The sequence below is a fragment of the Trachurus trachurus genome (genome assembly GCF_905171665.1).
Source record: "Trachurus trachurus genome assembly, chromosome: 20".
In the NCBI taxonomy this organism is placed as follows: Eukaryota; Metazoa; Chordata; class Actinopteri; order Carangiformes; family Carangidae; genus Trachurus; species Trachurus trachurus.
In genome coordinates, this window is record NC_139911.1 from 14,459,878 (window position 1) to 14,703,670 (window position 243,793).

The 243,793-nt window shown below is 41.0% G+C and overlaps 10 protein-coding genes across 14 annotated transcripts; 6 read left to right on the forward strand and 4 right to left on the reverse strand.

Annotated features, from left to right (window-relative positions):
* The first annotated feature begins 16,870 nt into the window (after positions 1 to 16,870).
* On the forward strand, positions 16,871 to 46,215 carry rbm33a (RNA binding motif protein 33a). Of its 3 annotated transcripts, none has more exons than XM_083995657.1 (19): positions 16,871 to 17,042; positions 22,084 to 22,162; positions 23,880 to 23,907; positions 24,313 to 24,386; positions 24,545 to 24,860; positions 26,740 to 26,898; positions 27,268 to 27,436; positions 27,643 to 27,884; positions 29,249 to 29,573; positions 30,804 to 30,865; positions 33,358 to 33,487; positions 33,936 to 34,303; positions 34,989 to 35,252; positions 35,545 to 35,841; positions 36,284 to 37,123; positions 38,849 to 39,025; positions 39,873 to 40,058; positions 40,459 to 40,547; positions 40,748 to 46,215. In XM_083995657.1, exons 1-19 carry the CDS (start codon positions 17,024 to 17,026, stop codon positions 40,794 to 40,796), a joined length of 3,873 nt encoding a protein of 1,290 aa, XP_083851783.1. In that variant the 5' UTR covers positions 16,871 to 17,023; the 3' UTR covers positions 40,797 to 46,215. The 3 variants fall into 3 exon arrangements, with proteins under 3 accessions (XP_083851783.1, XP_083851785.1, XP_083851784.1); XM_083995659.1 differs by having other exon boundaries at positions 33,936 to 34,291; XM_083995658.1 differs by having other exon boundaries at positions 29,252 to 29,573.
* Positions 46,216 to 49,917: 3,702 nt separating this feature from the next.
* shha (sonic hedgehog signaling molecule a) lies at positions 49,918 to 57,349 on the reverse strand (the record flags this gene model as incomplete). Its single annotated transcript, XM_083995132.1, has 3 exons — positions 49,918 to 50,612; positions 52,708 to 52,969; positions 57,050 to 57,349. The coding sequence occupies 3 exons, from the start codon at positions 57,347 to 57,349 to the stop codon at positions 49,918 to 49,920; spliced, it is 1,257 nt and encodes a 418-aa protein (XP_083851258.1).
* Positions 57,350 to 106,644: 49,295 nt separating this feature from the next.
* Positions 106,645 to 114,634, forward strand: rnf32 (ring finger protein 32; the record flags this gene model as incomplete). Its single annotated transcript, XM_083995280.1, has 7 exons — positions 106,645 to 106,659; positions 107,221 to 107,461; positions 107,544 to 107,686; positions 109,060 to 109,217; positions 109,431 to 109,539; positions 113,362 to 113,529; positions 114,404 to 114,634. The coding sequence occupies 7 exons, from the start codon at positions 106,645 to 106,647 to the stop codon at positions 114,632 to 114,634; spliced, it is 1,065 nt and encodes a 354-aa protein (XP_083851406.1).
* A 1,753-nt stretch (positions 114,635 to 116,387) lies between these two features.
* Positions 116,388 to 149,042, reverse strand: lmbr1 (limb development membrane protein 1). 2 transcript variants are annotated; one of them, XM_083995376.1, is made up of 17 exons: positions 148,818 to 149,042; positions 145,547 to 145,619; positions 144,519 to 144,558; positions 143,163 to 143,302; positions 141,438 to 141,541; positions 134,457 to 134,583; positions 134,048 to 134,116; positions 133,862 to 133,926; positions 133,445 to 133,517; positions 128,931 to 129,020; positions 127,816 to 127,892; positions 127,258 to 127,335; positions 123,155 to 123,228; positions 122,792 to 122,882; positions 122,052 to 122,118; positions 118,721 to 118,882; positions 116,388 to 118,187 (listed from the first exon to the last, which is right to left on the reverse strand). In XM_083995376.1, exons 1-17 carry the CDS (start codon positions 148,878 to 148,880, stop codon positions 118,102 to 118,104), a joined length of 1,479 nt encoding a protein of 492 aa, XP_083851502.1. In that variant the 5' UTR covers positions 148,881 to 149,042; the 3' UTR covers positions 116,388 to 118,101. The 2 variants fall into 2 exon arrangements, with proteins under 2 accessions (XP_083851502.1, XP_083851503.1); XM_083995377.1 differs by lacking the exons at positions 143,163 to 143,302; positions 145,547 to 145,619; positions 148,818 to 149,042 and having other exon boundaries at positions 144,519 to 144,547.
* A 93-nt stretch (positions 149,043 to 149,135) lies between these two features.
* Positions 149,136 to 156,500, forward strand: nom1 (nucleolar protein with MIF4G domain 1). The gene is made up of 11 exons (XM_083995406.1): positions 149,136 to 150,314; positions 150,409 to 150,521; positions 151,460 to 151,655; positions 152,273 to 152,596; positions 152,703 to 152,813; positions 153,101 to 153,271; positions 153,810 to 153,931; positions 154,088 to 154,220; positions 155,154 to 155,285; positions 155,392 to 155,501; positions 155,917 to 156,500. Exons 1-11 carry the CDS (start codon positions 149,367 to 149,369, stop codon positions 156,092 to 156,094), a joined length of 2,538 nt encoding a protein of 845 aa, XP_083851532.1. The 5' UTR covers positions 149,136 to 149,366; the 3' UTR covers positions 156,095 to 156,500.
* Positions 156,501 to 158,956: 2,456 nt separating this feature from the next.
* mnx1 (motor neuron and pancreas homeobox 1) lies at positions 158,957 to 161,326 on the reverse strand (the record flags this gene model as incomplete). Its single annotated transcript, XM_083995472.1, has 3 exons — positions 158,957 to 159,244; positions 159,890 to 160,050; positions 160,825 to 161,326. 3 exons carry the CDS (start codon positions 161,324 to 161,326, stop codon positions 158,957 to 158,959), a joined length of 951 nt encoding a protein of 316 aa, XP_083851598.1.
* Positions 161,327 to 167,635: 6,309 nt separating this feature from the next.
* LOC311003316 (perforin-1-like) lies at positions 167,636 to 168,405 on the reverse strand. The gene is made up of 2 exons (XM_083995040.1): positions 168,186 to 168,405; positions 167,636 to 168,053 (listed from the first exon to the last, which is right to left on the reverse strand). Exons 1-2 carry the CDS (start codon positions 168,333 to 168,335, stop codon positions 167,772 to 167,774), a joined length of 432 nt encoding a protein of 143 aa, XP_083851166.1. The 5' UTR covers positions 168,336 to 168,405; the 3' UTR covers positions 167,636 to 167,771.
* Positions 168,406 to 174,432: 6,027 nt separating this feature from the next.
* Positions 174,433 to 202,029, forward strand: ube3c (ubiquitin protein ligase E3C). Its single transcript, XM_083995685.1, has 24 exons — positions 174,433 to 174,553; positions 175,258 to 175,368; positions 175,512 to 175,565; positions 175,652 to 175,726; positions 176,764 to 176,910; positions 177,015 to 177,130; positions 177,253 to 177,410; positions 178,195 to 178,348; positions 180,322 to 180,542; positions 180,706 to 180,857; positions 182,083 to 182,270; positions 185,250 to 185,336; positions 185,483 to 185,640; positions 185,961 to 186,187; positions 189,327 to 189,431; positions 189,872 to 189,959; positions 191,767 to 191,864; positions 192,138 to 192,270; positions 193,578 to 193,825; positions 196,619 to 196,831; positions 198,525 to 198,713; positions 198,815 to 198,881; positions 198,982 to 199,112; positions 200,812 to 202,029. Exons 2-24 carry the CDS (start codon positions 175,303 to 175,305, stop codon positions 200,980 to 200,982), a joined length of 3,246 nt encoding a protein of 1,081 aa, XP_083851811.1. The 5' UTR covers positions 174,433 to 174,553; positions 175,258 to 175,302; the 3' UTR covers positions 200,983 to 202,029.
* Positions 202,030 to 204,275: 2,246 nt separating this feature from the next.
* LOC311003992 (perforin-1-like) lies at positions 204,276 to 205,164 on the forward strand. Its single transcript, XM_083995922.1, has 2 exons — positions 204,276 to 204,479; positions 204,612 to 205,164. The coding sequence occupies exons 1-2, from the start codon at positions 204,330 to 204,332 to the stop codon at positions 204,891 to 204,893; spliced, it is 432 nt and encodes a 143-aa protein (XP_083852048.1). The 5' UTR covers positions 204,276 to 204,329; the 3' UTR covers positions 204,894 to 205,164.
* A 1,546-nt stretch (positions 205,165 to 206,710) lies between these two features.
* Positions 206,711 to 231,944, forward strand: dnajb6b (DnaJ heat shock protein family (Hsp40) member B6b). Of its 2 annotated transcripts, none has more exons than XM_083995053.1 (10): positions 206,711 to 206,879; positions 214,330 to 214,455; positions 217,337 to 217,446; positions 218,677 to 218,754; positions 219,049 to 219,153; positions 222,522 to 222,659; positions 222,753 to 222,900; positions 222,993 to 223,063; positions 229,192 to 229,350; positions 231,266 to 231,944. In XM_083995053.1, the coding sequence occupies exons 2-10, from the start codon at positions 214,391 to 214,393 to the stop codon at positions 231,373 to 231,375; spliced, it is 984 nt and encodes a 327-aa protein (XP_083851179.1). In that variant the 5' UTR covers positions 206,711 to 206,879; positions 214,330 to 214,390; the 3' UTR covers positions 231,376 to 231,944. The 2 variants fall into 2 exon arrangements, with proteins under 2 accessions (XP_083851179.1, XP_083851180.1); XM_083995054.1 differs by having other exon boundaries at positions 219,052 to 219,153.
* Positions 231,945 to 243,793: the final 11,849 nt, after the last annotated feature.

Genomic DNA, 243,793 nt, shown 5'->3' on the forward strand with positions numbered 1-243,793 from the left:
TGTGCTTTGCTATGCATGGCCTGTTTTTCTCTCACAGTTCAAGTCCACAAGGAAATTTGGTAAATAAACAACCTCATTAGTGGCAAAGGTGATGCTGCCCTTGATCTTGAATGGTTTTGTCAGGAGAAAGGTGAGTGTGCAGCACTGAGAAGTAAAGTTAGATTGAGTAGGCTGCCCATGTGGGACCGCCCGCTTTGTTATGAAAACTGATTTCTTAACAAAAGGTACGAATCTAAATTCAACTCTTGACTGACACCAGACAGGCAAACAACCATGACATGGAAACAAGTAAGCGCAAAGCTACTTCCAAAACATATACTTTTGCATACATGGTTTTATGGTTTTTTAACAGCTATAAATCACAGGGATTATGAGTCTCATGCCTGAATCTGATACTGACCAATCAGAAACCTTGACGTTTGTGTAATACACCTGTCCAACTGTCCACCAGTCATAGGACCATGAGCCAATTCACTGTCACCTCTGCCTGTCTACACCTGTACTCAAGATATGACTGTATACAACCAGCTACAGCAAAGAATACAGTTTCTAATCAATGTATGCATTCAAGGTTTCACAGATACGTCAGCCTAACTTTGAATGCAGATATGGGGGTTTATGAAATCCAAATTAAAGGTGCTGCCAGAACAAACTGATGTGTTAATGAATCATGAGGTTTATTGCTAGAATTAGGACATACAGGATATCCAAGGTAAAACTGATGCACCTACACACGATTTTCTGATAACAGTTTTCTTGTTAGCTTTGAACTTCAGAGAAATTATGCAAAGCTGATGTTAAGTACTGAAATTGAATGTAATTTTAATATCTTAAATTTCATTTTAGTGTTAAAGATACAGTATTATCTCTGGCGTAGCACAAGGTTTTTGGAAGATAGACAGCATTTCTGTGAATCATTCACCTTCTAACTTTTCACTTGCTATAATTCTCTCACTTTACTCGCCTTCATTTTCCCTCTTGTACAGAAACTCTACATAAATCAAACCCAGGCCAAGCACTTTCTTCTTTTCATAAATAGGCAAAAATAAAAAGGCGAAATATATCAACAACAGCAAATAAGGTACAAAAAAAACAACCGTTAAGTAAACTACTTTACAAAGAAAGGACCCCAAAAATGGTCAGAGGGCACAGGTAAATAAGCCAATTCATAAAAATGAACTGTGAGTGAATGACAGTCTGGTGTGATGTTGACAGCTATATCCTGAGAAGACTGGAAATTACCGTAGTCTTCAATGTCTTAAAAGACTTCACACATGACAACAAGCTCCTCTCATCCCTGCTGTGATGCAGCTACATCCTGGAAATACTTTACATCAGGGTTTTTCTTCTGTGTTATTTCTAGGAGAAGCAGTTTATATTAAAACAATATAGAGAGAATACACAGAGAGGCTGGTGAGATGTGAGATCTCTCTGCTATTCTCGTGATTTCAAGGTTTTTTTTTTTTTTTTGCTCTTAATGAAAGAACACATTCCAAGGGTGTGGATGGATGGTGTAACTGCTCTATAACGCTGAAGACTTAATGCACCGACTTGGAGTCAAACCAGGACATAACATGCATAAACATGGCTGGAGCAGTCAGTTGTCAACTACATTGGTTGTCCTTTGCAATGATGCTGCACACTTGCACCTGTTTTGGTGCCTTCAGACTGGCAGTCAAACTTCTCTCTCTCACACACACACACACGTGCACACTCAATCTCATGTGACTGATGTTGTTTTTCTTTGTACTTTTTGGCCTTGCAATTATTGATAAAAAACAGTCAGGAATAAAGGCCTGTGTACCAGAGGAGAATACAAACTACCAGCACAGCTAAAGCTAGAAAGGTTACGGAGCTTTGTTGAGGTTAGCATGCCACTGATAATCATGCATTAGTGAACGATATACTGATGAATCGTGTAAACGCGAAAAATTACTTTAAATAGCTGGAGGTCAGATGCATACTGTGGGTGTTGGCCACAGCTCCACTTATGGCAATTTTAGAATATCATTGAACGTGCTGTCCAGGTGGAACTTGTTAAAACTTGCTCTGAGTTCAGACGATCTTACACACAAGTCTTACAAACATAAAAAACAGTTTTATATTAAGAAACTACTTTGCCTTGGTAGCGTGGACGAAAAGAAGGACAGAGTTTCACAACCAAAGCCAAAGGAGAAGCAAACTCCTCATACAGTAAGCCTCCTCCCTATCCTGCTACATGACTACTCTCAGCTCCAGCAGGTCGAGCTAAGGAATCTAACAAAGACTGTCCCTAAGAAACACATGTGCCACCATTTGCCTCAACACAAATTTGTAAAAAAAAAAAAAAAAAAAAAAAAAAAAAAAAGTCTCCAGTGCTCAACTTTCCTACTAAGTGAAGACAGGAACGCTAAGTAGAGTTCCCTTACTTTTCCCGTCACAAATTCCTTCTTCCAAACTCTCAATCCTGCACTCCAAATTATTTTTTATGTGAAAAGCAAATCTAAATAACAACAGCATTATAAGCCTTATGAAGCCCAATCCACAACTGGTTCATTGTGTGTGTGTGTCTGCTGGGGGTTGCGCATAACTGGCAGACACCAGCTCGGTTTCGCAACTGTGGGATAAGTGAAGTGACTGTGACATATAGAGGGCAGGTGGTGCCAGTCAAGTGAAATACACAAGTGTAGTCCCAATCTGTAGTGTCTTAGCTCTATAATTACTTATTTTTCCATAGCAATCTCCAAATTATGTCATCAGGCCTTACAGAGTACTCATTATTCACTGCAGCAAACAAGCTGGAAATAACACTCAATCCTATGGAGACCTGAGAACTGCGTTCCAGGGAGGGACTTGAGTCGCTGTGTGAAACCAACAAGAACCAACACGACACCTGGCATTTTCCAGCTAAAGTGGGCTGTTGCACACTACTGAGCACAATAGCAAGACATGCTTCTTAATTGTGCAGGTTTGAGTGTACTAAGGGAAATAAAGACACACACATATGGTTGTGCATAAAATGCTTTTCTGTATATGTGTTTTTTTTTTAAATGGTTAGACAAGTTTTAACAAAGGCATCTAATCTTGTTCACAAAAGGCCCAATAGTATAAAGTCATAAAAAAAGAAACTATCTTAAAGGAAGAAATGAAATCGTCTTGAAAACACAATTTTTTTTAGAATCAAATTTGTACACAGAATAAATACATTAATATAAATATATTAATACAATTTAGCAAATCAGTTCACATCTTGGCCAGCTGCATTGGTGGAGGCGAGGTGAAGTGGAAAGCCGTTCACTGTGATGTGTCACTCTCAATGTAGTCATCTTTTTAAGACTAAACATGGCAAAGTCGAACATGACTAACTTACTCTTTAGTTGAATGATCTCATGTTCAATCATTTCAAATATGTTTAAATAAAAAGGATTTTTCTCCACCATGTACTTGCTCATGTAAAAACTTTGAGACAAAACAAACTGATCATAGGATCGAGCTGAAATATGACCAATAAACTGATTGTCTTCAGGAGGTTGAAGAGAACACCTGACATAACACAGAAATCATACAGTTTGTGAGAAAATGGAGTTTGAAGTATTGAATAAAAAAGTATCATACATAAAATGAGAATAAAAGGACAATTTCGGTTTGAGATGTTGCATCATCAAAGTGTTGTTCATTTTAGTAAAGTAGACTGCCACTTAATTGCTTTAAAAAAAAAAAAAAAAAAGCTAATCAGTGACAAACTCAGAAGCAATTAAGGTGGTTTCTTCAGTATTCAGACAATCATTTACCATGAATACATATTCAGAATGAACATTAAGAGTTAAAACAACTTTAATGGTTTGAACTAAGGCAATTTAAAATATATTTTGTGACGCAGACCAGAAGTCACTAAAATGAAGCCCCTGGGAGCTGGTACAACACCTGCACTTCAGAAATCATACAATGTCTCTTGACTTTCATGAAAGTGACATGCAAACATTTTAAAGAGGGTAATTAGTCAACAGTTTAAGGCTTTAATCACCTAGTGACGAAGATGAAAGGGCTCAAAGGAAAAACTGGAAATGGGCTGGTACCATTCACATCACAGTCGGATTCTAGAGGTCATGTGCTAAGTCTTGTTAAGAGCCTCAAAGGGCAAATGCTGAACACTGAGCACTTTTGTGTGAGTGTTTAGAAACACAGCCAGACTTTAAGCACACAAACACCAAAAATATCAATTTCACATTTGGTTTAACGCTTTCACACTTTGTGTCACTGACACCCAGAGAGACGGGCTGTGGAAGACAAAACACAGCTCCTGGATAAGGATCATGTTAATGCCTATCAATTAGGATCAAAAAGGGATTAACCGGCATGGTTGCAGCGGTGGGATGGGGGCCCATGCAAAGTCACTGAATACTAGGGGTCACACACCCGACTTCATTAGGCCTGACCTTTCCACGCTATTGTGTGACAGGAGAGACCCTGCAGTCTGTTTCCCCTATGCCCATCTTAGATGGCTTATGGAGAGTCAAATATGAGACATGCAAAAAAGCTGTTAGAGATCAGTGAAATATGAAATATTCAGTTTCAGAGTCCAGGGAGACTTATTGGGTTTCTGCAACTTGGTGCAGGTGGGTATTTACTCATCAACACCCACCCTCCTTGCAAAGGAAATCATTTTTTCTTCCACCTTAGAGAGAAGTGAGATTTACTAATTAGTCATGGTGCAGCCTCCCTTCACTATGATGTACCGCAGGGTTGACGAGCTCTAACTCTGCTTGCCGTCTTAATTCACAAAAGGTCAAATGGCAAAGAGAAAGCAGGTATTCCAGGTGTGTTATAATAAGCCCCAATTAGGGAAAAATGCAAGCACACCCTCAAGTCTCACATATCTGACTTTGAAGGAAAGCCTCCGAATTAGGGAAATTTTTAAAGCTGTAGCACATTAGAGTTCTCTTTTGTTACATATTCATTAGATACAGGGCGAAATGAGAGCGATAGAAATTATTTTCACACAACACAAACCCCCCCTTGCACGGATATTTACGCCAAATTATTGGTCACATAATTAATGGATTGTCTGTGTGTACACAAGAACCAGTCCATAACTTGTGTTAAACAGGGCACTTAAAGTAAATTGATGTAGCATTTCATTTTCCATACTTGACATTCAACTGGGCGAGAGCTTGGACAAAACATGTGTAGCTAGAAATTACTTGCAACTCAATTCATAAAGTTAATTAATGCAACAAGTTACTTTCATTTAAGCGTGTGTGGGGTTGAAAAGATTTGTAACTATGTGGACAAGAAATGAACACTTAATTGGTTAACTGGGTCACATTTGGCTTGGTTCTCGTAGTACACAATAGTACAGTCTGACCAGATGTTAGTACACACTATGGTAAGAACAATTACCATATTGTTCAATCCTATTGTACCTTAGGTTTTTGCGAGATCCTCGATTAAAATGTGTTCAAGGAAACAAACATCTGCTGATTTATCATTACGGGTGTGTTTGAGACTCCTAAATATAACTATCTCCGATTAAAATGCAATAGTCATAAAGCTCTATATGATAAAAACTACAGTTCAGAGTTACAGGAACAGAATGTACTTTACGTTCAGCCTCTCATACCAAAGCTGCACAGTATCTGGCTCATGTAAAACTCTGGCTGAGCAAGATGGAGCAGGGTCAGATAACTGATGTTGACTTGTTTTTACCAACAGCAGCCACAGGACTGGGTACAAGGGTTAAAAAAAAAAAAAAAAAGTAATCTTGTAGTTGACAATTTAGCTCAAGTAAACATGTATAGATGAGTTGATGTTGCCATTTTAATGAACAATAATTCCTTCAGTAGGCAGTGTAACACATCAAATTAAGTAGTCACGGTTTTGGCTTCTTTTTTTTTTTCCTGGAAACTTGGAGAACTGCTCTTCTCCATTTCACTCACTTCCATCCAGTGGTATGTTTTCACTTCCCTTGTACTCAGAACTCAGTGAAAGTTAAGACTTAAGTAAAAAAAAAGTTCATCTCAGGCCAAAAGTTTCTCCCTAGTAGCTTAGTACTTGTTCAGGCTGCTGTTCAGTTTAAGCAGGCATGCAGCCTTGCACTGCAGTCAAACAGTGGTCACCCAGGCCTACAGCCTTCTTTGTAGCGTTCATGAGGGTGTTATAGATGAGCACACCCCATTTAAAAGTCAGTGGTGGATTGGCAGTCAAATGAAAACAGGAAGTATTGCTGAAGCTGTCAGGGCTACGCATGTGAGTATACACGGACATGCTGCATGTGCACATCTTAGGAATGACTGGATCACAACAGTGGAAACAAATGCAGGCAACACAACATTCACAATACAGACAACGGAAGCCAGTCATTTATTTACCTCTAACAAAGCTCAAAAATAACAGTGTTTAAACAATTAACAATTGCAATATCCGCTCTGTGCAATTTCAGGTAGGCAGCCTTTTTCTAATGGGGATCTAATATTTATGAGATGTTGATACTGATGTTGTGGCTGCAGCTTAAATTCAAAATCTGTGTTCACTCAGTGAGTGCTGTGTCGACTGTGTTTGTTTGAATGATAAACAACGGCCTGTTATGTCAGGGCAAAGATCTCGCTGTTGAACCAAGATCAATTTCATACTTAAGAAACTGTGAGCAGGAGACAAGATAGTTTGCAAGTTCCACCCGATAAACAAATCACTCGTGTTGTTATTCTATTATCAGGGCATCTTGAACACATTATAAAAGAAAACATTCCCCCGATCGACAGGAATATCAGATATAAAACAACAAAAACAATAAAGCACACTATCAAAAGTGTTTGTGGTCAGCGGGGGTTTCAATATGAACAGCAATACTAAAAATGTAATACAGTCACGATTTCTGTTGCCAAGTCTGACAACAGCTGAAACTCTTATTTGAATACGACAACTGGAAAACGTCCATACTGCCTGCTTGCATGAGGGGGATTTGCAATATGCTGGAGAAGTAAACTTCTCTTGTTTTGTCCCATCTACAAAAAGGTCAACAGGTTTGAGTGTGGAGAAAAAAAATCAAAACCCTCAGTCTGACATTAAGCTATAGGTTTAGTAATTTCCGACCTGCCTAGTTTGCTCTTGACACCACAACACATGCATAAACCCAAAGTGCCTTTTCTTCCTCTATTTTGTGGCAGCAGAAAAGAGACCCAGCTTAATATGTTACTGACAGCCACTGTTGTGTTAGGTGGCATCAGAACACAGTCTGGCTTTCACACAAGGTCTTAACAGTGGACGAAAACAAGTACTCAGGGGGGTAAAGGTTACCTAAACCTTTTAGCAGTCCTACGTCACAATATAAAATACATTCAAATAAACGCTGCGAAGGGTGGACTTTCATTTCAAGTAGTGCATTCATATTATAAAGGATTTCATTTCGCTTTCAATAAAAGCAATAACAAACTAATAATACATTATCGCTATCGCAGATTTTCACAAAGTATAAAATACATATAGATATTTCATTAATGATATTTAAAAAATTTGCATGTATGTATATTGTTGTATTCAAAACTATTAAAGCGGTATCGAGCATAATTTAAGAAATATTTGCAAAATAAATAAATTTAAAATATATGCATTACACGATCATACAAATCAGAAACAAAATAAAGAACTACCATACATTTTAATGTCATTGATCACTGCGAATAAAAAATATATTTTTTAATTCTGTAACAAATTATGTTTATGATCAACGATTACCTACAAAAAAACAGCGCTGAGTGCATCTTTCCTTTTGATATTATTTGATGTCATCACAATTAGTTTAAAACACAACCTATTTACATTGAGAACAAATGAGAAATATTTACGGAGAGAAAACTTTAAATTTCACAGCATCAAACCTCCAAACACGAGACAAACCATTCACCTTAAAAAAATTGTTTATTGCTTTTTGAATGTTTTTTTTACCCAAACACACTGCATGATTTACTCATCACCTTATATTTTGATGAAGTTGTAGCTCATTTGTGCAACAAAAATAATAATAACAACGTGCTTCGGACACAAGATTAAATAGTAAATCATTTAATTTTATACTGTTAATATTATATTACGTTTTAATACATTTGGTATCTCACTCTTCGTCGACATATAATTGCAGTAAATCATATTAAATATTCAACCAAACGCATTTGCTAGATAGTTTCAAACGTATGACAAAAAATAAGAACAATGATAAAATCAAAATACTCATGCAAAATAAAAATATTTTACTGCGATGAACAACTCGCAAAACAAATAAATCATGAACCACAGTTCAGCAGAAATATTTTTCACGGGTACCCGTTTGTTTAGTATTAATTTCAGATCTGTTCCAAAGAAAAGTTTGTTGTCTTCACTAAAAACAACAGAATTTACGCTTGGATCTGAATCCTGTCTCTAAAAGCTACATTACAGTTCATCTCTTTCGCCGCTGCCTAAAACCTAAGATGGACGCTGCTGGCTTTGAGTTATCAGTGGCTAGGACCAGCTAAGGGTTACAGCTGTGCAGTTGTGCTCTTAGAGGAGAACAGGCAAATGGATCCATGTTTTGGCAGACTGCCAGGAGACTCCTTAAAATACAGGGAAGGCCTTGATTTAAAATATGCCACACCAATGTCAAAGGAAACGACGTCATTACGCAGCAGAGGCTGGTGAGGTAAACAACCCACCGCTTACAACAGACAATGGCAGGTGCTGCTGTTGTACACAGCAATGCTTTGAAATATGCTCAAATTTTGCTCTGTATGTACACAGAAATAACCCAAGAAATCTTTTCACCACAGCTCAGGAAGCATTAGAGCCTAGATGAAAGCCTGTTTTCTCCAGACATCATCATGATGTTAGACCTCGTGACTGTACTGTGGGTGGAGACAATGAGCCAATAGAAAAATGGGATGAAGATTCAGAGCCCTTCTTGCATCAGCATTTTCCGGCTAAGCCTCAAGTGAAAGTTACAAGATCCATATCCATGATTATCTTATGAAGAGATCAAAAATCAGTGTTAATAAAAAATGATTGCTGCTGACGAGTGAATGACAGCAATGAATTTGATTAGCCACTTCTCAGCATCATATCATGCAGAGTTGGCATTGCGAGCAAGAGCTCAACATCTGTAAATACTGGTGTGCAGCGGACTGATATTTCCCTCAGGCAATCACATTCACTCACTGCAGCACCTTGAAGCATTTCTAGAATCGCTTCTCTCAACTTTAAACGTGTCCAAATGTCCTTTAATGAACAGGTCAACACAGATCTTACCCTTTGAGCAGACACACTCCAGCGTCGAAACAGGAGGGCATGACAGGTGGCAAGAAACCATGGATCTCCTGTGAAAACAAACAGGGCAAAACATTAACAAACTACTATGTGGCTTGGAAATAGTCAAAATACACTATGTTGACGTAGACGAAAAAATCTAAAATAAGAATAAACTGTAAGCATTAAATTAAAAGCCCTTTTCATTCTGGTTTGTTTATAACAGTCACGATTTGGCCAATAAAATATTCCAAATTTGTAAATCAAAAAAGTTACAATATATCAATAGATATTACATTGCATGCATTTCAAATATCACTGAAATTATTTTTTGTTTCTAAAAAATGAATGAGCCGTAGATTGCAAAAATGTACTTTTAAATAGCTGCCATCTAATACAAGACACAAAAATTGAGACTGACTTTGTTTTGAGGCAGTGTTGTGTAATGCATCTCCTTCATTTCTATTGTGTATACAAGCAGCAGTTATCAGAGTGATGTAACCGTTTCATATGACGACGAGGGATCATTTTACTAAAATAAAATGACATACTGTACACATAACCAAAAGATTATTATGTGATCCGTGTTTTATGCTTTGTGTAACAGATACAAAAAACAGTAATAAAAAATTTGATTCTAATCAACATTAGCCAAATTATGACTATAAATGTAAACTACAATAAGTTACAGCAAGAAAAATGTATGACCCTACAACTCTTCCTCTCCAAGTCGTTCTTACCTTTCTAATTGTAATTCCAATCATTTTTGTCAGACACTGGATCAGGTTTGGGACAGGCCTGCAAAGATACTACATGTTTAAAGTGTGGCTGTACGCTCCAGTGAAAACATAATCAACAAGTACTCAAAAGCCATTAAGGAATCTGACAAGACGAGACTAAAGGAGCTGTCTGACAGCAGTAGTATGTACTAAGTAGGTGAAAATGAAGAGATCTGTCCAGGCTGGTCACTGATATGGCAAACAGATAAACATCACAGACTCACTCAGTGAAAGTAACTTGTAATGTCAGAGAGAAGCTTGGAGCACTTTTGAAATCCAAAGTTAATATTGCCTGGACCCTCCCTCACTGACAGAGACAGCACTGTGGAAAGCACACTGCAGCTACTCTGACTTTAAAAACACTGCAAAATATGACTTTTTAAAAGCGTTGAAAATATATAAATATCGTTCGGTAACTTTGAGTGAATTAGCACTTTACCAAATTTGCTGACTGGTAGTTTTCTGTTGCACATTAGCCCTGCTGTGAAATAAGATCTTATCTTCAATCATCTTGCATAACACCTCACTATAGACATAGACATGATGGTACAGTATAACCGCAGGTTTTATTGGCCGTTATTACAGCACTGAACCGAGTCATCAGCGAAATAAATAAAAATGAAATAAAAACGGTTAGTGACACTAGAAAAGGTGACCTGTTGCAGATTGCCTTTATGAACCATGCAATGTACCAGACTTCTATCATTTAGAGAGCGATTAGGTCATTTTTTACCGACTTTCAATCGTCCGTTAAAAATCCAGATAGCCACTGATTTAAAAATATTAACTCAATGTTATACAGTTGCTTCATTATTTCATACTGCAAAAAAAAAGATTTGTGTTCACAATGTTACCTTTATAATGTGCTTCCTTCTTACAGGAAATATTTGCTTTTCTTTCAGACCACCTCTAAGATGTTACGATTATCTGAGACAGCTTTTATCAGTGTGTGTGGTGATACTGTAAATACATTCAGTCTTCACATGAATATGGCTTTCAAAACAATACTTTGTGAAAAAGAAAAAGAAAAAAGAAAGAAAGAAAGAAAAAAGAATAATATTTTTATCGTCTACACACCGATTGTAGCAAAACAAATCTTTCAAAATCAGAAGCCACCACTGACGTTGCTCTAACATGCAGAGCGACTATGGTTGTTCACAACAAATTCTGGGATACCCTGCAAGCATTTGGCAGTGATGAATCAGACAAAATGGCTACCAAGCGCCCCATTAACAGACAGAAAGAGAGAGGGAGACAGCGTAAGAGGAACCAGCGAGGACACAACTTCCCTCAAGTTAAGAATTACATGAAAATAATGGAACTGCCTTTTTGCTGGCAGAAAACGTTAATCCCAAGGATGGCGACTGGTGACTAAATGATCACCCACACGATTAAAAACACCACATTTGGGTTAGGGAAGCCCGTGACAGAGTTAACATCCACTATCCCTCCTGTGTGCACTCACTATATATAGACGGGAAGTGATGTCTGTTTTCTTTCAGTCCAGTGTTAACATTACCCTCCCCATGTCTTTTTTCCACCTCACATTAATTCATATACGTCATGAGGAACAACAATGCTATAGCAGCCATCTTGCCCCCAAAAGAGCAGACACTGGGAGGGGGAACAAGGCTCCCAAAGTCATATGACTGCACTGTCTGCAGACAACTGCAGTGACAGAGCAAAAGCGTCTAGACAGGTCTGAGGCAGCAGCAGATCAGGTATACATTCACTGTCACGCGCAACGTGCTTAGACCTCCACAACATCATTAGTTCACCGTTTGAGACTTCTTTCTTTCGTTTCTGCACGATCAGATGAAAAAGCTCATTATTTTAGGCAGGAAATTATGTGATAATTAACCTCATTAAACATATGCAGAAGCATTGTTTGAACAAAATTCTTGTGAGGCTTGAAGCATCTCCAAATATACTAAGTTAAAAACCACCAATTGAAAAAGTGATGACACAGCCGGAAGATTGCATTTAAATATTTTTGTTATGGCTATAGATTAAATATAGATGAAAGAATGGAGACACGTATACTTTATGCGATGCTGACAAACAGTGTAAAAATGTTTTGATTTACTTTCAAGATACTTTAAAGAACTAGTTTAGGGTAATTCCTGAGAAAAAATAAATTGTGATGTGTGACTTTTTGGTGGGAGACGTAAACATGGTAAACGAGTAAATGCAAATGGTGTGAGGAAGCCTATTAAATCTTTACAGCACCACACACAAACATCTATCTCCCCATCCCTGTATCAACCTAAACTGTGTAGCTACAGCAACCAACCTTTTTTTTTGTGTGTGTGCTGGTGCATGCTGCCTTCAGGATGGTGCACTCCTCTTGAACTCCAGAGCTGAGGGCTGATCCCCTGCAGAGCATAAACAAGGACAGGAAAAAGACAAAGAATATCACATAGGATTCATATTAGACCACCTCGCCCACTCAGGACCACACGGTTCAGTTGAGATGAGTTGGCTGCACGTGTGCATGAAAAACAACAATGTTCAGCGCTTTGTAATCAGAAATTATTCAGGTAAAAGGGTTAAAAGACGAGTGCACACACACACACACACGGTGGAGATAGAGACACACACACACACGGCTGTTTTTCCCTCAGGTGTCTGCTGAGTAACAGGTAGCTTAAGCGCGCGTGGGGTTAATCAACAACCACGTCAGCAAAGGTGCGTCACCTGCGCATCCTCCTGAACTAGTGTGAATGAGGTCAAGTACTGAAACCAAAACAGCTCCTGTGTGGAATTCACAAGTAATTAAAAAATATACATGCGTGTGTGTGTACGAGTCACACGTGTTATTTTTGACGACTACAATTTACCAGGCTACTCACAGTTTGTTACGGTGCAACGGGGCTAATTCAAAAAAATAAGCTAGGAAACCGTCTCAGACCAAAAAAAAAAAAAAAAAAAAACCCCGCACACTCACAAATAAACATCTTCCCGGCAGTATTGTGACGCTGCGGTATCCACTGTGTCTGTGTGTCAGGCAACTTGCACTCCGGCGCCTGTCTCACCTACCTGTGCATAAAGAAATGTCTCCTGATAGACTGCAGAAGAGAAAAAAAACTTTCACAGCATTTATCTGAAAAATATTGATAGCTGAGCGTGGCGACTCCTGGGCGAAGGCGTCTTGAGAAGGAGAGTCAAAAAAAAAAAAAAAAATCCCCCCATTTCCAACGGGCAGCTTTCTTGCAAATGAGCAATAGAGGTGTAAAAACTCCATCTCCAATTTTATCAATTTCAGACAGACTCCAGACAGTCTCCAAGCGGTTACGTGCCTGCTTGCCTTGCGCGTGCACGCTGAATGGCGCGGGAAGCTGCGATAACAGATCCAGAGTGACACCGCGAGGAGCCAATGGCGAAGAGGAGCCGAGCGTGGCGTCCAATCACGGCGGCCGAGGAGTACAAACGCCCGCCCCTCCTCTTCCTCACCCGTCTGTTGACAGTGCACTGAATAAAACAACAGTCTGAGTTAAGCAGTTCATTGCACTGAGATGTGGGTCACTGACTGCAGCCATTCACTCCGGTAAAATGGCAGAAATGCATGGTCCTATGCGTTACAGAGAAATCATATCATATTTAATTACTTCAGACAGGTGCATAAATTATAAGGTTAGCTGTGCATTACATTGGCCTGGATGCAATTAACTGCTGTGTTCACAACCAACCTCTGTGAGAGGTTTTGCATTATATAGCCTACCATATAAAAGCCATATAAAGATGACCTCGGGTTGTAAAATAATCAGACATATTTTTCTATGGCAGCTGGTGTTTGTTTTAAATCAGAGAGCACCACTAATTATTTCTCATGATACTGATACTGTATACATACTGCAGCCCATTGTGCCAGCACATGCAATAGCCTACTTTGTTATCGCCTACATACAGTCGACTGCCATCCCTAATGGTCCTATGAATATTTGCAATGTCTGCTCCCAAGGCTTTCGTACATTTATATGTGTGAATAGTAAAAATCCATAGAGATAAAACAGAAATAATATTTATTTTAGAGGAATATTTCAGTTTATCGGACGTAGTTTAACCACATTGCAAGGAAAGATAATATTACATTAATGCCCCAGTCTTCCTCGTGGGATTAAACCAGACACCTACACATCTGCCAAAAACAAATCCTTCTGTTGGAGTATATTAGGCTAGTAGGCCTTGGGTAGACAGCCACATGGTACATTCCTTTGACCTGCAGTCATCAGAATAAGAATTTATCTACAAAAATCAGTCTCAAAAGGTCTAGAGTTAGTCTGCAGCTAAACACACATAATGATTTAAAAAAAAAAAAAAAAAAAAAAAAAAAACTTTTCTTTTTTGATTTACACAATAAACTGTTGCAGGCCATAGTCCTACTGCACAGCACCAGCATCCCTTTCTCAAGACAGTTGCTGAGGCTTATGAATTGACAGCAAAACTGTATTGTCTCACACAAAACAACTTCCAAGTTGGCATTTAAATTCTGTCAAAGTCTACACAAGGCGTACAGACAAGTTTGTTGTAAAGAACCTCTGTCCTTTGGATGGAAAATAACAAGTCTTGTCTCCTTCGGCTTTGCACCCTTTAATTTGCATTGTTATGGAAAACCGCTGGATTTGGGTAGGGCACAGAATCATTGAGGTCACCATAATAGAGTGTGACAGCTCCCCTTTTCACATCTATTTGGAAGTAAAATCAAAATTCCTGGGAAAGTGAATCCAGGGAGCACTGAAATATCTCATACAACTTTGGAAACAGCTGTTTTGGAATATTTAGTAAGATATGGAATACATAATGAGATGAACTGCATTTAGAGCAGAAAAAATGAATTTATGAGCTTGAGCATATACACGCAACATGGAAAATGTGTGTTTGGGAGAGGCTGAAACACACAAGTTCAGAAAACAAAGCGTCAACTGATACCTGCCATTTTTTTTGTTTTGTTTTAACTTGTATACTATTATAAACCAGCAGCAACAAAGAGTGTCTGGGTCTGGGAGCTTACATTACTGTGGGGAAATTACATTTATATACCCCTAAAAGAAAAGAAAAATATTTGCCAACTCGACATCTTGCCTGTACAACCCACACAATCCATTATAATTCACAGACTGTCTTCCACTAGGAAAGTCCCTTTACGCTTTCTCAAATTAAAAATCTCACGGCTGATCCCCTCCATCGCCCTGGCTTTCAGATATTGACCTTGTGGTGCTACAAAATAGCTTCTTCCTCACTGCGGGACACCATAATGAGCCAATACAATGAGGCTTCAGTTCACTGCTCACCTCTCTTTGGTGTCTCTCGGGGTCTTTGTTGACGTTTGTCAGCCCAGGAGGAATTTGGGGGGTTAGAATACTGCTGTAGTCGAGCTGTAGAGTCAGACAACAACTTTGACTCCAAGACCTGAGCATGAAAGAGGAAAAATTTGGTCAGAGATAAAAAAGGCTTTGACCTTACAGGCAAGAAAAATCAAAGGAGTGACTTGAATAAAGATTAATCAGCATTTTGAGTTTCAGCCAAAGTGACCAAGATCCAAAAAGGGCAAGCATTCCAACATGTGGTGTCTTGTTGTAGCACTAAAAATAGAAACCTAGAATGTAGGTTGCAGTGATCTCTTGAGCTATTAAACCTGTGTAGCCTACTGAACCTGCAGTCCCAGGTAAAGAAAACTGGGCCCGTTCAGTTCTGTCCACAGATGTGCCATGTTGCTAAACTATGCAACACAAGAAAAATAGTGAAGCAAACTAGAGACCTCAGTCTATGTCTTATCAATGAGTCCAGGATCACATAATAATGATCACAAGTCAATATCGCACACAGCTGAAAAAAGAAGCAGAACAGCTACATTATGCCCATGTGAGATGAGAATGCAATCGTTAACATGAAGTAAGCTAGGTTTAAACATTAGCAGAATGCATGTGAGAAACCAATGTTTGGATTTTTTTTTCTTTCATAGATGCACACATGCATAAAATAACCTGAAGACAAATATAAGTGCAATAAGTACAAATACAGTTCAAAATAATAAATATCATGTTTGAAAGTCAAATTTTAAATCTCACAGAAGCTCTCTTTGTTCTCATCGTTTTGGAGGGAAAGCCTTCAAAAACCAGAAGGGTGGGGTTATGTAACTTCCTGGGTGTGGTTAACAGGATGACAGGTGATTTCAGAAAAGGCAGGCAATTAAACTTGCAGCTATTTCCAAACGAAAAAAAGATGCAAACCTATTGTAAGTTGTGATTAAACACTCCATTTGAATCTACTATTATTTTACAATGTCCTTCTACTGTGTATGTATGTAACCATAATTTATATCTCCTTAGAATAAACAGTAATAAAGATACATTTTCATGGTCTTCACCAGGAGGCCAGGATAATGTTGCAATGTGGAATTATTACTTGTGAATCATTAGTGTAGAGAACAAAGATAAATAGTAGTGTAGGCTACAGTTGTTTTAAAGATCTATAATTGTATTAGTGAACCACTAACAATTATTACAACAAAGACCATGCCAATCTTGCATGCATTTTTTTTTTATCATAATAGGCCTACATATAGAATTTACACAGGAAATACCTTAGTATGTTGATGCATATTTCTAAATCGTGCGGCGTAGCTAATATATCCAACTGTACAGCAGACACACAAGCAGTACACACAACAAACAGTTATGAACTACATGCAGTTGTGGAGGGAAGACACTTGCCAGATAAATCAGCCTTCTTCTCTAACCTGTCAGGCAGCTTTGTGATTATGCAGCAGAAAAAAAAAAAAACCGACCGGGGCAGTTGGTGTTTCCCACCCACAATGCATCATCGCTGTAACCACAGCGCTGCCATGTTTGTACTCCGGTCGTGGATGGAAATCATTGTCGCCTAGAAGCCGTTTGCTAATTTCACGTTTTGTACAGTGCTACAGGTGAAATATTGAAGATTAAATGCAACCCCCACCTTTGTAGTCCGACCTACAGCGGGACGCGCAGTGCACCATGTCAGCAAACGCTCAGGGTGAGTCAATGCTTTTGTCGAAAATGCTAAAGTTAGCTACGTAGCAAGCTAAGTGAGCTAACATAGCTAGCTACAAAAACAGTAGACTGAGAGAGGACTGCAGTGACCGTAGGCCTCAGAAGCTCAGCAATGGTTAGCTAATTAGCTTTACCATGAACACACCTCAGTAACCATAAGTGGTTGACGTTTTTTGGCTGATTTACAGATATAAATTTGAGCAAGCGGCAGTGTTAGCTTGGCGGCTAAGTCACGTAACAGTTACAACTTGACATAATTAACGTTAGCGACCCTTTTTCTTTTTCAGGTGTTAAATTCTCTAATGCTCGTTATGTCCACACGCGAATGAATACGGAGCTCTACATTAATGTTAGCTGTTAACATTTCAGCCCAAATTTCCAGCTTGTGGTTGTTAACAGCTGCGTTTGCAAATATCATTAGCAAGTATGCTAGCTAGTCAGCAATGTGGGGGAAATGCGCCTCGTGTGATTAATGTTGAGTATTTGTAGCGGCATGTGTGTCAGATTAATGTTTACCTTAAACAATTAAACTTCTATCACATTTTATGTCGACTATGTTTACATGTTTCATATGTCTGTGCAGTGTGCACTACCGTGAACGTTAGCCACAACATTGCTAATAGAGGCTAGCTGGCCAACCTTGATCCGCCGCAGGGGAGTGTTCAGAAAACACCGTTGTTTGATTAATAGTGGTGCAGTGGTAACTGCCTTTAGTTGTGTAGTCTTGTGTTTGATTTTATCTCTTGGCCTTGTCGCCAGGGTTGGGACTGAACTGAAGACAGTGTATACACAGGGGGGCTAGTAGCCTATATGACGCAGCTTAGGTGCTGTTTTTTTTTATCAGGATTACTTTGTTGATATTTATCAGCATGTGGCCACAAATTAATCTCATTGTTTAAAGGCGAGTTGCCAAAAATGTATATAAATATGAAAACACTTGAACTGTATAAAATGCATTTTCACATTTCTCTTCAAACTGAACAAATTGTAATCAATTAGGTTGTAGTGTTATTTTATTTCACTAAAACTTAATTGTAGTGCCTCCTGAGTAAGAATATAATATTGAAAAGGAGGAAAGCCAGCACACTCAAAATCCCCTTGAAGAGTTGTATTACAAGATAGGTAGGGCACAGTGCACCTCCAAAAATGTTTTTCCCTTTTTGTGAGTGCTCTCTTCTCTCCTTTTTTTCACTGTAAGAATATAATATTACCTAGCTTCCAGTACTAATGTCCAAAATTGCATCATGCAGTCTTTTCTCTTGGTCAAGTTGAATAAAAAGCACTCTGCATTGTAACATAAAGTTAGGCAAATGTTTGAGTTTGTTAGAACTTCCACTTTCACAATGTGGGGCTGTCTTAGAAACAAATTATGTCAAAATGGATCTTGAGTAAGAGACTGTTATATTATGCTGCAGTTTAGGACTAAATCTTGGCCAGATCCTTCACCTTTACTTGAAGGCAGTCATATGTTTTAAGAGAATCTGTCATGTCTGAACACCATTTATCTGCTTGGGTTTCAGCATCCTGACATCCGATATGGTGTTTTGAGTTCATGCTCAGACCTCTGTGAGGAAAATTACCAATAGAGCCAATTGGTAGATTTTTGAAAAGAAAACATTTGGTAGGGAATCTTTATTGATCTATATGAGCTTAGGAAGTTGTGGCAGGGACATTTCTCCAACTGAATCATTGTGACCTGTACAGATGAGGACATCAATTTGCAGTGACCATCAGTTCTTGTGTGTAATATTTGGTGTTTTTACCCTTATATGTCGGAGAGTGGAATAGAGTGTCTATAAGAGAGATGGTTTCTATGTTAGAGCGGGGTGTCTCTTGCACATGTGCCCTTAGCTGTCAGTGTGCTCCCACTGGAAACCTGCCAGCCATCACCTTTGCAGATATGTCCATACTGTCCACAACAATAATTCTATACATATGGAGTTTTGTTGCTCTCTGACACCGTAGAAGACACTGTGGACAAGAATAGAGCATGCATATAGATGAACAGCTACTTGTGATTACTGTGGCTTTGTTTCACCATCATACACCATATCGGTTTGATTTCTTCTTGCTTCAGTGTTGTTCTCATCCCCATAAGTGGAGATGTGATGTGTGAATACTATAGACATGCTGTGTCTCCATTCTGACTGCAATAATGTAATTGTGCAGGTACATTTGTAGAGGTTGGCATGGAGAAGAATAGATTAATAGACTGGAATTCCCTTTTAGTTGTATTTTTTCCCAGTACACAAGTGAACATATCTGTGCAAATAAATAAGGCCAAAGAACTAAGTGGTCTCAGGGACTACAGTCAGTGCCTTGGTTGATGTGAAAGGAACAGCAGTACTATTGGATCCATCCTTAAAGGGATAGTTCACCCAAAATTCAAATTGCACTCATTATCTACTCGCCCTCATGTCGACTAAGGGCTGGGAGAAGTTTCAGAGTTATCCGTGGCTTCTCTGAGTTACAGCAGGTCTCGGCATAGCAGTGCATGTCCATATAACGGTTGCAAATGGATACCACTTTTCTTCGTAACAAAAAGACACACCAAAAAACATCCAAATACCTCCATGCTGCTCGTATGTTGGATGTACCAGGAAGAGGCAAATTGGACGAACAACAACAATCTTCCGCTACAAACAAGCTTGAAATATAGACTTTACATTTTTTTCGGAACAATTTCGCATTTCGGGGCTTCAATACAAGACGGACATTACATACGAGCAGCATGGAGGTATTTGGATGTTTTTTGGTGTGTCTTTTTGTTACGAAGAAAAGTGGTATCCATTTGCAACCGTTATATGGACATGCACTGCTACGCCGAGACCCACTGTAACTCAGAGAAGCCACGGATAACTCTGAAAATTCTCCCAGCCCTTAGTCGACATAAGGGGGAGTAGATAATGAGTGCAATTTGAAATATGGGTGAACTATCCCTTTAATTCAGTTTTTGTAACTTTGGGTGGTATTTTCATTTTTTTTCCCCTCGATATGTGACTTTGAGGGATTCAAGGGTTTCCCCTTTCTCCCTGGAGCTGTGTTCTCTTTCATAGAGCTAGTGTGCCAAATGTTATGTAATTGCAAGGTTGGGAAAACTGAGAGCATTCGTTACATGAGGCAGGGGGTTTGTTGTTGATCTGTATCTGTACAGGATTAAACAGCAGCAGCTTGTGTGGCAGATGCTATGATAACTGGTTCTTGTTGAGGATTAGGACTACATTAGAAACACTTCATCTTGTACAGTTAGACCTTTTAAACATTGGGCCATCAGGGTTTCCCCCAGAAAACTTGTTAAGCCCGGTGGTAGGGTGGCACCGGCGGCCCATCTGCGGCCCATCGCCGGGCCACTGGTGCCCAAGCATGTTTTTTTGTGACAGGGGCCTGACCCTGACCATTGACTGATGGCAGGGCCAGGTGTGATTGATCCATAAGGCCTTATGATCAATGTTAAAAGTTGACTGGAAATTTGAAAATATTATCATAAACATCTGTTATTATAAGACATTTATGTAACATATTAAACACCAGCTAGAGCAGAGTCTTACAGAAAGGCACTCTTGAAATGCTGTTCAATAACCACAAAAATAAATAATTATTATAATTATAAAATAATATTTAAATAAATACCATCAACTGTTTGCATTAAAAACTAAAAAGAACAACTGCCTGGTGTCTCCTTTAGCTTTATTTCTCAGATTTTATGTTTTTTATTCTCCGAGATTTTTTACATCTGGAGCATAGACTGTAAAAGATTTGGAGTCACGTAATGACGTACCACGCTCTTTTTCCAGTCAGTCGTCATGGAAACGTGACACTCGCGGATTTACTGTTTGGACCAGAGAAAACAAACGTGTGTGATCGCGAACTTTACGAGCTGAAAAATGAAACAATGGATCATTTTCACATCAGGTCAAAGCCCCGCGGCTCACAGGAGTCCGGAGCTCTGACGCTGCAGGGGATATCTATGGCAGGGGACGACGTGCTAACAGCTGACGGCTACCAGCTAACAGCTGCAGCAGCTGACTGCCTCTTGGAGCCGTGGCTCGGCTCACGTTAACGTGGACTCGGTGCGTTCCTCTCGGTCAGCTGGTGAAGCAGCGGGCTAATCATAGATGCGGTCTGAGGAGCATGATGTCCGTGACGTGTCCCGTTATGCGCGACGAAGTTGTGACGTTGTCAGGTGATGAAAAAGACACCTGATCACGTGTTTATGGAGTATAAAAACCATAGACTGTAAAAAGAATGGACGTAGCATCCGTGACGTCACCCATTGGTTTTGGGGAGTCGTTTTTGTGACTCAAATATGGCGGCCTGAACAGCGCCATGTTGGATTGGCCGGCCGAGAACCCGCCCACTGGCCTCGAAGCAGCCTGTCTCCGGACTGCTCCGGACCTGTCACTCAACGTTTCCGCGCCCTAATTGGCCAGAGTTTTAACCTAATAACAGTAAAACGGTAGAGTTAAAAAAAAAATTCACCCCCCTCAGAGTGTGTGCGGGGGTAGAAACTATCGATTGAGACCAAGAAACATTCTGACACCAGGCTTTGATCATGTTTATTGAGGATGTAATGTCGGCGATTTTAACATGGGGGTCTATGGAGAATACTCCCTTCTGACACCAGCCCCCAGAGGAAGCCGAGGGGATTGCAGTTTTTTGAACGCGGAAGTGAGCTTCACTTCTCAGACTGACAACTGCCCCCTTGATAAAAACTGATTAAAAAAATTAATAAACTGTGCTTAGCCTGGCGGGAGGGGCAAGGAAGGCCTGGCGGCCGCCAGGCTTATGATACACTGGGGGAAACCCTGGGCCATACAGTATCTTACATTTGGATTCTGCCATATGAGTATTTACTGGTTTGTATACCTGTCATTGTGTACTTCAGTGGTTCATTCAGGTTGGCAAAAGGGGAATATGCTTTTTATATTGTGCTGGTAGAATAAGACTCCTGCCAGCCAATGAGAGTGTTACATATTATTAGCATGGCCCATTGCTCTGGTGTGAATCTTTCCTTTCTGTTGCAGATTATGACTTTGATGAATATGACAAACCAGGTGCTGAGCGGTCACGCAGGAGGAGAGGAGAAGATGACGACCTGGAGAGGTAAATCATCTTGTCACGTTCTCATGTCTCCAACAAGGGTGCTGCACTGTGCATAACTCACAATCTTCATCAAAATCAAGACTACTTCAGTGAAGCATTAAATTTATTTTCATGAAATGTGACTGTTCGGTTAAAACTGTGTACCTCCAAAATGCTGACTTTTTATACAACAACAATTCCCTGCTTTGCGACAGTTAATTGTTCAGGTGATATATTGAACATACTCAGTTTATCACGGCTTATTCCTAGAAGGATGTAAGATATGGCAACATTGTAGACATCCCGTATTAGTGTCACACAATTGTTTTCAGAGCCAGCATGAAATTCTCTTTAGCATTGCGTTCCTCTTGCTCTCTCCCTCACTCACACACACTCCCCCACCCATCCACCAAACTCTCTGCATGTTTGACTTGAGGAGGTGAGGAGTTGTATGAGTTTGCATCTGGAGTGGAGGGAACTGAGAATGTAAAAAGTGAATTGCCAAAGTGAGTTTATGCTTGTTTAGAAACAGTAACTGAAGATGGACACAGATGAATTGCTTTAGAAAAGAAATGGCATCAGACCTACTGTCAGACCTACCGTCTGGTTTGCAGGTGCGCTGCTGCTGCTGCAGCTCTGTCTTTGTTTGCTTTGACTTTTTTTGCACTTTTATTCAGAGCAAGGAACATGTGGTCCTCTTTGTTTTCCATGCATTTACTAAAAAAGCTTTAAAATGTTTTATTGTTTTCATGCCTGTTTCACATTTGTATAAAGTTGAGACATTGTAACTATCCACCTTTTTCCGAACGTCAAAAACATAAGCCGGTTTTGCTCTTCCAGTGGAATTGTATGTTTACATTTCCATGGTTCCAGTAGTCGTGGTAAATGCATGGATTTTTTTTTTCATTGAAAATCTGTAAAATGCATGGATAATCACGCCAGCTTTTAATAATGGATATCACACAAATGGACATCCATGTTAAAAGCCAGCGTTAATAGATCCATGTGTTTCCCGCAACTATTGACAAGTACTGAAACCATGGAAACGTAAACATACAATTCCAGCGGAAGAGCAAAACCGGCTTCTGGTTTTGACGTTCAGAAACTTGTGGATAGGCCAGTGAAAATAATTATGATGCCTCTCTTCATGCTCTGTTCTGGCAATTTTTCTGTTGACCAAAAAAGTGCTCAAACTCTTGTCTTTTCTAAGTTTTATTCAAGGGGTTTGCAAACGGACCCACTGCACTCTCAGGCACGACATGCAAATGAGTACAGGGTGCAGGGGATGTCAGAGTAAATACAGTTCTGTGAGTCATACATTATCTAACATGGTTACACTGTGTCCTGCCTGTGTAGACAAAAACAGCGTCTTCAGGATCAACACACAGTAGTTTGGGCATCCTTATCAGGTGAAGGGACTCTGCAATCTGTACAACGCATGCAGATTGAGGCTCCTATATTGTGCTTGGTTGTCTATAGCACCACAATCTGCCAGTCTGCTGACATGTGGTGTCAGTACAATGTGATCTTAAAGAACAATGCTACTCATGACTGTGTGATCGGGATCATGTCAAGGAATCATGCTTAGTGAGAATTGACATGATCTTGGTGTGTTAGGATAAGTAAATAAATACAATACTATAAAGATCAAGATCCAGACAGTGCTGAAAACTGAAAAAATTAAGTGTTTTTCGGTGCTTGACTCTGCTAACCTGTTATCGTCTCTTTCCCTTTACAGTGATTTGGAAGAAGAATTGTTGGAGGAGGTAAGATTCAACAAAATTTCTTTGAATCCGACCTTTTTGTTTACTTTGCTTATCGGTGTGATTTATTTGCCCACAAGCGGGACACAAACAAAATACAGAACATTGGGTGTTGATAGAACATTTAAAAAATAGAAATGAACAGTGGACTTGGAGCAGGTGGCGCCTCCACGGGGGGAACTGTTGATGTGAACCAGGAGGAAGTACAGTGGACAAAAAAGAACTGTGTTGACCTGCCCAGATTGTCTTCACCACATGGGAATAGAGCATCCTTTGGGGTTGGAGGTGGTCCCCTGCCCCCACATTTTACACACACACAGACACACAGACACACACAGAGACAACACTAAGGGAAAGAAGAAGAGATTTATAAAAGAGCTTTAATATGATTTTTGATTTTTGTTTCAGAATCCCTCAGAAGTGTCAGATGGAGAGCTGAATGATGACCTTCTACAAAGTGATGATGAAGATGTTAATATAAGGTATTACTTATCAGTGTTATGTTGACTTTTATAATATTTTTAGTTGTAAAGCTGACAAAATTAACCTTGAGTGTCTTGCATATGTTTCCAGTATACTTAATTAATGCTTTTTCTGGAAAGTGTAATGTTTTGTTTTGTTTGTCTGTTTTTTTCTTCAGTGGTCAGGATATGACCCTCAATGCCTCATACAGCTTAGGCACATCCTATAACCAGCAGGCTAACTTGCAGGAAGCAGACTACACAGATGACATCGTGAACCTGGGTGCAGAAGGCTGTGAAGAAGGGGGTGTAGAGGAGGAGGGGTATCAGCAAGAGGAGGAAGAGCAGTACACGGAGGAATATGGCCAGGGCGACAACGCAGAGATGCCTGAAGACCAGATGGATTACACCGGAGAGGTAGCTGAGGGTGAAGATGGCTACCAGGATGAAGTGCTAGACATCCAAATCAATGAGCCCTTAGATGGCGAATTTCAAGTGAGTTCTCACATTTGCCTACTCACATATAAACGCCCCCAGATACACACACACAAACACACACACACACGTACGTCCTCCACCACCTCCCCTTTCTGTCTACGCTATTGTATCCAAGAGATAATGTCAGTTTTCTTGTCTCAGAAAGAGGACAGTCAGGACTGAATCTATTCAGTAGAAGGAGATGTAGGTTGGCGTTTTTGGGCAGGGGAGGATTAGATTCATTATCACTTCCTGCCAGTTAATTTCTCCATCTTGCTGACAAAGTTTGTGTTGACAGCTTGTTTGGTGTGAAGTAATGCTCTGCTGTCGCCTCCAAATCCCCATGCCATTGTGACCTTGGGCCCTGTATCTTTGGGGGAGTAAGAAGCTGCTTTGTGTTGAAGAGATGTGCTGCCAATCGACGGAGGTTAATGTGGGGGGCTTTTATCTAGGGCTTTGGACTGGATCTGATAAAGTCTCATGCAGGTGAAAAGATTATTGACCTTCCCGAGGACACCCCATACAGTTTTCTAATGATTGATGCGAGTTTCCTTTTCATTCGCTTCCCTTCCCTCTTAGCCCACACTTAGATAAGACCAGATCCATGTGCAAATGTCCGTTATGGTCCATTTACGAGGGTGTGATGGTGTTTGGCACCTGACAGAGATATATTAGCCTACCCCCTTTCTCCAAAGAAAGACAAGACGTTGACCTTCTTACTGAGGGTACACAGCTCAAGTGGATACCTACTTTAGATTTTGGAAATATCGGTATGTGTGGATGTGTAGTATTTGTTGTAATAACGGTTTACAAGGTCACTAAACTGCCGAGCCATGGCATTTTGCACGCTATGGTATTCAATAGGTAGTTACTATGTGGAACAGTTTAAAGGATTAAGCTGTTTAGTTCCCTTAGGGCGGCATGTCCATCCATCAGCTTTACACAGAGTGTTTTTTGTCTCTTTACTGCATTAATATGTGCTGCAGTTTTGCAGGTTAATGGAGCGCAGCACCAAACAGCATTGTGTGACCTACAGTCTGACCTTATTTAGCTATGAATTTTTTGTCAGAGGTTGTTGATGCAGACAGGATGTTTGAATAACCAGCAATGGCTATACCAGTTTGTGCAGCGAGTCTCTTTGCTTGTTGGTTTTCTGGAATGACTAAGATGTGTATTTGAGCTTACATGAAGTGATCGTATCACAACTTGAACTGAAATCTTGTTATGGTGGAGGGGGAAAAAATGATTTGTCATTTCCCAGAATGTTTGCATCTGTGCCATGTTTTGGCATGGAGTCATGAACTTACAGTGTGGCCAATAACGGTGTGATTTGCGAGGAGTCAGTCAATGATATTTTCACCATCATTGAAGCGGGGAGGAGTGTTTTTATCTGTGCCTGCATTTCTGTATATCATGTCAAACATTTACATCTCATTGAATTTCAAATGCTGTCAGGAATAGTAATGAAGCCTTGCTCCCACTGTTATGGTAATTTGTGGTAGAAAGGGAGGAGGGGGGTACATAGTGCCTCCCCAAAATCCTCTCCATAACATTTTAATGTTTGCCTTTATGCTCTGTATTATTTTTGTCTTTGTCTTTTAATATTTATGAAGAATTAGTAGAAATTTTAAGTATTTCATAATGTTGCCTTGTTTTATTTATTTTATCCATTAAAAAAAGGATGGTAGTTGAATTGGTAATGTGCTCTGTATGCTTGTGTATTTGCCCTACATCATATAAGCCTTACATGGTGGTAGTAGTAGGCAGATTCAGTGGGAGCACAGTAACAGCTGGGTTTCCCGCAACGGCTGAAATGCAGGGAGCCATTGCTGATCCTTATCAGAGTGTTGTTACCACTTAAACTAATCAATACATATTATCCATGTGATCTTTGAAGGATGATGATGAATTTCAAACCACCTATGATGAGCCCTTGGATGAACATGGAGTCCAACAGGAGGAGGCCCCCGAGGAGGACGAGGTGGGGGGAGAACAGCAGCAGGAAGAGGAGGAGGAAGACACTGCAGAGGACTCTCAGGTCTTTGACACTGATGAGGTTTGTTAAAAGCCTCCACTCAGCACCTTAGCTTTGTTATTATAGATTGGTTGCACTTTCTAGCACAGGGGATGCAGATAGCTAACCACTGCTTAACGTTTTTACCCTTCATGATAACTCAGTGTGTGAAGAATTGAGTCTGATGTTAAATAGTGCATTGAAATCTGTGTAGTTTCACGTTTAATTTATAATCTATAAACCCTGCTTAAAATGTTTTTTAGCTTTTTTAATTACAGAGAAGCTTTAGTAAAGTAACATTGATTGTGTAAATTGTTTAATTATTATTAATTAACCTTCTCCAATAAAAACAGGTCTGTGAAGGTGAAAGATGAGAGATAGACCTTTGTTTTAACGTGTAAATGTCTTAAGGTTGAAAATGAAGCCGTGCCTGAAGAAGAAACCAAGGAGGAATCGGACGAGGAAGATGAGGAAGATGAAGAGTCTGGTCGTATACGGTTCAAATCAGAGAGAAAGGATGGCGCTGTTGTGCGGCTGGCTGATGCAGGCAGTAAAAGGAGGAACATCCCTGAAACATTAGGTACAAGTGTTTCCTGCTAAACATAACTTGTCCTTGATTCATTGACAACCAGAGTGAATTTTCACATATTTTGTGATCTAGAATCTCTCCTAATCAGTTATAGTTATGTAGTTACACATTAATACGGACTTGAACTTTATCCTAAATTCAAGTTTTTCCAGAAAGTTAATATTCAAACGCTGTTTTTCCCTTGCAATTATCATCAGAACTGTCAGAGAAGGCCAAGCAGGATCTGAGGGATTTTGAAGAACAAGAAAGGCAAAAGAGACAAAACCGTTATGGTGGCCGAGGGAGAGGAGGAGGAGGAGGATTTGGAGGAGGAGGCGGCGGGCGAGGAGGCAGAGGAAGAGGAGGCTTCCCAGGCTTTGGAATGGTAGATTTCAGAGGAGTACACAGAGGAAGAATGAATGACCAGAGGCTACCCTTGATGGGAAACATGGGCATGCAGGTAAAGTACTGTACACCTCCATCTTCTGCCTGAACAACATAAAAGGGATAATCTATTTAGCTACACAGAGTAACACTTAACTTTGTGCTGAACCACTCCTCTTGACGAGCAGCTAAAGGGAGCATAAAGGCTTCACTGGATAAGATGATTTGAAATGGCTTGACTTTTTCTTGTACTTGTCACAGTTACAACAAGGCTGAATTTCTTTGTACTTAAAATGTGTTTTGTTCACTGCTGTTGTCTTTACTGTCTAAGACCTCCCAAAGCAGTGGTCGTTTACGCATGAAAAAAAGAGTCAACATTCTTCTCTGTATCATTGTTGATATATGGATTATAGCAAATCATTTGGCAGTAGTCCATTTAGACAGTATTATACAAAATTTAATTTGTTCTTTGCCCTGGATTTAGTTTCTTGTGAGCTTTAATTATTTGATATCAATTCATGCATTTAATCCTTTGATTTACATGGCTCAGCAGTTCATACAAGACCCTTAAAAGTGTAAGTCACTTTGAACATGTAACTTAGATAAAAAAGAGTCAGTGATGACAATCAACAGTAACACAGTGGAAGGTTAACAGATTTTAAAACTGGGCTAGGACTTTTCATATAGTACACAAAAACAAAAGCACAAATTGTCCATATACCTTTGTGTTAGTGATCCCTCTCAAACCGTCATGACACTTCTCTACTTCATTATTTTAGGTGCTATTAATTAATGATAATGGGCTGTAACATTCAAAACAAAATGGGAGCACTGCAACTGAAAACTTAAAGGCAGATGGACGACATGCCAAGACCACAAACAATGTGCTGACTGCTGTTAATGAGCTTGTGCTTTTTTACAACATAGAGTTGTAGCTAACTACTTGAAACTACTTGACTAAATTGGTCAATGGCATGTTTGTTTATTTGTTTGAATGTTTGGTAGTTTAAATAGATAGACTGGCCAATTATCAAGGGCCCATTTGAAACATCAAACTATATAATTATTTGTCCAACATTCGTCAGTTGGTGCGTCCATGGTTGATATATTCAAGTGCCAGCATGACTGTCGGCGTTGTTTCTTCCTCTTAATGACTGTAGCTCAGTTTATTATAAGTACGTATTGTGATCCCTCCAAGGTTGTTTCTAGTTATGTCACTTATTTTAATTTTGAAAGAAACACATGCTCTTCTAATCTTCATGGGAGACTTGCAATAAATTACTTGAGGATATCGTCTTCATTTTTGCTGGTGAATTGACTTGTTGGCGTGTCATCACATGGCTGCAAGCAATGATATCAGAATCTTCCCAGAAAGAAATGTGTTTTGACAGGTTGTTTTGGTTTTCCCTCCTCTCCGTTTCCCCATCTCTTTCCAATTAGCAGCCACCCTCCAGAATGCCTCCTCCTCATCAGCCTCATCAGCAGCAACTGCAGTCCCAGCAGCACCACCCTTCGCGTCCAAGAGGACCTCCTCCCTTCCAAGAGCACGGGCGCCCACTGGCCCAGCAGCCCCTGCAGCCCCTCATCCCCCCACACATGGCTCACCGCTCCCCGCCGTTGCGGCCCCAGATGGAGCCGCCACCACGAATGATGAGCTCCCCGCCACCCCACTTCCCCGAGCATCACCAGCAGCAACCGCATCCACAGCCCAAAAACATTCACATTAACCCCCATTTCAGAGGGCCTGGGTCATCCTCTGTACAAGGTAAATTAATCATCCATCAATCAAAGGCTTTTTCCATACATATGACGTCTAAGGCAATTTCTTTCCCCTAGATTCACCACAGCTCTGCCTATCATCAATAGCATTGATATTGATTTTTCAATCTAATCTAATGCTAACCCTTCAGCATTAAAGTCAAGCAGCTGGTTATGACGTGTCTGTTTAAACCCCAGGTTTTCCTTTTGTCTTGTGCAAAGTACTGGTCCCATACTTTTGTACATGAAGAAGAATAAAAAATTTATGGATTTTTTTAAAATAAAAAAATATTTCTGAAAGATTTATAGTCAAATCTGAGAATTGAATTGCCATTTTATCCAAAACTGTGCAACCCTAGTTTATCAGCAAAATCCTCAGCTGAGGTGCATGATGCCATTTTGGCTGGCAGTTATCCTTACACTGTCCTGAAAGGTGTCTGGATTAGAATGTCATTTTGTTGTTTGGTTGAGTGACAAGTGAATAGCTCTCTGAGCCAGTAATGGGTTTATCCTCTTTTTTTTTTTTTTTCTGGCGGCATCACCATTTCGTTCCCTGAGATGGGTTTATCTGGCCTGTCTGTCCAGGCCCAGATTGAAATTTTGTTAGCAAAGCGTGTGTGTGTATGTATGTGTGTGTGTGTTTTGTGTGTATCACTGCATGCATGTGGGGGTTTGAGTTTGCTCCTGAGAGAAAGACGTGTTCTGGAAGATCAGGGATTGCCTGTGGTTATGATTAAGTGTGTGTGTGTGTGGATGTGTTTGTATATATGTCTGTCTATTTATTTATATATTTATTTAAGCCATAGATTCCAGTTGAATGTTTTCCAGCTCTAAATGTTGACATACAATTACATTAATCGTTATTTTGAATCAGTATTCCTGCCAGCAGTATGCAACGTGAAAAAAAAGCACTTATTGAATTGTATTGTGCCAAATGTTGTCAAGCAGCAAACGTCTTATTCATTTCATTTGTTGAAATTGGAAAATGATTCACATGTATTTCACATTTCCTTGATCTCCCCGGTCTGTGCCCAGCTGTGAAAAGAAGTGAGGAGCTACTCTGAGACAAAATTTAAGATGTAGCTGTGTGTAACAGCCTTTAGCATGGAGATGTCTAATGGTCTCCTCCCTTTTTACTATCACCACCCTCTCTCTGCCTACTGCCCCTCATTTTCATTTCTCTCCCCTCCCCCCTCCACCCCTCTTTCTCTTGCTCTCTCCCTCTCTCTCATTGCAGTGCCCTTGATGCCTCCTGCTCAGAGCCAGCCCAGACCTGCTGTGGGTCCTCAGAGGTTCCCTGTGAGTAGCAGCTGCTCCTCTCTCTCCCTTTTGCCTCACTTTCTCTCCCCCTCCACACGGTCAGCGTCCCTTTTTGTGAGAGTAATATCATTACGGCAATTAGACTGTCCTGGCCCGGCCAAATACTGTTAAAGCAAATCTGTAAACACTGATACGAGTCTGGCTGCACAACTGGAAATGCGTGATAGGGGCTTTAGGCAGTAGACTTTTGGAGGTCGGGGCTGCAGTGGCGGGACTTAGTTAGAAACTCTTCATGGATGGGCTGGGGCTCAGACTAGCCAGCTTGGCACATAATGGAATTGTGAAACCAGGATATATTGCCAGTTAAAATTCACTTTCCACAAGTTTGTGTCCCAAGGCATGGAGACCTTTTTTGAACGGTATTTGAATTAATGAAACATGGTGGTGGTTTGATGGGGATGGGCTGTGAGCGCCTTGCTTTTTTTACACTATATATTAGGAGGGCTGAATTTCATGTCAGAGAAAAGGGATCTCAAATCTGTGATTTCATGTAAGAGGTAAAAGGTCCTTTATTTCACTCACAAAGAACCCATCCAAGAGATGACAGGAATGCCTATAAAGTAATTACGGTATTGAGGGAAATGGCTCACTAGCAACTCAGCCAAAGTGCCTTAAGTTACTCCGTCCTTCTAGTTAATGATGCCCAGGCATCAGGTGGCGCTGGTGCTGACTGACATCTTCCTGGAAAGTACATTTTATATGGATTTATGCAAATTAGCCATTGGAAAATAGCTGCATCCAATTGCATTCATGTGGATTTAAACCCCGCTGCCAAATGAGCCACGCTTTCAATCTTTGTCAAAAAATGGTACATTTATTTACCTCTTTTCCAACCTTCAGTGTCAGTTTCATGGAATTCCTGTTCCCTGAGGTTTCGTGATGGTGCTAGATATTGATAGCACGGTAGCAGGGAGCAGTTTTGGCTCTTATCAGACAGTAGACGGTGGGGTAGGACGGGTGTGGACTGATGAACAACATAGTGTTGGATTCCCCAGCTGTCAATTGCATTTAGGCTGCTGTTGCCAAGGACACAATTTGAAATGCAGGTGACATAGCAGCCGGCAACATTCCATTTACCAGTGGGCACCTGATTACTCATGATTATCATACATTATCATCCCATCAAATTTAATTGTTAAAAGACCAGACGAGTGGGGGGTCATAGCCTCTAGTATTACTGCATTAAATTTTTGCAGGTGGAGACTGGTATTGAAATATTAATCTCGGTGCCAATTAAAGTTATTAGAATATTTAATCCATTTAGATAATGACATTCGCTTTAACCATGAAACAGAGATGCCACCAACTACACTATTTGGAAATAATGTCAGTATGGGCTGTAATTTCTAGTAGATAATACCTCTTTCTTTTTTTTCTTTTTTTTTGTGTATTTATATAATTAAAATATTCCTTGATGGCAGTTAGAAGCAGTCACAGCTCCTTTACTTTATATATTATCATATCTGGAAAACAAAGAATATGCTTTAAGCTCAAATTTCCATTCTTTATTAAATACATGACATTTCACCCCTCTCTATTATAATTGTCATGGTTATCCCCTCACTGCTAAGAGCTATCCTAGCATCAGTAACATTGAGCAGCCTGCAGTCTTTTTTTATATTATTATCAAGGATTAGAATTGAGAGGATGAGCCGTGTTATGTTAGAGGTATTATATGGACACCAGAGTCCTCATTGTTGTAAACCTGCCTGTCTGACCGTTCAGAACAGTGTGATTGCATCCCCGTTGTGATCCCCTGTCTTTGTAAGCCCCTTTGATTAACTTTCTGTTAAGCAAGTTTTTGGGACTCTGGCCTTCTAGCTTTCTAACACCTCTCCTCTCTAAATACCGCCACACAGCAGTGGAATAAAGATGGATTAAGCCTTGATAGCATCTTAAGTAATTCACAATAAGCTTGGAGGAGGCAAGCAGCCCATTTGTGGAAGTGCCACGTGTTGAATAGCAGGTTAATTTTTCAACAGAGATGGATGTTTAAAAGAATAAAGGAGACAGTTTTGAGGGGGATTCCAATTCCAAGGAGGGATTAAAAGGTCGTTATCTACTTTTCCTTGGAAGATAGATGGGGAGTAGTGTGTGCAAGCAGTGGAAGCTGCCGAACATGCAAAGTGAAAGCAAAGTTAAAACAAAGAAAAGGGCCCTTATTCCCCCCTAAAATACCCCTTCCTTGTTAGAGACAGACTTCTAGAAGGTTTATCAACAAAGCCTCAAGTAGCATTAATGCAGGTTTACTCACAAATTCATGCTAAAGGGTTTCTTTAATATTGGCATGCATATTGATGTTTACAACTCAAGATTCAGTGTCTTTTTAATGACCCTAGCCCTTCAATTACAAGCACTCCCTGCCCGATGCAATACTCCACAGCAAATTCCCATTTTTCATTAGTTTAATTTGTTTGTGATTATTGAGTTCCCAGTATGGCCTATAATTCATGAGTTTTGTGTTTTCCCAGGGACCGGGAGACTTCCAGCAGCACATGCCTGGTAATTTCGGTCATCCCCAACGGCCTCCTCATCACATGGAGCCCTTTAGGAACCAGCCACCTCAAGGCCCCCAGGATAGAGAGCCTCTCTTTATGACAGGTGAGTCTCACACCCAGCCTTGACGAGGGTTACTAAACTCTCTTAGCATATTTAACCCTTTTCGACATCATCTCTGGCAATATACCTACAGGGTATGCTGCTAGCTCCCTGGTGCAGCTCTCTTAGCAGTGCTCATGTGAAATGCATGCGTGTGTACATATATGTATTTACATCTGAATGAGCCTTGGAAAGTTAGAACATGCATTAAACATATATTTCAGATTCTCTTTCACATTCAGATTTTCATTCACAATATTAATGTTGAATTAAATACAGCCCACGTGGTTGTTTACCATTTCACCTTGATAGAATTGTCTGTTTTCATTTCCCTTGCTGTATCACTATACATCTGGAGAGGGAGTTGCTGATGTATTGAAATTGGCTCAGAGTGCAAACAACTGACATCTCTCTTGTATTGTTGTTGTTTGGTCTTCTTGCCTGTGCACAGAGCGCACAGAGTCAACACGGTTTCCAGGGCAGCACATGTTTGATCATCAGGGCCCCAGCCCTCTCATGAACAGCAGCAACAACCTCCACCAGCAGCAGCAGCTGCCCGGTCAGGGCCACATGGGCTTTGGCCCACCAGGACCAGCCTTCAACCAGCCGGGTCAGGGCCCGCTAGGACTGTTTCCGAGAGAACCCCCAAGACCCAACCTCCCTCCCCACCAAGGTCACCAAGGAATGGTCGGCTTGAATCAACAAAGTGGCCCCCCTAACCAGCCCAGACCGTTCATGGGCCCTCGTCAGCCGTTTGGCCAACAGGGGAATCTCTTTCCTCCTCCACAAGTTCAGTTTGGGATGCAGGTACGATTAAGAGTAAGTGATTTTTCTAACTAATAGGTGTTGTGTGTAATTGTCTCTTTGTTATGCAACTTCTGCACATTGTTTATTGATTTGTTGCTTAATTTGTATGTAGTTTGATTCAGTAACATGTGTGTATTTTTTTTTTTTTGGGTATCTTCTCTTGCCTTTGACAATTCTAGTAAAGGAGCCTGGTATACAATTCACATGCTTTCTCTGTCATGAATGTATGAATTTTTGTTGGCTTTGCTCTAGATTATTAAAACAGTTGTGGCAAGGGCGATGACTAGATGACTAGAGTACTGTACACATGAATAAACTAGAGTGGTTATCATATTCACTGCCACTGAAGCGTTAAAGAAAAAGTCTGGTGCCTGTTTGGCATCTCAGCATTTTGTCGAGTCGTATACGTGAGCTCCCTCTAGTGACAGGATCACCATTGTAGTGCAACTATGTGGATACATGAAAACACCAATTGGAGGTTAATTACATGCAGAAATTGCCTGATCCCTTGTTGAAAATAGTGTTTATAACTAATACTATTGCTGTTGTTAAAAAATGGAGATAAAGACTGATTGCATCATAAATCTGATGAGGTGTGTGTGTGTGTGTGTTGTTTACTGAGAATGAAAAAAATGTATGTGAAAGGTCTCAGTCTGCCTTTTATTCACATTGTAGTATTCATTTTCTTTCATTTCAGGGCTTGATGCACGGCCCTCCTGTCTCCCAGCTTCCGCATCACGACCCACTGTCGTCCCATCAGCCCATGCACCACCACCAGCAACATCACAGGCAGGAGCTACCCCATCACCAGCAGCAACAGCTAAATCTCAGCGAGCCTCGCCCCATGATGCACCATGGCCAGAATCCCTTCCATCAACAGCAGCCACACGGTAGCCCCAGGCTGATGACTCCACGCCCTCCGAACCCCCAGCAGCGCAACATGTCCAACAGGCAGAGGATGGTGAGAGATTAACATATTATGTTATTAGCATTTTAGCTGTTTTCTGCTCAAATTGATGAGAAGCAGTTGGCTTGGGTCTGTATTTTTATCACTGTGTCTTTGTAATTGATTAATTATTCTGTGAGTGTCTGACCTGAGTAAACAGCATCTTGCATGGTAAAAGTCAATAGAGGTGAATTTCCCGTTGAGATTAAATTAAGTATATGTGTCTGTCTATCTAGATCTAAATGTGTATTAAGATCAGTTCAATCGTAACTCAGCATGAAATGTTTATATTTTGTCCTTTCTTCAGAACACACCTGTTTCCAAGCAAATACAGCAGCGAAACAGCAACCTACGGGAGCTCCCTGTAGCACCTGGCAACACAAACATGAACAGTGCCCGCCCTGCCGCCTCCCCTGCTGCCAACGTCAGGCCTGTTGCCAGGGCAACACAGGGGGTGCGTCCTGGGCAAAACACTCAGCCGGTGCTTGGCGGTGGCAGAGGAAGAGGCCAAGTTGCTGCCAAGACTGAATTGCAGCCTGGGGGAGCAGGCAGGACAGTGGTTCGCAAGGAAATCGCAAGCACGCCGTCCAGCACGGCACCACAGGTCAGCTTTTTTTGTACTCACGATAAAATAAACAAAGCGATAGAAATGTGAATATATTGAATTTGTTTGCACAATGCATAAATTATTTCACAGAACTGCTTCTTTTTTATTTTTCTCAGATATTTCTCTCAAATGGCACTGTTAAGTGTGCGATTGTGTCAGTATTTTTTCCCCCTGTAACATTCAGTGCAGCTGAGCTAATCAATGTGCTGAGGAGGACTCTCGCATTTATTAAAAGCCCAATCATAAAGTTGTTAATGACATGAGTCTCATTTCATTGGAAGGAACAGATCAATAGTATTGCATTTTTCTCTGGGGTTTTGACTTTGATTACATCTGAGTGTCAAGTAATATGGTATAAATAGGACACAGTGGCTCACAGCTCCCTATCATATAAGTGGAGACAGGCAGTCATATTGTCAACTTCTGGTTTGTGCCACAGGACCCTGATGAGGATGAGGAGACGCGGCAGTATCGTATGAAGATTGAAGAGCAGAAGCGTCTGAGAGAGGAGATCCTGAAGAGGAAGGAGATGCGACGACAGATGCAAGCCGGCGTCAGAAAGAAGGAGCTGATGGAAAGGCTTAATTCCCAGACAAACACTCCAAGCCAAGGCCCCGCTCCTGCTCCCGTTCAATCGGCACTACAAAATCAGCAAACACCCCCTGTACAAAAGCAACAACCCCCACCACCACCACCACCACAACTACCACAGCAGCAGCAGCAGCAGCTGCAGCAGCCAGAACAAAATCAGCAGCAACAGTTACAACCACAGCAGCAGCAGCAGCAGCAGAGACAGTTTCCTCAGAGAACACAACAACCATTAAATCAGTCATTAAAGAATCCAAATCAAGGAACCCCTATCCCCCCCAACGGCACCACTCAGACCCTCACACCACGTCCCAATGTGAAAACACGGCTGCAGATGGTAAAAGGCAACACCCCACAGCAACAGACTCCAGGGCCGATTCCAGACCAGCAATGGAAACCGCCCCAAGCCCCAGCCCAAAATCAGCAGCTGCTGCTGCAACAGCAACAACGCAGGAGCGGTGCTGTGCAGAACTTAAACAGACCTGGTACTCAGATCCAGCCCACTCAAAACAACATACCTGTAACTCCTTCACCGGGCCCTGGCCAGGCTCCGGGTCTGGCTCCGGCTCCGGCTCCGGCTCCAGGACCTAAACCTGGAGCTAAAAGAACTGTGATGCAGCGAGCCAAGAACGCGGGTGTCGAAGGTCAGCAGGTGCCACAGAAAGTCAGAGTCGTCAAACTATCAGGAGCGGTAAGCATATGATTTCATTTTTGTACAGCGCCACCTCTTGTATTTTGGTTCGACATTTATCTCATCCTATACAACTGATTTTTACTCACCAGGGAAACCACGTAGTTGTGAAATGAAATAGTTTTAAATGCCACTGAAAGCCCTCATGCTGTCTATTTTGTAATCTAAAAGATATCTAACCTATGGGACTGACAGGATGATGTCTGTGTCATTTTGACAAAATTGATCCGGTAAGAGTTTCCTCTCTAAAGCTTTGGGAACTGGTATTTAAGCCACAATGCCATACATACATTTTACCTTGAGAACACAGAAAGGCTGCAGGCATTAAAGAGAGCGGTATGACATTTATCTGTAGAGATGGGGACACCTCATCACTGCTCTTAAAGGTTGATATCCTCTTTTAAGGGCACAGGAGTATTCTTTTAAAAAGATAGAGGCCTTGGAGAGGGTAAAACAAGAATGACAGTAACACCAACAAAGTCCAGAATTACCACTGCCGGCTATTTTATACCCACTTGATAAGTTACTGCTGTGGCCTTAATTACGCATTAATCTTTATTGAAAAACCACAAAGGCATGCATGTTAAACATTCATACTTGTCACTGATGAGACATGTTGGTGGGATGTGATAGTATTTGAAATAAGCCGCTTTCCGACTCCATCCCAGAGGATCAAGCCGCAGAGCCAAAATCGCAGGCTGGCTGCAGATGAAGATAACTGGGTGTCAGTGCCTTAATGGAAACCTGCGCAGAGCTATCTGATGTACCGCATCTTGGAGAAAAAAGGAGAGTGGGATGTGAGGTGGTGAAAGAGAGATGGAAACAGAAAGACACAGCTAAGGCCTATAGCTGCGATGAAAAGAAGATTCTCTAGATGCTCCATCTTCCACATTGTTCTGCTGTCATCAACGGGAGCTTGACAATGTTATCTCCTCTCTTCCCTTTTTCTTGCTCTCTCTCTTCCTCTCTGTCATCCCTCACTTGCTTTTTTCCATCAGCCCATCTCTCAGGTGTGAGGCAACAAAAGAATGCCAATCCAAGAGCCTTGTAATTAATCTTTCTTGGTTGAAGGGGGGCAACATAATACCTGTGTAAGAAAGTTGCCACTTTTGAGGATTTGGATTTGTATGGCTTAGGCACACAGATAAGAGGCAAATTATATTTTCATCAGGGATAATACAAAGCAGCACAAGACACAAAAGCTGGGGAGAGGGGGGTGTGTGTAAGGGGGATGGGGTACACATCGAGCTGCTGTCGTTCCAGTGTAATGCAGCTTAGCATTTGATGGGTGCAATCAGGAGCTGTGATTTCTATAGGAGGGATTAATCCATTTACTCTCAACTGGGGACAGGTCAGAGATATCGCCTCTTTTCTTCCCCTGTATTGATCTGTCACATCTCTCCGCAGAGTCGGGGAAGAGACGACCTTCAATTCCTCCCCGCATGTCAACAGAGTTGAGCTGTGACTTTATTTGATAATGAGACCATCACCTTGTTGGGTTGATCTTTATTCCCCACAGCCCGTGCGATAGCATCCAGCTCCAGTGCCGGCACAATTTCCGTTTGCTTTGTAGAAATGGCCTTGCGCTTCTCCCTTTTTGTCCATAAATTTGACACTTTTACTAAATGCTTAATGTAAGCAAGAGTTTGTGAAGCCTTCAAACAAAGATAAAGGCTGGGATTTTTTTGAGTTGTTAAATTAGTTTTGTCCTCCATCATCATTCAGAGTGGAAAGGGGCCCGAGGCCACAGGCAGCCCAGTGCAGCAACAAGGCAACTGGTCGGCGCCTGCACTCAACCAGGGCGTCCAGAGGAAGGTTACCATGACAGGACAACAGCAACAGGGACCAGGCGCAACACCGCAGGCTGGCCGAGGGGGCATGGGCAACCCACAGCAAAACAGGGTATGTCACAAAGGAGCGCTCGGTGCCCTCTGTGTAGTGGGCACCAGCAACCGTCTCACCTCAACTATGTGTATATTAATGGTTCAGACAGTAAAGTAACGTCAGCTCTGATATGAAAGCAGCCAAAAATGTCTCCTGTAAAGTTGTCCTCTGCCGCTGGCGCTACCCTGGCATTCAGTAGACATACCAATCGAGCATAGTGGTAATAAGACAGGACAGTATGCCAGGTGCAGCAGTATTGACAAGCTGAAAGCAGTGTAACACAGGGGGCTACACAAGGTCCCCTGGCCTCTCTGCACGCCTGTCACCACCAGGCTGCTGTCACAGTTACCATACTCACTGATGCTGACAGGGTAAGGCAGCCACCATAACGCTTGCATGGCTCCTCTCCCTTAATGCTCCCCCGCCCCCAACACACACTCACTCACACACATATTCCCTCTACCTCCTCTTTTTTTGGGGGGTCTCTCCCTCCTCCTCTCTTTCCTCTGCAGCTGAAGAAACATACCTCTCACTCAGGAGCTCATATGAAGATATGCCATGCCACATGCATCTTGTTCTGATGTTGATGTTCAATGTAGAAATCTGATAAGTCAATCACATGAAAGCGTGGCGTGTCTGAGAGGTGCAAGACGAAAACACAGCACTTTAAAATTTTCCTTTGTGCCGAGAAAACAGTATAGCTCCTCTCCACACGGTTGAATGCAGGATTAAAACATCAACATGCCTGTTTGAGCAGGAAAAGGTTCAGTCGGTATTTTCGCCGTTTTTTCCTCCTTCCCCTTCCCCGTGTTTTCCTCTCATGTTGGCAATTTTTTTCTCACACCTGGTACTGGTTGCTTGGTAGGTTGTTGTGTCGGGCCGGGGCCGAGCTAGAGGGGGTGGTCAGATGGGTCGAGGTCGTCCGATGGCCACCAGACAAAGCCAAAGAACTACAGAGAGCGAACGCTGCACCGTGTCCATAGAGGGCCTCTCTTCATCCACAACTGACGCTCAGCTGCAGAATCTTCTCAGATCCATCGGCCCCATCGAGGTTTGTATCAGACGCTTTACAACTTCATACTTAAGCACTTAAATGTATTGTATTTCACTTCCTTTCTTCCTTAATATGTCCAGCTTGTATAAAGACTAACAGTATTCTTTACACTTGGGCAGAAGTTAAAACTGCAACTAATGCTACATGTACATGTGTTGTTTTTTTTATTTAAGCCATGTACCTTGTGAGGACAACTTAAAAAACGGATATTTATTTGCGTCCGACATAGGTTGTATTGAAATTCTCCTACTGTGATCCCATAGCGCCCTCTGTTGCAGTTATTTGGTAGATAGTGAAAGTGAATGAACTAATCAATTTCCCTTCACCACCCTCACTCCCTCTTGTGGATAAGAAGAGCATCTCGCATTAAATTTGTTCTTTTCTGTCTCTGTCGCAGATGTTCAAAATGATGCCACAGCAGAGGAAAGCAGTCGCCACATTTTCCACTCCCCAGCATGCAGCAAGTTTTCAAATGAGCTTCCATAGGTAATCAATACTCCCTCTTCTTTTCATTATCTTTATACACATACCAATTACATGATTACGCATTGTGATAGGTCTTATGATTATGCCGGTGTGGTCTTGAAATTCAGCTTGTACAGATAGTGAAAGTCACAACGTAAATGCTCAGTGGTATTTCAGCCCCTTTTGACACTGGTTCAAACGTTATCACAATTACCACACAGGCACATGATTGATTTGTCCCACATTGATGTGTCGCTGATTGATGGATGAAGAGCACAGTAGAGCCAGAGAGTCCCGTTAGAAGACGTCACTTTCTCCTGACGCCGGAGCTTCTCACGCACAGCTCCATCTCGGCATAGGAATATTTCTTCAGCCTCTTTGGGGTCACTCACAGTCAACATCGGCACGGAAGCATCGTTCGTCACTCATCTCCTCTCAAACTGGGACAGTGAACACAAAGACAGTAGCTGTGAGCACGCCTGTGTTTGACTTTGTCTACCAATTGTCCATTGTTGCAAAGTGGCACTGGAGAGACACTGGACAGTAAATCCTACTTCAATGTAGTTTGTGAAGAATGTTTTTGTGCATCTTACACAGACCCTAAGTAGAACATGTCATGAGATAATGGTTGCTCCACTCCTCAGTGAGATTCTTATAAACAAATACAAATGACATTTGAACGTTTTAATTCTGATGTGATCACTTCATAGTATTCTTTTTTTTCTTTCTTAGTCATTATTTGTGGCTCGGTGTTTGGTTTACACACAGGGAATGGTCGTGGCAGACTGTGGCCAGCCTATTCAAGTGGGCTCTACCTTAGCAGTGTTGGTCCCCCTCTGTAGATGGCAGTATTTCATTACTATTGGTGCTTCACGTTTTTTCAGTCTAAACCTGCTTTTAGGTTGAGAGAGGAGTCTCTGTGCCGTTTTTGGGTAAATGGCACTACCTAGTGGAGAACTAGCATACCGACACAGAGGTGGTGTGGGTGGACGATTTAACAGAGGAGACGTAGCAGTGACTAAAACCAAGTTAACACAGGCTGTAACATGAATGTGTTTTCTGAATTCCCTGTAATTTCGGGAATTGTGATTGTGTTGTGTAGATTATGTAGTGCTCTAAATTTCAGTGCTGCTTCTCGGTCAAATTGTCCAGCTTATATTGCTCATTAAAGTTAGTTAATTTGGTCATTCGACAGTGCTCCTTGTTGTAAATGTCAAAACGTCTTTTAACTGTTGCTTTTTAACACCTGCTATGTATTTTGGAAAAATACTTGTTTGCCTCTAGGTGTATGTTTTAGTTGTTTGTCTGAGATTATGGGGTTAGATTTAGATTTCTAATCTGTCCTCTGGGCTTTGACGGAGTGTGTTTTTAGGTTTTTTGAGATTTTTTTATGCGAACAACTTCAATTTCTACTGTTGGGAATTTAATATTTGTATTATTTTGTAGCCCTTGGAATTGTTTACAATTATTTTCGGGATACACGCACATTTCTGTAAATCATTTGGTCTAGGATATATGTTTGGCTTTCTCCTTTCAGAAATAACTGATCTTATGATTGATGATGATCATATGATTATCAGTTGATCATTTGATGCCTTATCAGTAACCTGGAATAGCACTTGGAACAGGCATTCACACTGAGCCAGTAATGTAGATATTTGGCAGAAAAGCTAAATAAATTTACTGAAAGAAATAGCTTTTAATGCTGAACTTCCATTATTATGATTCACACCTTCTCTGTAACTCCTGGGCTCTAAATCATAAGGATATCTAACTGTTGCTATAGGTCAAATTTCTTCAGAAATTCGCTTGTACAATCATCTAACGCAACATTTTTTGAGCATCCCTTGTTTGGGAAGTGCCACCACATCACTGAAAACTTTTAATTCTCCTAGTACTCAGCTTTCATGTCTGGCGTCATTAGTAAATTAAATATAGCAAGTTGGTCACATTAACTTTTCAGAAATTCCATGATCCTGTTTCTTCATCACACAACATTTTTGTCTATTCCAGGTTTCAGCTTTATAAACAGACACAGGTCTTCGAAATATTCAGACATTGTTTTGCGCACTAAATTAATAGGTATGTGATGCTGTAAGGTGAGGGGGCAACCATTATCTCTGTAGTGATCATGTACATAAGTAGACCAGAACTTCAGCTCAATATTTATCTTGTTAACATTTTTTGAGTTATTCTTTACTCATGTTGTATCAAGTTGAACAGTTTTATATGTAAGGATATGCTGATGTGTCCAGGCATAAATCATTTTACAAGTGTTTTGTTTCGAATTTAGAGCCAAAATGAAAAACTGACTGGACCATGTTTCTGTTTATAAGACATTTGACAAAAAGTTTAAGGGAAAACAAGAAAATAAAACATGGCCAAAATACCGTGAACATGCAGGTATGTAAAGCCGGTTAAACCTTAGCCCAAAGATGTGTGGTTGTGTGTGATGTCCATGTGTCCGGTGCACTGAAGTATCTTTCGTTATTTGTGCCACATTTTGGTCATTTTTACTAAACATTTCAAAGTTCCTGGGTATTTACTCTGCAACATATTATATTTAAAAACAATCAACCATATTGGAATTAATGCACAGCACTTTTGAGTATCTAGTATTATTTTTGTAAGTTTATAGACGGTAGCAATTACTCAACAAAAAAAATCTACCTCATAAAGATTAAGGGGAATGCCACTGAATTTTGGCATTGAAATTATTTGCTTTATATCCATAAACAAAGTTTTTTTTTACTGCAAAGTCAACCCTGATGTCATGCTAATGTGCAGCTCCATGCCATGAGTAAGATATAAGAATCGGTTCAGTAATTGTTATGTCTTACGTAACTTCAGTGGGAGATATATACTGGGTTATTGGGTTTAACACAGTCTATAACATAGGACACATCAGAGGGTAAACATGTTGGAGCCATAGCACCTTCACTTAACTGACAGAAATCCAACTCCTTGCTGAGCATCTGGATGACATCACAGATTCATTTTTTTTGTTTTGAGATTTTCAAAGTTGTGGTTCACAAGTACTTACAGTTGCTCTTTCTGCATGTGTGAATCAAATTCGTAAATTTAGTGGTATTTCCCTTAAATTAGCTGTTACTTGAAAAAAAAAAACAGTTTAAACTATTACTTTTTAAAATAAGCTATACTTAATGATTCTTACTAGTAAAGGTTACGAGATTCTCAATACCAAAGGTATCTGGGTGAATGGGGTGTCTAAAGATGTCTAAACCCCCAAAGTCCTCCTTCCTACTTGTGAAACTTGAGGTTGGGTGCTTTGCAGTCTTTTGTATGTTTTACAGTTTTTCTTAACTGGCTTCTTTTATGTTTTTAATCCGTTTGTTTTGAGTTGAAATGATGTGGAGGTTTTTGTTCTCTCACAATGTGTATTTACTGTCTTTCGTGTTGTGGTTTATGCATGATTTTTAGTCCTGTGGGAAATCCTGTGGATTTGAAAAAGTAATTGGCAATGCCAGTCTTATTGTTTTAAGACATCTAGTCTTATAATGCCAGAACAGATTCATATTGAATCTACTTGTACCTTAATTTTAAGAGTTTTGCACTTACATGTACCTTGAGTTTTGAGAGATTATGTTCTATATTTCTCAAAGGAAAGTGGTGCTGACTTAATACCTGATTTACTGTAAGCTATTTAACTAGCATGGTGATTTATGAATCACTTGACCTAATGGTCAAGAAAGGTTTTTAGATATTTAATTGAGACAGACTTGTCTGTCAGGTGTGTGGGGGGGCTTTCTTGTGCTTGCATAAGAAAACTTCGTTTTTTCTGCTGTTAGTATCAGAATGTGTCTACCATCCATTATGGGTGAAAAATGCCACACTAGCTGGGTCAAGGTCTGTATAACACTAACAACTTTTGTTCAACAGGTCCATTGGGTGAACCAGGCTGCCAGGACTTTGCAGACCGTGGTTAAAATAATCATTTCGTTCTTTCTCTTTCTTCAGGTCACACTCGCGTCAACAGAGTGGTGTCACAACCAATCATCAGTGTGTTGCTCTCCCCAAGCGCAAACTTAAGGGACCATACCAAGGGCTTAGCATGCTTTAGCGAATTAACAAAGTAGGTATACATACAGAGACTTGGAACCTGCTGAAGCTGGGCCTTATTTGTTGTTGGTTCATCATGATACTTTTCACTGTCATTTGTTCCTATTTGCTACTTATGCACAGCTTCAACACATGAAATTTGAGTTGGGCAGTTATTAGTTGATGGGCTAAAACTAGCCCCAGTTTATACCTCTGTTGTAATCATCTGTGACCAATTTTTTAAATAAAATCCAGCAGGTCATTTAATTCCACTTACTGCTGTTTTGAGGACTTGTCCAGATTACTTGATACTTTTCCATTGTGCTGGTATAAAAAGAAACATTTCTCTGCTGCATGTTTTATACAACACATATCCAAAACTTAGGTGACTTTAATCAGTCGTTTTCTTGAGCTGTACTACATAAGCTAGGAGATAAAATATGCAGTCACTAGTGTTTGTTTGGTTAGTTGCATCTTGTTTATGTTAACTTTACTATAAACCAGATGGAATGTATTTATACCAGCAAAATGTTGCATTAAGTGTCGTCAAATGACCTACAGTTTTTTTCCTCCAATTGACGGTGTGTGTATATATACATTTAGTAAATATGTGGCTTAATATGAGCATTAACGAAAAAGTAGTGATTACATGTGAAGTATAAATGGGTTAAGCAGAAGCATGCACAACCACTGGTATGGTCCTTCACTTGAGGTGCTGGTTTAATCACGGGCTGTTTGCACAGACGTTTGGTTTGGGATGGCACTAATTAGATTTGTTTGAGTTGTCACCACATCATCCAAACGATGGCCTCTCGGATTAACACATTCATTTCTCCACAGCGTACTGGTGGGGCGAGCCGTTTCCCAGCTTTATCCATGAAACTGCTTTGTCACTTTTCCTGCCTTAACTCACTCACTTCACGCCTCAGGTTTTTTTTTTCTTTTCTTTTTGACACCAGTGCAGCCTGCGACCACGGGATGAAGACTATTTACTTGAACTTACTTCCTTCACTAAATAAATGTTGCTACATTCACAGTACTGGGCCCGCCACATTACCTCCCATTACTGCTTTTTCTGTCATCGCTCTCTTTCCAACTTGCACATATTTTCACAGTTACTGATCTTTTCCCTGATGCTGCTGTTGTTGAATGAACTTCTGTACCAAGCAGGGTGGCCTACCTGGATTACCATTGTTTGTTAGGCCAGTGGCTGGAGGTTTCCATCTCTGTGACGACAGCCGGGTTCACATAGCAGACACGTAACTCTAAAGCCACTTGTATGGCTTTCACTGCACCAAAGGTCATCCAAGCTTCTTGGCATTCATTGTTTGATTGGATTTTAAAAAAGACACTACAGTTTCCTGGTTTCCTCACCTCAAAGAGTACGGTTCACCAAATAATGACTGAAATCCAACCTGTTGAGCTTTGAAACTGTTGTGTTATCACCGTCCACACTGATGTCATATGAAGCAATGATGTTGAAGTAATCATATGTTTGTTGGAATATTCTGAAATATCCCTGTTAAAGCAGCTCTGATACTGTGAACTGTGGTGTTTGAAATGAAGAAAAAGACAACGAGAGTAAATGTGTTAAATTTGGTACCAGACGCTGAGGAAAATAAACTTTTTGACTTGCACTGCAAAATGTTTTATGTTTTCATTGTGAACGTTTGGAGTGGCTGGTACTTTTTGTTCAAATCTCTTTCATTTCAGACTAAAACTAGCTAGGTGCTTTTGTGAGCAGTAAATGCTTAGGTGTCACCTGAAGCAGTTACTCCTTTTCTTTTTGGCTGGTTAACCCTCAAAGTGATGGAGTGTGTACCTGTGACCTCCAGTCAGTGGTTCAATGTTATTTTTCAGCTATGGGCCATTCAGTGACACTTCAAAAAGCGAAGAAGCCAACCTGCCCTGTATTTTACTAGGAAAAAGAAATAAAATCAATAATTACATAGAAATTGAGGGAGAAGAGATTGTTCTAAAGTAGCAAAACAATGTTTTCTTCTTTCTTATTACCTGGCAGCCCCTTTGGGGGTGTCCTGACCCCCTGTTTTGAAACCACTGATCTGAAAGAATGTCATCTAAAATCCAGAAAAGAACCTACAATATTCTATATTCTTCTGAGACATGATTTAGAGATGTAGTGAAAATGGGCCAAAATTTTGACTGTGTAGTGACGTTTTATGTAGATTAAAGCTGCGATGCAACTGGAGAGATCTGCACCGATCTTGACTCGAGCACTAACCATCTGTTTTCCTGGCCCAGACTCAACAGGAAAGATCTTAAGAAGTTAGTATAATCGAAATTGATTAAAATTGAAAGGTTACAATGGTCATGTACTGTGAATCCACTGGCACTCCTGATATTATCTATTTTATTTTGATGACAAATGTGTAATTATGTACACAGTCCATCTATCTCCTGTCTGCTGATTTCAATCTATCCATCTATTCCGAGTTTATCTGCAGTAACCACATGCACGTTAATAGTTTGTTTTAAGTAGCTGAGTCCTCTGTTTTAGTTAACTGGCAGCATAGAAGGTGTGATTGCTTGTTTTAGATCTGAACCTTATCAGTTTTCATGTCCTTCCACCTTTCCACTTGCTTCTTGAACACTGTTGGTTGCTGCTACAGAGGAGTAAACGTTGCCTGGACGGAGCAGAGTGCTGCCATTTGCAGAACTCTCTCTTAGAGACGGCGAGTTTTGTTTTGCAGAATGGCAGACCGTTCATGTTTGCAAATGTCAACATTTGTAAAAGCCGTTGTTGAGCTCCAGCAGACGGAGGGACCCTGAGGGATTAGAGGAGGCTCTGTTTACCTGCTCTGAGGAATGCTGCCCTGCGCCGACGCTTTTGTATCTGTCAGGGACCCAAGGTCACAGTCCCGGGAGAGATGGGCCGCTTTGTCCCCTCTCAAAGTTTCCACCTCACAATATCAACAACAAAACACAATGTGGGAGAAGGAAATGGAATTCCTGCTCATGTTGCAACAGTATTCAGACACTTTGGTTCAATGCCCCCCTCCTTTTTTTTTTTTTTTTTTTTTTAACCTTTGATAGGCCTGGGTGAAAGATGTTTTTTACAAATCATTTTTGTGACTTTAGAATTGAAAAAACTATAAAAGATTCATTTTATTTGTATTTCCATATATTTCATAACTCCATTTGAAGCTCTGCTTCTTTATAGACCTGTACAGTTATTTTGTTTGAAGCACCAAACGTAAACCCTTAAAAACAACCAAAGTGAGAGCCATTACAGATTGTTCTATAACCCCATCCATCTCCTAGTACATTCATTTATTTAGCAGTGGACTTAAATAACAGATTAAGCTCATGTCTTGCTGTATGTATAGGCAGTCTTCTTGTAAAACTATTTACAACTCCCAGCTCTAGAATGATATTTGAAACATTTCTAGGCAGCACTACCGCTCATTTACCACATGGTGTCGCACTTTCACAACTTAACAACAAGGCAGCAGCGGGGGGAGGGAGACTGATGCTGTAATCAATTTCAGAGAGATATGTAGCCTTACAATACCAAAGCACATCTCAAGAGGACAAACATACATCACCAAAATCTCACTATTAAGTGCTACATGCACACTCTAAGTCCCTATGAAAATAGTGGAGGATTATAGCGATTTGTTAAGACTAACAAATGTATTACTAAGCTGTGATTTAGACTACAATGACTGTTTCTCTTCTGATGGAGCAATCTGACCTCAACCAGCAGACACCGAGAAGCAGATTTAGGGCCAACAAACACACTTCTGTTTAATTTGTCTGCAAGTTAGAAGTTATTTGCGGAGGGCAAGCCTCGTTAAATTTGACATGGACTCTCAACATTTCGCAAGCATGCAAAAGGTAGTTCAAAGCGCAATATTTTCGCCATTTTATAAAAGCTAGAAAGAGGAGACGAAATTGTTTGCAAGCTTTCCCAGTAGGCTAAACTCACTGTCACCATGTAGACCCTGTCCCATAAGAGCCACAACCACCTACAGCTAATACTTTGTTCATTAGAAAAAGATCAATTGGACCAAGAAGGAAATCTCAACACAACCCAACAACTGATTTGTTTGTCAATGCAACTGTCCTGACAACTGATCTCAAACTATAATAACATGGCCATAAAATGTCTTATAATATTAGTCAAATGTCCCTCGTTGTGTTTCCTGTGAAGCCCATTCAGACAAAGACATGTAACAACTGCAAGTTTGAAGATTTTCTTTATCTCATTTTGTAATAAACATATAAATAATAAACTCTAGACATTTTTTGACACATCGCCCTGTTATGAAAGTTAACTGGTATGGTCTGGCTATATAGACTATCCAAACTGTGCATCTGCCGCAGGTCATTTCTATAAAACTATTTCCCTATTACAAAATATGAAAAGAAAAATACATTTTTAGTACATTTACAGGAGTTACTTATTAATTTATTTAACGAAACCGTTTCAGTACTACTTTAACTGTTACTGAATTGTCAGAATCTGCATTTCATATTTTTCTCAGAAGAAAACAGAAAAATATAAACACACAAAAAGAAAACAAAAAAAAGAAATGCAAGAGAATGCAGACATGAGGCAGAATATCTGTCCCTCTCCGACAACTTAAACGAACAGTTTCCAAAATAATAAAATTCTTAATAAACCAAGCAGTACAAGATTTTTTTCCAATACTTTCCCAACTACTGTATTTAAATTAAAATATATTCTCATATCTTACACTATTTCAAATAACGAAATGTGATTCGGTAGCGATCTGTCAAAATCTAATTTACAATTCTGTGTATAAAAATATAATTTATGGAACCCCGCGAAGTTTGTTCTCCCCAAAATATAACAGTCAGTTGCACATATATGCACATATGAACATTACAACCTGTCAAAGTTAGCTCCTCTCTACATGGTCTTCTTTCTCTTTGCGCTGTTTTTCTTTTTTTTCCTTTTTCACTTTTTTCATTTTTTTCTTCATTTTTTTTCTTTCTTTTTTCTTTTTTTGCATTTGAGATATACAAAAATAGATTATGCACAATTTGCCGCTCACACCCGTTTTCAGAATCCATTTGTGTGACAGCAGCGAGTTCACATGAGAATAAATTATTCAAAGAGAAACTTTTTAAGGCTCCATTCATTCTTTGAAGGGGGACACATCTTGGAAAAGTCACTGAAATAAATATCCCAACTCCGCTGGGGCCTTTTGTCTTGTTTGTTTGTTCGTTGTTGTTGTTTTTTTAATTATTATTATTATTTTGTTTTGTTTTGTTTTTTTTAAATCTACTGAATAGTTCGTGTGTCCTACATTTTAAGTCCCATTCTGCTCCTGTAGTAGAGGTTTCAACTCGGGGAGACTGACATCCCAAGTGGATGGATCGAGTGGCTGTCCAAGAGCCATGTTCCTAATTGATAAAGGATCTTGGAGTACCAGTGCACTCCGTCGCTCTGTGCACTGGCTTGAGGCTGGGAACTGAAAAGCAACGAGGACACCCAGTGGGCGAGCCTGACAGGTGCCAGGGCCCAGTGCGCCAGCTCGTGGTCTTCGATCACTGCGTAACAAGACGCGTAGACCTGGTCCACGACAACGGTCCCCTGCACGGTCACTGGAGCAAAGGAGCCCTCGTGCTCCTGCGTGTAAATCCGTTTTACGGTCACAGGTTGGAGTCGACTTCGCTCGGGGTCGAAGACGAACACTTTCTGTCCGGGCTGGACTTGGCTGGCGAAGATCGCCGACATGCGCCGCTCCGCCTCGTCCTCCGTGCAGTTGGCCGCGTGGCCGACGAAGAGGAGGTGCGCGGCGGTGAGGGAGATTTTCTGGCCCGAGTCGGTTTCGATCACGTAGAAGAGCCTCTTAGTCGCCGAGTCTTGATCTATGAACATGATGAAGTCGCTGTAAATCAGGTTTCCGTCCTCATCCGCTGCCAGCACCTTGTCGCCTGTCTGGAGGTCTTTGACCGCCTTCTCGGTGCCATCCTGAAGGATGACGCTGGAGGAGCCTGGGAAGCAGCCGCCGGACTTCGCTGCCACTGAGTTTTCTGTTAAAATAAAAGATTAAAGTGTGAAAAAAGTGAAATCTTACCATCATCAGAAAATTATTATTCATGACTGAAGCCACTGTGGTGCTGAAACATTATTATTTTTAAACATTCCAGTGTCCCAAAGCAGCGATATTTAAATCTTTTAAACACTTTTTATAGGTCTTAAAAGATAACAAACACGTGCTTTGACGCATTACAGTTAAGACCCACTGCCCCATTCAAAAGCCCATTCAACATCCCCTCTCTTTTCGCTCTTGTTTGTGTTTTCTCCTGCCTCCACACATCATGGTGGGCCATATGCATTTTGCATAATGATGCCTTGTCGGCTCCTCCAAGCCAAATGCGTATTGGCTTGGGTCACGTTGTCTGAGACGAGGAAAAACTCAAAGCCTTGGCTCATCTATTCTTAATTAAAAAACCCAATAAAGAGCGGGCATTGATATTCTAAATCAGCTTGTGGGTCGAGCTCCTCTCGGTAAAGAACACTTACGCCTTTCCCAGCTACTCTTCCCATATTTACTCAGGTGCAGAAACCTCTATGTGACAATTCACACAAATAGGCGACTCACAACTACTATTTACCCAGTGGAGCCACTTTTCCAAGCCTCTCGAGTTGTAGATTTGAATTTAAATGAGGGCCTGGACTCTTAAATGCTTTCTGTTGTGCAACATCAATGTCCCCTCTTTCTACCACCTCTCCCTGCTTTGTTGTCAGCCTTGATGACAATAATTTTGGCCTTGGTGGAGCTCTCCACATACCAGTCTCTAGGATCACACTGTCCTACACACAGAAAAGGCGGTTTCCTACTCAGAATTTGGGGCTTTTAATCTTCTTTTAAGATTCCCGAGCATGAAATAAGGTGACAACTGAAAACCAGATTTACCCCAACCAATTCAACATTGTTCAGCCAAATCCTTTTGGTAAAGTCGCATGACCCCTAATGACACGTCGGCCTGGCCCATACTGTGATCTCAAAACATGTGTGCTGAATGATAAATAAGGGATTTATCAATAAAGTCTGAGCTAAGAAAAAGTGCCATGGTTCATCAATCAGTGTAAAGAAATATGTTCTAAGCCCCCTAGGTGTCCCATTGCTTAGTGAAGGCCTATAAGAGGAAGATTATTTCAGCCAAAACTGAGCCACAATAAAGGTCTTAGAAATAAAAATTAAATGAGATCCGAAATAAAGAGGTTAACAGGCAAGGTTTACGTTTCTCCCGTATATGACCAAATCCCAAAAATAGAAAATAAAAAAATAAAATCCCTAAATAAAACCCCAAAACACAACTTTCAGCATTTTATTTTGTCTGCAGCTGCTGTGCAGGAACCCACAGAACAAAATGATTTGCCTTTTCTGGGTCACAGCGAGGAGCGTTGTTAGATTATGGCCGTGGTTCCCACCAGGAGACAGTGTGGGGCGATGTAAGATCAAGAAATACGCTGCATGGGAAATGCACATAACGCCACAGGCTGGCTTGTGCCCATACATCATTGATGGAAATATATGTTTACATTTTCCCTCTCCAAAAATCGACTTTAAACGAATCGTTAATCTCCAACATTTGGCTTCTGCACTGCAATTTTCTCATCAGATAAATATTGACATTTCAATTTTAGTTATTAATCATTTGTTGAGTGATCGTTTGGGCTTTATTGCTGATCATTACATGGGCAGAAATGTGTAGTCCTGCAGTAAAAGATTTTATTTCACCTCCTCGCTCACATTTAGTTTATTGGAGCTTGTAAATGTTGCAGCTGATTGGTCAATGAAAGTTTCTTTTTCTTTTTCTTTTTTTTTGACACTTGCTTAACTTCATTACATCTAATCTACTCTTTACTCACAAGCAGCTGATGGATGGGAGATTTTGCATGAATCTTTCCGAGGAGATAAAGCAATTTCCCTGAGCTGCACCTGCTCTTTTTTTTTCTTTTCTTTTTTTAAAGATGATTACAATCACACCTGACGGAAAAAAAATGAGCACTGGTGATAGACTTGGTCATTTTCTCCTCCAGCCAGCATCCTAGCGCGCATGAGAGATTTTCTAAAGGCACAACAAAGTGTCTTTTCCTCCCGCCTCCCGCAGTCATTACCTGCTTTCACAGAGCAGTGAATGTGGGCTTTGGATTCATAATAGACCCAGTCGAATCCGGCTTCCACCGCCAGCCTGGACAGAGTTCCGTATTTGCTCTTGTCTCTGTCTGAGGTGGTGATGTCCACAGCCCTGCCCTCGTAGTGAAGGGACTCCTCGAAGTGGTGCCCGTCCTCGTCCCAGCCCTCGGTGACCCGCAGCTTCACCCCGGGCCACTGGTTCATCACCGAGATGGCCAGCGAGTTCAGTTTGTCTTTACATCTCTGCGGGAAGGAGAAAAAAGAGAGAGGGGGGTGGGGGGATCAGCAAAGTCACCTGTTGGGTCACAAATTGGCTCATAGCTCGCAGGTATAGAAGCTGTCCTTAGCGCGTAAAGTGAAAGAAAGTCTGAGTTTAAAATAGCATCTGCCACCACAGCCTCTTTTATATTGACACATTTTTTGTTGCCAAGACTATCAGGTGGTCATCACTGTCTAAAAATACACAGAGAAATAAAACCATTACACCGCTAGCGCCACACTTATAAGTTCATCCTTAGAGGTGCTTTAGATGTTTTCTTGATCTCTACCTGTCTGTTATATAATAACATAGGAATCATTGAAATAAATAAATAAATAAAATCCCATTTGGACCCGCTGAGGCCTCGCCCACGCCTCTCCATCCATCCATCCATCCATCCATCCATCCCCACCTGACGCCCCTGATTCCTCCCACACTGCAGCTCTGATCCTGAATGTGAGCTTGCATTTCTCAGTGTGAGCAGCAGCGTCAGAGGGCACATCTCGGATAAGAAAGCTGCTGATGAAATATTGATAAGGCACCGCATTCGCTTCACTGGCCTATAACATATGGGTCTTTGGTCTTGGAAGAGGTGCGAGCAACGTCCCTTTCTATCAGGAAAAAAAAAAGTGTTGCATTGTGCACGACGTGTCTGTACATTATATATTTATGAGTTTGTATTAGCTCATGAAATCACCGACTTTTATTGTTGGTTGCAACTTGTCTGTTTTCTTTGAATAAATAATTGATATGCAGATGATATGAAGATGATCTTCAAGAGCAGCCGAAACCTTAAAATATCTGGAGTTCGTCCTATAAATAAATCGTCGCACCCCAACCTCTCTGCGCGCTCTCTCTCTCAATGAAGATGCTTGGCCTTCTCCAAGACAACTATTCTTAACACTCAACCAATATGTCAAATAAAACATCACAAAGAGTCTTTTCAGTCCAACCGCGGAGGGAAACTTTCATTATTCTTCTCCTGCAAAGTCTTGGGGAACGTGACATGCCTCCTTAAGTCGTGGTGTTTTGGCTGCTGACTGACAAGACTTGTGAAATATCCAGGGATGGTATATGGGCGCACAGAGAAGCGTCTATGTGTGACCCACTGTCCCCTTCCCTTATGGACAGGCTGTGTGTCCTAAAGCAAGAATGTTCACACAGACCCCCCCAAAAAAACTCGTATATAACAAAAAAAGAGAAAGAAAAAGAACTTCCTCATATATCAGTGGCTGTTTTATGAGGATATCACACTTGTAGAATGTGTTGAATAAAAAACAGCTCCCTAAAAAACCTCCTGCATTCTGAGTGCGTTTGTCGGAGTCAAGAGCCGTAAAGCTTAACCTATTTATTAATTCATTAGGTCGTGTGCCGCAAATCAAGCCAAATTCTGCTCAGCCACCGTGAAGCCCAGCAGGGTGCCCCGGACCGGCGCTTTGTGCTCGGGGTAAAGTTGTTCAACAGCCTCCCTCTTAATCTTTTCACAAATGATTTGGTTAGAGGAAACACTTATCAGCTACCTGTCAGTGCAAACAAGCCGCCAGCTCATCTCATTTCCGACTCGTTTGCACTGTGGGCAGGTACTGCAGGCTCCTGACGGTGCCGCTATCTATAGGAACATTTCCTAAACGTTAAAATAAACCTTTCCCTGTGAGGAAATCAAGCACTTTCTTGCATCCTGAGTCATCTCCTTTGCAAAATCTACTGAACACCTTATCCTGCTTTAGAAATCGTCCCCGGACAATTCTTGAAACAAGTGAAACTTCAGTGGAAATACAGTGGAGTACAGCCAGGAGATCGACCGATTTGGCTGCTCCACAAGAGAACATTTCCTCTTCTTTTGTGGCATATGATGCCACCATCGCTGGACGTGCGGCTGGCAATTGTGTATAAGATGGGCATTGTACAGCTCAGCCTCCAAACTGGTGGCTCTTCTCACTGCAGGCCCAGTGAGCAGTAAATGTGTAAAACACCTCTCCTGGCAACTTTCCTGGGAGTGAGCTGTGTCTTAATAGTATGAGTGAGTAGGTGCTTGTTCAAGCGCTCCTTTAACCATCAACTATTATAGTCATGATTAGACCTCAGCAAACTGATTGATTCATTCATTATTGCACACACCTAGGGGGGCTAGAGCAGGCACGTGCCTTGCTGCATGTATGAATACATCATCTTTTATCCAAGACGTTGGATAAAGTTGATTCTATTCGTGCGTAAAACTCCGTGCGTAAAAACCCACCAGATTCATGCGTAAAGCCGCGGGACAGCGCAAAGACTGTTGGCACAGCGTAAATCCCCATGTGATAACGCTTATGCCTTTGTCAGACTACTCTACAAAACAGCTACAGTCACTCTCCTTTCAATGTACGTGCTTCAATTTGATGGCTTTGCAATGGCCTGTACGATAAAGAAAATCTCACCTGTTTTAACTTACGATGGCCTCCCGCTGACCAAAGGTCATAAGTTCAAATTGCGTCTCAGGCACAGTGAGGGGTGCCTAAAAGCCCTTTCATGTACATTTCACACTTAGTGTCGGTTGTTGTGTTTTCTGTAAGCGCTCGGATGCTGAATAGGAAACGGATGATGATCCAGAAACCCACAACTTTTCTATTTTTTTCAATTTAATATAGATCTGTAAAACAAGAAACGTCCCCTAAGATGCTATTTAAAGGCTCCAAAACAGACAAAACCCTTTGTCAGAGGATTTGCAACCTCGTTTGTATGATTTGATACAGACCTGCAAACACAAGTGTTTATACAGCAGGTGGGGCATTTTACTCAGATTGAAATCCTTCATAAAGACACGTATCTCTACATCCTTAGAAATGAATGAAGTAAGAGGGAAACGAAGCTGTTCCTCTGTTTTCTGGACGCCCCGGCACCTCCACGAGGAACCTAACGAAGGGGGTCCCTGAACCCCACTTTGCGTATCACATCCCCCCACATACACAACACACACGCGCGCGCGCCTGTAATTTCAAGATCTGCGCGTATGAGAAGCTATAGGTTTGTGACAGAGGAAACGCGGGGAGGGCTGAGAGGGACGCCGAGACCGCACGCAGAGTGAATATTTCATCTGAGCTCGTGCTCATGCATGGTGCGAGGCACGGGTTCAGGGACTCCGGCGCGCGCCCGGCGTCATCACCACCATCACCACCACCAGCATTTTATTATTACTGAGCCAATATCACCCAAGCGCCTTTAATAATTCACCAGCATCTGAGTGCTAAAAGTCATGCTGAAGAGACGCGGCATCCTGCAGCCTACATTTCTCCCGATGTATTGTGAGCCTCATCTCATCTGGACTCAACTAACTGCCTGCATGAGGATGGAGTATTTAAAAAAGATGTCATCTCCCATGCAAGCGCATTTGTAAAAGGCACCATCACCCCTGCGCGCCTTGCGCCTTTAATTGACCGAGTCCCACCCATTTATGAAGTCCTGAACACTCTCAAAGAAATGTCACTGTTTTCATGCGCTGGTGCACAGCATGCGAAAAAGCTAAATTACAGCAGTCAGTGCGAGAAAATGTCTGAATGAGCCACGCCATGCCTGAATAAGCCCGACTGTTGGAAGCGGTGCGCATCCCCAGGGCTGGAATAAAGAAAAGGCGCTTTAAACAAGCTGTAATGTAAAGCTGAAATATGCAACAAACACTAGATGTCTTCATGAAATATAAGGTAATATGGATGTGCGCCCATAAAGCAACAAATACTGTTTCACAGAGATACAAATATAGATATGAGGAGAGGGGCACATTAATATTTTAAATACACTGTCACAATCATGAAGGCCGAGTGTCCTGACTGTCCGCCTGCACATTACTTCTCCAGCTGGATTTCTACATTCGCTTCAAGCCTGCAGCCTTTGAAAACTCCCATGCTGGTGCATAAAGAGCATCTGCTTTTACAGTGAAGTTAAACGGCTCAGTGTGAAGAGTTCAGCAGCGGGTAAAACAGACTTCACTTAAGGTGCGCAATCAGTCTGACAAGGAGGTTGTTGCAGTGCGCAGTGATGGTGCGTTAGGAGACGGGCAGTAGGGGAAAAAGGTTATTCTGTCTCCTTACCTGGGTCATTAGCCTGTCGGCGCCGGTGTTCTCCTCATCCTTGAATATGATGTCTGTGTTATAATTGGGAGTCAGTTCTTTAAATCGCTCGGAGTTTCTTGTGATCTTGCCTTCGTATCTGCCGCTTGCCCCGAGGGTCTTCTCCGCCACGTTGGGGATGAACTGCTTGTACGCAAGAGGTGTCAGCTTCTTCGGGTGTCTTCTCCTGCCGTAGCCCCTGCCCGGTCCGCATCCCATCCCAGAGGACACCAAGGACAAGCAGATGAGACCGACCAATACGATTCTGGTCCAGAGCAGCATTTTCGTCCTTTAAGATCTCAAACGAGTCGCCGCTGCTATCTCTACCGTCTGCCTCTCCCGGCTCTCGCAATGTCCTTGTCTCCTCCTCTACTTCGCCTTCGCCTGGTCTCTACCGTGGCAGGTGCGGAAATGAACGCCTCAGACAAATGGTAATAACGGGGCACATCGAAGGAGGGTTAAAAAAAAAAAGTAGTGAGGGAATTAAAAGCCACGGGATCTCTAGTCGAGCTGCAGCCGCTTGTGTGAGGCGACCGCTTTTACTGCTTTGTATTATAGCACCGATCTATAGCAGGGGAGGGACTTGATTGGCTCGCCTAGACAAACCCTCCTGATGTTATCCCACAAAAAAAAAATCTTAAAAGATTTCTTCCACCTGAGGGTTAGCCTGTGTTGCGGGGAGGAGGGGCAGTTCCATGGGAAAACATCAATTATATTCCGTTTTTTTTTCACCCTCCCATTTTCCAGATTTCACAGGGAGGGCAGGACAGACAGGAGCAGTTGCACAGTGCTGAGCTCAAATCTGAAGCAGTGTGGCTGAAGTGATTTCAGTGTGTGTGCGTGTGCGTGTGTGTGTGTGTGCGGTAATTGAAGTGCGTCTGGAAGAAGTTTCCGCACAGAATTCTCCCCCAGGAGAATAAAACTGCTCGTGGACGCGCACTGCGCACGACGCGCGCTGGATGAGTTTGCGGTGACCCCTTATCTACAAAATTAATAAATAGCCCTGAGGAGGAGCTTACTTATTATACTAATTATGAGATTGGTGGAGTTTCCAAGACGAATACGTGCATAAAAACCCATTGCACTTTGCTCAATCAAGGTCTAAAGAAGCTGAATAACATAACGGAGTCCAGCTCTTCATTCATAACAACTCAAACTATGACAAACTTAAGCAAACTTCAATAGAAACCTGCTCTCTCTCGGTGCAGTGCGCGCTCCGTGCGCCCTTATCGCACCCTCCATTTTTACGCATCAAAATAGGCATTTTACTCTTTTAATGATTCTTCCGCCCCATTCACTTTTCATCTATGTCTGTATTCGACTAATTATAGCACATTGTTACAACTCTGACTCACAACATGAAGTTAATTCCTTAAGAATGAGGGTGGGAACGGGACAGACATAGTAGACAATAGTAAATGAGGCTTTAGAAGGTGTATCCCACAACTGTCTGGGATACGACTCATCCGAGGCGGATTCTCATTGGAAGCAGCCTCCTTAACGCGTAAAGTCTCCTGTGTGCATCTGATATGAGCCAAGTATCAACCATTGGCTCATTCCCCCCTCTCCTCCTCCTTCCAAAGTCCACTTTATTGACAGCTTTCCTCAGAAAATGCTGTAATTTATTGTTCATGGCAGTAGCATTATATGTGCCCATGCATACCTCTGACTTTCTCTTTTACCCCCTCCTTTAAATGAGGAGGGCAAAGCACTTCACCCCACTCTCCACCTGTGTTATGATTTTTGCTTAGATGTTAAAATGTGCTTTATTTCTATCACCAACCTTCCTGTGCCACACATACGACTCTATCCACATTCAGGACGTAATAGTTCAGACAAAAGCAGATATCTAAATAGTTTCAGGAAGTATTTGTGGGATAACAAACAGTAATTACAGGACTGTTTTGGAGCAACTTTAGCTCTCATCGCTCTGACTGTGTGGCACAGGTGCTCTGGAGTGAGGACAGACCAGCCTTTGGTGTGGCTTCAGTCTCATTAAACCTCACTCTGGCTGACCTCCAGTCTGGTGTTGTGCAGTCTGTGCCAGGCTCGTGGCACCACGACCAGGGCAGGTGAGACTGCCTGCTGCTCCCTGAGACCATGAACATCAAGTCTTGGCCAAAGGATGGCTTGTGCACTTGGCACGCTGCTGTGTAACCCCGACCAAAATACTCGACTACCGTGGCTTTCAGCCTACGTATCACTGAGCCCCCTCTGTTTTTGCTAAACGTCATGGAGATTCTCAAGATGTCTTTGTTAGACCTCAGCAGCCGTCTCTGCAGACGTGCTTTTCAAACACAGAGCTGACAGCAGTTGTGATGCCCCGAGGGACACCGGGGGTGCTGTTTGGCCCCGGGTCAGAGTCTTGGTTAAGGTGTCACAGCTCTGAGACGAAACCTGGCATGCCGCATGAACGTCTCAAAACCACAGGGAGAGGAAGAGGAGACACTAACCGTCCTTAACAGTCTCAGTCATCACATCCCAAAAGTCTGAGGGTGTAATAATAATGATAACAGAGACTGTAAGGGTTCTTTGTAAATGAACCAAGTCACGAAATGTGATGCTAAGTGAAATGAATAATGCAGAGATTGCAATGAATAATGCAGCCTAAAGAGCAAGGTGTGCTGATGTGACAGACTAGATTTGAACTTGAGTTTCTCCCACAGAGGAAACCAAGCATCTATCAGCTAGACCTGGGGCAAATAGTATTTGCAAACATTACACTTCATTGTTTGGTTTTGGCCTCCTTCAGTGCCACATGGGTGGAGTTTGCAACTAAAGCCAATTGAAATCACTGCAGACAGTTTAGACGATTAATCAAAGTATCAAAGACCAATTTAGCTCCGATTGAGAACTTACTGATACTGAGAAAAACAAGCACCTTAAAACAAACATAAGAAATACATGTGATATTGCTACTGTGTGTGCGAGGTGAATAGGTGCTGTGATGTAAACAACATGTCACCATTCAGGGTTAACACGTGATCAGGAGTAATATATTCATTCACACATGTACGGGCAATTTAGAATTTCCCCTTCTGCTTCAGAAAAGCCGTTTTCAGTTTGCCAAATGGATTTTGAAAGGATTTTATAAACCCGGCACCTAAAACCACAAAGGAGCGCATAATCCTGTGATTTAAGTTATAACAAGCAAAGTGGAAATTTTCACCTGACAACAGCGTTATCCAAGTTTTTTGGAGGCCTGTGTTATAAAACCTATCTTAACATCACAATGAAAGAATTCTTTCAGGTCTTTAACAAAGTAAATAGCTTCCAAAAACCAAAACCAAAACCTGTGCCGCTGTGTGACGCTCTCTAACTCGTTTCTTTCCACTGACCTTACGAGGGTGACACAGCAAAACCCAGGCTGATTTTATGAAATAATTCTGGAGGGATTGAGGCCATTACACAATTCATATTAAGAAGCCGGTTGCATGTGATGGCTAATCCAATGTGAGGCGTGAAAACAGCCAATGAGTCATCAGTTTTTGGATTCCTCTGTGCCACACAGAGACCTGGATCCCCAAAACACAGACCTCACATCCTCTCTCTTCACCCTCTACCCACTCTGAAAGGCTGACATCTGCTCTGCCTTTCTTTAAAAGGCTCACTCCTCAGCCTGACATTTAAGGGAATTAAGTGATATGCTTCGAATCAGATTAAATCCACGCCCATGTTTGATTTCTTGTGCCACAGTCTCGATCAAGCACGAGCGAGATGCAACTAGAAGTGGTTGAGCAGTTTTTTCACCAGTGTAAGTCCCCCCAATTACTGCTTTAAAGCCTCCTCCTGTCTGAATGTTTTGTAACATTGTTAGACGGATTAGGACTACAGAATAATCACGCACAAACATATAAGTAGTGTCAGGCTCTCTGTGTTGTTTTCCTTTGCTGAAAACATGGTTTTCCTTCCTCCCAGCCCAACAGAAAGCTGGCCCTACCACAACTCACTGTGGTTTTCTCTCACAGGTGGGGTCTGCATTCAAGCCTTTATCCCGTCCCTGAACTTTTGACAAAGAGTTGATAGCACAGACACGTTGCCGTCTATCCTGTGAACATGTGTACTCTTTTGTCAGCGTAATAAAGTTTGAATAATCTTCCTCTAAACGGTTTATCTAAGCCGCACGCATCAAGCATTGTGAGGAAGCAAAAGAGTCAAAATTCAGCTGAACAGATTCAGGCGCCCCGAGGCTACTCTGTCAAGCACAATGGAAATTTCACAATACAGTATCTGGAATCGCAGCCCTCAGCGTGCCCCGGAGTCTGTAAAGGCATTTTATTTGCACTCTCCAGCCGCTCCCAATACTTAAACATTAAACGCCAAGGCTAGACAGGCAAAACCACTTTGAACTGCAGTGCAGGGTGAACTCAGTGGGAGGGGAGGGAGGTGAGTGACTGGAGAGCGGGGGGCTGGTGTGTGTGTGTGATACTCCACCAGGTGAGTCAGTGCTGGCCACCGTGCAACACCATCACAATCTTGGGCAACGGTCGCAGAGAAGGGAAGGGCTCAGTGGTATTGATGTAGTATTGAAGTGTGAGTACTTGTTTACTTTCAGACATATTGTAAGTGAACTAAGATTTCTTTAAATTTATGAAAATAATGTGACTGTCTATGATTTTCTCTCCTGTTTTTCATTGGCTGATTCACTTTGTCCATGACTGTAGGTAAAAAAAAATCAATTCATTTATTTCTTCCAAGACTGAGGGGAGAATATAAATACCATTCTCGCATTTGTACATTTCAATATGAGGCAATAACAGGCAACTGCCAGTTAGCTTAGCTTAGCTTAGCGGAAATAGGTGGAAACTGGCTGTGGCTGTCGCTGTGGGCTTGGCCACCAACATAGAGTCCAGAATCACTGCACCTGTCCCAAGAAATAGTCCACTACTAGACAAACAGGAGTTGTGTTGATTGATGAGTTCAAATCGTGCTGTTTGGTGAATTGCTTTCCCTTTGGACAGAGCCAGGTTGTTGTGAAACAGTCCGTGTCTGACTAAAGAATCAAACTCTGTTGCATTGTTTGGAGAATATCAGTTATGCAAATACAATTTTTTAGAGAAGAACAATCTGCTTCAACTTGAACTCTTCAGCGTTTGCTTTCATTAAAGTGAGGACACTGATTCTATCTCTCTAATGAGCCCTGAGTGCTTCCAGTGTGTGCCATCTCACCCCAGGCTATGAAAATATAGGTTATAATTCCTCTCTGACTAAAACGAGGCGCAGGAGCACAACAAACACCAGAGAGCTTCATCACGCCCCGTTAGCAGACAAACTACCCACGCTAACCACACAAACCACCTGTGTGACTGATGGTCGATTATGATATGCTAACGTGCTACTCAGGCATTCCTCTCCTCAATCAGCTCTTTCTCATCTGCCTTGATGATATCTGCAAAACAGTGTCAGTCATCATCCAGTTGCGTATTTGTTAGGTTATTTGGTTAAATATAGGTTGCGTAATTCACATTAATAAACATTACTCAATGTAATTTCTCGTGCTGCGGCATTCCAGACCCCCTTTGACTTTCACCAATCTTGAAAGTTGATTTGCCACAGATATTCCAATCTATCAAAAAAAGAGGAAGTCCTGGCAGTGCTTTGTGGTGTCACAGTCTGTGTTAAATCAAGGTTGACAGCGATCAGGTCCACAGCGAACTATATCCTTCCCGCTCTGCGCGTTCGTTCAAACTTTACTAATCCAGGAAATTGCTGCCACTGATCAAAGTTATTGCCTGGAAGGAACAAGGAAGCCGAACAAAAGTGACACTGCCTCATATCTTATTATGAGTTGTGGCTTTGGATGGACACAGATCTTTGTCAGCTGGATATTTGATGGCGTTTCAAAGTGAAAGTGGCAATAAATTTCTTTGTCAAATACCGTGGTCTGAGCAATGATCAATGCTCTTTGTACGTAACAGAGATGGTAGAGATGAGAAACTCAACCAAACAAATATTTTACTCTGGCATTCAAATTGTATCCATTGATTTAATGTGAAATAATTATTCAGATTATTCGCATCCAATTACTTACATCAAATGCTTTACTGTAAATGCACCTAATTTGGCTGATTAATATCCAAGCAAAAACAACTCTGTCTGGACAATCTATTTATTTCCCAGGGTTCAGTTAAGGACTGAATAAAAGTTATCCGTATGGAGAGAGGACTTAGTTCGCCCATATTTATCGTGACTATATTTATTCCACAAATTATTCTCCCTGCTGGCCAGATCACCCACAATGCAACATGTCAGCAGACAGGTGCTGGTTAGCCTCAAGCTAACATATAACTTCCTGTTGACTCATCGTTCTCATATGCTGTAGCAGCCTTCGTATGTTTGAGGTTGATATTGTACTTCAATGTGTTAATCAAATGACTGAATGAATTTTTACACAGTCATGTTAAACTGCTCAAGACCCCCCTCTAAAAATTTTTTACCCTACTCTCCCTTCAAAAGAAAAAGAAAAACACAACTCTCCCCCTTGTCTAGATACCCCACCCCTAATAATTTTCATACAGTCCCTTATCTATGTGAGAGTGAAAAGTGATGTGTCTGTTGAGCTTTAATCGTAACAGACAAGGAAAAAAGTGCACACTTATGCTGTCAGCACACTCCGAAATCAATTCATCTGATCAGAGGCGAGCAGACAGACAGTGAATCCTGCAGCTGTAGTAATTCACATGAGGAGCAAAATGTCAAAACATGTCAAAATGTGCAAACTGACAAACACTCCACTGCCTCCGAGTGGGAAACTTTGAGTCAGTGGATGTATGCGAGCGTGCATTATGTGAGGGCACGCGCATATATGACTATAGCAGTGGGAATAACAGCCCAACAGGAGTTAATGAGGCGAGTGACTGACGAAGCAGCCTGACTGTGTCAACAGAGTAGGGAAGACAGTTTGGTTTGGAGCTGAACGTCTGAGAGAGCCCAGGTGAGGAGAGAGAGCGGGCGAGTTGGGAGCCGGTGTTGATGGGAAATGTCAAACGCTGCTCTGGAGGACGAGTCTGATTAGCACCCAGACTGCACTGCACCTCTCCCTCGCACCTTGGCGATGACCCCTGCTGCTTACACCCTGACACCCTGAATAACAAAATCCACCTCAAGACATCTTCACTCTTTTTTCTTTTTCTTTTTTTTTTCCTGACAAGCTAAAACTCCCTGAGAAACTTCAAATGAATCTTGGATGGACCAAATCCTTTTTATAGCAGCTTCATAAAACGCTGACAAACAATCAGCCACGGCTCATACCTATTTTTATGATTTGTTTAGCCGGCGTGGTTGTGAGGACTCGGGGTTAATTGTCGTACGTGGCTTCTGCTTTTGTCTGCCGAGAGAAAATGTAAGAGCACTGACCTTCATTAAAACTCCTTTGATGTCTGATCAGTAAGAGACAATAAAACAGAAAGACAGACAGACAGACGGACCAATGGGTAGATAGGTGGTAGGTGTGTCTATTTACAAAATAGACCCAGACTTCTTAACACATGGCGAACAATAACCTCATAAAAGAAAAGTCGGGTTGGCAGTCGGACAGTGTCTGATTATGAAATATCTCTTTGTATGGTAGATTAGGATGTTGTTGAATGATACCATGCTAAGATACCATCACCAATGGTCAGCAAAATGGCGTTGAGTTGTGGGGTCACACAGAGTTGGCTGAGTCAAAGCTAGATAACCATTTGGGTGCCAGAGGACCCGATGAATTCAAGTCCATTATATTTACTGCGCTTTTAGCTCCACTTTGGTCTCCACCATCACCTGAGGGAAATAGTGGCTCTGCAGCTGTTAAATTCTTCATTATCTTCACTAGACAGTTACAAAAAGTGCCAGTTGATGCTGAGCAGGGAGTGTGGAGTCAGTAAACAGCTCAAAGCAGCCAAATATGACACTATAAAGAGATATTTATTAGTGCAGCCTTAGATGACAGTGCTTTATACTCTCTGAGCCACTGCAGTATTATAACATAAGTTGATATTAAATATATAAATAGATTTTCTTGTTCCTTGACATGTGTGCAAATTAAAGCCAGTTACATTTTTTCACACTCCACCAGGGTTCAATCAGGCTAAAGAGCCAAATGCTTCTCTTTCTTCATGTGTCTGTGTACAGTTTGGTAAGCTGGGGCTAATCCCACAGCACCGCTGCAAATAAAACCCCACCGGCTAAATACATTTCAACAATACAAACAAGAAAGTGGAACATTGCTTTAGGTGGAATATACTCTATGGAGGAGAGGGGGGCTGCATGGGGCATGGGCATGTCAGAGCATGTCTCAAACATCATATTTCTTTGTTATCATAGAAGGTCAGACCTTATCATTAGCCCCGCACGTATCCTGGGTGTTCGTTTATATTCTGGATTTGGACAGAGGTGAAAGTACAATCAAGCCTGTGTCTGGCAGCTCTGGTTGTAAGTGAACTTCTCCCCTACTTCCTGTCTACAGCTGGGAAACTCCTCATCCTTTATCTTTATTGCCTCAGAGAATGGCTGCGCCGTCAGGAGCAGAGGGAGGAGTTTACAGGTTGAAAGTTTTTTTTTTTTTTTTTTTCTGCGCTACTGCAGGGTGCAGAGGTTTATAAAAGGCTTAGATCACAGGTGAGGGGATCACAGAGGAGACTGTGCAGGTGTTTGAGGAGTGCACCAACAGGAGAGCTGTTTTAGTACCGTGTACATATGAACATAATATCATATCGTACATTATCTTTCAGCTGTGTGAGGACGTGTTGTATCTGCAGATCAGAAGTGCAGGAAATGGACGTGCTCGCAGTGGGCACGGTGGTTGCAGTACAGCCAGTCTCACAGAGATTATCATGCTCAAGGATCTTATTATTTAATAGTAGCACAAATTGATTATTGTTTAGCGCTGCTCAAATTGATGTTTATGCTCTTGTCTCTCAGAAAGGTGTTTTCCCACCTTAGATCCTCTTTTGTCTCTCGGGTAACGTCACCTCCTGGTATTTCTCATCCGAAAATTCCACGTTATTGTCACATTATAGGATATTTTTCAGCAGCGATGTGGGTTTAGGTGTGAGTGGGTTTTTTCGCCTTTTGTGAAGCATTTTTCTTGTTCAGTGTAGACCGTCCTCTGTTCCTCTATAATCTCACCAAACTATCAGAGGCCGGCTTCCACCGCTGGAGTTTTTTTGGGAAGGTCAGGGACGGTGTGAGACTCTGCCACATCCTCCGCTTGCGTAGCTCCCTGAAAACTGACAGGGCAGTGTGTAAAAACTCACCCACTCGCTACACTGTCAAGTCAGCTGCCGACCAGACTGGAGCTCGGCGCTCAAAAATGTGTTGAATTTACTTCCCTGAATCCTTTTTTTTCAAATACAGAAACTTTGAGTCACAGGGGATAGAGTTATTAGTCAAACAAACAGCAAGAGCTAGACCAGACTGAGGTTTTATTGTTTTATAATAATAATTTCTCATTTTTACATCATATGCTACTTTATATGACTCTATAATAGGAAAAGATCTGCATGAAGTACGAACATTTGATTTGCATTCAGCTTGTCTATTGGTCTTGTCCTTGTCAGTGCGTTTGTCTGTCTGCATGTCTGAGTTGAAACAACGTGCAGTGTGACGTACAGCAGGCTGATATATCAAGCGACACTGCAGATAGGCTGATCAGAGGTGTCCTGAAGCCGTCTGGCCTCGTAGCGTTGATCATGACCTGTTTGAGGTCTGTGGTAGTTCGTGTCCTTTGATGTTGAACAAGAACCACTTTGATTTCCTCCTGACATCTACCCTAATTGAAATCACAGAGGTTTCACCCCCTAAAATGTGAGAGTAGATTCTTATAAACGCAGGTGTTCTCTGTTTTATCCTCTCGTACCCTGCGCCTTAATCTTTGGATGTAAAAACCATGAAAAACACGTCATCTTCCTATGTCTGATTATTGTGAATGTCAATTATTTAATAGGAACAAACACAGTCTCACATTGTATAGACAGAAAATACATACAGAGTGTTACATTTTACCAGATGTCTCCACAATGTGAACAGGTGTATTTTACATAAGTCCACTGGGTCACAAAAGTAAAAAAGTAACAAAATTAACACCTGAAAATCCACAAACTTGGAATTGTAAAGGCTTTCACGTATCAGCTATGAATAATAATAACGTGGAGCTCTGTTCTCATCCCTGAGCCAGGTATGTTAAGAGCCTTATTTTGCATTGAAAAGACATTTAAGGCACTAATATAAAAGTAGCGAGTGAATAAAAGTGGAGGTAATGGAGGTGGATCGATCTGTGGAGAAGTTTGCATAAAATCATCTTCTGATAGTCCTGTCATTGTTGAAAAGGTGGTTGTTAACAGCTCAAAGACAGACTTTCACCGAGGCAACTGCCGCAGCGCTTAAAGCACTTAAAGAGCAGTGAGTGCATCAAAGAAAAAAAAATAATAAAAGAGTGAAAAAGGACAAAGTGAACAACTTTAATGAGGGTATGATCAGTGTGCAGCTGCTGCTCTTGTCATGTAGTGAGTGAGGAAGCTTGCAGGGCTAGAATATGGACTTCTCCCCCCGCTGCTCGCTGCTCGCCATCATTTCCTCCCCATCAGAACATTACACATTACATCACTTCTGCACCTATGTATCACTGCATCAGAAAAGAAAGGGCAGAAAGAAAGGCAGGAAAAGATGCTAGAAAAGAGGGATGCAGGTGGAAAAGAGGGAGAGGAAAATATGAGCAATGTGTTTCCTCAGGTTATGTAGCAGCACCCAGTGTAGGTATGTTAGAGTGATCATGAAATAATAGTTTTTCGCAGTGTGTCAACTCATTTTCTCACAATGAAGTCTTGTTTTGCATCATGAATGTGAAGGATCAGTGTGTGAGAGGATCAACAGATGATTTGGGGGCCAATAGGGGGCACTGGGGGCCTAATCCACAAGTTTGGGAGCAGGCAGTACACATGCCTTTCCTTTCACTTCTCCACTGTTACACTGAGTCTGAGTTTGAGCTGGGAAATCGAGAAAGAGGGAAACTTCATGACTCTGGTGTCATTTGCGGAGATTAATCTGGGTTAAAGCGGCCGCGTGCAATCAATCTTCCGTGCTTGGTGGGACCGCGGACACGGCTGCTGCTGTCTGAACCATCATCAGCCAGTCAGTGATGTCTAATCAGGGCTTGATTGGCACCCTGGGTAGAAATGGCCTGTAAATCAATCAGATGTGAAGTGCTGTTTTCAAGGGCTTACTCAGTTCTCTGCAAGATGAGCTGCTACCAGGAATCACATGCATTCGATACGTCTCATTTTCCTATGTGTGTGTGCAGAATTAATAACCATATATATATATATATATATTTTTTTTTAATCTGACTGTACCCCAACAAGAGGCTTCACACTAATTATAACTCTATACCTGTAGTGAATTATGATAAAATATGATGTTGTCACCAATTATCCTGCATAGAGAGACTGACCTGCTCTCCTTCTCTACCTCCTGAGCTGTGGTTACCAATGGAAACAGTGCAAGGCTAACATTTACCCTCACTCTTTTGTGTGATGTATTGCGGTAAAAAAAAAAAAAAAAGATGAAGAAAGCACAGTGGCATACTGTGTGTGTATGTGTGTAAGAGAGAGAGAGAGAGGGAGACGAGGCACTGCAGAGACTGAACTTTCTCAACTAGTGTACCTTGCGAGTCCGGTGGTGACAAAGATAAATTAGCCAAAGAAAGAGGAGGGGACGCTTCAGCAGCAACCGACCCTCCGACACCAATTAGCAGATTGATTACGCGCCTGAGAGAAGCGGACGCTTGTCAATCAGCGCCACACAAGGGGAGCGACAGGAAGGAGCTGGCGTGGATGTACCTGGAATGTTAAAGGAACAAGAGGCTGCTCCAGGGGATTCATACAGAGGCACTGATCCATAGGACTGTGTAGCGCTCAACACTGACACACTGAAACAGCAAAGGTGCAAATACCACTATGCCACATGGAGGCCTGAATACCTTCACAGGCTGCAAACTTAAATACCTGTATGACTGGAGGCACACAGGCCTGTTGTGGTGGCTGGTCGTGCACCCGGCTTCCTGTGCTGTATGATCTGAGTGGATTACTGCAAACAGTAACTGTTCAAAAGGATGTCTTTTATCATGTGCACGTGTGTGTATGTGTGTGTGTGCACTGCAGGTATAGATTATTTGCATCTATATATATATATATATATGCTTGTGCCTGTTCATGCACACTCACAGGCGTGCACATCCCCATGTTATCCATCAACTCCCAAGGGGCTGGGCAGTGCTGTCCTCTGGATGGTGACAGTCCCGTTCGCCTTCATTTAGCAAGGACACACCAGCAAGGACATAAGGTAAATAAACGCCAGCCGCTAAATTTAGTGCTGCCTGACAGATGCAAAGGCCCAAAGAAGAAGAAGAAGAGAGAGTTCATCTTTTTAACTGAGACACAAGGAAGACTGCCACTGCTGCTGGTTGTGAGCCGGGTTACCTGCCTGCTGTCAGGAGATATGTGACTTCACATATGCAAAGACACACACACACACACACACACAGGCAAGTCAACAGTTAAAGTCCAGACAGCTCAATCTGCTTCAATGGCGCAGTTAAACTTGGAGAAGATAAGGGCACAATTAGATTTGGCTGAAGGAGGAGAGACCATTAGGTCCTGATTCTCTGCCTCCCCCTCACAATATATGGTGCGCAGTCAGTCTTAAAAGGATGAGACGATTACATCACCTCTGTATTCAGAATACCTACCCCATGAAAGAATGAAAAAAAGGAGAGGAAACACTAACCAATTTGTTAGATTAAACATTTCTCATACAGCTGCATGATTTAGAAGGTCTGCTGACCGCAGTCGCACAAGGTTTTACCTCCCCTAAGACATGGCATTCTGTCAATCTGGCCCAGCCAGAATTTCTAATTATAGGCTGCAGACGCAAGAAGGTCAAAAGCTTATTAAAAGTCAAGATTAAAATTCCCAATGCATATTATAAGCTACCTCCTCCCCCTGACTAGCAATTATTTGCTAACTCATGCCACTACAGTGAGCAATATCTTCTCATGAGGAACAAGTTACATATCAGGTGGATGAGTGTGTGTGTTTATTAGTGTGTGTCTGTGTGTGTGAGGGGGGTTAATGATGTTATAAATGATAGTGGTGCAGGTTATTTGCCTTTGCTGACATCTGCTTGCACCTGTCTACTTCCTGGATATAAAAAATAATTCACATCACTTTAAAAGCATCAACAGATGGTGTCTGCGTATTGGGAGGTTCGTTTAAAAAAATAGAAATTACCTGTCATCTTTCAAATAAATGAGTCACTGTTGCTCCTCATTTGATTGATGGGGGTAATTGTGGTTTATTGCACCTCAGGTCTTTGTGATAATATAGCTCAGAAATGAAAGAAACCCTGTGGATGTTGCTTTCTTGTAACCAAGCAAAGTAACATTTACAGTCGGGGGTTTCACCAAGACATTTTATATATACCCTTGAGACAAAGCAAACATACACACGTTTCATTTCTTCTAACATCAAAAAAAAAAAGCCACTTATCTGAATATTTCAAATCCTGCAAATTTTGCTGCCATTCTTCTTACTTTTGGTTCACAGGCACATACATGACATAAATTAAACATGGACCCACTGGTAAAAGCTTAGCTCCATAGCACTGCTAGTGGTCAAAAACACCATGCGGTACCTTTAACTTGGTAACTACAGTGTTAATTATGATTGATGGCCATATATATTGTAATAAAATGGCATAATCTTTATATATATAATGGAATAAGAAAGGTTTACGTTTAAGTCAGGCTGTAGCCAAGTAACAAGTTTCTATGATGTGCATGTATTGAAAGACAACACAGATTGAGATGTGTGCTTTTCTTGACAGAGCCCGTAGAGGACGATTTCTTTGATGCCCTCAGAGAAGAGTTTTTTTTTTTTCTCAGTAAAAATCGAGGCAGTCGGAAAATCTGACATTCAAAGGCACTTCAAATCAATATGTCATGACTAGAAAAATGAGGTGATGTATTCCATGGCGTTGATGTAGTTTCAGAGGTCTTTACTTGGAGGTTGTCTGAAAGTCTAGCCCTGGAGTAGCATGTTTTTGCACCATGGAAGCAGCCTGACGGTGTCAAGCAGGGTCATCACAATAAACATCTTTTTCTCCCTCTTTCTCCGAGACTGCTTTACTCACCTTCTTTAAAGAACCACCCAAAAGATGTGTGGACAGACGCCTCAGTGGACCAGCTAAGCTGTTGCTAGCAGACATGTTCTGTTATGAACCAAGGCCATTTCAGTCAGCAGGATCGATCTAGGGAGGAAAAAAAAGAAAAGAAAGAAAGAAAAGTCTCTCCCTCTTCTGTTTTTTTTTCATCTTTGGAAAGCTTCCAGCGACATCTAATCACCTCACTGCTCCGGTATAGATCTGAGTTCACCTTCCATTACAGCATTATAGAGCCCGAATCATAATTGAAAAATTGATTACAAAATAATGACATGACACTTGTTTAATCAGCTCCCTCCAAGCCAAGCAAATAAACTTAACGCATGCACATACACACACTTTCTGGTGTGTGGGTAATGAAAGCTGCAAGGTGAAAAGCACTTTATCAAATGAATGGCTGAAACACTGCAGACCATAGTTATTATCAGTCCAGGCTGGAGGCTGAGACTCCGGGATGCAGCTGAGAGTAATCTCTAACTGGATTTAATTGCTAGGTGGAGAACGGGTGTGTGTGGGGGTGGAGGGGTAACTTCGGGGAGGGGGAGTGGTGGGGGGGGGGGGATTGCCATATTTATGAAAGTAAACATGATACCTCGCTTCCATGCTGCCTCCTCACATGTGGTTTCCCGATCTCAGGTCATCTTCCCTGCATCTGCTCCTCATGAAGCCAACTGCTGAGGAATAAAGTATTAATTATGGCTGTGTGGTTGAATGGTGTCTGGGGGTATTGGCGTGGCAGAACATTTTAAGTTTTGCCCTTCATAATTCCTGTATGTTTGAGCTCAGGCGCAGGACCGGGCATGTTTACGGTCTGAACTGATGCATTCAGGGTCTAACGCAAAACCCTGAAGAAAAGCCATACATCTGTATTCATGTATTCACAATACAACAATGACCCTCTCTGTGGCTCCAAAGGGGGATAACGCAGGCAATGTGACATCCACATCCACACAGTGATCAATTTACCCCGCCACACAAACATGTTTTTGCTGACCCCCCCCCTCCTCTCTGATCTTTCTGCTGTGGGTGACTGACACTGCATAAGAGGCAGACATCATCTCTGGATGCCGTACTGGTCGTGTTATCTGCATCGTAATAATACGGTCACTTGATATTTCGTGGTTTGTTCCACATTGCATCATTCATGGCACCTGCAGGAGACTGAGAGAGAAAACCCCCCACTTCACCTCCTCACTATGGTTTTGTACATTTCCATTATGGTAATTTTCAAGTCTCTGTTTTTGTTTTGAATTTCCGGATGGAGCTTATCATCTGCGCACTTAACCATACATTGGATCACTGTGTTTTTAGTTTTAATTTTAATCTCCTTTTGAAGTGTTCTTCCACGCAGGAGAGGTAGTTTAATGCACAGGTATCAGTAAGAATTACAGGCGGGCTCCTGCACACTGTCAGCCACACTTTCTTGTGGCTTTCTAAGTAGAGCTGGCTGCTGTCGAAGATGAAGGGCCACTGTGAAGTTTTACATAGATGATCATGCCTGATTTTTTTTTATGTTCCCTGCTCCAACCTTTGAACACAGGATGTGTTTCCAAGTCGAGTAATTAACTCGGGGCGTAGCCATTTTCATCCTCAGTCTGTCAACACACGTCGAGGGAAAGTTACCAAATAATGAAAATGAAAGATCGATACTTTGCAATATTACATTGCCAGTTGCATTATTCTAAATGTGTGTGTGTGACTCAGTTGCAGTGATTACTTAAATTGCGTAATGAGGTCATCGAAGCAAACTTAATTCGAGCCAAGTTCTAAAACCATTTTTGCTCAGCTCATAATTTACAAATGCCTCAGTTGAACCCGTTGCTCCGCATTTCCAAAGAGGAAAGTATATTACAGATTATAAATTGCAGAAATAATAAATGACAAAGCAGTTTTTGTATGGGGAGTGAGTAGGCTATGTGTGCGTGCATGTGCGTGTGTGTGTGTCTATTTGCTTATGTGTGTGTTTTTTTCAGCCTAAATACTAAATGTGATTGAGTGCATGACATTCCTCCTTGTGTCCTCCTCATATACCCTCAGTGTTTGCCATGTTGTCCTCTCGTCTGTCTCATTATGTCTCACTGCCTCATGACCTGGAGAGAAAGTAAAGAGAGATCATCAACACACAATTTCCTCTGTCCCTAAAATGTCTACATCTCTATCTTTCTTGACATATAAAATAAACTAAAGGTGCACTCTCACTTCATCCTACACTATGATAAATATGGAGAGAGAAATGTTTCTATGATCATAAAATAACTTACATTACATCAAAATTATGGATATTATTACCTAAAATATATATATTTTTAAACATCGTAGCTCCTGAATCCTTATTGCGATAAACTATAGAAACATAACAACCTTTTACATCCTTTCACTTTGGATGAATAGAAAACCCAATATAATGAAATAAACTGTACAAATATTTAACAGCAGGCCAATAATACTTTATTGGTAAGTACTGATTTCCCTTTATTAAACAATAAAATAACAGTAACTTGCAAATACACATGCCACAGAAGCCAAATCTTTCATGCTCTCACCAAACACCAACTGTAAATACTCAAAATCTGCTAACTAATATGATTCGGAGCAGCAGCGTGTTTCTTTTCCTCCTGTGCGTTCACTCAGAGAAACGGGGCGACAGTACGTGAGAGGTGTCATCCTCTCGTTTTCAAACCCAGTCACCGTCTCTCTGTCAGTGCTGATCAAAGACTGCTCTCTAAGCTCTTCACTTAAAAGTAATAAATTTGTCAGGAGGGAAACGCAGACAACATCACAGTCGGTGTGTGCTTATTAGAGCGTGACAGATGAAGTCATGCCTCTGGTTGTGCAAGCTATCAAGTCAGCTAAAAACACAGCTACAGTTTACCTGCTGCTGTAATATGTACGACTCAATTGGAAATGCAGTTGTCAGTCTGTGACACTGACAGGCAGCATGTGAAGAAGAAGCCGGCGGTATGAGCTGGTGAGCAGCTAGTTAGCTGGTTGTTTGATATCTTGATAATAGTGTTAATGATACACCACCTAGCTTAGGCTACAGCTCAGTGGGGCTGCTATTTGTTATTATGGTTTACACACACTCACACACTGCAAGGTAAATTAATACTGATTAAGACTGGTTAAAAACACACATTGATGTTATTTGTTGCACAAAGCACATCAGTTGTTGGCTATTGACTATTGAATTCTGGGTAAATTTTAAAAAAAAATGGCCGACAAAGGCTTAGCTCCATTTAACCTGGAATAACATGTTTTTCTATGGCAATAATTCAAACTAGAAAGAAATTTCTTTTGGGAAAAAATGTCTGTTGCATAACTTTATTAGCAAAATATGAGCCATGTTTTTCTGCAGAGGGGCCATGATTACCATGTTACCATGATAACATTGGACTTCAACCTGACTTAGCCTGGGGTTAAGGCAGTGGTTCCCAACCTTTTTTGGCTCGTGACCCCATTTTGACATCACAAATTTTTGGTGACCCCGATTTGGCAAACTCGATTTATATTCGAAAAAGTGGAGGTATCAAATATAGTTGTTTAAGATTGTGTGTGGTGTTTTTAATCATAATTTTAAAAAGAATATTGATTAGTTTAAAACTAAATTTTTATCAGAAATATTTGTATCAATTAGGCCTACTAGACATTTCAGGCGACCCCATTTGAATTCCAGGCGACACCACGTGGGGTCCCGATCCCAAGGTTGGAAAACACTAGGTTCAGGTGTCTTCTGGCTTTAAATGTAGTAGACTTTAAATATGTTTGTGAAACAGGCATTAGACTGATCCATAGCCTAAACCAAATTAAACCTCAACCAACACCACAAACCTGAAACTGACCCAGAATATGGTGATAATAGTAGATCCTCCTGACTCACATTGTGATGTATCAACAAAAGAAAAATGTCATTTTCAAATATAATAATAATATATTTACACCAGTTTGTGAAAAGTATGAGTTTTTGAATCTGTGTCCAAATTTCATGATGGATATCTTCAAGGTGACTTGAGACAGAAGTATAAATTGTACAGACACAATGATTATGATGGAAGAACTAAGGGAGATGAATACACAACACACAACGCCACAATGAATCTATTTTACAGGAGACATTTTTTTGTGCAAATTTGTCTCTGAAATACCACTAATGAACCTTGAACATCACTCTGGAAACAACTGACACACCTAATTTAGTTGAGATCAGAAATGTAATTACTACAGGAATAAAATATATATAACATTTAGGCACAGGATTGCTGTTTAAACTGCAGACTGATGGATGAAGAGACTCTGCCGCTGCCTCCACTGGTTCAGCTCCAGTGATGCCTTCAGTGTCTGTGTAGCCGGAGCATCTCTGCCTCGCTGGCAGCCAGTGGCATCAATGATGTAATGCTCATCCAGAGACAAATACTGATATATGATATTACATCATCGCTACTAAACCTGGGTAGAGAGTCCACACACACACACACACACACTCACGCATCTACTGTACACAACCGCACACACACACACACCCACGCACGCATTTAGGATAATTAAGCTTTTGCTGCTCAGCCTGCATTGTTGACATTCAGCAGCCTTTCAGAACTTTTGAATGTGGTGCTAATTTGGCAACGACGGTGCCTTTTCTCATTTAGCAGATGCTTTTCAATCACGTGTAATGCTGTGGGGGGAAAATTAGTATCTCAGGATAGTCTAGAGGAGTTGGGTAAGTTGGTGGATTTTTGGGGGGGAAATGAGGAGGCTTTCAATGTGTCTACACTCGGGGTGGGAATGACAAGACCAGGGTGCAGGAAGAAGCAATTATATCCCCTGAAGAGTTGTTCGACAGTTTTATAGTGCAACATCTATTTTCTCTATCCTCCATATCGACATCTGTCTGGGGAAAGAGTGCCATTAGTTCCTCTAAAACACATCTCAATAATTAATGTTATGCTTTGGAAAATGACTGAATATGGTGGATAGAAATGTTGTAGTTCAGCCATTGTTGTCACACTGGTCTGGCAGAGTATCAACCTCTATTCTCATAGTGCGCTTAAGGGTATTAAATGTTCTTGGCGTGTTGTTACATGTTTAAAATGAGATCCTGACAAACATAAATGCTACTTATGACACGTGTAAATCATTTTAAACACTTTCAGTGCTCAAATGTCAGAGTGTTGTATAATTAGATATGTTAAAGTCTGTAATTATAAAACCCTGTCAACAAACAGAGCAGGATCAATAACTGGAGGGTCAGGTTTCTCAGAGTGCTTGTGCACCTATGGAGCGAGACTTCACAAGCCGTGGAGTGGTCTGGACACTGTTTTTCATTTTTGTTTCTGATTTCATATTCTATCTTCGCCTTTGTTTTCTCTCTCCTTATCTTGTCTGGTTTGCAGCAGAGGGAGGGCGGGCCTGGCCATCTTTAGTCACACAAGTGATAAGGATGAATATCCAGATGCAGTCCCGGACAGCAAATGTTTACCTCTCACTCCTAATGAGAGTGCCAAAGTACAATTACACTATAAGTTCCAAGAAATTGCTTGTTTGAGCATCATTAAGCTTTAAATATGCTCCCAGGAAGATGGGATTAAAATCAATACCAATTTTCTTACTATACTTTTTAAAACAATCTGCTACAGTCTACTGCCTGCATCCAAAATACATCAACCTAACCTTTTTTTTTTTTTTTTTTGCGTGTTGTGCAGTTTTCTTTAATGTCTCATAATGAATGTTACAGTAATTATGTTGGTACTGAATCAGTATACGCTTGAAAAAACTAACATGAAGTTATATATCATTCTTATTCAAACTCAGAAATTCACATGGCGACTATAAGATTCAACTGGACTAAACGTTATATCAGTTGAAGTCTGCTATTTTGAGGTTATATTATAGCCAATTACTCTTGAGTGATCGATAACATTTCATGCGTGGACGCAAGCTGTAAGTGAAGTTATGATATCGTCAGTCAGATCAGTGAGAGAGGCGCAGACGAATCACCTCAGGTCACACGCTCTCAGCCAAGCAGCTTCCTCTCCACTTAACTGTCCGCTGCAATTGAATTACAAAAGGACGACATAAATCAATATATTGCTTGAAGTGGATACCTTGTAATCTGAGATGGTATTAATTAGCACATCAGGAGTTGAGACCTTCCTGTGAGCTTTGTCAGAGCCTGTAACATGATCGATTTTCATCCCAGTTTATCATAACCCCTTAAGACAGAATCTTCCCATCAGATGCCAAAGAATGAGCAGTTACAAATCTGTCTTTTCACCATTATAGGTCTTTCTCTGTGGTTTGAAAAACCTGTTTCACTCAGTGTAAAAGTTAAGTGTCTGTTGTGAGAGATGAGACGTTTTAATATAGGATCTAACAAGACATAACACATCCATTAAGGTTCCTTTTTCTAGTAGGTGTAGTTGTATTGAGTTGATGTTCAGTAAACTCAAGATAGTAATAAAAAATATTGCCTTGAGCACTTAGAGATATATAGTTCTATTCCAAAAAAGAAAAACGTGAATGTACTGATCCAGTAAAGCCACACTTGCAAATGCACAGCTGCAAGAGGTTACCCTTAAAAGCCCCTTAAGATATATTTTCTCAATCAGTATTTTACTATAAAAAACACAAACGTGCAATATTCTGCCAAATTTATCGCAGATTTGGTTATGAATGTCATAATCACAGTCAAACTATTAATATCTTAGAATGTTTCATGTGAACATTTAAAAATGTTATTTATTTCATAATGAATATTCAATGTAATAAAGAAAAACTTCAGATTTACATAGAAACCCAACACTTGGTGTAAGACTTTTCTCTCTTTTTTGTGTCATTTGGATGCAAACTCAGATCTCAATTCCCCTAACATCTAATTCCACCTTAACCAGTAGGTGCTGTATGAGCTGGAGATGCATGATGCATATAAGTACAGAAAAAATGACCATACAATATTAATCCAGTGGACATATCCATCAGGATCAGCAGCATCAGCACATTTAGAGACTATCTGGGTTGTAGTGCTTAGAGGATGGTTTAATTGGTTGTGAAGGGTATACTTTATATATATAGATATTTATATATCTATATATATATACATTTTATTATACACTCAAATACATATTTCCATTAAACTACCAGTAGCTATCTGCAATGTTGAAAGTGGATTCATGGTGTTGATGCCAAACTCTCACTCCGCGTTGGCAGTGGTGTAACTCCTGGCAATATGTTGTGTGCTGCTCCACTGTGAGTTGCTGTGAGTTGCTGTGTCCTGACGTGGCCCCTCGGCACATCACCGGGGGCCCCTGTCGTCGTCTGAGTTCTCATTGGTGAATTTAATCCATTAAACCAAAAATTGTCAAACACACGTAGGCTAGTTAAAAATCCCACAGCCCTTTAAGCTGACGCGCCTGGCATCAGCAGTCGTATCATGTCCAAAGTCGCCTAAATCACACCTTTTGCTCATTCTCACATTTAGTACAATAGAATCCAACTGCTGACTCACTGTCTGCAGGATCAAGCTGTGAGTGTAAACAGGAAGATGTTCCTAATAATGTGACCACAGAGCGTATACGCAGGGAGGAAGGAGGAGCTTCTTCTGTCCATTTTGACTCACCCACTGTTTTCCCACTGGAGGAATTTCATAACTACATTGTTACGATGTATAAACTTCCTTTTATAACATAGGCGTCGATGTATTGCGGCTTTTGTAACCAGTGAGAGTCCTTGTTGCCTCTCACAATTACGTGCGAGTGTCATCACTATTTAGCTGAATACCCTGTAATATTATTTCTTCTCACCGTGAATTAGGGACTATGAAAATTACAGGCTGGAGGTCTGCCTCACACTTTTATGGACTTTAAGTGCTGATATTGATGGAAGGGTAATGGTAGTCCTCGACCCTGAGTGTAAATAGTATCTAAGGTGATTACTCTTTTATCACGTGGGGAAGAAGGTGGAGAAGCACTTAGGGGAAAGATATAATGTGAGACCTAACGCAGAGGGCCGCAGTCTGACAAAACAAATCCTCTTCAGCTTCATGTTTATTAGTTGCCAGATTTGGTCTGTGATTGAAGCGTTAATATTAAGCAACATCACGATACAACGTCATCTGCTGGGAAAACATCTTTTCTACAATTCCTACCTTTCTAGAAAGAACCTCATTCTTTGTGTATCATTAACACTTGTAACTCTCTAATGGTGTAAAGTAACTTGAGTACTGTCTGTATGTGAGCACAGTTTTGTGTCTCTCATCTGCTACACACTACATCTCTGCTCCACTGCAGTTTAAAGGGAAATCTGACAGCCGTTAACTGTCCATTTACAGTTTATGATTATATACACAAAATATATGACAGTAGTATGATGCATTATTAAACTAACCAGCAGTATTTTTTTTTTTTTTTTCAGGACAGCTAAAAACAGTGAAATGCAGCATACACATAAATGCATCACAATCCAATGATTTAATGCATAATAAGAAAACACCTGTAGGGACCATTTTCCTGCATGATGACAACTCTAACTTTTGATATTTAAGTATGTTTTCTAATAATAACTGCAAAACTGATACTATGATACTTGAATAGAAGTATGAAAACAGGACTCATTACATTGTACATAGAATATATGTGCACTATTTCTTCAAACAAAATTTATATTATATATCAGGTGATTTAATAGTAATTTAATATTTTGTGTCTTGTAGTTGACATGACAAATTTGTACTTCAGTAAAAGGCTTTTGCAGTTTTGTTCTGATAATGATACAGTCTACAATAATAATGTTTTTTTATGTAGCACTTATCAAAACACACAAATGCAAACATGCAAATATAAAGTTATATGAAATAGGTTTGCACTAAGAATCTATACGGCAGCAGGTGAAAATACATCAATATTGGCTCACATAAACATTTTAATTGAATGTTTATTAATCATTAATATTTGTACAACGTTTTTGTGTGTACCTGCAAAATAGAATGAAATACAAAAAAAATATCCCGTATGTTTAAGTGTCTGGGACAACAAACCCATTACAAATGTCCTGCACTGCGTCTCCTCTGAATAGTGTTCAGCTGAGTGTGTGATCTTCAGATCTGGCAGTGGTCCATGATCTGTTCAGCATCGCTCCACAGCTGAGGACGCACCGTCACACAACAGCACAACGCAATCTCAAAGTTGCTCTCCTTTGCTACATCTCCAATCAATCTGCTTGGCAGCTCCTCTCTTCATGGTTAAGCAGCTGTTAAATTGTTTTGGTTAATTTATATCTGGAAGCTCTCGTTACGCAGACCTCCCAAAAAAAGCTTTCTTGACACCCATGTCAAAGGGTTAAGATTTTTGATTTTCATCAGTGAAATCCCCCCCACCCCTCCTCCTCCTCGTCCTCCTCCTCCTTTCTCCTCCTCCACCCCCTCTTGCATTTGGCCTCCTCTCTGTGGGAAGCTGAACATATAGCTGATATCTTTCAATCAAGAGCTCTCCTGTCCTTGCAATCACAGTGTCATTGTTCGTCTCATGTTGTGGAAAGCTCTTTTGACAGAGCGCTGTGATGAATCACCTGGCTAAGGCTTTTGGAAAAGAAGCCTTCAGATCCCATCGCCCTCTTTTTCATAGAGTTGGAAAAAAACAACATTCAATTCATTTCTCCTGCTCTTTCATGTCTCCTGCTGCTTTTTTCGTTTCGTACACAGTGTTTTAAAAGTTATTCACTGCAAACCCTCCTCTTTTCTTCTAGCTGGGCTTCGCAAAGCAAATATCTGGCGGGTTTAGTTCATAAAGGAAGCGCTTTTACTTGCTTAAGGTGCTGACGGCAAGGCACACTCTGTTATGTTGGAGGCTTAGAAAAACAAAACTTTGCAGGGTAAGTCTCAGCGGCCAAATTAAGTGGCAGAGGCTTCTAATTCTTCCCCGCTCACCCTGTGGAAAAACGAATCCCCTCACTCTTTTGTCCAATAAGCCGTTGCAATGTAGAGAAACTTGTGCTCTCTTTTTCAAGATTGTCATGAAATTCAGCTGTTTTTTTTCCCTCTTATATCAACTCTTAAAAGTGAAAAGAGGGACAAATATAAACTTGCAGGAGCTGCATGTGAGCACATGATCGGGTCCAGGGTGAGTGTTTTTCAAAAGGCTGAACACATCATAGAAGAAACCGACTGTGAGAGAGGTGCAAATGACACTCCCTCAAACCAGGCACAGAGAGTGATTTAGAGCACCTGTGATTTCACTACACGAAAGCACAGTGTGCTTTCAAAGCCTGTCAATGATCGCTCATTCGCTGCAATAGGCCGATTATAAACGCTGTTCAACACATCCAGCATATATCAGTGTTTAAATCACGACAAGTGGCAGATTAGCAGGAGCATTTTCCCGAGATTAGAAAGCATCTTGTTAGGTTTGTTACCTGTAGCAGCTCTGTCAGAGGGGTTGGGGAAAGGTGAGGGATGTCAAGAAAGGCAGCCAAAGGGAATTTATAGATCCAGACGCACTGTACCTGCCAGCTGTGCTGCAATCACTCCGCCCAATCCTCCAAATGCAGACATAACAAGCATCCTGAGTGATGGGATACAAACTCTGGGACTGGCCTCCAAGAGCTTAACCTTAACCAAACACTGCAAACTTCAATGACACACAGATCAAACCATATAAATACTCATATATTTATACATCAAGAAATTCCTGACCACACCAAACACTGCAGGGATCTGCCAAACACCTCAGGGCATGACTTTTTATACCTACTGAGCAAGTTGTGTACAGTGCAGGGAAATTATAATGCGTATTTGATGAATGTTGTTTGGAAAGAGTGTAAGTACAGTGCTTAAAAGTATTGCATACACAAAACAGAACTGGATATCAGGCAAATGTCAGTATGTGAGAATTTTAAGGTCGGATGTTTTTTTTAGACCGCATTTAAAAACACTACTTTGAAAAGTGTTTTTAAAAGAGTCTTTTACTATTTTCTTGGAGCCTGAAATGTCTTGAACACGGGGCAAGTTTCAACATTTCAACAAGGGGCACTGTTATTTTGTCACAATTATTATTATTTTTCAGACGCTCTTTCAGGGCGATATTGAATGAAGCAACCTGTACAATTAAGGCGCAGGAGCTTCAGCAATGTGAAGTTGGAGACCTGGACAAACCCTTTGCTGTCTGCAGCGGGAGGCCTGACACCTGGGCAAACACTGCAGCCCGATGATCTGTCATCAGCTATGGAAACCAGCACCAACCTGGTCGCTTTTGTCAGCGCACAAAAGAAAATGCCTCAAATTAATTTAGCACTCGGCATTCATCTTCTGTTGAGGCTTAAGACCTCATCTAAGCTTGCGAAACAGCAAGGGGCTCATGGGGCTTCATGTAAGAATTTTGGCTCATAGGTGAAGCCAAACGCTGTTAAGACATGACATGTTGACTGTTTAGTGAAGTATGTGTATCCTGTTAATTCAGACAGTTGGTAATACCTGGGATCTACGAAGCCCTTAGATGTACTTCTGTGTGTACCCTCCTTCTCTGATCTCTTTTACTCAGCCTTTCCTCCACAATGCCAGACCTCTTGAGGACATACAAGATAATTGTCCCTCAGTCTCTTCTCTCCCACAGACAACTTCAAACACTATTGCCAATTCAAGATTATGTCGAACATTGCTGGTGATGAATTCTAAAGAGCTCAATGATGACATGTTGAGTTTTGCGTGGTGGCCGTCCCGGTGACGCATTTCTTCAGACCTGAAGTAAATATTCAGACAGTCTGGAATGCAAATGATTAATATCGTATGACCTTTCAAGAATGGTCATGTCACAGTCCATCATTTTTCTCTGGTAAATGCCATCATGAATGATTAATTGGTTTATTCATCCAATTTACAAAACGAACATCCTGTTGTGAAAAAGTTCCAGTAAAGGTACGCTGCTTTTTATTTTCAGAATGCCAGCTAGAACATGCCGACATGAATATAATAGCTTCATTTACATATTATTCATTTGGAACAGAAAATAGTTTGAGAGGATCTTGATGATAATAAGAGAGGCTCAAGTCAAGTCAAGTCAGATTTCGTGTGTATGGAGGAAACAACTGGAGGATAGAGATGTTGAAAGAGAGAAAGGAGAGGCACACAGGCTGGACTTTTACAGTTTGTAGTAATCTGGTAGTAACACGGCAGATCAGTGTGGACTGAACTCTATGACTGAGTTTAATGGCTCCATCGAATGGTAATGGGCATCACACCTGAAGTAATACAAGAATCATCCATTAACTGAAAGTTGAGGCAGTTTTATTTTATCGGATTTTAAGGCCTCAACACAGTCAGACATCTGATGTCAGCAGAGTCAGGAGCCCGACACTCTGAGAGCAAAGAGTACTGAATAGAATATATGGTTTAAAGAGATCAGACAGGTATGAAGGGGCCTGCCCATGTGGGACTTTGCAAGTCATCAAACGCACCTTGATGTTTGGCTTGACATGGATAAGAAACCAATGAAGGGAAACTAAAATAGGTGTAACATGGTCAAATTTTCTAAATTTAGTAAAATAGAATACCTAGAATATAGAGCCTTTTGGACTTGAACACTTATAATACGTTCTAATAATCCAGTTTGGTTTTCAGAAAGGCATGAATTAGGTTTTAGGCATCTGCCAGGACCAAATTGTATCTATGTCATGTAGCCTAGGTGAAAAAAAAGTGGTGTGCTGGTGGTTTTGGTAATGGCCGTAATGCCCTGATTAAAAGAGGGTAGAATTCATGTATTGATTAATCAATTTAATGAATTAGATGATTTTGGAATGATCATCAGCTTTTACACGAAAAAACATTTGAGTATCATCAGCGTAACCGTGGATCTGAATCCATAATAAGCAGAGGGTCATTAACAACTTAGACAGTGATTCCAGAGATATAACTTCATTTTCTTCATACAGAGACGGGAACTTAATGCTCAACTGGCTCTGCAAGAATTAATTTAATGTCTAATCTCATCTACTACACTGCAAAAGAAGACTAAAACAAATCATGAGCCATAAAGGGTTGAGAGAAACTGCTTTTGAGTAAGTTTGGCTTTAGTGTCAAAGCACAGGACAGAGCACACTTTTGTGCTCCAAAACTGGGTTAAAGCCAAAGTAAAATCTTGAAGTCACCTATTATTGGAATCTCTGTAGAATGAGATTCAGCAGGTGTGACTGCAGTGTGCTGAAAATTGAGAAAGGGGGCCATGTAAAGCGGTGCAAGGTGCAATGGTCAGAGTCTGTGACCCTGGTCAAAAATGATTTGTGACTGATGGAGATAGTCTTAATACGGGAGAATTAAAAGTACATTTTTAAAATATTGTGTTTTGTGTTACACTTCACCAACACCAGTGATAGGGGTGATAGGGATGATAATTAGACTTGTGTGATGTATGCATGGGTGAGGAAGGCAGTCTGCTATTAGTCTGTGAGACTCACTCTGCAGCAACAATATGTCATATTAAAAACTAGGACTAGAAAAAAGTATAGAGACTACTGCTAAAGAAATACATGTTTGCAGATTTTTTTTTTGTCAGTGCTTTGAGCACCATACAATCATAATAAATAAAATAAATAAATCAGAATTTTTTTTGTTGTTGTCATTTTAGTGACTTGACCCTTTAAGTTACTAATTGATGTTATACTGATTATGCATCCATTATTGTGTGCTGCACTATTTCCATGCTTTAACTGCACAGGAAACCTGCAGGTATAAATACATAGGTTTTTTTTGCAGGTATGACTGCTATATGCCACAAAGCATAGCACAAAAGAGGAGTAACCTGAGTGCCATTTCCATGGTAACACCATGTGGCTTGGCTGCAATCAGTGCAGCGTAGCTACGGCTGTCACACAAAGCCATTCAGACAGTCAAATGACGAGAGACCTTGAGAGTAAGACAGAAGGAGAGCCAGTGTGACAGGGCCTTTTCTTCTTAGCAGTGCATTATAAGGCACACTGCTCAGACTTGATCGCACACCAGAGGAACTCATCTTAAGCTCTTTAAACTAGCCAGTAATCCACCAATATGTGCAATGTGACATGAATCTTTTGGCTGGAAAGGAGGGCATGCTACTGCATTGCATTCAGGTCACCTAATTCCTTGTCAGTGTTATCCATCCCACATCCATGTTATTATTCTTAACAATACTTGCTTTCAGATCAAGCACTTAAAAGGGAGTTAGTGTATCATCTGGATTTACTTGAAAGGCAGGAGAATTTGGCAAACACATCAACATGCAATGCCAGATACAACTCCAAAATATTTTTACGGTGACATGCCTGCATTTCTTTTAATTTTGTTGTTCATTGCATCACAAGCTCCTGCTACTAAACTTAAAGACATGTCAGTTGTTTGATGCGTGTCTACTTCATCCTCTGAATCATGATGCTTCTTTGCATTGATTTGTACCATAACATGCAGGCTGTATAAAGCTGTACACAGAGAATATGTTAATATCAAGTTCCTTCACTATAACATGAGTGCATGGATTCAAGAATAGCTCTAACCAGGCCTATATTTTTCATTTTACAATTCTTGATGTGAAAATGCAAAAACTCAACTTTGGCTTGGCAATCAATCCATCCATATACATATGTCCCCCAAATATTACTGAACTGAATCTTCTGCAATTTTAGGTTAAATTCAGAGGTTTAGGCCTCTAAAATAATTTGCTTATTGCGAGACAAAGGCTTAACATACATTCATATTTAAATCCTCCTAACAGAATCCATCCATATTACACAGTTCACTTTAACTAAAAATGCTATAAATCTCTGTTTATACACTCCGTGGGCAGGCGTACAAACAGATAATGAATCAGATGAGTATAATGTAAAACAGGGATTGCAAAAGTTGCACAATATAGTTGTTAATTACGGCTAATCGCATTATAGTGTGTTATATAACATGCATGAAATGTGTAAAAGCTGTTAAACGCTAAGTAGAGACTTGAACACTGTTATTTTAACATAAAGTTCAGTAAACAGTTTTATTTATGTACTAAGATCTACTAAAGCACATGATGTGTACAGACCGTCTGTCAAAGACAGAATAAACTTCTAGTTGAACCCTTCAGCATCCACGGTGAAAAGCTCACAAAGACGTCTAAACATAATTACCTCTCTGCCATATTTGTTTCTTTAGCTGTATGTCAATTTTGCCAGCATGGCTGCCACCATGGTAAAAAAAGAGAAAGAAGAAGCTTTAATAAAAAGCTTAAAAACTACAAACGTGACTGATAAAAAAAAACAAATTGAGTAATTTATCATTCAGCCCTCAGTTAACAAATCCTTCCCAGGTTTCCTTCAATGTGGCCAGAGGATGAACAATATACTTTGTCAGCTCACCAGTCTCATGGCTGGCTTCCCTGCAGGTTTCTTTTCAGCGACAGGTTAGCCACCAGGGCAGATTAAGCCTTCTCCCCTCCCCAATCATCCAGTAATACCAGCAGGCTGTATTGAGCCCATGTTGGGTTTTGCCTGTTGAATGGTGGCTTATGGCAGCTAAAGACCTCTAGAGGGGGAATCCTGAGGGGATTACTCTCACGTTCTCCATGAAGTGGGAAATCAAAACAGTCTTGAGCGTCTGGGGATGATCTCAAACATCCAGCATTCCCCCACATGCACGCACACACCCTTAACCTACCACACACACACACACACACACTCACTCACACACACACAACACACACACACTTGTTTGCAAACATGCGCAATTATACAGTCTCACAGACACACACGCACACATAAACTTTAGGCATATTCCCAACCCTCTTACCCATTGACACCCAGGGTTTTTTGATACCCAAGTATAGACATCTAACAAGGGCCAACTCCACTCTGAGAGGATTAGTGTAAGTCGGACTGATAATGAAATCATGGCCTGAGTAGCTCTTGGGAGGATTTTATACAAAAGAGGTCTGAATTACTTTGTCTTTTCTTTTTTTTTCCAAATCCTTTATTCTCTATGGTGAGAACATTAAGAACAGTATGAATTCTGCAACGCATATCACCCTGTGGCCCCCCGTCCCTCTGCGCAGGGAACCCCAACATTTCCCCTCGTCCATAAAGAGACTGCTTAGCCCGGTCTCATCAGCAGCGGAACACATCGTCATGGCATTAATCTGCTGTAAGGCCTGCATCCTCTTTCACCGCAAGAATTTCGACTGGGATTACACACACAATCAGCGTTCTCCTGCATAAATAGATTATTGCATGAACAAGGTACAACAAGTGGGCTGTGCCATGGTGAATAGTCGAGTGTCATCATGAATTTCTGAATTATCATTGAAATGCAAATAATCACGTCTTCATTTCCCCTTCGGTTCTCCTACTAACTCTGAGTTGTGAGGAACCATGTGTAATATTTTATGCTGTCAGACAAGGCAGAACCCTTTCTGCCGTAACAACTGTATAAGCTGTGCAGAGCTCTTGCTATGATTTTTAGGTTTTAAATTAAAAAGAACATATGGTATATGACAATGTCTTCGTATTTTATATAAATACTGAAACAGTTGTATCATCTTTCTAGAGATGATTCCAATATTTAATTGCATAAAAACTTGGAAAGTAAGGAGTAAATGAGTAAATCACAACCATTCAGAAATGTAATGTTCCCAGCTTTATAAACAATATTTTATTTACCTGTTGTGTTTCCCTGTATTCACTACCTGTCCATGGCCTTTATCAGCTGCATTGTTTTGAGTTCTTATCTGTCCAGGGTGTACCCCGCCCTCGCCTAATGTCATCTGGGACGGGCTTCAGAACACAATCCTACACAGATAAGCAGTGTGGCTGATGGATGGATGGATGCATATATTGACGTACAGAATTTTGTCATGTTGTGTCATGTCATGTTATTCTATGGTTTAGCTTGTCATGTTCTGTCAATTCCTTAGCATAATACTGTATGTTATGTTATATTCTATTCTATTCTATATATCATGTACCATTACATTGTGCATAATGTCATGCCACACTATCTTATGTCACAGAATGTGACAGATACATATAAATAGAAAGATATACATTATTTATTCCCTAGGGGAAATTCAAAGGTTGAAAGGATCACTCGGTATCACTACAATGAGTCCTGCAGCACAGTGTGATGAGACGCTGGCTGCTGATGTAGCCACTTCTCTGACCTCACTAAATGTTGTGGAGAGGATGGGTGGTGATGTTCAAGATGGCTGCGTCCTACACTGCGTACATCTCTCAACAACAGTTCTGAGTGAGTAGTGATGCCACATTATGTCATGTTATAGACATGATGTAATGTAAATTGACATAACATCACATTCCATGGGGCATCCTAATGTGAGATACATTATGATGAATGTGATGATATGTCAATTTACATTACATCATGTCGTGGAATATTGTTTAGTCATGCCATGGATTTATTACATTGCTACATGATGTAATGTGATGTCATGTTATGTCATGCCATGAAATATCATTTAAAATTGTCATTTCATGGGGGTGGTGTGTGGCGCATTTGGAAAGAGCGGCCGCCCCACGTAGAGGCTACAGTCCTCAACGCAGGTGTCCCCGGTTCGAATCCCGCGTTCGGCAGACCTTTCCTGCATGTCATTCCCCCTCTCTCTGTATCCCCGTTTCCTGTCTATCTCTACTGCTTGCTGTCAAATAAAGGCAAAAAGCCCAAAAAAAAAAAAAAAAAAATTGTCATTTCTTGTAATATCACATCATTACAAAGAAAGTTGTATCACCAAGGAATGTCGGGTCACATTGTTCCATATTCAGGAATGTCATGTCAGATGATGTCACATGATGCAATGTTATGGAATATGATGTTAAGAAAATAAAGAAATGCCGTGTTATATTGTCATGTTGCTGAATGTCATGCCATTGAAACATCATGTCATATTATGTAATGTTAATGTCATCACATTATGTCATCCCGGAATGTCATGTTGACGTTGTCATGTTATGTCATGTTACATTAGAACATGCTATGCTATGCTATGCTATGCTATGCTATGCTATGCTATGCTATGCTTTGCTATGCTGTGTTGTGCTATGCTATGTTACACTTTGATTCTGTGGTTGTTATTCACAGCATTAGCTGGAACATATTCATACAGTCAGACGGCAAACCGCATACAGTGGAGGACCATTCAAGGACCTGTCCACCCACACCATCACATCATCAAAGGAGGATTTTCGATGTTAGGAAGTTATCTTTTAGTATTTAAAACTGCAGTGACTCATGCACAAACACCCTCTCAACTCGCTTTGAAGCTACACATCCATAAACAGCTGTTACTCTTGAAAAGAAGATTCAGTTTTGTTTGGCAAACACGTGAGACATTTGTCATTGACCTATCCCTCCTTAGTTTTGGTCAGAAAATAAAAATTTCCTTGATGTGCCGAGTCACAATCCCAGTGAATCTGACCTGTAGCTTATGCACAAAAAGCTTGAGAAGAAATGTAGGTCAAAAGCTAATTATGTGGTCTGGCAAGTGGGGCTTATATCAAGATATTTCACAAGGACTACCACAGATCTGCCTGCACATGCTTGCTCAAGACATGTACCATGTGATCAGTTAGGCTATTTTTTGTTAGAGAATGAGATATGGTCACACCTTCACCTCATGAACTTAATGGTCTTCAGGAGCCAAAGTCCAAATGTCAGTACAAGATGTGTCAGTGCTTTTGTTGACTCAAATCAAAGAGAGAATGCAACAACTTACAATTTTGCCAAACCCCGTCCCTCATGGAGGGTCTCACAGAAGAGCAGTAATTTAGGGATCAGAGGGGTGAGCCACCTGTTGAGAGATACAGGGTAAAAGGTATCTGCAGGCCTTCCCAGCATGCCTCTGTTCGCAGTCAGGAAGTACAGTTTCAGGGCTTAACGTTGCATTCCACGAGTTGTCTCAACTGTGATCTCACAGGAATGCTGCTCTCAAAGTGTGTGAGATTAATATTTAACACAACATTAGTTGAAAATGCTGCACAGAGTCTGTGGTTTGTACGGCTGTGTTTTCTTAAGAGCTCTGCTGCCACCGTTATCAAGGACTCGTTCATAACAAAGTATTTATGGGTTGTCTCGAGTGATTGATGCACAGCTGGGTGTGTTGATGTTGTCCCAGTGTACATGCTGACTTATAAAGGTCACAGGCAGATACTGCAGCGTATGGACGCATTGTTTTGTTTTGTCAAGTAAAAAAAAAGAAAAAAAAGTAAGGTTACCGTTTATGGATTAATGACATAATTCCCTTTTTACCCAGAAGCACAAAAACTGGATTTATTATTGTTTATATCATTATTAATAACATTCTATCCTTGTATCCATTAAAAACAACCACAAAAATCCAACAATTTCAGTAGGAAACAAGTGACATTTGATCATTTTCATGTTTCTGTGATGTATTTATGATTGTGTGCTATTTGAAAGTTGCTCGCTATGCAGCCCAAACAAAAGAATGTCATATATTTTGACATTGCACTGAGGGAGCGTAGAATGAGCCTGCTGCTTTTGAGACACACTGCTTTACACAATTTCAAACCTCAATCAATTATTTTCAATGTCCTTGTGTGTGTGTGTGTGTGTGTGTGTGTGTGTGTGTGTGTGTGTGTGTGTGTGTGTGTGTGTGTGTGTGTGTGTGTGTGTGTGTGTGTGTGTGTGTGTGTGTGTGTGTGTGTGTGTGTGTGTGTGTGTGTGTGATTTAAATGTGTGTGTCAGCCTGAAATGATTTCATAGTGATGCTGTTCTTTATGTCTGTGTTTATAATGTAAACTGCTGCAGCAGAGACTGTTTAAGACATCCACCACAAGGTGCCATTTACTTAAATCAAGAGCAACCTGGGCCCTTGTCACATCCACATATTGCTATAGCAACAACAGCCCGGCCATTGAGATATGAACAATGTGACAGAGCAAACGAAGCAGGCTGAGGCTGGAGACGCAGGAGAGATGGGAAACTTCAGCTATAATGAAGATGCATTGGGTGTCTCCCCCAGTCCTCCCGGAGATGATTTACTCTGTGGATCTTTTGTCTTCTTCAGTTTGGTGCATTCTTCAAATTGAGACGAAACCATCTAGATTTATGATTAAAGTGGCACACCGTCATTCAATAAATTATAATCATTATAGCTCTTTATTTATTGCAATTTAGATGCAAAATGTGACAGCAAAGCAACAAATCCACACAATAAACTGCCCAACATTAATCTTCTATCATGTTTGGTTAATAATACTAAACCATTAGTGTATTTACATTGATAATAATGTAAATGAAGTTTCTTTATGTGTGATGTGTCTGTACCACTGTTAACATTTTACAGAGATGCTTTTGCAGGATTATTTCATCATTAACTTTATTATTCTTTTATCAAACCTGTATTTTAAATGTGTTGTTATGTTGCTTTGCAGTAAGAACCTGTAGCATTAAATCTGCCGCTTGATTACTGTTAAATATTTATGAGTGACAAAAACACGTCTTTGTCAGGAAGCTGTATCAGCAGCACATTAAGATCAGATTATGGACATCCTGCTGTTAGTAGTTCGGCTCATTACAGCTTGTTCTAGACACTAAACTGTGAACCAGCACAAATATGATCAATAAATACAGAAATGCTAGATTTAACTTCAAAGAAACGAGGAAACCCAAAAAGAGTTTATAGGTAAAGAATGTGGAGAGTCTCAAGAAATGGAAAAAAAAAAAAAACAGTTGGGCAAACATAACTCCCTCGGAGCGATCATTGCACTGATTGGGTGACAAAGATGAAAAAGGCCTTTTCAATAACTCAGACTAATGTTGTGCCATTGCTCAGACCGGCTGTTGCCCCGGGTGCGTGTGAAATGCTTAGCGTGGACAAAGTAAACCACGGCCGGTGCCCATGCTCCATTGTCCTCAAAGCCTCCTAAAGAGGTCTCTTCACAGGTCCAGCAAACACACTCTCCAGACTCTTGGCATATCTCTGAAGATCCTCCTTTTGTGCGAGGAAACACATTACTCTCTCAAGGAGAGGAACAGGGGAAACAAGGCAGCACTAGTGAAAAGGCTTAAGTATCTCACCCCCCACCCCTGTCAGACTGCCTCTCCTCCTTGCCAGATGATAATTGGGACTGAAACACTTTTTTTTGGTCCAGGCCTAATTCAGTGAGTAAATTGCAACATGGGAAAAACATGAATGGGGCCCAAGCTGTGTGGTGACTCAGCCACAGAGACGCTAAGAGTCGCTCTTTGTGGTCGTCTACAAAAGGGAAATGTTCTGTTAATCAGCATTGTTATATAAGTAAGTGTGCTTTCCTTCAAAACTATTTGATTGAATGCTCCCCCCGAGGCGATGAATGAAAAATATTGATACCGAGGGATGAGTGTGAGCACGGCACATAGTCTACAGACATGGTGGTGGAAGAGTAAACCTCAGTGAACTAGTTGTAACATCTGTATGGTTTGTGTGTCACCAGAGGTTGGTCAGGAGTCTTCGTTTCTCCGGTTTCATAAAGAAAGTAATCAGAAAGTTCTGAGTGTGAAGTGCAACTGGATCAATTGGTGATTTCTCACAGCAGTTTAAATCCTTGCAGTTGGCATGGAAAACAAACCACAATGCTGACCTGACCAGCTTATGCCGAATTGTTTCCCTCCGCTTCGATGAAAAAAGAAAAATGCAAAGCAGATTAAAATGCAACGAGGAATGCAAAAAATGCCTCTGCCAGGATAAGCAGCCGTCTAAACTGTGCTACCCCAATGTTTACTTCACAACACTGAGGTTAGACTAACAGATGCATCTCAGAAAAAAACAGACTGTTCATTTATAAAAGCATCCACATGTGTGGGTCATATTGTGTTGCAGGCTGTTGAATGTGAGTTGTAGTATTACAAGCAGGGTTCATTTGAATTCTGAGCTCTGTATTACCAAAATAACACATAAAACATTATAGTTTATCTTTTTGGTTTTGATCTGTAGGCCTACATCACTTCTCAGAACCTGGCGTGGCTTCAAACTGTCCATAGGCATTGGTACAGTTTGTGAATGACAACTTCCTCTTCAGCATGCTGCCATGCAAATACACAAATAGTTTCTGTTTCATGGAAACCAGGTTGGCACTGAGCAGATTTCATGGTTTTACCAGATATAAGTAAACATCAGGAGGGTTCTGGCCTGTAGTATATCTTTATTTCGAACATATGGAGTTGGAACCTAAACTGCTACAAACTGGGTGACAGACCCCAGATAAGATTTTGTCTCAGGGTCCTACACCTGATGAGGTTATGATTATTGTGTTACAGAAGGTGTTTGAAACCCGTACACAGTATAATGATTGTGTCATCCTGTCATTGTGTCACCTGTGGATGGAAATATAGTGAGAACCACTTTTAGCAAAGTTCAGGAAAAAATAAAATAAACCCAATAGTAATGTGCAGAAATGCTGAACACAACTGTTCTTCTGGAATAAACATCCAAATCTATAGTGAGTGTGTACAATGTGCCACTGTGAAATAAAGCCAAATAATCATTATGCACAGGAAATTATGAATGAAACTCCTTAGAGTAGATCCCAGCTCAGTAAAACCTTGGGCAGGCCCTGCTTATACCAGGAAATAGGCTGAAAATAAGAACAAGAATATACAAAAGTATAGCTTCAGGCAATCACAAGTGATAATTTTCCAAATTGCTAGTCTCTTCTTTCTTCTGTCTCTCCGTACAAGTTCAAATCCCTCACTCAGACAGACGACTCTCTCATTACTGCTCTCTCCATACATAAGATGTGAGCAGGTAAACAGTAGCGATACAGTAGTGAGCTGCTTGTGCATCAAAACTTCGCCGTGCCGTGTAGCGTTGTTACAAAAGAGTTGACGTCACAGCATTTGTTTGGACAGACTTTGGAAAGCCAGAGTGGGTATGTGTGAAACATCATTTCAAATCACAGAATCAGCCAGAAGAACCCAAATGTACATTTTCAGATTAGAGTCATATACCTGGAGCGCTTACAACCATACATTAGATTGCATACTTTTCTGTTTATGTTTTTAACTATTATATAACCGAGTACATTAGCAGAACACAGTGTTCTTGCAAGGATCCTGGGAATGTGAGCTGTGTTTCCTGGTGTATTCTGTATGTTCACCGCTCGCAATGGGTAGCAAACCAAGGGACAAAAAGGATGATAATCTCCTTGGAATTCCACTGCATTTTCTTATAGAGAAGAGGGGAGTGCTGGACAGTGGGGTTGAAAGGTCAACGGGACCAGTTTGCTGAGGCCCATCTGTCGGCCCCTGCTCTGTTTACGCACCATCTCGGGAGTGAAAGGCGAGCGTCTCAAGAGCTATCCTGTTCTCATAACACCACAGCGCTTCATATTGGTGGAGAAGACACAGAGGGGAACTTGTGGTGGTCTGTGCCCGGCTACCAACAGTGTCCCCCTTCCTATTCATCATTTGCTTGTCCGAGGAGACCTGCAGACAAAAAAGGCTTCGACTCAAGAGGGCCTTTACTTTAGAGATTGAATGCTTTCAACTTTGACGCTGCACATCTCGCAATATTTTTTAGGAGATGAGGGCTAGAAATACATGAAAGCCTTGAATTTGTTTTCCGTCGAAAGGTTATTTTTATCCAAATCATGTCAAAACATGTGTATTTATAAACCACATAAAGGACCAGATTTGTCAAAAGTTTGACACATGATAAATGATAAAAATAAAGATAAAACAACAGCGACTAAAAGCCAAGAATTAAGGTGTGTGTATGTGTATGTGTGTGTACGTGTCTGCACAGTTGCTTTGTGCTGTTTCCAAAAGTGTAATTACAAATATCCCCATCAAAATGGGATTAACACTACAAAATATAATGTGGTGAGTGCAATTAGAGAGCAGCTTTCCCATTAGCTTCAAATCACTTTGTTTTTCAGTGTGTTTGTGTTTTGCTCCATATCAAAGTTAACTTGTGTTCATATTTCAGCTCGGGGAGCAAAGATTTCATGCTTTTAAAATGACATATTCACACCTGGAGGCTTGCCGGGTCTAAAACGCTCTAAGTGAGTGCTTCATACCTGCCATTTTGGAACAGTGAGTCGTTTCATTCACAAAATCTATGATTATACGCTTTAATAACACCATGCCACTCAGTGATAGAAAGGATGGCTGACTCAATATCAAATGGTGATATATACAAAATGAGATGGTTATCCCAGCCATTTGAAACTATGATACTGTATTTAGAGTGCATTTTGCCTTAACTTGTAAAAAATTACAGCCCTGGCTATGTATTTAAGAAGAGCTCACTACAGTCGGAGGGCAATATATGAAGAGTCCATGACCACATTAAACGGCACTTTAATATTTTACTTCAAAGTGGTGAGTAAGAGCACCAGGAGCAAGTACTGACAGCAAAAACAATAATTTCATACATCATTATAAATATTAGTTAAAATTCAAATCTACTTTTAAGTGGGTCTTTATTACGTTCACCTCATGTAATTAGAGGTTTGGTTTATCAGGTGAGTGTTCAATCATGAGTAAACAGTAATTAAACATTGGAAAAAATAATGTAGAATAGGACTACTTCAAGTTCTTTTTTTTAATCCATTCAGTTACAAAAATGTGTTAGGAAATACTTATATACATTTCTCTATATCTGTTCTATTAGTCTATATTAGCTAAAGCGGTTCGCTTGGCATAACAGCTGGCCAACACCTTACACTTTGGTTTTTGTATAGTTAAATTAACAAGAGTTAACAGTGTTAATTTGTTCTTTTTACAGGTGCTGCTGAGTTGATTTACGCTAGCTCCTTTTCCCTGTCTCATCCTACCAACAGCTATCATGCTAAGGTTGCAGGGGGCTGGAGCCAATCCCAGCAGACATTGGGAGAGGGCGGGGCCTAACCCTGGACAGGTTACCAGTCAATCACTGGGCAGATGTAGAGAGAAAAACAATTTCACATGTTCACACTCAATCACACCTATGGAGACTTCAAGTCACCTATTAACCCACTTTCGCTTGACGGTGGGAGGAACCTGCAAACTCCAGAAAGACAGGCCCATATCTTTCTCCTTGTTGCCAGTTATTGTGCTAAATGATGCTAACAAGCAAATTCATATTTGGACTCTTGATAAAACTCTTTGCAAGAAACTGTCTTTTTAAACAAATGAGTTTTAATTCATCGTTTTCATTTACAGTCTATAAGACTTGATTTCTAGTAAAGATTTGAATATTCCTGTGATTGCAACATAAGGAGGCATCAAAGTTAGTAGTTCCTGTCAATGGAAACATTTTACTTAAAAAAAAAAAATAGATGCCTCATTGTTCAGTTACCAAATTGAGGTTTATATAAGGCATAGCAGTGCACAATATGATTTTTAATATGAAAGAGCATGTAATTATAAAACAGCCCTGTGAGCAATGTTCATTACATTAATGACAGAAGATTAAGTCGGCTTACTTAATAGATTCTGAAGTAACATCAGTCAAACGCTTCAGTGGCATGAACCCTTCCGAACAGGAAACAATGAGGCTAAATCTTTAGAGATAACCTTGCTTTGTGTTTGAGTTGTGTAAACTGGGGGAATTCCTATTGTTGGCAGATGTAACAGCAGGCCTTGAAGGTCCTGTAGGCATCTCACCGTGCAAGTCTTGGCTACACGAGACACAGCCTGAGGAGCTCAGACAAAATATTCACACCCCAGATACAAAAAAAAAAGTCATCACACAGGTGAGAGAAGAAACATAAATTGTCTTGTCAATTCATGAGGTTGCCTGTGGAAAAAAAGAAAACAACACACTTATGTCACCTTAATTTCACACCATTCAGTAGGCAGCTAATATGTAATAATAACGGAGCTCGTGACAAATGGAAACGTCGGAGTTCTTTTGAAACATTTCGACTTGCTTTGTGTAGACAGACCTGATCATGCCTGGACAAGCCTGCATGAACGTTTAATAAATCTTACATTGAAAGAGGAAAACCCTTAACAGATTGATTAACTGCTGACAGCTTTATGACAAAATTACTATTGTTGCACTCGCAGCACTCATCATTAGTTAAATCGATGGTAAGGCATGATCATTTATACTGTACCGCACTTCTAGTGTCTCTGTCAGCCCTTTCATTTGGCCCAAGTCTATCAGCAGTCCTCTGCACTACAACACAGAGATTCTCCTAATAGCCAGTAGTTATGACAGTAGCTGTCATGTGACACCTAACAGCCTATTACTGTTCAGGGATTATACTGTTTAATTTTTACAAGGATGTTGATTTTATTGGTTCAAGGAAACCAAATCTTTCTTCTTTTTTTTTTTACTTTATCTGATGTCCATCTTATTTACAAAGACTCTGTCACTTGATTCACTAACATTACATCTGCCCTTTGGTGCTAGTGTTAGCCTGCAAGTTGCAACTTTCAGTCTGGTGCAGCATTAGCGTGCAGATTCCCGTTTAAAGGCTGAAATTTCAGAACACGTCCACTCTAAGGAGGCGTACATCAACAGGCTTTGGGGCAAATTAAGCAAAAATGGCAAGTGGAAAAACACCCTAAACAATACCAACTTGTTTGAGTGAAATGATTAGGCTAAATCACATTTGTTTGGCCAAAGCAGCTTAGAGCGAGAGGCATGCATCGCCAACAGCATAATAACACAGGGAGTGGAGAGGGTGACTGAAAAGTCTGACAAAACAACAAACAGTTAGGTAACGGCCTCATTCTGTCTGGGTTCAGGTGACTGTTTGTTAAAATCAGACTTTAATTTACATATAAATATTCAGCAGGAGACTAGATTAGTGCAGCCAGCTATTTACTGCGTTCATACTGGATTCTATTAGCTGTGGTTTTAATTTAGCTTGAATGAAATATCCTGTCATGACATTTAGAATGACATTTTCCACAACTGTAATGAAGCCAGAGGGCCCAGATGATGACTCTGATTAAATCATAGAGCTAATTAGCATTCAGTTTTGCTTTCTCATAATGATGTGACTAAACACACCTTTATAGCTCTACCCTTCACTGATGGAAGTCGTATCGCCGATGTTTCCTGCTTCGCTGTGCTCGCTGCAACTTAAAGTCTCACTCGACACATACCGCCCCCCCCCCCCTTTCAAGACGGGGCAATATAATATGCCCTCAGCCTCGGGTCAGCCCCTTCCTTCAGCTCTAGTAGTTAGTAACTTCATCTCATTCACATCATCTTTCACAAAAGGTGTGTCTGTTTACAAAACCCCGGCAAACGCGACACTTACCCCGTCGGCGGGTACAAAGCCCCAGTCGAGTGATCTGGGCCTGGCAATGAAAGATGAAAGCTCAGACAGAGACGGGTGCTCTGAAGCACGTGTCTGGGTGATGCTCTCATTGGCTTTCAGACGGACAGGTGGAGGAAGAAGACGGGGCCGGGAGACAAGGACAGGGGAGGACAGGGGGGTTAAGCCTTGGCCAAGGTTGGACTAACTTCATTCCCGTTTGATACACTTTGATATGTGCACTCCACCTGAGCCCAGACTGTGAGTGTGAGGGGCGATGAGCAGGGACTTGTCAGACGCTTTATGGGATGCGCCGTTTGTTTATTAATCACTAGGTTCTGTGATGTGTCTCTCATCACCCCAACAGGTATAATTAAGCTTTAAAGGGCATGGGAGGCTTGATGTGTCTGCAATTCATTTTGTTTTATCTCCTTGTTCCTTTTGAAGTCACTGCTGCATGGGTTAGGTGTGAGTGTACACCACAGAGTATGTGCGAGTGTGTGAGCAAGCGCGCGTGTGTGCATGTACAGTTAGGTGGTGAGTGTGTGTGTCAATCTGTGTACGGTCCGAGAGCTTCTTAATAAAGAATTTGTCTGTGGTTCCCATGTTGCATGACCTGAGATGTCTGCTTACACGCCAGCTTGTTTAGCCTGACACGTCTTGTTTAGCCTCAGTCGTTCGGAGGAGTGACAGTTCAAAGGTTGTCAGTTTCTTACGGTCAGGTATTGTGCTGCTTGTATGACATCTTGGGTTCCCAAGCAGGCAGCTGCAGCGGCCTGTTTTTCAGCACAAGTATGTGACAAATGTTGGCGGGGGGAAAATAAACACCGAATTGCTCGTCGTGAGTGACGCAGCGCTGTTGACCCTATCAAAAGGTCAAGCGAATTGGAATATACATCAGAGAAATGTTTGAATTTCTTGAGCTCCTTCCCACTTCATCTCCTAAAATTGATTTGGGGTGTCAGATGAGATACGTTGAGTGGGACATCATGTTGGAATGTAAACAACAAGACGAGCGCTGCGCGTTTCTAACCTTGATCTTCCATGACGGCTTTCTTCCAGCAAGGTAGGCTCTCATATTGTGCAGCTTTAACCAGGTCATTTTCCTTTATTCCAAGTAAAAAAAAAAAAACACATATCATTATGATAAGGTAATAAAGGCAATCAAAACACCTCTTCTACCTGTAAGTAGACCGGGCCATTGTCCAAACCGTCTGATGTGCTTCTTCTTGACTCTGTTCCATTCGATTCTGTCAGGAGGAGCAGGCGGAGGTGTGAAAAGATGAGAAGCTCACCTGTTTACTTTGGCAGGAGAGACTGAGCAGGCAAACAGCCAGTAGCCTGTCACTTCTCCCGCTGGATCCCCCGGTTGTGTCCCCTCACATGGGAGTGAATCGATGCAACTCATGCAGAAATGTTACCTGGCATTGCACTTAACATGATGAGCACGGGTCAGGGGAAATTTTCTGAATCAGTCCCGCCTGGAGGAGCTTATGTAAATTAAAGACAGTATTTCTCTGACATACAGTAGCCTATCTGTGTGGAATAACTGACTTAACTGGGAGAGACTTTTATATTGCCTTTGAACACTGTATTACATACATTATAGATGCAGGATGACTCCAGCATTTCTACATTCAACTCTAAGATTTTCTTATTGTTTCCCTCGTCTATATTTTCTTCTCTTTGTTTTTCCAACATTCAACTTCCCCCATCCCCCACTAGTTTGCGTGTTGTCTCTCAAAAGTCTTCTGCACTGAGCTGAATGCACCATGGGAAATGCAATTAAGTGGTGACAGTCAAACATCACATCAACAACTTCAAGTTAACAAATTACAAATTCATTCTGTGCCACAGGGAAAACCCTTATATTTACTGTAACAGCACTGTTTACTTCTCATTACGGGATGGAAATCGTGATAATAAGTAAATAGACGGTCGGTTATTTTTTATTTGATCCTCTTTTTCAAACTACGCTCTTTAAGCTGGGATTCATAAATAAACATTCATCAGATGATCGAAGGAATGGATTTGACGAGACAGATAATGGAAACAAAAACATCTGCGGCTGCACCTCTGGCACATTGAGTAACATGTAAATAAGTGTTGCGACTTTTCCTTTCATCATGCACTAAAATTACAACAAGAAACCAAGAGACTGTGATTGTTTGGCAGAATCTCAGCACGCTTTGAAGTACGTGAGCGATGGTGAATGACTTGCCCTCTGAATGGTGAAGCAACATGTGTCATCTAGACGGCACAGATTTAATGTTTTTTTTTTAATCATTGCCTTTGCTTTGACGGTCATGTTGTTTGGGGTTGTTTCACTAGAGCAAATGTCTGACAGCGTAATACTGAATGAGGGTGGAGATGGTGTATTGTACAGTAGCAATGCACTGCAGTGCCAGATCTAAATGTGTATATTCTTGACTATTTATGTCTTCATTAGCTGATAGAAAGAGAAGAGCTAAATAAGGAGTTGGGACATTGGCATCATACACTCAGTCCCTTTAACCCTGAGCCCATGGGTGTCCTTAGATATCTGCTTTAATAACAAACAGTTTCATTTCAGATGTTGGGTGGATAAATGGTTAAAGGTTCAAACATGCGCATTGTAATCCTTTTTCTCATTGTGGTTTTGAATGACACCATTCACACAAAAACACTCTGCCTATCTCAACTCCACACATCATGCCATCACTGTATAGTATGTTCTATAAGATAAGAGCCCCAACTTAACCAGACGTTTCAAATAGTAGTCCTAAATATATACCTTGTTGCACACTGTATGTAACTGCATGCCTGTAGACACGTGAGTGTATACAGTATGTATGGATATGGATGTAAATGTACATGTGTTAGAACTTGAATACTGTGTTAATTAGTGACCGGATACTCCCTTTGCTATATCTGGATGTATTATGCCATCGTGGGAAATGTTGCAAATCAAGGTGTTTATGACATTTATTTATTCTTTATAATGGCAACACATTCTTCTATTTGTTTGGCAGCTGATATGTACTTTCTCAATATCACAGTGATTATGATGTATGTAAATGATCCAGTATAAAATGACACACTGACATAGGATCATGCACTTGTTAATCTATATGTCAGAAAAACAATTTTGCTTCTTTATGTACATGTCTTAAATGTACTGTAGTTTATATTTGAAATGATGAAGCTTTTTTTCAAAGATTTCATTCTTTGTTTATTTCTTCTGAAACATTCCCTCAGGCTTGTTATGGTGTTTCCAGCTGTGAGCACAATTAAGGGATCCGTCAAAGGCTACTTCAACAAATTTGGTAAGAATCCATTTACTGTAGAATCACTGTATAGTTGGAGACACAAATACCCTTTAACATGATGCTGAAAAATGATGCATGTGTGAAAACTGAAAAATAGAAAATGTAAATATACATGATAAGGCACCTTTTCGTTTTTACTGTCTTAAATTGTCTGTGTTGACGTGCTAAATATGGCTCTCCCCACCCCCTGTAGCCTAAATATGGACTCATCTGTCGTACTACATGTAAGGTAGGAGGAGGAGACAGCAGGGTCCTGTGCAGACGCGGAAAGTCCCCAATTATGTGGTAATTCTAGAGAGTGGTTGTGATATTTATTCTTATTGCCCAAAGAACTTGGCATTTATGAGACTCACCACAAACACATTCCCCACAGCACAGGCAAACTTGAGGCTGTGCACTCGTTCAATCAGATGAAAAAGCTGCTGCTACTGATTTATAGCGGAGTTTGGAGGGTAGTCTCCGGCAGCCCTGCTTATTTAATTCAGGTGCTCCTTTTAAAAAATGAAATAAGTTAATTGTGTTTACAGTGGCCTCTCTTTGAGAAGATTGATGGAATATGTTGACGAACACTGCTCCGTCTTTCCAGTCCAAGGACTTAACTTTTTAATGTGTCGATCTTAGAAATATAATAAAAATGTGTTTAATACTGCAGCACTGCTTGATCACCAAATGACATCAGACAAATCAGATGTCAAGTTTTCAAGCATCTTTTATTTATCAGAAATTCTGCCATACATTCTGCCTTTAACGCCCTATAAAGGTCAAGTGACTGCACTCTGTACTAAAAGGTATGATTTGACTCGACTGGATATGCATTGTAGGTAACCAGCATGGAGTCAAAATGTAAGGATGAAAGGGAATGTGTAGAAGTTGCCATGCCTCTCAGACACAGCGGGGGTGGCTGGATTTTCAGTGCTCATGCCTTCACAGGGCACAATTTATGGCCATTATGGAGGTCTATTTCCAGCTATAGTGATGGATTCTGCTCAATTATTGTCCATTACTGAGAAAGATGGCCGCACAACCATGCCAGAAATTATTGGTTCCCACTGCAGTGACATTACATTGAGATCATCACTGCATGTTCAGCTCAGCCAAAAGTAGCCTAAACTGAAATTCTCTTGTTATGTGAAGGATTATTGTAGTCATTCCTCACCCTTTTCTTGCTTGTGATCCCTTATTTTTACGGGCTCTCTAAAGCAAGACCCTGCTATAAAAGAATAATTATAAGGCTACGAAAACCAAACAAATTCTATTTTATAGAGATTATTATAAATAAAACAACTTACAAATATATTCATGGATAGTAGCTATATTCAGATTTTGCCAATAAACCTTGCCCATTATTACACACTGAACCTTTAATGGCTAATTTGCGTATTGAAATACAACCACTTAGGGTAAGGAGTTTGTTAAGCAGTTCATTTGTTAACTTATTATATGGTTTAAAAAAAAAAGAAGAAGAAAAAAGAGGCAGTTTCATAATAGCAGGCATCCTCTGTGTAGTGCAGTAGCTAGCTACTTAAGTTTGCGCTCCAGAAACCCCAGCCAAACTCATTCTCCAAGATAGCGTTTCCACATTATGGACAATACAGGATATATTTCTTGCTTGTCAAAGTATTTAAGCTAAGAGCCAAATAGGTTTAAAATAAAACACCAGTGTTAAATCACATTTTTCCTCACACTAGCTAGCGCCACGCTGTACAAGAACAGTATTTCTGACCTACAGTGTATTTTAAATGAAATATGGGTGAGGATGTTGTCTTTTTTTCCTTGGACAAGGCAGTTATTCTTTAGCATAGCATGTAGCAGTGTTGTTTGTATTAAAGGCATATTTTACAAAGCACCAAAACACTGTAGTCACAGGTCAACAGAGGACATGTTTTAAGCTAAGTCATGGAGCTCAATTAATTAGCTAGGTACTGGGAACCATGATGGGACTGGCAGTTTATAGCCATTGAAATTGATGGCTGTTGCCATGGGAAGCTTTGCTTTTGTCATTGTTTAAAAAATGATTATTTTTTCATTGTAAAACTGCCAACATTATTGTTATAAACTGCTAATTATCTAACAGTTTTCCCTCATGCGGGTGCTGACCCATGCACCACACTATATCCAATGAGTAAACCCTTTATGGCTGCCCACTTGTTTTCAATATGTCTGAAGTCAGGAGAAGAATTGGGAAATAGATGGCGAGTTTGTTTTATTCCTGGCATCGGGACACTGCAGTGGCTGTCGTCTGGCCAGGGCTCAGGCTGGCAGTCAGCACAAACTGAAGGTAATTGAGAGGGAGAAGTCCCAGCCAGTTGCACAGTAGGGCCACCACAGGCCTCTGAATGCCACCGTAGACCTGGACATTAATCAAAATGCCCGATCAATAACTTCTCAAGTGCTAATAAGCACTGGCACATTTCGTGATATGTGAGCCCCTTCATCATTTCAAATACCCGGAGATTTATAGGAAATCCATTGTTAGGTCCAAAGTATGAGGTAATGTAGCACTTAGTAAATGAAGTAAAACCAAAAGCCTGGGGTGATCTGTATTTCATTTACAAAGGACATGTCTAATCATTAGGAGCTCCATCTCTCTGAAAAGCAACCAAACGGCTGTAATGATGGCTGTGTTCTTTTATAGCTTACTTACTCAGCAATGACGCAGGAGATAACAGCAAATAGTAAAGACTTGCTGTCCTCTACTCCTGACTGGTTCGCTCCCAGATAGCCATGGGGGACTCCTATCCACCATGGAGTGATTAAAGTCATGTTAGGGAAGCATTATGGATCAGGTCATAAAATAATTTGATTTCTGTCCCCCTCCACTGTCTCCTATCAAAGTGATTGGTCTTCTGGTCATCTCACTGGCTGACATAATTGTTAATTAACCATTATGGGCTGCCCTCTCTCATCTATATCTCACGGCAATTACTCATTTGACAACAAAGCAATATATCACAGTGTATGATGTATGGACACAGACCTGTTTTATGAGTATGAACTGACTCGGTATCATGAAAGTGTTTTATTTACACAGGTATTGATTGGTGTCATGTTTTGTTTCACATGATATTTTCCACAGGTAAAGTCTTGGTAGCTCTGTCTCAGTACCACAGCATATGCATGAGGCTACTGAAGAATTTTCCTTTACAACCTGTTGTTGGTGTAAATCTTCAATGCAGTTCCTCAGCAAAGGTTTTCTTTTTTCTTTTTTTTTAACCTGTTGCTTAAGTCATCAGCTCTTTGCATGTCATGGTGAGTTTTCTTTTCAAAAATACCACAGATCAGGTAAAGAGGTCCAGGGGGAAGAAAGTTAAATAAAAAGCTCTTTAAAATGGTATTCATACAGAAAAAGACAAACAGTGTCCCTGTTGAAAATAAAAGCGCACACTGAAATCCATTCTGATGACAGTTGGAAGAATGCAGGCTTTATGGGGGACTTGAGCCCCATCTTTGCCATATCTTTTAAGCATGATTATTTACTTAAAACAACAAACCAAAGCCCCAAGTCTGGCATTGTGGACGACAGGCCTTTGATTGAGCTCTGAGCTTGAATTCTTAACTAATAAATTGTTCCACGCTTTTGTCTGGGGCATTAACAGCAGTGGTCTGCGTTTTTCTTGCCCTAATCTCAAGAATGCAGCAGCCTCTTGAGAAGCTCAGGGGTTTCCTCCTCTCCCAGAGCCAGGTCTTCACTTTGTTTTCTTAGAGGACTCCCTGGATTGACAGCCCTCACCGTTAGCCCTCTCCTCTGCCATCTGTTTTCACTGATTCTGACTGAGCACATCAAAGTCAATCAAGACTGCAAAGCATTTTAAAAGTCACACACCCCTGCACTGTGTGTGTGAAATAAAGCAAACTTTTCATCGGGCTCACAAGAAGAGACGGTTTGGACTGTGTGTTTGTGTGTGTATATGGTTTTCCATGTAAAGGTGACCTGTGAGGGATCCCTTAGCTCACAGCACAGGTATGAGCAGCTTAGCTTTGTTCAACGCCTGCTCTGACGACAGCTCGGTGAGTCACCTAGACACATAGACTAACCTCCTTTGGTCAGGTTCCAACTGTTCACTGACACCTTCCTGACAATAAAATAATCATTAGTGAGACTGAGACACAGCATGTAGTTTTCAAAGAGCAAAATTATCTTTGCATGGTGATAGAAGGGCATAGAAAACCTTGTAAATAGTAAAACTATCAGCAGTGTTGTGGGTTAATCCATGCATGAAATAGTGTAGAAGTTACAGTATAGGTAGGAGCTACAAGTATCTTTAACATCACAATTAAAAGCACTGATTATGCACAACAATGGACATATTCCTATTGTATGCCACATTATTTGATTATTGTTTCAAATGATTTGTCAGGTAAAGTGGTGTAAAAAACAATATTTCTCTCAAATCTAGTGATGTAACAATAAAGTAGGCTAACATAATCTGGAAGTACCTACTAGACTAAGGTAGAAAACATCTAAATTGCACCACAACATCTGGGAAAAAGTCATGGAGGAGGGATGGAGTATTGTTGTTGTACTCTCATTTCTTGTTTTCCTGTTGATTTCAATTATGAATACTGAGTTTTTGAGATTATTCTTTCATTTCTTGTTCTGTTAAAATGTATGTTTTTCACACTCCACCACCATTAAGGACACATCAAGTAAAAAAAATAAAAATAATTTTCCACCTTTGATAAATGCAATTACCCATTTACAGTGTTTCAGGATGCAAACTCACCACACAGTTCAATCACAGTGACTTTGGCTTAGAAACAATAACCAATCAGCTAAGCCAGAGTGCTTAGATCAGCCAATCAGAGGCAGCGATGAGGCTCCGCGATGTTGACGTAACGGGCAGGGAAAGGTTACCTGGTAACCACTCAAACACTGTCGAAAGGATGGCAATGCGGAAGGTTTGGACCTAAACTCCTCTACACGCCACTTTGTTATTTGTTCAGTAATGAAAATGTGCTAAAATATAAAAACTATATACGACGTATATCTTCCTATCGCTGTCTTCTTCTTAATCTTTAAACTCTTTCGGTGTTGTGTTGCAAAATTAAGTTTACGTCGTCTGTTTTTCACCTGCTAGTTTAATTAATTAGATAGCGAACACCTGGGTTAACTGAGCCCCACGCGGTCCAGTTCAATAATAACCAAAATATCGTTTTATTCAAGTGTAGAATGAAGTTAGACCCTTTTTTGGGAAACCAGAGGAAGATTATATCCAAGCTTTCTCTGACACAATGAATTGCAGCATTAGTGAATAATCTTGACTAATTATAGCATTTCCATTTGGCCATGCAGTAATTTACCCCTGAAGCTTTGTCCTGACAGCATGTTTCTAGAATATGAGGTTATTTTATCGCTGTTTACCTACCTTGTTCTGAGATAAATATCTACATTTGGTACATCGCCCATGTTATGAATTTGATTTAATTTTATATAAACACAGTGATGAATGTCTTTTACAGAGCTTGAAGTCCAAAGCAGGCAACAAGTTGGTGATGACCTCCGTTGCCTTTCAAGACCATATCAAACGGACTCTGTTGCTTCCAGATTTGTTATTATCACACTCATTACCATGCTGCAAAAGAAACACACCCAGAAATCCACAAGGGAGAGGAGAAGTGGAGGGGACGGGGTCACAGAGTCCGGATGGAGGAGATGAGACAGAATACATGCTTGATCCTGCTCCACCTCCTTTAACATTTGGTAGCACAACCTTTTAATCCGTCTTGCAGTTAAATACTTTCATCCATGACAATCCTACCACTATATTCCCTCTATGTTTTAGCTCAGAAACTGGGTTTGGTGGCTTCCCCAGCAGAGAGACTGACAGAGGATGAATGGATGCAGGTCAAAGCGAGGTCTATCCAACAGCAGGGTTCAGCTCAACCCTGTGCAATATGTAGGGAGGAGTTTCGCCTTCAACCTCAGGTATTCCTCCAACACAGTTGCTTCGGTTAATACTCAGTGAGAGCTATTTCTTTCTTTCTTTCTTTCTTTCTTTCTTTCTTTCTTTCTTTCTTTCTTTCTTTCTTTCTTTCTTTCTTTCTTTCTTTCTTTCTTTCTCTTAAACTTGTTTCCAATGTTCTGCGTCTGTCCTCAGGGAAACCTGTGTTTCCGCATACACACATGAGCACACAAACATACACACAAAGCCCCCTGCCTGCAGTTCCTGTATGTTCTAATCTGTGTAGACAACTGTACAAATTTACCCATACTGCCTTGGAACTCAAGTGTGACGTGATGATGTAGCAATCAGTGTGTAACTGTGAGGGTCATTCAGTCTTTTACACCTTTCCGATCCCCTTTTAAGATGCCAATCTCCTCAAGAATGTGGGACTAGAATAGGCGGCCTCACAAAGCACAGTTGCCATAGATGCACGTGTAAATATTAGTTTGACTCAGGGAAAAAAAAAAGTTAATTAGAGCCTGCTAACAAGGGAAAGTGACAAGAGGGAATCTTTGTTGATTTGGCATTTTCCTGGAAGCCTTCATATTGTAACAATGCCACTGTGCTACAGACTTGTTGTCGCATTCAAGCATTAATATGACAATGAAAAATGCTTACAACAGCAATGCTCTGAACCAGTTGTTTGAGCAGGAATCTGTGTTTCTCTAATCTGCTCATATAATTTTAATCCCAACAATAAATTGTCTCTACGAGGTTGAAGTTCCTCTGCTTTCTGTTGCATTTTTTATTGTATTTCTTTATTGTATGTCTGGCCTTAAACTGCAGCTTGTGCCCTTAAAATGTTACGAGAAATGAAATTTCTCCCTGGTCTAATGGCTTGTGGAGCTCTTGGAAATTGTACACTGCAGGGGGCCCTTTCACTGGTGATGGAGTGTGTTGGTCAGGCCAAAAACAATAGGAAATCAATATGCCTTTCCTCTGCCCTCTGGAGATCTGAGTAAACTGGTTTGTGTGCAGAGCCCCATAGCTGTGGCCGTCTCCTTTCAGACGATAAAAAAAGCCCCTCTCACAGGTAGGAGACTATAGTCCAGGTCCCAGCCGACCCACTGGGGGTCATGCTGACTCCCTCTATCCCCTTGGCAAATAACACTTAAAGGCAGATTCACATATGTGCATGAACACACACAGATTTAGCTTAAAGCTCACATACACACACCACATACTGTATATGATATACTGAATGAGAGCCTTTCTCAATACACATCCTCAACCTCAACCCATGCAATCTCAACTCTTGTGGGTAGTTTAGTCACTGCTTCTTGATTTACAGCAGGAGTGATTCTACTCGGTGTGTAATATAAAATAATTAACATCTATGTGTGTCCCTTTTCAGGTGTTGCTGTCTTGCTCGCACGTTTTCCACAGAGCATGTCTGCAGGCCTTTGAGAGGTTTTCTGGGAGGAAGTGCTGCCCCATGTGCAGGAGGGAGCAGTATGAAACACGGGTGATACACGATGCAGCTCACCTCTTCAGACACTGTTGTGCTACCAGGTGAATGCACGAAACAAGAAATGCAAAATCAAACATCAAAAATTTGTTTTAGTATCTTCAAATGAAGGTATCAACGCAGAACCTCAGACTAAGAATTTTACATCAAACTATCTCATCAAGTTATCTGTATAACACTGCAGCATTGTTTTATGTTGGCTGTAAGACTATCTAATTGTTGGTTCTTTGTTGTGGATGTGTTTTGTGTGTGCATAGAATTCAAGCATACTGGCGAGGCTATGTTGCTCGAAAGTGGTACAGACATGTGAGGAAAACAGTTTGCCCAAAAGACGAACGGCTGCAACGCAAATTCTTTGAGGCCAAGGTGAGTTTGGACTTCATCTCTGAAGTGATAGTGTCAGGATCTCAGAGATTCATCATGCTTCTTTTACCATGATGAACATGCACAAGGTCACATCGCCTTCCTCACGTCTCATTGTCCTCTTACATATCACTCTGACATTCTCTGACCGTTTAGCTGGTTGGATAAAGGCTGTGACGAACATCACATCTTGAGGGTTGAGACATGGGTCTCAGGGACTCGCTGACCCCCACTGCTAACCCCCACACACACAAACACACACCTTCACCTGCTCTCACCCTCTTGAGCTCCTTTGATGCTTTGTGAATCATACGCTGTTTGTTCACTAATGTGGAGAGAGTTTTGTGTTTTAGTCAAACAGTCTGGGAATTCTGGGGTCAACACAAAAAGCATGATGTCTCCTGCGCATGTTTGGGTCTGGTATTCCTTCATCGATCAGTGTGTGTAGCGCTGTGACTGAGTTAGACAAGAAAGGGTGAAGAGGTGAAGCTGGCCAGGGTGTTTGGATAACTGATGCAGGTTGTCATTTCAGGCTTTGTTCTCTCGTCCCATTTCAAAGCTACAAGTAACGCAACCACTGCACTCACTGGAGGGGATATTTAACTACGACGAGGAGAACTGAAATAGATGACGATCAAAGTCACATGACAGCTCATGATCTGGAAGTTTTTATCATAACTCGGCTTCTGCAAACGGAGTTCTGCATGCAGATGCAGCGCAGCTGCTCCGCAGCTGCTCTGCTCTCACCCGCGCTGCTGCAGCAGCTGGGAGCTGAACCAGGAAGCTCTCAGCCGACAGTCCCGCCCGGTCTTCACCTCGAGCAACACCGTGTCCTCCCCAAAGTCCTCCCGCGGTAAAATCTGATGGTCTCTGGGCCAAAGCAGACCGGCATCACCGACCCGTACCACAGCAGGACCGCGACCACCGGCGGGACCGGTATTCGCGAGCCGCGGTGGCCGACTGACCCTCACGCTCCGCGGCGAGAAGCTGTGACACGGCACGGTGCGTCTGTGTTATTGTTGTTTAGTGGCGCCCCCCCCGCCCCCGCTGGTGGTTTTGTGAATAGAACAACCATTGTTGTATATATTTATCTTATACGAGCCAGTGTCTGACCGATGGTCTTCAGAGCTGCCAGTGGAAGGGGTCTTTTGACTCTCAGGCTTGTGTTGTCTTCACGGTAGCTCCCAGGAAAAGGGAACATTGCCACCTAGTGAACCTCCCCCGGCTGAGGCCTTGGATGACCAAAGATGTCACTGATCATTTTTATCTTAATGAGATATCCGTTTTTCAAAGTTGCAGAGTCATTTCTTATATATATTCCTCCAATGGCACGACTTTGAAATAATCATAGCTCCAACACATGTTCTGTGTGTCCAGCAACTTCAAGAACAGGCATATTTATTTGTGTTTGGGGTGTTGTAATCATGCAGAGTGCTCCTGTGCTTCAAAGAGGCTGATAAAGCAAAAGTGACATATGCATGAGGGGCCACACTTATAATGTGTTGCAAGGGTCGAAGTGTCCTACCCATCCCCCTGTCAGTCTCTATCATCCTGCATATAAACCATGCCTTAACATGTCACATAAAGAAAGACACAGCATTTACTGAGCCAATTAACTCTGTTCTAACACATTAGGCCATGTCCAGGTCCACATGCTCGTGGATGGAGTCACAGGAGCTGTCAGACACTTTACATCCAAGTTGTGTGACTCAGTGGTCGTGGGTGGTCATGAGATTGTCTCATATCTTTTGTCACACCGAGGATGATCTTCAAGAGCTGTGAGCTGTGCAACACAGTGCTGAAAGGTCTGATTGACTTGATTTTCTAGGGGAAGACTTATTTGCTTAGCTGACTGTAATGCAAACAGGCGTGTTAGTGCTGGGCTGGAACCTGTGTGAGACGGAGAAACCCATTCTCTAAGCTTTCCTTGTGATAGCAAGAGGCAATAAAGCATCTTTGTACCATGTAGCCCCAGGTGTTCCCTGTGGAAAAAAAAAAAAAAACTCCAACGTATCAGGTCAGTTTCAGAACTCTTATCAGCTGATACCGATGCCCAGCTTTCAATTTTTACTCGCTTCGGAGGTCCGACCCTGAGTCAACACATTACGGGGGACACTACCGACATCTAGATGGATTGCCGTGAGATAACGCCTCTGCGCTCCACCTCCTCTTCCCCTTCTGTGTCCTCTTCTGTCCCCATCAACTGTGGAGCAAGGCAAAGTTCACCAGAGGCTGTACTGTTTGCCTTGACTGTCGAAAAGTCAGCCAGGCTCATAAAAGCCTCCATCCGAATGGTTAACAGTTGTTTAATTAGTGATAAAAGCCTGGCTGTAAAGCAATTCTCATGTCACTGTGGCAGGCTAAAGGATGGTGTGTGTGTTTGCGTGTTAGTGTGTGTGTGTGCATGTGCATGTGGGCGTGTGTGTCAGAAACAGAGAAAACAAGTTTATTTATGCAAACAGGTACCGAGGAAAATGCTACATATTACATTATCTTTCCCCGATGTATTATCACATTAATAGTGAACTGCAATTACAATTATTTAATTGTTCAATTCATTTTTCAAGCAAAATTTCCAAAGCAGTTTTTCACAGTTACGACATTTTATCGACAAAATGATTAATTCCAATAAATTATCAGTGGTTTAATCAATCAGTTGCAGCCATACGTTAATTTATAGTCTGTCATCACATTCACTTACTGAATGAGTAAAAACATTTCTATCGCAGGTACTGCTGACTTTGTTCGTTTCTCTAGAACTTTTAGTCACATTTCATGGCCTTCATCAGTGGTTAGAGTTTCCTCAGTTGCCATGGAGATGGTTAAGTTATATTTTGATTATTGTTGCTTACTCTGTATGCAGAAATGTGTGGTGTTTGGTCAATTGCAAAGTGCCTTTGAAACTTACAGTGTATAAATAGCCCTTTCATTTACTATTGAATATATTTTGGTGTAAGCAGTAATATGCATGTGCAGGCATTAATTGTTGCTTAGCAACAGCTATTGTAAATGGGAGAAGACAGATGAATTATGAGATGACAGACACTCAAAGGCATCTTCAACATGGTCAATGGGAGATTGAAATAGTTTTCATGCAGTCTGTACTTTGTCTACTATGGGATACAGAAGATTCACACTCTAAAATGAGCTGTAGAAAAACTGAGATCAAGTTCCTCAAAACAATCCCTTCTCATAAAATTTGACCATACAGCAGAAACAAAGTCACAAAAATGTTTAAAATATTTGGATTTATTATATTTCATTTATTCTGTCAACTGTCTAATCCTCTAAGTGCTTTTTCAGTCTGACAATTATTGCTGTAAAAAGTAGTAAAATCTGAATATCCATGTAAGACGTGTCTAGACTGCTAATGTGTAGAAGAGTGGCTGCCGACTGCATCGGTCCAGCAAAGTCGCAGTAAAATTATATAGACACTAATTAGAGGTTATTTCATCGGAAAGAAATTGGTAACTCCATAACACTTTATTTGGAGTGATTAGTAGTTAATTCATTAGTTTTCACTATGTACAAGACAGCGAGAGAACATGTTTATGTGAGCGTGCGTGAAACAGAAAAAGTGTCAGAGATATGTGTGTTTCCATGTTTCCCAGCACTGTCTTCCTTTTTTTACTGGTTTCCATTAATTCTCTATGTTAGTGGGAGACGTGACTGTATTGATCTGGCTGTTTAACAACTGCACCCTGTCAGCGTGCCTCAGCCATTACAATACACACACACAATTAGCCTTCGCTGAAAACACGACTCTATTGTGTATCTGAATGAAACATGCCTCCTTTGTGCCAATAAAATGGTTTTTCTAATTAGTTGCAGGAGTTGAATGACAGCTTTGTCCGATACTGTCACACTGACACGGAGGCTTTTCTGAGTGATATCGACCGCTCCCTGTCATCAAGCAGACGAGTGTTCCAGCAGCTGGAGAGAAAGAGCGTCTCTGAGCCACGGGAGAACGACTGGGACCGAATACAGAGCCAGGTCAGGAACCAGACACACTCCGCTGAACCAGAAGCCGTTTGTATCATTGAACATGGCCCTGTGAAAATATCTAATCCCAGTCTGATTCTTCTTCACCCTGCCTTGCCTTTTCCTTGACATGTTAACGCTTGCATGGGGGCGACAGCATCACAGCTGCTATATAGAAAGTACACGTCTCTCCTGAGGTTATCATTCACTTTACCAAATGAATGGCAGTGGGAAGGCAAATAATCCTCTGTGTTTACAAAAAACACGAGCCAGTCTGATAATGCACGGCAGGCTTTTCATCGCCTGGACTGCCGCGGAGGAACTGAAAAGACATTAAGATTTGCTGTTCCATAAGGCTCCATTGTTGGCTTTCATAGCAGCCAGTGCCATTTTCCACTGAGGGGGTGGGGTGTGTGCAAAGAAGATGTCTTTTTTTTTTTTTTCTGGTGTGAAAAGGGTGACTACAAGGCAGGAGTGGCTCAGCCTTGACATGGAGTATCAAACAGTGAATGTGCTTTCAACACATACCTTGCACCTTTTTTCACGGGTGCAAACTCTATAAAGCAGAGTGCAGCTCGATATGAAACATTTAACAACAGGGCATGTTGGCCCCCAAACACAGGTAGCTGTCTTTGGTTAATCACTGGTGAAGCTGTGCGTGTGTTGCTTTGTTTTTATAAGGATCACTGGTAAACGTGTTATCACCTCCTGTTGGATCAAACCTGTCAGCTGCCAACAGATTTGCTTCAGAGTCCTTTGAAGTTAGGTGGTCTTTTATTACTACCTGATAGTTGTATTTAATGGAAATGGGGATGGGAGTTGTAAAAATGTACTGAAGGTAGTTAAAAAACCTTGTTGTTGTTGTTGTTGTTTCAAACTCTGAAAGGTAATCCAGAGAGGTGTCTGGGACTGCCCCATCTGCCTGACTGCACTGTGCAGCCTGAACCCTCCAGCAGACACCAGCAGATCCAACCATCAGCAGCACAGACGAACCGTGCTCCTCTCCTGTTCTCACCTCTTCCACCTGCTCTGTTTGGAAGCCTTTGAGGCCTTTACTGCAGACAGCAGACCCTCGTGCCCCTTGTGCAGATCTGTCTACCACAAAAAACCTCTCTAGACCAGGTACAGATTTCATTTATATTATGTCATCATGTAGGATCTACAAGCCCAGCTACCCATGTGCTTGGAATAAAAAAAATATTGCATTTTTAGGAAAGAATTTGGTAGGGGGAAATACTAGTAGTATTAGATTAAACTGGATCTGTGAGACAATTAGCTTAGCTTAGCATTAAGATGGAAAGCAAGGGAAAACAACTAGTTTGGCTCTCTCCAAGTAAAAGCAACTCTGTTTTAAAGCTTCACATTAGGAACTGCAAAAATGAAAAATATGTGCTTTTACTGGGTGTTGTGTAAATATTTCCTCTAACTCAGCAGCTTGGTGCAGCGACTCTCTCCACCATAGACTCAGGAAAGGTCACTGTGGTCAGGCATTGTTGCTAAACAATAGTTAAATCATGCAACTCCCCATAAACCCACAAGCTGTCATTTTTACGCTCTGTATGGAGTAAACAAGTGAGATATAATTTTTTGTGAATTTTAGTGCTGCTGATGGTCTTATTTGTTTAAACTCTGGACAGCACAAAGCTAGTTGCTCCCCCTGCTTCCAGACTTAATGCTAGGCTAAATGAAAGTCATATAGCTCTGTGCCAAGTGCAAAACAAGGAAATGGTGATGTCCTTCTTATCTAAGTCTCAGCAAGAGCACTTTCCCAAAATTTTTAAATATTAATTTATGACATTTATTACCACAGCCTATATCATAAAATGATACATGAAAAGATATTGAAGCATTTTCTACTTTTATTTGCAAACACAAAAAACATCAAAAATAACAACATAAATTTAGCAAACTGAGAAATTGTAAAAAATACATTCACAAGACATGTACCAAAAATTACATGCAGAGACCGACTGACATACAGACAGAAAAATAAAAGCTGCTTCACTTACAGTACAGGCCAAGTCTCAACTTTTGAACCCCCACACACACACACACACAACACAGATGTACCAAGAAGGCAACCAGAAAAGCTCGCTTGAATAGAAAACGGACCAGTCAGCTCTCACCTCAGAAGGTACTGTTAGGAGCATGATTGTGGTGTGTTACTGGGGGTGTGATGCCTCCCTGCCAGAGTCCAGCGTTACCACAGCCTGCAGCTGAGTGGATGGAAGCACAACTATAATGGAGTTTGTTTTTTTTAAGTCCATTGAGCTGTTTTAGTGATTGTAGCTCAGCCAGATCAAGTAATACAACCCTTCCATTCATATATATCCTTTTTGCTTTACCAAATCACCTTGTGCCATCTTGATTTTTCACAGTATCTAATGATCAGCAGGCTCCTAATGTCAATAAAACAGCTGAGCATAGCAATGTGAGCATGAGATAGCATTCAACATACTAGAAAACTACCAACGTTTCTGCTAGTAAAGAATTTGGGTAACCTGGACTCTTACACTGATGTCTTTCAGATCAGAAACAAGGTCCTGCTTTAGGTTTAGGATGGTATGAGCTGTTCAGGTTCAGTTCGATGACTATGAGTCGTTTGAGAATTGCAAATCTTTTCTTAGATCCAGTCTTTGTAATATAGCAACAACCAATGGTAGACAGCTTTGATGTAAAACATTCCCTGTCCTGAGAAACAAAAGTTTGAATGCATATATAAATAAAAATACTTACTTCCTTTTTTTGTCATCATGTCATATTAGTCACCATAAAAACACATGACATCTATAACATCATAAAAACATAATTTCAGTCTGATCCTAGCAAGTGCTCAAGTTTAATGGGTAATGACCGAGTCTGTGACAACATTCATGGCAAAAAAAAAGTTTATATCTAGCTGGCTTTAGACTAAAAACTCAGCAGAGTACAGGGGGTCACAGTGGAACTGTCAAGAGACAAAAAATGTACATGAACACTTATGAACATGTACAGAGACGGACTACACAGAACAAGAAACAACCTTAACATTAAGCCTGTGAGATACTTGTCGTATAAGGCATTTAAGGTGGTTCTGGAGACGAAGAACATCACAGTTCAAAGGATTATGCAGCAATACGACGACATGTAAATGGGGCCTGAGTCACCAAGTCTTGCTACCATCTGCACTCATTTTTCACTCATGCACTCTGTATGTGAAGACTGTTACAGGTTTGCCTTTGATTTAGGTGTTTATTAAAAAAAATATATGTCCAAACAACAAAATACAGATTGCTTAGTGAGTCAGCCCCTCAGCGGGCTCACTGAGAGCCCAGTATTTACATAATGCAATAGAGGTATGAAACACACTATAATATGTACATGTAAAAACAACATTTGCAAAAAATGACAAATCTGATGAATCTTTCTGTGCCCTCTGAATTTAAAATAATTTTTTGGGGGATCAGCAAAAAAATATGACAACATTTTCTTACTATGTGCATAATAAAATGTTAGGAAATATAACCACAGGCTCAGCTCCAAATGCACTAAAGCATCTTGCTCACTGGGAGTGAAGTGGATAAAAATCCCATATAGCTTCTCATTTGTAGATTAGCTCAAGTCAAATCTAGAGCACCTAAAAAAAAGTTCTTACCCTACTTCGTACAAACTAATGACATCATCAATAAAGTTAAAGCGCACTTGAGTAAAGCCAAAAAAAGGAGAGAAAAAAAAGACAAATGACAGCATGAGTGCTAAAATCTGAGGCCCATCAGTAACTACAGTGCCAATGCATACAATGTGAACTGTATTGATTCTGTGCAGTTTCATGTACTGGCTGTGATGTATGTGAATAAGTGACTTCTCTCATGCTTCACAAAGCACTTTTGTTGTTTTCTTATTGTGATAAATTAAAAATGACACTGTCGCCTTATCATGCCTGAACCAGTTTACACAGCAATCAGCGACCAACTATTAAAGACCATAAACTGCAAGTGCTCACTGACATCGATTACCATGGACATACTGACATTAGAAAATGAGTCTAACGGAACTGTGGAGGCTTATTTACTATGCTGAACACAGCGGAAGAGCAGAGTGATGGAAAAAGAACCCACTGCCTTTTAGTTAGATGTAAGACTTAAAATAAGACAGAAGGTGCATTGTTTCACCTGCCGTACCCTCTTGCTTTTGTCTAGTGCAGCTTGAGGAGGTTGTAGAAGAATACCAAGTAGCAATGCTAGGGGGGGGAAGTGTCCTGAAGCAAGAGATGGGTGGTTTAAAGTCACAGTCGCAGTTGAGGTCAACATCAAGGTCACTGCAGTGATGCCAGTCTATTTCACTCCTCAGTCGCATCCCTGGCTCTGTCCCAGCTTCCATCCGAGACGCAGAGGATGGAATGTCACGAAGCTAAATTGCTCTCAGCCTCCATTTGCAGCATCCGTCAGACACTGCCTGGGTTTATTAAGTTCCTTCCAATCCCTTTCACCTTTCAGCAGTCAGGCAGTACTGTTGAAATCTCCCTTTGGCTATGCTAAGGTGTGTGTGTGTATGTGTGTGTCTGTGTGTGTCTGTGTGTGCATGTGTGTTGATCTGTCGTCCCTTTCACAGAGTTTTCTGATGCCCGTTGGCCGAGAGCTTCCCAGATTCAGGGTCTGTGGGGCTGTTTGACAGTTGCAATTTATCCAGACCTGGGCAGGAGGAGATAAGGGAGAGAAATCTCATTAAAAAGCCTCAGACTTTCACTTAGACAGAAGTATTGATGTGCTTTTTTCCCCCTCAGTCCTTCTGTCTGACATTTTCTAACCCTATCCCACCCTATGTATCAAACATCCAGGCCCTGTCACCACAAGCCTTTGAGACTAGCCCCATCCTCTGTCACATGTCAGTCCCGCAGCATATTGGATCTTGCTGCAATTTCTTCCATTTTGTCACTTCAGGTTGTGCTGTCTGAGAGAAAAAAAACACTATCTCCCTCCAAAGCCACAGCATAGGTTTCTGCTGGCGGTGTTTCAGACCCAAACCTTTGTGGATTCCAAATTAGGATGAAATTGAGTAGTCAAAGTCTTCTTCTGAATAAGATTCCTCTTTCTAATCTACACAACTTCCACCATATCAGTGGGAATATTCTTTGTTAAACATTGCTTTGATAATGTAGTATAACAGAAGATGATGAGAAGCCTCAGGACACATAAATAACAAAAAGATAAACAGATAAATTTACCTAAAGCCTTTAGGAGCTCCTCCCGTACTGCTGAGGTGAATTTTCTCACCAGACAAAGTGTTGTCACGACAGCAAACAGCATGTTGTATGAAAGGACAATGTAAAGGTTCCCAAGCCAATTAAATCTCCCAAAGTCTCCCAAGAGATCAAACCTGGTGATACCTGTGAAGAGAGTGACACAATAAGTGACAGGGTGGACAGCAAATCAACAGGTCACTACTGATACAGAACTGTGACAATGCAGTAACTAGCTCAGTATGACCTGACATGACTCTTTCTTAAAAAAAAAAAAAAAAAGGTGTGATGGCTGATTATTATTCCCCTGGGGTCTAAATTATAACAAATTCCAGACAAAACACAAAACCCCAAGAAAATGCAAGAAGGGAAGTTCCTGCATGACAAAGTGTGTATTGTATTCTTGAGCAAAATTCTCCTCTGCAAAAGTGAGTAATACTAAACATAGGTTGGTAGGCTTTTTGTTACTGATTTTAAGGATACTTATTTTGCTTTTTGGGTATAAAACCCATGTAAATCGTGTACATTTTTCTATTTGTGATCCCATACGGCCAAATTGAGAGATCCACCCCTAAGTCTTCCACAAAATCAAACTCAATTGTGGACAATTCACCTGAGGCAGCCACAAAGTCAAACTATGGACATACACAATCTTGTGTCTGTGATTTTTTGAAAGATTTTCCCCAAGATTGTATAGGTTACTCTCTCAATGTCCAGTATGTTTAACATCAAGCTTTTTCTTTCTAGACTTTAAAAATAAATATGCTGACAAATTCCAGATTTTATTGAAAGAAACAAATCTATTCTTTCTCAAACAAACACTGCAAAGTTGTGTGCTCATCTCCATCCCTTGACTGTGTCTTAGTTAGCTGTGCTGTATTGTAAGGGCTGTTCCCTCTGAGAGAAGACAGAATGGGTGACTAAGTATAGCAGCAAAGGTGCAGGTGGACATCTCTCTCCCAGGACTTTCAGACAGAGATAAAGGAGCTGTTTCTGCTGTAGACTCCTCTTAGCTCCACACTGCTACACCGATTCCAAACCATCTGTCACAGCTGCTCACATGCTGCTGGAAAGCCACCAGCGCCCCATTGTTTCCCTGCTTATCCACTTAGTCCTGCCAATCCACGTTTCTGCGCCCCACCACAAGATGAGCTAGCTGCACCGTCCAATAACAACCGTATTGTAGGGAGATAATTAAGCTGTTGTGTGCAATTATATTCAATGCTTCTAGTGGTACTCTTGGTCTTGATGTTAATTTTACATCCAACATTGACCGAGGAAATGGATGCATCAATATGTTAAATCCATGCATGCACCGCAGTCACCCCCCCCCCCCCTCAGTCCTCAGTGTGTAGAAATCATATTGGGATGTGTGAGACTGAAGAGACCCTGGTCTCTGGACATTCTACTGCTCCTGTAACATCTTCACAACCTCTGTCGTCAATTAGATTGGCCAATCGATTTGGTGTCTTGAGAGATGTATTTACAGCCGCAGTAAGCAGTTTGCAAGCATCAAGGACCTTTAACAAAATTGCCTGTGAAGAGACAGGGAGAGAGATGATGGAGACCCGAGTCGATACAGCTTGCCACTGTGGTCTGGCTAAATTCATTTCTAATGCCAGAGGTTTTGATCTCGGTTTGGTAATTTGTGAAAATCTAATTGGGGGTAAAAAGATTATTGGCATTTGAAATGTCAGGATACAGTGGCAGAGATGGAGACATTGGCATGCAACTGGTTGTGCATTCAGGATGAACTTTTTTCGTCCCTGTATGTGATCATCTTTGCTGAACAGTTTTTAAGAAAAGGAGGCTCCTTTAATGTCATACACACCGAAGACAAATCTACAAGATGTTGATCTTGGTGGTTTAAGCAACCAGTCAGAAACAACTGTGGCATCTCCCATGGTTTCTTGTCAGTATCTCTTCTACTACAGCCAATGATTGTCCAACAAAAAGCAAAATAACACACAAAACATTTAAAACTACATTAAACCACTGCTTTGCCCTATAACCCATACAAAATCCAAGCTCAATCAGCGCAGTCAGTTGATTTTCTCTTTCTCTCCCGAGTGTAACAATCTACCTGTAAACAACGTAAAACAACCATTACCTGCGTGTGAACCTCCTCTGAAATTTCTTACATTATTTCCCACTGTATTGTTAAAACAGACAGGATTCAGCAAACTGTTTTGTAGTAGGAATACAGTTCCTTATTCTTTCGTACAGTGCATTCTTCCCACACTGACAGAGACGCACACAAAAAACACCTCACATCAACACACAAAACCTTTTCTTGTCTCTTAACATCTCACTTCGTCACACTCAACTCTCCGTGTCTTTTTTTTCTTTGCTGGGAGGCTTTTTTTTTCTTCAGCTCTGTCTCATGCATTTATTCCTTTTCATCTATTCAGTGTCACAAAGCAGAACCTGTTGATATTTTGTAAAGCTCCCAATGAGTCACTGTATGCTTGCTCCGTCCCATTCTCCCACTCTGTTGGTCTCTCTCACACACACATACACACACAGAGTAGTGCTATTTGAACAGCTGTGCTCTGCACTCTGCATGTTTATTAGTACCATTGTGATGGTGCTGCTCCTGTCATTTTTCCCCCTTCTCCCCGCACTCCTTTTCTAACGTCACTATGGGAAACTATAGGAGAATTCAACTTGCTAACCTTAATGGTCTGGTTTGGTGATGGCACTGAATGCGGCTGTGGGGGAGGAGCATTTATTTTTTCTAGTTGGTTGTAGCAAGGTCATGATGACACCTCTGAAAAGTCAGTTCAATCTACACACACGTGAAAGAAATAGTTTTTACATTTTGAGAAATAGGCTTTTCCTCACTTCCACTTAACATAAAGCCACAACCACTGACAGCTTAGTTTAGCATGAAACGTGGAAATAGAAAACGGCTATCCTTGCACGGTGCAAAGGTTTAAAAAAAGTCCACCTATCAGCTTCTCTCAAACTCGATAATTAACATCTTGTTTAACCTGCGCAAAAACTGAAATGTATAAATAACAAGTTGCAGTTTTGGAAGGTTCTTATATGTAGGATTAATTCTTGAATGAACATGGCAATTTTAGTTAAGTTTAGTTTAGCTTGATCTTGGCTAATTTTTTGTTCAGATAAGCTAAGCTAGGCTAAGATAAGATACATGTCTGTAGCTTGTTATCAACCTTGTCCTCAAACTCTAAACAACAAAATAACTTCCCAAAAATGTCATTCTATTCTTTCACCATTTCATTGATGCGTGCTAGGTGTGAATACGGAAATTAGCATGCCCACACTTTTCGTAACACATTCCTGTACTCACCTAGCGTTCTGGACATCACTGGCAGGGCTGAACTCAGGACCAAGATGGACACACAGCAACCGATGATCTAAAAAAAATGAAAACAGAAAATCTAAATTGAAATGTCTCGGGGCACATACTCGCACAAGTTTTCAAGATGGAAACTAAAGAGAAGCGCTGGAGGAAGAAAAAAAACAGCATTTGCACCATCAGTTTCGGCCGTGACATGGCCACACATATGCACGCACGCCACTTGATGTTAAATTGGTTCCACATATTGTACAATTAGTACCTCTGAAGTTGCTCATTACCAGGTTCTCTCCATTGTCCTTTCAAGTCCTTTCACTGGAGCGTCATGGCTAGTTAACAAGCCTCACCACTCCCAAACTCATTACCAAGTGAATAGGTGGCACTATGGGCCAAACAGAGCACACATCCTCATCCTCCTCCTCCACCGCCCCCCAACCACACACACACACAAACTCCACTCTTCCTCTGATGTACAAGAAAGGAACTTGCACTTTGCCAGTGTTTGCGCAACCCACAAACAAATATTGGACAGATCAACTAAAGCCATTGAGGGGCCTTGAGGAGAACATTAGTGAGCAGTAGGACTTCGGAGTGAGAGAGGGAGGCGGGAGAGCGGAGGTGGAAAATGAGGGAGAGAGATGAAACGCAGGGGGTCCCAAACACATCAGCACACTGGGAGCAATCTCAGCACCCTTTCCCCCCTCACCCCTGTCCATCCATCCCATCTTTACCGTTGTCATGGTTGTGTCATCCTGCCTGGGAGTGAGACCCTCAAAGATCCGCAGGCTATAGAAGCCAACGACAGAAGACACCATCAAGTAGCTGTTGGGAAAATCAATCAAGGAGCAAAAAACAGGTCTCTGCTGGAGGCAAAGCAGCTTCCCCGAGTTGTCTTTTTAAGTTAATCCAAGTCTGCACCTTTTCACCTGCGATAAAAGGTGACGAAACAGCAGAACATGTCTTCCGGAAGGTGTCCGGCTGAACTATGTCCTAGATAAACAAAGCAGGCCGGACAATGTTGCTCTTAGCCGTGGAGCATGTTACTCCGGCCACAGACAAAGGGGGAGGTGGTGGTGGGGTCACTTAAAGGATACAACATGAGGATGATCTCCAGCGCCGCCTGAGCCACGCCAAATGTGGAGAGAGAGGTGTTCCCGATGCCTCGGTCCTGGATGATGGAGATACAGACGGGGACAAATGGGTTACTCAACATCATCACACACCGATCTTATATAAACACATCGCACATTTAAAGAAAAAAAGAAAAAAAATCAACAACAAAAAAACAAAATGGGAAACGACAGCACTGCAGGCAGTTGCACACACATGCAATTACAGAAATCCTTCATAGTAAGTACACAGCGCATGAAGAATTTCCCCACTTGAGAAAGACAGAATCAAATTGGCAAAGTAATGAATGGAACAAGATGAAAGAGGCTCTTTTCAAATCACTGTCGATCATACAATATGTGAACAGGTGTTCAAACAAAAACGCCACATTGCTTACGGTAAGAAGAGTGTACAGGCTGAACGCACGCCAAAAACATAAAAACAACAAAACAAATACTTCAGCAAACACACCAGACAACCCACCACCCCCCTTCTCTTCCTCCTCCTCCTCCTCCTCCCCCAAACACACACACATACACTCTCACCCTCAACCCCTAAAACCCTTTTTGAAAGTGGAACAGGAGAAAGACATTCATCTACATACACTGCACATATCGGGCATCTTTCATGTCAACTCATAAGGCATTTGCTTTTGTTGGAGAGGGCACTAGAGGTTGATGACTGTGCGGTGCAGGACACCAACACTACTGCAACCTTATGTCCATACGTACGTCCTGATCAAAACTCACTCACTGTCACTATCAACATGCACCAGTTAGAAATGACACGCATTTACAGCTCTGTTATATTTTCTGCTGCACATATAGACCATATGCAGATACAGCTGTAGTACAATACTACTGAATAACATGCAACCTATAACATAAATGTTAACATGTTTATGCACAAATTTAACCACTCTTGCAATACCAACATATATATATATATATATAACTTCAGAGTCTGTATATTAAATGTAATATTTGTATGTTTTTAATTGCATTTTATTTCTCCTTACCCACCTCGAGAGTCCTTATCTTGATTTGTTTTGTAAAAAAAAAGAGCCTGAAGAAAAAGGAAAGCCTGGCAGGTTGTTTCATGCCTTTTATGCAACTGTCATCCCTGAGAGCTTACTGCAGAGCCATAGTGCAGTGCTCTTTCTCTCTTACACAGGGAATTAGCAGACAGCATCTGATGTCATTTATTAATGGAGGGCGGGCGAGCATGCATTAAGACCGTGCGCGCGTGTGTGTGCGTGCGTGCGCTCGCATATGCGTGTATGCGCACACTAAGGACAGCTAGCTTTCACAGTAAGCCTCCTTTCAACTCTTTACTTCTTTTCATTCCAGTAGCAGGAAGGGTGATGTAGTGTGTGTTTTTGTGTGTCAAAGAGACGGAGGGGTGTGTGTGTGTGTGTGTGTGTGTGTGTGGGGGGGGGGGGGGGGGTAAAGGGGGGGGGTATTCGTCTGTACCGCCTGCCACAGCTCAGTCAGCAAGACACATCATATTTGTGCAATACCTGCATATTGGCAAGACTGTCAGCACCTCACTCACACACACATGACACAGCTACATGTCATGTTGTGGCCGTCTGATCTCCTGTAAGAGACGGTTCCTTTTCTCGACTCACTTGATTTTAATAGACAAAACATATTAAACAACACATTTCTGGGTATGTACAGTATATTCCACCCAAGAGCTTATCCTCATACTTTTCATCTTCCTTGTTCAAAGTCCTAACACTGTCCCACCCATGATTCTTACAAATCCTTATCTACTTGCCAACCACATAATTCCTCGAGTTCTCACATATGATAGGAGTAAAACCGTCAAAAAAAACAACATGTAAATGTAACGCTTACTTTCAACTGGACTATGGTCTTGATCAAGATATCATTCCAGCGTGCCGTCTTGTTTTGTAACTGTAGGCCCAATCATCTCTCACATCTCTCACCCAACAAACCCATATATTTAAAACTGACTGATTTGCCCTCTCTATTTCTCAAATATATGAGAGAGAGAGAGATTCCAAGGGCATATTCTCCCATACTGTTTTCTCCAATATCACCATATTGTGGCTGTTTCTTGAGTCATTTATAACTAAAGCTACAAGTTAAGTTATGACTTTTATGTATTTAATTTTACTTTATCCTGCTATAAAAATGTCATCGCCATTTTTTTTCCAATTTCTTAACTGGACATTTATTGGCAAAGAGTGCAACAACTGTAGTACCACTGGTACATTCACTCTCACTTTAAGACCATCTTGTTTAACTCTTTTTTTATTTCAAGAATGAATTTCCTATAATTAGTTTTTTTATTGCCAGTGAGCGAATTGATGACGATCCAGAGATGTCCCCAGTGCAGTGGGATGAAAGCTGATACAGTCTGCCATGGTTAGAATGGATTCGGTCGTCCTGCTTGTACACATACATACAAATACAATTATTTTTGTCTTAGATATTCAACGGACGTGGAACAAAGGGTCATCAGACAAAAGTCAAGAAGTCCTAGTTGAGGTGGTTATGTGAGGGAAAGTCTGAAGGGCAACTTTAGTGAGGTGAAAATTGCAGTCCAGTTGTAGCTAATTGTCCATTTTACAAAATACAGTGTCAAGTGTGGTGGCTGCCAAACAGGAGGGGCTGCAGTAACAATTTTATTGGTCCCTCTTAGTGCTTGTTCATCAAGCTGTAAAACACCGTGTCCTTTGACAGAGGCAGCTCTGGTTCCCCTCCTCCTCCTCCTCCTCCCCCTTGTTGTTTCTACAGCATCTTTGCATTCCCTCCTTCTCCGTCCACCTGCTTCTCCTCCCTGCTCTTCCTCTTCTTCTCTCGCTGCTCCCCATCATCGTCCTCCTCCGCCTCCGTCCCCCTGCTCTGTAAAGTTGAGCGGGGCACTGCTCAGTATGCTAAGGACTACAGAGGGATGCTTAGCTAGAAAGGAAGACAAACATTGACAGGGCACTTCCATTGTGCTCCCCCCCCCCTCCCGTAACAATTGGCACATCAGGGCCTCATTTGACTTTCCCACAGTCTGATTCTCTTTGCTCCGACAGAACCTCATCCAGACCTCAAACCAGCCGCGCTCTCCGTTTCTTTATATCCCTTCCTTTCCCCGGCCCTTATCTCCTCCCAGACAGCATGCAGGTAACTTTGAGGGAATTTCTACGCTACAGGGAAGGAGTTTGACAGCTGGGGGGGGGTGGAAGAGTTAACAGGTGGATAGATGGATACCATATCAATATCGATTATTTTGAAGGACGAGACCCCCTCCCTCCCCTCCACACACACACACACACACCACCCCTTCCTTTTCCTTATAGCGCTGGGAGATCAGAGGAGTGGCCTCCATCCAGCTCAACAAACGCGTAAACCATTTAGTGGGGCCACACTGTCAGGGAGGACAGCTTCAACCTGCATGACAAGTGTAATTTGGGGGATTTTCTGCGACGCGTCATGCCAAAGAAAACATCTCTGCTCAATAAAATAATTGGAATGTTGAGGGCAGCTCTGTCAGTTGCCCGCAAGACGCGAAATTAAATGAGGGAGAAATAGGATACATTATGTTGCCCCCCTTCAGACAAGAATGCAACCACAGACGCACACATACACATGCGCGCGTGCAGGCACAAGCACGCACACGCACCTCTGTCACTGCAGATGAGGGGAGATAAGGAGAGCTTAAAACACATTGCATGTTAGGCGGAGATGTGAATCTCTGAGAGCCGTTCCACACGCAGTTAGTCTGCTTCACAGTCAGAGCCCTTCACCTGGCCCTGTCTGCCTTTTTTTTTTGTTGCAGAAGGGGAGGAAAAGCAGCTTATTCACCCACTGTTGACTTGAGACACGTAGCTAGCTCAGTGAATCTGCACACTGCTGTGAAATGACTTTCAATGAGCTTCCAAAACAAAACCAGAGGCACAAGGTTTGGGCCTGATTAACATCTGGTCGGGGCCTTTTATTTCAGCATGCACCTGAGCATATCCGGAATTTGACTTTTGTCTCCGCCGGGAACATGGCAGGTCTGTAGTGTGTGTGTGTGTGTATGTGTGTGTGTGTGTGTGTGTGCTGTTAGACAGTAGGCTTACTGTGGATCCCTTGGGCATGGCAGTCTCATCCACAAGAAGGTAGAGGATATTCAGTGCCACCATAAGAACCGAGATTGTCTGCAGACAGAAAGAAAGGAAGATAAAGATTTGTTTACACATGGTGTAATTATAAAAAAGTATCCGGTGTCATGATATAATTGGGTTGTGGGGGCCTTAAGTATGGCAATGCATAATAACTATCTTGTGATTGTTAACCATTCCAACATTACGCTCCTCAAAACCTTGTCGTCGGGGTCGTTTGATGCACGTGCCATGCGCCTCACATGGCCTTTCTTCCTTATCTAACGCTATCGGGCGGCGTAAATAGTATTCCCACACATATAATCTATTGAAAATCACAGTTGTTGCACAGGTGGCTATTCAGCATTGTCTTAAACAGCTATTAAACAAAAGTGGTTTCCCCACCCAGAACACTGTGGGAAAACTGGAAGAGGACGGGGTTTGAGGTGCAGTGTTAGTCCCGATGGCCACCAGCCAGGCTGTGTACGCCATGAGTAAACAGTTGGGGCTTAATGATAGGTCAGTCTCAGCACTCACCGTTCCTGTGAGCAGGATCAGCATCACTATGGGATACAGCAAGTTCTTCTCCCAACCTGATGCCTTCTTTCTTCTCTCTGAGAGGGAAACGAGCGTGAGACAAAAGTGCGAGGTTGTTTGTCTTCAGAAATATACACACAGCCAACGCTTTAATAGCGAGAAATCATTGATGAGCTAATCTCCTTCATTACAAACCACTTTCCACCGCTGGTTAATTAACGTATTCATCAAAGACAGCTACTAAAATCTCACACCCTCTGGCTTTATTTACAGCTGGGTTTGGTAAAACATATCATGAGTGTGTCTCTCCTCTTACTGCAGCCCCCCACCCCACCCCCCACCAGGTAAGATAGACTTCATAACCTCTTTAATTAGCCACACTCATTATTGCCTTAATTAGTGGAAGCAATAATAAATCCCAGATAAAAAGAAATGCAGCAAAATGAATTATATCTTGGTCAGAATGTGTGTGTGTTTGCACGTAGCGGCTGGCTAATAAGTCTCACTCTTCCAAGCCAGATGAAACATTTAAAGTTTATCTCTTCCATCTTCATCTTATTTCTACAGATCATCAGTCACGTCTGTAGACTCTGATGACAGCCTGTAGACTGCACGCACTATATCTTCTATTATGGACATCCACAGTCCTCTTACAATATGCATCTGACTGCCCTCTAGTCCTACCATATTGACTTTCTTTCTCTATTTCCAACCTTGTTAGTCCTCCTTATTCTCAAAGTGCACCCACCCTGCCTGCCCGAGAAGTTTGCCAAGTGCACTTTATATGCACCATCCTTCTAAATTAATGACATCACTAAAAGGCTTGCTACAATATAAAGTTTGCATCTTGTCCAATATCCTAAGTGCCTTTGTGCTTTCCTCCCCCCACCCTGCTCCCCAAAAGGCTCGAGCCTCATTTATAATATCCTAAAATGGATGGAAAATTATCAGGCTGTTCTGGTCCAAGTCCAAATTAAGAAATTAAGGCAGACGGAGAGAAAGCGGCTGCCTGTCAGCAATATGTAAAAAGCTAATTTCTTTGGCATATAGTTCTGTGGTAGTTCAAGGTTTTAAGACAAAATATATCAGACGTGTCACAGAATACAAACACTTACCCAATTTATTTCTCTGATTTCTTATATTGTCCAACTCTTTGTTGAGCTGGTGAGTAAAGCTTCCCCGGGTGAAAGCGTATGTGGATGATCCTGCAGAGAGAAAAATCACTAACATTAATTCAATTTGTCCCATGATCGGACGTTATCTTGGGCCATAACTAACAATTACTTTCATCACGGATGAATGGGCCAGTTTTAGTTGAAGTTAAGTGCATGAAAACAGTTCAAAACCAGAAGATATTCAAATTTTAAAACAGTCTTATCTGAGGAACCCAAACCTGATTGAATGGACATACAGCCAAAACAAATAATTGATTATCAAAGCAGTCCACTACCTGCTCAGATAACATACTAAAGAGTGAACCTCGCAGAACCACTGAAGAAACTCTTGTGTTGCAATAAAGTATTTCCAGTCAGAAAAAAACCAGCAGCTGGTGTCCTTATTACGAGGATGTTATCTTCTCACTCACTTGCATCTGCATATGGGGTTTGACTTTGATTAAGCAACCCCATCAAAACAAGTAATTCTGCGCAGAACATAACAATGTGATCTCAAACAAGTAAAAATAATCTCTTGTGTCAGGAGCTGTCTAGCACATGCCACAACTGGTTGAGTGGGTTGGAGAAGACAGCAAGGGATTCTCCAGGAAAACCACAAGGCCAGCTCATTTAAGGCTAATTTATCTATTTTACTCTGTTTTCCTTCCAACTTGACGCACTGGCGTAGAGGCCCCTCAGAGCCAAAGTGGAAGAGTATCCATTTGCATCCCCTGGGGTGATTGGCAGATCAAGACCAATTAGTTCAGTGTTACAGTGTTACTAGCGTGCAATAAAAATACCATCTTTCATCTTTGTTACAAGAGAGAGGGACCAATCACTTTGATCAAACCTTTTTCTTCCCTCTGTCATTATGACACGCCCTGTCTGGATGGGTTTAAGTAGGCAGGAGAGGGGAGATAGACGGGGGAGAGAGCGGTAACAGTCTTGTCTGTGCCCTCGCTGATACCTGTCCCGGGATCTAAGCAGGGGAAAGTTTGAACCCTCCGAGCAAACGCAGTCACAACACAACAGGAAATGTCACGGACAGTTCAACAGCTCTTTTTCTCCGGAGACGAACTGAACGCTGGAGCGCCTCGGGGTAGCCTGATGTGCTCAGCCGCAAGTGAGCTAATCTATCACCTAAGTGCACAACATATCCAAACACAGCCTTACGCGTCGCCGCGCACAGATAAATCATTGATCAAATTAAAAGTATATTCTTAACAGCGGTGAGAAATAGCAGATCTGACTAAAAGACAAAGAACAATATCAACACTTGTTCCAAGCAGAGGGGGGGCGGGGGGGGGGTGAAACGGTGAGAAACTCAGCTGCAGTATCTTCAATGACATCATTCCAAACTGAAGTTAAATATATCCTTCTCCTTCTGCTGGCAGCATCAAGTAAAAGTCTGAGTTACAGCGAGGCAGAGATGCTGAGTGAGGTTTCTGGCAGCCAGGAAGGCCCGGAGTAATTCAACGTATCCTCTCCAACCTTCACCACAGCCGAAAAATTACGTCATCTACAAATATGCTAAACACCATGCTGAGACAACAGAGGCACTGGCAAGGTCATTGTGCCGCATAGCATCTGGACAGGCGCTCTGTTGCTCTGATTTCAGCAGATCAGGGTCTTGAAAGGGCAGCGTGGACAAGCATGTGTGCCACATTGCATGTGCTGCAGTGGATTTGTGGGCTCTTGTTCTTAGATTGTACTTGAAGGAAACCGGCTCAGACAAGTTACCTGTTGAAATTACAAATAAAATAGTCATTTACTGGGCACAGCTTAAAGGCAGTAAGGTGTCACAGCCTGATTTCTTCATAATACATACATAACGAGTAAAGATGCTTTACTGTTATGATCTAAAGCTAGAGTGACCTCAGGTATCTCAGCTTTAAAGGGATAGTTCAACTTTTTAGCAAATTGGCCCATTGCCATATTCCCTATAGTTTTAGGAGTAGGTTCGTTACCTTTATTTGTTGGTGCAAGCTATTTTTAGAACGGCGGAGCAGAGCTGCAAGCTGCTCAGAGCTACGCTACGGAGGATATTGGGATTTCTTGGTTTCCCCCATCAAACTCATCAAATATACAATCCAACAACTCCAAAACGCTCTCGTGGACAAGTTGTGACCTGCACATTCACCACGTTTTCAAAGCAAATTCAGAGACTGCTTGCCAAAATACTGCCCCTGACAGGAACGCGCATCATCTGTTTTGCATGAATTCACCTCGAAAACAACTCTGGTAACAATCCGTTATTATCTCATAGCGTGGTGAATGTGCAGGTCACAACTTGTCCACCAGAGCGTTTTGGAGTTGTTGGATTGTGTATTTAATGAGTTTGATGAGGAAAACCAAGAAATCCCAATATCCTCCGTAATGTAGTTCTGAGCAGCTCGCGGCTCTGCTCCGCCGTTCTAAAAAAAAGCTTGTACCGACAAATAAAGGTAACGAACCTACTCCTAAAACTATAGGGATTATGGCAATGGGCCAATTTGCCAAAATGTTGAACCATCTCTTTAAAGCTGAGATACCTGAGGTCACTCTAGCTTTAGATCGTAATTCAGTAAAGCATCTTTACTCGTTATGTATGTATTTTGAAGAAATCAATCTGCCAAAATCCTGAACTATCCCTTTAAAGCGGTGGGCAGAAACTTATACTATATGAACCAAATGAATTCCCTTCACATTATCATCTCATCACAGTCTGCTTGTGGTTTGCACCCTAGCGTCTGGAATCTTTTCTGCAAATTCATTTTATGTCGATCAACTCATCATTTAAGTGGATAATTGTTTCAGATCCAATAACCAAATCAAATCCAATTGACTTTTCTGACGGGAACCGTTCTTCTAAACATAGTCTGAAGGCATTTACAAAGCGGTAAAGAAAAAGGCTACGCAATTGTGTCAGGAAAATATCAAAACTGTTTCTTGTAAATTGAGTGTTAGCAGCTTATCTGGAAGATCGAGGGAGCATGTCTCCAAACATTTCACTTATTAGGTCCTTCATGCCCTTGACAAAGAAAACAGACACACATGTCCAGTCAGCCGATTTAAAGCACTACCTTCCCGATGTGCAAGACTTAAAGCATCAACAGTGTCATTATGAATGGGTAATTGCATGTAAACGGTACAATAAAAGGGCCATCAGACATATAAATAAACAGATGCATCAACTGATGTGGCTCAACAGTGCACATCTACAAACACAAACTGGGTGAGAGAGGATAATCTGTTGGAGGAGCTAGATGCAGAGAGAACACAGGTGAAGCAAGAAGCCGCCATTGCTCACCTCTGGAGTGTGTCCTGTGAACTGTTCCTGAACTGCCTTCTCCTGAGCACTCTCGGCACATCAAAGGGAAACCACTTTAGCCTTCAGTTTCACCTATGTGCGTGCGCGGACGTTGAGTGTGTGCATGTAGATACAGTGTGCGCATAAAAAAACATACACGTCAACATCCTCCTCTGCCTTAAATTCCCACCTCTTTGACGAAAAAAAAAAAAGAACTGTAGCTTGGTCTCGGTGCGCACATGGAGATGTTGACCACTGTTTTTTTTTTTTGCCACACAGTGACTTGTAAAGATCAAACAGTCTTAGGGATGATAAGGAACAGATTACAATTATTCTATCATTTAGTTCAAAGCATTGCAGTGTGGAATGAGCCCCAAGGAACCATACGCTTAGGTGGCAGTCTATGGACGTGGCCGGTGTAGCATTCGAAAACAAGTGTTATCACGGAGCGATCTCCCTTACCTCCCTGGTTTGAAAGGACGCTCATCCCCTTCATTTACGCGCATCTGTACACTTGGTTGCGTGCTTGAGTTAATATTAAAGTAGGTTTTGGAACGTGGCCCAAATACTTCCTGCTTTTTCAGATTATTCAACGTCAAACAAGGAATTTGGCAACACAGAGATGTGGACATGAAAAGGGACTGCAGGCTAAAAGAATAACATCTTCGCCGTTCCTTAAACTATTTAAACCTTCCCCTTTGTGCCCGAGTCCAGAGAACAGCACAGGGCTCCTGGTTTCTTTTCAGAAGTCAGTGAAAAGTCGCTGCTCTTTAATGTCCACAGGACAAAGCCAAAACTTCTTGTAAAAGATTTAATTTCCATCCTATTACCCGGGCTACAATTCTAATCCTGACATGAAATGAGGCAATCATTTCGCCAGCACTGACAGTGGCACTGGAGTGTCTTAAATGGATCCTTAAAAACTTCCCAAACATAAAATATGGTCCTCGCCATGGTGGCTGCTTTGCCCTTAAGCACAAAGTTATGACAGTGTTAGAGAGAGACTGGTGTCAATGTGTGTGTGGACTTTTGCGATCGTCCGTGTGTGCATGTGTGAGTGTGTGCACACGCATGGTTGAATTTTCAATCCTAATTGATTCCAGTGAGGCATGCTCCATCACACCCAATAGGGCAGTCAACCCCTCCCCTCCCCTATAATGTGCCAACACGTCTCCCACAGACATACCGTTTAATCTCCTCTGAAGGGCTTCCTCCTGCAAATGGATGCAGTAAATCTGCTCATCCAGGTCCTCCAGGATCTGAAGGGGAGGGAGCAGAGTAGGAAGAGATGAAATGGGTTATAATTAGGCCCAAAGTGGGACTGGAGAGATGGCAGATGGGAAGATGAGTTGGTGATGTATTTGTAGTCCTCTGTCGTGAATGTAAATGGCCGACCGAGACAGACATCGTTCAGAGAGGAGGAGCTAAGTGGGTTCAAGTCTGAGCTGATCTGTTCAAGTTCATTGGGTTTTCAAAGAGTACCCTCTTTTTTTTTAGAGGAAAACGGGAATTAAAACCAGTCAAAAAACATCTTCCTATTGACCGAACCATTAACGAGTCACAACCACGTATATTTTAATATTTAATCCAAATGATTACTTACTGTTGGCTTCACTAGCAACTGGCCCATGACCGTGAACATCCTGGACAATCCCACAGGAGTGCACACTACACAGTAGACAGAAAATAGTATGATCAGCTGAGTGTTTAATGATAATAAAGTGATCTATAGCTGCAGAGCAGAGCAGCTCTGACCCTGTGCTTCTGTGTGTGAACTTAAATAACTCACTTAATAAAAGCAGTCCTCCCATCAGAGATATACAGGAGTAGAGGTACGGTAAGTAGAATTCCCAAAGATCTACAGAAAAGAAAACTTTCATTTAGTCAAACATACACTATAAAGGGACAGTTTAAGAAATAAGTCTTATTGAAATTTATATTTCTATCTAAGGGATTAAAAATAAAAGACATAAATATGCTGGTCAGACAGTCTTTATGCCAAAATAAGCTAATCAATTTGTAGTTCAAACTTTATTGGTAATGCACAGTCATGAGAGGGGTATAAAACTTAACAGCAAATGCTCTGCCAGAGGCAAATAAAGGAGTTTGTAAATCGCCAAATTATTCCTTAAAAAAATACCACCAAAAAAAAAAAGGATTTACAGGCACAAATGACACCGAATCGTTTAACACCGTACCGTAGAGGGACTCCATACTGGCAGCATCGTTGTCAATGAGCGCTGACGCCACCCACACAATGCCCAGGATGAGCAAAGCCAGCAGGAAGAGCATCACAAAGGTCTCAAGGATACGTGCCTTAATGCCCTGATAGTAAAAAAAAAGAGCACATAAAAAGAAAAGACCTATTTAGAGATGGCTCAATTCAGTTATCATAATAGACAGAAAGATGTTTATAGTAACAGGGTTTCATCAAATAACTCATTAATCAAACTGATGTTCATTGCGCTGAGCTGGAACGTGGCATTTCCTACATTTTATATCCAATTTTTAAAACACCAAACCAGATTCCTTTTTACGAGACCCTCACCCCCCCACCCCCCACCCCCCTCCTCACTCCATCCTGCCTCGCTCATACTAAAAAGCATCATTTCCATTCACAGCACACAAACATGACATAAACGCTCCCACGGATTTCTGTGTAAAACAGCTCTTTTATACACACATATTGAAGTCTGTAAAGTGGGACTAACGGTGCTGGTGGTGGCAGAGGTGAAATTAAAAAGAGGAGGGGGAGGAGGGGGGGGGCTGTAAGGCGCATGAAGCCTGGGCTAGGTCAGCTACTGTCTGCGATCAAGAGCAGGCCTCCCATCTGGGCCTGATTAGCAGCTCCCTTAGCACCACATTCGCGTCCCAAGTCGGGCAGACAAGAGGGTTTTGGGGTAATTTGGGTTTTCCGGGTCACAAACTGCTGAGTGGGCAATAAAGTCCTCCTCTACCTGTTCACACAGTTTCCATTTCCCGCCCTGCTGGAGAGCCGAGCCGTCTAGCACTGTAAGATAGATAGGCGTTCTCATACACATGTCAGGTAGGCGACCAGGCATGGGATAACAAGGGGCTCTCTGCTCGCCGAGTGCTGCTTAAATTAGGTACATATGAGCAATTTGTTACCAGCTAACATAATGACTGTGCGGTTGCTGTTCAGTATTTGCCAACAGGTACATGAAGGGGGTCTCTCTTTGAAAGTTGCCCCTGTTAGTCATGAAGCCACTTTATAGAATGGAAATGGTTTTAATTTTGCAGATTAGATCAGACAAGTTGTTTTTTCAACACAGTTTGTGCAAAATATTATATATATATATATATATATAGAGGGTATATATGTTTGTTTTCCTTTTTAATCTTTTACTGGATGTGTCATTAGTGTGTGTGTACATGTACGTCACAAACTGTCATATGTATTTTATGTATATTTATTGTCTAAGGCAGCTTTTACCATGCACAAATTTCCCCTAGGGGACAATAAAAGTTTATTCTATTCTATATAAATATTACAATTTAGGTCACTCTCATCTCTTTTACGCTGACAAACTGCAATCACAGGTCACAGATATATTTGGTCAATTTATTATATCCACACTGACCCATTCAGACCACGCTTTGAATGTTGATATATGTCTTTAATTCATCTGCTGATTTCACCATCATGGACCAATCAATTCATTCATTGTCACAGGCTGAAATTTCCCTGTAGCATCCTTTCGCTCTATATGCTGCCGTCTACGCCGTACGTGCCTCGCGCCTCATATTATGGTGGTATTCTGAAAAAGCCTCAGTGAGTGAGTGGAGAATTTTCTAGCACACCAGAGAGGAAAAGTGGGCAGGGTCTGGAGTGCCCCAGTGTGGCCGAGGTGGACACTGCAGCCTCTCGACAGGTAACGTTCAAGGGAGTGAGTGAGTGGGCCTTAAAGAAACTTTAGTCAACTCGAAATAAACTGATAATATCTAATGCAATGAATAAAATATAGCCTAACATTAATACATCTATTATAGTGATTACATATCTTAAGGGAACCCAGTAGGTATACATGCCATTATTCCATCAACAGCAAGGATCAATATACTAAAAATAAAACCTCAGATCAGACGTGGGCATGAATTTTGCTGACTGCCTCCTGCCTCTTTCCTCTTTCGTACACACTGGCATACGCAGAGTACACTGGATGGATGCAGCAATCAACCCTCTCACAACACGACTCAACTGGGCAGTGGGGAAAACACTCAACACCGCTGAATACAGAAAGAGGGAGAGCGATAGAGAGAAAAAAACGAAGGAAGAGAACAACAGAGATACTGTAGAGAGAGAGAGAGACTGGTGGAGGAAAGGAGTCAACGTCTGAGCGCATCTCGTTCCCCCGAGGTAGGAGAGGTGAGAGAGGAATGCTTTCAGGGACTTCAGCCACGTCCCACACGCGCTCTCTTAAGGATGCATCAGGACGAGCAGAGGCCGCGGGCGGGACGCGCGTCTGCTCAAGCGCACCGGTCCACCTTAACAAGCTGGCCATGTCATGCTGAAGGTGTATTCCCTTTAGATAGGTCTCTCAATCATTTATAAGACTCAAATCATTACCCATTCAGATCATTTAGGGCAAAAGCAATGCTTGTCACCTCCCTTACTATCATCCCCAGTTCCTGCCTCGCTGGAAGAACAATCCACAGTGTCAGACATGATTTGACTGTACGAGAGAAGGAGGACGTCGAACCGAGAGGCCCGATTGGTTTCATTGATCCGACCGCATGCCTGACACCGCGCACTGAAAGTTCTGTCCATCCTTAAGATATTTACACAAGAGAAAACTGAGTCTTTTGTTCCTCGTTACGGAAGGGACGCGTGTGCTTTGAAATAAATATGGTATAAAAATAGGCAAATCCAACCAGGCCATCATCATTATCAAAGAAAAAAACTGTCAACTGGTGAAGGAAGGGAGGGGGAAAAAAAGAAAAAGAAAAAGACCTGTGCCTTGGCATTCGGAGCGCCTGCTGAAAGTTTCTATTCTTGCCATTCTAAATGTGTAACTACCTCTAAATATAGCAGCTTTGAAATATTCAGCATCCCCCGATCCTCACACTGACATCGAGTGAGGGGCTGGTTAACTGCAGCTATGTTGTACAAGACTGGAGAGACTTCCAAGAATTACATGTAGTGGCCAGTGAGGAAAAGTAAGCGCTTTTTCGCATGCACAACCAAACAAACATGCATGAGCTCACATATGCCTGCACAGACAGAAGAGACAGACAGAGACAGAGAGAGAGAGAGAGAGAGAGAGAGACACACGAGCAGCCAAGTACATCAACCTCCAAATCCGCCCAATTACACAAAGCTGCAGAGGGCTTGGATACAGTTCACAAGCTTTCTCGCCATAGCCTGGTGCTGCAGAAAGGCTGAAGCACAATCTGCCACTGTCTTTGATGTAGCGCTTCTTCAACTGGTGAATCCAGCAGAAGAGTTCACCTCTGGAAGCCCAATGCAATAGTGGACAAGTGTGAGAAAGAGTGAGGGATGATAGTTGGGAAGGAAGGTGCAGGCCAGGGCTCTGTTGGATGTTGAAGGGAGGGGTGGGGATGTGGAGGGGGGGGGATCAGACAAAGGAGGAGAATTAGGTGGTGCGGGAGCTTCCTAGTTGCTGCCATCAATCCTTAGCAGGTCAGCGGGCGGTGGCAGAGATCATCCCGCGGACCATCCTTCTGCTCACTGTCAGGGACGTGTGGAACAAGGGCCAAGAGTGTAATAAGTGAGGGAGGGGGCAGGGTCTTTTTTTTTTTTTTTTTTCCTCCTGCTCCCCAGCAAAAAAAAGAAAAAAGAAAAAACGACTGCCCTCTTTGCTAAAGACATGCCAGATGCCCAGGACCTTATTAGTGTATCCTTCAACCAGTCGGCCACAGCGCAGTGACCGTGTCAGAGACAGAAAGCAGAGGAGAGGGACACTCCCCTGTAAAGCTGCAGAATGAACTTCTAAAGACTCTTAATAAGACTTCTTAATAAAGCCCCAATGACTCCAGAGCATGGAAAATGATCGGCATCACGTCGTATTGTTCAAACTGGTGCCTTGGAGGAGGAGGGGGGGGGGGGGGGGTGGCGGGTGGCAAGCAATGTCATGGAAGTTGTACTTTAGTAATATTGTGATACACTCTTAGAAAAGGCCAGGCTGGTTTCCAGTTTAATTTTTACAATCCTACAGCGATGGCAGCAGGTCCTGAGTTGGCGCAAATTACACCTATCAATACAACACTCTGCACTTCTGTTAGGTTGAGTAACTCAGTCCACACACTGAATGGAAGACGTCTTAATTCACAAAAAAAAAAAAAAAAAAAAAAAATCTACAAAATAATCAGGTAGAGAGTCAGTTAAGTTTCAGAACTTATCGCTTAGTTTAGAAAAACTGAGTCACGAGAGGGGGAAAAAAAATCCTGAGCAACTCGCTTGTTCTTTTTGAAATTCCCAGCTCGAACTAATATGTTGCCATGGTAACCGACATTGTAACAGGCAGCTTTAGGGAGACATTGTGACCTTAAAGGAAGGTATGTAAACACCACTTTATATTCTCCGGCTGGCCCTGCCCGAAAGAAGGCCTGGGAAAAATGTCTGCATGTGCAGGAGATTTGAAATAAATATCCAGGCCCCCATTGTGGAGCTCCAACAAAGAGGAGTATCTTAGTAACACCACGCGGGTTTGCTTGGCGAGACATTTTCTTCCTCTCCCCCCCCTCACCCTCTCCCCTCCCCCCCCCCCACCCCACCTTCCCCTCCTCTCCCTCCACAATAAACACACTTCTCATCATCGGCGGGTTAGGGCTTAGGATGAGATTGATGAGGAGTTTCTTTAACTACCAGATGAAACCTGTTGGCCCTTTGCTGGGTCAGTCAGGGGGTCAGACTCGTTCCAACTCGTTTCAGGATCAAACACATTTCAATACTGTGGGGTAGGACCCAGAGACTATTCACAGCAAAGCACGCTTTTCCACAATTAAGACGGTTTCTTCGTGAAAACTTATCGGAAAATCTTGAATGCTTTTTCTTCATGCTGCTTTTCCAACACATTTAACCAGACATAATAACCATCTGAGCGTCAGCGACAGGACAACGCTAGAAATAGAACCAGGAAGTTGACAGTCGAAAACTTTTTCCACCTTGATCTGAATGGTTTTAAGTAAATATAGCTTCTTGTCATCTGCAATTATTAAGCCAATTTTTAGTGCCTGGGTATAAATAGAAGTCTGAACAAAAGTTTTGTTTGTCTTCGCTGAGTTTGTCAGAGCATGCCGATCATCTCAATAAGGACATCACAGATGGCTCTCATCAATATAATGCCATCTACTGGTGGTGTGGAGAGGGCAGGACACATAAGTGACAGAAATGCCATAGTGGGACATATTAAAGCCTCAAAGTGAACATGTTTTTAATCCATCCCAGTGCACTGCAAACACCGCAGCAACAGGAAGCAAGTCATTTTAAATTCTGCCACTTGCACAAATACATAACGGCACGTGGGGGTTTGTTAACATGATCAACTAACACAAGGAAAGACCTTTAGTGGCCTGTGATGCAGCTCTTCAGCAAACATTTCAGAACCCAGCAGTAAAATGGGAGACATTTTACAGCAGCAAATAAAGCTGGATCATAACATCTGACATCAAGACCCTAAGTCACTCTGATTCATCCACAATTTGGACAATTTGTTAAACTATTAATCACCAAGGTGACAGAGCCTCTGAAGAGCTGAACAGTTAACATTAGGGAAGAAAAAAAAACAGCATCCACATTTCCATCTTTATTCTGGTGGCGTCTTTTAGTACATCGTCAAAAGTAAACACAGCCACATGAAAAGGCTGACTTACAACTTTCACTACTAGTTAGTAATGAAATTCATCATTCACTTCATTTCCGCAGTCAAAGGGAGCTCGTAGTGCCATAACATTAGCCCAGGAGGTTATAATGCCACATAAAACCTTATGACATTGCGGTCTAATGCTGTTATTGGGGAAAGGGATAATATCACATTATAAAAACTGGGATCTGTGTTTTACATTCCCCTTGCTGTCGTGTCGGCCCCATGATTGACTCTGCAGGCAGCTCCGTTTTTTTTTGTTTTTTTTGTAGGTGCAACAGGAGCGTCACCTCCACCCCTTCCTTAGCACACACAATATATATACCTGGACGTGCAGCTCAACATTGAACAGTGCTTCCTCTAAGCGAATTTATGGAAGATCAGTAGCAAGAAACAGTCTCACAAAAAAAAAAAAAACTAAAAAGGGACAAAAAAAGGGGAGAAACGTGAAAGAGGCCCTCATCCTGCTGCCTGCACATCAGGGCCTGCCCTCTGTTGAAGAAATCCGAGCGAAACAAATTAGTGGGGCAGAGGAAGAAAAGGACTGGCTATACACTACAGTACAGACTAATTTTTATGTGCTTTTGCCAGGAGGGACATAAACCAGAGAGGTTTCAAACTGTGACACAGGATAGAGGTGTATTAAAAGTAAATCTTTCCCCCTCCATTTTGCGAGGCTCTATTGTGCTGTCATGTTGCTGCGACTTTATTGACTTTTGGAACACGAGCCCCCAGCCTCTTTTTTTTTTGGGGTGGTGGGGGGGTGGGGGGGGGTAATCAATTAAACGAGGAAGTTCGCTGAGCCTTACAACTCGATTATTAGCCTGTCCTTTTGAAGTTTTATTTTAGAGGGGGGCCGGGGAGGGGGGTGACAAGGAATCAGGCTTTAAATCAGTGGGGCCGATGCAGCAGTGTTGAAGCGTTTGCAGCCTATGGCCTTATTGGAAGGGTTTGTCAGGATGTGGCGCTAGGCGAAGACCAGATTCAGACTTTCATGGTTAATGAGCTTTCTGCGGTGGCAGTTACGGTCAGGGACTTGAGTCAGGCAGAGGACAAGGACGAGGCACCTGCTGCTGCTTTGCCTGTCGACGGGGACGCTTGTGCGTTAATAGTGAAGTGTACAAAGATTTCAGTGGGGGGAAAAGACAACAACAAAAAAAAGAAGAAGAACAGGGATCCACATTTTCCTTTTCAGGCCTCAGTTTTTAAATGTTGCACATCTGGCTCACAGTTTTGGAGTATCAGATTCATTAGTAATCACACACAGAAAACAAACAAAGTTACATATAAATACATTAGTAGTTAGTAGTTACACTAATGCCTCGGGCAGTGTACCTTTTTGGAGCCGGCAAATCCCTCAGACTCCAGGAAGAAATAAGCAAAGGGCATCAGGACGAAGAGGCAGAGGTTGGAGAACAGTGACACCAGGTTCCACAGACCTGCAGAAACCAAACATATTAGACTAGTGTACGTATAGTCATACACACAAACCATATATCAGTTCGTGGTCAGTTCATCAGTTTTATTTCTAGTTTGAAAATGTGACTTTTTCAGGCTCAGGATCCACAAACACATTCTCCCAGACTCTGTGTGCATTCTCATGAGTATGATTGTACAGTAGCTGTGAGGCGAGGAGCCAACACAAGAGTCTCCTTGGTAATTTCATGGACTCTAATGCCCCCTGGTGGAGGTTGGAACACCCAACAGCCTTGAAAATAGCCTAATGCCTTACACTGAATTGAGGCTGACAGTTAACCTAAATAAATCAAATGATCTGTGTTGATACTACAAATAAACGTGATTAACTTTTAACATAACGATATAGGGTTTAATATAAAGGGTTCTTTCCTCTACTAGCACCTGTGATTAGTCTATCCGCATTTATCAAAGATGAAGCCAAAGGACTTTTTTTATTATGTGTATGCATCACTGGCCTTAATCATTTAAAAAAAAAAAAAAAAGGGAAATGTCTAAATATATATAAAAACACACAAAAGGATGACACAATACTACACATATAACAACACCATATAAATTTCCACCGCCATAAAACTTGTGTTGTGCTTTTGGAGTTATCTTTACTGAATCATCCCCATTTATAGACGATTTATCTGACTGTGGACTGATAACTAATGACTCTTTCTTCATCTAAGTCAACTATTGTTCAAACAAATCCTTTTTTAGAAGCCAAAGTGTCCAATCTTGTTTTATTGACTGGACTCCAGGTTTGATAACTCCTGACTCTCGTAAGCTTTTGCTGATGTCATTAGCTGAAGGGTTCACATACTTCCTCCAGCCCACACCGTTATAGTCTGAATATTTTTTATATGGACAAGAACAAAATGATGATTTGTGTGCTGTTGGTTCACATTGTCATAATTGTAACTTGGGTGAGGCTTTGATCATATTTAAGGATAAATCTATAAATACATGAAAGTAATTCAAAGGGTCTACTTGTGTTTTCTTCCCATTTCATATGTCAATATTACCTATGATGTTTTGTTTTGGAGTTTTTTGACAAAAAAAACTAAACAAAAAAACAAATTGCTTCAATACCATTCTTGAATTTGTTACAACTCTTTTTAAAGCCTGATAATGAGGAACAGTAGAGACACTTATATTCATTAATGTATTCTTTTAATCCAATTTCATTAGTAAGTGAAACCTATAGCTAAAACATGAATGCTTCTTTGAATGAACTTATACTTTGTTCTATATTTATAAGTTGTTAACCCCCCCCCCCCCCAAAAAAAAAGAATCATATTGTATTAGGAGCTCACATGCATGATGAAAAACAATCTGACATGGGTTAGTGTTAGCTCAACTCTAAAATTCAACTATTTCTTAAACCAATGTTTATGTGGACACTAGTCCATCCCAATTTGCACATCATGTTAATGAGCACATCTATTGATTCTGACAGTCTGAAATTCAGATTCCAATGATTTCCATACATGTTAATGCACATAAGCCAAAAATAACCATAATATGAGGAGCAGGGACGGGAGAGAAAATGAGTTCATTAAACTAAAAGACACATGAAGTGAGTGATCTACTGACCGTGAATGAGGGAGCCATTGAGCCACTGAATGTAATAGTTTTTGGGGAAGGAGAGGAGGATCTCATTACTAATGATTGAGAAAGGCAGTAGGAAGACGGCACCACCCGACACTGCCAGGGTGAAGGTGCACAAGTATAATCTGCAAATGGAATCAAACACACGCACAAAAGCAGACAAAAGCCCAGACACGCACACGCAGACACACACACACACACACACATACACACAAGTGTTAGGGCTAGTCGAGATCAAAACTAACACATGCAGAATCACAACAAGGTAATAACACCATTTTTCGTTTTTAAAATCCGATTATATGTTACAAGCTTGGTTACTTGGTTACTGGAGGATTAATTTTGGATTACACATTATAAAAGGAGTCACTGGGTTTACAGTGTGACAGGAATTAATAAGCAAAAGCAAGTGAGGAATTAACTTATTTAGTGACCACTTAAAGAGCAGTGGATTTAACTGCCAGTGGGCTCATTGTCAGTCGGCTCTTTCAATCATTTTTCCACCCCTGGAACAAAAGACGACGGCTGGCTTCTGCTTCTGCAGCAGGACGCAATTTGGTTGAGTTTGCGGGGCGGTGGGCTTCCAGATTGGGCCCGTGGGAGTGGCCATCTGCTCAGCGGTCCTCAGTGAGGCAGCACAAAGTCACCACTTCACCATATCACTAAAGAAACTCGTTAATCTGAAATGCTTTCTATTGTTTTGGCTTCGCCTTGAGGACCATTGTCCTCAGCTGGGCTCAGAAAGGCTTCAAGGATTCAACGTGGCTACAACAAACATCGGATGAGTGGCTCTAAACTGAGATACATGAGATATTTGCTACCACTGACCTAACTTTACATATTGAGATATGGTAGTCAGTGAGTTAATGCCAGACTTTTTCAATTTATGTAAATATTTTTTAGTAACAGGGCTGCAACCATTTATTAAAGTAATTAAATGTTTGGTCGATACAGTATCAGGAAACTGTTATAAATGTCTGTCATGGTTTTCTAACAACCAACAAACAACAACAAAGTTTTCTACTTCAACATGATAAAAATCACAGAAAAGCAGACACCTTCACAATATGTGTTGTTTTTTTCGTTCTTTCTCTGATGTTGCTGATCGAAATAAACTCAAATGAGTTTCAAATCAATAACAGTCATTTAAATCATTTTTGCAGTCAATCTTTTTTTCTTTCTTCAAGCAGCTGGTAAACTTCCGTTACCTCTATTTGCTGACAAATCCACTTAAATAAAAACAACATAGTTGTTGCAAAGAGTAAAGTACGTAGTTAGTAAGCTATTAAGTACAGTGTTTGTCCTTTAAAAAAATAAAGTTCTGAATTTGGTTTCACTCACGATATTCTGTTGACAACAGCATCTTCATCCTCATGGTCATCTGTAAAGGAAAACGAACCACGTCAGTCACAAGCAGTGTGTTAATAAGCATTTTAAGATTCACATTTGTATACATTAATCATACAGAAGAACACAACCATTGATTTTGTTATTGAGGACATACTGATGTGTCAGTAGAGGACGAGCTACGGCTTTTCCACACCAATACCAACCACTACTGGTTAAGCAGGTCAAGATATGAGATGTCCCTGTATACATATGTATATCTGTCATTGCTAATTTTACATTAAGTGACTGACTCCTTGAAGAATCTGTCATAAAAAAATGACACAAAAAAACAGCCGAGAACTACAGCAAAGCAAGGTGTCAGAAGAACAGCAGCCTAGATTTCTACTGTAGAAAACTCCAGAAGGAATTTGTGGTGCAAAGTGGTCTACTTTCAAAATGAGACGAGGGAAGCCCAGGTGACCTGGACATACTATATTTGTCCTGGGAAAATGGGATACAGTTCATAGTGCCTGCCCGGGCCTGCTTGTTTCCCTCTGTTTTCTCCTTCACAACTCGATTCAAAAGCTCAGAAGCTGCATGAAGAACTAAATATATGTCAGGTCTCTTGTCTTGTATTCATGAAGGACAGGTAATATCAGCTGCGGTGTTGTTGTTGTTATCATACAGCGATTGTATTCATGCTGCCACAGCCTTGAAAAGGAATTCAAGGGTGTCAGAGTTTACACTGATACAGAGCTCAGCAGCAGATTACTGTACAGGCCTGGGTGTTGTCTCTCACACATAACACAAAGAGCTGGACACCTTTCTGGCATGGATTTCCTTCCCCTCACTCTAAACACAATGAAAGGCTCTGTGCGTGAACCAAGCATAAACGGAGACGACTTCTACGACGTTATCTGTGCAAACGGTTCCGCCATGGACACACTAGTGATGCTTCCAGATGTGCGACCATCTCGCCGAGGCACGTGAAGGTTCCTGTTCCCGTGGGGTGGGAGGTCATATTGTAGGAGAACACTCACCACTTTTCTTCTTGTATCTGGTTATGATGCAGTAGGACACGATGTAGAGGACGGCAAACAGGAGGAAACAAATCTGAAAAGGACGACATAAGAATCTTAGTGCGGGATTTATGGATGAATCAGCGCAGGCAGTTATGACAGTGTAATAGACCACAGGCTGCTCCCTGAGTCCTAGAAATTGTTTTTTACAGCAAAGATATTTTACACTAAATATAGAAACATTATATGTCCTCAAGAATTGAACCCAGCCCACAATCAGGTAAAAAAATTGCAACAACTTCAAACAGAATAGATGTGATGTAAATGGTTTCATGTGATTAACGACAGTAGAACTAATATAAAATCATGGATCCAGGTCAACACCTCAGTGTTTTCCCATGACCAACAGTCTGAATGGCAGCAGGAGACATGACATTTGAGTGTAAAAGTAGTATCTATAATGCATATTCCACACCATAAGCAGCATAACAAGTTTTTTCAAGCAATGTATAGTGTCCACTGTGGAAAGCAGATCAGATTTGCACTGTGAACACATTTGCCAACCTGAGCCTGAAAAATGTCTCCATGTCCAACTGCGGTGGAAAAGAATATTTTGTCTCTTTGCATTTTTAAAATAAAATAAAATAACTAGGAGAGGTATAGATTTGTTTAAATGTGCAAAATCAGAAATGTTTCTCTCATTATTGCATAAAACAGTAGATAGTCAGAAGCAGTACAGTTAAACAATGTCTTTTTTTGTTGCTATAAATAAAAACATATTAAATATAGAATCACTATTTTCCAACATCTGACGGCACTAATCAGGCCATCGCCAGAAGGAAAGTGTTCCAGAAATAATAATAAACGAATGCAGGGAATTTATTAGGTAACCTCAGGCTCAAAACTAGCAGGATGGTCTTACAGAAAGATCCCATTCCACATTCTCCCCTTCTACTGTGACAGTGACTGGGACGTAACTAATGTTAGAAGCTCCCTCTTCAGCACTTTGCACCCTGTCAACATTGCACAACTCATCATGGCCAAGCTGGGATTATGAGATGACTCAGCCAGACACCGGGCAACACCGACACCGTGCACATTTCAGACAGAAGAATCCAGCATTTTGAAAAACAACTCGAATGCTCCCCAGTCAATCTTGGCGGTATTATTGTGCAGCTGCAGCAAAAACTGCAATTTCTTTTTTCTTATCACTTGCAGTCACCTTCAAAAACAAAGAGATATAAATTTCAAAGTTACAAGCTGCGATGACATTGGCTCGAGCAAAAACTTTATCCACAAAGGAGCAGACCCAGAACAACACATAATCAGGTGCACGGGGCTGATAAAGTGGCACAGACACAAAGACACAGCAGTCAGGGGGAAGATAACAGTGCATTTCAAACACACTGGTCAACGCCACCGCCGCTGGTCTAGATATTACTCTGTTTTCCCCTTAGAAACAGAAACAGCACAGGTATGAACAGGTCAGACTACTTGTAAGCAATTTGAAAGCACCCGCAGCCAACTTAGGAACAGAATTTCACACTTTCATGACACATGAACTCAAGCTTGAGGTGAAAGACACTAATTACATGGAGACCTTCGGGTCGATCCACTTGAATATTCTTGCAAGCATGTATTGATCAGTGCATTTCATGCACTGTTTTACTCTCATTAGCCAATTTCAGCAGTAATTTCAACTGTGTAAACAAGAAATGTGGCTTCCATTTGCAGCTTGAGCTGGATTTCTGCTGAAGAAACCTAAATGGTAGATTGTGTAAATGACCAGCAAAGTTTACCAAAGGTTTTGCATGTGCACAAAAAAAGCAATGGCTAGGAGCAGTGAAGTGATAGGAAGTCTGTGTGTTTGGAGGTGACAGGAGAAAATGTAATTACAGACCAGACCACATGTAACCAATCCACATACTTCTCAGCTTTAACCTGATTAGTCACAGTAACCTGTGTTAACATAGGCACGGTATTCTTTAATAATTTAGGGGATTTTTTGTGCATGACAGAGTTTCCCAAAATGCAACAAGAGCAAACCATCTTGCCACTGTCCTTTTTGTCAACTTTAAACATAATAAAAATCAATCCACTGGTGCAAGCATAAATCAATCTATGAGCTGACTCATCGTAGACATTAAGGTTAAATGACAGTGACATAAGAACATCATGCGAAGTGATCTTAGGTGAAGAATATTGATATGGGATAGTGAGAGCTGGGTGAAGAGAGATGCTTAGGATAAAATGTGAAATATAAACCACAGATGTTAAGCTTGCCTACTAGGGAGACATTTGATAGGTTTCTATATTTTAAAATTTGTCTGCCAGGGATAATCAAGAAGATCACGTCCAGAGGAAGTCTACCCCTTTGCGGTTCCCATGTTTAATTGTTTCATTTTCCTCACATCGTGGCTAAACATCAAGACACCTTGGCAAAAAGTCCATGGCAAATAAAGATAACCAGTTGCTTAATTATGTTAACTGCAACATGCTTTAACAAGTGACCAACCAACAAGGACTTATATAACACTAAAGGTAAAGCTGCAGTTAAAAGGTGTCTCTGACTTCTCACATAAACTATTGCACTGCAAACTGCAAAGCCTGATGAATGAAATCTGTAAAAATGTCTCTTCCCATCACACAACCATCCAGCCAAATTACTTGTTTCTGGTAATAATGGTATTTCACCTAAGCAGCAAGGTGCAATGTGGAATTTAAATTGTGCTTCACACAAGGTCCTACGACATGATCTTAAATCAGACTTGAGGAAAATATCAATTGAAACATCTGAAACAATTTCAACTGAAATCAATCAAGAATAATTTAAGGTATGATGCACAAAAACAAAGGTCTCATCCTTTAAATTGAGGAGCACTGTGTTACTGAGTACTTGGAGAACTGGGACAGTGTGTTCATGCCCCAGTTTAAGGTCGTCCTTGTAACTCGCAGCTGTATTTATTAAAAGTCTGCACAACTATCTTTAAACAATACGTGGATCTTGTCAAACTACTGTACACGGATAGTTACTGGTAGCTAGCGTTAACGTTAGCTAACTTTAATTAGCGCGATTAGCCTTTTTTTTTTTTTAAACAAGATGTACTGCTGCTAACCTGGCCGTAAATTTAATATCACAATTATAAATGTAGTAAAACATGAAGTAGGTTTTAATAAATAAATTCTGCCGAGTCAAAGTGACAGTTGATGCTAACGCTAGCTGCCGTTGACGTTGCTGTGCAATAGAGGACGTTGTTAGCCAGCTAGCCTCGGTTAGCCGTGCGTTACTTACAATGTACTCTCGGACTTGGCTGTGGAAATTCTGCTCTCTGATGGAAACATCGTCTTCTTCCATTCTTCATATTGCAAATACAAAAAAAACAAACTACAGACTCACTACATGCTAGTTCGTACAACTGGCATCAACGACAACAGCAACAACTCATGCCGTGATCCCCCCCCGGTTCTGCAAATATTGCTCTGACTGGTTAAAAGACAGTTTACATCGAAGGAAACCCGCTCGGCTAAAAAAAAAAAAAAAAACGCCCCAAAATAAATGACGTCATTACCAAGCGTCAGCGCTCTGCCGTACCCCGGAAGTAAATGGTCGCGTGTTTGTGGGTCAAGTCAATAATATGGTCCTCATGGAGAAACATGTGCAGGTATTTATCTGTCTAAAATAGCAGATATCTTTGATTATTTGCTTCTTTTGGTTGTTACAAACCACAAACTACGTTAGCCTGTTAGCCAAACTCACCTGCCGTGCGTTTTGACAGAGGGCTAGCAGGCTGAGGTTTACGTTATTCACCTTACCGGTAAATATCAAGCTGAATTTGTAGAGATGAAGGGGAAATGGAAGCAGAAAGACAGCAAAAAGAAGAAGGGAAACGAGGTGTTACAGAAATACATGGTGGCAGTGGATGAGTTCGTTAAAAGCAAAAGTGGCGCAGACGAAGCAGAGCATGACCACGGGCTGAAATATGTGAAAAGGAAAAGTAGAAAAGAGCTACGCAAAGAAAAGCGAAAGATGAAAAAAGCCAAAATGAAAAGTTACTATGAGGGTAACAAGGGTCTGAGTTTACCCACAGATGAGGGGGACAACTCGGCGACACAAGCTGAGAAACAGCCACAGGGACAGAAGAAGCAGAAAACTGAGAAAGCCAAGAGAGAGGTGTCAAAAACTCATTCAGACCAGTCTGCTGCTGATAGCACAGAAAAACCAGGTAATTCTAAAAAAGCATCATCTGCCAAGAAAGTCAACAAACTACAAGAATCAAGAAAAATGGCTCTAATGGAGGCGAATGAACAAGAAGACAGAGAAATAAAGAAGCTGGAGCGCAACCTCGGATTAAACAAAAGGAAAAACAAAAAAACTCTGCCACAGTCCTTTGTGGCTGATGGACTGGATTACATCCTTGGCGTGCTCGACTCTGGGTCGTCAGCTGCAGGTCTGTATGATGACGACGATGACATGGACATGGCCAAAGAGAAGTTTAAAAAGCTTGATGACAGTGAGTCAGAGGAGGATGGAGAAACTGGGGATAAATCATTAAGTGAAGGAAGTGATGAAGATATGGATTCATGTGACGATGAGGATGATGATGATGAAATGATTGATGAAGAGGAGACAAAGGAGGATGAGCAAGAGGAGATGGATGAGAGTGATGAACATGAAGGTGAAATGAAGGAGGAGGAGGAGGAGGAGGAGGAGGAGGAGGAGGAGGAAGAACAAAAAGAAGAAGATAACGACAGTCCAGATACAAAGACACCAGAATCCAAGTCAGAAACTGTGAGTTTACAATATTTAAACATGTGTAATTCCTATCATAGCATAGGCATCTGTGTAACTGACCTAATCCTAGTTTAAATCTTCCATTATCCAGGTTTCTTCTGCAACTGGGAAATACGTGCCGCCTCACCTGCGCAACGTTGGAGATGACAAACGCAAAGCCGAGCTTCAAAAACTGAAGAGGAATGTGAAAGGCTTGTTGAACAGGTAAAAGTCTGATCACAACACCACATTGGAAACATTTCCAGGACACATTAGATATTTAGGAACTAGAGATTAAACACAGTGACCTGATTTTATAGTACAGTAGCGTATTTGAAAACATTGATCTCAGTAATAGGGTTTCAAATGAGTTGATAGGGCACTTAATACAATACAAAATATTCTTGTTAAAGCTGAAAGCAATGGAGAACTACTATGAAACATGAACAAATACTAAATGTACAGCTGTGGAAAAAAATTATGAGACCACTTCAAAATGATAAGTTCCTCTGGTTTTACTATTCATAGGTATGTGTTTGAGTAAAATGAACACTTTTGTTTCATTCTATAACCTACTGACAACATTTCTCCCAAATTGGAAATAAAAATATTGTCATTTAAAGCATGTATTTGCAGAAAATGGCAACAGGTCAAAATAACAAAAAAAATCTGGTGTTTTCAGACCTTGTATAATGCAAAGAAAACAAGTTCATATTAATTTTAAAACAACACAACACTACTTTTTAAACTTAGGAAGAGTTTAGAAATCAGAATTGGTGGAATAATCCCAAATTTTAATCGCAGCAGTGTTTTTTTTAAATTTATTTATAATCTTTCTTCCTCATTAAATATGATTTGGTTCAGGTGATCAGCTAAGTAGATTGAGGTGTGCTTGTGTTGAAGTTCAATAGATTGGAATCGGTGGCTGCCATACATGTAGAGGAGCTGATTTATTAAGAACATTTTGGAGTGGTCTCTTTATTTTTTCCAGAGCTGTATATTTATTTGTACCAATAGTGGATCTCAGGAGATGTGAGGATCCAACTAAACATTATCGTCATCTACTGATATTTTAATTAATCAGACCTCTAAAAGTGTTGTTTGGATCACCAGTGAAGTTCTTTTAAAGGGATATTTCTCACATAAGTCACCATCCTCTTCAGGCTGAGTGAGCCCAACATGGCGTCCATCAGTGGTCAGCTGGAGGAGCTGTACATGAGCTGCAGCAGGAAGGACATGAACGACACCCTGACGGAGGTGCTGCTGGCGGCCTGCGTCACCCCGAGCCTGATGCCTGACAGGCTGCTGATGGAGCACGTCCTGCTGGTCAGCGTCCTCCATCACACCGTCGGGTTGGAGGTAAAGACACTTCAGCACTTTTCGTTTGTGTAGGTTTGTTTAGAAGACCTCGATTTCGCTGTCTGCTCCGCTGGCAGACGTGACAGCAGTTTAACCGCAGCGGAAATAAACAGCAACCACTGCCTTGGAATTGATATATAAGCTTTTCGATTATTCATTGGAGCCCTTTTTTATAAAGGGATTAGCCGCTTTTGCACATCTCAGTTGTAACCTAATGCCCTTTTTAATGAATTGCAAAGTGATATCTAACACCTTGGTTCCGTTGCTTGTGGTGTAGTTGGACTATCAGTGAAATCAGCCACTGTCAAGAGTTGGCTGACATTTTCCAAAGTGAGACCCAGTTAGAGGAATCTAAAGCACAATGATATGTTGCTTAGTGACAATACTTTTACAGCAACATTGCTAGACTGAAATGCATTAGGTTTGACTTAACTCTGTCGGCACACTGATTTACAATCCAATTGGCAGAAGTGTGTTTTTGTAATTAGTTGCAACCGTTATGGGTTTTTATTACACTCATATGCATTACATGTCATCATCCGGATATTTACTTTCCGGTAACAAACAGTTCAATGAATCACACGTCTGTAACGTATGTGCATTTCATCGTTTTCCAGGTGGGGGCCAATTTTCTCGAGACGGTCGTGCGAAAGTTTGACGAGCTGTACAAGAACCCAAGTGAAAGCAAAGAGTGCGACAACCTGGTAGCCATGGTTGCTCACCTCTACAACTTCCAGGTGGTGCACTCGGTCCTCATCTTCGACATCCTGAAGCTTTTAGTGGGGGCGTTCACGGAAAAAGACATTGAATTAGTTCTGTTTGTGCTGAGAAATGTGGGCTTCGCTCTGAGGAAGGACGACGCTCTGGCTCTGAAGGAGCTCATCTCTGAAGCCCAGCGCAAGGCCAGCGATTTGGGGTCGAAGTTTCAGGATCAAACCAGGGTAGGGAGGTCATATCATCAAGACATTTTAATACTTAGTTATTATAGACTACAGTTTTGCAGTGATGTTCTACCTCACATTAAATCATGTGTGAACTTGTCCTCAGGTGCGTTTCATGTTGGAGACCATGCTGGCTTTGAAGAACAATGATATGCGGAAGATCCCTGGCTATGATCCAGAGCCCGTGGAGAAACTGAGGAAGTTGCAGAGGACACTGGTGAGTGATTTTCACAACATACCCATATTTGGATACGTAATAGCGGAAATAGATTTAGATTTCAAATGTTTTTCATGCCTGTACTATTTCCATCGTAGTTTCCACCTGTACCACCAGGTGGCTCCATAGGACCAACTATACAGATTGAGAGGACTCAGAGTCCAGAGTGTTGCTAATGCTTTCAGCCTCACCATGCTTCAGGATTGCAGGTGTCACATTTTTTAAAAACTGGTGTTTATCTACTAAGTGCATTTGAGACTAATTGCCGGTGAATGTGTGTGACTCAGATCCACCGCAGTGCAGCGGGCAGCGACATGAAGCTGAGGGTCTCTCTGGAGAACCTCCTGGCCGCAGATCAAGTCGGCCGCTGGTGGATCGTCGGCTCCTCGTGGAGCGGAGCGCCCATGATCAACGAAGCAGGGAACGCGACCACAAAGCAGGGCACAGCTGAAGGAAAGGTAGAAGATACCAGGGTTGCAGCACTGCACAGTGTTTATTTAAATGATTCAGTTTCAGAGTTTATTAATTTCCAATCAGCAAAACAAAATCGTTTCCACATGAGAAATTGGTTTAAAAATGTAAACTATTTAATATCAAATATTTGCTAACTCAGAAAATCATTTTTACCCACAAATGAATGACAATTGTCATTGTTAGTACAATCAGTAGGCTACAGTGTATCTCTCTGCTTTAAACTGGTCAGTATAGTGTTTTTTTTTGTCCTAGGCTTCTTTAGTTGTTCTTGTTTACAAAGTTTCCTTCAAATCATCAAAAATATAGTATTTTATTTATACTTGTATTGAATTCTTCTCCTTGTGTAGACAGGTTTAATTTAAATTCAATGTAGAAAAAATTATTTTCATATTTTTCAAAATAAGGTATCTAAAAAAGTATTGTTTCAGCATCACTAACAACAATTCAAACATTATGCAATTGTGTGTTTTGCCATAGCAACATTTCTAACATAACTGTTGTCACTGTTTTATTCTGTCTCAGTTCAGTGCCAAAGTCTTAGAGCTGGCCAGGAAACAGCGGATGAACACCGAAGTCAGAACAAACATCTTCTGTGTTGTTATGACCAGTGAAGATTACCTGGATGCGTTTGAGAAACTGCTGAGGTTTGTTACAGTTACAGTTCAAGTCTTTGTCTCTGTGTTAAGCTCTTTGACCGAAAATAGAAAGAATTAGATTGTAGCAACCTCATTTCCAAGTGACCTATCTTAAAAGGTTGGCGTTTCAAAGCTTTTTTTTGTGTGTGTGTTGTGTGTGTTAAGGATGGGACTGAAGGATAAGCAGGAGAGAGAGATCGTCCATGTTCTGATGGACTGCTGTCTGCAGGAGAAAAGCTTTAATGCCTTCTACGCCGTCCTGGGAGAGAAATTCTGCTCCCACGACCGCCGCTTCCAGGTATCAAACACTAAAATACGCTCATTTAATTCACATACAGGCACATGAATAAACCCAACATGCTGTAAATCTCCTGTTCTTTACATTATTAAATAAGTGCGCTTCAGTTAAACAAAAGCTTAATGAACTACCACCACAAACACAATCAGGTTATTGCAGGGAACAGTTTCCCTAGATAAATATTTTCATAAATAAACACAATATGTTGTTACCTCGAAAGCAGTAAAAATAAAATAATATATACTTATATAATTGTACATATCTTTGTTTATGTAAAAAATCAGATAGTTGGAATATTATTATAGCCTAATTGTAATGAAAGATATTATTGTTAATGGCCAGGTGCTTTTTTCTTTAGTTCTCCAGATTATTTTAAGTGCAGTATTTTTTATCATTTGTTATATAAAGATAAATGTTGACTGCTCCTTTTAAAATGACAATTTATGATCCATAATTTCGTGTAGACCCAGAGCAGGTGTACAGAAGTTGTACATGTAGATGTAGATAAGACTCACACTCTAAAACGAGATTGAATCTGTGTGTGTGTGTGTGTGACCACCCAGTTTCTTAAACTGTGTGTGACCTGCCGTGGCCTGCAGTTCACCTCTGCAGTGCGGGAGTCTCTCACACCTCTCACCTCTCTCTCGTATTATTTGACTCAAACTGTGACTACAAACAATGGGGGCGAGACCACACTTCCTACCTCGCTGCCATGTAGACCACGGCTCCATATCAGAAACTGATGACCATTGTCCTCATCAAAGAGCTTGGAGAAGGGGCTGGTGGGAATGTTTGCTTTTCACATGTAAACTGGATCAGGATGAGAGGATTTACCTGTGCAGAGGAGAAGGCTCCTGGTGTTTGTAGTTTCTACTGCTGTTTTCTTTTTAAAACGTGCTCAGTCTTTCAATTTGATGTCCTGTGTTTTCCTAGATGACTTTCCAGTTTAGCCTATGGGACAAGTTCAGGGAGCTGTCCAACCTTCCCAGCAGCACCTTCAGTAACCTGGTTCACCTGGTCGCCCGCTTCCTTCAGAGAAAGTGTCTGCCACTCTCCATCCTTAAAGTAAGAAACATGTAGCCTCAGTCTTAAACTGTTTTCTATTCATGGATTTGATCAAAGATTCATTCATTTTATAAAATCATTCACCTTTTTTTTTTTTTCTGTGCAGGTAATAGAGTTTGGGGAACTGGATAAGCCCACAGTGCGCTTCCTGCGTCAGGTGTTGACTAAACTATTAAAAGAAACTGACACAGAGGACCTAGCGGATATATTTGGAAGGTAAGTTTGATTGTGAATTTACTTAGATCTTAGAGGTTTAGAGATGTAAACACGCTAACTAAACAGAAACAGAACTGAGAGTGTATTCAGCACTGTGTGGCTCTATATAGAGTGAATGGAGACAAACAAAGACACACAAATGTGAACCTCAAAGTGGCACCAGAACGAGTATGAGGATGACCAAAACATTAGCATTCATCATCTGGGGACTATGAACATTCATTTTAAATTTCATGGCAGTCCATCTAGTAGTTGATATATTCAGTGAATATGATGGAGATGGAAATAGCCACCTACACAGTCTATTTGAGCTGTGTTAACCTCTACTAGCCCACATCTTGTAAAACCTCTTCTCCTTACCTCTTGGACCTTCGTCTGAAAATCAATGTCCCTCATTGTTTTCCCCATCTGCCAGGATTTCAGGAATTCCCAAACTAGGAATGCTGCGGGAGGGCTTGAAGCTTTTCATCAGCCACTTTCTGCTGAAGAATGCCCAGTCACAGGGACCAGCTGAGCAAGCAGCGATGCTGTCGGAGCGAGCCCAGGTCGCCACCAGAGCCATGGAGGCCAAAGAGGCCAAGCTCAAACTGTAAAACACACAACAGACGTGCTTTCAAACAGAAATGTGCAACAGAGGAAGGCAAGTTGGAGTGAAATACCTCGTAATACAAAGAACAGAAAGCTTCAGTTTACTTTAAAGAAGAAAAAAATAGGATTTTGATATTAAATGAATATTTTGTACATAATTTTTTCTGTGTTTTTTTTATATAGACGGTAATTAAGAAGCTTTCAAACCGATTTAATATTGCGCTTTAAATTACTTGAGATATGTGTTATCCTTAATGATAATTTGATAGCAATGCATTGGATATTTTATATTGTCCGTAATTGTTAAGGAAACAGGGATGGAATATCACAAAAGTAATAAAGCAGCTTTGTTTTACATGCCGGCACTGGACATAAACATTGCTCATAAAAGTCTCAATAAATTGCAGACGTTTTGCCGAAAGCTTTGACGTAGTTGTAGAGAGAAAGATCTTCTTATCTTCTTCATTTCCTCATTTCTTCTTCTTTCATGCTTTAATGATTTATTTCTGAGACTGCCCTGGTGGAGGCAGTGTACAGCAAGCGTTAATCTCACAAGGTTCACACACCTGGATTCATTCTTCTGGGCTTTGCTGAGTCTATTTACACTCTCAGACAAAATACAGCACATTATAATACAATCTTTTTTTACCCTTAAACGCGACTGATTAGTGAATATTTGCATCTTCTCTTATCAATTGTGTTGATATTTCCCCTTTTGCTGCTGTGAGTGTGACACGGACAACAGCACTGAGAATAGGTGGTGTCGTTCATTCAGTGTTTACACGCCCCGATGAAATGACCCGGGGCCGAGAGTGTAGCCTTTTCTGTTTGCACGCTGACAGCAGTATCTCCCTGCATGGTTAGCATAGCAGAGTCATTCTGTTACATTTGATACTTGCTCCTATTAATTAGCTCCAATGGTGAGGACTGTATCAATCTAAAGCTGAGGTCAGGAATGGGCCACCAAGGTCAACCAGAGGAAATGGCCTCCATGCATACACAAACTGCACAATAAGTTCAAATTCAAGGGAGGGGTGTTTAAATTACAGGTATGATTCAGTGTTTTGATGACAAAGAGCACACCCCTCCATCAACACAACGACACACATGCGTTAGTGGTTTTCAGTGAGAAATGGAGAACACCGGGAGAATTAGTCAGTCAAAAAATGGAGATAGTGGGATCAATAGGCTCACTGTGCAGCCCATACACTGGCCATTGTCTTGCAGCCGTGAGCCACAGAGTTGCCACCAGCTTTACCTGCTGCACTCTGTTTGGGCTTGACCCTCGGCTGAACTTTGATTTTCGTCTGCTAAAGCCAAAAGCAAACAGCTGAAGATAACCAGCAGATCCCTCGGTAATCCTGTTACAAATGGCCCATAATCAGTCAACCCCTGCTATAGTTTAACGCTGATGACGGCAGGAACAATGATAACAAGTGAGACCGCTCTGTGGACTGTGTTTTCTGGAGAGTATAACCGATGCATAGTGTAAGCACAGGTACAGGTGAGATATTAAATTGTCCCAGTAGCTCAGTCACATTGGTGGACACAAGATTGTAAAAATAAAAGACGAGGCTGGAAACAAAATCATATTGGATATCAATATAGCAGCTGATAAGGTGCCCTTTTGTGTATTAGCCAAGTCATGCTGATGCCATGTTTGGTTTCCATTTTAGGAAGTCTACTCTGAGCCAAGCCCAAAATCATGATTGTAGTTTAGAGATGTCTTATATATATTTTTTTTATAATAATGAATTTCATTTATTGGCTCTTTATTAGTTATAATCACACATACAGGGTCTGACATCTTGTGTTCAATTTCAGCGGTCCCCCCAATAAAGGTCATTCAAATACCCTTCAAAATAAAATTAAGCAGTCTATGCTGATGTTTTGACAGAGATGGCTTAGTTCCTCATTTGCTAAAGTAACATTAATAAATAAATGTAAAATAATAATTCAGTATATTTGGAGTTAAGTTAGTTTGAAACGTTTCCAGCCTTGAAAATGGTGCCTGCAGCTGTCGCTTAACACGCCGTTTAAAAGGTTTATTAATACGAGCCCATTGCCTGTGTGGTGTGAAATGTTTCCTCCGTCTGCCTGCCTGCTTGCTGTTTGCTCTCACTGCACGTTTGCACAGATCCGACAGCGCTATTAACAGTAATTCCCATGACCCCACCTGTCAGAGCAAGGAGAAAAACACAAGGCTCTGTCCGCGGCCAGCCTCAAACTCTGCGCCTGGCTGCGTCGTAAATCAACGTGGGCTACTAGATTTCAAGAAAAAGAAAAAAATACACAGTGGATTTTTATATAAAAACATTTTTATTTCACATTGTTTGCACCGAGAGAGACGCTAAACGATAATTTAGCATGCACTGGTATGACCATTACTATAAATACAGTATAGAAAAATAAACATACATTTTTTTTCAGCGTGATATGGCACACCACGGAAGAATAATACCACAAAGAACAAATTAAGGACAAATGACAGCAGATTATTGACTGTGTGTTGTTGTAGGATATTATTGAGAGACTAATTACTGAGGAAAACTAACCATCACTGCAGGGAGAGGTTTGCGAAGTCCTGAGCCAGTTTACAGCGTTTTGCATATAAACCATGCAATGTCACAGTGTCACTATAGCCGGGTGCTGAAGGGTGTTCCTACAGTGGTGTGTGTGTGAGTGTGTGTGGTGTTTAGTAGACTATGACATGAAGGTCATTTATTCTTGACCTAATTTTTTCTTCTTTTCACAACAAAAAAAATGCTCATTTATTCCATGTAGGTGATTAGAGGTTGGATTACATGCAACGGCATTTTATTGCGAAAATCCCCCACAGTCATTATAAATGGAGATCTCCCTCCGCCTCAGGGCTGCGGGCTTATATCACTGGTGTGATTCCTCTCGTCGTCTGAGGAGCAGTCTGACGAATTGTACAGGAAATTGTCGCCTTCGTCGTCGTCACTGTCCCTGAAGTCTCTTATTCTGCCATTTTTTGAGTCTGTCTTGCTGTGATAATCCGACTGTTCGAGTCCGTCAGATTTCTCCTGGCCGTTCTTGGAGCCTTTTTGCTTCTCGGCCTCCTGGGCGGCCTGCTCTTTGGCCTTCTTACTTCTCTTCCACTTCATCCGCCTGTTCTGAAACCAGATTTTGACCTGGAGGAATAAGATAAACATTTAGTTGAATTGATTTGCGCATACAGGCGCCGTCAGGGAGGAGAGAGAGAAAGAGAGAACCCAATATGACCAAGTGGCTACTGAGACAACAGCGTCCTCGGTTTTTCTCAGGTGGAGCAATTATACTGCACAACCTCTGTCTCCATTACCTCTCACCTTTTAGAAATAAACATAAATTGCCCCCAAAATGACAAAAAGGGTAACATAAAAAGAAGGAAAACTGTGCGTAACTGTGCGTAAAGATTGCGTAAAGGTCACCGGTCACCTGGCATGGAAGTCTAGGCTGTTATAATTATACACTGAAACATGTATAAAATATTCTAGTACTGAGCTTTTAAAAATCCCTTTAATTAATTAAAAACATGACATGATGAATGGAATAACATCAGCCATTTTCCATTGCAATTTAGAAACGTCTTATGTGGTGGGAAAATTCAAACACGTCATGAGAAGATGGATTTCACAGTCATTTCTGACTTATTATATATATACTTTTTAAATAACAATTTTCATATAACAACTAAAGTTAAAAAAAAAAAAAAAAAAAAAGGAGAGGGAAAAAAAGCCAAATAATAAAATATGATTACATGAGTAAATCAGTTAGCGCGTGTCGATGTCATTTACCTGTGTTTCTGTCAGCATGAGGGACGTGGCCACTTCAAAGCGCTTCGGTCGTGACAGATACTTATTCAGTTTGAACTGATGCTCCAGCTCCAGCAGCTGCTGACTTGTGAATGCAGTTCTGGGTCTTCTGCACTTGCCAAGCAAGTTGGACTGCGCCTGAGCTGCAGGATGAAAACAACATCAATTTCATGCACTTTTCACTGCATCTGCAGACAACCAGTATCCGCAGCCAGCAGACAGTTTATGACGGATTTTTAATTAAAATAATAATATTCAGAAACGTTACTGTTGCAGGAGAAACTGAGGCAATCTTCAAACACAGAACACAAATACCATCTCTCTGGCGCTATAAAATCTAACTTTACACATCTCTGAGCTCCCTGTTTAAGCAACAAGGTCGTCCACATATGAATATGTCCATAGAGAAGCTATTTGCCACTCCATTTTGAACAAATCTGTTAAAACGAGCAGAAACAAAAAGGCAGTATCTGGTGAGCAAACAGCATGTCGACTGTGGGTTTCACACTCCTCTGCTACTTTCCCACTGTCCATTATCTGTCAATTTTAGTTCCTCTCAGAAAAAACATCCCTCTGCCACAGCCTTTTCCATCCACCTCAATATCTGAGAGTATCTTAATTCTAAATCTCCGAAACTGGCTTTATTTTAAAGAGAATAAAAACAATACCACGTCAGTCTCTATTCGCGTGCAGCTGCGTTTTCACAGCATCATTTGGGCCTCAGTTATTTCCAGGGCTATTTCTTGTTTTTGTTTAACAGCAAAATCCCAACACATAAAGTAGACGTTTTGCTTAAAGAAAATATTTAAGATCATCCTCGATCTACAAATAACGATCGATTGGTATATAGACATTTAGTTGTATTAAAGTAAACAAGGACAGAACATGTCAGGCTATATAAGGAAATAGCTACTCACAATTGAAGTCAGACATTTTGGGCAGCATCATCCCGGCTGTTGAGACCCGCAGCCAGTGGTCCAGCTGGAAGGTGCTGGCTGTCAGTTTGATGGGGTCAGTGTGGTGATGATGGGAGCCGTGTGGATAGGAGTAGGACAGGGCAGGGTGTTGGCCTGCGAGGGCAGCAGCGGAGTAGGTGTACATGGGATGGCCGTAGAGAGCCTGTGCGGGGATCCCTGCGGTGCTCTGCGGATGTAATCCCACCATGCTGTGCGGACTGTTGAGGAAACCCGGTTTAGGAATCAAACCGCAGGTGGAAATCCTCGGCGGGGACGGCGTCTCTGCGCGTAAAGACTCGGCGCTGGTGGTCAACTCCAGGGCTGCCACGCTCCCAGACGACGGGATGGAGGTGGAGGAGGAGGATGAGGACAGAGAAGTCACAAGCGCGAGCGGGGATGTCTGCACCTTGGGTGTATCGACTGCTAAAAGCGCGTCAATGCGAAAGTTTTTGGACTTCTCCATCGGGTCCCCGGTGCAAGTCCCTGTCGCCTGTGCTGCTGCTGCTGCTGCTTCTGCTGCTTAAACGGAGGAGAAGTCAGCGCCGTTTTCCCACCTCTCAAAAGTTATGATGTGGTCCGGAGTGTGAGAGAGGAGCTCCGTGTCACACTTAATCCCTGTCAGATGGAGGCGATTGGTGCAGCGGTCTGGCAGGGGGCTGTCCCAAGCTTTGTATCAGACCCAACAACGCCTCTCTGCTCTAATCACCGTAAAGCATCGTGTTGGTTGCCTTATTGCTTTCATAAAATATTACTATTATAGGAAAATGACGCAAACGTTATAAAACAAAAGTCAGATTTTTTTTAATCAGCTATAGACTGGGTGTTATATTTTGCTGTTTACAAAAATATGCAGTTCATTGACAAGTAAAAGTTTCAAAAGTAGCCAATTATAAAGGATGGATCATTCTTTTTTATATGAGTAAGTGCCGTACATTGCTGGAGACCGCCTTATAGCATACACATAACACCTTCTTCTCCTCAGTCTAGCATTTTATGAACACAAACATCCAACATAATTCATGATATATAATGATGTCATGGTAGATCTATCTATTTATCTTTAATCTGACGTTTTCTAAATGAAAATTCAATAATTATTTACTCCAGATTATTATTTTTCTTGCTGTCACAGCTTTGAGCTGTCTTGTTTCTGTGTGCTTCATGGTTCATCTGAGGATAGGAGGTGGGTTTAGCTACATTTTCTCAAACTTTAAAAACTAAAAGACATTCACATACATATAATATTCATATAAAAACACGATGGATGTGAGGTAGATTTTAGTTTCACGTGCATAAACTAAATTTTCAGTGGCAAGGTGGTGGGAATAAGGTTACACCTTATCTTCACTTGTTGAATTTAAATGGCATATTGAACAAAAATATATGAGCTGTTAAAAAAAAAAAAGAAAGAGAAAAAAAAACAGAAAGACACCGTGGGCTAAAATGATCATCTGGAGCGAGGCACCCTGAGAGGCCAACAGGGAAATTTCAGTAAAAGCCTTCCTTCTGGTGACACGCGCGCACAGCTGACATGTTATAATGGAGCTGTATAGAAGCAAATGAATGAGGTGACACCCTCGCTGCCTCCAACACGATGTTATCAGCAAACCTGCTTTTGTTTTCAGACTTTTTCTTCTATGGATTTTTTGTCAATTTAAGAGATTTTTATCCTCCAGAAAGCCTGAAGATTTTTGCTCCAGTGAGAATTTTGTTGATTTTTTTTCATATTAGATAAATGAAAATAATAATACAAAATCACAACGGGTCTTTTACCGTCAAAAGAAGTCAAATTTGGACACAATCAGAGTAACGAGCAGCAAATGTATAAAAAAGAAAATGTAATTGAAACCCTAGAAGTGTGATGAGGAGAGAGATGTAATAGGCCCGTGGCTCCTGGTGACTTCGGTCTAATAAGCCACTTAAAGTTAATGGAAGAGGAGGTCAAAATGAGAATTATTGACACCCCGTTGCCCTTAACCTGTCTACCAATAAAGCTGATTAGTTTTTGTCAATTCATCAGCCAACCGCGCTCCTGGGACGTTTATTTGCTCGGGGGAAATCAACAAGTCACCGGGTAGTTTTCAAGTAAAGGATCGCCATTTAATTGTGAACCTTGATGATCATGACCAATTACAGAATGATAACGGGGAGATTGATGTTTAGGGGGGAGATATGGGCCTGTATGGAAGAAAAAAAAATAGAAAGAGAAAGAAAGAAGGGGGAGACAGAGGGAGTCAATTCACTTAATGTGCTTCAGACAGATACAAACTTATTTTGGGGGTAGGAAATACAATGATGTATGATGGGATCTCCTGTCCTTTTGTCCTTTCAACACAAATGCAGCATATGATTATTTCTTTAACCTTTGCTCTCAATTGTAGGCTATGGACAAAAAAAAACACTTTAGACACAAATGAGAGTATGAAAAGGAGTGTGGCAGCTATTTTAAAAATTATTATCATATCCTAATGTGAATGGATGAATGAACGTCCTTATCTGTGGAAATTAAGGAGAGCAATCAAAGCGGAAGTCTTATTTTGTATTTTTCGTACTATTTAAATGCCTTTCATGAGGCATATATCGTGAGTGTTATTATTTTTATTATTATTATTAAAGCAGCCGGGCTTCTGATCGCCACGCGCCCGAGCTGGTGCTTGTCCCATGCACCTCGGGTTTAATTTCATTAAGGGGGCCCGCATGAATATTTCTATTAAAGCAGCGGTGAAATATGGAGCCATTTAGTATTGGCCCTCACCGATCACCCAGATTTATCGCTCCTTTTCATCACATCTAGGGAAGAGAAAATTAATAAGGCGCCCAAGATGGAACCGGACCCTAAAACCTTGGTCTTTCCTGAAAGCTGTTAATTTGCTCCGTAATTACTTTCACAATTAACTAAAATACAAATCAAAGTGACAAATCGGGATAGTTTATATATTAATTACGTTCGGTAAATGTGTTCATCATGAAAAGGCGATTTAAAGGGACCTGCACTGTCTCCTTCTTCAACCCAACGAACAGGCGACGCTCGCTTCTGCTTTTAAAAACAGTTAAGGCTCATAATCATTTTTTTTCTGATCCGATTTCCACCCAGAATGCCTGTTTTCTGTCATAATAATTGATATCAATGTCAATACCACTGAGACAATTATAGAAGCTGAGATCTCAAACTGTATGAAATTCAATAACATTTGATAATTTGTCTCAGACGTGTTATCAATACACTTTGAACGGAGAGTCTACCTGCGTCCCCTTCAATGAGCCCACACAGGATTATATATAGGCCCGATCAGGTCTTATTGATGAAACCATTTGCCTGAGCGTCCTGCTCATGCTTTTAGAGGCTTTATCCGTTCAGCCAATCAGAAGCCCGGTGGAGTAACTCATCAGCTTGTTGACCAAATGTAAAAATATATAGGCTATATCCTAATAATAATAATTAGAAGAAGAATATGCCTGTTGTAATATACGTTTACACAGACACAAAATATAAATAAGAAAGTGTAATATTATAATATCAGTTTGAGGGAATAGTAATAATAGGCTATTAGCAATAGGCCTACAGGAAAGCAAACAAATGTATGATAAAATAGGATAAACAAGGTTCCAGATTTATCTTTGCCCTATTATGTTTACTCACAAACTGTAGAAGCCCCATGTTCAGTTTCTATTATATTCACATTTTAACAGGAGCAAAAATCCCATTCTTTAAGTCCCTGTAAATGCCACAGAGCTGGCACTAAACTGATTCTCCAGAAGCTGCGGTTCCAAAGTGGAAAAAGTCAGTAACACTCATATTTATAGGCCAATTCATAAATTTAAAAAATGACTACAAAGCTTGTGTGCAGTCTTGACAAGTGATCAGACTTTTGGAGGTTTTGTTTTGCTCTCTGCTCATTACAACAAGCAAACTCTCACTTATGATGCTGTGTTAGACTGAGAGGTGGGGAGATGGAGTGTGAAGCTGATATCAGTCATTTCTTGCTCACTCTGTCAGAGATGCATTGTTTCATAGCAGCAGCTTTGTATTTGACACGTTATTATGCTTTCTTGTAGAGCCATGTAGTCAGATTAAATATTATTCTACATAGACCTAATTGCTTGTGTGTGTATCAAAACTGATAAAGATGATTTGTTGAAACTAAAATACATTGTTTATCAGAAAAAGATGCATATGGGTGTAGGTATCAATGAAAATAAATAATAAAATAATTGGCCATCACGCAATAGCATCATAATATTATAAGAGGGCACTGTAAACACAATGTTTGATGTTGGCCACTGAAAGAAAAGGCTAACCCTTTTAAATGTTTCATGTATTTATCAAGTATGTTTTAACAGTTCAGTTCAGTTCAGTTCAGTTCAGACAACTTTATTTATCCCCAAGGGGCAATTCAGTTTAGCAGACTCAGTTTCATTAAAAGAAATATCTGTTAGGCTATATCATTTGACCAATTCCAAAATTAATATATTTTACTAATTTGATTAATATAATATAGCTTGAAAGATGTGTAGATATAGTCTAATCTTCCTGTTTGCACTGGTGTGCCCTATTCCAAACATGCAGTCATTTTAGGCTCTAGGTCTTTCACACTGGAAAACCTGCTAATGCACATCACCATTGTACCATGGCTAACAGTTCAAGTGTGATACAAATTCTCAGTACCATTTTCAATACCTCAGGGTGTAAAATGACAAAAGAAAAAGAAAGAAAAAAAGGGAGGTAATCATTTTTTTCACAATATAAGAACATTAATGACAACATCATTTTTAAGAAAAAAATCCAGTAACTTATCTGTAAGACAAAATATTTTTAGATAAAAAGAAATTGTATTGTAAAAACACGAATGTTTGATGGGGAATGCTGACCTGTATTGTTAGTTTTCCACTGCATAAATTGATTAACATGTTGACTTAAAGCACATTTGTGTATTTTCATGTATTGTGAGTTTGTTTGTTTTTTCCATCAAAGTCACTGTCAAATTGATGAAGTTGTTTTTCTGAATTCATCGCATACATTTATCTTTGTGTGTTTTCTGAAGGTTTTTACCTTTTAACCTACATCTTTAATCCTAGCTCGGTCTTGACGGACACTTTATCTTCTCTGTTGATTGGCCAAAAATAAAAACTAGAAAGATCTTTCCTTTCTTAAAGGATAATTTTCGTTTTTTACAACCTGGACCTTATTTCTAGCATAAAATATGATCATTCTACTCACCCAGACAACTTTGGTGTCATTTGGAGTTGTTTTGAAGAAATTAGCCCCAGTGGAGCGGCGCGTATATCCGTATAATGCGAGAACACGGGGCACGCAATGCAGCCTCTAAATAACACATTATCCGCCGCAAAACTCGCTCATTTCGCCAATATTTTGTTATGATACACTAGTGCTATTCCCCTCCGAGCCCGTGGTGGCATGTTATCAACATGCTGCGCCTGTAGGTTGACTACTAACCTCTGACCTGGATGATGTCATCTCCGACCGCTGCCCGGCGCGGCTAACTTGCTACGGCTAATGCTATGGTTCGTTTCTGTGTGTTTCTGACTTGTCAGAACAAAATGAGCAGCTGGATGAAGTTAAGCTTCCACAGGCTTCCTCTCCTCAGCCTGAACTCACTACAGCTCCGGCTAGTTGCGCTAAAAAATGGACCTGAATGCCGAAGCAGAATGATTATTATCAGAATGAGCCGGGCAGCGGTCGGAGATGACATCATCCAGGTCAGAGGTTAGTAGTCAACCTACAGGCGCAGCATGTTGATAACATGCCACCATGGGCTCGGAGGGGAATAACACTAGTGTATCATAACAAAATATTGGCGAAATGAGCGAGTTTTGCGGCGGATAATGTGTTATTTAGAGGCTGCATTGCGTGCCCCGTGTTCTCGCATTATACGGATATACGCGCCGCTCCACTGGGGCTAATTTCTTCAAAACAACTCCAAATGACACCAAAGTTGTCTGGGTGAGTAGAATGATCATATTTTATGCTAGAAATAAGGTCCAGGTTGTAAAAAACGAAAATTATCCTTTAAGAGGCAAATCATGGGTCATGGGTCATGGCTGCGTTATGTGACGTTCAAGTTCCTCAGACAAACATAGGACCAGCTACGGGCCCTCCCTGCAGGACTGGTTCAGTTCATGTGACCCAGATAAAAGACCTGGGTCTTCACTGTGGCTGTCACAAATCCCACCATCATGATTTGCAAAAACATTTTGCAGTTTTGGTGACTATCAGTGCCACATTACATGATGACTTAACCAGGACGTATAATTTCCACATCATGGTATATGTTCCTGCAGAACCTTCTTGTTAACTCACGTGGATTTTGAGTAACTGACAACCAAAAAACTGGAGTTCACAGAAAACATATTGCAGCTGCCAAATGGTGTTATTTGTGTCCTGGTTTGATCAGGCTGTAATAGGATGGACTTTGGAATTTGACTTTTGTGATGTTTGGTTGTATTTCTCAATAGACCCTGGCTGCTGCTGAATGCTGATTCTGAGTGGTGGTCAACTGAGAAAACTCTGACAATCCCAGATTGAGTTTCAAGGGGAACTCACCAAACAAGCCCCCTTTAAGAAAAGGGACACTGTTTCTCTCAAATGGTACAGAGATGTTAAAAGACACTTTTGCTTTTGGAGTAACCACAACCTTATCATATCATCATTCTTTCTAACTAATTTCTATTACTATAATAATGTTGTAGACTACAGCTGACAATTGCTAAAACTACAGCAACAACAACAAAATGGTGTTTCTGAATCCTTTCATTTCTGTTGGATGTGTTTATTTTTATGATTTAGTGAAGACATTTTTTTCACCTGAATGATGGTGATGGATGTGTAAAAAACACCTTCTTCATCTGAGCCACCAATCATTTCAAAGACAAAGTGTCTTTTCTTCACCTTACATTCCAAGGCACTTGTAAAAGACTTTGACGCGACCGCCGTGCACCACAACACAATCTATAGAGCTATAATGGTGCTCGTCATAGCTGTGTTCCTGACTTAGTTTTTCCACGCAGGTTCCCAGGTGGTCATGATAACCACGAAGACCACTGTCTGCCTCCCAGACGTCGATCCTTAGCAGGTTACTGCTGGCATTTTTGAACTCAAACTTCTCCCACCAGACTGGGTTGGCGTCTTCATTAATGGTCCTGGTTGTGTTGATCTGATCTCCAATTAACACCTGTTGAATCAAATTAAAGAAATGTTATTGATGCCCTCATAAACACCATTGATCTCTGTGCAAGATTCACCATTTAATATTCGTATACAATCGTTTTACACAGAATAAAGAAAAGGAGAGGCGACAACTCACCTTAACATAGGGATCAGGGTACCCCGGTCCGTCTCCTGTGAGATCTTGGCCATTTGCCACCAACACTTCCACAGTTGTACCAACACAGCCTGCAGATTCAGCCTGAGCTGTCAGAACCACCAGCAGGGAAGCAAACACAGCGAGCTTCATCTTTGGTCCTTTATTTACCCCAAGACAGACAAAATGCTCCTAGTTGAAATGTCAGACAGTGTTTTTATGTTTGCATGAGCCAAGGGCGTGGCTTTGGATTAAATATTGGTGCGGGAGGCACAGATCTCTACCCATTTAAGGATTTTTTAAAGCAAAACAAGTCTGCATGTGTCCTAGTGCGGGGGCTGAGTGCAAAATCATTAACTGTTAATCTTTATTTTGGCATCCCCATATTTGTAACAGTGGTAAAATGTATTTCAGTCATTTTTCACCAGTATTCTTATTGCATTTTATTTGGTTGTTAATCAAGTGTGTGTGGTAGGCTAGTTAACATGTTTATTCTGACAGGACTAATGCCTATTAATTTGTTTCTCATATCACCACTTGCAACCATGAAGCTTTTTCTTACAATGCAGATTGATGATTCAGGCAGCTGGGCAATGAAAAGGGTAACAGTTAGCCTGACTATCAGCAGCGCCACATTAAAGGTGTACAGAAATGGCCGTTTGTCCTGTTTGTCGCGCCGAGTTGTCACGAGCTGCAACACGAGTTTACCCGAGTAAGGAAAACGAATTTGATTGGTCGTTATCGAGCGGGCGGGATATTCAAAGCTTGGGGCTTCAGACGTTTGAATGACGGATTACGGATCCAATATCAGTGGCTGATGAATTGTGTACAGGCTGACGTATAATCCGTGCGCCTGCATTATCCAATGCGAAAAAAAAAACACACTTTCATCCCGGATTTACTCAAAAATAGAATTTTGCACAAAGTTTGGGCTCCATCGTCTGATAGATGAGTTATTACACTAATTGTATGACCCAGAGTGGGCTTAAATTCAATTTTCTTTTCTGTACACCTTTAAATAATGACTTTGGCTAGCAGGTAAATGTTGGGAGTTCAATTCAGCTCCATACCAACTACTGATCTCAAATGGTATTGGTACAGTATTTTTTATTCACAATGTTGCCTATAACCCTGGATGACTTGATCAGGAAGTATCATCATGGTAGGCTATATGTTCCTGCAGAACCTTCTTGTTAACTCACGTGGATTTTGAGTGACTAACAACCAAAAACTGGAGTTTACGGGAAACATATTGCAGCTGCCAAATGGTGTTATCTGTGTCCTGATTTGATCAGGCTGTAATAGGATGGACTTTGGATGTTGACTTTTGTGATATTTGGTTGTATTTCTCAATAGACCCTGGCTGCTGCTGAATGCTGATTCTGAGTGGTGGTCAACTGAGAAAACTCTGACAATCCCAGATTGAGTTTCAAGGGGAACTCAATGTGCCCCCTTTGAGAAAAGTCAAATGGTACAGAGATGTTAGAGTCTATATGGTGGGAAAAGACACACATTTTGCTTTTAGAGTAACCACAGCCTTATCGTATCATCATTCTTTCTAACTAATTTCTATTACATAATGTTGTAGTATCCTACAGCTGATAATTGCTAAAGCCGCAACAAAAAAATAGTGCAGCTTATTCAGGTAATTGATCTTGCCTTGCTCCACTGTTCAACTCAGGAAACATGAACCATATTGATATCCTCCCTGTTTCCCTAAAGCCTTTCATTTCTCTTAGATGTGTTAAACAAACATGAATACAAAACTTCACAAAGATTATTTGTTTTCTTAATTTTATTGATCACATAGCCATCTCATTTAACATTTCGTTTTTTTTTCTTTAGTGAAGTTAATGTGATCATGTAGAAAAAACAATTGAAGAGTTCCAGTTTGAACATTATACAGAGCAAAAACTCACAATTTTCATTCACATAAATGATTATTAAAACATCATCTTCTTCATCTGAGGAGCCACCACTCATGTGTCTTTTCTTCACCTCACATTCAAGGACATTTGTACAAGACCCTGACGCCACCATACACCAAAATGCAGTCTATAGTGCAATAACGGTCGCTGCCACAGCCCTCTTCCGTACCTAGTCTTTCCTCACAGCTTCCTAGGTGGTCATCACCACCAAAAAGAAAACTGTCTTTCTCCCAGACGTCAATTGTTAGCAGGTTATCGCTGACACTTCTGACCTTGAACGTCTCATTCCAGACTGGGTTGGCGTTGTCATTAATGGTGCTGGTTCTGTGGGTCTTATCTCCAATGGACACCTGTTAAATCAAATTAAAGAAATGTTAATGATGCCCTCACAAACACCATTGATCCCTGTGCAAAATTCACCTTAATGTTCATATACAACTGACCAAATGGAGCTAGTTTTACAACACACAGAAATAAGAAAAGGAGCACTCCGGGGCGATGACTCACCTTAACATAGGGATCAGGGTACCCTAGTCCATCCCCTGTGAGATCATGGCCATTTGCCACCAACACGTCCACGGTTTTACTAACACAGTCTGCAGATACAGCCTGAGCTGTCAGAACCACCAGCAGGGAAGCAAACACAGTGAGCTTCATCTTTGGTCCTTTCTTCACCCCGAGAGAGACAAAGATGCTCCTAGTTGAAATGTCAGTCCGTTTTAATATGTTTGCAGTCAAGGGCGTATCTTTGGGTTCAAAAATGTTGTTGGTGGTGGTGAGGGGTGGGGGTTAAGATCTTTGCAATGCCCATATAAGGCTTTTTTAAAGCAAAACAAGGCTGCATGTGTCCTAGCGCAGGGTATGAGTGCAAAATCATTAACTTTGATAAAAGGACAAGGCTGATTTAACTCTTTATACAACCCCTTGCAAAAAGTATGGAATCACCACTCTTGGATTGTGTTCATTTAGTTGTTTAATTTTGTAGAAAAAGGGCAAATCACAGACATGCCACAAAACAATTTTCATTCAAATTGCCAACCTTCTGGCTTTAAGAAACACACATATAAAAAAAGCAAGAAAGAAATTGTTGTAGCCAGTCACAATTTTTTTTTTTAGATTAAGAGGAAAAAAGTATGGAATCGCTCAATTCTGAGGAAAATATTATGGAATCACACTGGTAGCGTCAAGATAGAAAACTTAAAGCAATATGTTTTGAAAACAGAAAATCATAAGATAACAAATGAGGAACAAATGGGTGGAAACTGGAGTCAACGTCTGTGACCGAACAGTAAGAAACTGCCTAAAGGGAATGGGATTTACATACAGAAAAGACAAACGAAGGCCATCATTAACACCTAAACAGAAAAAAACAAGGTTACAGTGGGCTAATGAAAAGCAATCATGGACTGTGGATGACTGGATGAAAGTGATATTTATTTGCCCTTTTTCTACAAAATAAACAACTAAATGAACACCCACAGTTCAGTTAATGTGACCCAGATAATGGACCTGGGTTTAGCTATCACATGAAGCAAGATTCACAAAACACACACCACAGCAAGGGTCTTGGTGTGAGCAGTCACATATCCCACCATCATGATTTGCAATAACATTTTGCAGTTTTGGAGACTATCAACAGTGCCACATCAAGAATAGCATTTAGAAATCTAGTCAGATGGAAGGAGAGATGAGGAGCTGTGTTGCTTTAGATTGAAGGAAATCAGTGTGTCTCTATTGCCTGGCAATGCTTCACAAGGCTCATCATCAGCAAGTCTCTAACATTGTTTCTCTTCTTTCCTTTCTTCACATTGTTTCTCTACCATTTGGTGCTGAACAAGAAGAGCAGAGTGGATTAATCAGAGTTTTGGCTAAACAGCTGCCGGCTGTAGCTGGAGACTTACATCAATTTAGTCTGTTGTTACAATGATGAAATACTGGTTACTGCACTTACACTTCACATCACTCACAATTCAGATGCTTCTTCGTGTTACTCCCATGTTTTCTTGCAGGTGTGATGGTTTTCTGTCTGTATATACATTTTTACAATCCACATAACATGCAGGCATGAACTCAGTGGTTGGATGACCACTAGATGCACAGCTTTAGGATATTCTGTTTTACCAATGCACAGATGGAGTATCTTTTGGCAATCACCCCGGATGACTTGATCAGGAAGTATCATTTCCAGTATCATCATGGTATACTGTATGTTCCTGCAGAACCTTCTTCTTAACTCACGTGGATTTTGAGTGACTGACAAGTGACAACCAAAAACTGGAGTTCACAGAAAACATATTACAGCTGCCGAATGGTGTTATTTGTGTCCTGGTTTGATCAGGCTGTAATAGGATGGACTTTGGATTTTGACTTTTGTGATATTTGGTTGTATTTCTCAATAGACCCTGGCTGCTGCTGAATGCTGATTCTGAGTGGTGGTCAACTGAGAAAACTCTGACAATCCCAGATTGAGTTTCAAGGGGAACTCACCAAACGTGCCCCCTTTAAGAAACGGGACACTGTGTCTAAATGGTACAGAGATGTTAGAGTCTATATGGTGGAGAAAAGATACACATTTTGCTTTTGGAGTAACGGAAACCTTATCATATCATCATTCATTCTAACTAATTTCTATTGTAGTACAGCTGATAATTGCTAAAACCGCAACAACAAAAAATAATGCAGCTTATTAGGTATAAGAAACATGAACCATATTGATATCCTCCCTGTTTCTGTAAAGCCTTTAATTTATGTTAGATGTGTTTAACAAACATGAATACAAGACACCACAAAGATGATTTGTTTTCTTAATTTTATTGATCATTTATTCATCTCATTAAAAATGTGTGTTATCCTTTGGTGTAGTTAATGTGATTATGCAGAAAGCACAAATTAAGAGCTGCAGTTCGAACATTATGCAAAACCCCACAATTGTCATTCAGGTAAATGATGGTGATAGACGTGGAAAACAATCCTCTTCTATCTCCAATTGACACCTGTTTAATCAAATTTTTAAAATGTTAATGATGCCCATCATGTCCTCACAAATACCAGTGATGTCCATATAGCTTACAACTGACACCATGCTGGTTTTACAACACACAGAAAAGAAAAGGAACACACCAAGGCAACAACTCACCTTAACATAGGGATCAGGGTCCACCACTGCTCCATCTCCTGTTGGCCGTTTGCCACCAACACTTCCACGGTTTTACCAATGCATGAGGCAGATGCAGCCTGAGCTGTCACAACCACCAGCAGGGAAGCAAACACAGCAAGCTTCACCCCGAGACAGACAGAAGATACAACTGGTTGAAATGTCAGGCGGTTTTAATACTGATTCTTGTTTTGGACGCCTCTTGCTGACCTATCTATTTCAGAAAGATAAAGTTCACTAGGTAGCCTAGAGTGCATTGCACTCATGAGAGTCAATTCTTTGCAAATAATAAAACCCAGGGTATGGAGGCTGGTGCTCACCTAAAATACCGTAATCTTTGAGGTTTGAGGTTGAGGTTTATCCTTTAGTGAAGTCAATGTGATGATTGATATGGAAAACAATCTTTTTCACATGAGGATTTGTGTTCTTCTCCCACCAATCATTTCAAAGACAACTCTCAAAGACAACTCTTTCATTTTTAGAGGCACTTGTAAAAGACTTTGACACGACCGCCGTCCACCACGACACACTCTAGGTTCCCAGGTGGTCATCTTCACCACGAGTACCAGTGTCGCAATCCCAGGCATCAACTTTTAGGAGGTCACTTCTGACATTTTGAAACGTGAATGTCTCCCACCAGACTGGGTTGCGGTTGTATTGAGCGACAGTGGTTATGGTGGCTGGTGCTATCTCCAATTGACACCTGTTTTCAAATTTTAAAAAATGTTAACGATGCCCTCACAAATGCAGTGATGTCCATACCTATAGCTTAGGCCTACAACTGACAACATGGAGCTGGTTTTACAACACACAGAATAGTTACCCTCTATGCTTTATGCTGCTCATTGATACAGACATTGTTTGGTAGTGAATATAGGTCAAAGATCAAGAGCCATATTCATATAATACCTATCTTACATAAAGGGATCAAAACATTTTTTTAATCTATATTTTACATATTTGCATTTATGATAATTCAAAACAGCATCGAAATAATATAGCCTATTTATTTTTTTTATCTAGCAGCCTACAGTCTGTGGTAAAAACTCAGTCCTTGAAGCTCTTCAGTGGCTGCACTTGGGAGGCGGGGCTAAGCCGTTGAATGGCAGGCCGTTCGTCCAATCAGAAGCCTGGCATTGCAGGAACCGGAAGCAGTTAACTCGCTGTTCCCTGTTGTGTGTTGATTTCTAGAGAGAGGAGGAAAAGAAGACTTGACGCTTGGACTAACTCTAACTGCCTTCTCAGAGTTACTGTGTCTGTTTCACTCCTTAATCCAAAAAAAGTCAAAGGTAAACGATTCACAGGTTGTTGGTTTACGGTTCTCCGACGCGTGTCCTGTAATATGAGCGATGTCAAAAAGGGACAAACATGCGGATAGGAAAAGACAACCCCCCGTAAAGTTAGCCTGTGTCTGAATGCTTAGCTGCTGGTGCTAGCTAGCTGCAGCGCTAACGTCAACAAAAATCATGCTACTTACACATGTGCGAATCATGCTGCGACATGTCACCAATAAATGCTGTTGTTATTTGGTGTCTCCGTTGTTCCTTGTTGTCAAATTACGAAAACGGCGTTGTTTTGGTGGCCTGACAGCTGCTGAGTCATTAGCTAGCCGAGGTAACCGGCGAGCTAACTATTGTTGCAGCCAAACTGAAGCTGTCAGCCGGACAAGTCGCCCGGGTTAACCTTCTCTGTGTTGCTGTCCTACTGTCGTCCTACAATGAGCTTCGTGTCTGTTTTATTTTGGTCGCGTAAATTATAATGAGAAGAGGTAGCTGCTAGGTGATGTAATGTTTGTGTATGTATATGTGTGTGTGTGTGTGTGTGTGTGTGTGTGTTAGCCGAAGTGAATGGTTTTATAAGTTAGGTGCCAAGTCACGAGTCATCATGTAATTTTAGGTTAATGTTGTCACTGGTTTTATGTTTCCTTTTACCCCCTGTTCATAATAGATAGGGGATTTTCTTTAGTTGACAGTCGTTTCACTTTCTCTTTCAGAAATCAGTGGCGACCTCTGAATCAGTCAATGGGAAAAATCTAACAATGTTTAGCTTTGAGGGTGATTTCAAGACAAGACCCAAGGTATCACTTGGAGGAGCAAGTAAGAAGGTCAGTGTCATTTGTTTTTGTTTTTTAGTGAAACATGCCTGGCTAACATCTATATTTCTCACCTCTGGGTGCTTAGCATAGATCATGTAGCATGTTATTGTTCAAAGTGTGTCACCAAAGGTTCCCTGTTATTGTTTTTACAGGAGGAGAAAGCATCTCTGCTGCACCGCACCCAAGAAGAAAGACGGAAAAGAGAGGTAAGTTAAGAGGAGAAAGTAAAGTCTTTATTATATTTGAGTGCTGTGGTTTCTTTGGGTTTGAGATGTTTTCTTTTATTGCTTAGGATGAGAGACGACGTCTGAAGAATGCTATCATCATTCAGTCCTACATACGTGGCTACCAGGACTTGAAAAGACAGGTGAGTCTGCAAGCACTACTGTATACAGACCTCTTGTGTTATCAACTTTCATACTGAGATGTCAGTGTTTTAAATACACAACTGTCCTTACTGTGTGAGCCAAAGGCAACACAACAGCTTAGATGAGATGTGGCATTTGATAACTTCCTGTGACATTTGTCAATACTCCCACATAAAACATTGTACCATGCAGGTGGCTTGTGGGTGGTGCTGCCTGTTGCATGGTCTTGCAGACGCTGTTTTTGGGCAACTTAGTGGGTCAGGGTGTGTAGCTGCAGAAATCTAAAAACAATACTTATGTTTGATTGCATATCTGCACATTTTGGGACAGGTAGCTTCGACATCCAATCAGAAGGTCTGATGATTAAATCAATTCCTGTGTGGTTGCTAACCAGCTGAAACAGTATGACTATTGTTTTCACCTTGTGAGTCTGAGTGTGTGTGTGTGTGCATTTGTCAAACTGTGGCTTGAGAGACACCAATTGTGACACCAGGAACTACCACCGATCTTATCACCACAATTGTGTGAAATTTGTGCCAGATGCAGTCACAAAACTTTATTGGTGTGTAGCTGAGATCACATGTGTAATAATGTTGCAATAACTACCCACGATGCTCACAGGTCAGAACCTCATTGTGTTGATGGGAATTGAATATAGAATGAATAGAGAGTTTGTTTTGTTTTTAGTGGAGCACATATGTTGCCATTGGACAAACACATACTCATAGTCATCATGACACAACTTTAACTCTTACCTGGTATCAGCAAAACCAATATATGGCAACACATCTGAAAAGCTGACTTGATAAGTGACTGAATTTATCATGTGTCATGATCACAGATTGAACTTATTTATGTTTCTGCGTATTTGTAAAACATTTTTCCTGTGCGATTATAACACATCTTAACACATGGTGCTGTTTTCTTACCTGCAGTTGTTAACATATTTCATTTTACTGTACATTTGTAGGTTTTTTTTGTTGCTATTATTCAAACAAGTACCAGCAATATTTGACCTTTGAATCTTTTCTTCCAGTATGCCATTCAGAGGGCGAGGTTTGATGAGTGTGTCAGCCAGACGCAGGCCGGGGGGGCTCAGTATGTCTTGGACGGTCCTAGTCTCTGCCTCTTGTCAAGACAACTCATATTTTTTTACAGACAGAGTGTGGATGCACACAGATTGGTGAGAATTCAGCATGTTTCAATTGTTTCACAGATGCAATTATAGCAAGAGTGCGAAATGTCATGTTTATCTTACAAATTCTTTCTGTTTGTGTGTTTATAAAGATATGGCTGTGCCAGAATCTGGTGAAACACAACAGCCACTTTGTGAAGCTGTTGGTGGGCCCACAGAAGCAGACATGTATGTTCCAGATCAAGAGGCTCTTAGGCTTCTGCTGCAGGTACAGTACCAAAACAAACAAAAAACAGCAATTGATTGATATTTTAGCCGGTAGATGCCTAAAGCCACCTAAGACCTTTAAATAAATGTCCACTATCTCACTTGTGCCTCTTTATGTCTCAGACTCCTGCAGAACTGCAGGGACGACAATTTAAATGTGGCGGTTCCCATGCGGATGCTAGAAATTTTTTCTTCAGAGAGAACCTATCTTCCCGTTATTCCAGATGTCAACTATGTAGCTTCATTACTCGAGCAGATTTTGCACTATATGGTACAGAAAGGTATGTGACCAAGGAAATTCACTGTCTTTTTATTCTTCATGTATTAAGAAGCGCTGATTACATACCTGCTGTTGCTTTGATAAATCTGCCTAAGGATGTGTACATTTATTTTTTCTTAGTTTGCTGTCATTCCTGTTGAGGCTGCAAAATCCCACTATTTCCATCGTTCATCTTATTTCACTGCCAGACAGGGACAAATATACTTTTGAAGTCCGTTTTAAAGGGTGTATAGAGATGTTGAATATGTGTCAGTATTATTTGCTCTGAAGTGTTTGAGTAATTTTGCCTGCACACGGGCAGTTCCTGCTCTGACTGGCACTTGAGTATATATAGTGCCGTGCACAGGTCAAGTACATGTCCTAGTATTTACATTTTCCCACAAGTGTGACTCATTTGCACCTGCTCTATATAAAGTGAGTCATGCCCGTCAACACAAAGCATCTTATTTAATTTTAGCTCTGCATCAAGTGCAGGCAGATGTATTGAAGCCAGATAAACCAAGAATATCAAACTGGCCAGCCCTACTTTAACAGCTAAAAATATAAAGCCTAGGGGGGGGAGCACTGTTTTCAGTCTATGCTGCAATTTATGTCCTTGCATGTCCTTTAGCCGACACTGTTTTTAAAGGGGAGTTACATTTGGTGCAACACTGAGAAAACCAATCCTGCAAACAGGAGCGCTTTTTAATATCCACGACGTAACTATTGTTGTATGTATGTGGTAGCTTTCTTATAAGCCATCTGGATTCCTAACATTATTATTTTCATTTGTATTTTCTTCCCAGGATACTATCGGTCGCTGTACATTCTTGTAAATCACAGGCTCCCCCCCAGTCTGGAGTACAGCGACGCACCCTCTATCCCTCTGGCAAGCACACTGTTGGAGCACATCCTCAAACCCCTGCACTTTACCTACTCCTCCTGCACAACAGGCGCAAGGTATGTTTAAGTTTAAGTTTAATTTATTTATATAGCACCTTAAAAGCAAAGAGCATTTGCACCAAAGTGCTTCACAGTCAACAAGTCACATAGGCAAACCAACGTCAATACAATGCAACAACATCATACACTTCAATTAATCAAAAGAAGAGATAAAAAATTATTAAATCCCAGGGTTATCGAATGCATATTAAAAACAGATTAAGTTCTAATTAAAAGCGAAAACATAAAAATGGGTTTTAAGGTGCTTCTTGAAAGCCTCACCAGAGTCAGCTTTTCTAATGGCTTCTGGCAGGCAGGTATAGAACTAGAGTAACGTGACCATTTGAGATCAGTAGTTGGTATGGAGCTGAATTGAACTCCCAACATTTACCTGCTAGCCAAAGTCATTATTTAATTGTTTAATCTAGATTAGACATTGCTGAATTTTGATTTGCCACATTATGATTTATGACTATTCTTTGATTTCCTTTGCTTAAAGCAGAAGTGAGTGGTCCGGTCGTTTTCGCTAATGCTGCGTTCCAGGCAGGCTTTTGAAATCGTAAATTATAGCTTCAAGTCACAACTTACGACTTTGTAGCGTTCCAGGCAACCCACTCGTGTTTTTCCGACCTGTTTTACCGGTGAAAGTCACTATAACGGCCACTCGTAACTTCCGACCGGTGAACTCGTACCAGATCGAACTGGTACCACTTCACGGTCGGAAAAATACGAGTTTCCTTGAACGCACCATAACAGTCCTCGTCCCTACGTCACCACATTTACGGTGTTCCTTGGCTGCACACACAGCCCTGCATGCCGTTCTCTCTCCTCATTGGATAAAAACTGTAGGATACGATAAAAGTTTTCTCCTGGGCTCAGAGCAGAGCAGAGTGACTGACAGACCCGTGTTTCAGACCAAACACTCTATGTAAGTGATTGCTGTCGGAAGATATAACTATTTAAGACTTATATTAACACAAATATATCACTCACTTCTGCTTTAAGCTCAGAGACGAGGTATGTTGGTCTTAAGAGAAAATATAGTTTTGTTTTAGAACCTACTCCATATTCAGCCATGGATCATGCTTATTGAGTTCTTCACCAAAATATATTTCACTGCTTTTTGACACTATAAAAGGTGTAACATGAAGAGTACATGACGGTTGCATTATAATAAATTGATATCTCTGTATCTGAAATTCAAACAGCTGGCAGCAAAGTGTGTGACAGATGCTGCATCTTCTACTGAAGTTTCCATGAGCAACTTTAGCGTCACTTCTTGCACCGTTAGCTTAGACATGTCCTCTGCAGAGGGCAAATGTATTTATATTGATAATTAATCTCAAATGAGTATGTCCACCATTGGCAATATATAGATGTTGTATATAAGGATGTGCTGAAGCACTTAGTTTAAAGTTACTGATGTCTCTGGACCTCCCAAATTGCTGCTACGTCTGCAGGAAGGGAAACTGTTTGTCCCTAGTGAATTCTTTTGAAATCATCCATTAAACTGATCAGACAAACCACAGCAGTTTTTTGTCCCCTCTTAGTCAGTGGTGAAGCAGTAATTGCTTCAGAGATCAATTTACAACAAGCCATAAAAGGCCCCCGGACTCGCTCGCTCGCCAGAGTGCAGAATATCAGGCTGTTTGCCCTCAGTTCGAGACATTCTTCATAACAAACGACAAGAGGACTCCTTTTCTTCTTTGAAGAAAAGCAAGGGCGGGAGTGAGAGAAACTTGTGTACATACTGACTCCAACAGCTAATTATCTGACTCGACCCGCCAGATGTGTGTGACTGAGCCACACAAAGCAGCTCTGTTTGGAGAGACAACATTGGAGGACTCGTGAAGTAGAAAGAGCGGGGTGCTCGTAGAACAAACCGCCCCCTTAGATCATTTCTGTCTGAACGTACAACATTTTTCCATATATGTTTGTTTAGCGTGTTAACACGTCTAACGTCTGATTTTTGCTTGTTTGTCGTCTTTCAGGCAGTTTGTATTTGCAGCCTTTACTGAGGAGTTCATCTCAGCACCGTTCACCGAGCAGATCTTTCACTTCTTTATCCCGGCGCTGTCGGACCCCCGTCTCTCATTCCCGTTCGAGGCCTTCCTGAGCTCCCTCCAGGCCACCATCAACTCCTCCTCAGCAGCACACAGCCAGGCGCCGTGGCTGTTTTACTTTGTCCTCTCTGCAGGGGAGAACTGCTTAGGTATGGCACTGTACCTTCCCTCTGGATCTACTGCATCCCCCAGTGTGTGTTCATGAAATAAATGCGACTCATTTGAAGCTTAAATAAACTCATAGGGAGACTGATTTATAGAGATGTGAATGTGATCCTAAGTGCAGTAATGGAGATGGCTGTGTGTTGGCAGGCGCGCTATCAGAAGAGGGTCTCCTGCTTTACCTTCGGGCTCTGCAGACTCTGCTGCCTCTGCTGCCGGTGTCAGAGAGCAGCAGCAGGCCTGAGATGAACAGCGACTCAGAGGATGAGGATGATGCTGGCATCCATCCACCACCCATGCAGGTAAGACTTGGACACATGGGTACATGCACTTGTAGTACTGGGATTGTACCAATTTCTTTTGTTTATGTTGGGCCCATATTTGATTGTGTGAATATATGACATTACAGAAGCACTGATGTGATCTGGAGTGGATTGATCATGTTATTAAGTAGATTTTCTATTGATTTCAATATGCACATGGGGGTTTTATTCAGCACCAGCAGATATCTTGAATTTAATCTGTATCAAGAGAGAAATAATCTGATCAGTGCATGTCTAGACCTGTCACAATTATTACATAATTGAGTCATTTGAGAATCATTTGAGCTGACCGCAATCTGTGACATAATCACTAAAATTGTTTCCATTCATCTGTAAAAAACAAAACAAAACAAAAACAGCTGGATGAAACAAACAGAAATGTCATATTTCCTCGTTTTCCACTGTTTGACTGGTCCTCTTTTAATGACAACCTCACGTCACACCCCCTTCTTCTTCTTCTTCTTCTTCTTCTTCTACGGTTTAATTTTGCATGAGTGGAGCGCCACAAACTGTTTATCTCGAGGCGCTTAATTTCTAAACTTCTAAATTTATAAAACTGCATTTCGATGAGCATTTATTGACATTAGCATCATGGATGAATTACAAATAAATGCCAATAAATGGCTCTTCTTCTTCATAAGGTGTATGTGTATTATTATACTATAATTGTGGCATAAAATGATCAGGAAAAGACAATCAAATCGTTAATTGCAACTAAACTAAAATACATGATTGTGACAACCCTACTGCATGTCAATGTCTTGCAATGTCCTCCAGCTTCTTCAGGACTTACCTTCAACAGCGTCACTTGCAACATGACGAACATCACAGGAAGAGTACACGTTGAACCAGTTTCCAGTACAATTTTAGTCATCAACAACCAAACAGGCTCTGATCATTTGTGTTTGGGTTTTGTTATGACTACTGTGTGAGAGTAACTTGACATGTTTAACCTTTGACAAAACCACTCTTTCAATAAAAGAGACAGTGTAAATGACCCAAAGTAAAATGTATGGTTTAGAATGATTTGAGGAAAGAAGGGAATAAATATTGGTGAACCACATCACTATGATGAACTATAATGGGATCCCTCCTGATGTCTTTGCTCCATTACACATCCTTGCTGGTGTGTTAGCGCAGCTTGGTAAAAAATCCTGTCATCATTCCAGTTCATCACACCCACATGTGTTTCCTTCTCTCTCAGGATGATAGTCGTATATCTGTGCAGCTGATCACGGAGGAGTGCGTCCGCAAGCTGGACACCAAGCAGCAGACCAACGCGCTGCTCAACCTGGTGTGGAGGGATTCAGCCAGCGAGGAGGTCTTCACCATGATGGCATCTATCTGTCACACACTCATGGTGCAGCATCGCCTCATGGTGCCAAAAGTCAGGTACATGCACACAAACCTGATGAGACTCATTTGTTTAGGAATAACCTTAAACACTTGACTAAAAAGTGCAGATTTAAAAAAAAAAAAAAAAAAAAGTCCTGTTCAATTTCAAATTTCAAATCCCACGTCACACTGAATCAAAAGATAATGTGAAAACAAACTAAGAAAACGTTCATTTTTTATTCCATATGATAACATTTTACACATCGTTGAAGATCGGCCGTGCATTCGGAGAGCTTGTTTACACACCCACCTGATTGAGAGGAAAACTGTGTTCTTTATGTGTTTCCGCGCTGTAAGCAGTAATGTAAATAACGGTGAGGAGCGGCAGGCAGGCAGGCAGTTATCTGCGGTCCGCACCCACTGGCATTTACAACCGGCAGAGGAAGCAGGGATGTCAGGGAAGCTGTCAGTTTTGGATGAGGGCAATTACCCCTTCTCAGGCTGATTACATTAGGGCCAGGATGTCAGAAGTGGTGCGCGTGTGTGGGGAGGATTGCATTGACTGACGGGAGGTGATCCGGACTGAGCTTTATGGATGGTCAACCTGCTCTAGTTAATTATTAGTGGAGCCAGTTGCTGCCGGTTGATTTGTACGTGTGGGTGGGGATGTGGATGTAGATTCATATCATGTTAGCAACACATGTCTTATTATGCATCTGTCCTCCTGTTACCACTTTTGACACCTTGGCTTACTCAAACCACGCATATAAAGATAAGTAAAGCTGCTTCAATCTGTGATAATAAAAACCGGACACATGCAGCTGGAGTCTGATAACTTAACGCTGTTGCTCACCAGAATTTAGAAGATCCCAAGTTTGTACCACCCCACCTCTCTATCCGCCTTAATTTTTTATGGCTTCCTCCTTCCCTTCGCTTTTACCATAAATCCTGCCCTTCGTCTTCCATCATTATTGGATATCTGTACAAAATAATTAGCTCACTGAGAAAGATTAATCACTGCAGAAGTGGACGGGATAGCTTTACAAGAGGCTAAGGGGAGCAAATTGCATTCCGGCCTTGATTTACTGCCTTTACAGCAAAAAAAAAAAAGAGAGAGAGAGAGGGAGAGAGAGGCTGGCCAGTCGTCCAGCCGGCCCGGCACACTGCCTTTTTAATAAATATGTAAAATGTCTCATGAAACTGCGCTTCACTTTTTTCCTTTTTTTTTTTCCTTCCAGAGGACATCTTAAAAGCCGTGCAATGATTCGGAACCACATATTGATTTTTGATTGATTTGCTAATGGTCCTCGGCCCAGATTAGTTCAAGTGGGTTTGCTGTAATTTCACTTTAATTGTTCACTGTTGGATATTTGGTGTAATTTCACTTTGATCGTTTGGTTTCACCCACTGTAGCACCCTGTCGCTAACGGGGCTCGCTGTGATGAAAGTGAGCGCGGATGAGCTTTGGTCCCTTCATTTACTTTTGAAGGCTGCCTGCGACTTTTGTGTTGTCATGAGATAATGATGTTGATCATGGTAATACAAGAGGAAAACAAATTTGCGTTTGGGTGGAAAGTCGGTCGCTCCGTCTTTATGGTATCAAATCTGACCTGAGCACGACGGTTGTTGTTATTTTTGTTTTTTTCTGCTGAATGGAGCTTCTTTCATTACAGCAAAATGAAATGATCCAGGCATGATTCATCAGGCTGCTACACACACACACACACACACACACACACACACACACACACAACCCCTTTTGATGTCTTGACTTTGTTTATTAGTGGTTCATTCCATGATTGAAATGGGGGTTTGGGTTCTCTCAGGCCGTAAATCAGCTTGTCAGCTGGCATTTAGTGCTTTGTTTCCCATTTCAATCAAACACCCGCATCACTTGTTATGAGACCACAGCACTACCCCTCGCTTCTCTCCTGAGCCTTGTAGTACTGACAGATGGTGTGTGCTCAACTCAAACCATTTTTCAAACCATACTGAGGGCTGTGTGACACCCTGCTCCCGAAGCTGATTTCCATTTTGGGATTTTTGAATGAGTTATAGTAGATTGAATGGTGGGATGGGAATTTGAGCATTGACATTGAGATGAGAAAGTTCAGCGAATGAAGGACTCTTTTTTTTTTTTTTTCTCACTCTGCCCTCTTTTCTTTTTGGGTCTCTTAGTTCTGTTTCCACCATTGACCTTTACTCTCGTCCTCCTCTGTGAATACATGATGCTGCCCTATTTAAAGGAAGCATCCTTATAAGTGTCTGTGCTGTCACTCTTCAGACAAGGACCCATTATATGCAGGGGCACTTTATTTCGCCTTTTAGCTTACTTACTACATTGTTGTCACCTGTACTTACCCTCTGTGTGAAAAGCCATGCAATTTAGGAGTATACACAAACACACACACTCGAACAAAGAGCAGCTTCACACCTTGGTGCCATAGCCCCGTTGAGTGCAGAGCGGCTGCGGCGAGGTATGTGTGGGCCCTCCGCCGTGTTATCATGTATTCACTGTGAGTGTGGAAGCATGCCGGCGCTGCGGGGTCACTCCGAGGATCAGGCTTCCCCTCCTCCTCCATCCTCCATTGTCTTGCTCCCCTGGCCATTAAGTTAAATGGGCCTCCTGCAGGAAGCCAGAGGGCTGTTTATGACCCGAGCTGGGCACCATCGCCAGCAACTAGTTTACTAATGGAAGGTGCCTCGCCTAAATAAAGCTTAATGGCTCATTTAATCTCTTTTCGGCCCCTCGCGAGGTACAAAAGGGGAGAGACGGACCAAGAAAATTCTATGAGGAAAATGTTGGTTAACAGTGTCATTTATTTTTTCTCTCCCTCCTTTTACTTGTGTCCTCTGGTGAAGAGGGCAAAGTTAACAATCCTAACACAGCAGACAGATTGGCGGAAAGTAATTTTACTGCTCTTCACACTGATTGTGTCATCTGATTGAAATTGCTCTTTAACTCGTTCTTTTCTCAAGTAAATGTTCAATTAAAAATATGCCTCACCTCCGTTTTTTTTTTTTTGTCTCCTGCAGGCTTTTGTACAGTTTAGCTTTCAATGCACGTTTCCTAAGGCATCTCTGGCACCTGATAACCTCCATGACAACTAAAATGATCACTGGGTGAGCTAATGCCGTCCTAATTATTGGAAAATGTGTTTTGATCTTTGTGTGAGCAATTGCAGAAACACATTTGTGCTTGCGTACAGCGCATTTCTGCTTCTGTACTTACTCTTACTTGACTCTCCCTGTCTGTTTCTGCCCCTCAGCTCCATGGTGCGGCTGCTTCAGCTGATCTCGCGAGGTTCCCCCTTGACATATGAGGACTCGAACCGCATCATTCCTCTCTTCTATCTCTTCAGCTCTCTCTTCAGTCACTCACTTATCTCTGTCCATGACAGTGAGTTTTTTGGGCATGAATTGGAAGGTAATGATCTTCTTTCTTTTCGTTTGTTTGAGAAAGTTTTATATAAAAAAAAAAAAAGTGTCCCTAATGTTCCTGATCAGTGTTGCTATTTATATTTGCTGTCAGAGCTTTGTTTGCAAATTGATACATTGTCTAGGGATGGCTGAGTATCTCAAACGTCCATATATCATCTCCCATTTCCCTTATTTGGAGTTCTTCACCGCATAATATATTGGCAGCTCTGGCTGTTGCTTTCATCGGTCGCATTGTGTCGTGCCGCCATGTAAATGTGAAAATCAATATCTGTGAAAGACTATGAATACTTATTTTCCTGTCAACAGGTCAGACACAGTCCTCTATGATGCCCTTCACACTGTTAGAGCTGGTGACGCTGTCTCGCTGTCTGAGGGACGCGTGTCTGGGAATCATCAAGCTGGCCTACCCCGAGACCAAAACCGAGCACAGGGAGGAGTACATGGCCGCCTTCCGCAGCGTGGGCGTCAAGACAAACACTGAGGTTCAGCAGCGCATCCAGGCCGAGCAGAAACGCTGGGTGCAGCTCTTCAAGGTAAGACGTATGAAGGAACCTGTCTCTCTTAATGGCTGCCCCGGTACCGAAAAACGTCTTCTTCCTCAGTCCAGTCGTTTTATCGACAATATGTAAAAACAAGATATTGAACATGCAATTTAAAATTGGCACCATTCAGTTGATAATAAGCAAATCTCAATTCTTTGTTTAAAGTTGATGCCTAAACTTGTCTCTTGTCGTCTTGCTCTTTTTGCTCTCACACTCTCACCATTGTCTTTAAGTACAGCGTGGGAAATTAAGAGTGAATCCCTCACACACTTTGTCATCGAACACACACACACACACACACACACACACACACACACACACACACACACACACACACACACACACAGGTGGTGTGTATTAGATGATTTAAAACCTGATTTTTTGAAGTGTCCAATAGTGAGATGTCAGTGGATAAATCCTCCTGCCTCATTAATCTTATTTTCAATTGCATACGATTCCCCAAATACCAAAACATTTGAGCTGATAAAAATAATCTTCTCAACCTTGTTTGTAACTAAACAAACAGCCAGCTGCCATCCCATGTCATTGAACTTAGGTTACTTCAGATTTGTTTGAACAGTAGGTTGAATTGTCCAAATATATGTTTATCCAAACGAAAGGCCAACAGGTAATAGATGTTTCCCCCCCCAGCCCAAGGAAAAGTGCTTGTTTGGTACAAAAATAAAAGTCACAATCATTATCATATCTATATATTTTTTTCAATCAAAATAAAATGCAAAAATGATCATTCCAACTGACATTGTGTTTCATATCACAATCGCAATATCCATGAGGATAATCACAATATGACTTTCTTTTCCTTTAATCTTAAATCTTTCCTTTATTGTCCACAATGTGGAAATTTGTCTTTGGCTTCACCACATAAAACCACATAAAATCACATGGTAACACACATTACATAAATAACATGTCATTCAATACACAAAGAAAGAGAGAAAAGGTGATGTACATAGCTCTAAAATGTCCTGGAATGCGTTCATGAATTTAATATTGTAATTGCATTCGGCATGAATGACTTCTTGTAAACGTCTTTGTTTTTTTCGTATTGATCAGCCCTCACCTGAACCTGTGTAGTGTAAAGATAATTCAGAATTTGAGGACTGTATTAACACAACAAATCGTGGCTTATCTTTTAGTTGTTTTGGTTTGCATTCGCCGTGTCTACATCACCTTTGGTTGGATTTCATCGTGGAATAAACATGAATAATACAAATTGCACTCATACATGAATGAGGGGAAAATGAAAACAAATTCTCCTCATCTTTTTCTGTTATTATGGTATAAACCATAATATATGGCATGCTGAGATTAGGGCCTAATTGTTGTGTAGCCTGTCTGTCCATTGAAGCATAGTGACCTAGTGGTAATCAAGCATGTATGCATGAACAGGCAAAGGCGAGATGGAGCGCTGCCGTGGAGGTCGTGCACTGGTTATTTACCCAGAGAAAATGAGGCAGAAAGCAGCATTGACTTCATTCTCCTTGGCTCTTTTCCTCATCCCACCTCCCCATGTCATTTCTCCTCTCTCCCCCTTGTCCATTCTCTATCAAGGAAACAGTAATTAAGCAACTTTGTTCTTGGCTGTTAGTCTTTGACAGAAGGATTTAAAAGTGAACACTGGTGTTCTGTGAAAGGTGGCAAATACGCGAAGAGCACGTCAGGAATTTTCATAAAAGATCTGCTCAAAGGCCTCTTGTCAGCTAAAACGACCCATTAAAGAAGTGGGAAGCAGGGGAAATGCATTTTCCAAATTGAACGCTGGGATTTACAGTCGGTTTAACGCCGCTGACCCCTAACACGCTAATGTTTGGTTCGTGTCATCAGCCGTCCCTCCCCATCTTTTATCACCTCCATTGTCGAGCTATCTATTTAATTGAAAGAAGTTAATTGAATGAAAATGATCAACTAAGCTTGTATTAATATTGCTAATGGAACTTTCTTCTTGGCCATGTTTGGAGAACGATGTCACGCAGGAGTTTGGGAAAGGCCCATTAAGGCTTGCACTTAACCCGATGGGCTAATTAAGGAATGCTTATTCATTCCCAGAGTCAGGGAGTAGGCCTCCTCCAAACCCATCGCCACGCGCCTTTTACAGCATTTTGCACTTGCCATTATTGCGTACTCTGGTTGCCTCCTGGTGATTGGCCAAGATTGATTGTCTCGCTATGAAAATTGCGTGCTTTAGAAAAGAAGATTTCGATTGAAATAATCTAGGTGAGGTATTATATGGAAATGGAGTGGCTGTAACTGTTATGGCAGACATAACAGCCCCCCTAATGAATTGTCATGCATTGGCATGCATGAGGTTATGAATTAAGTGTCACAGTCACTAGCAACATAGCAACAGTAGAGCCTGTTACCTACAGTCCAAATAAGGCTGAGATCTATCTGTTTGAAAAGTAAATTCGCCACTACAAGTTTTATTTTGTCCAAATCCTGGGTATTAATGTGAAGATCTGATATTTAGCTACACATTGATTATAAACAAAATGTAGAGCACATTTTCATTCATGATATCACAGGTCTGATTTTTGCGTAGCTTTTCATAGCATATGCAAGGGAATACAAGTTCAAAATAAAACTGAAAGCCTGCAAAGAGCAGATTCTCACATGTCGGTGCCGGTGGTCCCTTGAAACGGCTCTGTGTGTGTTACAAAGTGACAACATTACATCAAAGTGAAATATTGTAACCACGAGCCGCCCGCAGGCCGGGCGAGGGCCTCGCTCGTACGAGCAGTGCGGTGAACCGCTGCCGCTGTGTCTTTTGCATTCTTTGCCCGATGGCTGATGTCAGCAGACCTCGCCAGTAATTAACAGGGCTGGACATTGAGGGACGGTGCAGGTCGTTTTTCTTTTATACTCCCCATAAATGGTGCACTAATGGCTGGATTCTTAAATTGCTTTTTTTTCCCTCCCTCTGAGAGAAGGTACCTCATCCCGTTGAACAGCCTATACACAGAAAAACCTCTTTATCTGTCTGGTGTTCTTTGAAATGTACTTGAAATGTACATTTTGCTGCAAGTGGGTTTTTGTGGGGATACAATTGACAGAGTTAGAGATGTTAATGCGATGTGTGTATGGGTGTCTCTGTGTTTGAATTACTATCCAGGTCATCACTAACTTGGTGAAGATGGTGAAGGCTCGCGACATAAGACGACCTTTCTGTCCAGCAGGTCACTGGCTCTCTGAGGAGGTCAACATCCGTGCTGATAAGGTACCATCACGGCTGGTTACATTTTGTGTCAAAGGTCACAGTTGCATGTAGATGTTGTGTCAGATTTAGCCTTATAGTGAAATAAAATGCCTCTGATGAAAGCACCTGATCATGTTGAAATTAACCAAATTATTGCTGATGATAATCTGTTCAGAAGACAGAGGAGGTCTCTTATGTGTTTAAGCAGACGGATATCCACACAGTACAATCTATACCCAAGTAGTATTTCATCTTTATAGTAAGCTTTACAAAAGTATTTCAGAGAGAATCACAACAACATAATTTTACAACAATATGAGTGAAGATGCAGCCGACTGAGAAACTGAAGCTCATTAAATATGTTTTTAATAGTTAGTTCATGGAGGTTGAATTTCCCTGAGAATATGTTCAGTGTTAAAGAGCAGGAGCAGCACAACTGACAGTTTCTTTTGCGTCCTCAGGTCACTCAGCTGTACGTCCCCTCTGCAAGACACGTGTGGAGAACGAGGAGGATGGGCCGCATCGGGCCTCTTCAGTCAACACTTGATGGTAGTGTAACGCGTTTTAATGTTTTTATGACATCACAACAAAGCAAGAACTGAGTCCCTCACGATAATGATATCGTTCATCATACGAAAATGAAACGTGTTTAGAAGACGGAGCAGTTGTACATATTACTGTGTCTGCGTATGTCAATAAAACGTTGGCATTGTTCTGGTAACTGACTTTTACAGTTTTCCTGCCCTTTAAAAAGCTAAGGGACAGTTTTCTTTGTCTCAGAACAGTCTATTATGTTATTTGTCATCAGCCTGGACAACACTGGACTCCAATGCTGTACTTAATGTAACCACAGAGCTGCTCCACTGGCAATGGATGGAAATTTAGAATCGTATAATGCTTGTGTCAGCTTGATGCATTGCCCAGAAAATCTTCCTAATTGCTGTCCAAAGTCACCTTCTCTGTGTTTGCGTTTCATATTGTATGGAGCTGTACATTGAAATTATTTCCCCTAAGAAAAACTAGAAGACATTCGATTTGTCCTTTGGGGGAGGGGGGGACTGCAAAATCTTGTTGCCGATGGATCCTTTTCATTTCATTTTTATTTTTATTTTTATTTTTTAGATTGGAACGAATGCTTCTCAATGTAAAGATTTCTTTCAACTCTCAGAGCACTTCACAGGGAAAGCAGAAAACCCTCTCTGTTTAATAGTACCACATTTTCTCTTCATTCAATCAGGCACTTAGAGGAAAACACTCTTTTACAGGCAGGGCGGCATCTGGCTCACTTTAAGCCATTCTGAGTTTCTGTGAAGTGTGGTGTGAAAACAAGCTGATAACAATGTGTGTATGATCTACCTAATGCCACTCAGAGGCTGCATGGGATAAATTCAATTAGTGTGAAAGTACCTGATGAACTCAGCCACATCTGGTCCATGTGTTTGTCTGGCCTTTTCTCATTTCCTTAAATGGACAGGCCCATGGCTGATGAATGAGCAACATATTGACCACTCTAAGGCCATATTTCTCCGCAAAGATGGAAACCTGATGGGAAAATGCAGATCAGATTGACTAATTGAGCAGAATAATTGAGCCGCAGTGGACGCAAAGTGAGGAGGATGAAGAGCGGTTTAGCCATTGTGGCATTTTTTTTGTGGGCTAAACAGCCTAAACCCTGAGTTTAATACAAAACAAACATCAACTTAATGGATCCATCCCGGCAGGTGGATGGGCAGCTCACAGTTGGGTTAATTAAAAGGGTGTAATTAAAAGGGTGTAGGATGGAAAAGTCTTTAATGGCAGGCATGTAAGCAGCGCACTGGGTCTTAACCACAGAGCTATGCACTGAGAATAATGATGCTGTCAGTGTTATACACAAAGGACACGTGATGTTTCACCAGCTCACATTTCTTTAAGCAAAACTGAATCTCCACCAGATTCAGGCTCCGAACTTTAAACTCAAAATAACATAGAACTAAACACATGCATAGTTTAAAAAAAAAAAAAAATTAATTGAAGTTGCAGTGTTACAGCGCAGAAGTTTCCAAATCAATGTGGATGTCTGCTGTATAAAGGCATTTTAATTGTTTGCATCCAGAGAGATAAAAAGGAAAAGATTATAACCTTTATCTAAAATATCCCATAAACCCAACTACAATCAGAACTTGAAGGATTTGTCAGACATTTTTAATGTGTCCAAAATAGTTCCTTGAGGTGTAAAAGATCAGTTACTGATGGATCTAGCAAAAAATACAATATATGGAAAAAATAAGCAGAATTTGAAATATGAAGTTGGGAAAATGACTGATGGCTCAGAATGAAGGGAATCTAATATGTTGTCTATTGTGTGTTTCGATAGTCGGCTCAGAGCCTCCACAGCTGTCTGTGTCCGAAGAGAGACATCTGGCCATCCTCACAGAGCTCCCCTTTGTGGTTCCCTTTGAGGAGCGGGTCAAGGTACTGTATCACTGTCCCAACAACCACAAAAAAGTGTGTGTAATATTAATACTGCTACGTATCGTATGTATTTGAGATACAGTTTGCTTGTTTTTAAGTTTGTTGTGATTTCCTCTCAGCTCTCTGCCACTTTAGCTGCTAAAAGACAAATATAAGATGATCAAACATAAAGCATAAAGGAAACGCAGTAAAACCTATCCTCAGAATTAAACATTTTATAACTCAAAAGGATTTGTCACTGACCCTGCCACCGGGTTCACATCTGTCTTGTAGATCTTCCAGAGGTTAATCTACGCTGACAAACGGGACGTGCAGGGGGACGGGCCATTCCCTGATGGTATCAATGTCACCATCAGACGCAACTACATCTACGAAGATGCCTACGATAAACTCTCTCCGGAAAACGGTATGGCGCTCATCACTACAGTTACAATAAATGAGCAATTTATACATGTGCATTCATTTGGGTTAAATATATAAGACTCTTTATCATCCGAGGTGGCTACGTTTTATTCGCAAGATGGCAATTACACGAGGAGAAGAAGCACGGTGCAGTAAATGTTGACACTGTTACTGAAACTCTTGTTATGGTCTATAAAATCTTAATACTGAGGATCAAGGTTCCAGTTAGCATTAAAGATGAAGGCTGTCTTTCCCTTCGTGTGCAGAGCCCGGGATTTTCGGTAAAGCATAATTGAGGTTCCGATTATTATAATGGATCACATAAAAGCAGAATCAATTATTTTAAGTCACCTCTTTTGTGTTTAAATTTGAAAGGGCACTTCAGTGTGGGCAATCTGATTAAAAAGAGTAGTATGAGACCTGGGCTGAAGACATGATCTATATCATTTATGTGTCTATAAGTTATAGCTGCCTTGATTTATCACTGTACATTAATTATTCTGAAAGATGACCTCTTATAGAATTTGATTTGAATATTCTGAGGTCAAGAAACTGCTTCCTTGCAAGAACACCTTTGTTGGGAGAAAACAATATAAGACAGTAGATTTAAGAATTAGGATTTAGATTTTATTTATTTTTTTAGTTATTTTCTTTGAAAATAGAACAAATTAAGTCTAACCCATTTCTTTTCACTTATTCGCCTGTTTTATTTGTCTTCTTCCAAGTCTTTAGAAACAGATTGAGTAGAGGTTCTAGTTATCTTGTAAACCTTAGCATGATAAAACACCAAAGAAAAAACTAAGAAAACTTAAAATAAACTTCAATTTTTTTTTAAATATCCCAAGATTAGTTGAGGATTTACTGCAGAAACAGTGGAAGCTAAAACCAAGCCAAAAAGTTGAACTGTGGACTAACAACAGAATGAATGAGAATTTGAGTTTCCAGTTACTTTTAATCTCTCAAAACCAAAAGCTGATCTGTGTTGGTTTGATGGCACTGTGTTTTTTTACACAGAAGACATTAAAACATGTGTAGTTTCTGACGAATAATAACAATTTCAGCTCAGATTGTGTAGCTTTTTTTTTTTTTAAATGAGGAGCTTTGCAGCTCTAGTAATGATTAGAATCTAATAAGAACCTGAGAATATGTCAAAACCTTTTCAATTTGTGCTTTAAGAGGCTCTGACCTGATTTTCCTGCTGTGAAAAAATGAATGGGTAAAAAAGAAAAAAAAAATCTGAGGGGAACTGTGTGTGGTTTATCATTTTCTTTTTGTACCCTCCTCACGTGTTGCTCTGTCCCCTCATGTTAGAACCGGACCTGAAGAAAAGGATTAGAGTCCATCTGCTGAATGCACACGGTCTAGATGAGGCGGGCATCGATGGAGGTGGCATCTTTCGGGAGTTCCTCAATGAACTCCTCAAGTCTGGCTTCAATCCAAACCAGGGTTTCTTCAAGACGACCAACGACGGCCTGCTGTATGCCAGTCCCGCTGCAGAGATGCTGGTCGGAGAATCCTTCACGAGACACTACTACTTCCTTGGCAGGATCCTCGGAAAGGTGAGCAGAAAGTAAAATATGATCCAAGAGGTTGGTGATGTCAAATATTTTCATGACCTTACATGAACCTCAAAACCCCAGAATAAGTGATTGTCTGAAAATGAAAAAGCTTTCAACAAAAAGCATATTGATAATCTTAAGATGGAGTCCCAGACAGCCTTGACACGATGACCAATACGTCAATTATGATCAGTCACAGCCACTGTCAAGGCTGCCCTTGCCATTGATGCAAATTTAGAGGTTGTTTTAGTATTTGCTCTGGAAACTGACGATGTTTAGAGAAATTGCCGTCATTTGTTTCTTTCAAAGATTTGGGGGTTGGGGTGAGAACTTGACCCTGGCGCTCCTGGGTGCTTTATTTTTGTTAATTAGCCCTATGCGTAATCTGTTGACGGCATTGTTTTTCTGTCCCTTCCTTCCTCTGATGGCGCTATTTATTAGAGCCTAATGTTTCTAAATCATCCTTAATGCATGTGGTAGTGATTGTTTATCAAGATGCCTTCCCCGTAGGGGGGTGATCATCTCAACCCAGAGAAGAATTACCTCATGACAAGCGGTCGCCTCTCAATTAGGGCTTCCATTAGCCGATGATTCCTACCTCTTGTTTGTGTAGTGATTGCATTTGGCTGGCACTAAATCAGCAGGCCCACACAGACAGGACATAAATAAGCGTTCAAAGCATGTGGTAATAGCATTTTGATCTGTTTTACAGTCAGGAACATCCAGGTCTCTTCTCTCTTGCTCAGCCCAAGATGGTCCGGTCCACTTATCAGGGCATCGTAACTCCTCCTCCTCCTCCTTCTCTTTTTCTTCTCCCTCCACTTCTTCTTCTCCTCTGTATTCCATGCAAGTGAGAAATGATCAATCAGCAGCTACAAGCTCTCCGCCCCCCACTCCCTCAATATTGTGCTCTCCATAGCTAATGGTTCAGGCAATTAGGCGGGGGGAAATTAATTTGAATTTGACTTTCAATTAACCCTACCTTAAGTTCCTCTTTCTCCATAAAAATGGACGTTTGAGTGGCCATTTGAGAGGTGTATTGATATTTGTTTAGTGCCGTTATTGCCTGGATAAAAGGCAACCGTTTATATAGATTGGGATTGCATCATCACCACTGCCGCAATGTGCACAGTGCACGTTGCGGCTCAAAGGACACAGGAGATTAATATTGTTAATTAATGTCCGAGGCGTGCCATTGTTGTGGAGGTGATGTATTACAGGCAGGAGTGGCTTGTCTAGGGTACTCACTGAAATGGGATTGAACATCAGAATAGAGGCCGGTCATCATCCTTCTTCCTCACTTGTCCACCCAGCTGGCAAGCTGAAAGATTTAAGCCACAAATGGGGAAACATGGAAACAGGTTACTTTGCTTTTGCGGTTCAAACCCCCATCCAGCCTAAAGACTCAAAACTTAATTTAATGTTGATGGGAGTGGTTGCTGATGTCGTTTTTGTCAGAATCAAATTTCTCATTATGCAATATGACCCGCGGGAGGTTCTCTTTGTGCCTCATTCATCTCGCATTATTACAAAACCTTCCACCTCATCAGCAGTGGCCTCTCCACTCGGTAAACTATGAGGGTGAAGAAAGTTTCATCCTCCCTCCCTAACCACCACGCCTCAGCTCCGTCTCTCCTCAGAGACTGATGGATCCCTTTAGAGGTATGTGAGGTTGGCTCCGCTGATTGATAGAGATGCGTTTGAAAGGCATTATAATTTTATTGATTCTTAATGTTGTAAATTAAGGAATTTATTTGGCAGCTAACAGAATGCACCTGCAATGTTGCTGGCATTTATTCCACCTGATGGTGCCGCGATCTGTTTTAATTGCGTTGCCACTGCACTCACTTATATTAAAAGGCCTGGGCCATAATAATTAATTCTTTCCAGCCCAAGTCATTTTGGCACAATTTCTGGCAATAAACACTCATAAATAAAGTAAGTGGCATTGAAAAAATAAGGCTACAGGTTTTTCCCATATACTTATTGCTGCCTCTTCCCGGCACAAGTGTTATTGATAGGTTTCAAGGGGCCACGCGGCGCATATGGTCTGAAATGAGCTCAGGCCACGAGAGAAATACTAAGTGGATTATTTTGCATAAAAAATAGACAATGTTTGAAGTTGCGCAATTAACCTGTGTTTAGAAAATAGCTGTGATTTATGTGTGTGTGTGTGTTTAAGATGCATGCATTATGGAAATCCTCTAGATTTATAATCCATTTAGCTGATGCGGTCAGGGTTTTTAGCGCTATCATTTATAAAGACCTGTATATTTTAATGCCTCCAACAGGCTCTTTTTCGGACTATTCCAGTACATTAGCTTTGGGGTTTTATGAGTCACCTGCCCGGCTGTGGTTTTAATGGCATTTAAGGTCAAGGTGAGAATTGACATTTATAAAGTTTGAGGCGGGTGAAACAGAGGCCTGTGTGTTTTAGATAGATTATGTTCAGTATTTTTGCTCTCAGTCACTCTGTTGTGACCAGGTTTACCATCTTATCACTGGGTTTTTTAATATAAGAGTATTGGACAGTTGCAAGCTGGTGTAATGTATGTTGTAATCAGGTTTTAGTATATGTACTTGCTACTTGATGCAGGCCGCAGTCCATTTAGTAATCTTGGTTATCTAATCATCATGTTTAATTCAGTGACACCCAAGCAATAAACAATCGCCTTTAGTGCTTAGAGGCTTTCCCATTTATACAGAGCGACTGGTATTCACAGGGAACATTGACCACATTTACCATACTTGTCTTGCTGTTGTCCTTTAGTCAACGTCCACATTTCTCCACAGGCGCTGTATGAGAACATGTTGGTGGAGTTGCCCTTTGCCAGTTTCTTCCTGTCTAAACTTCTGGGAACCAGTGCAGATGTGGACATCCACCACCTGGCCTCGCTGGACCCAGAGATGTACCGCAACCTTCTCTTCCTCAAGAGCTACGAGGGTGACGTGGAGGAGCTGGGCCTCAACTTCACCGTGGTCAACAACGATCTGGGAGAGGCTCAGGTGACCAAGGGGGTTTAGGGGGGGCCAGGGTGGGATGAAGCTGGTTAATTGATTCACATCTCCTTTTTTCCATCTCTCTGTCCTGGTCTGTGCCTCTCATTCAGCCGGTCTTTACTTCCTCCTGTTTGGCTCGTCTTTGTGGCGTTAATAATTCATTTCCTTCGCGATGTGCCACTTTTCAGCCCCGAGGGAGATAAAGCACGTCGCCACTGTCGCCCTAAGCCCTGCCACAGCGCAAAGGAACACAGCGGCTCTGTTGACCGTTCCACCTGGCTTTCCCCCTGAAATAATCTCAGAACACGCCTGACAGAAGCAACTAGCCGCTCTTAAGCACGTCCCCTCCAAAGCTCAAGGCTGCGGAGACAAGCCGCCACCATCACACTGAGTCACTCGGGTCCCAGACCTGCACTCTCCCCAGAGCCCCTGTTTGCTCAGGGCCTTAACGCGTCTTATTAGCTCTTCTCAAACAACACCTGAAATGGTTGAGTTACAATGTGGCCCTCCTGGTCGCAAATAAGGCATCGCAAACACGATAGGGAAAACAATTTGTGAAAGATTAGGCACACACCCGGGAGCAGTCTGCCCTGCATTTGCCCTCGTGAGATAGCCAAAGTAAGCAAGATAACGACAGTAATTCTCTTACATTAGCACATAATCAGAATCCGCTGTGAGGGGAGAAAAACGGCAGAAAATGATTTGCTGTCAGGGGATGGACAAGTAAGAGAGTAAAACCTTACTGTAGATTGCAACACAATGTAATTCAGTATCACTGCACTAAATGCCTTTGTGAAGCTTATCAATCACTTTTTGTTGAGACTGCGTCAGAGAGGTGCTGATTCATGTCTCTTGTCATTTTTGGCTGTAGTTTGTATTGTCGTTAAACAAATATCCTGTTAAGTGTCAATCAGTCACTTTTTGTGACAGCCTACGTGTGACCACTGCGGCTCATTGCTGATGCAACAACGTTCCCGTTTGGCAAGTTTCTGAGAAAAACCTGGATTAACGCTCCAAAAACGTGATCTCCACTGTGTGTGGATACCAAGACTGTTCACTGTGGCACATTGTGTAATGTTGCAATGAGTGCCACTAGCATTTCGTTTTACTCTGTAAGCTGCATAATGTTGCTTTGAAAGATGCTCCAAATACATAATGATAAAACAAAAAAACTTACATCCAAGTCGTACAATCAAATTGTTAGTTTTTAAAACACGTACACCGAATGCAGGAAAATTGCAAAGGAAACAGATGACCGTTACAATTTGTCCCACTGTCGCCGCTATGATGTCATCACACACTCGACTTTATGAACAGAGATGAGCACATCTTATCAAGTGCTAACTGCTCTAAAGCTAATGAAAAGAGAACCTGGGGCCAAATTGTATTGGACCAGATGTACATTGGGTGTCCTATATTTAGAAACACTGAAATGCACTCAAACCCTCCCCCTCCCCCTCGCTCACACACACACACACACACACACACACACACACCTATCCCTAGCTTTAATCAGAATGCTGAAAATATTTTATCACCTTTCTGTGATTTAATTTAATATACCTGGCACAATTTAAGCACTTACAATGTTTGTTGGTCATTGGCTCAATGATATGCATAATTAAGTAGTGATATTGCTAAACCACAATTTTTTTTTTTTTTTTAATCAAATATTTAAAAATGTGTCTTTTCTGTCCAGGTGGTTGAGCTGAAGCTGGGAGGGAAGGACATTCCTGTGACCACAGCCAACCGGATAGCCTACATCCATTTGGTAGCTGACTACAGACTGAACAAGCAGATCAGGCCTCACTGCCTGGCCTTCAGACAGGGCATAGCCAACGTGGTCAACCTGGAGTGGCTGCGTATGTTCGACCAGCAGGAAATCCAGGTAATCTGCACGTGACCAGATGAACTGCACTAAACACGGCGAACAATCGTAAGTCACAGAAACTTAATGTGTGTGTGTTTTTTTTCCTTCGTTTTTAATAGGTGCTGGTATCTGGGGCTCATGTGCCAATTTGTCTTGATGACCTGAAAAAATTCACAAACTATTCAGGTGCGAGCTGCTGTTATGTTACAGTATAATGTTACAGTATAATTTAATTTATTATAATAATTTGTAATATAATTACATTTTCTGTCATCGTCTACCCTAGGCGGGTACACGGCCACTCACCCTGTCATCAAGACCTTCTGGGAGGTGGTCGAAGGCTTCACAGACGACGAAAAGCGCAAGCTGCTGAAGTTTGTCACCAGCTGTTCCAGACCTCCACTACTGGGCTTCAAGGTGAGCGTTTACCACAACTTGAACTTGAACTCCATCTTTTTCTTCCCTTACTGACTGTGCACTGCCTGTATCCTTCATTATCACCATGTTCTCCCAATTCCCAACAAAAAGGGAGTGTTCAGTCTTAATGGGCTTGTAATGAAAATGCCCAGACTGATAACAGCCCTCAAAATGATCATTTTCAAATTAGGCGGCGATAAGAGCGGGCCAGCGCGACGAAGCCTTATCACCACGTCCACTGTTGTTTTATAGTTCATGACCTTCCTCTGTTGAAGAACTCCCTCTGCAGCTCCATGTGTGTGGGCTGGGTCGGAGATCTTGGCTGGACAAACATTGCCATTCAGAACAGAGTAGCAGGTTGAACCTTTGAACTTTTGCCTTCTGTGTGACATGGCAGAAAGTGGCAATTTCCTGTTAAATGAGCAGACAAGGTGGATATGTCCACCTTCTTCTAAACATTGTTTCAGCAGTGCTGAATCATTACAGCTAACCTCCTATTTCTGAAATGATTTCTTAATTGGAAACCATTTCGCTTTCTCGCCGACATGATTTGTGGGACACTTAAGTAGTCCGAGATAGAGGGGAAAAAAAGCAGAAAGTGTTGCACAGGGCCATTAAAGAGTTTTTATGTGTCTTACTTCGTCTAACCAGAAGCTGTAATCATCATATGATTGGTTTTAGTACTCTTTATGGCAGTCATTAGTTAGAAAAACCTAAATGGTGTTCTGCAGAAGAGCAAGGGAACAAAACTCTTCTTAAAATCTTTCGCAGCACTTCCTCCTGAGGTTTAAGAGTTGCCTTCCCTCCTCATTTAATCAATTTGACTTTGGCCAGTGTGTGGATGCTCTCCCTCCCTCCCTCCCTCCCTTCCTCTCTCCTCATCTCTTCTCCAGGGGGGCTGGAAAGGGCGGTAATTCGTGGGGGGAGCGGCCCCTGACCCGGCCCTCAGCCTGAGCCAGCTAAGCCTTAATTAGCTGTCGTGAAAACGGCCCAGGATTCATTAGAGGAGAAATAGCTCTGTCAGGAGAAGCCATTTAAAAAAGATGATGGAAACTCTCTTTTTTTTCCAAAATGATAGCAGCGGTAATGACACTTTCTCAATAAGCAACGATAGTTTAATACGGTAATTGTCAGAAAAATGGGGTCATTACCGCTAAGCCCCCGAAGAGCCATTTAATCGGGCGAGTATGGCCACTGAAGCGCACGCTAACTTTAAATAGCAGGATGAAATCAGGGCGGAGGAGCTCATTCGTTGCCCGGGCCTCGTGATGGAAACGATCGGTGTCACAGTTGGTGGATGAGGTGGCCTCATCACAAGGAGGCTTGATTTAAAAAAATGCCAGATAGACAACATGAAATGACCATTCCTTCAGCGTCTCATCCAAGGGTCAAACCGTGGGCCGGTTCTCCACTCAGTACCTTTCAAGCACTAAGCTGATTTCCTAAATTTATATTTTCTCCCTATTAGCTTAACGCTTAATGTCTCTCTTTTAACATTTATCCCCTTGTGGAATTTGACATTTATTGCTTTAATCGGGATTGCTTTGGACATTGTGATCATCACTGACACAAATTGATTCATATTATGTCTTTTTTTCCCCCTCTGTCTTTAAACGCCTCATGATGGCCACATTTCTCTTGAGTTTCAATCACATTTTTTCATGTGCTTATTAACAACGTCCGTACTGTATGCACACAGGAGCTGTACCCGGCCTTCTGCATCCACAACGGGGGCACCGACCTGGAGCGCCTGCCCACCGCCAGCACCTGCATGAACCTGCTGAAGCTCCCGGAGTTCTGCGACCAGCACCTGATGAGGAACAAGCTGCTGTACGCCATCGAGTCCTCCGCCGGGTTCGAGCTGAGCTGAGGAGGGCGAAGGCTTCTCTGTCCCTGCATCCATGGACTCGACGCCACAGAAATGGCTTGGGAGAAAAATAAGTTTGAGACAGACACAAGAAAGAAAAAAAAAAAAGAAAAAGAAGAGGGAAAACAAAATGATGCACTGACCTGCCTGATTTACTGTGTTTCTGCGTGGATGTGTGTGTGTGAGTGTGCCAAGTTAAAGGGTGAGGAGATGATCGCCCATAGACTGAAAGGATCAGGGGTGGAAGGATGAAGTGGGGGGTAGAAAGCCTTTTTTTTTTTTTTAATCTGTGTTGCTTTTAAGTAATTTAAATGTTTAATCACCTGTCAGAACACTTCAGAAGAACAGTGATGCAGTTGAATTTTGCAGGAAATATTATGCGCTGATATAAAAAACAAGAAACGAGCAGTAGCCGTTGCTCTCTTGTGTGATATTAAATGAATGGACAGTTATTTTTCACCAAAGATTAAGTGGCATCATATTAAAAAAGGCAATATAACAACAGAGGGACAGACTGTAGGACTCTAAAGCCACCTTGTGGTGAGCCAAGGGCTGTGGAGGCGGAGGAGCTTTTGTGTATATCCATTATGTACTTTCACATAGAAGTCATCAAAACTCCAGTTTTTGTGATTTATCAAATGATAATTATTACTAGTAATAACTGTAATGTCCGATAACCATACCGTAAGTGTGCACATGCCATCTGAAGTGTGGAAATGACTTATATTGTTGGACTAAAATTGGGGGGGGAAGCGTTATATGATTATGGATTTGTGAATATGTACATGTTTACAACTTCTCTTGTATTATTCATTTATTCAGTATTTGTACAGGTTTGTTTTTCTTTCCTTTGTGTGGTGGACGGAAGCCTCATGTTTTCACACATGCTCGCTAAAGGTGAACAATCTCCTTCCTGGTCAGCGCCTGAAAGTTTGCTCTGAGGGAGCAACTACCACGTCGTGTTGATAAGGCTCACAATGATCAGTGTACCAACAGGGTGAAAAAAAATAAGAGTGTATGGACATGAATAAACCCACTTTTCTTTTTGCATTCTCTTTCCACAAGTCTCTTTTCTTGTTGCGCGTAATTTACAGTAATGACCGAGATATAAAACAGTGCTTTGTGGGAAAATCTCCTCCTGAGTTTTATGGCCTCTGACATATAATTAAAGAAACATCCAGTTAAGAAACACTGAGCAGAACTATTCTGGCCTTGAGATGCATTATCGGCCTGAGCACAAATTAAGATTGTGTGCGTTTGTCATAAATCTACCTGCCCTCTGATGCAGTACAGCCCAGGAAGATATCCATCCCTCTTTGGACCGAGTCCATCTCTCCATCCTCTCCTGCATGCTGAAACGGCCAACTTGCTGCCCCCTCTTCTCCACTCAGAGTCCGAACTCTGCACATCAACTGGGCCAGGGAGCTCAAAGTGGTAATTGGGTCTTAAAAAACGGACTTGTCATTGAAATGAGGGATTCATCTCAATTACTATGAGATTTATTTAAGACTATTACCTTATGATGGATTATAACTGACAAAGTTAATGCAGGATATTATGAATCATCCTCAGTGCGTAATATACTTTAGCTTGCTCAGAGGCCTTTTAAGGGCTAATTGAAGCTTTTAGCCTTGTTTATCTTGCTGCAGAGCAAGGAAACATCAAAAAATCACTTGAGGGTGATTGGGGATTATAGCCTACTTTGCACAATATTACTTTGAAAGTGCTGTCAACAAGGAAGGCCTGCTCATGCATTAAATCCGATGAGTGTGAGCCCAACATGGAGGCAGATCTGACAAGTTAAGCATACCTGAATGAGTAGTTCAACAAACACTGAGTCAGAAGTACAGTCATACATGAAGGGACTGCTGGAAAGAGAAAATCTTGAGCCCCTCACAGCTCCCCTTTTGCTATAATAGACTGCCATCTAGTGGGTAACTATTAGTACTGCATTTAAAGTCTGAATCTGTACATCTTCAGGACATGTCATGTAATTTATGTAAAAACATATAGTTTCTTCTCCAATTGCCAGTTTCTATTTAAGAAAACATCTAAATGGTGAACCCCTGGAAACACTTAAAGGATGCACAATTATTTCACTTAGGGTACACTTTGTTCCAGCAAAATATATAGATATGAAGATGGACTGGCTGGACCTCCATATACAGTAGTCTATAGCTCCGTATTTATGGTTCTGCAATCAAGTAGAAATGTCAGAACGTAGGTTTGGTGAGCAGCACGTTCAGACAGCATTATGTGTGACAGTGCTGCCTTAGGAGTGTACTTCCTGCTTGTCTGAACATGAACAGGGATTGGCCCACCTTGTATCTGGGGTTTAGAAACGTACATGTTAGCAGTTTTCATTGTTTGCCCTATCATACATTTAACTGCCAAGAGTTATTGTAGCCGTTCCACTTTTATAGCTTGTCAAATACAATGCATTGTGCTGCCATAAGAAGCAAAGAAAGGAATTATTGACTGTATGATATGTATCGACCTGTGTGTGATATCTATAGCTGTGATTCCTCTTACTCAATGAGTGTAATTAGATACTGACCGCTCATAATGTCTATTATAATTAATAGACATCTGTCATTTTCATTGGTTCCTTAGCTGGCAAGAGCTGCAGTCGGCTTTAACTGCAAGAACGACCTTCATTTTCCATTTAAAATCAATGCAAGTCTGTAATTTCAGGCTCAATTCTGTTCAAAACTGCAATAAGCTGCACTGTTTTATTCTCTTTCTTTGGGTTATGATGAGTTCAGCCCAGTGATTTCCCTTCTTCCCATAAATTGTGATGTGTCCTGCCTGGTTTTGAGCTGGAACCTGAAACTATGAAGGCCCATTGTTGCCAATAGAGGTGAAAAAACTTCAATAAAAAATTTGCACTTTGGACTTCTTGGCTTATTTCATACAAAATGATAGTCCTAATGATTAAAATTTAATCAAAACTACAAGATAAAATACTGACTCATTTTACAAGAGCTATTGACCATTTATCTTCTCTTGAGCATGTCCAATTTAGACATCAACACTTGAACACTTCTCAACTTTCTAGTAGTAAACACAAATTGTAAAGGGTTTGGGGAAGCCAAGCAGACTTCAAAGAATGACATTTAAATTAGTGCTGCCCTTTTATCACAGTTAATGATTTTTGCACTCAGCCCCCGCACTAGGACACATGCAGACTTGTTTTGCTTAAAAAAATCCTTAAATGGGTAGAGATCTGTGCCTCCCTGCACCAATATTTAATCCAAAGCCACGCCCTTGGCTCATGCAAACATAAAAACACTGTCTGACATTTCAACTAGGAGCATTTTGTCTCTCTTGGGGTGAAGAAAGGACCAAAGATGAAGCTCGCTGTGTTTGCTTCCCTGCTGGTGGTTCTGACAGCTCAGGCTGTATCTGCAGGCTGTGCTGGTACAACTGTGGAAGTGTTGGTGGCAAATGGCCAAGATCTCACAGGAGACGGATGGGAGCACCCTGATCCCTATGTTAAGGTGAGTTGTCGCCTCTCCTTTTCTTTATTCTTTGTAAAACAATTGCATAAGATTATTAAATGGTGAATCTTGCACAGAGATCAATGGTGTTTGTGAGGGCATCAATAACATTTCTTTAATTTGATTCAACAGGTGTCAATTGGAGAAAAGACCTACACAACCAGCACCATTAGTGAAGACGCCAACCCAGTCTGGTGGGAGAAGTTCCAGTTCGAAAGTGCCAGCAGTAACCTGCTAAGAATCGACGTCTGGGAGGCAGACAGTGGTATTCGTGGTGGCGATGACCACCTGGGAACCTGCGTGGAAAAACTAAGTCAGGAACACAGCTATGACGAGGACAATTATAGCTCTATAGATTGTGTTGTGGTGTACGGCGGTCGCGTCAAAGTCTTTTACAAGTGCCTTGGAATGTAAGGTGAAGAAAAGACACTTTGTCTTTGAAATGATTGGTGGCTCAGATGAAGAAGGTGTTTTTTACACATCCATCACCATCATTCAGGTGAAAAAAAAAGTCTTCACTAAATCATAAAAATAAACACATCCAACAGAAATGAAAGGATTCAGAAACACCATTTTGTTGTTGTTGCTGTAGTTTTAGAAATTGTCATCTGTAGTCTACAACATTATTATAGTAATAGAAATTAGTTAGAAAGAATGATGATATGATAAGGTTGTGGTTACTCCAAAAGCAAAAGTGTCTTTTAACATCTCTGTACCATTTGAGAGAAACAGTGTCCCTTTTCTTAAAGGGGGCTTGTTTGGTGAGTTCCCCTTGAAACTCAATCTGGTATTTTCCTCAGAATTGAGTGATTCCATACTTTTTTCCTCTTGATCTAAAAATAAAAAATTGTGACTGACTACAACAATTTCTTTCTTGCTTTTTTGTGTTTCTTAAAGCCAGAAGGTTGGCATTTTGAATGAAAATTGTTTTGTGGCATGTCTGTGGTTTGCCCTTTTTCTACAAAATTAAAGTTATGTATGTGAATGTAACTGCTTCTTTTGCTTACAAGTTTGACTGTTTCACACATTTTCAGCTCTTTTGAACCAAAAAGATAAGCCAGCCCATTTCCAGGCTAAGTTTCTATGGTAACAAAAAAAGGAGGATATAGCCTAGTGTTTTGTGAATGATGATGTTGTGGAGTGAGACCATGCTCAGTTTGATTTCTCCCTGACTTATTTGTTTTCAATAAATAGGGGTGAACTTACATCAAGCTTTTCTATTTCACAGCAGACACTCACTGCAAATGACAATATTAACGATGGCTCAGTTTCTTCCAGGTGTGTCTGTCAGCCATGGCAGTGTGACAGTGGTCCAGCATACAATAACAAGAGCCTGAAAGTAGCCTATAAAGCAACATGGACTTCAGAGTCAGACTGACAATTAGGCCTACATGTTATTATCTTAGTTTTATTTCTGGAAATCAAATGACGAGATTCCTTTTAGGTCACTAACGGAAATACTTTTTTAAAATTGTATTATTATTATTATTATTTTTAACAATTTAGGATAATTTTATTTCTATAGCCTAATTCCTCACCATTATTTAGCTCTCCACTGTCACCTGTTCCCTACACTACACGACAGATGGCGCACAGAGACGTTTTTCTAGATTTGGCACCTGCATGTTGAATGACAAGCTCGTTAATTAGCCAGATTTTTGGCTATAGCAAAAATTAATTCAAAGGCGGGACACACCTCTGTAGTTATGTACAAATATGAACAACAAGGGTAGTAATCTGTCCGCAGGTTAGTGGGTGTGCTTTGTGTCACCGTGGATGTGTGAGCAGGTCAGGGAAACAGCGCTGCCGTCGACACTCAAAGACATGGTGCCTTCAGGGACCTCGCGTTAAAATAACATTCCCTCAGTCTCTGCACGACTTTATGGAGTGGTCCGTGACAGATGTTTTTGTGGGTATTGCTGATTTAGGCACGACTTAGTTTGAAATGTCCTACAATGTGTGAGTAATATAAAGAGCAGACTCATTCACACAGAGCTTTGTTAATGTAATCTATTTATCCACATACTGTAAAGTCAAGGACAGCTTTACAAACGTGGATCAGGATTACATCAACAGAAGTCTTTTCATGGGGGTTTGTTGACCCTGAAAAATAAACGATATCACCAGCAGGTGTGTCAAACAACTTTTACGACTGATTTTTTGGTACTATAAAATCCACAGTACTATTTGGAGGTTACACCATGGTCTCTCTGATGTCTGACGGTCCCTGAAGGCAGCAGTAGTACGGCGTGCTCTGGTAGATATCAGCGGCCACACCGCCACCATCAACTGCAGTTAACGTGCAGCTTCCGCGCTCAGGCGAAAAGACAAGTGGGGAACAGCAGAGAGGCAGAAACAGCAGAGAGGCGCTTGGAGCGGACATTTCCCTCTTTCTAACCGGTGAGCACTACCACCTGGATATTTGTGTGTAATTGCCGTGTGTTGTGTGTGTGTCGATACGGCTGACAGTGTGTCGTTGACCGTGTTTATTGCCGTCGCATAGACCCCAGTAACGTTACTTGTGGTGATGCTGCTGTGGTGTCGTTACCTGATGTTCCCCCTTCACTATCTCCCTGTTTATTATCCATGAAACATTGTCAGTATTTTACCACACATGTAAATGTGTCTGAGAGTCAGTGTTGAAGATTACGTCAAGCTAGCCTAAAACATTTTTAAATTATAGGCTAACTTATGCGTTTGCCCGTCTGTGACTGCCCTAACCTAAATAATAATAACAACTTAGCTGCAGCTAGCAACAGTGTTAGCGTCAAACATTTTTCTGACAGTTGGCATTATATTTTGTGAGCTTCCGGTTGGTAATATTTACAACCCTCCTATGTTTCTGTCACTGTCAGTTCAAACATAGACGCTAAAGGTCTGGCAACACGAGACCACCGGATAAATATTAAAGTTACGACATCACTATTTTTAGAGGTATTTTCACTTGTTATGTAACCCTATTGCTATTATATTAATATCTCCAGGCTGTGTGTCAATACATCTCAAAAATGTTCAGTCGGCTCAGCTGTAAGACTTTCTGGAAGTTTCTGTTGATGTGTTAAGTTTCTATTGATCCGATCAGGCCGCTGTGTTTCCCTTGGTTACCGCAAAGTTTGTGACGTATGATCGGCCTGTTGATGGTGCCAGCTGAATGAAGGTGCAGAGATGATAAGAAAACACCTTTTTCTACTAGAGTTTGTTTTTCATGAACTGTTGTCATTGGTTACAGAGGCATGGAGGAGAGAGAGAGTACTTAAAGGCATTGCTACTTTTGTATTAATCCTGATATTTTATCAAGTTTTTTAATGTTGAAAAAAGTTAGTTAGTTGCAATGAAACTGTGACTGTAAAGTCAGCTACTTTTTTACTTGATAAACGCCCCGTTAATTGGTTACAACATGTCTAAGTTTACATTTCAGTTTGGCAGTATTTCCTGTTCAACTCTTGTTAAGCACCAGAGGAAATATGGAGTTCATTTAGTGACTTGACATTTGAAGCAAACCAGTTTGGCCACTTTTGTAAAAATAAATTACCCAGCTTTGACTAGTGATACTTATGTCTGCATGCAGTCTGGCTGGATTATTTACATTAGACCATCATTATAAGCAAGATGGTCTAATGAGCCAAACACTTGGAAGTATTAGACCAGTGGTTCTAAACCTTTTCTGGCCCGTGACCCCATTTTAACATTACAAAATTTCTGGCGACCCCGTCAATCAAGCTGCGCCAGTTCAGATGTTTTTATATGCTGCATTTTATTTGAACTCTATTTAAATTCGAGAAAGTGAAAGTATAGAATACAGTTGTTTAGGATTATGTGTGGTGTTTTTATTCATATTTTTAGTTTAGTTTTTTTTTTTTAAATCAATTACTGGACATTTCAGGCGACCCCACATGGGGTCCCGACCCCAAGGTTGAAAAACACTGTTTTGACACATTTGTTGTTCAGTTGGAACTTTCAACCACAGTTTGTACAACTTTATGAATTAAGATTGGGTTTCAAAATGTAAAAGTACTTTTGGAGTTACAAGCTCTACTGTGGACTTATCAGAGCAATGACATTAAAAGTTAATGACAGAGTAATTGCTTTATTCACTGTGATTGGTCTTTAAACCAATCTGTCACGTATTAACTACAGTGCAGAACCAGCAGCCTGTTTCCATGTGTTGGCTGATGAATGCCAGTAAATTTTGTACTTTTATATGCGGCTAATGTTCTTATAGATAGATAATGAATATTCCATATGCCATGTCAGGTCTTCTGGCTATGATGCACCAAAGTCATCAAATCTCTTTATTATAGCCTGAACATACGGAGATGGTTCAGTTCTAACAAAGATTTTGTGAAACGTTTCCCTGTCCAAGAGGAAAAATGGCCATTGCTCTTTACAGTAAATGAGATCTTTTCGGGTTGATGGCCTCTAACATGTTTTCACTAGTAGAAAGTGAAGAGGAAACTCAAACGAGCTGCCACTCATGTGTTCACTCTGTAGTGTTTAAAGCAGAAACACTTCATTTGTTGCTGTGAGTCATTTCAGGTAAGGTGCCTGCTTATTATTGTGTAGTGTTTAGCTGTCATTTGTGTTTCTGCTTTGTCAGCTGTGATTTGTGTTGGTGGTGGTTTGTAGCTGCTCAGAGCATGTTTTGTCCAGAGCTCTTGTCTTGTTAATGTCAAATGTGTGGTTGTGTTTGAATGTTCTTTGACACTGACAGACCTACTGCAGCCACATTTTTTGATTGCAGTCACAGTGCGGGGCAACTGTGTACTCGCTGTTCTGGTTGTAACAGGATGAGCCTGGGTTTGCAGGTAATTATTCTAAAAATATGAGTCTGTGGGGAAAAACTGGGCCTAAAACGAAAAGAGATCTCACTTGGACAATCACCATTCGTTTTTCAGGAGCACCTCATTGTCAAAGACAGGAACAGAAACAGAAAAACTGAAGTGTTATCTGGGATTTTAATCAACAGATAAAACCTAGAGCTGCTCTCTTGGTAATTAATTTGAAAGTTGTGTGCATATGGGAATTATCAAGGCTTTTTACAAGACACAAGTATCTTTATGAGCCCAAGATATGAGCGTAACATTGGTTTCGGTTAGTATGCAACTTCAACAAGCAGTCAGTGTTCGGGAAATTCCAGTCACACTGTAGACCTCCAGCCTGGATCTGTGTCCGATTACACCGAGTTACAGTGGAACCAAGTCTGTCCAGATTTCAAATCTTATCGTATATTTGACTATTTTCTCTTTAAATACAAGAACTCTTAATCTACATTATGAACACTTAACCTGTATCATATCTCTCCTTTAATTGGATAATTATTTTATAGTGACCAGACCTGTAAAGAAAATATCAGCATGCTGATGTTTATCCAATACTGATTAATCCCAAATTATCTGTTGCAATACAAGTGTGTGTTCATTTTTAATTTCTAGTGATATATGCAATTGAGCCGATCCTAGTTTACTGGAACCCCTTTGTTAATTATTGCTGAAATCTTTATTGTTACACTGTAAAATATACAGCCTCAGTACTCTTATCTGTGTGATTTGTCTTTGTGTTACGATCGATCTTTTGATCTAATGGGATTTGAATGTGAGTGAAAACGTGTTATAACTTGTTTTTTGAACTTGAAGTCAGGACAAGTAATAATGCACTATGATGGCATTTACCCAAATGATATTTGATAATTCATACACTGACTCCGATTTTACCAAATTAATCACTGTATGTAAAATGTGTATAGAGAAGACATAAAACATTTCAAATGACAGTCCAAATAAATTAATAGAGCTCACAGAAAATAGCCTATTATCTTCACAAGAATTTGACTTTTACACTAATTAATCTACTGTTACACAATATTGCCCCTTCAAGAGAAATCTCATTTGGCACAGCACGGCCGCACAGCTGTAGACACATGGAACAGATGTTGTAATCTCCCACTGCTCAACTTGTCTGGAAGTGTTCGCTCCAAAATCCTGTGAAGATCCAAGACAGTTCTTTGTGAAATATCTCAGCAATGAGAATCAGACCTTTGCTGTCGACTTCTGTCATGTAGTTTGCACCTCTAAACGCTGTCCCCTGGCCTGAACCCTTGTGATTGCTGTTTCCCTCTGTGGCAGCCTTCTTTTGTAAATCACTTATAGAGGAACTATGCAGGATTTGTGTCTTAACTACATTTGTACCTTAATTAAACAGCTTTTAATTGTGATGGTTTAATAAATGGCTTAACTTTTTACGAGGGAGAATGGTGTGCTCTCTGCCTTCTATGTGCGTGTCACTTATTACGTCGCAACCTTGCAAGATCGGGGGCTGTCGCCTCGGTGTTCCAGCTCTCGTCGCCCCCGTAACCCGTAATCTCTTGACAGATTAAACTACACAAATATACATGTTGTTGTAAGGGAACATTTTGGTTTTAGTTTGTTTAATCATTTTAGAAACAGAGTAATGATTGTTTAATCCATAAGGGTCAGCCACTACTCTTGAGTTGTAGCTGATGTCGACAGTCACTTTGGACTGACTTTTTAGACAGTGGTATATTTATGAACTTGTTTACCTGTAACTATCTTGTATTTAAGGCTCAGTCATTCTGATAGTGGGTGTTAGTTTTCGGCCAAATGTTAAGACAGTCTTTATTTTGATGATCATAGATTATTATTTACTGGTTGTTCCCTTTGGTTGGACGAAGGGCTGTTTAAATTCTCAAAACCTCGGTAGGCCTCTGTTGTTTCTTATTCCAGTGCTTATTCCAAGTTTTTTGCCTCCACAGTCGTAACGTCGTATATAACATTATCCAGCGCTCCATGGATTGCTTTCTCGCCGTCTACATTGTAAACAAATGCACATGGCCAGGAGGAGGGTTAGCAAAACAGCTGCAAAGCTAACGGACTTACATAGTTCCTCTTTAATAATCCCTCCATAGCCATCAATTTTGGAGTTGAATCCTGTAGCTACTGGGAAATCCCTAATTTCAAACTTGGAGATGTTTTCTTGAGGTATCCTTGCAGTTAGTCATGCTCAGTACATCTGTCAGAGGGTTAAGTGTTGGGGTTGAGATCCTTGTCAAATATCCAAACCACCTCAGCTCTGCTCCTGTAAAACACAGCAGAGACAGCTCATCACAGAGGTCTTCACCTCATCACTTACTGGAGAATAAGGCCATCTGTCCTGTGGAGAGGTTTCATTTTTGCAGCTTATTATGCGCAGTCCCATTCATAGGGGTGTGAGTTTGTGTCCACATGTCAGGGTCAGGGTCAGACTCAAGATCAACCAGTAAATTACGAGAACTGCTGTGTGAATCAGCTCTGTCCTCAACACCACTGATACTGCTCTTATACCGCTCTTAACTGGCTTTTGGTTTCATTTTCTCGCTTCCTGAAAATACCTATACTTGGACAGCAGCTATCTTTTATTGTTATTTTGATTACATATCCAAAGGGAGTGGTGACATTCAGATTACTTATACGTCAAACTTGAAAGGTTAATTGAAATTTCAATCATTTTAGGCAAAGAAAGATAAAAACATTCAGCTCTTTAGTCACAACGAACCAAGACAGTAATAAAAACAATAATTAGTACAAATCTCCTCTTAAAAATAGACTTGGGAAAACCAATAAATGTCCAGGAGTTTATGGGAACAGACATTCCCACAGTCAGTTTACTAAAAAATGTATGAAGTCATTTAGTTAAAGAGCGGTCAGGGGTTGCTGCACAGAAAAAATCCATTGAACGTTTATTTTGCTGTCTAGGTCTTTGTTAACTTTACTTAACAATACCCTGACTTGACCTCTACCTGTTCTTATTGAGGGAAATAAAAAATATAGCAACTTTTTGTGAGCGGACAACAAGTTTAGTCGTCATCTTCTTTTCACTGTGGCACTGTGTGATTGACTGACCCACATTCGGTTTCTCACTCTGTGGCATGGTTCACGCTGAGCTGAGCAGGAGTCCATCAGATCTGGGTTAGCTGTGCCGCGTAATGCCACCTCAAGGCATAAATCTGCACATACATGCATGGGTACACACACACACACACACACACACTGCACAGAACCAAGAGTAACCACATGTCTGGTGGGCACCAGTGTCCATTAGATTTCAGCCGCTGCAGGGAGCTGGTGACGGGTGAGTGGATGAGCAATGGCTGAAGTGAGGGGGATAAAGACGATACATTTAATATGATGAGTCAGGATATTGGGCTGGTTTATATAAAAACCCTCAGGAAAATGGGTCAAATCTTTATTTATTTAAAGTGTGGTTTATATTGGGATATATAAGAGGAGGGAGTTCTAAAAGTCAGGTTAAAACAAGACTTCACATCAGTAAAATGGGGACTTGAACACAGAAAGTGGGAGTGGATAAAGAAGGATCTGTGCCATGTCCCAACCAGGAGTCATTCACTGGCACTGCCAAACACCCCCAACCCCCACATGCCCATAACCCATACAAACACAATCTAACTGCAAAGGCCACAGGTTATAAATAGCAAACAAACAGGACACAGTGGACGCCCAGTGTAAGTAGTCCTCACTGGTTTGTTTATCATTTTTCATATGATAGCTATAGATATCTCTTGATAATTAATGCTTCGTTCTGTGTTGGATTGGCATTTTCTTCATTGTTTTATTTGGCCTTGTGCAGTATGATGAATGATTTTTGTCCAACTAAGACAAATACGCAAAGAGATGTTTGGTTATTTAAGGTCAATGTGTTGAAGGAAATCCAGAAGCAACTTAAGTGTGCCAACTTTAGCTATGATTTATCAGATTTGGTCTAAACAGAGAATCTGTGTGGGTTTGTCTGCAAAAGCTTGATCATCGTAGAGGTTCACACTTCATAAGTCTCACAGTGTAACATTACAAAGTAGGTCATATGACCTCCACAAAATCCAGTTTACAGTTATAAAATAAGCAGATTTACAACTCAAAATGTCTTACTTATTTTTAAAACAGTGGTTCCCTAGTTCAAATAGATAGACAAAAAGCTGGTTTCTCACTTGTAGCTGGTAACGGTGCAATTTGTTGGTTCAAATGTCAACACTCTCTGGCATACTGTATCTGATGAGGAGTTGTTTGGTTTTGCCTGGTTGAAAATGCTGCCTCTGGCAGACTTTTCCAGCTGACTGGTTTTCAAACAAGAGATATATAAAAAGATATTAAATATAAACAGGATATTGTGACATTGTAAATCTCTAAATCCAATAATGCTTTTAGTTGTTTGGTTGGCTTTTGTATCTGCCACTACATCAACACTCGGTATGTTAGCAGCCGTTTTTATTATCCCATAAGGCACTTAGGTGTAGCATGCGGGGGAGGTTTGAGCAGAGTACTTTGATTATTGGTTGGTGAAGGTTATTCTCTGGGTTTTGTTGTAGTGGAGGTATCTGGGGCTATTACCAGACTACTTGAATATCTTCTGACATTCTCATCAGACTTGTTCTGTCTTGTTTTCTAGAGTCAGGGCTTCATAACTTCAGCATTAGATCATTTAACAGAATTTTTCATGGTCTTCAAAGCTATATTGAAAATTCAAAAGCATAACATGATTCACATTTTCTCTCTTTCCGCCTCAGGGTGAGGGATGATCACCCACTTATTATGTAATTTTGCTTGGCTTGTATTAGCTTAGCTGTCCTCCCCCCCGCATCTCTATTTCAGTTCAGTTGATTACATTGTTGGGTATTGCCACCCCGTTTATGCCATTGCCCTCTCCTTCCCCTTTACAGATTTAGCCCTTTGGCGTGGAGGAAAGATATCGTCTCTGTCGCGCATCGTTACGCTCAGTCGAAGTTTGTTGGTCTTTATCTCTCCTGACAAACATGTCTTAACAGAACTTAACTCTCTTTCCACAGGAGCAAACTTAGAGGACCCTCACACACAAGACGGCACCGACAAACACACACAGACAGAGCCATGGTGGAATACTACCAGATATTAGGAGTCCAGAAAAATGCAACGCAAGAGGACATCAAAAAGGCGTAAGTGCCCCTGAGCGTTTTCTGCCCTATTTTCCCCTGGTGTTGTTGTTGAACGTTGGTGTAATAGGTTAATTATATCCACCTCTGGCTGTACCAACTGACACAAGGAGAGAGAGACAGAGAGAACAGAGAGACTGCAATGCAGAAAGTTTCCACTCCTCTTCCTGTAACCTTGCTGCTGTCGAATACCTTCCCCCTGCACTCAACCACCACTCACAGTTTAGCCACCGAAGAGCCCAGTTCTAGTTAATTACATTTCCTCACAGGTTTCTCATTAACACTTTTTTGGACAAGAGAGCAGCTTCTGAAACGTCGATTTAAATGTTAAGGAGAGCAACATTTGATTGAAATTGGGCTCCTGAGAGCATTAAAAGTTATTTGGGGTAATGCAGAACATCACTGTAAAGTAAAAGCAAGTGAGAGAAGGTGAAAACCATTGATTATTACTTGTTGTTGATTCAATCAACCAATGTCAGGTTATTCAATTTTCCAATGATCCAGGATAGGGAGAAGAAAGGCAGCACATAGAATCTACTATCTCGGTGCCCTCAGTTGCTTTGCTGCCAAAGTCAAATGTTATCTATACTATCACCAATCAATAAGTCTTATCTCTGACCTGTCACCCCAGCACTCTCTTCCCGATCTCTGTCTCTGATTTATCAGCTATGTTAGCAGTGTAGCCCTAAGGTCAGTAATGTCTGTTTGTGTGTCAGTTGCTTTGGTCCAAAAAGAAATATGTTCGCAAGTACTCAATGGACATTGGCAATGAAATACGTGGAAAGATTCATGTTCTCCTCAAAATGAATTGTAGCCACTTTGGTGATACTTTAACTTCTTATCTAATGCCGTCATCAGTTCAAAAATTTAATTTGTGCAATACTTAGATTTATGACTAAATAAATATCCACAAAACCAATTACATTCCCATTAGCCTCACATGTACTAAAAATGTCCTTTGTCATGGGTTGTGTAAAGAAATAATGATTGCCATGTTTTTTTTTTCAAATATATTATATTTTTTAAAGGGACGACAAAGAGTATGTATTTGGTTATAAAAAAGTCTCATATTAATTATGAATGAATCTACGTTACCCAAACTTGTTAATGGGTCCATTTTCGATAAGTATATCGTTTTGTCTTTATCGTTATTTTGTTAATAGTGGTCGGCTCGCCCAGCATTTCCTACTTTCGGTTTTGCGGACGCTGCCCGGCGGGTCATGGGAATAATGCCGCCGAATCACAGTTTATGGTCGGAACTACAATGGTATCTGATCATCTTTGAACCTCATTCTTCATTCTTGATTTGAAAACATTATTTTCGCCCTTTGTCCGTCTTGCGCCGGTCCAAGAATGTTACCGTGCGCACGGAGTCTCATGTGAAATGTAGTGTGAAAACACTTTGCTTTCCAAAACTCCTCGTTGTCCCTTTAAAACCCAAATATCTTCATTACAGCTTTTCTCCATTGGTTTGGCTCATTTCTTGAAACAGAAATTACATTCTCAAAACTCTAAGATCATTTGGCAAAACAGTCTAGTTCAGCACAACCCCATAGCTTACTTGCAAAAGCTCATATCTCTCCCAAAACAGTTCACTCATGTTTCAAAACTAAATTCCTTTCTCATATAAATAGTCAGTGCCCCCAAAATGCATCGTCCCTTTGGCATTGTGTGAGCACTGCAAGTCAAAATGTTTAGATGTTTTGTCACTATGGCAGAGGACCATTGAAATATCCCTCATGTCCACCTACCTCTCAGTTTTAGCCCAGTCCTTCATTGACAATGGTTACTGTACTGGGTTTTTTTTTGTCTAGCTAACAGAATACAATTGTGTATAAAACTGAAAAAAAGAGGATTTTACAGTGAGAGTACTGTAGCACTCATACTGCCAAGGAAATTGTAACCATTTTTTATTCACACACATAAAGTAACTTCCATACATCAGAGTGAAAAGAAAATGTATACCACAATATACTGTAATATAACCATATAAACAAAAGACAAGGAAAATTACATGTGGCCTAAATCAAATCTTCTGTTTTGAAAAGGTCATTTCTGTTTCAAGAAATGAGCCAAACCAATGGAGAAAAATTGTAATACACAGTTGCCCATAAATCTCTCATGAAATGATTGTGACAATTTGGTTTATGCTTGATAGATAAAGTTTATCTCAAAACTCTATTGATCAATATCTTCCAAACATATCACTGTGAAAATTAAACCACAATTAACCTTTATAATAAAAAGAGGAATGTGTCTGAAAATTATTCCAACTTTATGGGCAACCGTGTATTAGGCTCCAAAGTCTTGTTAGCATTCTGTTGTTAGCATGTCGCTTCAAATTTTGCCTGCTTTCACTCTTGAACACACGCTTCAGACTACAAAGACCACAAAAACATATATGTTGGCTGGTTGAGCATTGGCCCGGCTTTAGACAGCCAGATAATGTCACAGATTACAACAAAGACAGCGACTACAAAGACTATTCACCGTAAATCCAAAACAGGGGCAATCCCTGGATTGTGAAGCCTTTTTTTTTTTTGCTGGCGGACTCTGTCCCTAGTCTCATCCACAGAATCTGTGTGTCTGCTGCCGGTGCTGCTGCTGGGCTTAGAAACAAACAGCTGATGCAGCGTAAGCCGCTGTGCAAGGCCTACACTGCACGTCAATAGGGTTCAGGCTGTCTCTGTTATTTCTGCTTGGGTGGGGAGAAGAACAGTGTGTATGTCTGTGTATACAACAGTGGCTGTGTGCAGTCATACATACAAACATACATACACTTTGTTTTAAGACCTAACCGTTTGTCCTTTGTCTGTGTAGTATACATTTTGTGCTTGTCCCTATTTTTATGTCAACTTGTATTTATACTGACTTTATGCTCCAGTTACAGAAAATTGGCATTGAAGTGGCATCCAGACAAGAACCCAGACAACAAGGATGAAGCAGAGAAAAAGTTCAAAGAGCTGTCAGAGGCATATGAAGTTCTCTCAGATGGTAAGATTCACTGCAGAGCTTAGAGAAGAGAGGGATTATGGTATATAGTTATGTTGAGCACTGTGTATATTAACATGACACCTTCTCTTATGTGCTCTATTTTAAATAAGGTGCACCGTATATATGGGGGCTAATGTTTGTCTGTTGTCATCTCTGCTGTCAAGGAGACATGAACTGCACTTCCATTAACTACATATAGGGACAGAGGTTTTAAGAAATTAACTTCACCACCTGATTTTCTTGATGGGTTTGTTTGATAAAAGGTCACTAGTTCCTAGAGCCAAAAATCACAACGTCAGATTGTTTGTTTGACCCAAACATCAGGCTGAAGTCCAATGAAAAGCTGCTAATTGTCACGTTTAAAAGATGAAAGGAGCAAAATTTTGTTCATTACTTGGAAAACATTTAATTATTTTTTAATTCAATTTAACTTAGATCTAATGAATGACCATGACCTCATATTTCTGTTTCACAGCTTCAAACTGGTAGAGAAATTACTGCACACTTTCTTCTCACTTGAAACTTTTTTTATTTAGCCAACGTTTCGGTCGTAGACCTTTTTCAAGGTGTCACGAAAAAAAAAAAAGGTTTCACAGCTCAAAAGTGAAAGCAGAGTGTCTGGCAAGTTTCAACGCACAGCAGTAGCCTCTTGCATTTTATTACACAGTTATGTGCCTAGACGATGTGGTCACAAGATCCGGGTAATCAAGACTCCACAGTGTCAGGATTGTTTATGCATGAATGTGCATCTGTATTTGGTTAATGTACAAACTTGGTGTCTAGTGGTTTCACTTTTACTTTCTGTTTGTCACCTGATGTCCTTGACCCTTATCGGATTAGTCTGTAAATGTGTTTGGGTGCTGATTGTTTAATGCCTTTTTTATGCTGAACATCAGCATTATCTAGTTTGAAATTTGCACAGCACACAGTAAAGCTGATCAATGGAATAAATTATATAGATTATGTAATCATGTATCTGTTGGATGTAAAGTAGAAATAATTATGTGCTGGGTTTCGGGTTAGAAACAAGTCCTCTAGTAACACACTGCAGTCTCTTTATGCTATTTACTGCTACTTACAGTACCTCAATTAAATAAGAATTAAAATGTACTGTTAGGTTGATGTATTTGCAGGTTGACCCTATCCAAGGTTTATAACACAACAGGGGAGGAACAGTTTAGTTTTATGTGTCTGTCAATCTTATCTGAAGTTGTACTCTTTCCACCACAGAAAGCAAGAGGAATATTTACGACCGATATGGAAAAGAAGGCCTTTCAGGAGGAGGAGGGGGAGGAGGAGGAGGAGGAGGTAAGGAGATGACTTTCAAAATAAGATCTTTGCCAGTGGCTGATAATATTTCAGTGATAAGGAGATGGCAAAATATGACAAGAATTAAAAATAAGCTGTGATTATGAACCTCTGTAGATGTGCTGTTTTTAGTGGCAGGTTCCTACATTATTCTGAATGTATTTATCTAAATTGTCCATAAACAGTCTGGTATTGCATTATCACTTTTTATGACCTGTAACGATAGCAGTGTGTGTGTGTGTGTGTGTAATCTTGCCTTTAATCCATAGTTTATTGTTGCTTCATGATTTACAGGAGGCCATTACGATCACTTTGGCGGCGGCGGCTTCACATTCCGTAATCCTGAGGACGTTTTCAGGGAATTCTTTGGCGGCAGAGATCCTTTTGGAGATTTTTTTGGTAAGTCCAATTCTTTTCCGGTGAGACACTGATGGGATTTCCCCGTTTTTCTAAGCAGAGAGAGGGACTGAATAGTGTCAGAGGAGTGGGGCACATGCGATGGCTATTATTAACTTGATAATTTTATCTGGTCAGAAATATACATGGATGTCCTGGGAATACTCCTGGGAGACCGAGAGAAGGAGTACATCCTGTAGACCTTTATCTATGTTATAATAATACGCTGGTATGTCAACTTTCTAATTAGTTTGTCTGTTAGCTAGAAGCTAGCAGCTCCTGCTGTGTAGAAATGTGGAAGATGGAGCATTAGTACCCAGAACACCTTCTGCAAAGCCTGGTGCTAATCCCCCTGCAGTGCTGTAATGTGCATCTCCAGTATACTAAGCACTGTTCACCTCAGGGGGTCAACTGCCACTAAATGTCACTAGTTGGAAGACACTGAGCATCTCCACTGGTTGTCGACCTCAGCATCATTATGTATCCCTCATACACCAACCAGGGTTTACACTTAATTTATTCCCTCTTGTTAAAAATGCTTTTCTTATTTTTATAATCCCTACAATCAATTCAAAAGCGGCTGGATAATTATAGAGTGTTGGTTTTTCAGTCTGTGAAAGATGCTCTGTTCGATGTGTCAGAGCGTTATATAAAAAGACAAAGTATAACAGAATAAAGGACAATAAAAATAGCCCTGTGTAGCTCAGGTAGTTGTAGTTCAGTTGCATGTATAACTGTTTTATCCATATTTTTCTCACAACAAAATGTGTGCTTTTTTCTGAATAGACTGAACGTACGTTGTCACTGCTGTGTCTCTCTGTCCTTTTCTCAGAGGTACAACACTGAAGTAGCTTTTTAGGTTGTAATAGAAGCTCTGATGCCGAATGTACAACTATATCAAACTATTGCTTTCTCATTTGTGGTAATGGTATTGTTGCCTTGTAATGCCAAACAGCTGATTGTCTCAGAACGTGTCGGTGGCTGTAGTAAGTATAATGTAGTAACGGAGGTTTTAGCGCCTGTCCTCAGTCGTCTGGGTTCAGCAGAAGGCTGATTGGAAGGCATGTGCAGTTCACCCCGTGGAGCTCTAAATATGGAGTTCAGACGCAGGCAGAGGATGAATTTGAGCGTCTACATCACTCAACTGGAATGCTTTCAAAAATAGCTTCCGTATTAAAACAAAAGCAGATGTAATAATGCCAAGTGTGTGTGTGTGTGTGTGAGAGCACATGTAAAACATGATACGTTTCAAGCTCTCAAGCGTGGCCGGGCTACGTAGTCTGGTTGGAAAAACTGCTACCAATAGTATGAGGTGTTGTTACAAATGAGATCCTGTTGTTGAGAACTCAGCCATCGTCTTTTTGGTCGGACTGCTCTTATAATCTGCTTTTATGACACTGACACGTATAAGTGTATTATTTACATTGAGAAGATGAAGTGTGGGAACACAGCTGTTCCTGTTTACACTTTTCAGTAAACATGGACCGTTTAAAAAAAGCCAGACCATAAAGCTGTCCGCACTGTCGCACAGAAGAGTAAAGTTCAAGTTCTATTTTGACTGGGGGCAAGCTTTATCATGTTTTGATTGGTGGGCAACAGGACCGTGTCCACCCCCACACCCCCCCATAAGTTCATTTCATTTCTATATTAAGTGTGTTTCTTCAAACAACCATTTTGGTTTCCTTGACTTTCCTTAAGATGGCAGCTACACAGAGAGAGAGAGAGCAAGTGAGAGAGAGTTTAGATATGTTGTTACAATCCCATCCAGCCTCCGGTTCTGACTGTCCAGCAGCAGCTGGTCCTGTGGATCAGTCACTCACCCACCTAGAGCATCCAACAGACTGGGGAGGGGGGTGGAGGGGTGGGTGTGCTGTTGAGACAAATACAGAATCACACGATGACGAGGGCCTGGGTGCCTGCCAACAACAGCGCACGCTCGGTCTGAAGTGAACATGTGAAGAAGTGGACAGGAAGCAGATACCAGCAGAATCCTTTTACACTCTTTTAGAGATGTAGTAGATGTAGAGCAGAGATGTGTCACATCACAGTGTCTCCCTGGGCTCAGCTTTTTGCACTTTATGTTGTGTCATGTACTTTATAAAACAACCCATACACACTGTCATTTTAATGAATCCTGTGCTATTACGCCCTGTGCAGCGCTTTACAGGCGTGGCACATTCTTCACTGATTTGATCTCTTTATGGTTGACGGGTCTTTTAAAGTTTAGAGTGCTTTGCTTTTTCTTTTCTTTTTTTGTTCCAAGGATGTCTTCACTTTTCATCAGTGCTGTATCTTTTGCGTAAATTGATCATGTCCACTGGAATGAAAAGCAGAATTCAATTGTTTAAACAGCGTTTCTCAAAGCTCTTTCTTCCTGTGTCTGCTGTTCTCCTGACAGCTTTGTAAGCGCTCAGCTGTCTCCTCTAATGTGTTCTTCTAGGTAAATGGACACTAATGCAGTTACGACAGTGGGCAGGGGATACTTTTATTTTAAGCTTTCTGTCAGATGGAACAAGCAAAGCTTTCTTGTCGGTGCCTGGGTATGTTCAAGGTTGAAGGAAGAGTCTTCTTTCAGCAAACAGTGCCAGTGATCCAGCCTTATCCTGCTGGGGTGACCCAGATTGGCAGCGCACAATTAGTAGCATGTCCACAGGGCTTTTATGAGAATTAGTGGTTGGGCACTTTGACGGTTTAGGGTTAAGGATGTTCCAGAAATTACAAACGGGTGCTCCGACATCCACCACAGCTTTTCTTTTTTTATCAGGTACTGAGATCTTCTGGAATCAGCACTCCGCCTTAAAGCTGCTATAATAAGTATTATTTTAAACAATGGAGGAAATGAGCGCTTCAAGTGAAAGTGGTCTCTTCTGCTGACACAGATAATTTTCACCCAGTTCTGCAGTTCCCACTGTCCAAGGCTCTTTCAGCTCATTGTTTTGGTTTTCTGACCTTCAAGTTCACTGTTTGGGTTCACTCCCGGCGCTCTCACAGCAGGCAGCTTTTCAAATCTATCCACTGCACACGACATGCTCCGCACCAAACAGCAGGCAGAGTTAGCGTCTGGCTGGTGGAGGTAGTGGAGCATGTAGCAGCTACAGTGACAGGTATTCCCCCGAGGGACTTGGCGGAAGCTGAAAACAGCAAAAAAAAAATCTTAGACCTAATTCATCAGGTGCTCAGACACATTATGCTGATGTTGCTTTGCATTTGCTGGATGTGTAAATAGCCAACTGTGTTTTTGCTGCTGTCAAGTGGACAAAAATAATAATCAAACACAGGTTTAAAGTATTTTTTAGGAAAAATTCTAATCTTTTTTGGATAACCAGGAATTTCTGAAATCACTAAATCACGCCGTCTGCTTCCCTTTACAGCTGACGACCCTTTTGATGATTTCTTCGGAAACAGTCGCAGTCGCCAGAGGGGGGCCGGCCGGAGCAGGATGGGCGGCCCGCTCTTTGGTTTCGGAAGCTTCCCAGCGTTTGGGCCTGGTCTCTCAGGGTTTGAATCAGGTGCGTCGAAATCTCGACAAATATCTTTAAAATGAGCACATGCTGGATTCATTAAGACATTTTGATGCTGAACAAGTTTTTTGTTGATCTTAGGTTTTAGCTCATTTGGAGACATGGGCGTAGGAGGCATCACGTCTTTCTCTTCTTCGTCTTTTGGCGGCGGTGGAGGGGGAATGGGTAATTTCAGATCGGTGTCGACCTCTACCAAGTTCATCAACGGCAGAAAAATTACTACAAAACGGTACCTGGATTTATCACTGGCTTTCCCCTTTCTATCAGCTCCACTCCTGCTCTCTAAACGCTTTTTGGGGTTTTTGTTTCTTTTTGTTCTAGGATCGTGGAGAACGGCCAGGAGCGAGTCGAAGTGGAGGAGGATGGTCAGTTAAAATCTCTAACAGTTAATGGTAAGGAGCAGCTCCTAAGACTGGATAACAAGTAATTATCTCGGCACAAGATTTGATCAACACAAAGTTTTCACACCTGGAAAAAAAAAAAAAAACTGGCCCACGTGACAATGTTTGTTAGCGATGGTTGGTCTCTCCTCTCTCTGTCCTCCTGCTTCTCATTCCCAAAGGACAATTTTCTCATTTTAGCTTAGCTGAAAGGGAGGAGAGAGAGATGTTCACAGTATTTGTATATTTGTATTTATTCCATTATTCTGGGGGGACCATCTTGCTGGGTTTTGTGATTTGTTTACTACAATAATTGAATTGTACTTCTCCTTCTGATACATGCACAAAGCTGGGTATGTGCTATATATAGATATATATATATTTTTTTTCCTTTTGAGGTGGATGTTGTCTTTCTTGTTGTAGCAGGAGAACATGATGCTGTTCCTTTGGACTTCCGCATGTCATTTTTGCTCTCTTCATTTGACCTGTTTAACAAGTGAATGATAAAAAAGCTTAACCACTGAGCCCTAATGTTTTTAACTCAAACTTCACCTCGCTAACCTGTTAGCTATTACCATGTTCATGCGTGTGTAATATGAATGACGTAGATTATTAATAATTTAATTATAAGAATGTGCATTTTTCTTACTTTTACATTTGTATGTGTATTTGAGAATACCACAGTTTGTTTGTTTTTGCATGATTGCTGATTCCAGGGGGGCTGCTTCGTAGTTTCACTGTAACTGTATCAGCAAACCATGAAGCACACCAACACCGTTATCGGACAGACAGACAGGGGACTTTTAATTCTTTGTACGAAGAAAAAGAAAACCAAAATAAAGAGTTCAGATTTTGGTCAATAAAGTTGAGTTTGACGTTGCTGCTGCAGTCGCCTGATGTCTGTGTGGTGTTCTGCTTCTTCTTATCGTCTCACTCTTTCTGGAAGTATCCGGTGTGTGCTTGTGCCTGAACACATTTAAAAAAAAAAAAAAAAAGCTTCACAAAAACGCAAGAAAAGAAACCACAGTGGCTGCTTCTTTTGTACACTCACCCATCAAACAACTCACCGTGTGCATTATTTTAACCCACTAATGCCTCAGTTTCATTGTAGGTGACTCACGGACAATGTACTGGCTATGTGCTGTGTGTTCCCACACTAAAAATAATTACATTCATCATTTATCTAAGGATATAATCACTCTTTTCAACAATCTTCTTCGAACCCTCAGGTCTTTTTTTTCCCCTCCTCTGTGCGGTAGGTATGCCTTTACCTTTATGGACCAGGTGAGAATGAAACAGCCGTTTGTAGGATTAATTTTCTCTCCCCCCTGTTTCTAAATTTTTCTCTCAGCCCCACCCAAATGGACAATTTTATGGGCTTGTGTAGGTGCTGATAATGCTCCTCTTCAGTAAACGCCCTGAACAGAACATGAGCTCCGTCAGAGACACTGAGGCAAATGACTCAGAGTTATATACTGGAGTTCAAACTGGAGTCTCTTGAATAAGTTGGGGAAAAATCCAAAGCTGCACAAATATGTCTGGCTTTGAGAGGATTATTAAAACTGTTTGTCGAACACTTTGTCTCAAACATGCGATAGGCTGTGATTCAAAGTTAAATTGAGTGGTACGAGTGATTGCTGTTGTCTCAAAGGTCACTGTGCACAGCGAAAAGTGTGTATCTATGTGTGTGTTTCTTCAGGAATGTGCTCGGGGCTAGTTTATTTACACAAGACCCACTGCATATTTTTGTGAGAGACAAGTAAGGAGTGGGAAACTGAAGAGAGAGAGAGAAAAGGGCAGGGTGAGGCCTTCAGCTGAAATGTTAAAGCTTAACATTTAATACCTCGTGTGTAAAAGCAGAATTACGGCTTCTGCGTGCACGTGTCGACGCTGTCAATCAGGCATGAAGGCCATGTCTCCGAGTATTAGTATTTGTTTTGTCCTTCAATTTCTATTTCACCATCGCTGATTGAATTGGTGGTTACTTGCACAGTCCTGTTGCTAGGTGACACTGCAGCCTTGTGCCACTCTCTATTTCTTACACATCCTGTACACTCAACCCCCGCCCTGTGTCTCTGTACATGGAAGTGTGTGTTTATGCCTAAATGTGCTCAGCACTTTAAGGATAGATATTTCAGATGTTGCATCAAACAGTGTTGAAAATTAAGATGCACTGTCTCATCACAAACGATATGATCCTCATTTTAAAATCTACATTATTGTGTTAAATGCTCCATGTTTTTAGTCTATATCTTAATATCTAACTATATCTAAAGCATGACCCCTAAGATCAAATGAAACATCTGAGAAAACAAAACAGTGTTGCAGGAGCAGGAATTTTAATTCATGGTGCAATGGCTCCCTCTCCTGGATAAGCACATCATTTTGTACCACAACGTTTTTTCAAGAGAGGTGGCTTTGAATAATAATATCAGTGGGATTTGTGACTCATAATATTCTTTGCTCACTTTTTTGTTTTTATGTTGGCAAACGGACACCACTAAATCAGTGCCAGAGTAGCTGGTACTGTAGGCGTCGCTGTGTGCATCCAAGGATGTGCAGGGAACTGTTACCATGTTATTTTGATTCCTATGAAAAAATAAAAATGTGATGATTCTCAGGCGAGTTCTGCAGGTATAAGCAGAGCAATTTTTAGGATTTATAATTGGGAGTTGGGACTAAAATAATAATAATAAAATACTACAAGTTGAAAGTCTATCTAAGAAGTCACCCTATACACAGAGGGACATGTTTTCTTTCTGTCACGTCTCTTGTTCATGCTCGTCAATAAAAAATGCTGATGCCCTTTAAATGTAATTGATGGAGGATATTTACCAGAGTTATAGTGTATTAACAGAAAGAAAATTTTACTTATTTGTTTTCAAATTCACTGTTTATCCATGAAGCTTCAGTGGAAGCGTCTGAAAAGACTCTGACTTTGGGAGTTATCCACTCACACTGATGCATCGTCTTGGTCGGAGTAAATATGGCAACAAAAGTCTGTAAATGGGGGCACATGAATCTTTTATTTATTCATTTTTATTTGTACCAAGACCGACTTGAACCTCTATGTATCTGGCCTCTCCTGGCTTTGCTGCTGAAACTATACTAGCTAAACTATAGTGCACTTACCAGCTGTTTTCAGAACACAAACACACCCCCCTCTGACTTCAACTCTCACCTCACAGTTGGAAAACCTGCAGGAGAGGGGGAAGTTGCTTTAACAGCTTTGAACAGATGAAGCTGTCTCTTCCTGTCAACCCTCATAAATCACACCTGTAAGTGAGAAGTCAAAACGAAGTGACATTCTGGCTTCAGATCCACTCAGAGTAAAAACAATTTGATGGTTTTTCTAAATTCTTACCTGGTCAGTGATATTAAAGTCCATGCTCCACACAAGGCCTAACCCCTGGGTTGCGAACAACTGCTTCATAAAACACCAGCCTACAAAATAACATAAATTAAGTTGTTGGGGAAAATAATAAATAAAAAAAGAATATGATTATTTTTCCCTGAAACAAAAAAGCATTGCTGCCTCTTACCTTCATGTGGCCACTAGATGTCACTGTTTGTATAAACGACAGTGTCCAGCAGTCACAAAACCAGAAGCATCACTAGAATAAATGAAGCAACATGTGATGGATGAAATGTATGGCGGATTTAACTGAGACAACTAAAATTTAACTGTAAAGAATCCGATCAATGTTCATATTTAAGCATCAACACTGTTTTTTAAGTTATGTAACAAAATTGGCCCATTTTGTTCTTCTGTGGCCTCACAAGAATATTATGAGACACAAAGGCATGCAGCCTCCTCCTCTGTATCCATCCCTTCCAACATGACACGTAATAATCTGACTTCCTGTTTCTGAGTTTTGCCATTTATCATTTATAGCTTCCTGTAGCTTGGCAGGAAGCATCATCCAGTTTTTAATCCCCCCCCCCCCCCTCCCTCCCTCCTCCACCTCATTTTAGCATGAAACCTCGGCTCGGCCCGGAGCCACTGGACACTTTATGAACGATGGCAAGGATAAGCTGCCAGTTTCTTTGGCAATGTCTGAACAAGGACACAGAGTGTATCTCTCTGTGCTCAGCAGTAGAGTCACATCAGCACCACATCAGACGCCTTGAACCAGGGGAGGGTGCACTGTTGAAAATAATCTGCTGCATGGTTGTAGTTGTCATGTAGGGTTAGCCTCCTCCTGAACGGTGATTTATTTTAGGCTTCCTCGATCGTCTGCTAAACACCTAGTCTGCTGCAGTGAGGAGGCTGCCTCTTTTTTTTTTCTCCATCAGAGATATTTTGTGTCTGTGTGTGTTTATGGTGTTAACCCGGGTGTTTGTGGCTGTGCACACGTTCTTGCGTTCCAGTCTAGACGGTGTGCATCAAGCCGCCTTCACAGACACACACAGCATTGTTTAGCCTGCAGACAAATGACAGATCAAGACAATAGGTGCAAATGAACGCATCCAGCAACTCAACTGTGTTCACTCTGCTTTTCAAATTAAGTCCTTGATCCAGAAAATAAAAAGGCCGCCTTTATGAGCATTAAAAGATCTCATTATCATCACTGCTCTTTGATATTGTTTTTGTTGAAATTAATTAACTGATGATGGATTATGCAACTTGATAGGATTCTTCTTATCACCCAGGTAACCGCTCCCACAAGAGACGCAAACTGTTGGTCCCCTGGAGTTGAGGAACAAAGTATACAACCTTGAAGTCACATCCATGTTGAGCTTAATCCAGCCGTCTAACTTCACCTGATAGGATCACCAGACACATGCACCTTGGGATTAGTTGTTATCCTCCACCCCCTCCCCAAAAGCTGGATTGAAAACGAGTAGCTGCAGCCATGAGAGTAAAGCCACCAATTGTCCTGTTTCTGTTGGTCCGCAGGGACCTGGTCTCTCTCTCTCTCCGCAGGGTCACCTCTCTGGGTTTTAAAGCTGTGTTCAATTCGAAAAGCTAATTTGAAATAAAGAAATTCAAGTCCCCGGCGAAAATAACATAAATCACCTGAAAGTTGCGTATCTTCGACCAGACAACTAACCCTGCTCTGTGAAAATTACTCAGCCAATTTTGACCTCAACACACTCGAAAAGCGTTCCTGACAAAGAAATTGGACTTGGGTCAAAATGGATGACCTGCAGTAATAAGATGCCTATTCAAAGAGAATTGAAATCCAGTGATGTCTCTGTCTTGGTTAAAGCCTGAGCACATGCAGCCGTCCTTTATTTCCTGAGAGAACCAAAGAGACATCTAAAATGTACACATAAAGTAAAACATATCACAGCTAGTGTTTCAGCGTAGCCACGGTTTACATTAATGATTAAAATAACAATGCCTATGTGTTTAGATGGCAATTGCAACTGTGCACCAATGTGTCAAACAAAGCAGTCCTGTCTGTAATGACTTCTGATGTGTTTAAGGCCAAGCTATTACACACGGTACAGGGCATTTTGAAATGCTGGTGCAGATCCTCCTCTAAATGGGACCAGGTTCAGCACGGCGAGCATCTGGCCTCCTTTCTTCTCCTCTCCACTGCCTTAATTACACAACACAATGGCGATGAGATCTGCCTGTAATCTCGCAGCATAATAAGTCCCCCCCCCCCATACCCTGCCTGCCACTAATTCAATATAAATGTAAATTACCTAGAGAAAAGAATAACCAAATCTCATTTTATTTACATGACTAATCACAATAAAGTCAGGCAGATGAAATATGAATGAAATATATGGTTGGTGTTTGATAGGAAGGAGGGGTCTGTAGTGCCTTAGGGAGTCTTTGAACTTCTTGTTTTATTTCATGTTGTTGTTTCATGTTGGTTACATCAATATACCTTTTTGCACTTGTGCTCAACTTGCTATAATAGATGTGTGTATCTCCCCCCACCCCCCTGTCTGATTGTATTCACACTGCCAAGGGCATCGCAAGGTAATGTTTCCCTTTCAGTGTAGGTTTTCTGTGCCACACATCTCATGTCAGAGGGCTGAAATTTTGAGAAGCTACATAGGAAAAAAAAAGAAAGATTTAATGTTGGTTCTAACACCTCAGGCAATCCATCCAGACAGCAGGAAGACAGGGTTTAATAGTGATTCATTTCCACTCTGCTCTGCTCTGCTCACACCCACAGACATCGCAGCCGAAGACCCCATAGAGGAAGACTTTCGTCGCCGCAGACAGAATGCACTTCCTGGCCTCGGCCTGCACCAGCGCTACCTGAGAAACTCCGCCCAGAACCCCTCAGAGGAAGAGGAGGAGCACGGCTTACAGAGCCTGGGACTGACGAGAGGTCCGCCCAATCACCACTGTGCAGCACTGATTAATTACCAGCACACACAGCTCTCCTTTTAAAGAGCAGGGTCTTAATAAGCGCAGCTAATTGTCTGCTTTTGTGCCTGATGGCTGCACAAAGGCCGATGACGAAGAGTGGCGTGTCTGATTGGCAGATGTAAACACAGAGGACAGAGGTGTTCATTAGGCGGCTCTGTTCTACATCGCGGTAACGACCAGAGGTCAAAGGTCACCCTCTGTTTTCCTTCACGGGGTCAGGAAGTCGCGCACAAAAGCTGTGCCAATATATGCAACACACAGTCGCTCGATGTTTTATAAAAGCAGCTTCGTTAGCGAGGAAGGCAACCTTTAACTTCACTGTGCATGGTTCCTGCTGGGATGCAAACAAAGGCCCTAATTCTCTCTCTGAGATAATGACATAAACTGCTCAAATATGGGTCCTCGGAGAGCGTGTGTTTTAAGTACTGCTGCCGGCTGAAACTAAGCTTTGTGAATGTGAAGAAAATAGCTCCATTTTGTAACAAGGAGCTCCTTCTATAGGGGTTACAAACTGTAACTCAAACCTTTATTAATAGTTAATGAATCACTTACTAAAGCTTTATAGATTTCTTAAATCATTTATAACAAGTTTGTGGTTGCCAAGTTGATGGTGTTGATGTGTTGCATCACACTTTGTAGCGCTTTTATAAGAACTCTTACAAAGGTTTGACCTCTGACCCTTTGGGAAAAGGCTGCAGGTAATCTGGATCACAATTAACTAGGCTAATGAATTAACAATTTATTACTATGGATGTACTGTATAGAACATTTGTCAGAATAATTCAGAATCAGCAGGGCTGTTTGAACATAATGAAGAAATATTTGATGTGAGTAATTGCATTCTGGTTTTAAGGCGGATTACAAATCATCAAGAGGGAGAGAGAGAAAGTTGGTTCACCTTGAAAAATATTTTTAAAGTAGAGTTTTAATTAAGTCTTTTGTTTTAATTTCTCAGAGATAAGAGACAGAACACTGATGTCAAACTTGGAAAGTTTTGTGGTGTTATTTGAGTGCAAATTTGTGCAATCACATACAACAGACGAGACAAAACAAAATAATACGTCTGGAAAAATTTTGGCCTAGTTATAAAAACGGATTTTAAAGTGTCAGTATGAGATAGTTCATTACACTAGTAACTGTCTTTGGTGAAACTGACAGCAATGAGCTCACACCAGGTTGATAACTGAAAACTGATTGTGTGCCCAATAACACAAGGCATGATAACGCACTTAGTTTGAAACTGAGACCAACAGGCTTAATATTTGTACAACTGACTCAGTAAGCTTTTCTAGTGGTTTATTAGATATTGGTAGTCATAGATACATAACTGAACCGTTGACCTGATCCACTTTAATAGGAAAAGTTAATTATCTTAGCAAAGACACGTGCTATCTTGCTACACTTGCTAACTTGCTAGGACCGAGAAATCAGAAAATTCATACCACAATGTGTATGTCAATATGGATTTAGTGCCAGCAGCTGGTTAGCTTAGTTTGTCATAGCTAGGTAGCAAAATCTAGTCCTAAACATGACAATTTGTTTTGTTCAGTCTCAATGCTGTTTTCTACTTGTTACTGTAGTTTTGTTATCTTTGGGGTAAACAGAGTGAACTGCACAGTACCAGTCATCGTGCTAAGCTAAGTTAATTGGTTAGTGGCTGTAATTTCACATTTATGGTAGGCCACAAACTTTTAAGCAGTGTCATCTAGGCCTAACTGCCAGCCAGAAAACAAGCGTATTAGCCAGAGATATTTGTTTATGTCCCATAAAACATTTAAAGTGGTTTAATAACATTGATAAATCCATTAATTACAGCTTATAACTCTATATGATTTTAATTTCTAATAACAATGTTTTTTTCTGTGTTTTATAAGGACACATGGACACAAAGAGGAAGAAACACTGGCTAAAGGAGGCAGAGTCCAAAAAGAAAAGAGCTCCTCGACTCTTCCCACGATTTGGTGGGCTCGGTGCCTTTTTTTAAACACTCAGCCGAACACTTGGACATGCACACACACACACCTACATATTTGCTGGCAGAAATGCCATCAATCATACATGGCATTAGTTCATCTTTGCTATGTAGCCTATCAGAGGCCCAGCATCCCCCACTGTGCTGTGCTCTCAGCTCCCAGCTGCAGTACAGAGTCTAACTCCTGCATGCGTTCATAGCCTACAGAGACCTCACTTCAGTGTTTTGTGTTGTCCAAGGTACATTTTTAGTTGTTAAGCTTTTGCTATTGCTGTATTTATTGTGGGTGGGCCCTATGGATGTTCAGTGAGCATTCAGTACCCTAATTAATCTCCAATGATTGGACTTCTCCACGTTTTACAGCATGTTTTGAGAGAGTGTTACTGTGTGTGAATGGGTTCAAATGGGAGGAGAATTTCAGGAGCAGTCACAGTGTTTGTGATAAGCATGAAAATTACTGCACTAATACTGTACAGCATGAGAGTAGAAGTGAAGGTCAAGCTATTCAGTGAATCCTTTCTCATAGAGACAATAGAGACAAGGAGGGAGAGGGCTATCTAGGGAGTTCAAGAATAAAACACTGAGGAGAGACTTTCATTACAGGAAGAGATTAACATGTTCTGCTCACTCCTGCATCATATAGGAAAAATGAATATCAACAATCTGGCAACAATGTCCACTCTTTACAGCTACTCCCACAGAGTGAAAAATAGCTTTTAACTCCTCTCGCTGTCATTATTTTCTTTGTGTAAGAGTCTTTGTACAGAATGGATTCAGTAACATTTTAACTTTCCATAAGTGTTTCATAAAAGATTAGCTGAGTTAAATGACAGCGTTCCTCATTTGATTTGTCCTTGACAGGTTGTACTCATAATAATTGTAAGAGGAAATGTGGAAATGTCTGAGAAATGTTCATTTTTTATGGACTCCTACCAATAAATCCTTAAAGAAACAACATGTTCTCATGGAAGTACTTGTACTATACTGTATTATATCGTATTGTATCACATCGTAACGAATCATATCGAATCGTATCATATTGTACTGTATCGTCCCCACACTTAAGACTAGTCTAGCAACCGTAACCCAAAAGAGATAACCAAACATATGTAAATTGAGCTGCAAACCAATAAGCCAATAGCAGGGGAAACTGTAATAATAATTCTGGATTTGTCACTACGAGTGTTTCATAATTTAACGAAGTCATTTGTATTGTTACTGTTATAAAAAAAAATATATTGATCAGACTAGCTTTTATCAAATTGCTCCCTAACCACAGCATCTATATTTTAAACAAAGGTAAACAACACACAGAGCCCATTCTTAATCAACATAAGTCTGTCTTTGTTACATTGCCAAATCACCTGAGTTGTTGTGTCTCCATACTGTATGTATTTTTTACCAGCTACTCTGCTATAACCACACTGAACAGAAGCAGGGACAAAACACCCTGGATTTCCCTGTCACATGAGCAGAGCCGTGGAAAGAGCAGCGTTCTCAGATTATTTTGAATCAGCCTGCAGTGTTTTGTATTATTCATGTGGCAGAACGCATGCACATGACCCAGCAACTCATTTGGCCCTTGTTCCCATGCAGCCAGTAGTCTCTAAGGGTTTAATTAAACAGTGTCAAGGCAGTGGCCCATCTCCCTCCATTGCCTTACTTTTTATAGGGCTCATCCTCCCAAAGTCATTACACAACTGTTTCTGACTGGGTGAAAAAAAACAGTGAAATGCTCCTATTGACTTCCACTCTGAGGACATCTACCTCCTGAGGAGTGAAGAGCAGAGCGACAGCTCACTGTCAAACTCCCTGTCAGCCACTGTCTGCCTCCTTTAAAAGAAAAATCACCCACTTTCAACCGAATGAAGCGGCGCGCCTATCGACACCCATCACCGCATGGAGAGAAATGATGTTCAATGTGAGTATCTACACTCAGTACACTAGACTGTGAAAGACAGAAACAAACCTGTTTGACTGCAAGACCCGAGAGGACAGATAGATAGATAGATAGATAGATAGATAGATAGATAGATAGATAGATAGATAGATAGATAGATAGATAGATAGATAGATAGATAGATAGATAGATAGATAGATAGATAGATAGATAGATAGATAGATAGATAGATAGATAGATAGATAGATACCAAAGGGGTGTGGCCAAAATGAATTGTACCTATTCAGTTGTGTTATATTGCTTTGTCAGAAGCAAAGATAATGCCTATAACACTAAAAAGAAAGCTTTTTAAAAAGGCGAAACATTACACTCAGCTCCCATGTCCACATCAATAACTGAACTTTTCTATTCCATAACAGATGCATTGATGCAAACAGTAGATGTAATAGCACAAAGTAGTGTAAATATACTGAACAATTCCTAAAATAGATTTTTTTTTCCATCAGACAACTACACCACACATATACATAATTAAAATTCAACATAATAAACGTGAAAAAAACGCAATAAACAAACCAGTGTTCAAAACATGATTAAAAAGATCAAATGTCCTCATGTGTACACGAAAAAACAACAATAAAAATGCACCAAACACTGCAGACAATGTAGAGGCAACTGTTTGATTATAACAGAAAGTTTCTCATCTGTCACAAGTTGCATCATGTTTTATTCATATCATGCAAAAAGCATAGAAGTGGGTATTGTTCAGCTGGATCAACACGAAAGTCCTCTTTAATGCTATTATAATAAAAAAGCGCTGCAGCCACTCAAAAGGGAGGTCATGACTGCAACAATTTTGTAGTCCTGCTGAAATTAATAAACGTGATTGTTTATAACTACGCATGATTGGATTAAATCAACATGAAACAGAACAAGCACTGAAACACTGATGTTTTTTTTTCTCACAGCAGCAGTACCTAATTGGTGCAGAAATTGCTCGTGAATCCCTTGTATGTCAAACAAGCTTTGAACACTCGTCGCTGCAGAGACAATTTGTTACTCATCCGCTCATCAAAGGGCTTTTGTTGTACTCAAGGACTTAAGACTTTTGTAAATGTGAAAAAAAGAAACAAAAAAAACACAACAACATAGACTATAGGGTCAAAGAGACTTGATGCAACACAACAATTTTACAGAATATGATTTGGCTACCAAATGGCATTGAAAGGAGGTAGAAACAGGACATCCAAAGTGAAATAAAAAAGCCTCCCGGGTGCGTTTTATTTTGGAGCAGCTGTCAGACAGGGATTTGGGTGGAGCTAAATTGGAGTGAGATTTCTTCTAGGGGTGCACTGGGAAGATTAGGAGGGAGGAAACATGGTGGCAAGTGTCCTTTGAGTAAACTGGCGAAGGGAGCAGAGAGATTCACACCTCCACCTACAGTTCAATGAGCTTTCCACACACTCGTACTGCATGAAGCGGTTTCTCTAAATGTCAAATGAAAAACTGTGAAACATAATTTAACATAAATGTGTAGACATTAGGTCTGTGTGTTTTTTTCCTTTTTCCTTTGGAGTACATTTGGGTTAGGAGCTTGTTCTTGACTCCTGTCCAACTGAAACATAATGAAATTCCTCAGTGATTGATTCTTCATGCCTTGTTTGTGTGTTTGCAGGTTCTGCTTATTGCATTAGGGATATTAATGCCGCTTTGTCTTGGGAATGAAGAAAGGATTTATGCAAAGTCGCAACAAAAGCCTGAAGTTTAGTGTTTTGTGTAAGAGTTGGACCATGAGCACAATAACCACAGACCCAGAGTAGCACATGGCAGTTCAATAACAGACAGTCGTCATACAGTAACCAGAGGATCCCAGTCTCCTGCCGGTGGGAGCTCTGTCTGTAACACTGGAGTAAATAAAGTTCTTGTAGGAACCAGGTGACTGTTTTCTGACAGGGACAGAAATCTGTCTGGACAGTCTGAGTGTCACTTAATCCCAGGATAGAGAAGCTCAGTGTGGAGCGAGAGGGATGTATAGTGTGTAGTGTAAATGGGTCAGAGCTTGAAGGAGACAGAAAAAAGAAAGTCTGGATGGATTCACAGCCACTATATCTGTTTTTAACAGTGGGGAACCCTCAGGGGCCTCTAAGCCTTCAGAGAGGGCCAAACACATCAGCATTTTAAATGTTATATTTAATCTCCTTTCATTTAATGACTACTCTTCTAATCATACAACTATTCTTTTATAACTCTAAATCAGATTCAATCTAATTCATTGTTTCAGAAATTAGGGGGTTATTGTCCTAAAATCATTTAAATAGATTTGGAATTTTAGTTTAGTTTTTTAAACAATGAATTTGCTCAATAGCAATGGACTTCACATGATAATATTCACAACTTAGAATATTGTAATAATATATATTAAAAAGTTTGATTCCCTACCTTGTCTTCTTCTTTAGCTGCACATCTATCAGCTCTTGTTTGATGGATTTCCAGAAACATTTCACTCAAGGCTATCAGCAGAAGAGAAGTGCAGCAGCTTAAAATCAAATTCTACAGCTGAAGGTACGAGGGTAAAAAAAAAAAAAAAAAAGCCATTGAAAGGGAAATATAGTCCAAATCTGAAATGCAGCTTGTGTGGCTTTTACTTTCATGCAAGGAAAAAAACAAATCCCTGAAATTGTGATTGTTATTTTGGATTGAAATGATCTGGGATGATGATTTACAGGTAAAACAACACTGCTGATTTCAGCCAGCCCTCAAAAAAAAAGAAAAGAAAAGTGCAGGTTCAAACACAGAGCAATAATCTTCAGGCTACTCCAATAACAACGTCCACAAGAAAATATACATGCAGTTAAATACAAAAATCAAAGGAAAACGTGTTCACTAGTTTGTTGTCGCTGAAACAAGCTGCAAATTTACATACAGTTAGTGCCATATACTGTATTAAAATGTGTCATAAGTGTGGAGTAAAATTTGAACTTATTTTCCTAGAAGTTTTCATGGTTTTTGGCTCAAACTTCAGCTCGCAAAATAAACTGTTAACATGTTGACCCTCACACATAATAGACTCAGACAAGGTTTTATGTGAAGAAGTGTTCAGTGACCTATTCAAGGACTCTCATCAATCAGTCAACATGAGGACTATCATGACAAAAAAAAAAAAACATGTCCAGAATGAAAACAGTGGAAACAGTCACATTGTACAAATAGTACTTGTTACTGTCCTCAAGGAAAATAAAATATTATCTGTAAAATTAAAGAACTAATTAAACTAATTAAAGAGCTAACTTCCTGTCAGCCGATGGAGTTAGCAGTCCCCGCCCTCGTCCCTACGTCACCACATTCACGCGCATCCCTTGGCTGCACACACAGAGAGGACCGCCCCTTTGTGCCGTTCTCTCTCCTCATTGGATAAAGGTTGTAGGATACAAGGAAAGTTTTCTCCTCGGCTTACAGCAGAGCAGAGTGACTGAAAGACCCGTGTTTCGGACCAAACACTCTATATAAGTGATTGCTGTCGGAAGATATAACTATTTAAGACTTATATTACATAACACAAACATTTCGCTTACTTCTGCTTTACTGTAATACTCCTACTACTGATCCAGTTTGCAACCATAGCAGCAAAAGTGTGCGTATGGGAGAGAGTGGAAATAGCTATAACAGTGTCCATGTTTATCCTAATGAGGGCACCCACTGGAACATGGTGTCTCATTTATGGTTTTTAAATAGTGTTTGGACGACACTGGAGCTCTGAGTAGGAAGTCTTCTGTATCAGACTTCGGCTGTAAAGGTCAATACGTGTTGGTGGGATCGACTCATTGTTGATTTTACGCTGTTCAGGTTTTGTTGACTACAAGAAAAATCAAGAGTCTAGAATATCAGTCTTATCCCTATGTAATATTTAAGTTATGTTTCACCAGAACGAATATCCAGTCAGTCTTACCAACCCTTAAAAACAGCTGTTTACATCAAATGGAAGTACTTTGCTGCTACTTGTATGATAAATGAGTTCTCCATATGGATTTACATGTTCGGACAGATAGTTGTGTTTTTGAAAATGCTTCCAGGAAGCTTGTGGTTGCCCAAGTCTATAGAAGAAATTATCACAAAAGTGTTAAGTGTCTTCGTGCATAAAGTTATTGCTCAGCAGCTTTCATCCAGAATCCTTTAGTCGTCTCTCCCAGGCCAGAATGACATGTAAAACAGTCCTGCATGAACGCTTTGAACATTCTGTATGTGGTGTTAGTCATTTTCTGGTTGTGCAGGGAGATGGGATCCCTGCCTCTGGAAACTGCACAGCAGAAAGACTGAGATTACTCCAAAGTGGAGAGAAAGACATCAGTGTGATGTATTACCACACTGAATATTATCAGACCATTTGGACCAGCACAGAGCATATCTCTTTGAAGTGAAGATCAGGCCTATCTGACATCACATGGCGGTCAAAGTGCCCTTTGAGTGATGATGTATGATTACCGAGAGGCAGGTGAACAAACATCCCACACTTCAGGATCATTTAGTTTGCTGGAAATCAACACCATCACCATTATGTTGCACGTAGGCTCCGGAGATAAAGCAAGAGATTGAGCTACAAAATGTACATTATTATATAACGTGCTCTTTGAAATTAAACATAGAGAGAAAGTGAAACTGATTACATTATCAAACCAAAGAAAGTGGTAAATCTATTGACTTTTTCTTGGTAATCTGTGTTCATACCCATGTTACCATAATACAACAGATGTGTGCTTGTACAGTGAACAAGTGTTGGGATGAAATAAGAGAAACACCTTTCAATATAATGCAATCCCACACAACACCAGCACAGAATGCAGCCTCAGACATCCACATGGAAACAAATCAATACTTCAGTTGCGGCCAATCAACTGTCAAACTTATTGCAGCCCCTAAAGTCACTGTCGTCATGGTCACGCCCAGATTTTGTTTGTGATATGGTCATAATGAACAGTGCAGCTACAAACAAGGAAGGAGAATCTAGTTTAACAGCAACATTTGCCCTCTTTATCCCACTGTTTTCCTCTTTGCTATGATTAATGACTAAGTTTATTAAAAACTATACTACTACTAAAACCTGTGCAGCAGCTGCTTTTACCTGCATGTACTTGGGAAAACAGATAAGTATTCATATGTGTTAGGAAATATTATATTAGCTCCATGTGCAGATTCTTAAATATTTCTATACACATTTATATATATTTGTATTAATTTGTTTATTCAGATGGGACAGTGCACATTGATGAACATTGATGAAACAAGTATGTAAATATGCCAGATTGTAGCTAAAATGCTAATTCCCATCCGTAATCCCATTTACATAAAAACAGTTTAAGACAACACTACAATACATATAATAGAAAGAAAGAAAAAGAACCAACAATATGGGGAAGGATATAACAATTTCATTTCACACTATCTATATTCTATTGAAAGTATTGATATCAAATACTTTGAGCATGTTATTGATGAATGTTCACTCACCTACTGTATATGCATCCGTATGTCAGAAAATAGTCAGCATAAATATAGTGTAAATCGATGCAGATATTCATCAGCTGTGTCACTTTGTGTTCTGTATTACAGAGCAGAAGTCACAATATTCATGAAAAACAATCAAACAAACACAGAAGATACAAATAAACAGCAAATTTACACACAAATACACATGATAATGAATAAAGTCTTGTTAATCCCCAGAGTTGGGAGCCCTCAGCACACCCCAGTCTGGCCAGAAGCACGAGAAAACACATCATCACGCTTTCTGCATGTCCTCCCCTCTTTATTGGCTAAATTTTGATCAGGCATCAAAGTTTCTGATAGGCTGCCGCTGCGGTGGAGAGTTGTTGCTGTTGCTAGGATCCTGTTGCTAGGACGGTTGCCATCTCAGAGGCTCAGCAGGAAACATGTAATGAATCATGGATGGTTGATTTTTCTCTAAGCACCCTAATCTGTGATGCAGATGAGCCCAAAGCTCGCCTACCCCCGTCTCCACCCTCCTCCTCCCAAATGCATTACCACCCCCCGCCCCCCACCTCTGGATGGGTTCATTAAAAAAAAAAAAAATCAAGTTTAGGATCGGAGGGCTGGCATTTCAAGTGGTCCTGAGGTTGCTATAGAGGGGGGGGTGAGGAATACTGATTCTAATGCAAAAACAGAGAGGTCAAAGGTCATTATCAGTTATTTGTTGAAGGAGAGCCAGAGGGGAGAGTGGCGACGACCTCTCCCGACCCCTGAGATTATTCTTAATGGTGTGACTTCTGAAGTTCGGACGGCCTCACATCTCCCGAGAGGAGGCGGAGGCCCGTAACCACAGCTGCTGTTTAGAGCGAAATTCACAGAATGCACCTTTAGCACATTTGAGATAATCTTAATCATTTTAATTGCAGTCAGAAAATGAGAAAAGTGGAGCTAATAGCTGTCAGTGCGAGTGCAGACCACATAGAAAAACTGTTAATTTAATTTTCTGCAGCTCACAAAAGCATTTAGCTGAGGAGACTTTTCACACAACTGCTATTATTCTACATGCTACAGTATGTTTTGCTCTTGAAACTCATGAAAAAGCCTCATTAGGATTCACAAAAGGTCATCCATCCTGGTGCAAATGTGCCGCCGTGACTTAACAATCGCTGTGGGCATTTTTAATATCATGCTATTATACTGTGCAGAGGGTATACAGGCCTGTGTTTAGTGCAGAACACGGGGAGGGCAATTCAACCCCCAACTGAACCATAGTGTGCATGACTTATTTATTCCTGTCCTGTAAAAAAAAAAAAAAAAAAAAGGGTGCAGCTGCTTCATATAAAGTGGCAAACAGTTAAACTATTCACAGGAAACACTTCTGGTTTAGACGCTGAGCATTATCCACAGAGGGTAAGACAGTGTAAAAAAGTGGTAATTACAACAGATGACAGACAATATGGGTCTGGTGCTTTAATGGCACACAGCGGAAATACTGAAACGCGCAGCTACAGTGACTCTGCTGTATGTAAACATCTTGTGTTGTTCACCACTGTGGGTTTCCCTTCTACTGGAGCAACATTTTCTTGAATGTAATTATACGTTATATTTCAGGCTCATCCTGCATCCTGCTGCTCTGCCACTAGATTTGAGTGCTTTTGTGATTTGTCTTTCTGATTATTCCACATTTTTTTGTCACTTATTTGTCTGTCATTTGTGTTTTTTTTTTTACAAGCCCATTGTGTTCTCTCAGACAGACATTCTTAATCTCAGTGGGGCGTCCTAGTCAAACAATGAATTTCACAATACAAAAAAATATCACACGTCTATATTTTCCATCCCTGGCCCTTTAATTAACCCCTTCCCTTCATGCAAAAGTGCATCCCTTGACAGTCCTGCTCTCCAGACTCAGTTTTCCTAGCCTTTGCCCTCATCCTTCCTCTCAGCGACTCACTAAACGGATCCTTTAGAATCCAGTTGTATACGTGATGCTAATACCTTCTGACACATTTGTTCACCGTCTCTTTATCATTAACAATTATGCAAAAGAGGTGCGTTCTCAGCCGAGCAAAAGAAAGCAATCTTAGTATGCAAATGGTTAAGGTCCCTGCGGAGTGCAGCGATTAGATGTGTGTTGATAAACTCACTTATGATGAGTGACAGTGAACGAGACTGAAGTTGCGCTGGTCAGTGCTGCCACAGACAATGATGAAAACACTGCCGCCAAATGCCAGGGTATCCCCAGAAGCATGATGGGACAGGGATGAGACAGTGTAAAATGTCATTGAGGCTGCTGTGCGCCCACTAATAACCAGAGAGCAAACGAAGGGGGAGTAATGAGAAGAGATCTTCTTGATTGAAGGCTTTTCCTTTTCTGCTCAGCCAGATGTTGGCCCTCACTGCGACTTTTCACCTTCAGCTGCCAACACCCCCAAATCAGGACTGGACCATAAATCCAACACCTGATTTTACACCTGAGCCAATATTTCTAAGCCTGGATTGAGCTGGAGCCGTGACTTGTAAATCCTCCAATGAGTTTATGAGTTCTGTACGTTCATAGGAACTATAGTTTAAAGCTGATTTACAAACTTGGTTGCACCATTACAACTTCAGTTATAATCTTTAGTAATAATTGAATCAGTTGCTGGAAACGTCTGTAGAGATAAAAACAAAAAGCCACAGACTAATTGAGAAATCAGTCTAGCATGCATCTCTAGCATATTACTGTATATTAAACTTAACTGCCAGTCCTCTGTAAATGCATGTGACTGCTTTATTTATATGTGAAACCTTTGAGAAATGTGTGTTTCCGAGTTGAGCAGCATTTACACGAATGAGCAACATAACATAAGTTAACCAACACGCTTTTTAAACTAATTTAATCTAATGTTATTTGTATAATGATGAGGGATTAGGGATTTCTGTAAAAAGCTGTAGTTAATATAAACAGAGTGTCTTGTGTGTTGTTTAGAAAATTGCTGTGTCTAAGGAACTGATGACGTTGCTATGCTCATTCAAACCTCTGCCTTCACTTACAAACTATAGAAACCACTTTTAGTTATTGCAATGTGCTGTTTATCCTGATTAACCTCTAAGTACAGTAGGCTGTGTAATAAGTGCTTATTACACTTCAACAAGATCGAACGATTGTCTAACAGTAGGGAATAAAGGTGGATCATTTCACTGTAGTTTACAGTACGATGCTGTTCTGATAGATAAATGTAATTAGTGACAATAAGATTCAAATAGGATCTAATTAACGTCTAACAGTGGGAAGAAAAGATGCAATGTGCACAGAACTTTCATAATGTTTGTGATATATGGGATTAGAAATGTCCACTACCTACAACCTGCACAGGAGTGTGGAAAACATCCAGAAGACAATGCACGACTTTAGTTCACAGTGCAGTTTTCATCTCACAAGCAACAAAGGATCAATAATAAAGATGAAATAACATTAAATTAAGGCCAAAATAATTTAATATGTATAATATAGTATATATAATATAACTGTATGATATAACAGGACGCTACATTCATCAAATTACAGATGATTAATGAAGCTATAGGTCAATTATAGAAGTAGTCAATGTGAAGGTTTAGCCTATGTGGAGTGTAATTGTATGTTTGTATTGTATGTTTTTCAAATCAAATAGCATTTTGATCAGGGGTTTTGTCAGATACTCTATATTACATATACACTCAGTTCAGTTGGGCAATTTGACAGTTTATATGTATGATTATGCTGTGGCAACTAGACAAAGTCAATCAATCAATCAATCAATCAATTTGTTTATTTCGGGCATGTCAATTTAAATCATCATCATCACACTTCATCTTAGTTCAAATAATACAATACACATGGCCGAAAGGGAAAGCGGGAGAAGCAAAAGCTTATCTAGTCCCGCCCCCATTACCCACAGAATAAAAATATTTATCATAATCTTTTCTTTTTTTTTCTTTTTTACATTTTGATATAACATTCTTTTACTTATGACATTTTGACATAACATGTTACGGCAGTAGGTAGTATACAGATCATATCATAATCTTTTCTTTTCTTTTTGCTTTTTTTACATTTTGATATAACATACTTTTACTTATGACATTTGATATAACATGTTGGCAGCAGGTAGTAAACAGAGCGGAAGTTTAGCTCTAGACAGTACATACAGATTACGTGTGTGTTTGCACATGTGTCCATAAAGTGACCTGCTGTGAAACCTTTTCTGATTAAATCTGTCCACAGTAACTAACTTTATGACTAAGTTTGAACTTAGAGCAGCTGGAGCAGCCGGCTAAATTACTTTACTTATAATAGGAATTAGGACAAGCAAACAAATGTTACTTGGAGAAGCAATATTGGGCACTTGAAACAGATTAAAATGGTTTTGGTTGTGGGTTTAGTAGTTTGTTCAAAGAGAATAAGATACAAACAAAACAAGCTTTTTTGGGAGATATATCCTAAAATTACATAAGCTTATGCAACCCTAGATGTAGTAAAATCATGTCGGGTTTATTGTCACACATCACATTTGATCTGGCTTTCATGTTGAGATTTAAAAATGCACATCAAGCAAAGTTTTTGTGACAGCGTAGTGGGAGTTTGCATTTTAAACCTCAAATCACTGCATAAGCATGTAAGAGTATGCATAACTATTCAGGCAAGATCAATTTTCTCAGGATCAGCATTTTGATGAACGCAGACAGAAGAAGAGGAAGAGAGACACTAGCCGGGAGTGCCAAGTTTAAAAGCTTGTTTGTTTCTTAAGAAGATCAAAGGTATCGAGGCCTTGGACAGACATGAGAGGCACAGCCTCTGCAATCTGCACTCCATTCACTCCCAACAACACCAGCAAAGAAAAACAAGGCTTTTCTCTTTGGGAAATCCTGGAAAGCATCCCAGACAGTTTTTCCAACAAGCAAACACTCTGGGATCTCCCAACCCTCTCCACGGGAAAACGACATGTTCGTCAGTGTGTTGTGTGCTATCATTCAAAAGTTCAATGATCCGCAGGTGTTTGTTTGTTTTTTCTCTTTCCCAAATCTTTA

What these genes read in the sequence shown, in the direction of transcription:
- rbm33a (XM_083995657.1), top strand. An exon ending in TGGGAAACATGGGCATGCAG is followed by an intron (nt 27,885 to 29,248) that starts GTAAAGTACTGT and finishes CTTTCCAATTAG; the next exon opens with CAGCCACCCTCCAGAATGCC. An exon ending in TGGGTCATCCTCTGTACAAG is followed by an intron (nt 29,574 to 30,803) that starts GTAAATTAATCA and finishes CTCTCATTGCAG; the next exon opens with TGCCCTTGATGCCTCCTGCT.
- lmbr1 (XM_083995376.1), bottom strand. Translation starts at nt 148,880, where the DNA reads ATGGAAGAAGACGATGTTTCCATCAGAGAGCAGAATTTCCACAGCCAA. An exon ending in GCTGTTGTCAACAGAATATC is followed by an intron (nt 143,303 to 144,518) that starts GTGAGTGAAACC and finishes TTCCATTTGCAG; the next exon opens with ATTATACTTGTGCACCTTCA. An exon ending in GATTTGCCGGCTCCAAAAAG is followed by an intron (nt 134,584 to 141,437) that starts GTACACTGCCCG and finishes TTTTACTATCAG; the next exon opens with GGCATTAAGGCACGTATCCT.
- nom1 (XM_083995406.1), top strand. Translation starts at nt 149,367, where the DNA reads ATGAAGGGGAAATGGAAGCAGAAAGACAGCAAAAAGAAGAAGGGAAAC. An exon ending in TGCCACTCTCCATCCTTAAA is followed by an intron (nt 155,286 to 155,391) that starts GTAAGAAACATG and finishes TTTTCTGTGCAG; the next exon opens with GTAATAGAGTTTGGGGAACT. An exon ending in CTAGCGGATATATTTGGAAG is followed by an intron (nt 155,502 to 155,916) that starts GTAAGTTTGATT and finishes CCCATCTGCCAG; the next exon opens with GATTTCAGGAATTCCCAAAC.
- LOC311003316 (XM_083995040.1), bottom strand. Translation starts at nt 168,335, where the DNA reads ATGAAGCTCGCTGTGTTTGCTTCCCTGCTGGTGGTTCTGACAGCTCAG. An exon ending in ACCCTGATCCCTATGTTAAG is followed by an intron (nt 168,054 to 168,185) that starts GTGAGTTGTCGC and finishes TTGATTCAACAG; the next exon opens with GTGTTAATTGGAGATCAGAT.
- ube3c (XM_083995685.1), top strand. Translation starts at nt 175,303, where the DNA reads ATGTTTAGCTTTGAGGGTGATTTCAAGACAAGACCCAAGGTATCACTT. An exon ending in TTGGAGGAGCAAGTAAGAAG is followed by an intron (nt 175,369 to 175,511) that starts GTCAGTGTCATT and finishes TTGTTTTTACAG; the next exon opens with GAGGAGAAAGCATCTCTGCT. An exon ending in GCTGGGTGCAGCTCTTCAAG is followed by an intron (nt 186,188 to 189,326) that starts GTAAGACGTATG and finishes ATTACTATCCAG; the next exon opens with GTCATCACTAACTTGGTGAA.
- LOC311003992 (XM_083995922.1), top strand. Translation starts at nt 204,330, where the DNA reads ATGAAGCTCGCTGTGTTTGCTTCCCTGCTGGTGGTTCTGACAGCTCAG. An exon ending in ACCCTGATCCCTATGTTAAG is followed by an intron (nt 204,480 to 204,611) that starts GTGAGTTGTCGC and finishes TTGATTCAACAG; the next exon opens with GTGTCAATTGGAGAAAAGAC.
- dnajb6b (XM_083995053.1), top strand. Translation starts at nt 214,391, where the DNA reads ATGGTGGAATACTACCAGATATTAGGAGTCCAGAAAAATGCAACGCAA. An exon ending in AGAAAAATTACTACAAAACG is followed by an intron (nt 222,901 to 222,992) that starts GTACCTGGATTT and finishes TTTTTGTTCTAG; the next exon opens with GATCGTGGAGAACGGCCAGG. An exon ending in GAGCCTGGGACTGACGAGAG is followed by an intron (nt 229,351 to 231,265) that starts GTCCGCCCAATC and finishes GTGTTTTATAAG; the next exon opens with GACACATGGACACAAAGAGG.